Here is a 288358-nt window from a genome sequence, read left to right on the forward strand (position 1 = left end):
GTTGGAAAGGGAATCATTTGAAAAATCAGATCAGTTGACCTGTAATGAATAATTGGTTTGCTTTTGTACATCTTATTTAACTGCAACCATAAAAATCATCTATAGATAACATATAGAATTTGAGTAAAAGATGCAAAAACTATAATGGGAGAAAGGCTATCAATTGGACTTTGAGTACAACAATACTTTAATCTTCCCTAAAAGAAAGTGAAAAAAAAAAAAAGTTTGACAGTTACATAAAAATATAAAGAATAAAAAAACTTTGATTTAAAAAAATGTTTGCAATTTCAGATACCATTTTTTAAAACTGTGAGAACTTGGAAAGCGTTTATGGTTTGGTTCAAGAAAATTCGAAGAAGGAAAATACTTGATGCTACAGCCAAAATTCAGGCATTTTTTTCTGAAAAGCTTGAAAAAAAAGTTTGACTTCTTGATATGCTGATTGGTATGCACTCTATAATAAACACTTGATTCTTTTACTAAATAAAAATTCTTCTGGCAACCATTAACATGTTTCAGTAATACTGTAAGCAATTAATTGGAATAATAAAACGTTTTTAGAATTTTAAAATAAATTGCAAACAAATCATTGAAAAACCATCCTTGTGTATTTGGAATCATTGTTGACATCACGCAATTATTTATATATTTTTTACACATGCACTAATTTCTCTCCACCTCCGCAAAAGGGACTGACCAAAAATGACGCATAAGGATAAGAGACTCATAAAAAATTAAGTTTAAAGGTATATACAATAAGTAAAATAAAAAGAGTATTAAAAAAATTGTTGATCATCCAGGTTGGTTATGGTACTACCATAAATTACCAAAAAAAAAATTGCCTGGATGTTTGTCAAAATAAAAGAAAAATACAGAAATGTATAAAAGGAGTGTGCATGAAACTATCATAATATAATATTTTAAATAGAAATAGTATTCCTATAAGAGAGGCCTTCCTAACCTAATTGAGAACACAGTACTCAATCTTGGAATCCCTGAACTAGAGGTATTATTGCCCACACAACCATTGCTGCATAAAGATTTATAAAGTTACAGCTAGACAGTCGGTCACAGTGTCTGTAGTAGAGATGAGTTCGGGCTCATTTTTAAAAGCCCAAGCGCGGGACATTTTCTCTCTCCAAAATCCGAGCCCGAGGGAAAATTCCAAAACCGAGCTCACTAGAGTCCGACATGGTTTGATAAAATGTTAGTTTAAGCTATTGCTTCCACATCAACGAAATATCGGAACTTATTGCAACAACACTTGTTTCAAATGAGTTTTTAAAATATTTCTATCTATAAAGAATATTTTGTTAAAATGCTCCTTTTCAGATGAATTTTGTATCATGTGATAGACTGCAATATTAATCGCAATCAAACATGTCATAAATAACAGTTAATTTATTTTCTGTTTTATTTTTATTGAATTTATATGTGAGGTAAATATCAGTTCATCTTATTATTATTAATATTATTTATTTATTTATGAATTTATTATTTTTTTAAAAGTAAGTTTATTACATAAACAATGCACAGAAAGTGAAATATTTTTTCTCACGTTTCAAGTTTCATGCATGTTTATACTATAATGAAGTAAAATTAAACAAAACCCATTTGCAATGCAAAAAAAAAAAAGTATTTGTATGGTGATTGGTGATTGAATATCTTACCAAGAGCCGAAGCCCGAAACCTATTTGAAGTTCTTGAGCCCGAGCCCGCTTCGGGCTCGGGCTTGGGCTGTCGGGCCTGACTCATCAACAGGAAAAGGACAAAAAATTAGAAAGAAGACGGGAGGGGGGGGGAGGGACATTCGATACTATTGGTTGTTTCATTTAATTTCTTTTGAACAGTAATTTTACTAAATTACCAAAACTTAAAGTTACTTCATCAAAATGTGAGCAGATGTTTTCTCAGATAATTTTAATTTATTATTATAATATCCGTTAATTAACATTCAATAATGTACAAGTTTTGTTGGTTCAGAAAACGATGTGTGATGTCGAAAATGTCGCAATTGCAAAAGATACCAATGACATGAAGACCTGTAATGGGCCCTCAAGTGGAACATGAAATAGTAATATGTACCAGAAATCACTTTTCATGAGCTCTTAGAATTAGGAGTGCCCTAATGATTATTTGTAAGGAAGCAGCTGAACCCTAGGAGTATTTTTAATATTTTCAAATAAGGTAGATGCGGGTATTAAAGCCTGTCGGCTAATAAGGCCTAAACAACAAAAATACAATTTGAAATGTTCGTATCCACTCAAGGACGCACTCGTAGGTAGCTAACATTCATAGATGGCACTTCATACTGGTCGCGACATGTTGCTCACTCCTTGCGACCAGTGCGACGCGATTCGTTTGCGCGTAGCGTTTGTACAACACGAATAATAAAAAATCGTCCAATTAAATGTTAAATATTTTTTGTAATATTACACTTTGAGATATAGTTTTGAGCTCCAGTTTTCTGTTGTCAATGCTTCTATCGATATCTGATGTCTGAATTATATATATAAACCAATTACTGTACTTTTGTGTACTTCTTTGCATACGATGCCAGCAGCTAATAAGGCCTACCAAATTTGATCGTAGGCCTTATTATACTCCTTTGTTTTTTCAACAATGTTTGTTTGCTTTACATCTTACAGGGTGTCTTGAAAAAGACTGACTGTTTTCAAAAAGGAGAACGGTTAATGATAAAAAAACAAATTCTTGCAGAAAATTCATGTGGTGGGCCCTAAATTTTTTCCCTCAGAGTTCCAAATTTTAGTTCAAAAATTTTTTAATAGATTGCGCTGCACATAGTAAGCCGGTTAGTCAAAAAAGAAGAATTGAAATTCACATCTTTAGACGATCTTTGGAAATGTTAGGGAAAAGAGAAATTCGGGGCCAATCTCCGGGAATTTTTTGAAATTGAAATCTTCAAAACAGGATTGCAGACCATCTTCGGTAACGTTAAGCGTACTGGCAGTCTTTCCGAATTGAAGCTCCAAAACCGTAATTTTGGTTCTTTCAATGATGTAAGGGGGAGTTTTCAATCTTTCCTCTGGAAACTTTTTGAAATTCAAGCCCTGAAAACTAAATTTGAGACAATCTTTAATGATGTTGGCAAGAAGGAAAGGGAAGAGGGTGGAGAGACACCCCCCTGAAAAATTCTTGTAGTTACCTTTTATAACACAAGTTTTAGATCTTCGGTAATGTTCGTGGGAAGAGGGGTTTGGGGAGCACTCTTCGCTAATTTTCGGGGCGCTCGCCCGAAATTGAAGATCTGAGAACGAAAGTTTAGACGATCTTTGGTGATTTCGGGGGGGGAGGGGAGGGTTCAGAGACAACTTAAAGTTTTCAGAGTTGAAGTTCGAGAAACGAAATTTTTGGCATTTTTTTCTAGCATGTGAAATTTTGAACATTTGGGGGGGGGGGGGGGGGGGGGTTAAATAGGAATATTTTTAACAATGGGTTTTATATTTAATGGGGAAATTACATGAAATTTGCTGTTTTCCATCCTAACCAAAATAATTATTTTATTTTAGAATTTGAAATTTTTTAGCATTAAGATCTATCAAGCAAATCATTTAGTGAAACCTCGAAGTCTCTAAGTAGTCTAGTTGCTGAGATATAAGCAAAAGCAAATGTTAGATTTTCCCGTGACAAACAGGCCAAATATAAGAAAAGTGCTTAAAAAAAAGCTCTTCAACAGTAAGTTTTTTTTTAACGAATTGCTGATACAGTGAAATCCCTTCACAACAAACTTCAAGGGACTGCAAATTTTGTTTATGGTAATGGAATTCAAGCAATGTTATTGAAATTAAATCAGGACTGAAAGTTCATTTTGATGAAATTGATATTTTGTTGTATTGGTATTCATTGTAATGGGATTTAACAGTATTGTTAAAACGAATTCAATAACAATTAATAAAATGCGCATTTGCTGTAAATATTAACATCTTCATCTGTCACATAGCAGTTTCATAATGCATTTGCAAAATTAAAATGGGAGATATAAAGTCATGAAGGTTTTGAGTCCAGAATCCAAAGTCATAAAATGAATCAACAAGTTGATGCTAAGAAAACGTTATAATGTGGCTCTGAAATGTTGAAGCTTAAGCTTAACTACTTCTTTTTGGAAGATTCAGAGAAAAAGGAATGTGTATTGCTGCATGGATTTGAGTTGGAATACTTTTGCAAACTTCTACCTCACTTTCCCTGCTTCAACTCTGAAAAAACCGGATGAAAAATACGCTGTTCACATGAAAAAAAAGCTTGTACCCTGGATCCGAGAAAGCGGTTTTACCCAACATCTTTTGCGGATATACCCAGCTAGAAAACAAACTCGTTTTGCAAAGTGCATTCTGGGTAAAAATCCTGCTTTGACTCCAGTCCATAGCAGGAGAAAGAAAATTCCACATTTCCCCGTTAATACCTGGAATGTGGTTAAAAACAGGTTTTTCAAGGGTAGATAAGGTTCATGTAAATGCAGCTAAAGAGATCCTCAACTTCAATCTACAAATTAACAGAGCCATATTGCACAATGAAAAGAAAACCTGTACTAGTTACAACATATAAATTTTATTATTTTTACATTAGATTACATGATGGTTCATAAAAACTAATGCAAGATTATTTGTTTTTAATAAATTTATAAAAGCTAACTATTTTCAATTATTTATACCATCAAAAATTCTTTCTTTTTCTAGTGATATGCAAAATATTGTAAAGCAACTATGTTCAATTGCTTCATTGTGTTGGATTTGATTAGTTCTACAGTAAAAAATTAGCCGTACCAAAGTGTAATTAACAGTTACTTTGCACATTTATTTAGATTATGATTAATATACAATAATTTAGTTTTAATTACAAGATTAATTAATAACTATTTTAGTATCAATAAACATTGCAATAAAATTATAATTTAATTGAATTGGAAATGATTCTATTGTATCATATCAACAATTTTACTTATTAAACATATAGAAAATCAGTAGATTTTCATTTTATTTAATATTTTACGGCTTTCTGGACTTATCACAAAAATGTGGATAAAATACCAATTTTGCCTAGGATTGAAGATGAGATCAGGATATCTTTCATAATGCTTGCTGTCTAATAAATGGTAATACAGTAGAACCTCATTTATCCGGATCTCCAGATCAAATTTGTAGTAAAAAAAAGCTACATTTGCATAAATAACAACTAAATTATGACAGCATGAATAGAACTATAAATGCCCCAAATATTTGTTTCCAATTTTGACTAAAAGTACAGCTTCTGCATAGAATGTACAAAAAAGTATAGTACTAATCTGACAAACAACAATGGCATCCCTGAAGCATCAGTCCGACATCACTGCAGCTGAACTATAAATGATAAAGTATTCGCTAGAAGTGATAGTATGTAGTTTTGTTACAAAGCATTTTCTTCGCTGAAATAAAAGATAATTCTGCTTATATAAGAATGTGTTTCGCTTGTTACCCATATTTACCTAGATCAGAGGTTCCCAAACTTCAGACTTATGCGGACCCCCTCCAAAAAATTACGAACTTCGCAGACCTTCCTCCCCCTTTCCCTCGGCGTGCGCAAAAGAAAAGATTCGACAGAGTAAAATATATTTTTTTCTAATATATTTATGTAACAAATTATTAATATAATTTTGCAGCAATATGAACTGCATCATGTACACAAAATTAACTAATGTGTAATGTGTTTACATTACTTCGGAGAGTTCTGAGAGGGGGGGGGGGGGTCGGCTGCTGCGTCCAGCAAGTTCTTAAGCAAGAAATTTTTTATTCCTCCTTTATGTGCTTTCTTTTTGAATTAAAATATCGTGATGTGTCCTTCAATTTCAAGGTTTTAGCTGGAAAGCACTGTGGACACACTAGCATGGGCTCCCGGACCCCCGGGGGTACGCGGATCACAGTTTGGGAAATCTGACTTAGATCATCCAGATTTTCACTTATTGGGTTCTCTCTGGTTCCAGTTAGTCCCCATACGAGGTTGCAATGTATTTAAAAGTGAATTTTACCATACTGTAGTTCAATTAAATAATGAAAAAAAAGTCTAAAAAATGTTCAACTTTATTTTTATAAATAACCATACAGTTGAATTTTAAAATCATTTTAAAAATGTATTTACACAAAATGTATTTGTTTGCCTTACATGAAAAAAAATTCAGAGCATTAATAATAATCCTCTTCAGTCTGGTTAGTTTTCTTCATATTCTGTATCTGGCTTTGATTTTGATACATTTTTGCTACCTACAGTAATAGTAAGAGATTTGTAATAATGCAAAATACAAAAACAAGAAGTAAAACTTTTTTCAAAAATTTAAAATACAAGCTAAGCAGTTTCAAACAAAATTTAAATTAGTCCAGAAAGTGCTCATTAGAGTTCTAGAAATTAATTCAAAATCAAAACTAGCAATATTATATCATTATTTTTAGAAATATAGCATTAGATATCATTTTTACAATGCAGTTCACAATTATTTCATTAGCAATAATTTTGAATGTTGACAACTCAACCAGGCTTTTTTCTCACTCCTGCAGCCATGAAAAATTTAATTCCTTTTTGCAAGAATGTCAGTTTTCCCAAGGTTCAATAAAGTACATTCATATTTAACCGGAGACTAAACAGGTTTATAAGCTGCATATTCAACGATTAATTAGTATAATTTGGCCAATTACTAATTACCCCTGATTAATTGGCACATCCTTACTTTTAAGACTATTTAGTGCCATCTGAGTTGGGTTATTTGAGAGGCATAGAGTTGGACTGTGGATTTTTGATTAATATAATTGATTCCACTTATAATAAACTAGCGAAAATACCTGGCGTTGCCTGGGTCTCCAATAATTATGAGAAACAATCACTACTTTTATTCGTTTTCTGCTTTAACTGAAAGACCTCAAAACACACCGCTTTGGCGCGATTAAAAATCGAGCTTCTTCCTTATTCATGACAGGGATGAGAGTGGTCAGAGAGCAAAAAGGAGGAAATCCAAAAAAAATTTGTAAAAGGGATGATATCCAAAAAAATTTCGTTAAAGGGATGACATCCAAAACTGCATCAATCACCATTCATATCATGGAAGCCATGATAGTCAAAAATTCAACACAAAAATGCTTAATTTACCAGTTTTGAAGGTAATACACGTATTTAAGTATAAGTAATAATTTTGTACAATTTGCTGCATTGTACCATTTCTTGCAAGAGTATTTATTCCTAAATAAATTTAAATTTTGAAAAAGAGGCAATAATTTCTAACCCCTGAATCCTTGAACAAAGGGTTGAGGGAACCAGAGGTCAATTTTGGCTGCATCACACATTAGTGTCAACTTTTCATATTTTTTACAGAAAAATACATTTTTTTCATAAAAAACATTTGAGTTTATAGTGTTAAACAAGTGAGAACATAAATTTTAAAATTAGGTCTGTTTGTAAAGTAAAAATTTACAATGGAGAGAAAAATCTAAAATTTCTTCATGTGGTAGAACATATTTTTCATAGTAAGAGTTGAAAATAAATAAATATATAAGTGTATAAATGATTGGTTATCTTTTTCCTTGCATTGGAACCCAAAATTTGTTTTAAAACTTCCTAATATGATTTCGGAGTCAAAAGAACAACTTGCAGCTGTCTCATTTAATCATGAAATCCCAAAATTTTTAACAGGCTGTAAAGCCTAAACCATTTGAGATTAATATTTTGATAAATATTTTTTACACTTTCTTAAGTACACAAAAAAAGTAGCCATGCTAAGTTTCAATAAAATTCGAGACTGTGGGTGCTAAGCCACATTTTTTGACTTACTTTTGCATTTTTTCTAAAATAAATTAAAGTAATAAAATTATTACTGAAACAATGAATAAAATAAGCAGATATAAGGTAGCATATAGTAAAAAACCACCCAACATTAAAAATAATTGAAATACTTGCAGGATGAAAAAAGATTGAAATCTCAAACGAGGCATGCAATTTTTGGCGCAGCACGAGTTTGACGTCGTTGGCATGGTTCCAAAACATACATTTTTAGGCAGATATCGCGGAGGATGAAGATTCGAGAGGGAAAAAACAGATAGAATAAGAAATCAGAGACCGAAAAATTCAATTGTATTTTTTTCCGATTTTTGAGAAAAACTAACGCTTGATAGAGGCAAAAAAAGGAGGAAATGGAGGAAAGGTTTAAAAAGCCAACAGAAAAAGCCGGAAAAATCTCATCCCTGCCGTGAAAGTGACATGGCAATAAGTATGAAGAACAAAATAGTAGTATTCTTTTAGAAACGAAAAAACGACATTTAAGCATATACAATTTTGAGGAATATAAAAAATATGAAATTAAATTTCACTTCTTTAGATTTATCAGTTTTTTTTTTTTTTTTTTTGAACATCGTTGAAAACCTTTTCTACATGGCTTTTGAAGTACTTATTGTTTAAAAAAATGTAGCCGCCCGTAATCCCCCTATACTTGCTTTAGTTATTTTTGGGAAATTTAAATTATTGCGGGTTTTACTGCAACTTGAAATGTTACGAAATTTACGGTAATAGTTTTGGAATACCTTGAATAAGGCTCCCCCTCCCTACTTTTGAAACTGCGTGTTACTAATTTTTGTTGAAGAGATATTGTTGTCAAATACTTAGATACTTCTGGAGACTATAAAATGATGCTACACATTTTCATCCGAAATGTTTCCGAAATAAGTAGTAAAATTTGGCAATCATTTGAAATAGTGCAAAAAGACCAAGTAATGGAAGTTTTTGTGCTGCTTATGGATTTGCTTAATTTAGTTGGTAGATAATTTTACATGTTATCAAAAGATTTAAAGATTCAAATAATGGCAATATTTTGATTACATGGTGAAAATTGAGAAACAGTACTGTGTAGTCTGTAGCTTCAAAACAGCGATAGTTGAAAGAATTACCAAATGCCTTATCTATTAAAATTATTTAAGCAAAAAGATTGGCGAGTTTCCTGCTGGTCGATTGGATGAGTAAATGGGTCATCTCTAGAAATGTGGAATTTTCCGTCCCATGTTCACTGCAACCTCATAAATCTTTTTAAATTATTTTTTTTAATACTATTTATTTGTCACCATCTACCAAACAAAATAACATGGATTTAACAGTGATGGATGATACCTATTTTAGTTGAGACTAAAAAGATATACTAAAAAGTTATTATCATCCACTGCTCCTCGACTCAATGTTTGTCTTTTGTGATCTAACTATACTGCAAATAAAACTAAAAAATGCCTTGAAAAAATTTCATCATAATTGCCTCACATAATCAAGTTCAAAACAAAGTTTATTTTTTGCTTGATTGCAATTTTGAAATTTTAGTGGAACAGCCTGACATTTTGCATCATTACCATCCAACAGTTTTTACTCTTTCATAACCACTTGGTGGTACTATTAACCCAAACAGTATTCAGTTTTAGTAGCAGCCACCTTAAGTTTGTTTGAAAAGAAAAAATTTACTGTGTGGAAATCTTCATGCGTCTTGCTTAAATGTGTAACTCAAATTAAGTAGAAAAATTTTTATTGCTGTCATTACCATCCATACCTATTAATAGTTATTTTAAACATTATTATGTAATTTTGTTTTTTATTTGCTTACATTAGATGAACCTTTGATCAAATTGTGCAAAATTTTTATAATGGTAGCTAAAATTTAGCTCATGCCAGGTAAAATAAAGTGAAATATCATTACCATTCATGTCATTACCATCCAGCACAAAGCATGAAGATTTGGATGGTGAGGATAGAATGAAATTGTTTGCTTTGTTTTTTTAATTATACACCTTTTTACCTTCAAATTCAGTACATTGAATTGTTTGCATAATTTTCTTAAACTGACTCTTTTTAAATTATCTTATATAATAAGTACCTGTTGAGCAGTGGGTTGCTGTTATTTTTAGTGGTCAATGGTTCCCAGTTTACAATCATTTTTTTAAGTACATTATATTTTACATTGATTGGTTTTAAATATAATTTGCCAAAAGTTGAAAACTAATTCAGACCTTAATGTTCAGGTGTTGTTTGTTCAAACCAAAGTAATAGTCTGAGAATCCACTTTATGTCCAGATCAAAAACAAAAAGTAATTTTGTTGGTCCACAGAAGAGGACAAGCACCAGATAGCGGCAGAACACATTTTTTGCGTTATTAAAGATCCTCCTATACTCATTTCTCTTAGATATTTTTGTGTAGCAAAAGAGGAACATAATTCGGCAGAGAAACTCTTAGCATCTGTATTTAATGCATAAATAATGACGTTATAGTATTCTGTTTTGAAAAAAAAACATAGCATTTTGACATTAATTTTACTGTATGTTTGCTTAAAGTTATTTTAAACATGTATACCTCATTTCCAACCTGACATGATCATTACCATCCTTCCAGTCATTACCGTCCTTGCTACAGAATTGCTTGTCCTCAAGCTATTAATGTTCATTTTTGTAATAAATGTATTTTAAATAGTTAGTTCTATTAGTATTTTCAAAAACATATTTACTTTAGGTTATAACACTTAATTTGAACGAGTGAAAATGAATGATGTACTGCATTCAGTATATTTTTATATAAAAAAAAAGAATCTCAAAACTATTTTTAATTTATTAAAAGACTTAAAATGATATATTTGTTCTTTATTTTCTGTTAGGCAATTGCTGGTACTTAATTGTAAACCTTAAAACCACTAAAAAAATTTTTTTTTGGAATTTCTACATGATTTTTTAACTTGGGATGGTAATGACACTATTTGTCCTTTTTATGAACTAAAGCATCATTATCTGCATAATAAATGTACATGTTTGTTTAATGAACTAATGTAGTTTTACCATGATATATATTTTGCCTTTTAAAAAAATGCCAAACTGCATCCTTCCTGAAAAGTTTAAAAATTAAAAATTCAGGAAATCAAAATTCCACATTGCAGGAGAATGACCCAAATGAGCAGTCATCACAAATGCAATAAAAAAAAACAGTAATTGCATCAACGTGGCATTAAAATAGAAAATAATCAGCCAAATTTATTGTGTGCCAATTTCATGAGAAAATGTTACTTTAAGATTTGACTTGAAAAAAGGCTTGAACAAATTAATTCAGCAAAAACAAAGAGAATGTTAGTTATCAGAATTAATACAACATACCTGTGATGATGATGTAGCATCTTCAGGTTTTGTTTTGTCATCTCTAATTCTTATATAACGTGGAAAACGTAATGAAATACCTTTAACAGGATCAACCTACATAATACATAGTTTTAATGTTGACATACAACTCACACATATATTTATTTAGATAATACTTCAAAATTAGGTAATTTTATGTACCAGTTGATGAAAGTTAGTATACGAGTATTATGTACTCGTATACGTAGCATTACCTATATTACTCATAAAATTATTTTAACTGTAAACGTCTTTCATTTTTAAGACAGCAGGGTTAAAAGTATCATCACAATTTAAAGTACAAGGAAAAAACAACCCGAAGTCAAAAACGAAGAAATATTGAGAGACTTAAAATTTGAATATATATATATATATATATGTATCAGACCCCGAAGTGGTTTATAGAGGGGAAAAAGTAGGAAATAAGGAATCACAAATTAAAAAAGTTGGTAAAATAGGAAAAAAAATCACTTAAAAAAGTAGGAAAAAATAGGAAGAGATAGGACTACGCACACGTCAAGACGACTGACTATCATCAGTATGAAAAATAAACTGATGGAAACAAAGATATTAATTACAAAAATATGAAAATAAAATCCAAACAAAGAAACAACTTTCAACAATACAGTAATAAAATTTTTAAGTGTGAAAGAATAAAATGCAATATAGCGATCAGAAAAAATAATAAAATAATAATAAAAAAAACTCCTATTTTGGTGCAATAAACAATTTTTGTTAAAGATTTGTTTTGTCAAAAACGAAAACATTCTTTCGAGAGCATCCATTTATCATTTAAAAATACTAACACTTTCAGCTCCTGTTATCATAAACTATGATACAAAAGCAAAGCAAATATTAAATTAGTTTTAGTTAAAAAGAATCAACAGCTGACATGCATTCTTGCATAAACAGAGACAGATGATTGAATTTGAAAAAAAAAAAAGGAAAACGACTGAAAATGCAGAACTAAAGTAAATGTGTTCTTCAATATGGGACATAAAATTTATAATAAAATAATTAAACTAAATAAATAACGAAATAAGTCAACTAAAGAGTTTGTACTATGTTATGTATTTATAGCATTCAACATACATTTTTGTTTCAGGCACGTCATTTATGGGGGTCAGTGGGGTCAATTTCTACCCTCCCTGGCTTTGTAAAATTAATGCTTAACTATAGAAGTTTGTGCTGTTTTTGTTGTTTTCAGATAAAATTTGCATTCAGTATACATCCTTCGCTTGCCACCTCCGGGGGGGGGGGGATCAAAGTGACGTGCCAGTTTTAATTTTAATCAAGCAATAAAAACGAACATTGTTTTAATGGTTTGATGATTTTTACCACCTTCTTGTTCCAAAATTTTTGTCGTAAAAAAAAAAGAAAAAGAAACATCCATGCATGGTAAACATAAATTTTTATCAACGACAAAGATCAGTTACTAATGTTTCTCTGTGCATAAAAGGGAAGGCATGTAGTTGATCTCAATCCTCACCATACGACAAAAATATTCATTCGGAAATTGTTCACGAAATTGAGAGTGAGGGGGGAGCACCTGGCATCAGATGCCTGCATATATCTCTTTCTCCCCCCCTCCCTTTGATCAGGCACACTAAGTACAATAACTTACAGTAGATACGCCGCATCGATATAATTGCCGCAGCCCGAAAAGAGTAAGAAACTCAAAAAAAAATTTAAATGTGCAGAAATGCCGCATTGCCATAAAGACAGCACATAAAAATCATGAGCAACTCCTCGATATTGATGGTATATCAGAGTAGAAAATACCCATTAAAAAGAAAAAAAATACATATTTGTTTGTGGCTCTATCCCTCAACCTTTAAAACTGTGAAGAAATAAAAAACGAAATCTCCCATTTAAATTGATTTCCGATTTCAGGTTTTGCCCCCTCCCCCCCTCCTTTGCAAATACACTCTTTGCAAGAAAAGAAAACGAAAGTTTATAAATTTTACTATCATGTTTACGATTTAGAATGAACAATAATCATATTAATGTACGAAAAAAAATAGTTACTGCGATTATTTTTGAAGTGGTCCCTTTTTGCGAATTTTCGTACTCTGTCGCTTTTATGTTGTACTAACATCAGTAAAAATATGTACTGTGTACAAGTTTTTCATTTTTTGCTTCTTTATGTTCCTTTTAAGGTTTTACATTGCCTTTCTGTTTAAATAGAGCTCCATTTCACTTGTAATCATACAAAAAATTGGCGAATAGGAAACTCGGTGGTTCCCGCACTTTTGAACAGTCTGCCGTTTTCTTTAATTAAAGCTTCTAATTGACGGGTAAATAGTATATAATTGCATCAGAATGTGCCAGTAATCTATTTTTTTTTTTAGTTTCGTAAACAGAGTAGGACTGAAGTCGGGGCGATAAAAAGAAAAGTTGATCATAAACTCTGCAACGGCAAAAAAAGTCACTTACGAAAATTTAACTTTTTAAACACGCAAACGCCGCGGCGTTTGCGTTCCTTCCAGAAATTCATGTAGTCAGTCAATGAAAAGCTCAGGATCTGCTTGCTTCTTTTGCTTTTCAAAATTGAAACATGCAGAAAATTATCGGTGCGGCATTGTAAAAATCAGAATCAATGCACAATTAGAAGTGCTATACCAAAGAAAGAAAAAATAGGAAAAAAGGAAAAAGTAGGAAAATAAGGAGAGAGCTCTAAAAAGTAGGAAAAAAGCAGGAAAAATAGGAACTCTTCGGGGTCTGACATATATATATATATATATATTAGAGAGAGGGGAGAGTGGGCCACAATGAGACAAAAAATGCATATTTTTCATTTTTCGTACATTGGTAAGTTCTAAAGCACAGAAACATATTTGATTACAGTGAAGGTATCAAACTATAGTAGGTTGCACCAAATTTAGCCCATTTAATGTTAGAAAAGAAAGTTATGACGCTTTATAAATTCGATGAAAAGTGTCTCATTGTGGCCCAGTTATGGGCCACAATTATCGAGATCGAAAAGTTTATTCATTATAACAAACGTGAGACTGAAACTCCGAGAAATATCGGTAGCAACCTGCTCCGGTTCAGCATCATAACTCCTCCCCCAAACTTCTCTTTTTTATTGATTTCCATGCTGCAAGCGGTTGAAGGAGGAGTAATGACATCAATCTGAAGCGAAATAATACGGGAAAGTCAGGTTAAGGCGCCCGCGGTCGCGTGCTTGGGTGTACAGTATCTTTTAATGCAATGGAAATTTTTTAAAATCAAATTCTTAAATAAAAAAATATAAAAGCGGACTTAATTGGACCAAAACGTTAAAAAGCAGTCTAAAGCGGACTTAAAACTGAAAAAAGGACTTTGGCGGGAAAAGCGGACCATTTGGCGAAAATTTAAGTTTTGCATCAATTTGGAGCAACTATGTATAATTCACACACAGAAACGTGCGTGACATGATAAAATAACAAAAAAGGAGACTAAGGGATGCAAAACCACCATAACTCCAACTACTAATTGAAGCTCTCTTGATAACATTTATTACTCTATTGCTACTATTTTTTTTTCTTTTTTCCCTCAAATATTTTTCTCAAAAGACTAGTCCTGTCCTACTCTACATTTTTCTTACACTTCTTCTGTTTAAATTTGGTTCACACATTTACTTTGCTTAATAACATCACTGCTTTAGAGGATATTTAAGTTATAGTGCTTTGATACCTATATTTAAAATTTGTTTGCTTCATAAAACTCAAAAACATATTCAAAAAGGCTTAAAAAAAAAAAAAAAAGGATGGTTAAAGTTAAAAATTTTATCTCAGCAAGTTACAAGTGAGTTTTAAAGAGCTATTAAATAGTCCTTTTTTTTTTTTTTTTTTTTTTTTTTTTTTTGTATGTGTAATTTATTTACTTTCGTTCGACATAGTCTGTCATATACTGAACTACTGAACTACTTGATTAACCAAATCTGAAGATCAAGCGGAGGCAACATTAAAACCATTTATTTTTAACTGTTTGTATCTTGATCACAAAATCAATACCGAAACTACAATGGAAAAAAAAATGATTTTGAGAAATGATGTCATAAGAAAAGGAATTTAAAAATATATGTGAAAGAAATATGAAAAATGTGAAGGAAAAAAAATAAATAAATAAAAAAATTAGAGACAGGTTAAAAATATGGAAAAATTGCCTGAATTTGAGAAACTTGAAATACCTGCATTTCGTTACCAGAGCATTAGAATTCTCCAATTTTTGCTATCTTAAGTGTCGCCAACAAAAATTAGAGATGAATATTCTGTCCTAAATTCTAAAGAAACAGAAGATTAAAAAACTGGTGAACAATATTATTTCTTACAGATAGCATTAGCTTAAATCAATTTGGATGCAACTGGATTGACATTTTTCAAGTGGTCGTGGCAAGAAGACAAACTTACAAGTCCTCTTCTTCTAAAAACAAAAGATAAGAACAGTTGAAAATAATGGTCAATACAAAATTCTTCAGGTCAAAGGAACAGAATCACATAATAAACTGAATCGACCGAGTTTTTCAAAATCGGATGCAATCGGATTTTGAAATAAGCAAACAATAGGGACTAAATCAAAAAAATCGTAAAAACAAGTTTCAACTTGATGATAATCAGCAAAAACTGCCAAATATGTTGAAAGAACTGTAACATTACATGCAAAATTGCACTTTAGGGCGCAAGTTTATCCGAATTTGGTGCAGAAAAGTCCATTAGGCGGTCTTTTGGAGCAGTTTAGCACAGGATTAGCGATTGGCGCAGTTTGGCTCAATTGGCGCATCCCTGAGTTATTTACAGTCAAATTTGGCTACAATTATTCAGTTTATTTCCAGCTATTACAATATCGATCTAGTTCTGAATATCAGTATATCATACAACAAATGATACAATTTAGCTTACTTACTAGTATAGTCCAATAGATAAGGAAAAGAAACATATTATAAATTTGTATAAAGAAAACTCAGAAAAGCTTCAAAACTAATGAAGTAGTAGCATTTGTGAGCATAAAAGAGCATTTTTCACATGTCTCTAACTGTTACCTATGATTATTATCAACACAGTCTCATGCAGCAATGCACTTTTAGGCTTTGTAAACCATCAAGAATAAGAAGAAAAATCCAGAGAATAAAATGAAAGAAAAACTTGACTTTAGCATATATAGTTATTCAAAAAAGGGAGAAAAGAAAGCAAAGGTGGTGGAATGCAAACATTAAATACTGAAAAGATCAAAAGTAAAACAGAATTTTTTGATATAAAAAATTAAAATAGTGAAAGCGATACAACATTACACCTTCTGCTAGTAAAGTACACGAGCAATGTGTTGTTCCACAGACATTTAAAACAGTTGCAGAACAAGAAGAAACTCACTTAATTTCACTTGTGATTACAGTTAAGCACTCCCCAAATATTCAGAGATAAAATGTTTTTTGTTTAAATTAAAAACCTATTTTCAAAAAAATTGAGAAAAAATATATTTCTAAGAGATGGGGTGGAAAAATTCCTATTAATGTTTTTTCTTTTTAGGTGGAAAAGGAAGGGGAGGTGAACTGACCTACTAGACATACCTGACAAAGTAATGCTACTCTTAAGGAGGAAGCAATGTTGTTCCCAACGTCTTACATATTACAATGCTAAAATTCTTAATTATTTGCAGCTTCAGAATGGGAAAAAGAACATTTACGGACTTCTTTCAGATCAGTATCTTGTAGCTTATTCTGACTGTCAAGATGACTTCTTCATTTGCATATAACTGATTAACTTTCATATCAGCAAACAACCACTCAAATATAGTCTCTTTATAATAAGTCTGAAAACATATCTTGAATTCTAATTTTAAAAAAAAATGGATATATACTTTTTCTATTGCTTTTAGAATTAAAGAATTCAAGAGAGAATACAGTTGTCCCTTGCTACTTTGCACAACTTTCGCGGTTTCACTACATTGCGTTTTTTTCTAGTTTTTATTTTCAAACTAGCCGCCTGCAACGACCAGCTGGTTTGCCTTTTTATGCCATTCGCCTTTCAGTGCAAGCAGAAACCTACTGCGACTGTTTGGCTAACTTGTCATTTACCTTTTTACTTCAAGTTTGCCGCCTCCGGCGGCTGTTTAAATAAATTTTGCAGCAGTATTAATCAATCCATCTCTATCTTTTTTTGTGCCATTCACATTTTTACGCCAAGAGATTGCCACCTTCGATGGCTATCTACCTTTACGATCCATCTCTAACTTTTCTTATCCATCTCTATTTATTTTAACCTCCTCACCCATTTCCTAATAAAAACAAAGATCACTTAAAAAACCACTTCTTTTATTTAAGTAGAGCAAAAAAAAAAAGCTCAAATTCCCTGTAGTGTGCAAAAAGTAGCATTTGACAGAGATAAAAAAATCTCGCTATTTTTATTGAATTAAATGCGCACAACTACAAAATGTAATGTAATATAGATACAGCAAAAGGTCCAGCTTGAGGGGTGGGGATGGAAAAAAAATAAATGCAATTCCTAAATAAAACAAAAAAAGGAAAGAAAAAAAGCAAGCGCTACCAGGAAAAACATGTAGTCATTACGTCATAAAAAGTCATTAAGTCATAGTAAGCTATATAGTAAAAAAAAACGATTAACATTGCTTGCGATTACGATTCCATCGTAAATTAGAAACCTACGGTTACTGACTAACTTGTCATTCACCTTTTTACTCCAAGTTTGTCGCCTTTGGCGCCTGTTTAAATAAATTTGGCAGAGGTGTTAATCAATTCAATATTAATTTGAATAAACTAATTTCCATGTCTATCTCCAGTTCTGTTTTGTGACATTCACCTATTTACGCCAAGATGGCCACCTTCGGCGGTTATCTACATCTACGATCTATTATCCATCTCTATTTATTTTAACCTCCCCGCCCATTCCGTAATAAGAACAAAAATCTCTCAAAAAAAAACGCTTTTGCTATTAAATTAAATAGCGCAAAAAAAGTTACATCCTTTATTCCCCGGTAATGTGCAAAATGTAGCGTTTGCCAAATTGAAAAAAAACTCGCTGTTTTAATTCAATTAAATGTGTTAACCATGTAACGTAACGCAGTAGCAAAACGTCAGGCGGGGGGGGGGGGGGGGGGAGAGAGAGAGAAAAAATGAATAAATGAAGGCAATCTCTCTAAATAAAATTTTTAAAAAAGGAAAGAAAAAAAGCAAACACTGCCGGAAGATCACGTGGTCATAAGATCACGTGGTCATAACGTCATAAAATCAAGTAGTAAGCAATAGCAAAAAAAGATAAACATTGTAACGATTAAGATTCAATCCCCCAGTATTGAATCGAAATCCAAGGTGTGACGTCAGCTGATAAGAGAAGAACCTTTTTTTTCGACTGATTTGACTGATGCGTGGACGCCTGAAGATTTGATAATGTTGTTCTGCATTAAAAAAAATTGTAGAAAAAAAACTATTGCGTATTTTTGAAAAAAAATTTCTTCTGAAGAGGACAAATGTTTTGATTATTACATAGTTAAATTTTAGAAAAGAGGCTCTTATACTTTTTGCAGGATGGGTTACGCAAAAAATGAAAGTCAAAAAAAGGCGCAAAATAAAGGTTTTTTCAAAAACTCATAAAAACTACAAAAATCGGTCAATCTGCAAAAACGTTTTTTTCATCATGTTCAGAGTTAAATTTCCTACATTTTAGTACAAAAGATATTTTTCTGGCGCAATTGGTTTGGGTTTTGTGGGGTAAAAAATCCTAAAAACTGCTAAAAAATACATAAAACATTAAATAACTTTTTTTCTAATTAAAATATCAAAAATCGAAGCTCGAGGTGCACACCGTTGTCAAAAGTTGCATCTGTATACCAAATTTTATCCTGCAAGACCTTACTGTTTTCCCTGGATGCGCGCCACAAACACACACACAGACACATACATCTTGTTTTATTATATGTATAGATATAGTAATTAGTCTTTTTTACGCTCTCGTGTAAACTTTTTTCTACAAAACAATAACAAAGTTTGTCTTTTAAGTAAGGTAAGCTTTTAAGTAAGGTCTGAAGGACTGTAGTTGTACTAGTTGAGGGAGTGGAGGTATAAAATCGCTATCTCATTTTAACCGTTAAACACTAACCAGAAAGTATAAATCACTATATTATTAATAGGGGATAAATACATCTGAAAATAGTGTTCAACAACGTACTAGCTTTTTAAGTTGCATACGTAATACCTTTAATGAGGATAAATATAGAGGAAGAAGGAGGGCATATTAGGTCACTAACTGGCAATTGATTCATCATCGAACGAGTTGAGCTATTTTCAGATTAGTAGTAGTGTGTAAGAACTGCATGCCTGTGTGTGTAGTTTATTTCCCAATAATTAATGATGTCATATCCATTACGTCTAAGGTATCTAATTTTCTCATATTTTGTGCAATATATCAAGTAATACAGATGTAATGGTGGCTAAGGGTGCTGTTTCATGTCTAGGGGGCTCTAACTGTTTGGAAACCTATTTAAATTGTCGTAAGTAAGTCTTATGCTCTCCAATTAAAAAATATTCGGTTTATAAATACAGAATCCTATTTTGCGCGATCCTACTCTGACCGGGATAAATGAGGGTTGACTGTACTTATAACTTAAAATTTTCTTTTTCTATTTTAAATGTAATTTTGGGTATTCAAAACTTTTCATTTCGTAAAGAAACCCCAGTCCCACTTAGCTAAGATTAGCAGAGCTCTGAGGTGTAAGAAAAAATGTCTACAAAGCACTAAAAAGTGAAGTAAATTCTACTTACTATACCACTAGCAGCTTTATGTACAGGAGAAATCGACATGTCTGCACACTTGATTTCCCAGATTTGTACTGGCTCGAACCAACTATCAGGTTCTAGACTAGGATCATAAGAATAGTATGATTTTGGTTTTTCAATAATATGCTGTTTGAAAAATTTCGTGTGAGTTTCTAAATCTTCATCCTTAAAGCCAACTCCTAGCTAAAAATATAAAACGCAATTAGGAAGAAAATTAATTTAAAGTAGAAATACAGTCAGGGCCGGATTTGGAAGTGTGGGGATCTATTCAAACCCCTAATCAGGGTTTGAATAGATCATCATATTTTCGAAAATATCCGATACTTTGATATATATCCTAATGTTTTGATATATATGTATGTATGGGATATTTTCGACCCGTGAAAGTTAGGATATTTTGTAAAAATTTTATTGTGGGGGCCCCTTTGTTGTGGAGGCCCCTGAGCAGCAGCCCCGCCTGCCCTCCCCTAAATCTGGCCCTGAATACAGCAAATGAAAAAAAAGTATAGATTCAAAAAGTAGAATGATGCTTGGTTGAACTTTCATTATGATTGTGTTGCAGACAATTTTTTTTTAAAGTAAATTACAGATGTAGAAAAAAAGGATTGTATTTCATTGTCAATATGTTGTTATAATAATCTTACCACACTAGTAGTTTCACCAATCATAAAGTTTTATCAACATATTTAAAAAGAAAAATTTTGTTTTTAAAAGACATGTTTTCAAAGACTTCAAAAGAAAAATGCATCACAGAAAGAAAAAATGAATTATACGTATTCGATCATCAATAATTTTCATATTTTGGTACTAAGTTGTTTATATCATTCAACCACTGCCACATGCTTTACTGGTAAGTCACTCTGTGACAGGCACGGCAGGCTCTTTGGTGTTTGTCACATGCTTCACATCATGTTTAATAAAAAGCATGTTACAGTTATGGGGAAAAAATGATGAATTTAACTCTCAGTAGAATGTTTTTTTTTTAAAGTAAAACTATGATGTGTTCAAAAAATTTTAAAAGGCGGATCCGCCATTTAAACGATTAAACACTATATTTTTGTACCTTTTTTCTGCATACCTCTGAAATGCAAAGTTACTTTTTAAGAAATTCAACCAAATATATTACCTTGCATATTGTTTGATATTCATCAGTTTCCACATCATAGCACGCAAGTAGAAATCCTCCATAAGTGCCAGTTCTTTTACCTTTACCAAAATATCCACCAATGACAAGAAGATCAAGTGTATCACCAACACCATTCAAGTAATCTTTTTTGAGCTGAAATGCAAAAATAAGAAAGATTTAAGTTAAAGCATTTACTCTTAAGGGGGGAAACCAGGATAGGAGGCAGAAAGTTTAGTGTTTTTCGTGAACTTTTTCTCAACAGGGAAAGAATAATCAGAATTTATTCAAACTTGAAAGACATGTTATTCATTTTTGAAGCATAAGTTGTAATTTTTCAAGTCATTTCTGCCAGAAATAGAAGAGTTAGAAGCTGATGTCCATGGATGGTCGCCATCAGAGCCTGTTACTGGTATGCATTCCTTAAGTCACAATTCTTATCTGTAATCACTACAATTTTTTATTTTTAACTGTTAACAACGTATTTTCCTCAGAATATTAACCTAATTCTGGTTTAAAAAAATAATTAAACATTTCATATTTTAAAAGTGTTTGATCAGAAAATTCACGTTTTTCTACCATTTTTGTTCACCTTTTTTGCATTAAAAAAAATGTTTTTAATAATAATATCGTCTCAGACTTAGGTTTATATAGAGTGTAATTGAATAAAGAATATTCACACAAAATTTCAGAATGATTGGTCTATAACGTTTTATGCTAGAATGCACACCAGTTGAAAAAAAGTTGTATTGAGAAAAAGGCAATTGAAAAAAACTGCTGTGAACATTTTCAAACCTACACAGTTTTTTAAGAGCTCTTAGCATCGGAACTAAACAGAATTTTGAATTTAAATTTTGGCAACCTATTCTTGAATAGTTCTACTAACATTCTACTAATTTCATGACTTAAAAAAAATGCATACTTGCCAACCTTGGAAGGGAAAAAAACAGGAGATTTTACTAGAGGTATATAGGTGATTCACCATCGACATATCCTCGCTACAGAATTTTTAAATTATGCATATAAATAACATAAATACTAAATTTAAAGTGAAATGGGGACTTTTTGCAGATGTAAGACAAATTGGTAGTAGCAAGAAAAATATACTGTTAAGGAAAAACTAAATAATGAGTGAATTAGCTTAAAGTTTCGTACATACTTCAGTCTCTACCAGAAAAGTAGCTACAAAAATCAATATATGATGAAAATACAATATAAAATAAGTAGGTATAGGGTCGCACATGTTAAAATAACTTCAAACATTCAAAATAATTAAAATAATTTCAAGATGCAAAAGGATTGAAATCTGCTGCAATTTTCGTTGAACATGCAATGTGGAAAGCTTCTAAAAAATTAATTTTTATTAAATGAGTTATTAATTTGCAAAATTCTTATTCCCTGACATTGGTAGATTAGAAAAGGGCGCCATCTATTGAGAAGAAAGTGAAAATTTTTGATAATTGATTGGAAAAATTGCAAAAACGGGAGAAAATCGTAAAAAACGGGAAATCGGGAGATGGAAGCAAAAAACGGGAGTCTCCCGTTAAAAACAGTAGAGTTGGCAAGTATGAAAATGGATTTTTCAACCTGTCTAAATTGGTTTCTACCCTTAAGATTTTAAAAAATAGTAGTGTCAGTAAAATAACAGGGGAGAATGATGAGAAACTGTCAAACATAGGGGTAGAAGTGACCGACTTGTCACATATAAGACATTTTCCACAAAAAATATAGGACAAATATAGGACACATTATATGAATAATTTTGCTATGAAAAAAGAAATACATATCATATATTATTTAGTCGTTCTTATCAATGATTTCGTTTAAAAAAAATTCAAACAAAATTATAACTTACATCTGAAATGACTTTCCTGTAGTTGAAAGAAATATTTTTGAAAAAAGTGTACTTTACAGACTAAATAACTAAACAAAATTTGAGCAAAGATAAATTTGTGTTTTTTCTTTCCCACTTATGACCCAAGTACTAATTCCACTGCTCTTTGATTTTATATCTAAACTGAATCCTTTACCACTTTTATTAAGAACAAACAGAGCTTGAGAAGGATCCTTCTGACGTTTTTCAGAGTTTTCTTTATGCTTAAATGTTTTAGCATGCAGCCTCAATTGTGAAAATCCACTAATGCTTATGGGCACTGAACAGTTGCAAAAATGGCAAAAAGTGGTAAAATCATCTTTTCCTTTAGTGCTCCATGCACCAAAATTTGTACGATTAATGTCCTGATTCAACCACTCCACACGAAATTTTGTTGAGCGATGCAATTTCGCCATTATAATTCCACTTATAACCACAAACTACGTTTTAACATCATAAGGAATTAACATTCCACAAAAAAAAAAAAAAAAATTGCAAAAAGAAGATTAGAACATTCCGATCAGAAAATGCACTGAACACAATATACCAATATACCAACGAAAACCAGGATGGAAAACAAAACAAATGGCTGTTGCCCCCCCCCCCCCCCCGAACCCAAAATTCTAAAATCAACTTCAGATTTAGTTCCACCCACTACAGAGTGACGTCACATTGCTGTAGCCAATGAGTGAAGATGCATGTCGTAGGATTCAGTCAGTTGAGTTTTTAATTTGAAATTCGTTTGGGCACACATTTTCAACGAAAAATCCGATGTCAGAAAGTTTATTTACTGTTCCATTTAAAAGATATATCGGGTAAAAAACGGGAATATAAGAAATATAGGAAATTTTTGAAAAATATAGGAAATATAGGACGATTTTGATGCTTTTTTTGAACATATAGGAAATATACGATGTATAGGACTACTTCGACCCCTGCAAACAAATGCAACAGCATGCGAAAAATGATGCTTGGAAAAAGAATCTCCTTTACTGAGTCAAGAATGATTTTTTGCAATAATAATATGAATGATAGTACTGTATGATAGTACTGTTCAAAATTCCGACGAATTTAAATTTGACATTTGAAATGTGTAGCAAAAAAATGAAAAAACTTTTTCATTATTTCAACTGCTTACAAGAGTTAATTCTAATGGAAAAAAAACTTAGCCAATGCAATTTAAGAGAATGACTGCATCAAATTATTAAGTGACTGTACATAATCATACTCACATATTGTTGCCTCAGAGCAACAGTAAGATATCTAATCCCAGAAATAAGACATCTTACTGTTGCTCTGAGGCGACGATATAAGTTGAGAAGTTCAGTGGAAACATGCACAAATATTGAGTGATAACTTATCAACGAAAATCAAAGATGTGAAACGAACATTTGACAAAAATTGTAATAGCAAAACCAGACATTGTTGCAATAAAAGATGGAATGTTTCATATTTTTTCATATATGTGTATGTAAGTTGAATTCTTGCAATCTTAACAAGTTCTTTACATGTTATTTTCATATTTTCCAAAATTTTTATTTCAACAAATCTACTTAAAAGTGGGGAGAGAGAGAGGGGTGAGGGGGTCGGTTTATGTAGAGACTTCTGATATCTATGAAAATGGAGAGCAATGAGCAGATTTGCATACATACATATATTAAGCAAAGAAAACAAAATCAACTCATTTTGTCAGACAAAAAATCTAAACGAAGCAAGCACTAAAACAGATAATTACCTTCAGCCAATTATGAGACCTTTTGGCAATTTCATATGATGCATCAGTTTCTAATGCTTTAATCATCAGACCTTCACAATTGCCTATAAATGTAAAGTAACATTTGTATTAAAATAGTTTTGACATTAGAAGTGAAAAGGGCAAAAGCATTTGGAAACATAACTTCATAAAAATATTTGAGTAATAAAACATAGAAACATATTTAATGTAATGATTGTGTTTTAAATTATACAAATATAATTTTAACTTAGTAACTTTAAATGTTTAAGGAATTCCGATGCAATTTTAGGGACCATCGGTATCCTAGTGGTCAGTGCATTGAACTCTGAAGAGACAAAATTCCAAATTACATAGAGTATGTGATTGTGAAAATCAGCCGCTAGCATTTATCTTAGATGCAAGGTACTGGAGAATCCCCCCTTCTTTCAATACTATACAGCAATGGTACAGTAATTAATGACAGTAATACTACATCATTGGTTCTCCACTGGGGTATGCATACTCTTCGGGGTGCACAAAAATCTGAAAGGGGTTTGCGGTTAACTTCCAAAAAAGTTTTCAAAATTGGACTGATAATGCAACATTTGAGTTATAACAAAAGGATGAGTAATATTGAGTGATCCTACATTGAAACAAAAGCAATATAATACTTATCTCAAAAGCAAATGATTTGCTTTTGAGATAAGTGTCATTAATCAGGCATAGAGCACTAACACATATGCTATTTCAAAAAATCCCCCCGACAATAATAAAGCTAAAGTTATCAACACATTTTACACACTGCAAGCAACAACTCAAATGCTTTTATTTGTAACAGTTTCATTTACTTTGTACATACATTAATGCATGAAAATTTCCCCACTAGAATGAGTCTGAAGCCTACTTAAAAGTAGGCGGTTGATTGGTTTTCAATTAACACCTAATTCTATCAAGATATCAGAACTTCTCACTGTCTCGGGTTCTAAACTTACTTTGTTTGTACTAACATAAGTGTCCTAAGGATATTATTTTTTCATCAAATCAATAATTTAAAATGGCCGAAGTTATGCCACTTCAAAAAATTAAATGAATAAATAAACAAGAGTTCAAAAAAAGAAAACATTTAAATACATATACATGCTTTAAAACTTGATGTGAGCCTTTTAAACAATGACAAACAAGAGCTAGAATAGACATTTACAAACCTTTGACTGATTCATCTAAAAATTCTTGCATTGTTTCAGCACTGTTGCCATCTTTGTAAGTAACAAACATGAACTCATTTTCAATCTCATCAAATGAGGAATGGAGTAGAGCTCTTCTCTCTTTTAAAGGTTTTTTAACTAAAGAGTCACCGTTCAAGTAAAGTAAATCAAAAGCCATGACACACACATGAACAGTAATCTCAGATTCAACAGCATCCTGTGAATATGAAAGAAATGAATTTGTATGTGAAGCATTTATATTAATCACTATGAACGATTTAGATATTAGCAACAAACAATAAAAGATAAGTAAAAGTGACACAACGTGTATAAAGTACAAATAAAGTACAAAATTAAGTAATAAAGTGATTAAAGTTTCTATGTCCATTTACTGTGCTTCCTTCCATTTTTTGTTCATTTGTCGTTTGGTCTACATTGTGTGGGCTTTTCATTCTTCTTTTATGCACTGATGAAGGGGCATTTGACAGCCCCGAAACAGCTCTTTGCTGAGTTTTTAACTCTATTTTAAAATTTTATTTGTACTTTATACACGTTGTGTCGCTTTTACTCATTCCATAGTACAAAGTTTTCGACTGTTTTTTTACAATAAAAGATAACTTTCTTTTAATCTTCTTGTTCCAATACCATTAAAAATATACATTACCATTAAAAATAAAAATATACACTCTGCTGAGAATTTGGGTCGAGTTAAGCGTTTAAATTTTTGATAGTTTACAGGAGCAACTAGTGAAAGAGCATTATTCATATCTAAGTTTATAAAAATCAAATAATCAGTGCGTTAACCAAAGAAAAGAAGTGAACTATTTTGAGATATATATTTCAGACATAAGACTTGATTTGAATTCCCCCCTCCCCCGAGGGATGGGGAGGAGGGGGGGGGGATTTTTGTGATGCAAAACTAGCAATTAGAAAAAATAAATTTAAGATCTTAAAAAGGGTAGAAAGTAAGGTTTTATGTGACAATCTTAACTTTTAGTTGGCATTTCTTTAAAATTTGACAAGTTACTTTGTTTGGAATAAATATACAAAAGTTATCATAAACATTTTTTGTTAAATACTTAAAGAATATTTTGTTGTAGTTTATATACTTTTCTTATTCACAACGTAGATTAACATATTTAAAGATAAAGTTTCGTTTTAAGAGCATGTATGAGCCAACTTGTAAAAGAGTCTTTATTCATGACAAAATTTTAATTTTTACATTGCTATTAGAAAAATACTACTCTACAATCTTATTTTTTTACTTAATGAATTAAGTAAAAAAATAATTCATGACTTTCAATAATGACTTAATAAAAAATAATTTTTGACTTATTTCATGAAGAACAAATATTAATAGCACTATAGACAGAAGTATTAAATCCAGAATATTTTTGATTAGGAGTATGAGACAATAGTCTATGAGGAGGTAAAGAAGCAGCAAAAGGTTTGCGATAAACAGTACCAAATGAAACAAGTGGAATGTATATTTCCTTTTAATAGTAAGGGGTAGTACAATGAATTTGTAGGCTGAGAGGTTTGTGTATGTGTGTGTGTGTGTGTTTTTTTTTTTTTTTTTGTTAAAGAAATTAGTCTTTTTTAATTTACTCAGACAATTTCTTAAGCTCGTATTTGTCCATATTTCTTGTCTTAATAATTACAAGCCCTTCGATAAGTTATATGTAAAAAAGATATAGTTACTTTCTCTTAAAGCATTCCAAAATGTGCCTTAAGGTAACAAAAAGTATACATTTCAGTGGTAAAGGTGAAAGAAAAGTTGTCTCATACATTGTTTTAAACTACAACTTGAATAACTAAGTTTCTGGTGGAGAACATGCAATCTCCTTTCATAGGCATTCCATATCCCCCCTCCCCAAACAATACTTTATAGGAAGTCAAAGATGTCATCATTTATTAGAGGATCCAGTCTGCATCTATGTTCAAGGGACTCAGGAAACCCAAAATGATGATTTATAAACCAGAAAATGACAACTTTTCAATGTTTATGCTTTTAAAATTGGTTCCAGGAAAATTTTGTTCTAAAAAGGATCCATAAGACTAGTTCCAAATATTATTCAATCATTTTAAATCACCTAGTATTTAAAGAACACTAAAACCGAGAAATATGTAAATTATTTTGAATTTTACATTAAAAAAAAAACTTCTTAGAAAAATTAAAATTATGGAAATGGCTCATAACTACAGTTTTCTTTGAATGAGAGACATATACACAGTAGCTTAAAATTGGTTTAAAAAAAAATACCACATGTGAAAATTTTATCAAATTTTTAATTTTGGAGCTTAAAAATCAAATATGCGTCATAGACGCAACATAATATTAATTCATCATTTACTGTCTACAAAAAAGGATTGCTTAAAATATTAATATACCATATAGTTCAAATTACCTTCCGTTTTCGAGTGCTCAGCACGGTGAATGGTAATATTTGTTTGCTTTGCGAATCCCATGCAACAATTTCAGAATCAAGAATGAAAGCCTTGGTACCTTCTTTCATAATCTTAGGCAATCTTGCAATGACATCTGGATACTTAGAAACATTATTTTCTTGGTTTCGGCTGTATATTGAAACTTCCCCGTTATCTGTCATATGAATCTGCAGAAAGTATCATAAGATAATATTTTTCAGTACTACACAAATGTATTCATCTCAAAACGATAGAGCTAAACATTTTCAATTTCTTTTTAATAGTTTTCTGTGACTAAAACATTAGAGAGTGTACTGCTAAACAAAATAAGAAAATTGAGGGGGGGGGGAGAAAATAAATTGGTTATGTCGTCACAATTCAAGGAGCAATAAGTTATTTTCCACAATATAATTTTCAGTGCTACCAAAACTACTTTTTTTACAGAAGGATTTTTATGTTATTTTTAGTTTACACTTTTACTGCTATTTTATTATTGTTATTTTTCCCCGCATTGTTCAGTTACTAAATTTCAATGCTAATTACAAAATTGCATCCATCAAATTTACAAATTTTAAAATATAAATCACTATTAAATTTTAATACAGTCAGACCTCGATTTAACGAATTCATGGGACCAAAACTTTTACATGTTAAATCAGGGTTATTACACTTATCGCGGTGAGAAAAAAAATGCACTTGCCTTATTTAAAAGCCCTAATAAGCAACTGCACAAAAATATCCATGATTAGAAAGTGTACACTTTTTTATTCAGGGTTCTGCGACTTATTATACACTAGTTCATTTGAAATTTTGTTGTACAGTGTAATAGATTTACACAATTTCTTCGATACTTTACTCGAAATAGTTCTCTTTAGACTTTATGTAAGGAAGAAAATTACTGTGTAATTTACAGCCTGCTGCATGATATATGTTTTTAGTTTCCAGGCCATGTAAAGCATTTGAAAAAGTAACAGGAAGTTTTATTATCGTCCTCTACATCAGAATCACTGGTTGCCCCTCGCCGTTAAAAATCGCCGAGTCAAAGAAGTCTTTTTCTGCTTCAGATAAGATGGATGTACCATTTGGAAAACAACCCAATACAATTTCCTAACTCAAATTATCAAAAGAAAAAAAAAAATCGGCTCTAAAAATAATTCGTTAATTTGGGGTTTACAAGGGGAAAGTAGTCAACTTGCAATGTATAGGACAATTTCCAGAAAAATTATCAAAATATATAGGACATGTTTTATGAATAATTTTGATACAATTAAAAAAAACAATACATAGTTTATATAATCTATTTGTTCTCACAATAATTATCATCAATGATTTCAATTAATCATACTGCATATAATTAGAAAAACCCAAATAAAAGTCATAACTTATTCTTACCATGAGTTTAATGTTCTTGAAAGAATAACTTAAGAAAAAATTTTTTTTACTAATTTTCAAAAAATATTTTTAAACAAATTTAACTATGTGCATCTGTTTGCATTCATTGCAACTATTTACAATCATTGATTATTTATATTTTTAAATAGCTTTTGTCTAACCCATTTGTCCATTTCATCTTTTGCAGATTCAATATTTTTATTACAAGCATCAATAAGAGTTTGCGAAGCTTCTATTTCAGATATGAGGCAGTGAGAAGCAAAGGGATGCAAGTGGACATTTTCAAGTTTTGAGTAAAATGTGTTAACAGATTAGCTCCTAGGTAGGCTTTCATTGTTTTTTTTTTAAATCATGCTCTATAACAGCAACTACCAGGGCTACAGGTATCATCTCTTGCCCCAAGACAGAGGAGAGGTTCACCTACCATCTGTGCTGGTTCTCTCTAAATTTTTTAATTTGCCACTTACATCCTTTTGCTTCTCACTGCCTCATATATACTAGCTGCGTCACCCAGCTTTGCAAGGTCTATCTCAAAAATAAAAGCAATGTAAAATGACTCATATTCAATAATCAGGCAAAAAAAAAAACTATTTCCCAACAGTTTGCGAAAAAATAATCAAAAAAGAAAAGTTTGAAATCCTTCGGTAACAGGAAAAACCTCAAAACAAAAGCCATAATTTTACTGTTAGTAAAGATTCATTGACAAAGTGCTTCATCAGTATTTTGGAGAGCTTGTCATAAAATATGAATCACTGAAACTTTCTCTTAAAACAATTTTTAAATTTTGTCAAAAACACTTTAAACTTACGAAAAAGAAAAAATTAAACAGACGAGTGAGAGCAGGATTCCAAAAATACTTTCTCGTTTTTAAGCAGTCTTCAATTATCTTTTGTCAAGTCATGAAAGAAAGTGCAAATCAAGTGACCTGAAGGCTTTTCAATAGTCATTTTCCACAAATCTTAATAAGAAACAATAAGAATATAGGACAATTGCAAATATATAGGAAATATAGGACACTTGATGCTCTTTTTGAAAATATAAGAAATATAGGATATATAGGACTACTTCTACCCCAGGGTTTTTTGTTCGGTAAAAAGGAGTTTTTTCCTTCATTTTAGTCGGAGAAAAAGAAAAATTTGCTAAATCGCGAAATTCGTTAAATAGATTCATTAAACCGGGTCTGACGGTATCTTTTTTGGTAAAAAACACACAGATGTACCGCTTGCACAAATAGTTATTTAGAAAAGAAAAAAGTGCAAATCATAGATTTTCAGATTTACCTGTGCACGTTCACCATCATATTTGAATTCACAAGTAAATTCGTTATTATCAAAACGCTTCAAGACCTCTTCTACACTAGTAGTTGGATGAGCTAACATGGGCTTTAGAGGACGACCAGGACACAACTGACAATGCTTTGGTAATCCATCAATTCCTTCTCTTAGCAAAATTGGGATAATTATGTCATAATTAGGGCATTCACTAAAGAAACACATATGGAAATCAATATTAGAAACACAAAAATCAAAATCTTAAAAATCAAAATATTTCCAATGATCTATAAACTCTTGACAGAAAATGTCTTAATTTTTACAGAAATGTTTTACAAGTCTAAGCAATTAAATAAAACAAATATTAGAATTTCAGTTCAAAGAATAAACATAATACTTCTCAATAATCAAAAAGGATTAATCTCATCATATTTCAAAACCAATTACAGTAAAACCTGTGTATAACAATACTGTCTGTAACATCAGCAACACTCCCATATGTAATTTTTTTGATGAAAAATATTGTCCTGAAAATCGTTTCTAAGCAGAGAAAAATACATGGAATGCAGAAATATATTTGAAACAAAGAGAGGGAAGAAAAAAAAACAGTTTAATGCAAAGAGAGATTTAAAGTATTGTGATGAATACTCACACCAGAAGTTCTAAATGTTTGAACGTAAAAATCGTAAGTAAATCAAAGCTTCATCAAGAGATGCAAGAGGAACATTTAAAGTAAAATGAAGTGGAATAAATAAGATTTCAGGTATCACAAAAAATTACAACATCCATTCAAAATGTTAAAAGTTCTTTTTCTGGAACTGCAGACGCTTGTACTTCAAGAAAATAAAAATATTAGGCTGGAAATTTGAGAATTTTACATGGGGAAATCCAAGCAAATAATCGTGTTTGTCAAAGGAAAATTGGAAGAAAGTATTACCACAATATGTTTATCAATAATTAAAATTTAAAATGAAGATAGGGACGTAGCCAAACTGAGAGTAGAGTGGAGAACTCCAAATCCTTTTTTTTACGTTCCCAAAGCTGGCCTGGAGTTTTTAAAACTTCAGTTTTGAAAAAAATCCGAGAAAACGTTCTCAACCCCCATCCCTTGCCCTAACGTCATTAAAGATGGCTTATACAAGATTATTTAGGACTGCAATTTCGAAAAACCACGAGAGTGCTCCCTACATAATCCCCGAGAAATGCCCTCTCAATTAATCATTCATCATCATTCATAGTCGAATAAATTTGGTCTTCAGACTTTGATTTTAAAAAACTCCCTGAGGTCTGCTGAACCTTTCTTCCTCCTAATATTACTGAAGATCCTCAAAAGTTTCATTGTTAAGGATTCAATTCAGAAAATTTTTCGCGGGAGATCTCCCAAACCCCTACTTTTCTAATAATATTGAAAATTGCCTACAATTGCGTTAATTGAATTTCAATTTTGAAAATTTACAAGGGGAGGACTCCGAATCTCTCCACCAATAAACATTACCAAAAATCTTCAAAAACTGCGTTTTATACAAATCAAAAATTTTTCGAGAGAATGTCCCCTCTCGCCAACATCATCAGGAAACATCTTAAATCTAGCTTTTAGTGCTTCAATTACGAAACATTTCTGTGCTCAAGCCCCTTCGAAACTCCCCGACCCCCTTAATTGAAGGTTGGCTTGAATTACGTTTTCCGAGCTTTAATTTCAAGAAACTGGCGTTGCACTCAATTTTAACAAAAAAGCTTACAACCCCATTTTAAGGCATCAAATTCAAAAAATTTTGGGGGATGGGCCACGCATCTCTCTTCTCCTTAATATCACCATAGATTGGCTAAAACTGCATTTTTCAAATTACAATTTTCGAATTTTTCCCTAAACCCACCTTTACCTGTCACAATCCGAAATAATTCACAATTGCTTGCTTGGAGTTCAAAAATCTATCGGTGGATGACCCCAAGTCTCTTCCTCTCTTAACATCACTATAGATCGTCTAAAAACGTGTTTTTCAAATAACAATCTTGAAAATTCTGGGGGGAGACCCCCCGACTCTTTTTAATTTGTAATCAAATATAACTTATGATTGTGTTTAGGGAAATTAACTTGGGGGGTGGGGGGGATTATCGGGAGAGGCTATCAGACTTCCTCTCCCCTTCTGCCCCAACTTAAAATAGAGTCTAAAACTGTATTTTTATATCTTCAATTTCAAACAAATACCAGAGGAAAGCCCTCCAACGCCTCTTTTTCTGACTGAATATTATCCTTTGGATTCAATTTATATTGCTAGTACTAAGATCTAGTAAAATGACTATCCCTGCTAAACCAGAAGCTAAAACTTCTCTCCCTCTCTGCATATTGGAATATGCCTTTGGAACACTTAAAAGGAGCCTCCAAATGCGTACCCCCCCCCCTTCCCCAGCTTTTTGACCTAGCGACGGCCCTGCATCAGTGTTGTAGGCTTTTGGAGTAGTTATGTGAAAGCCGCTGTTACTTGCAATGGGATGAGTAACTTTAAGAGGGCTCTAGATCTTTATGATAGGTATATATATTTTTTCACGATAGATAAAAAAAAAAGCAGGACGTAATAATTCATATGCTTTAATAATATTACAACACTGATTGTTTAACTCACCAATATGTTGTTTTCAAAGTCAAAATTTTGGCATCTAAAACTTCTTTGAATTTCTCACTGGATTTTTTTGAAGATGCATCCAGTATTTCTGGAGGATACACTTGTCCTGGTGGTGTCAATGTAGCAGCTCGACCGAGTGCAGCCAAAACAGTTTGTTCAGCTAAGCCAATCCGCAGCTTGCCACTTAAAGTTCGAATTATGTATTTGGCTTCACAGTCTCTACATGCTACAAACAAAGCTTGAATCTTATCAGTCTTTTTTGCCATGGCCTTTAAAACAAAAGGGAAATGATCACAACTCATGAAACAGAACACTTACAGAAAACATTTAAATCATTTTTTGAAAAGAAAATCTTTCTTCCACACTTGACGGAATTATTAGAGCATCTCAAATTGCATTTGACCACTTCAGAATGTAACTGATTTGCATAAGCTGGAAATTTCTAATTTTTCTGTATGTATTTATTAATTTCAAAATGCAACTTCTTCAAATTAATAAAACATAAAATAAAAATAACAGTAATAACAATACAGTAGAACCTTGTTTATCTGGACTAACTAGGACCAAAGCCGACTCGGGTAATCCGGGTAGTATGGTAAAGGAGCAAAACAAATCTTTAAATAAATAGATTTAACTTTTAGTCAAAAACAATGTTTTGACACAAAACTACACAGAGTTTTGCACAGACCACACTTTATAGTTTATATCATTCAATCACACTTTATCGTTTATAGTTCAGTTGCAGTGGTTTTGGACTGACGCTCCAAGTAGGCCATGATAGTTAAATTGCTATAATTTATTGAGCAATACATGCAGGAGCCGTACATTTAATCAGAATAAAAAGCAACAGGTTGTTGCACTTATAGTTCGGTTATCATAATTTCAATTTAAAATAATTATTTGTGTAAATATAAAACATTTTAAAACTCAAGAAATTTGATCCGGATAAACGAGGCTCTACTGCAGTAATAATATCGTCGCCTCAGAGCAACAGTAAGATATCTTAATGTTATTTCTGGGGTTAGATAACAAACTTTTGTGCTGAGACGACAATATAAGGAATAAAAAATATGCTAGGAATAAAATTTTGAACTTACTGAATTTCCACTCATTTGTGCAATTTCTTTAAATTTTGAAAATACAGAGGAAACAGTCAACTTCGGTGGAGTAAACATCAGCTTTTGATTTCCTCGGCTACTCTAAAATATACATTTTGTTAGGAATCATACAAAAATGAACTAAGAAAGTTTGCAATGATAATTTATCTACATTAATTCATAAGTACTAATGCTACTTGTTAGCAATTCATGCGTAGAAATCAATAATAGTACTGATTATCATTCTTAAAAATACCTAGTTTCTCAATAATTTTACTTGTTTTTTTTATTGCCAATTGCCAAATTATATGTATCAAAAGTAATTCCTAGTTTTTATACCAATAAATATGAAAAGAGCAAGGAAGAGACTAGTGTTGTTTCAGAGAGGAAACTTTCAAGTTAGAGAATTTGAAAAAAAAAAAAAAAGAAGAGATGGTGAGGTTGTTTGTTTTGTTGGTTTAACATTGAGTGACCCAATGATTTCTCCTCCCCTATACACATTTTTTTAAAAAAATGAACTAACTTCGAAACATAAAATATTTGTTCATATCATTACAAAACTGCAAGCACAAAAAGCAAAACTTTGGAATTTGAAACAAAATTTAAATAATTTTTTAGGTAAAACCAAAAATACCCAAAATGTAAGATAACAATACACTTAGATAAGCTTAAACCACAAGTATACGGCAAAAAAAAAAAAAAGCTTAAGTTTGATACCTCCAAAAAAAAAATGTATAAATGAAATCAAAATATTTTATTGTTTCATTTTAAAGTATCAATAAATTATAAAACAATTTTAAATGTATGATGTTTTTAAAATTAAATGTATTTAATATAATTTTGAATGATGTGTGAAATAAATTTGTGATTAATTGTTTTGAAGTGGCATTATATAAATTGATACTTATACATATAAATGTAACTGAAAGCAAATATGTATATAGTTATCCAAATCTGGCAACACAATTGACACTGGCTATCTTATGTACGGCAAAAGCACTATTTCGTTAATATTACGCTCCCTTCTCTTCCAAATAAAAATAACAGCTTTGAAAATATCAAAAACTGAAAAAAAGGGGGGGGGGAGGCATTATCAAAAAGTGGGAGGTGATGGGGGGAAACTATCTTCATATTTGGATTCAAAAGGCCATTTTGCATTACAATCAGCATGAATGGTGTCAGAGGTATTTTGAAGTTTTTTTTTGCCATGTAATGGGGTCATTAGTTTAAATTTCATAAACATGAAGAAAGAAGTTGTTTTTCTTTTTTTGATATCATCTTCTGGTTACTATCACTATGCCAGATATTCTAGGTTAGAAGATAGAAGAGTTCGAGTGACAAGAATGTAATTGTGATTCAAAAAATATAAAGTGCATTGCATCATATACTAAATAGTGGAATAATTTTTATTCTAGAGTCATCTTTGATTTTGCTAACAGGTGCAACATCTAGGGCTTGCCTACAGTTTCCAAGGGACATCTGATTCATCTACAAAATGTGCTTCAAATAAAAAAAAAGTTTCAGCTTTATACTAAATAATGGAACAATCAGGACCTGAATTGAATAGGCCAACCAGGCTGTGGCCTAGGGCCCCCATTCTTGAGGGTTCCCCAAATGGCTAAAATTGTTTTTGCTAATAAATTAAATTGTTTTAGTTAATGGATAAAACTGTAAGGTTTACCTACAGGGGGCCTCCGAAAAAGTGTTTGACCTAGGGTCCCTCGGTATCTTAATCCGGCCCTGGGAACAATTTTTAACTCCATTTATTGTGAACTGTTGATTTATCTCTTTATGAGTAGCTGATCCAAAAGTCAATTTAAACTTTAATGATACTGTAAAATCTCTTTTCTTGAGCCTCAATTTTCGTGAAAATGAAGATATCAGTGATTTTGTGAGCTGAAAATTTTGTAAATTTTATGTGAACAGAACCGAAAGTTAATAAAGGAATAAAGTAAAAATACGTCATGAGGCGCAATTACAATGGGTTCGCGAAAATTAAGGTCTCACGAAAATGAGTGTTACGGTTTTTAAATGATTTCTCGGTTAAATTGTCTTTTAAAAGTTGAAATTACAATAGTCTGTATAACAATTATTTTGTGCAGATTTTTAACACTTTATTACATAGGCAGATCTTTTTTCATATCATTTTAATTAGTTCAAAGAATTTTTTTTCATGTTTCATTAGTTTTCTCATAATAAACTAGGAGATACAAATGCCTTTGATTTCACATATTTGCTACATTTTGTTGTGTTTAATATTAAATTAACATGATATTCATCAATGACATATTGCTATTGAATTATCTTTATTTATGGAGAACTCAACGAGACATGCATACTTGTATTAACCATCTGAGATAAATAATTTTACAGTAGAAGACCATTATAATGCCGACCTATATAACTCAATTCTTGGTAAACCGCAGAACTTTTCAGAAGTAAACAATAGGTTTTGGAAGCTTGAAAAATCCCTCTGTTTTGCTTTACAAATATAAAAATGGTTAGGCAATTTAAATTTTGCAAGTTTTTCATCTTTCCACCTTAATTCAAAGCTTTTAAATTTAAAATTTGTACTCATAGTAAACAGAAAATACCAGATGGCTCTTGAAAATGCAGCTGTTATGCAAGCCATGAAGCTAGCAGAAGTGCAGGATGATTCACTTTCTTTTGATTGTGAAACATAATTATTTGTGAATAACTAATTGTAATATTGGTGCTTTAATACTCATTGCAGATAAAACTCATTTTAAAGTGCTAATATATAGATGTAATCTGAATGCTGGTTTCAAAATTTGTGAAATGATCTATATAACGCAAAAACCTGTATAAAGCAAAAGCTCTGATCCCAAGGTGAATGTTATAACGGTCTTCTACTGTATTACTAAATCATACATGATCATCATATATTTATTTTTAGCTTTAAAAACTCATGGCACAACATTTCATGTAAAATGATTCTATGTAATTTCAGTCACATTTTCCAATTAAACTAAACAAAGTTTTACTCTTTTCAAAATCAATAATAATATTCTTGAGGGCTGTCCACAATTGAGACACTGGGGGGGGGGGGGGCAAAGGGATGCAAGTGGACATTTTCAAGTTTTGAGTAAAACGGGTACAAAGATTATGTCCAAGGTAGGCTTTCATTGAATTTTTTCTCTAAATCATGCTGTACAGCAGTGTTGGCATAATTAGAAGTTAAGTTTAAATATCCAATATTCTATTTAAGAACATTAAACTAAACCAACATTAAATGGCCGTGAAATGTCAAGTTGGAGACACATAAAAAGCATATTTAAGAAAAATTCATTTATTTAAATATGACTAAAAAAAATATAACAAACATCCCTGTTAAAACGACCCCCAAAATATCACAGCAAAGAAGTTCCATAGAATAAAGAATAAAAAAAGTCACCAGTCTCCAGATGATATCACAAGTTAGTCCCGAGTTGAAAATCTTAGGTTCGCACCAAGTTGACCAGATTAAATTCCAGGAACACAACACTTATTTTAACAGGTAATCCACATGAGAAAATTCGGTGAGCTATCCAATAAAACGTCTGGAACTCCTTTCCCTGGCAATGTCCATTTGCCGGGCACAAAATAAGCACTTCTTCACCTGGTCTCATTTTATTACCGGGACTTTCAATTAAAAACTTGAAAACAGTGTGATTAATACATCATACAAATGACATGCCACAAACTCCCGCTAGCAAATCGGGGAAAACCCCCCCACACACGTGAGCTGAGCTAGGCTTCACGACGCAGCCAAAACAACCGGGGGTCGAAGATAAGAGCCAGAGTGTTGCCACTCACCTCTCTATATATATACCATCAGCCAATGGAATTGCATGCCTTGATGACGCCAAGATATTAACTTCAACTACAACTCATTTGTTTATTCCACGGCCACGAATTTTAGTATTTCCTCCATGGTATATGCAATCTTAAACAAGTGGAATTAAATTAAAATCATCATGTGACAACTCAACTTTTTCGTATTGATACATGGAAACACGCAATCTGCTATGGATTAAGAAAACAGTCGCCATTAATTATGGCGTGGGGAAAACGTCGGTTGAAGTGTTTACATTGACTAGTTGAATTACTCTTTTACCAGACTGGGCCAAAAGTAGGTAACAATATTCAACCTTAAAATATTTTCTTTAGATTATCGGCTGTGGGCTGAGAATAAACATAATAATATTTCATGCCAACAGCCTGCCAGAGCTACTAGTACTATCTCTTGCCACAAGACAGAGGAGGGGTTCACCTACCATTCGTAATGGTTATCTCCAAATTTTTAATTTTGCCACTTGCATCCCGTTGTTTCTCACTACCTCAATTGATGTCATGGTTTGAGGGGGGGTTGGAGTGTGTGACAAGGTGGAGGGATGGGGTAACAAGAAGTGTGACAGCATGCACATTTTGAAATCTTAATGAAAAATAAATGTAACATGTGACAAGGGGGGGGTAAGAATAAGTGTGACACTTTGTGAGAAATGGGGAGAGGGGATCAAAATGTTGAAAAAAGTGTTACATCTTTTATGTGTGGACAGCCTCTTACTTAAAAATTATTTTTTTTATTATTATTATTGATTCATAAAGCTACACAATGTTTAGAATGTTTTTGCAGAAATTGTGGGAGGAAAAGAAAAAGTCTAAAACTGCATAACCATTATCTAAAAAATGTTTTCTTGTGTGACTAAAATCACAAGATGTAGAGAGTTAAATAAATAGTGCAATGATCATAACCAGAGGCGTGCGCAGGGAGAAGAAGGAACACCTGTTGGCATAGAAGGGGACCAAGATTTTTGAAATTAGGATGAAATATATGTAGGGATGAAGGGATAAACAATATGGAGGGGGCCATAAGTCTTTTGGGATGGGTCCCAAAATTTTTGTGCACGTCCCTGGTCATAACACCACATTCATTTAAAAGGGGGGGTGTGAAAATTGCAATATAAACAAAATCCTACTTCAGCAACTGTTCCTAAATCACCTTTCACGCCAACTTCAGCTTTTATTTTATCAAATGTTCGGCCTGTTGCCTGAGCGACAGCTCTCATTAATAGGGCTTCTCCAACACCTAATTCAATACCTTCATATTCAGGAGCAAGACGATTCAAACACAAATACACACATTGTAACAGATCGTCTGGAGATAAAACAATGACCGACCGAAAGAAATTAGAAAGTATTTCTGTAATTTTCAATCTGAAATGAAACATGCATCACATTTAGTTATAATGTTTAAAACTATTATAGCAATATATTTACATCAAATTCATAAATAATTTGAATAAAAATATAATAAATACAGTATTAGATAGTAAATGTTTTGTGAGAATAAATACAAATGATTGTGCTGTGATTTAGACTGTGCTGTGATTTAGAATTTTGCAGCACAAAACCAGGACAAATATCAATTCTTAAAAAATAATTTATCAATTTGTTCAAAACAAATTGATAAATTATTTTTGCCCAATGAAAAACTGAATTCATAAGAAAAAAATTATTTTTTTTTTAAAATTAATGTTAGAAACCTTATGATACAACAGAAAGTTAAAAAAAAAGAAATGTTTCAACTAAAGTTTCTGTGTCTGTAGGAGGGGGAGGGGAGGGCAATAAAAAAATCATAAAGGCTGGACTAACCGTAAAAAAAGGTCATGTGACTTACAGGTAGAGGGGGTATCTGGGAACGCTGGCTGAAAATGATCTGATTTAACAAAGAAATAATAACTTTTTTCCTCAAAAATTACTCTTATATTACAATATATTCTTCTGACAAGTCTATGCACTTTGCTCACAGTGATGTTCCCATCTTTTCAGAACATACAAATAATACGTGACCTATTTCCTCTTCAAAATAGTTATTAACATCCAGAACCTCCTTATTTAAAGCATCTTTGTCTTCGGAGTGCTTTCTTCAGTTTATGGAACAAAAAAAGGCTTGTGTCCAGGTCTGGCAAATAGGGTGTGTGATCAAGCAGTCCTAATTTAAGGATTTTCACATTGAAACAGCTGGAGCGATTTGGAGCAATAAGATGTTTCCTTTTGCAAATGAAGTCATTTTCTGCAATTTCAACCTTAAGCTTGACAAGTAATGCTGGATAGTATGCTTTGGTAATTGCTTTTTTTCCCTTTCAAAATAATCTATCCAGATATTTCAGCCTCTCATCCCTTCAGTGGGTTGATAAATTGAGTACCAAGCGTGCTAGGCAAACTAAACCCTGTAGGGTTCGTCATCGGCTGACCACCTACCTGAAACATCTGGCTTGCATCACAAAACATTCAGTCTTGAAAACTAAGGTGAGCACAGCAAGCCTTAGCCCTCATAAGCTGGGCTCCCGAGTTTATTTAAATAATTTAATGCTTATCCCAGAAAGAAATTATCACCATCACTTTCCTGCAGATGGAATAGTTAAATTAAAACCATGGCTGCGGATTCGGAGTCAATCTCATTTTAGGATAAAAGAATCAGATCTGCTAGCCGGAGGTATTTCATTTAAAAATTCAGTGTTGGAATTGGTCATTTCCCTTAGAGTCCTCCACTCTGCCGATGTTTGTTGGAGTCGGACTTATTTTGTTTACTAATACACTTTTTCCATTAAAAAAAAATCTTTAACAGCTTTCAAAACGAAAAAATAATAATTAAAATTAATAAGCTCATTAAAATAAATACATCATATCAAAAAAAAAATAGTTTCTTTTTCACCTGTTGCCAAAGACAATTTTTTAAATGAATTAATGCACTTACCAAAATAAATAAAAACAATAAAATGCCAACTTAAAGAAATAACTTTCATTGTCAAAAAAAAATCGTCTGCGCATATCTTTATGTAGAAACATAAATGACTTCGAGTTAATTCGCCGAAAACTGAATACCTAAATTAAAACTTTAGCGTAAAAATAAAAACAAGTCATATCAACAATAATTATTTCACAGTCAAAGCCATAGCTGCGGAGTCGGAATCAATTTCATTTTGGGGTAAAGGAGTCTGAGTCGAATATCCAAGAATCGGGAGTCGGTTCTTTTTCCTCTGTGTATAATTTTTTACCAAACCTACGAAGTCAGAGTTGAAGTCGAGGAGTCGGAGTCCGATTAATTGTCAGGCACAGGAGTCGGAGTCGGAGTCAAGTGCACCTAAATTCTCGGAGTCGAAGTCTAGAGTTTAGCGTCAAGAGCTATTTCCAACAAAATTTGTTTGAAGTAAATCCGCCTTCAAGTACGGAATCTGCATTGACTTTCAGTTTCCCCGTATGTGCTAATGTTAAGGCTGTTCCAGTAGAAAAACATGCTAAACTTGACTCTTTGGAAACAGCGACAAAAAAATCTAATCGCCGGATTGCAATGAAACTTTTAACTATATCAGATGAATGTGTAAAGAACAACGTGCATGAAGTAAATTGGTGCTGAGTTACCTACATTTATTACAAAATGATATTAAAAAGTACTTTTTGTCAAATATGAAATATTTCTCTTACACACATTCATGAAAAATCAGCTAAACACAGAGATTCGAGATTTTTTTCCCTGAACCATAGAAACAATGTAGACGCATTGCAATTGAAATATTTTGTAAATATCATTAAAAAAATTTTAATGCTCACGTGTTCTGAAACTTACTCGATTCTGTCCACTAATCTTATAGTTGCCTAAAGTGCTAATAGATGGCGTCAAAAACTCAAATAAGTAAGGATACGTGAAATTAAGGTCTATTTTATTAATAGCTCGTTTTTTTTCTCTTTTTTATGCTAATAAATGATTCCATATGGACCATAAACTTTCTGTAAAAAGTTTCATTCCTTCGTATTCATCATAAAGCAGTCTAGATTTTTTTTCCTCTAAAACCAATTGTTCGTGATCACGTGGGGATCCCGCCGGACAAATATCGCCATCAGTTAGTTTTGCAGATGGAACCTGGATGGAACTAGATTTTTGCGAAAAATTGAGGCTTTCCATGCGTGTGTCTGAAGTGATGGCCAGTGGTATCGGATGTCAGTGCTCGTAGCTTGTGCTCGAGGCGGCAGTGATTGTAGTCGAGGAAAGAGAAAGGGGGGAGGGAGGACGTTCCCGGGTGTATTTTTCGTGTTGTTAGAAAATAGGTGGGTGAACAAGGAGTGGAGGGTTGGCCAACAAGTGCTCGTCGGAGAATCTTTCCTAATCCGCAATGAATATCTTTCTAAATTGACGCAACAAAGATTATTAAAATTTCGTGATATTTTATTTCAACAACGATTTTAACTATTTTTCAAGAAGTAATTAATATTTTCCAATGTTAACGAAGGACAAAGATGATCTGAAAATAGTTCTTATTTAATAAAAAACCTTGCTCAATCCATTTGCGCATATGTGACATTTTTGTGCATATATTTGCCCTTTATAACAAAGAGCAAATGTATTATATATGATAACATGATATGAACTTTCTAAAAAAAAATTTTTTAACTTGAAAAATAAAGATTTTTCCATATTGTGTGCGTACGCGTAATATGCTCAAATCATTACCTTTTAGAAAGTAGGTACTTCATATATTATGTAACGTTTAATAGCTTTTATATTTGAATGTATCGAAATTTTGAGACAAAGCTTAAAATTCTGGAAATAAATTGCAAATACAAACATAAAAATGTCAAATTTGTGCAAATGGATTAAGTAAATCTGCATCTCAATTTTATACTTTAAAGTTTTAGACTTGGAAAAGTAACAGATTAAGTAAGCATTAGATTGATAAGCGTTTATTTAAATTGCACAAGAAGTATTATAGTGTGATCAGCGAGTTACTGACCATCAGCCAGTAACTGGAAGTAACTTGTAACAAAGGTTTTGATTGGACATTATGAAGGTTACATACGATATACTTACAGAGACATCCAGAAATTTTCAAGGAAGTCGCTTTTCTTACTGGTGTAAATTGTTATCAGATAAAATGTTGAATCGCATTTTTCTAGGTTAAATTTAATTTTACAGGTTTATTTACTGAGATATGCTGATCATCCATGCTTATTCTAAGTGAAGGAAAAAAAATGCATTTAATAACTATCCATTTATACTGTTTGTTATGAAAGGTTAGTCGATTACATGCATTGATCTAAAATGCTCTCAACACCAGTAATTGACAAAAACGATCTACCTGTATAATGACATACGTTAAATGTTAGTTTTAAAGCTTTTTTTTTTATACCAAAGTAATTACAAACATTTTTATGCGAAAGATATGAATGTGTATAGTACAACTTTTATTGAGAAAAAATATTTTAACCATTAATTGACTAGCTTGGTTAATTATTAATGCTCTAGATCAGCTGTTATCAACCTGTATGTTGCGACTTCCAAGGGAGTAGCAAAGAATTTCTTATAAGGAAACACATTCAAAAACATATCATTAAACAGTTTAAAAACTAAAATATGTAGAGAAAAATTGAATCATTTTAGAGAAGCATCAATACTTGAGCGTAGTGGCGAATTTAAGAGCCTGATCCCTCAGCATTATTACATTTTGGTTTACGGACTTGCATCCCTACAAATTGCCGTGAAAGAGTCTCGAAAAAACCTCCCTATAACATTATCTAAAATTGTCTGAAAGTTCGTTTTTGGAACTTCAATATCGAATATTTTTTGTGAGAGAGTCTCTTAATCCCAACGCTCATCCTGAAAGATGTCATGTAATTGCGTTTTCAGGACTTAACTTTGGAAATATTCCGAAAAGTGCCCATAACGTAAAAATAGCAAAGAAATGGATTTTTAAGCTTTCAATTTCGGAAATACTTCGCAGGAGTGCCTTCTCTTCCTTTCGTATAATTAAAGACCGTATAAACAATCCTTTTCAGGACTTACATTTTTAAAAAAGTTACGCGAGAAATTTCGATAAGAAGAGAAGGGCAAGATTATTTAAGTTACAAAAGCTCCACCCCCCCCCCTTCCGAAAAAAAGTACAAGTGTACAAAATATTACCTGCACTTCATCGTTAGCATTTAAAATATGAAAAACAAAACAGAAAAAAAAAATGATATCATTTCTTTTTTTTTCCTCAATGCACCGGTGGAAATCGAACCCACAACCTCCGGCAAAAGGAAAAGTTTCTACCACAGAGCCACGAGGGCACTGAAAAATGCCTAATGAGTGAAACATCATTGCTTATTGCGTTCAGGTTGCTCAATGTCTTACGTTAGTCAAAATCTACATTCTTTGTGATTGGTAAATAGCAAGTAACGTGATTCTTTGCTGCGTTCAAAATTCATTCGTTCGAATTATTTGCATGCACAAATATAGGGTTTGTTTTTATTAATTATTTTTACTGTGTTTATTAATATATTTTTAGATGATAAATCTAAAGAGATCTAAGTTTGGTGATATTTTTATTTCTTTGTTTTTTTTTTTTTAATTTATTGGCAGTTTCTTTCAAATTGAAGAGTTACAAGTTATTATCATAATTTTAAACTTTCAACGCTTTTCTACGGTGATTTTGAATGATTCTAAGCTTATTTAAACTAGATGCTATTTTCTTTGAAACAGTAGTCATTATGTCAGGATTTTTTTAAAATTACTTTATGGAATATGCTTGGAAATTAGACTAAACTACGTGTGCACATTTTAACTAACGAAACAGAATCTTTCTTTTTATTTCGGAGTGGGAATGGAAATTTACATTGGCTCTTTGAGCTTTTTAATAAATTTTATAGCCCGAGCACAGCCGTTCGGGTACAGCTAGTAAAGCAAAAAATGACACTCAACACACAATTCTTCATGTTGCGTCGTAAAATGTATAGAGAATCAAAAGTGATAGCATTTGACTATCATATTGATATAGATCTCTTTTCGTATAGGAAATTTTTCAGTCACTGAAGTAACCTTCAAAGAACCAGTAACTACATATAAGACATAATAGATGAAAATAGTAATTCCTATTCCCGCCCCCCATTTTCTTTTTCTAAAAAAAAATATAAAAAAATTAATAAATAAAATAAGTAGGGGTTCGGGTTTAAATCGAAGGTTTATACATGCACCCGATTTTGTGACCATTTTATGTAGACCACAGAATTGTACGCAATGGGGGCGATGTCTCTCCAGAACATATTAAATACAAAATAAAATATATATACTAAATTTCATTTGCTATCTTAATTATCTTTTTGCATGTAACGTGAATAAATGTGAATAATACGGAAAGTTTCTTTCTTGAAAATCTATAATGCAGCATGAGATGCTTCCAAGCGTTTTTAAACTTTTTTTTAATAATATGATTTTTTTTTCCGGATATTGGTCGCATAGGAGTGTAATTTTTACATCGAAAAATTAGATAAAAAAACTAAGCTTGCTATTTCAAAATTTTCCAGGGGAAATGGCAGTGTTTTTCTTCACCACATTTTATAGGGAACAAACAACAAAATACGAACAAAAAGATTTTTTTTTATATTTCTAAAATCCAGGAGGTCCCAATGCCCCCCCTCCCCCTGATTTCTCAAATGACGGATCTGAAATCAACTCTGAAACAAAATCCAGGAAGGATAGATCGTTTTATTGATTTTTCAAATATTTTGGGGAGAATATACCCCCTTGGATCTCCCTTCTTGCTACATATTTTCCTGCTTTTAAAGTTTTCACCTCTCTAGCCCTTCAGAAGAATGCTCTTAGTCATAGTTAATACAATATTCCATTCTCCTCCAAATAAAAATGATGGCAATCAAATGACTACTTATCATCGAAGGGGGGGGGGGGGGGGAGTTCACTAATCTTGCTTAAATAAAAGGAAAAAAAAGCAGTATTTAATTAAAATTTCATAACGTTTGGGAAGCAGAGAAGTGCTTGAACTAAATCCAATAAATAACTTTGTTAACTTGGTTGTTGTTTTCTGCTCAAGTCATTGTGGCAAAACAAGACGCATGTTTTTTTTCTGATCAACGTTTTGAATACAACCAACTTTAAACTATAATACTCAAAAATAAACTGTCGTGAAATGTATGATAAATTTACTTTTCCCCAATCAAAATTGAACATTTATATCCCTAATATACAGTTGGCTCCCGCTCCAAAGCAATTCAACTTACGCCAAATGCCTATAACACGAGTTTTTCTCGAGTAACGAATGTTAGAGCTAACGCGAATTCCTCACCCACAACACGAAAACTTTTGGAAAGAGATCGTGGCGCAAAGTGACGGCTTCGCTATTTACTACTAAATATTACTTTCATGAATATACTTTCATCCTTTTAACATCACTAACTGCTCTAGTTCCCACCTAGTACTAGTCAAAACATCGCTTTGTTAGTGTGTATAAATAACAACTCCACAATTTTCTTTCAATATTTTAAATTCTAAATATGAAAGGTGATGAAATATTCTGAACCAAAGCACACTGTTTCATGCTAAGTTTGTGAAGATGGAAGGAAAAAGTGAAAGTTTGTGACAAGATAACGAATTCTTGAACGCTTGAAACACTAAAAAATGGTTCGAAGGCAGTGGTGGATTTACCAAGGGGGTGATGGGGATGACCGACCCCTCCGTAACTGTCATTTTTGAAAACCAATAATATAGAATTAAAGGAATTACTAGATTTCGCTATTAAGCAAGGGGGGCTCGAGCCCCCTTGGAAATTAGAACTTTGTTGCTTTTAGTACTTTTTTCTTTGTAAAAATATAAAAATATTTCTTCTACAGCCATTATTGAATAAATAATTAAAAATGTCAAATTTTAATGACTCTAATCTGTCCTGAAATCTGCCTCCATGAGGAAAATATCTTGCTAAACCATGGTTAAAATTTCTGAGGGGCCCCCCCCCCTTACAATTTTGCATATGGGCGCCCATGGCACCAAGTTTTCTCTGTAAATCCATGGTAATTTTTGTGGATCTTTGTCAAGAGCAAAAGGTAAAATCCCTCATAAAGATTTAAAAAATGTGACCTTTCAAAGACAATTTTCTTTTAAACTGTCCTAGTCTGATTTAAAACTTTCCAGTCTTTTCTATTACTATTTAGCAATTTCTATAAATGCAGCATAAAGGAAACAAAGCTTCTAAAGATTAATGTTTCAAAAAAAAAAAAAAAAAAACTACATTAGATTGACAACTTTTATTAGTAGATTTAATAGCCAAAAAGAAGACATTTCTAAATTATGTTGCGGTAAATTTACCGAAGTTTCCGCGGTTAAAAAGTTGAAACCTTGGTATAACGAAATCATTTCTGATCAAAACTTCAAATCGAAGCAAAAATGCTCTCATCTCATTTCGCTGCAGCGGTTTTGTTTGCTTTTCCGATTCCTTCACGCTGTCAATGCCTGAAGGCACTTGAGGGGTGTGTTTCGAACAATGAAAGACATTCCTCACTGACTCCTCTGAAGAACAATATCTCCCCTTCACACAAATTCCGGTTCAGAGGTCCTTTTTTCTGGATGTCGCGTAAATCCTGTCAGTTGTAAATCTAGTTTGCGGCTAAAACGTACAGCGAGCATGGTGCTTTTGTCACAACCAGGGTGCAACATTTTGTGCCATCTATTGGATAAAGGGAGTTTTTTTCCTAAACAGGGACACTCTCAAGGGATTTGAACTGTTCAAAATTGAATGGGAAGTTGTGCAAATCAAAAAGATATTTCAAATGCGTGTTTTTCATCAAAAGATTTTCCTTACAAAGTTTGTTTAAAGCAATTTTGCATCTAAGTTCGGAATTGCCTTGAATTTCTTCGCAGGCACTGTTTTTTGAACTGTTCAAAATTGAACGAAAAATAGTTCAAATCAAAAAGTGAAGTGTAGGAATGAGAACAAGATCTATCAAACAAAAAAATTGTTCAAATCGGATTATTCATTCAAAAGTTATTGGGGGGGGGGGGGGGCAGATAGAAAGACCAACAGACAGTTTCCCCCATCTGAATACCCTACTTTCCAATTTTTCAAATATTTATTATTTATTTTTATTTATTTATTTTATTTATTTATTTATTTTAGAAAAATACTCTAGACCACTTATTATTTGCAGAGCAAAAAAAAATGTGATCTTTGTGTGAAAGATCAAAGAATTCAAAATTTAAGAAATGGCCTTAAAATGGTAATTTTTCAAATTTCTCTATTCTTTTTCGAAAGAATCGACATTTATGTCATACATACTTAAAAACTAATAATGCACCTGAACAGAGCATTTTTATGTAGCAAAAATTTCATCAAATACAATTTAAATTAACATTGCATTCTAAAAGAAAATATCTCAAAGGTTTCAAACCCACCTAGCTGATGTATTTTCAATGAACTCTAAAGTTTTAGCAAGAGCAAGATATGGCACTTTTTCGCTATGTTTCCAAAAGGCATCATCTATGGGATGATATCGGTCTTTTGAAGGATCATATAAGACATTGCTTGAAGAAGAACTAAAAAACAAAGTTTATAAATCAAAATAATTCCTATTTTAAACAATCCTTATAGTTGTTCATTAAATAAAAACACACCTTTTAGTTTTGTTTTTACTATTAGGCTTTTGAACTTTATCTTCATCAGATTTCTTTTCAGTTTCTAAAATAAAAACACAATTGAAAATCAAGACTACTAAATCTTTATATTTTAAAACTTTATAAACACAATAAAAACATTTTCAAATTTTCACTGGCATAATTCAGCTGCTGAAAAATTTTATTTTGAAAACAGTCATTAATAACTGGTAGATAAAAATATAAAAGTGAATATTTGGCAAAATTGCACGAATTCACGGATTATTGCTGCTTTATTTTTTCTGTTGACAGAAACACAAAACTGTAGCACACAAACATTATTTGGAAACATTATTTTAGCAGTCAATGCCAGCCTTCAAGAGGGAAAGAAATAAAAAGGAGGGAAAACTCTTTGGTGCATCTGTAATAATAAATTTAACCAGTGGTTGAAAGTAGCGCGCTACAAGTAGCGACGCTACTGTAGTAGCTACATTTTTTAGTAGTTTGTAGTGTAGCGCACTACTTTTGAAAAAAAGTAGAGTAGCGAGTAGTTCGCAGCAAAAGAAAGTAGTTTGTAGCGATTTCTGAAAACTACTTTTAAATAAAATTTCGAAAAAAAAAAAGAATCTGAAAAATACGAGCTGACATCAGACATATTTTGACGCCATATGTTCTATTTGTTAGACCCCTTTGGCATCGAAATGTTCACATTTCCCCAATATTTGCCTTCAGTAGAGTATGACTTAGAAAGAAAAGAATAAGCTATAACTGCCAAGTAGTACCCCGTTTGTGTTTTCTATCAGCAGAGAATGTCCTGTGGATGAACATTTTAGATGTCAATGAAATTATTGTGCCAAAATATCCTCCTAATGTGGAAGCTACTGTAGAGAATGACACTGAACTGCCCTGGTCGGCTAACAATAAATATTACAATGTCATAGAAATGTACGATAACAGAACGATTTGCCTGCTAAGCAAAAAGGTATGAATGTCATCGGCATTTACAGTCGAATATCAACTTACGCGAGGGATGTGTTCCAAGACTCCCCACTTAGGTTGAAATTTCGCATTGAGGAAAAGAGTATCTATACGATTTTTTTTTTTTTTTTTGTGACCATACCAATTATTTTAGAAATTTGTAAACACCCCTCACACACACACACAAACTATTTCAACCCATTTCTTAACTTCATTTTTCCGAATTTAAACGTAGAGAACTGGAATTTTACTGTATTTGAAAAGAAACTTTGTTATTGAATAAAAATACGGTTAGGGTGCACAAAATCAATGGGAAAGAATGGCATAAAATCAAACAGTACGGTACGTATAGTATGTAGCAAAAATAAAACGCAGCACTGCAACAGTACTGTACAGTAGATACAGTAATTATATTCGACTTACTTTTTAGTAGTTCAAGAATATTGAAAATCTTTAAATTTCATTAGTTGTCAGAAACTTTCTATCATTCCTTTTAAAACTTTGGATAAACAGCCCGCTTATGTGAAATAATGTTTCATCAACTTCATATTTAGAATTAAAAAGATGCGGAGTGGTAATTTGTAAATTAACAAAGCGATATTTCGACTAGTACAGTGTGGAGTACTTTTGCTTTCAGTGATGCTAAAAGGAAAGTCCATTCATGAAACTAATATCTAGTACCTAATAATGAAGTTGATACTTAATCCTTGCGATTCCCTTCCGAAAATTTTCGTGTGATGGGGTGAGGGATTCGCGTTAGCTCCAAAATCGTTGCTGGAGAAAAACTCGCTATTTAGACATTTTGTGCGAGTCGACTCTTGCACATTGAAGTAAAGTAAGCATTTTTATTTATATTTCGGATATTTATAGATATTTTATTATAAGCACTCGTACCGTTTGGGATATATTTAAAATTTCTTTTTTCTTTCTTTCTTTTTTTTTTTTACTGATTGAGTGTCGATATATAAACAAAATAAATGTCAATTATTAAATATCGTAAGTTTTTGAGGTCATTTGGTAAAATTGAAAAATGCTCTTATTTCATTTTATCAGTAACTTAAGAAAGGAGATCGTATCCAGGTCCTGACCCCAGCTTGAAACTCAAAATTAATTAACTAGTTCCTACAAAATATAAGTACCTGTAAAATTAACTCCTATAATGAAAGTTAAAGATTTTCTCTTTTGTTTAAAAGATGTTTTTCACCAACTAAATCAATTTTATGGACATATATGTATTTCTATATAACATTTCTATCAAATTATGACTGAATCAACATATTTACATTTTCAAGTAGCCGAGTTGAACTTCTTGAATGAAATATTCACTGTCAAGAATTAATAACGTGAAGGATGAATTCCTTCAACTTTTTAAATCCTTTTTTGCAGCAAATATTCGTGAAAAATGTTTGGAATGACAAATTGGCTCGGTAAAGGAATGAAATTATAAGTAATTCTTAGGACTATTCCATTTTCAAATGAGCCAATTTATTAATCTAAACCAGTTTTTTAATTTTTTTCTTTCAATCCTCAAACGATGTGTATGTGTATGATTTTTATTTATTTATTTTTTTAAAAGTAGCGAAGTAGCGACTACTTTTCAAAAGAAGTTTGTAGTTGCTACATTTTGAAAAAAGTAGTTGTAGTTGTAGTTAACTACATTTTGAAAAAAGTAGTTGTAGTTGTAGTTCGCTACAAAAAAAAAGTAGTTTTTCCAACCACTGAATTTAACCAATCGTAACACTATCTATATTTTTTCTTGAACAAACTGCAGTATAGTTATACTGAAATAATAAATAGCGTAATATTGATGTCTTAATTTTGGGGCATCAGACCTTGAACACCAAGATCCACCAAACTATAATCCTATGTTTTATTTACTGAGCTACACACAGCAATACAAAAAATATTTTCATATATGCAAGATAAAAAATAATAACAAACAATAAAACTATTTCTAATTGCTCTTAAGTCACTTGTGAGTGACAGACAAATGTTAGTTTTGAAGCAGAAAAAGATGTCAAAACAACTTATCTGCAAAATGTTACTTTATGCACACTCTGTTATTAGTAATAATTTTCTCCATGAGTACGGCAAAGGAAAAAAATAATTTATCATTACCACAAAACTTTTTTCCCCTTGCAACTGACAGACTTTTTCAATAATGTCATAACATGGCATTCAACAAGCCGAGAATATGCAATTTATTATAACATATTTTATGTAACAGCAATTGTTTTCCCTGGCTTACATTGAAACAATATCATGTAACAACCTTCTCACAGTCAGAAAAAAATGGTAGAAAATGTGCGACTATAATTTGCATGAACAATGAACATGGCAACATAAAATTACAAGAACTTTACAATTTAGGGGGAAAAAAATATGATAAATCACAAGTATATTTGAATGAAAAAAATGTATTACTGAAAAATGGGTGAATGGATTCTTTTTTAGTTTCTTCATGTTTTGATTTTTTGGGAGAGTCTTCAGAATCTTTTTCATCTAAAGGGACAAAATAAAATTAATTTAAAAGTTAAAGTAAAAAAGTCCAGAATCATCATATCGTCATATCAAAGCAACAGTAGGACATCTTATTTATTTCTGGAATTAGATGTCTTACTCTTGCTCTCAGGCGATGATATTAATATTATATCATATATTTTTAATTTTACCAGAATGATCAGCTTTTGCTTTCTCTTCTGTCAATGAGCAAACATTGTCACTTTCTGACTTAAGATTTTCCTCTTCAGGTTCTTTTTTTATCTCTTTATTAATAGTCTTTGAGGATTTCACTTGTTTTCGAGCTACAAAGAAATAAATAACTGTTACATACTGTAAATCTTACAGCTTTTATTGCATTTGGTATGCATGTCTGTGAATTAAAAAAAACTAAAACAAACCTTAATTCATGCCTCAAATATAAGATCTAAAACATGTGCTGATAACCTTCTTTGAGTGTGGATAAACCTCAAAACAGCCAAAATTTGAGCAAACTTTGCGTATGAAGCATTTTTACCTCATATTTCAAAGTCAAAAATAAGGAATATTTCAAGAATTTTGAGTAAGTTTTAGAGATTCATGGAAAAATATTTAAAAAAGAAAATTTTTGAAACGGATTATTGTTTGATACATTAAAAAGCCTTCAGAGATTTTTAAGCCCAGGCATAAAATAAACTTAACGTAAAAAAAGAATTTATTTAAAAAAATTATAGACATATATATTTTCTGTATAGAAACCTGTCTTTCTTTTGGGAATGTAATCAGAAGTAGAAGAATCTTTGTTAATCTCAATATTTTTCACTTTTTCAGAAGCAAGTTTTTCTTCATCCTTTGAAACATTTGTAATGACGGAATCAGTAGATTTTTCATGGGTTTTGTCCTCCTAGAAAAAGAAAAACATTTAACATCTATTATGAAAAATAATAGTTTTTTCTTTAAGTATTAAAAACAAACATGAAAAATAATCATAAATAAGTTCAAGACTAGGCTATACGATTTGCTTTCCAGTGAACGAAAGAAATGCAATTCAGTTTGAAGCTCCAGAATAGCAAATATCAAAAATATTTCATCAAAATAAAACCGTATAATTTGTGTCATGTTGGCCTACAAATACATGTAGAATACATACAGGGCTGACAACCTCTTTAGGACAGTAGTAAAAATTAAAAAAATGTGTAATTTCAAGTGATTATGTGCAGTCTTCAAATGTGGCTCAATTACCCCTCCCAATCCCCCACTTTAAACCTCTGCAGTGGAAGTATGAGTGCATGGGATATAAAACTTTCATATGCTTAATCACCGTATATACTCGCGTATAGGTCGATCTCGCGTATAAGTCGACCCCCCCTTTTTCAGAGAAAAAATCCAGAAAAAATCTAAAACCCGCGTATAAGTCGACCCCCACACTTTCCAAAAACATCGCGAATTATTTTCAAAGTAATTTCAAAATAATGAACACATTTATTTACAAATAAAATAGGAATTAAATAGGAAAACATTTCTAAAAGCCTTCAAACTCGGATTCCGAGTCGGACGCAAAAAAAAAGTTCATTAAAGTCCGCTTCCGTCATCACCGTGTCATCGTATACATCGGCGGCTGCAGAATCGTCAATGACTTCAGAGGTTGCGTTCGACGAACCTCACCGGTAAACCGGTAAGTAACCAGTTACTAACCGCGGCGTTCTATGATCAATCGGTTACCGCAGCGGTTACTATTCTAAGCAGTTGATTGGTTGATTTGAGCACGTGATCATTAGCTGTCACGTGATTCACTAACCGGTCGCTCCCGGTCGTGCTCGTCGAACGCACTCTCAGTCTGAATGGCGTGACTGTTGACGATAAATATTTTCATACGTTTCACGATATTTGTTAATTGCTGATTTGATCCTTAATAAAGAAGAATAAAATTATCTTTATTTATGTGTATTATTTAGGTTTTTTTAGTTATTATTTTTGAATAAGTTTACTTTTTCACACGATCAACTTATCAGCAACTACCTGTAACCGCACATCGGCATTTCTCGTAGCTTCCCAGCTCTCGTTGATCGGAAAAAAAATTTCGGAAAATTTGACCCGCGTATAAGTCGACCCCCCTTCCTTTGATCTCATTTTTTGGACAAAATTTCTCGACTTATACGCGAGTATATACGGTAAGAGTTTAATTGAAATACGCATTATACAATACGAACAAATTAGATATCCTGCTCACCCCGAAGAAAAATGAATTGAATGAAAATACCCATTTTAATTAGAAAACTCTAATCCAACCAACAGAAGAAAAAGTATTTAACTAAAATACTTATGTATTTAAAAGAAAACCAGAAATCCCTCTCTCCCTGACTTACATATTTTGAGTTTTCCTGCAGAAACTATAGTTAGGGCAAATATAACCTAGTAGCATTGTGGAAGCTACAATCAGCTTTATCTCATGGTTTTCAATGTATCACTGTTTCCCTCCTTCTCTGGTTGCCATAGTTGGAGATTATCTGCTCAACCACAGGCAAATTTACATGCAACGAGAAACATGAAAACTTTTGCTTGTTTTCCAGACAAGAAAAATCTAAAAACTTTTGCCATCCAAATACAAACAAGACGTTAGAGACAACCTCCAAATTTATGAGATTTGAAAGTTGAAATTTTTACCCCATAAATAAAGAACAATATATAAAGGCAACTTTGGCACTTTTCCACTACAGGTACCTGATGTTGCACGTTATTAATATTGCCGATTATTTTTTATTTTATTCACCGCTGCTATTACTTGCTTGGTAGTATATGGCACTGCTGCAATTACTTGCTGATACCATATTGTTGCCCCAGAGCAACGGTAAGATATCTAATCCCAGAAATAACTCTAAGATATCTTACTGTTGCTCTGAGGCAACAATATGTCATTTTGTATTTTTAATGAACTTTCAAACAAAACAAGATATTAAACATGACTAAAAGTTCCATTAAAATGAAAAATCGTTTGCAAAATAATTAAAATGAGCTATTAAAAAGGAAATAATCGTCACATAAGAAAACAGGGTTGCCACTCAATTTTGGAAAAAAAATTCCCTGTGTTTTCCCTGTATGAAAATAAAACATTATAAACGAGCGAGCACTGATTATTTGGAAAAGAACATTAATATCTTGATAATTTCACCACAGGGTAAAAAAACGAAACACAAATTTTTAAATAAATAAGGGAAAATAAATACGAATTCATAATAACTGAAATAATAGCATGGTGGTTGAATATATTCAACTTTTTATTCAAAAAAAAACTTCTCTTAGCCATGGACCTAAAAGTGTTTAAGTGACCCAGAACAATGATAATTGACGACTAATTTCATACACTCTAAATTATCATGAAATTCAAGATTCTATTTCTATGATAAATATTTTAATATTTACTTTAAAAAAAACTTTCAAGCAAAATTACCATTTTTTATTTTACTTTATTTCTGAACTTGATTAATATTCTCATTATAATTATTACTATTTATTTAATTTTTGGTAGTTTATATATTTGGGAATTGATTTTTGTAACTATAATTTAAGAAGGAAAAAAAATTCCCTGTATTTTCCAGGTTTTTGAGGAAATTTTCGAAATTCCCTGGATTTTCCCTGTTTTTTTGTTGATTTTTGAATTCCCTGTGTTTTTCCTGTTTCTTCAGGTTTCCCTGTGGCGTGGCAACCCTGGAAAAGAAGTCATTAAATAAAGGGAAAAGCTTGATCAAAATACCCATCCAGTTAAATAAAACGTTACAAACTCCATTACAATAATGAATCATCTGTCAAATAAATGTATAAAAAAAAACTAAAACAGAATTGATGGCCAGAATGTAAAATATTTGCCAACACATTAACTTAAAACACTGTCTTTTATTATCTAAGCAGTTTTCTTTCAAAGCAGAGAGGGTACATGGGTTGCTGTAAAATTTAAACAGCCCAATTCTAGTGAAGCAAACATAGAAACTTACTGGTCAGTAGATAACATGTAAATATTAAGATTGTTATTATTGTTCTTAAAAAAATGCAAAATATGTTTTAATTAAATATTTATGACTTAAGGTTTTCAATTTTCAAATATATTCGTTATTTTTTGTACATGAATGAAGATTTGAAGGTACTGTTAGTACAGCCATACAACAAATGCATAGTTTTAGTTTTGAAATGTGTAGAGCATAGTAGCTAGATAAATGCATTTTTTTTTTTTTTTTTTCATTCTTTGCTACAAGCAACCATCTTGAAGCACTGCGATATTTCAAAAACGTTAAGAAAAAAATCTAGGGCACCCCAGCAATTACTTTGCTTTAATATGTGGCAATCTAGGAAAACTTTTCATTGAAGTTCAAACAAGGATCGTCAGAGATTTTTTTGCTTGGAGTGAAATTACTGATGTGCTTAGTTGGGTTAGTTTAAGTTTGTCACCTTAGTCTATTCTCTCTATGGACACATTATGCATTTCAACATCATTTTAAGATCTTGTTCTTTGAAAGTGATGTTGAATAGAGGCTCCAACGGTCTGCACATTACACAAACAATCAACAAACTTTGAAAACTAGGCTGCAAAACACATATTTAATAATTAATATTTATTCAAAATCAATCACTAGAAATCGAAAACAATCGTTATATGTAAATTACACTAGGCCAATAGTTAATTTACTTTTTAATTTTTCTATTTACTTTTCCAAACATAATGTCTTAAAAATTTAATGTCTTTAAATTCAATGATTTTTTCCACTTTTAGGAAATTCCCCATAATTCCTTGATCTTTCAAAATATCAAATTTACCACATAATGCCAAGATGCCGATGTAATAATAACAGTATACTAAACATTTTCATGAAATAATTTTTTGAATCATACACAACTAACTCACTTTGTTGTTCAGATCGTTATCTTCTTCGTCACTGTCTAACATTTGTTGAACTCGCTTCCGCTTGGAAGTTTTTACTGGACTAAATTCTACATCAGCCTTTTTTCTATTAAAAATAATACTCTGATTAACAAAGTGATACAAACACATGCAGTAATCATATTAAGTTATAAACAAATCATTAAGATCAGCAATCAATATGAGTATTGCTGGGTCATTATGAATGAATTTTTTATTTTAGCAAAACTTATTTTTCCTGAAATAATTTAATTATAACCAGTACTCATTGTTCTTTTTTTCAGCAGGGTACCTTTAAGAATTTAGGTTGATGTATGTTTAGTAAATTTTGTAAGCAGCATACAGTGATTTTCAATCAAGCAATTTTAACAAAATATACTTTCAATAAAAAATGTTTAACAATATTACATTGTCGTACTAAATATGCGAAAACAAATACCTACACTATGTACATAGCAAAAACCAAAATATAGTATGTAAACTATAATAATAAAATTATGAAACATATCGACTAAAATTAGGAGATCCAGGAACTATCACTATACAGTAACAGTCTATCCAGCCTATTTTTATCTATTGAGCATTCAACAGGCTAATCAGAATTTTCGTTGGAAATGAGGGGAGGAAAAATGTGGGCTCTTAAATTTTCCCTCAAAAATTTTTCAAAATTTGAAGCATTTCACTTTTGAGATATTTTTAGTTAGCATTACAGAAGGGAGCATAATAGGTCCTCCCCAGAATTTTTTTGAAATTGAAGCCTTAAAACGCTTTTCTAATAAGCCGTTGCTTGGGGCATTAAGGAGACCTATCATCTCCCCCTCCTCCCATTGTTTAAAAGAACCTAGCAATATAATTAAGCATTTTTGCACGTATTTTGATGTTTTCCCCCAGAAAATGCATCAAATTCACTTTTTGTCCCCTCCCCTCAGAAAACTTTGACATGAAGGGACAGCAGTTTAGTTTATATTTGATGAAATTAGGAGACAGGTCAAGTTTTGTGAGCCACTGCTTTAGTTAATAAACAGTTTTGGGAAGGGTCAGTTAAAGAAAATAAATTTCATCTGGCCAGATCCGTAATGTTGCAATAAATAGAACAAAAATGGAATTAATATAAATAAGCTAATAAAATAGAATGCATGCATATAATCCATTTACCAAGAGGGTAAAAATAAAGGATTACCTTTTAGAACATGACTGAGAAGAATCTTTTGTTTCTGCACCTACAAAGAAAACAAAACTAATTTATAAGTTCATAACAACTTGTTTAAAAGAATTAGAATTTAAAAGTTAAAAGCATACAATTTTCTTACAAATGGAATTTATAACTGTCCGATTGTTTAAGATTTGTGGGAATCCCTATTTCTTTTTATTTAAAAGTGTGCACGGTCAAAAGTTGAAACATTAATTCATAATTACTAATAACATGAACTATATATTTGTGAAATTAATAATCTGAAGTTACAGCTTCAAAGTTTCATATAACCATCTGTTGCAAAGAAAAAACTGCGATAAAAACAATAATACAGAAAAGAATCAATACATAAATAGTTCATAATTTGTGCACACAGTATAAATTATTTATAGGTTCATAAAATGTTAGTAAAAAATAATTCATAAACAGATAGTTAATAAACAATCTAGGTATTTTCATTCGCAAACTTTATTTTTTAATAAAGTATAAAACACTTTTCAAATACTACGCTTTTGATATTACAAACATTGTCCGATTGCAAACAAATGACCCTTGTCAATTATTTGAGAAAATGAGTCCATTCCTTAAAATAGGTGGAGAAGGAAGAAAGGACGTGTACCATATTTTGGAATTTAGCAACATTTTAGAGATATGAAAAAAAAAATACTCCTAGTATATTTTCATTATGTGATTATTTAGAATCAAAAATTTTAAGTTGAAGACTTGACTAGATTAAGTTTTGCATTTAAAATTTGCTTGAGTTAAGCCATAAAAAAAAATGAATGATCGCAAACCGCAGACAATTTGTAATCATGAGGGTGAAAGTTAGTCTTTCTACATTACTATTAAAAACAACAAGCTAGACTTATTCTTGTTGTCACAGTAATCTGAAAAATCTAAGGACATCAACTACACTGAAGTGAGGACAATAAGCAACTTGTGACTGCTCAATAAATAAAATTCTATACAATTTAATGAAATTAGATAATTTTACCATCACCATCAGAAAAATCATTTTGAATTTTTTGTTTAAGAGGCAATTCTTCTGCAGTGTCATTTGATGCACTTGTTGGATCAGAATTCTTTTCTTGCTTAACAGACTCAGAATTCTTTTCTTGTTTAATTACAGACTTAGAATCCTTTTCCTCTTTAAGAGAAAACTCTTCCACATTGCCGTTTAATGTTCCAATGGATTTAGAATCCTTTTCTTGTTTAACTATTGGCTCAGAATCCTCTTTTTGTTTGAGAGGCGACTCTTCAGCATTACCATTTAATGTACTTTTAGGCTCAGAATTCTTTTCTTGCTTAACCTAGCACAAGAAAAACAGCATTAATTACATTTTAAAAGAGTACATATATTAAGAAATCAACAAGAAATGAAACATACTATTCCAAATATCAAAAAGTATAGGATAATGAATGCATTATTACCAATGCTATAATTTAATGCACAACAATGAAAATAATGTTTCGAGAAAACAAGAAACTTCTGTGGGATGGCAAATGATGTGTCTTTCAAGGATTGAAGACATTGTAACTCCGAAATACATACAGTAGAATCTCGTTTACATGGATAAAATTTGAAGCTTTAACAAAAAATTATGTACACATGATCACTTAAAATTACGATAGCAAGAATGTAACTATATGTACGCCCAAGTGGTGTCCCCATAGAGTAAGTATACTCCATATACGCCGTATACTCTCAAACATTTTTTAGACATATAGCATATACCCACAAGCTTCAAAAATTTTCATATTATGACATACAGAATGTGTATAAAAAGTAACAAGACTCATTTTTTCCTGATGCGACTGTACCACTCAAGTGTGCAGAAATTGGTTATGTCGGTGGTGGGGGTTACTGGTGAGACTCACTCCGGTCCGCAATCGTCTGGGAGTCTTTGTTCGGACAGCATCGTCATTATAGTGGACCTCTGTTGTAAATGTCAATTCAAGTCCCAAAATGCAGATAACATTTGAGCAGCGTTACGCGATTAAGTTTTAGGTGGAATTTGATAAATCGGTCTCAGAGGCTTCAGAGATATGTAAGCAAGTGTTCAGAGATAATAGCCTGTTGAAAGCACATGCGTTTTGGTGGCACAAGTTTTTCAAAGATGGTTAGGAGAGCATCGAGGATGAATCTCAAACAGGATGTCCGTCAACCAGAAGAATGTACTCAAATGTGGAACGTGTGTATCTTGGGCTAAATTCGGACCACGGGTTAGGTGTGAGAACGATTGCAGATGAAGTTGGACGTTATGAAATGACAGTTCACAGCATCATCACTGAAAACTTGAGAAATGCTGGAAACAATTGTGTAAGCCGGACATTCACTTTTTATTATGATTAAATGAACAGTTAATGCATAGATTGTACAAGTTAAAGTAGTCAAACACCTCTGCAGCTAAACTATAATGATGAAGAGATAGACTGACCTTACTTTATTCAAATGACACACATGTTTGAACTAAAAGACAGTGGACGATTCTTTATTAAGAAATTATGTGGAAAATTGTTTTGATAGTTTTTTTATGATAGCTTATAACCCATATAACCCAGATTGTCCAGATCATCTGGATTGTCTTTGGTCACTGTTAGGCCGGATAAAGGAGAATCTACTGCACATGCAATTTAATTTGCATGTTTGTGTACCATATTTGTTGTTACTGTCAAGCATGATATTATAGAAAAAAGTAAGAGGAAATACAAGAAATACAGGAGTGCAAAAATATGAAAAAGGAGGAAAAATATGAAACAATATTGTGGTAAGATAAATAAATACCTTTGTGCGAAAAGTAAAGTAAGAAACAACAACGCCAGAAAATCAAATATGCAGATTACTGCAGACACGTCTTTCGGCGTTACAGGGAATGCCTTTTTCAATGCAAAAAGGAATGAGTTTATGGATAAAAAGACATCCGACAAAAGCCAAGAGCAGATGAGCATACAGCTTAAAAGATAAAAATAGCGGATTAGCCAAACAAGAATGAGAAAATTATAATCCGATAAGGAACCAATAGGAATGCAGACAAAGGCCAAGAGCTCTCTCTGAGGTACAGTAAACCTGAAAGAAAGAATTCAATTGGACAAAGATTAAGCAAAAAGAAAATGTCAATAACTGTAAACCACAAGAAAGGGAAAGCTGCATGGAAGAAAAAAAAACACCAAGAAATGAAATAAACAAAAACTTCCCGAAAAGGAAAAAATAAAGATAAATAAAAGAAAAGGGGAAAAATGTCAACTAAGACAAAAAAATTAAAAATAAACAAAGCAAGATAGATCAAAAATGAATGGAAAAAATGGATGGGGAAAGAACAGTGTTAAAGATATGGGAGCCAGACATTGAAAAAATACGGAACTGCTTTAAGATCATTAACTAAGTTAGAACTGTTCCTCAAAATATGGAAAGATTCCCAAGAGTCAAGATCTGGTGAATTAGGGCATTTTTGGATAATCTGATAACAGTTAAAATCAAAAGAGCAATTCAAATCCCAACAATGTTGAGTAATACTAGACTTATTTAATTGTTGTTTTTTCACATAATTTGATGCTCTTTCAAGCAAAGTTTTAAAGCATGACGAGTCTGTCCAATATAGGCAAGTTTACAACTACAATTCTGCTGTGAGTGTTCAACCTTCTTTTTCAAAGCTTATTGCTCCTATTGAGAAAGCTTTTAAATTTAGTGCCTTAACTTCCTCTCAAAAAGATTCGGTTTGGCATCTTATAGCTTCTAATATTGACTTTAACTCAAAAATTTCTAAACCTGCAGTTTTTAAAACGGCTAATACTGTTAGCCGTTTTAAAGACTTAGTTTATAATTCTGATCTGGTTGTTACCAAAGCTGACAAGGGTAGCCAAATTGTTGTTCTTGACAAATCATCTTATGTACGTGCTTTAAAATCTAGCTTGAAAGAGCATCAAAATTATGTGAAAAAAAATCAAAAATTAAATAAGTTTAGTATTGCTCAACATTGTTGGGATTTGAATCACTCTTTTGATTTTAACTCTTATCAGATTATCCAAAAATGCCCCAATTCATCAGATCTTCACTTTTGGGAATCCTTTTATATTTCTTCCATACTTTGAGGAACAGTTCTAACTTAGTTAATGATCTTAAAGCAGTTCCGTATTTTTCCAATGTCTGGCTCCCATATCTTTAACATTGTCCTTTCCTGTTTATTTTTAACTTTTTTGTCTTGGTTGACATTCTCCCCCTTTTCTTCAATATATCTTTATTTTTTCCTTTTCGGAAAATTTTTGTTTTTGTTTATTTTGTTTCTTGGTGGTTTTTTTTTCTTTCATTCAGCTTTCCCTTTCTTGCGGTTCAAGGTTATCGACATTTTTTTTTTTTTTTTGTTTAAGCTTTGGTTTAATTTTTGTCCAATTGAATTCTTTCTTTCGGTTTTACTGTACCTCAGAAAGAGCTCTTAGCCTTTGTCTGTATTCCTATTGGTTCCTTATCGGATTATAATTTTCTCATTGGTGTTTGGCTAATCCGCTATTTTTATCTTTTAAGCTGTATGTTTATCTGCTCTTGGCATTTGTCGGATGTCTATTCATCCATAAGCTCCTTCCTTTTTGCATTGAAAAAGGCCTTCTTTGTAACGCTGAAACACGTGTCTGCAGTAATCTGCAAATTTGGGCTTTTTCTTACTTAAATATTGTGATAGTTTATCAGCTCATTACATTTAATTCATATTGCAAGAAAAATAGCAAATTAACCATCTAAAAGTTACTATATATAAGTTCACAACTGTTCTATTCTTCACTGCTTATTCTTAAAGAGCATAGAATTTTGTTTAAAAATATCAATTTAAGACTTTCATTTGAATGAAAAGAATTTTTACTTGTTTCCCCTTAATAAAGTGTAAAATTTACTGAATATACCTTGCCTCGCGTTCAATCTTCGAGTTGAATAGAACCATTGCTTCGGTCACTCGTCTGGTCTGCTAATTCTACATCAGCTACCAGTTTGTTTCGCACTCTTGGCTTCCTTAAGAAGTTTTCCATCTCCAGCTCAGTCACATCTGCAACTCAGTCACTTTCCTATGCCGGGCTGATGAGTGCTAATAAGCACGAAACTGCAGTCCTCGGCTGGAAATGACTGAGCTGGCGGCGTATTTCAAGTATAGAAAAGAGTGTTGTTATTGATAACTTTTAGCTTCTAATAATAGAGACAAACCCCCCAGGGAAGGGTCTTAGTTCCAAAAGTTTGAGATTCTTAGTTTCAAAAATTTGCATTCATTTTTCACACGTGGTGCGTTTAGCCCAATGTATTCCTGAATGTTAGTTTTTTTTTTTTCGGAATTAGAAGTCCCCCATTTGGTTTTTAGTACAACTTTTTGGTCTTTTGATGATAGGATAAAGTTTTCTCTGCTGATGAGTTCTGGCTTCATCTACTTAATTTACTTTATTTTGTTATGCATTCTAGTGTGCTTACTACTATATTTGTGTTTATATTTTCTACTAGTGGTACAAGCACGGCTTTGCCCATAATAGAAAATTAAAAGGTCTTTTGGTTCGCCTGTATATTTACAAATAATGTATGGTGATTTTTCTCGCCCATTGGCTTGTACCCATGTTGCGGTTCCACGTTATGATAGTTTCGTAATTTACTTGTCCATTTTATGATATTTTTGTTCTTAAAATTGGATTGGGAAAAGAAGTACATCGAATTTTTGAAAAATCGCTTTGAGGTGCAAACCCCTATGGTACAAACTAACTTTGTGCAAAAATTTCATGAAAATCGGCCGAACGGTCTAGGCGCTATGTGCGTCACAGAGATCCGGACAAAGGACATTCAGCTTTATTCTTAGTAAAGATATTTGCACTTGAATGAATTCGACTATAAAGTATATAGATTGAAACAAAAGGAGAGATATATTTCATACACTAACTTTCACAATGCCATTTGTCTTTTTAGTATCCTTAATTTTACTATTCTTGTCGTCAATTGAAGACCTTTTCCTTTTAGTGGCTTTTTTTGAGGTTGTCACTGAGTTGGTTATTTCTTTGTTTCTGAAAAATAAATTAAATAAATAAACTAATTGATCAAAAAAGCATACAAAGTCTTGCATATTAAAAATTATGTGCAAGTGGTCAACAAATTTACTACAGCAATTTCTAGCCGTTACATCCTAAATTGTATACTGGGCATTTCACTCAAAAATATATATATACAGAATTCCAATTTGACATAAGAACATAAATTGAAGAGCAATTGGTTAAATCAACAACATGGTTGAGAGTTCAGTGACATCATGATGCTATGAAGAATATCAAGTCTGGTTGGTTGGATATTCAGCCGTAAGACACTGGAGGATAAAGAAATTGTAAATAAATAAGCATCCTAGTTTCAATTAGGAAAAAAGAAAAAGAATCACGCATGCTGAAGTTGATTCACAATTTTGAGTCCTGACTAGAGATGTACAATTTCCGGAAATTTTGAAGTGGTGAAAAAAACCTTTTTTTTTCCTCCTTTTTTTTTCCCCTGGAAAAAGCGGAAAAAATTAGAAAATTTGTTTTTTTTTTTATGAATAGAAATAGGGTTTCTTAATTTTTCTTGGAACATACAAAGGGTTAAGCATTAAAAACATATGCAATCCACGCATCTTTTGTTTTTTGCTTAACAGAAATACACATAAAGGTAAGTTTCATTAGAAAAAATAGCCTTTTTGTTTTATAATCGAGAGCTTTCTAAGTCAAACACGAGAAATAAGTCAAATCGTGGTTCAACAAATAAAATTGGGTAAGGTGTGTCTACTCATAACAATTAGGTTTTGTATTTTAGATGCCTTTGAAACTTGAAACAATAATAGGAATAATTGACATTCAAACATGATTGATATTGTTTGAAAGAAAAATAAGTATGATTTCCCTCCCTTGCAATGTAATTTTACTGTCTGAAAATGCTTTTCAGTTTTGATTTTTTCCAATCCAGTCTACGTCCAAATCAAAACTAAATTGCTTTTTTTTTTATCTTCCCAACAGAAACCCCAACCAAAACTGCGTAATGGTTTCTAAAGCTGAACCAAAACTCACGCTAAAATTTCAGTTAACTATACGACCGTGGTAAGCATAGTAGTAAAAGTAGTCATATCAGCACTTTTGAACAAAATTGAGATATTGTAACCAAGTTGTTCCCTGTTTCGCATTTTGCTTCATAAATGATGTGTTTTAGGGTCATTTTATCGGGAACTATTTTTTAGAAAAATTCTGGAAAAAAAAAAGACATCTGAATCAAATATATGGAAGAGCCAAACTTTAAAATGCACTATCTCAGTTTGAGCTGAACTGCAGATTTCACTTCTGCTCTTAGCACAGTCGAGTATGTAGAATTTTTTTTAAAGTGGTGTTTAATTTACTGCTATGTGAATGTATAATAATTAAATTCTGCATTTTTTCAAAACTTTTCATTTACGTTTACGTTTTGTTCAGTGCTATGTAAAAGTTAGTTGGGTTTCGTTCAATGGAATGCAAAAGTTAATAATAGAATAGATATTAGGGTGTCCCCCCCCCCCCAAAAAAAAAAAAAAAACGAAAGCTGATTTTTAAAGTCGCATACCCTCTTATATTTTCCCTTTAAGGTCAAAAAAAAAAGTTAAAAAAGTTTCATACAATTTGAACAATGGCAACCCATATAAAACATGCACCAGAAAGTGTGAACCAACACTGTGTACTAAACCGAATCGAAAAAATATTTTGGAATTTGAAACTTCATGTTTATAAAATGTTGCCTCTAAGCTGCACATGTACCACAAAAATATTTATCCAAATCAAAAAAATATTTAGGTGTCGAGCAGGCCAAAAATTTATAATTTTCTTCAAAAAATGAATATAATTTCTCTATATATTTTTAAAAATATGAGGTAAATTTTAAAAAATTATCAAGACACAAAATATAAACAATAGAGTCGATAATAGCGTTAAATAGCAATTTCTGCTCTCTTACGATACTTAAGTCTCCCACATGGTACTCAAAATATTTATCTTTTCAATTTTAAGTTAAATTTTTCATTTTAAATATATTATTTTTGTTTTTCATTTGCAAATGTTGATTTGAAAATGTGTTCACTAACAATTTTTGCACTTGATATTTTATCTTTTAACTGTATATGTAATTTTTTAAAAGGTAAATTGAAAAAAATCAATTCTTTTGAAGAAAATTTTAAATTTCAGGCCTCCTGTTGGACACCAAAATATGTTTAAAATTTTGATAAATATTTTTGTGGTACATGTGGGGCTATAGAGGCAACGTTTTTTCATCAGCATAAAATTTCGAACTTCCAAGAAAAAAAAATCTTATTCGGCCTAGTAGGTTTGAGGCTGGTTTACACTTTCAGGCACAAGTCGGCACGGGTAGCCGTAGTTTAAATTACATGAAACTTTTTTTACAATTGTTTAGATCTAAAAGGAAAAATATAAGAGGATGTGGGACTTGCAAAATCGACTTTCAATTTTTTAGGACACTCTAACAAACAAATAAATATATAATTGATATTATTGAGATAATTTTGTGGAAAACAACATTTTTTGGGCAAAAAGTATTAAATATTTTTTTATCTATGTATACAAATTTTATTATCATACAACAACTTGCATTATCAAAATTAGACAGTATTTTAACATACAAGGAGGGAGTGGGGGGAGAAGGAAATAACATCAGAATTTAAGTATGAGATCTACTAATTTTATCACTTTTGATGAAAATTTCAGTTAAAACTTTCTGGAAAATTGAAAAAAATTCAATTTTTCCGAATCGGAAAAAAACCTCTTCGGAAAAAAAAACGGTTTTTTTCGGATTGTTTTCATCTCTAGTTCGGACATAAAAAATCTACAAAACATAGGTACAAATTAGTCCAATTCTAAACTCTCTAGTCTCAGGATAGAATGTTTTATAGTATTCAACAATATAAAGATTTAAAAAAAAATACAATTTATAGATCTCGAAAAGAATGTAAGCTGATAACCTTTTGAAATACTTTACTGTCAAATAGGACTTCTTTTTGTTAGCAAACTTAATTTCTGCAATCCGCGAAGCCTTTTGGTAAAATAACTTTTAGTTAAATTTCATGTTCGTAAGCAAGAAAAAGGTTTTCAGAAAATTCATATTGTTTACAAATGGTATCTACTGCTAAGATAGCAAACTCATTTGGAATAAATTGTAATTTGTAATTTTATTGTAAACAATTTGGGTTTGTATTTGAATGTAAGGTAAATGCGTGCAAGATTCTTTATTAATTACATAACATGTTAACATGATTATTATTTTATCAAATCATGTATCAAAAAGGAAATTAAGTTCGAATTGTCAATAAACATAAGCTAAATTAGCCATTTACTATATTATTTTTTATTTTTTGGAAAGATTTCATTTTTTATTTATTTTAAATTCATAAATCATACTTACAGTATAACTCCAATTTAACGATTGTCAAGGGACTGGAAAAAGTTATCGTTAAATCAAGGATATCGTTAAATGGAGGAGCATACATATTCAATGCAATCAAATCTGGACCAGTGAAATGAACCATTAAATTGAGGAAATTGTTCATTGATGTTGTACCGTACATAAATTTTATGTTGAATGGAAATGCATTTACATTTCACAAAGTAGACAAACATTTTCTATTTTAAATTGGCATAAATTTATATTTTATAGTTAAAATTTTTTTAATCTAATATTTGGTAGTCGGCAAATTTTGGTATTTGGTGTTCTCTAGAAGATATACTGTAAAAGCACTTAATTTTGTAATTTAATGATTTTCGCAAACTACTACTAGCAATTGCAAAAATTTTAGCCTCACAAAATACTTTTTTGTCAACTTTCAATTCTGTTCATATAAAATCGGAAAAATTTTCAGATCCCAAAATCATTGATGTCATCATTTTACCGATAATTACCACTTTCAAAAATGAGTACTTTCACTGTGCTCAGAAATTTTGTGTTGTTATAGCCGATCTGTGAAAATTAAAAGGATGTGCGCTGCTGCAAGTTTTGTAATTAAGAATCAAATAAAATTGCTTCAAGCTGTTGCTCTTCACAAATCTTAATGTAGAGTAAGAAACTGGGACAAACCTTTAGGCATAGAAGATATTTACTTTTCCAGCTTTAATTTTAAGCCTTGCTGGCATTTCATATTTGTAACCTTTTATAATGTCTCTCTAAAATCCCGTATTTTCAACAGAAAAACATACACAGGACAATAACGAATGTATAGGGCAAACTAGGGGGAGTATTACAAATAAACACCCCTTTTCTGTTAGCAATAATGCTAAAATCAGAACATTTACTTGATTCTTTACTATTTACTTATTCATGAACTAATTTTTTTTTTGGTACAGATGTGATATCCCCCCCCCCCTCCTTTGGCAACCTTCAAATTTTTGCACAAAATTGAAATATTTTTCCTCGCCAATGAGGCGATAATTTTTTAAGCATGCTGCCAAAACTAATCTGTATTTGGCAACACAAAGGCAATCTTAGATCTGTTCAAACTTGTTAATTTGTTATCAGTTTCACGCAGGAGATATTCTTGTTTTTTCGTGCAATATACCTTACAGGAAAGCTTATTTTGTTGTTAGTTTAAATTCAGTAGTTGTTTTTTGCAGTGGCCTGTCTAACAGTACGCAAACTAAGCAGCCGCAAGGGTCCCCGTAATGGCACAGGGCCCCAAAATTCAGCGATGCAATAGGGACCAAAGCTCGACTGGAAACTATTAAGCTCGAACAAATTGGTTTTAAATATTACCAACTGTAACTAAACTAATGAGTTATTTTACAGTCGAGGCCTGAGTTACCAAAAGGGTTTAGGGGCCCCCACCCAAATTGTTTCACCAATATTTTGAATTACGATGCCAATGCCATAGAGCCTTGAAGTTCGGCAAGCATCTAAACTGAAACTGAATGAACAAGTTTTTTTTACAGCCGGGGCCTGATTTACCAATAGGCCCATGAGTTCTACTTTACGGGCCTCCAAAATATGCTCTTTTTATGCCAAAAAATTGACTTCCGAAATGACCTCTCCTTAACCAGATGCTGGATCTGTCCTTGATCAACAGGTCCATGAGTCCCGATTTAGGGGCCCCAAAAATTTCACCACTATGCCATAGGACCTCGAAACTTGAATGGAATACAAATGTCGAATTTGTTGGTTTCAAATATTTCTAACTGTAATTAAACCAACGGCCCGTGCAGTTATGTCGAAACGAAAGTACTATCCCCAACTCATTCCAAGTGCGAACCATTCCCTAAATTTAATGGAAAAGTTCGTTGCAGAAAGTTGTAGCTCTGCAATTAAATATTTTATGTTTGTGCAGAAGCTGTTTACATTTTTCGCGGCATCAACTCATCGATGGAGCATTTTGGCTTCCAAGTGTACACAAAGAGGCAATCAGTTTCTGTAAAAAGTGTATCTGACACAAGGTGGTCAGCTAGAGCAGGTGCGGTATTGGCTATAAAACTTGGATTCTCATGCATAATAGAGGCTCTGCAAGAAATTGGTACTGCGAAAGAAGAGAAAAAAGCAACAGTTCTAGAGGCGACAGCACTCTTAAAGAAGAAGGTAAAATATGAAACTGTCTTAATGACTGTGATTTGAAACACTATTTGCAACGAATAAATGCAGTTAGCAAATCATTGCAATCAATAGAGTGTGAACTCTTAAAAGGGTCCAACTTAATGAAATCGCTAGAAAATTTCATCATTAATTTTCGAAAAGAATACGAAAAAGAAGCAACTGATATTTCAGGGTTAGCATTTACTGAAGAGGATGTGCAAACTAGCAGACCTCGAAAGAGGAACTATTTTTTTGATGAAAATAAAAAACCAGGACACGAGCTCTCAACCAGAAACAATTTTAAAGTTAATTCTTTTTTTGTGATATGTGTCAGCATAAACGCACAGTTATCTCTTCCAAGAGTTCAGAAATATAATGTTGCCCTTGAGCCATTTCGGATCTTCTTTGATTGAAACATATCTACAGAAGAAATAAAAACATCACTCAAAAGTTTTAAGGAAATTTACAGAAATGATATTGATTTTTGCACTTTAGAAGATGAATTTTATCACTTTATTATGTTCCTTCAAGAAAACGCCTCTGAAACAACACCAGAAAATCCAGACACTTTAGACTCACTTCCAGACTCTTGTTATCACATTTATCATGCAGCGAAAGAAATGTCTTGTACATTTCTGAACATGGAAACATTGCTGAAATTTTTCTTAACTATTCCATTGTCGAATGCGTCTGGCAAACAATCTTTTTCTGTTTTGAAGAGTGAAAAATTATTTAAGAAATAAAATGGGATTAAATAAATTAAATAACTTGGCGATTTTATGCATAGAGGTAGATATGTTAAATCGCATCGACGCTAAAAGAATAATTGACGATTTTGCTGCCAGTAAAGCACGCCGAAAATTTATATATAAGTTAGATACTAAAAATAAAAATTATTGCGTAACGATATTGCTTTAAATTTTTGTTTATACTTTATTTTTATTTTATTGGAACTTCTTTTTTTTAATTAGGGGGGGGCCAAAATTTTTACCGCTTAGGGCCCCCCCTCCAATTGATTTTCCTCTGGTCTTTCGATGAATAAATATTAGAAAATGCCACTTTCTTCAAACTTGAAAGTTAATTAAAAGTAAACTCCAACTTGGTGTGTATCTGTAAGCAGGGCCAGATTTGGAAGTGTGGAGGCCCTGGGGCAACGAAAGAGCGGAGGCTCCTAAATCAGGGTTCGAAAAGATCATTATATTTTCAAAAATATCCGATACTTTGATAAATATCCGAATATTTTGATATATATGTATATATCCGATTTTTTCGATCCGTGAAAGTTGGGATATTTTGTAAAAATTTTATTGTGGAGGCCCCGGGGCTGTAGCCCCGCCTGTCCTCCCCTAAATCCGGCCCTGTCTGTAAGGTAGCCATTGTCATATGTTGTTTTGTTTCAAACTGAGTGTGAGGATTTATACCATAAAAAGGTAAGTTCCTTTTTTTTAGAATTCAAAAGAAAAAAATAAATAATTTGAATTTTGACATCTTGAATTCAAATAATGTTTTTTGCAATCACGAGTGTGTATGTATGTAGGTGTGTGCTTGTGTGTGGGGAGTATGTGTGTTAGTGTGTAGGGGGTATGTGTATGTAGGCATGTGTGTTTGTGTCTGTGTGCAGGCATGAGTGCGTGGGTAGTTGTGTGTATGAATGTTTGTGTGCGTGGGGGCAGGGTCTGTGTATGTGTGTGTAGGCATAAGTGTTTGTGTCTGTGTGGATGCATGAGTATGTGGGTATTAGTGTGTATGTTTGTGTGTGTGTAGGTGTCTGTATGAATGCGTATGTGTATGTGAAGGTGACTGTATGTATGTGTTTATGTGTGTAGGTGTATATGTGTGTGAGTGTATGCATGTGTGTAGGATATGAACTGAACATGGAGACAGTTTTCGCTACAGGAGCATCATCGTGAGGAGTCAGTCGACGGTGATGCTGGCGGGAAAATAAAATGATAGCACATCAAAACAGTCAAATTAAAGCAATAAGCAATTGTGATTGCTCAAAAAACTCTCACTTCCGAAATTCATTGCTTTTACAAAATCTTGAGGGTTTCTTGTAGTTTTTAACATTATTTTTACTGTATGTAAATTAATTTTACAAAAATAGTACGGTTTTTTTTATTTTAAAAGTTAATTCTTACCGATGCCACAAATTATTTAGACATATTCTATAAACATGCCTCCCTTAGGTACTGAAATATGAAGGTGTTATTTTATGTAAAATATAATAGGTATTTTGAAAGCATGTCTGGATAGCAAATTAATGTATGGTATTTTTGTATTGTTTATGTTTGGGATGTTCTGTTGAGTCATTTCTACTTTTTATACATCGAAATTTGAGTAACTAAGTGTTTTTTTGGCTGAAATAGTTATTGATTTTGGGGATGATTTCCGCTTTAAACATCGCAATTTGAATCATTTTGCTCTTTTTTAGCAGAGTATGAGAAAAGTTTTCAATGAAATGCATGTTAGAAAACAGCTTTTGTTTCTATTGGTACCTATTTCATTGGTGAGTTGTTATAGTAATTTGTTAATTTAAGCATTTTAAATACTTTCTAGTAGTTTTTATTTCTGTACAAAAACTTTCTAGTTTCTGGTATTTTTAAAGCATATATTCGCGATGTTTTTTGTTGTGGTTTTATGTTGTTTTTATAAATATATAGTGTTCTGAAGTGCTTTGATCATGTTTTTTTATCTGAATTTTTTCTGTTGGCGCTAAAAAAAGCATCGCTAAGAACGATGTATGACATATGTCGTCATACATCATTTCCTTGCCGATGCTTTCTTGGCACCAACAGGAAAAAGTCGCCAAGGGTGGGGTATGACATTGGTTCCTTTTTTTATATAATAGTTGAACAATTAGTGAACTTCTAAATCAATGCAGAGGAAATTATGATGTGCTACACAAAGAACAATCCTGCATATATGCAGGCAGTCTTGCTGCATAATATAGACAAAATTTTTGGCTCTGCAGAAATTTTTTGTCAAACTGCCAACGTTAATAAAAATATTTTTAAAAAATAAAAAAAAATTTTAAGGGAATTTTTTTTAAAAAATCTCAGTTTATTTCTGTTGAAGCTTTTCTTCAAAAGCCTTTTAAAGCACACGTGTGAAAAAAATAATGGTTTTTGGTTAATGGTTCTTCAGTTGGTGAAAATTAAGCACAACTATATGTTATTGTAAAAAATGATTGTTTTTAGCCCCCCCCCCCCTTTTTTTTTGACCTTTCTCATATTTGAATATAAATTTAATTCTCTATTCAAGGGTGAGTTAGGCAAAGTAATTATTTGCAGAAAATTTTCCAGTTAGGATTTGTGTTTGCAGAAAGCTTTCCATTTTATCTAAGTCTGTATGATGGTGACTTAAATTTTAATAAAGTAAAAGAATCAACAGTTTTAGTGTGACCAAAAAATGTGTTTCAACCATAGGTAACAAAGCTCTGAACTTATACCTAACAAAACATACAGAAGTTCATTTGAAAAGCATAACTTACGTTTTAGTATCTCCTTCAGACTTCTTAAAAAATGATCTGGAAAAGAAAAAAAATATATATTGATAGCTTGTTTGAGATGTTATAAAGTATATTATATTTATAAAACAAAGATTGTCTAAAACATTCAAGAGAACAAATTAAGAAAAAATCCCCACTGAACAGTAAAATTCATAAATTGAGACAATGAGAAGCAAAGGGATGAAAGTGGCAAAATTCAAAATTTGGAGATAACCAGAGCAAATAAAAGGGGAACCTCTCCTATATCTTTTAGCGAGAGAGCGTACTAGTAGCCCTGGTGGGTGCTGCTGTACTGCATGATACAGGGCTCCCAACACATTTTAGTTTTAGAAAAGGGTAAAAGAGGACCATTTTCAAACAAAAAGAGGACTAAAGAGGACCAGTTAAGATTAAAAAGAGGACCTTGGGAGGACCATTCATTTAAACTCAAGAAAGCACCAAAAGGCAAATTAACTGCCTGCTGCTAAATCTGTGAAGATAATTTGTTAGTTAACCATAATACTGAGATTTTTAATGATACAATTCCTTTAACACCTTCTGCACAACTGATCTTTTTATCCATTGAATAATATTATTTACACAAACATTTGGATGGGGGGGGGGAGGCACTTAGCTCAGGAACTTAAGGCAGCCTCCTTAGAACTAAATAGGCGTAATGATACATTTTGAATTGAACCAGGGATGCTGGTTGTCTCACTGAAGGATAGATGAAGCTGTGCTTCATCTTTCTCTAGTTTAAAATTATTTTTGTGTTTTTCAGTCTTGTAATGCTTCTTAATAGCATTATATCCTTTCTCAACCGATATGAATCTATCACACATCAAACAGATCTACTGTATTGAAAGTTTTCCTAAAAATGTCTTAAATGCTCAACCACAAAGAGAAGCAGAGCACATGAGGCTTAGTTTTGCAATTTTCATATTCAAAGTATATTTTCAAGAATCATAAAGCTTACATGAAAAAAAAAATACTCTATGATTGCAGGGCCATGAGTGCTTTGAACTTTTATGGGGGGGAAAAACAAATTCCCTCCTTTAGCAGGCATCATGACAATGAAATGATATACACAAATTCAACTTCATAAAATTACATAATTCAATTTTGTTTCATATACAAACGCTACTTTAAAATGTTATGTGCTCAACTGTTTAAATTTAATATACCCCCCCCCCCCACACACAAAAAAACAGTAATAACCGAAAATAAGCTAATAATAATCAAAATTATGCTTGGAAAACTGAATAAACTTGAATTAAAACACACAAAAATTATTAATTTTTTAGTTATTTAAAATTAAATCGAGTTAATTTGACGTTCATGTCAAAATAACTCCTATTTGCAATAAATATAAAAATACTTATAAGATGCAAAACGATTGAGAGCTCAGAGAAGCAAATTTTCACAAACCAAGTTCAATGTTGGCATGTTTCCCATAAAATAAATTTATTTATTTTGTACTAAATTAAACATAAAACATGCTAACCTAAGGTGGTATATGTTAAAATAACATTCGATTGGGCAAAATATTTTAATATTTACATGATTCAAAAAGATTGATATTTTAAACACTAAAAGCAATTTTCCGCGAAGTGCGAGTAAGTTCAATGTTACCATGGTTTCCAATATAATTTCTTCCTTAATTATTGAAATTAAATGAAAAAAAGCTAATCTAAAGTAGCATATGTCAAAATAACTTCCAATTGTCAAAAACATCAAAATGCTTACTAGATGCAAAAGGATTGAAATTCCAAACGCGAGATGCAATTTTCCGCGAAGTCCGAATAAGCTTAATGTTGTTATGATTTTTAAAATATTTCCTTCGTTAATTATTGAAATTAAACGAAAAATAAGCTTAAACTAAGGTAGCATATGTTAAAATAATTTCCAATAGTGGGAAACATCAAAATATTTACAAGATGCAAAAGGATTGAAATTTCAAACGCGAGAAGCATTTTTCCGCGAAGTCCGAATAAGTTCGATGTTGCCATAATTTCCAAAACATTTTCTTCGTTAATTATTTAAATTAAACGAAAAATAAGCTAAACTAAGGTAGCATATGTCAAAATAACTTCACACTGTCAAAAACATCAAAACGTTCACAAGATGCAAAAGGATTGAAATTTCAAACGAGAGAAGCATTTTTCCGCGAAGTCCGAGTAAGTTCAATGTTGCCATGGCTTCAAAAACATTTCCTTCATTAATTATTGAAATCAAACGAAAAATAAGCTAAACTAAGGTAGCATATGTCAAAATAACTTCACCCTGGCAAAAACATCGAAACGTTCACAAGATGCAAAAGGATTGAAATTTCAAACGCAAGAAGCATTTTTCCGCGAAGTCCGAGTAAGTTCCATGTTGCCATAGTTTCCAAAATATTTCCTCCGTCAACTATTGAAATTAAACGAAAAATCAGCTAAACTAAGGTAAGCACATGTCAAAATCACTTTGGATTGTAAAACGCATCAAAATATTAACAAGATGCAGAAGGATTGAAACCTCAAACACGAAAGCAATTTTTCGCGATGAATCATATCGAATATATATATGTTCAGAAAATTGCACTAGTGAAATATTTTTAAAAGAATTACAAGCACAATCCAATGATTTTTGAAAGAATTCAAGCAATAAAGAAAGTTTTTATACTTTTTCAAGGTTTTTAAGCACTTGAAAATGACCCTTTTTTTCCCCAAGAACTTTTCAAGGTTTTTATGGCTGTACGAACCTTGTTTAACACGTGCTGCGGCGGCGTGTTTGGGTGTACAGTAACTTTTAACGAAATGAAAAACTTTAAAATCTGATATTTAAGCAAAAACAATATAAAAGCGGACTAATCGGACCAAAATGCTAAAAAGCGGTCTAAAGCGGACTTGACCATAAAAAAAGGACTTTGGCGGGAAAAGCGGACCATTTGGGAGCCCTGCATGATATCGAAAAAAAAAACCATGAAAGCCTACCTAGGACGTTATCTTAAAACGCATTTTACTCAAATTCATTCCTTTGCTTCTCATTCCTTTGCTTCTCACTGCCTCAATTGTCATTAACCAAATGAAGATGGATTTAAATATATTCAAGCGGTTTCCAATCTGTGGAACATAAATCCGAAGGGAGACATGGATCATGGGCGTCGCGGCCGGGGGGGGGGGGGGGTCCATGGGGTCTGGACCCCCCCAATATTTGAGGACCGGACCCCCTCAATATTTGAAAATCGGACCCCCTCGATAATTGTCAAGATGAAATTCATTATTTTGGGGAAATTAGTTTTGCTTTGAAGACTTTTAAACAGTTGCATAATACATAATTTATCATGTTTAATTCGTATCAAATGAAACGAAATGAAAATCGAAATAAAAACGAACTAAAAAATAAAGCAAAATATATGATGTGTATAAGTGAACGGAAAGTCGGAAAGTGAACTCCAATGACAAACCATTGCTCTGCTTTCTGCGCACACTAGCTAGCTTCAGTGGAGGATGCTAGAAAAGGGATAACTTCTCCCGAGTGCTATGTCAACCATCCATAGTCGAGTCTTCAGCGTATATGGACCCCCCCCCCCTTTTTTACGACTCTCGTGCTAATAAGTCAACAGAAGTCAGACGGGGATTTGAGTTTCTGCCCCTTTCTTTCTTATCTCGTTTCTTGTCGCTTCCAGGTTTCTGTTTCGAGCTTTGCAGTGTTTGTTTCTCCGATTCGATTCAATTTATAGCGACCCCGATGTTACCCAAACAAAATGAGACACCAGACCTCTTTGGTGGTTTTTTGCAGCTGGCAACAACATCCTGGCCAAAGGATGCACAAAAATTTAGAAGACCACTTACCTGGTCAAAGGTTAAGTTTGGGATAGAAAGGGAAAGGACGTGTCATGTGTTTGACATTATTCAACACGTGGCTTCAAAGTACCTTATCGAAGCGCGGTTTCTCAAATGTGTTTGCAGCATCTCAAATTTGACAAAAAAAAAAAACCGTTACTTTACAAAAAAAAAAAAAAAGAGGAGGAGTCTAAAAATTAACGTGCAATTTCAAAAGCAAATTGTAAGCTAGCATAACGATGGATACTGTGATGTCACTTCTGATAGACCAACGAAAAAAGAAGCGCAAGATGACCAGAAAGAAAAAAAATACAGAAATAAAAGGAGCTTCCCTATTGGGAAACGTTCCGACAAAAATAAAGATAATTTCATGTGGTCTTTTGGTCTCCTTGAGAGTAGGTGACCTGAAGAGCGCTCCTATTTTGGTAAAATTACTTTTTTTTTTACATATTCGATTACGGCTATGGAGAGGTGGCTTGAAACGGGAAAATGTAGCGAACCTTCTACATCAACTGAACCTGAGCATTTTTTAACTACTGTATCATCATCAACATCCACGGAACCATCTTCAAAAAATCAAAAGAACGTGATAGGTAAGTACCATTCTGTTTAGTGTAATACATGCAAAGACTCCCCGATTTTATACTATTCAGATGGGGTTACTTCTCGATTTTCCGAATGAAATTCCTAATTACCCATATTATTACATCTAATGAGAACATCTTTTTAATGCAATATTCCGCAAAAAACTACTCGAAATTTGAAGACTCGTCTGACAAAATTTTCTGGGAAAGGAAAGTTTATGAAAGTTCACAGTGACCTCCGATCGAGTAGCTCCTGAATGCCTGCTAATCAGGTATGCTTTACAGTCAATATTTTAACATTATGAGTCCTATCGGAGCAAACGCGTTCAACTTTCTCTCTCTCTCTCTTTTTTTTAAATGTTTCATCTTTTATAAATTTTAATGGAATAAATAATACTCTTTTTAGTTATTAAAGCTTAACAGAAAATTATCCATTAATAATCCTGCTTTTCTGAACAAATTTTATTGAAATAACCATTTTAAAACTTATTGTCACGTGTCAGAAAAAAAAACAGTTCATTTCTTTATCTCTTTCCCATCGTCCACTGATCAATCAGAATTCAATTCTACACCAAATGCTGTTTGTTCTCTGTGTAGGCCAGTACTTTGCAATCTGTGGGGTGTGCTCAAGCAGGCCTGTCATTTAGAGAGGATCAGGAGCGGCACTTTCCCTGCTGACTTTGAGAAATCCGAAACTAATGTATTTACATGGGCATGGTTTTTGCTGTTTTCTGGTTTCATATGCATTGAGTATATGGAGGATTCAACAAAAAAGAAAAATTTTGGTGCATTTGTTACAAAAAACCTGAAAAAATTAAGAAAATACTTTAAAAGTATGCATTATTAAAATATGTTATTATGAGAGCTTAATTATTTGTGTATTATTTTATTTTTGTAGTTGTGTTTTTCGCAGGTTCGTGAATGTCATAACGGTGAAATATATACTTTATTTTTTTAATTAAAAAACATCAAATTAAACTCCTTCGAATACAACTTGTGCCAAGAACTTAGAGCTGCAGGTTTTATCACTACGTAATATAAAAATTTAATTATACAGTTGTCGCGGCTTATATGAGTCACATTTTGTTCTAAACAGCTTTGATTCCATAAAGCGGCTGATTCAATAAAGCTGGATTTCGTTTTCGATGATTTTATTCATTAAGAACGGTTAATTCAATTGTCCACTGTTTCAAAATGTTGAAAATTTGGTGCCGCTACTCTTGGTGTGCCGCCCTTCGTCGTGTAAAGTTGAAAGAAGCTTCAGTGCGCTAAGAAAGTTGAAATTGTATCTAAGGTCGACTATATATATATATATATATATATATATATATATATATATATATATGTATGTGTGTGTGTGTGTGTGTTATATATAAATATACACGAATTTTTCTTAATGCAACTTGAAAATGACAGAGTCAGAATGGTCCCCCCCAATAAATTTAAGCTGACGACGCCAATGACATGGATTAATTGTAAGCGGGTATTTGGATTTTTATTGATAAATGTTTTTTGTATTTTATCAAACCAGAAACTCAGAATATACTCAGAATCTGCACTATGTTGTCAACTTTTGGAGTCAAAAAATAATTTTATGGGTAGTACCAATTATTGAGCAATGATAAAAGAATTTTTACCGCAAAAAATAACCTGTAATATAAATTTTCTGGAAATATGGTAACAACTTAGCATAGATCAGATTCATGTTAATATTCAGGATTAAATAAGCAATTTGGCCAAAATCTAATTAAAAATGATAAAAATTGATTTATGTCACTAAAAGGTACCCGGGTACCTAATCATTGACGTAAACGTTAATGAAAGTGATCAATGGATTCATTTAGCCGCAAAAAAATTTGGTTAGGCCGATATTGTGAATGATATTCCTATATGTAATTTTAGTTTGGGACTATAAAAGTGTTCTCTAAAACTATTTTTGCTGAAATTGACATCTTTAAAATAGGATTTTACAGCAATACTCTTATTTCAACAACCGATTCTGGTTGTCTTTACATATTTTTGATTGATTGAACAAATAGATATCTCTTGCACTCAGAAAGTGAATTATTATTTAAAGTTACGGAACAGTTTCTTAAATCAGTACTTAAAGCCTTAATATAAGAGTTTATCTCTCTGCCTGAAATATATATTGCAACTCAACATTGAAAGGCAATATTCTACATAATAGTTTATTTTAAAATTTTTTTTTTTTTTTGCAAGATTTTAGAAAAGCAACAGGTTGCAATATTAAAAACATTTGACGGCTAAATTAAAATAACTTCAGAAAAAAATATGAATTAAATTTCTTGATTTCAGACCCCTCTTTAAATATTGTGTTGGGTCCTTTTCAGTTAAACTCCATTGTGTACAAACATCTTCCATCTGTAATTTCAATCTGCACCAAAGAGATTAGGCAGAAGACCAATGTATTTTGGTAGTTAAATGCAGAAGAACAAACCAACATTCAAATTCACTAACAAGGAGATGGTACGACCGTGGGGTCGGAGATTTGCCAATATTTTTTTTGCGTGGTGAAAGAGGACCCCTAGTACCTTACATGATTAAAGTAATACAACGCAACACTCAGAAAATTATGAGAAAAATCGATTTAAAGTCGCCATGGAGTTTCCTTCACGCTTTATGAGGAAAATGTCAGTCTCTTGACGAGCTGCCGCTAGCCTAGTTGGCTAAGGCCCGATCTTGTGCTCCAGAGATAGCAGGATCAAATCCCACTCTGGACCTTCGCCTTTCACCATTATATTACTTTCTGAAATTTATTTTTGCCAAAGATCCCAAACTTTTTCATTCACTGAAAAACATTCTACATAAGGAGGTTAAAAGGGACGTCTGCTCATAGGACATTTGACTTTTTTTTTTCCCTTCTAGACATGATTACTCTCATTAAAAACTCAATGTTCCTCCTCATATACTTTAGAATGAAAAATATGAATTGTTTTAAATTGTTTTGCTGGAAGAAAAAAATAATTTAAAAAAAAAATGATGTAAATAAATTCTTAAAAGTATAGGGAAGAGAAACTGTATTTCAATAATTGCTGTGATAACAAAAAAAAAAAAAAAAAAAACTGATCCGAATGTCCTATGAGCAGATGTCCCTTATAACTGTAAGGGGACCACAGGTCAAAAAACCTTTACAAGGCAAAACAAACTGTACAGAATAACGAGCAAGAAGGTTTTTCATTGAATGAAAAAGTTTGCGATCTTTGTAAAAAATAAATTTCAAAATATAGGGGTGAAAAGCGTTACCACTAATTGTTGTGATAGCAAAAAAAAAAGAAGAGAAAAGAAAAAGGTTCAGAGTGGGATTTGATCGTGCTATCTCTGGAGCACAAGATCGAGCCTTAACCAACTAGGATAGTGGCGGCTTGTTAAGAGCCTGACATTTTAAATTCATAAGGCGCCTAGGAGACTCCATGGCGACTTTAAATCGATTTTTCTCATAATTTTCTGAGCATTGCGTCGTATTACTTTAACCACGTAAGATACTAGGGGCCTTTTTTCCCCACAAAAAATTGACGCAAATCTCGGACCGAATGGTCGTGCCGTCTCCTTGTAAGACTAAGGCTGATCAAAATTTAAAACTTACCTCTTATTCAACAATTCCATACAAACTACCTGTCAGTCCTTAAAACAAGACTTACAAATCAAAATAAGCCAACTGGTATAAGTATTACAAAAAACGTTAAGTTTTGGTCAATATCAAAAACTAAAATTTAAAAAATAATAATAAAAATAATAATAAAATTACCGAACAATTTTTTCGGAGATTTAGTTGGATTTATATTTAGTCCTTTAATTCAGTGCATTCAGTTTGTTCCATATAAACGTTTTGTTTGGGAAAAGACAATATTTAAGTAACATATAACCCACACTCAAAGTTTACTTTATATAAATGATTGCTGAAGTAGAAAGGATGCACAAAAAGTAGTGAAGGTTATAAACTTACAAAATGCTTTTCTGCGACATGTCTCGAAACAAAATATTTACGTTGTAGCTAGTGTTTAAAACTTTACGTATATTCCCGCGTCGATTAAAACATTTCACAGAAATCGCGCCAAAAGCTCGAAACATTGACAGATAATATTACTGAGATTTCGTCGATACAGAAAAAATTCTGAAGTTGAGCAAAAGGCTACCCTTTATTTTGGCTAGAAATAATATTTTGCTCGAACTTGGCGACTTCTAAGGGCTTTATTAATAAATGTTTAATTTTTTTTTTGCAAGAATTTAACAAGAAACAGCTAGAGGAACTTGGTCAGATTAATCACTTAGTGATCAGAAATGCCGGAGGTTGTTTCTGGTCGACACATTTTCATCGTCGATTTTCTGACTTCAGTCAGGAAGTGTGAATTACAGTGACATAAGCAATCGCCATTATTATAGATAAATTCAAAAAATTGGTAACCATATGCCAAGAATGTTTCTGCATCCACCGAAATGTTTGAAAACTACAGTTACAGTTATCTGGCGAGAGAATCTAATTAGGAAACGATGGCAATTGCCCGTTCGTTGTTCGGCGTGTCAAAAAACTTTTAAACAACGGAAAAAAATTATATTAATTTGAATTTTTGTCATCTTGAATTCAAATTATGTTTTTCGCAATCAGGAGCGTGCGTATGTATGAATGCGCGTGTGTGTTCGTGTAGGCGCATGTGTATGTGTTTAGGTGTATGTGTATGTATGCATGTGTGTGCTGTGTGTGTACGCGCGTGTGTATGTAGCTATATGTGTCTGTGTGCAGGCATGTGTGTATCTGTGCGCAGACATGAGTGTGTAGGATATCGATGCAACCTGGAGACGGTTTTCGCAAGAGAAGCAGCATGGCGAGGCAGGTCGACGCGACGGTGGTGCTGGTAGAGGGAGGTGGTGGGAAAATAAAATCATAGAAATTCAAAACAGTCAAATGAGAACAATAAGCAATCGTGATTGCTCAAAAAAAAGTCATTCGTGTATTAAGTTATGACATCTCAAAAGCAGTTGCAATTTTTGCGAGAGAATCGGGACTGAAGACAATCGCGATGTTACACTTAAATTCAAATTGAGGAAATAGCGATCGCAGCGGTGCATTGCGATTGGCCGTGTTTCACTCATGGAGCTACGAGTGATAAGGAGAAGACATCGCTACTAAAACTCTGCTTGGGAGTGAAGCAACCGTGAAGATTCGCGCCGCCATCTTGTGGTTTGCATCGTGCGCTTTCTACTGTATGCTCTGGTTGACTCAATGGACAGTATTCACCTGACGTCACTGCGGGTAAAAACCCCTCACTGCAGTGCATTGTGGGAACTGTAGCAGACGAAAATCCGGCACTACAGCGTATAATAACACTCGCTTTTGTGTGGCTTATAAACTCTTCTTTCTATTTAAAAATGGGAGGTTTTTTACGTTTTAAACTAAGAAACGTTGTAAAAGAATGATGAACGATTCATTTGATACGAAATACTCTCTTTATTATCGTATTTTCATGGGTTTAAGCCTCTTTGGTTTCTTATCAGAAACATGGTGAAAACTCGAATTCTCTTTTTATTTTCCCTGTTTCTCGGCATTTTCCATGCATTCGTAAGTCTTTTTAAGACCTTAACATGTTCATTATGCGCATGAAGTCCAGTAATCCTTAAATAAAACGAGTTTTTCTAGCACTACTGACACTACGTAATTGGTCAAAATACCCGCAGTATAGTGCCTAGAAAGAGTAGTGTGCCGATCGGCGGGGAAAAAGTGAGGTCAGTTCTGAGGAAAATCCAGGTGGCGCTGCACTCGAGTAGTACGTTATGCTCCTCAATCAGACTCGTTTTAAATCAGCGATTGCATGCTGATTTCGCAGTTTAAAAGCCCCGTTTTTCGGCTTAAACTTATTTCTGCGCAAAAGACAAATTCTGTTGTGTACTTCTGTTGTTGTAAACAGAAAGAGAGAAGACTTATAGGTTTAATATCAAACAAATTTATGTAGTACAATCCTAAGGTGGTAAGTAATTACAGCAGAATATTTACAGGTGATAGAAATTCAATACAGATTAAATGTATAAGAAAATCACTTTGAAGAAATTTTTATTTTAGATTTAGCTTACCACCATTAAATTTAGATTGAATTAAATAGAAAAAATCTATTTTATCATTAAATACTTTATTCTGCATAAATTGTTAATTTTATTACTTTCAAAAATGATCTATCAAACTACTGTTCAGAGTATGGATTTTTGAGGATCAATACATTTCTTAAATTAAGATCAGATTCCATAAAACTTCTCATTTTTGCTCACAATTCTAATTGTTGTATTTTGCAAGCAAAAAGGAAAAGAAATCCTAGAGGCTTTAGATGCTAATTCTTCTAATTTTTAAAAATAATTGTATTATTATTTTATAGAAATATTTTTTTATATTCTAAATAATATTTAGAATAGAAAGATATATTTCTAGGCTTGAATAAGTTCAAAATACAATAAAGCAAGTCATCTATTTTCTTTATCATTCAAATAAAGATACTTCACAATCAAAAGTTCTTAATCGTGCACTATTGTTGAATTTACTAAGACAATCTGGTACTAGTTTTACAATAAACACTATTTTTCATGAAAACAAAATCTCCTCAGGGCTACTACTGACTTCAGCTATTAAAATAGTTGCTTCTAGTAGTCTATGATATAAAAGCCTTCAAAATAGTTGTCAGATGCAGAAATAAATCGATGCGGAAAATAAGTTTTGAAAAAGTCATCAGATGTAGAAAATAATTTCGAAATAGAAAACAAATTTAAATGGTCAATAATCGATAAACAAACATACTTTTTTAAATACATTGAAAGTTATAATTTGTACACAGTACAAAATTAATTCAGACTGTCAAAGTAATTTTAATGTAAAGGAAAATATTCAGATGTTAAATTTAAAACTTGTTGATTTTAATTCATAATTCTTGTGACCATATGCATCAGCCTTACGATTACAAACTTGTTTAAAATTGACAATAACCAGGGAAAAAAAAATTAATATGAACTAGAAATGAATATATATACATATATAAAGTCAATTCATTACTAATTAACATTAAATATAAAATATGCAGATTTGAAAAAAGGAAAATACTTGGCACTCTGCAACAAAGAGAGGGCAAATTTACTAAAAATCTCATTGTTGTAGGTTAAGCAGGTCTTTAAGAAAGTAACATTAAGGTAAAAACCTGTTTCTTATTTTAAACACTACACCCTTCTTGAAATTTAAAAAAAAAAGTGCTCTTTTTCATTAAAAATATTTTCCAAGTACCAAAACTGAACTTATATAATGATAACTCCAAAAGAGATAAAAATTCTTACAACAGAAATCTAAATAGAATTTAAGAGAAGAAAAATGTGCCTTTTAGTCCTCCTTTGTTTTGTTTATCTATCTGTGATAAAATTTGGTTGTAACCAAAGAAACATTTGCAATTTCTTAACTTAATTATATTAAACAGACATATTTTTCATATAATTTAAAATACTGCATATTCTTTCAACCTAAATATGTTTTTTCTTTTAAAATTTAACTACATAGCAAGCTTAGAAACAATTAAGTCCCCTATGTTACTTTGTTGTCTCCTGTGTTATCAACATCCAGGTAACACAGGGGACAAAATGGTATTAAAAATTCCCCTTGTATTAATGGAAATACTGCAAAAGTATATGATTTTTTTTCCTTTGAACTCAACCTGAAAGTTTTAACATGGGTTAAACAATAAAATGATTAAACCTTTCTATAATTTAATAGTAACACAAAGGACACATAAAAAAGACACCTATGTCTAAAGTTCTTTGTCGGCAGAAGATAAAAACGCCGAACATTTCAGTATCGTGTATTATAAATCCATAAATTATTGTAAAATGACTTTTTTTTATCGTACCTACGTATTAAAATTCAAAATGTCTTGCAAAAAGTATGTTTTAAAAGTAATTTTCTAATTCAGAATGTCAATACAGCATAGTATTAGATGCGATCGGCCAATGTCGACAGAAGTGAACGCCGTACATTGTATCGTGGATTATATAAGTCGATAAATTATTGTAAAATGAGTTTTTTTGATTGAACCTACACATTAAAATTCAAAATGCCTTTCAACAAATATGTTTTAAAAGTAATTTTCTAATTCAGACTGTCAATACAGCACAGTATCGGATGCGATCGGCTAATGTCGGCAGAAGATAAACGCTGTACATTTCGGTATCGTGTATTATAGATCGGTAAATTATTGTAAAATGACTTTTTTTCTTTGTACCTATGTATAAAAATTTATAATGTCTTGCAAAAAATAAGTTTTAAAAGTAATTTTCTAATTCAGAATACCAATACAGCGCAGCATCGGATGCGATCGGCCAATGTCGGCAGAAGATAAACGCTGTACATTTCGGTATCGTGTATTATAGATCGATAAATTATTGTAAAATGACTTTCTTTCATTGTACCTACGTATAAAAATTTATAATGTCTTGCAAAAAATAAGTTTTAAAAGTAATTTTCTAATTCAGAATACCAATACAGCGCAGCATCGGATGCGATCGGCCTATGTCGGCAGAACCGAACCTCCTTACGTTTCGTTTTTGTGGATAGTAGATTCCCAAATTATTTCAGTATAATTTTTCCCAGTATTATCAACACATTACAGAACAAAATATTCACTAAAAAAACTATTTTAAAAGTAATATTTTAATTCAGAATGCCAATACTGCATAGAATCGGATAAGATCGGCAAATGTTGGATGAAACGAAAACTGTAGATTACTTTATCGTGGATGATAGGTTCCGAAGTTATTGGAAAATAACTTCTCCCAATTGTACCCACGCATTAAATTTCAAAATGCTTTGCAAGAAAACTGTTTTGAATGCACTTTAATAATTGAGGTGGCCAATGTTGCTGAGTATCGGACAGCATTGGACATTAGACAGGGAGCGTAAATTTCCAAACATATTTTTGCAGTGCTAAATTTCGTCAAAATGTCTGTTATTCATGTTATTCTTTTGGGAGGAAATTACGAAATGTTCTGAAAAGTAACCGTTGATTAAGTTTTTCTGATTTGACCAGTATCAATTGGCCAAGCCTATACAGTATTGGACTAGATTGGCCAATAGCGAGATCTGTCAGTTTCTTTAATCAGGGGTTTCAAATACCAAATCTACTGGAAAAAGTCTTAGAACAGTTCCACCTTTATGTTAAACACAAATTTCCTTTTAAAAACCTTTTTATAAAGCCTTTTCACTTTTTCAGTATCGGGATGCCAATACTGCCCAGTATTGGCCAAAATCGGGTAAAATCGTCCGACATACGGCGACGCACGCCAGGTTTGGCCAATACTCGACCGATATTGGCCAAAATTGTTGTGCTACTGGGGGCCGTGTCAGCTCCTTATCACTCGTAGCTCCATGGTTTCACTTGAATCCTTACGTTAATCTCTTAGCACCTATCTGTAGTTCTTAATACCAGAAAAATACAGATGCAACATCTATTCAATATTCAAAGTAATAAGATCCAAAGAAAATTTTTTTAAATTAAAATATGCATTACAGTTCAGGGGAAAAAACCTTCCCCAAAGAAAAAAAACTAAAAATAAATATGAATCACCCCTTCTCCCCCCATAAAAAAAACTAAATTTGAATGTGATCTACACAATTATAATGAAGTATCCCCCTCCCCCCAAAAGGAAAATGAATTTAATTAAAATATGCATTACAGTTTGGAAAAAAAAAAACTGAAACATGAATCTTGCGATTTGGGGGAAAAAATGAGTAAATAAAGGTCACCCTCCCATATATATATATGTATATTAGGGTGGTCCTTATTTATATGGGAAAATATTTTTTTCGGAATTCAACAAGTGACGCCCCCTAGTTTTGTGACACTATAGTAAAAAGTAATCTGTGCAAAATTTGAACTCGATCGGTTAATAATAACACGTGCCCCTAGGGCGTTGAACTTTAACGCTTTTATTAATTTTCCCACAAATCGAGTTTTTACTCTAGACCCCGTACGTCGTTTCTTCTAGGTTTGCAAAATATTTTTACAGCGAGGTAGCACTAAAATTAATCTTTTTAATTACTTCATATCATCTAAAGATTTTACATTTATTAAGAATGAAATAGTGCTTTAGAAACTTTACCTTAATCATACGTTTTTCTCAATGTATTTCAATCGTGAGCATTTTCTTCCGAGTCTTGGACTGTCTGTAAACTAAATTGCTTTTGTGACTCAAATTTGGTAAATTGATTGTGAAATTCATCGATTAATTGTGCTCCTCTTTCAGTTATATCATTCACAACTTTCAGTATTTTAACGATACCTTATCCTTTTAAATAGCTTACTTTATTTTGCCACGAATCAGGATCATCTAGGAAAACATCTTTTGATGTTTGTAACTTATCAAACAGTTTTGTTGACTTGTAATTGATTCTATAAAGAGGAAGATCTTTACTAAGGAAGTATTCCAAATCATCTACTGTTATCTGAAATTTTTTATACAGTCATCAGACACGTTTTCCTTATTAGCAAGCATTTTTTGGAGTAGTCTTTTCCTATCTTCGAAGTTAATTAATTCCTTTATCTAATACCGGACAAAGATATTAATTCATTCCCTAAATACCATAAGTGATTTATGAATTTTCCAATCACTGCTTCTGCTGCATGTTTGTCATCATTTTGTACGCTACGTTTTTTTCGTTTTTCTTTCAGTTACATCTGGATTTAGCTTTGTATCCCAGTGAATTACTAAAAAATCTAAATTTAAATTCATGAAATTTGTTTTTACCTCCCGAAGATTTTCTTTTGCTCTCTTAAGGGATGTCTAATTGATCACAAGGTCATTTGGATTTAAATTTACTGCATCTACATTGGCTGTTAATAATAAATGAACAGCATCTTTGTCCCTAATACGGCATTTGTCTAACAGTGATGAAAGGCGAGCCGATATCAATAGTTGTTAAGCTTTTTTTCGTTGTAGTCGAACAGATGTAGAAAAAAGTATCAACAAGTTAGGATAGATACCCATTTCGGTTTCTAAATCTTGTGAATTGCAAGAAGAATTTGATGATAATAAAGGTATATGTACTGAAACAGAAGAAAATTAATTTAAAGTATGAATTTTTACATTATTCCGATCTGGACATTTTTTAAATTTAAATTTTAGGTATGGAAAATACATTATATTTTTATGTTAGGGTAATCGATTTTATTTCAAAATTTATACATAAAGAATTAAAAATTGCATGAACATTTAAGTATATTTATAAACTAAAGAACAGCGAATTAAAATATAATTGCCAGTATTATATTTATAGCACTGAAATCTAGCGATCCTATTTGCCACACCTATAACATACACAGGGATTTTTTTAAAGCAACACCCCCAAAGCCTGGAGGAGGCATTTTTGTTATCGTCAAAGATCATTCATTAATGGCCTTTAGAATCCCTTGTGTCTATATTGGTTGAAAGAAATGTTCCCTTGCCGTTTGGTTTGAACCGAGCGCAAAATAGCGGTATGGCTGACCCACGGCCATTATTGTACATGAAGCCTCTGTAACTTGTAAAATTTTACACAATGAAAGTGAGAGAATGGTCAGTCTGAAAGTAGCAACATCTATTCAGATTCAAAATTACTTTAAATATGAAACTAAAGAAAACTTTCATATAAAAATGAGAAAATCCGAAACTTTTTCTTCGAAACTCAAAAAAGGGGGCCCTAGGGGCACGGGTTAATATTCATGGATTGACTTAAAATTTTGCAAGGATCATTTATTTGTATAATGGAACAAATTGAGGGGGCGTCGCGTAAAATATCTACAACTTCAAAAATAAGGACCACCCTAATGTATATATATATATATATATATATATATATATATATATAACAATATGCAATACACAATATTATAAGCAAAGTATCCCCCTCCCCCCAAAAGGAAAATAAATTCAATTAAAAAACATTTTAATCGGAATAAATCGAAAATTCAACCACCCTAGAAGAAAATAGGATTTTATTAAAATACTGAAGCAAAATTTATGCATTTTAAAGCAAAAAAGAAATACCACCCTGCTTTCTCCCTCACGAGAAAAAAAAAGAATTTAAATCAAGTACTGGAGCAAACAAAAGTTCCTTTTCCATACGAAGAAAAAAGAATTTATTTAGTATATGCATTTAGAAAAAATCTAAAACTCCTCCAAAGAGAAAAGACAGGGTCATACTGTCTGGATGGAAAAATTCCATGACTTCAATGATATTTTCATGACCTCGTTACTCGAAAAGAATAGCAGTATTTAATCTCAAACTTGATAATGTTTGGAAATGAGCATTAGCAAAACGTCATGCCACAGCCTCATTGAAGCACTTACTCGTAATGGAAAAAATATAAGTGTACATTTAAAAAACTAAACTATTATTTGTCTTCATCATATAAATTTAAGTAAAGCAAAACTAAAGTGAAACGAATATGATGATGCTTAAATGTCTGATATTTTATTTATAAACAGGCCGAATGATATTGAATGGGACAAAGGTTGAATGAGTCATCACTAAGTTTCAATAAATTTGCTTCAAAAGTTGCCTTTTAGTGTCCAACAGTGCATTGAATCATCCATGTTACTTGACAGTATTTTGGTTCTTTAAAGAAAAGCCACATAGTTTAGTTTTTTATGTTCCTAAATCAATATTTTTTGAAAAAAAAAAAAAAAAAAAAAAACCATTTAGTAATGAATCAATCTTCTAATTCAAAAGTTAACTTGTTTTGTTTACTTATTTGCACATTTTCAAATGCCTATAAATTAATAGGTGCAGAAATTTCAGAACATGTTTGATTCCTGACATTGAACGTAGCAGTGGGTCGCATGGATTAGTTTGGCGCCCCGTATGTTAGGCACTACTGTTTTAAATTATTAGAATTTCTCTTTTTCTATATTCTATTGCCTGACTAAAGATCTTTATTTTCTAAAGCCTTCAACAAATTAAGATAAACTCTGATACGTTTAATAATAAAGTTCTTACGAGTGATGGAATCGAGCTCGGATGCAATTGAATTCCTTTTTTTTTTGAGCGAGCATGGCAAAACTAAGAACGTTAAATTTCGCTACTACAGAATATGAAACATAAGTGTCAAAAATAACAGTAAACTCAAAATAAGTGATGTCCAAGCAGTAAAATCACATCGCAAAAAAAAGGCAAGCAGCTGCGACAGTAGTGGATGCAATGAGATTTCAAAATTCAGATTTGATTTTGGGATCGTTCAATTTCTCACTTTTAATAGCTTTTATGTGCTATACTGTTAAATCACTCAAGATTTCTAATGCTCCTTTAGTTTCTGTTACTTTCTCTTTGTCCAGGACATTTTTCCGTGACTTGAAATAAATTTCCATGACTTTCGATGAAAATTTCAATTTCCCATGACTTTTCCAGGTCTGAAATTCGCTTATCTTTTTTCTATGACCCGTACGAACCCTGAAAAGATTTTCATTCATATAAGCACCCCTATCTGAATAACGATTGGTCTGCCCAAAATACCACACAAATTATCAAGTACTCCATCTGTTTTCTATTGCTGCAACCTACGAAACCGCAAATAAGTCATTTTTAAGGGCTTAAATTAATTTTTCAACAGAGGTGAAAAAAAAGCTCAAAAATAAGTCAGCACAAGTCTTTCACACAAACAAACATGTGCATTGCGAAGCCACTCTTCTTTGATCAACACAAGGTTGCTTTAAAATCGCAGAACCGGCTTTTATCCATGCCATATCAGACTACCACAGTCATCAATATCAATGATCGCTCGATTTGGAGCTCTTCAGTGTTTTTTGTAAAATGTCGCAACTATTTTATTTTTCGCGGAAAATCAGGCCTTTTTCTTAATTTGTTGTCGAGTTAATTTTTTTTTTTTTACCGTGAAACAGCTATCCTTTGGTATTGTTCTGCAGAATGGTTTTAATGCTGACTTTTTTCCCTCTCCCCCTTAGTGCAAAATCTTTCTGCATAACTCTCTCCAACTTTCTGCCACGGGGTCCACCATAGTTCAAATTTACATTAATTCCTTTATTCAACTTTTTATCATGATTTATGAAATAATGCTGAATTTTTTTAACTATTCCGGTTATGATGTCACTTTGTTGACAATCCTCACTATTGCCAAGTGTCGCGTTTCTTAGCTTACGTTTACCATCAGTTCTCTGGATTCACTGTAACGAATTTCAACATCTGATGAAGTCTTTTATTAACAGCAATAATATGTACAAGAAATGTTCATTTTTATTCAAAGTGAATTTGGAAAAGAAATTTTCTTTAATTTCTTTTAGATAAAATTAAAATGTTTCAAAATTTCAAATAGTTTGTCTCCACCCACAACCCAGTTAATTTAATATTCACTCCGAAAAAAAGTACCATTTCATATTTACTATGCATGTTAACTTTTGATGTTTTATGTAATCCCCAAAATAATGAATTTTACTACACAAACCATTTTTATATGCTTATGGGCCATTCCACGTAAAACGGTTTTGTCTTGCATGACAACTAACATATTTCATTAAAAATATTAATGAACAAATTTTTTTCTGCTAAAAAATTTGACATTACTGTTAAAAATTATTACTGTACTGTATCTTTAATATTTAGATATAAAAAGAAGAGCTTTACATCAAACTTTCAAAGTGATAATTTACAGAAATAATTGCAATCAAAAGAAACACATTTTAGCTTTTTTTTTTATTTTAAATTTATTGTGAATGTGTATTACATTAGAAGAAAAACCCTAGTATTTTCCCTCCAAGATGCTTCCTCCTTGCTTCTTCGTGGTCCATTATACCACCAGATGTCGTTAATACCAAATACCTAGAATAAAGAAAAATTTTAGGGGTGCACCAAATATTCATTTTATTCAAATATTTTAATATTCAGCCACCAAACTTAAATCTTTGATAATTTGTAAATAAACATCTTGTATACAATGAATCAAAATTATAGTATAGCAGTAGGATTAAAATATCAACTATTTGTGTACACAACATCTGTAGGTAGGAAATCAATATACAGTGGAGTTGGCAAAATATTTAGTAAGAATGGTTTTTTTTTTATATCCACCATGTAAAAGCAAAATGGGAGCTTTTTACATTAATTTAGCTAATTCTCATTGTTTAATACCAGGGATGAGAGTGGTCAGAGAGAGAAAAAAGCGGAAATCCAAAAAAAATAAAGCTCTAGTTCGGCTTCAACGGGGGTCCAAAGTTGCTGTTTGAGTCCAGAAAAGCAATGGGTTTTCCTTTGAAATTTAACTTTTTTTACTCTTTTCCAGAATCAGATAAGAATATAAAATATCTGCGCACTCAACTCAAAAAAGAACATTATTTTAACAATGTTATTTTTACATGTTTAATCATAAGAAATAAATACTTGTAGGAATATGCTTTGAGAGGTTACAAGGAACTAATTTTCATATCGATTATGTGAGCTTATAGATGCAAAGACCTAAGCTAAATTTCAAAAATTTAAAACTAAGCTTCTTTTAGCAGATATCTTAGCATTCGTAAGTTCACATATTTTTGGGAATTATATCTCCGCTGCAGATCAAACATTGGTTGGACCTTTCTTTTCTTAAACTGTTAAGTCAAGAAATTAACAGGATACCCAAATTTCTGAAAATGAAGGAAAAACTAGCAATTCGCTGCTTCTTGGAAATGCTCTGTTGAGGGAGGGGACAAAAACAAGTGCAATAAATCTAGTAGCAAAAGTTTTATTTATGAAGATGAGAGAAACGACTAGGAGCAAGTCCCCCTCATCTGCCTTTAGTCCCTTAATAGCCCAATGCACACATGGATTCCAAAACTATACCGTATTTTCAGACTTAAGCGCAGCGGCACTTACCAAGGAAAAAAGTTTATAAATTGCGAATTCGCGGCGAATGTATCCGCGCACGGTGCGCGCGCGTGCTTGTATGTGTCAATTAAATACATTCACAATATGGAGGGAGGCCCATTCTTGTACTGACAAGAGACGTCGAATGTCCTCGGAGGGTAGATATTGTCCCAAAGTTTCAAATTCTAGTAAAGACGCCATTGCAATTCTGGAGTCCTGCAAATCAGTGTAGTTCAGACGGCAAAAACTTGAGGGTTATGAATTCGGATAAACTTCTGGATTTAGGTCAATTCGTACTAAATATGAGCCCAGGTAAAATAGTTTTAGTACATAGGCTTAAGTTTGGCTGCATGGAGGGTCTAACTTTGCTGGTTTGGTCCTGGAACTGCAATAGCGTTTTCTTTGGAGAATTTGAAATTGTAGCACAATATTTGCTTTCCTAACATCAGTCGCGTCTCTTGTTAGTGCAACGTAGGGGCGGTGGAATTTATTCTACACACTGAATGCATTCAGTTGGGTGATACTGCCATACAATATCAAGAAAAGAGTTAAACCGCTTTACCTGGGTTCATATCTAGTGGGAATTAACCTAAATCCAGAGTTTCATCCAAATCTGTGATCCTCAAGGTTGTGCCATTTGGTAGTAAGTATAAGTAACATTTTGTACAATTTGCTGCATTGTACCATTTTTTTTAAGAGTGTTGATTCTTAAATAAATCTAAATTTTGAAAAAGAGGCAACAATTTCTAACCCTTGAGTCCTTGAACAAAGGGTTACTGGAGCCAGAGGCCAATTTTGGCTGCATCACACAATAGGGTCAACTTTTCATATTTTTTAGAGAAAAATAATTTTTTTTTCTTATTAAAAACATTTGAGTTTATAGTGTTAAACAAGTGAACATAAATTTTAAAACTAGGTCTGGTTTGTAAAGTAAAAATTTACGACAGAGAGAAAAATCTAAAATTTCCTTATGTGGTAGAACAAACTTTTCATAGTAAGAATAGAAAAAATAAATATGTATATAAACGACTAGTTATCTTTTTCCTTTGATTGGAACTCAAAATTTGTTTTTAAAAACTTCCTAATACGATATCGGAATCAAAAGAACAACTTGCAGCTGCCTCATTTCATCATGAAATCTCAAAACTTTTAACAGGCTGTAAAGCCTAAACCATTTGAGATTCACCGTAAATATTGTTTTCACTTTCTTAAATACACATAAAAAGTAACCATACCAAGTTTCAATAAAATTCGAGACTGTGGGTGCTAAGCCATATTTTTTGATAGACTTTTGCATTTTTTTCTAAAACAAATTAAAGAAATAAAAATATTATTGAAATGATGAATAAAATAAGCAGATATAAGGTGGCATATAGTAAAAAACCACCCCAACATTAAAAATAATTGAAATACTTGCAGGATGCAAAAAGATTGAAACCTTGAACGAGTTATTCAACCATCACCGCAGCATGCGTTTGACATTGTTGGCATGATTGATTCGAGGGAGAAAAATAGAAAGAATAAGAATTCAAGGACCGAAATTAAAAAAAAAAAAAATCGCATTTTCTTCCGATTTTTGAGAAAAATACGGCTTGAAAGAGGCAAAAAGAAAAAGCTGAAACTGGAAAAATCTCATCCTAGTAATACTGAAATTAATTCAATTACCAGACGATGCACACATCTATACAGCAAATGAACCAGAGTATGGCATGCATATCTAGATTATCTAGCTAGTACCACAAAACATAATCAAACAAAATTACAACATTCAAATTGCTACTCAATTTAAATACAGATTCAGCCAGGGGTCCCCAACCTTTGTTGCTCAAAGGGTGCATTGTTTGACATTGGTGAGGGGGGGGGGGTGCAAGCAAAGGCACAAGATAACTCTTTAGCTGCCCCCTTCCCAGTGCTACCTCTTCGTTTAGTCAAGGATTTTGCTTTAATATCCCAAGGTAAAATTTAATTTATGTATAAAAAAGGAGCGAATTTATGAAATGTAAGCTTAAATTCCTTATGTGCTATGAAGTCCTTAAAAGTTTTAGGCTTTCTTTGAATCAGCTGAAGGTTTTATGACTGAGTGATATCCCCCCAAAAAATTCCAAAATTCAAGTTTAGGTAGTTTTAGTCAATCCTTGGTGGTGTTTAGGTTGGGGAACAGGGTCCAGAATAGGATAACGGCACCAGTAACAGACATGCTTAAGACACCGCTCTTAGGTTAACTCGATTTTCTGAGCCTTTTAATATAAACTGACTTTTAAAAATATTTTCCCCTCATGCTACTACATTTCACCCAATATTTGGCTGATTCTGGATCATCTGAATAAGTTTATTCTATTTTTATTTGTTCAATTTCAAAAAACGGTCTAACCCCCAAGTAACAGCCACTGACAATTCTGATGATACCCAGTAACTGATAGGATGAGGAAAGGATAAGTAATGTATATAATTCCTCTTTTCTCTTCAAAATATGCAAAAGTTCTTTTTTTTCTTTAGATCTAAAACCTTATTAAATTCAAAGGAACATGAAACACCGGCAGACATTGTGGTGGCTGTTCATAACCTCCCACCACAGCCTTGTAAATACCAACTGGTTCATAAAATTCACTCTGATAACTCTAAATGGTTGCACCGCATTCATGGGTTGCAGTAACATCAGTTTTACCTGCCTAAAATGCTTATTGTTTAAATTGTAACTTACAACTGTTACTAGACCCTTGTCCGCTACCTTACTCTTTTCGCAGAAATTCAAATGAAATCAATCAGGTCTGTCCAGGATTTTTCACAATCCATTTTTTGTAAAAAATGAAAGTTCAAAAATACCAATTTAAAAGAAAGAATTAACAGTATATCTTGCGTATATGGCTCTATCTCTGAACTTTATAAAAAAAAAATAATAAAAAAAAAGGAAAAAACGGAATCCAGCGTTTAAATTGGTTAATGATTTTTCAAGAAAAATCGGGAAAGTTTTGCAGCTTTTTTTTTGGAAATTAACTCATTAACTCTATACAAAAGAAAAATGAAAGTTAATATTCATGTTTACAAACTAGAATGAACAATAATCATATTTGTATGTAAAAAAAGGTTAAATTTTTGCGGATTTTTTTATAAAATGGTTCGTTTTTGCAAATTTCTGTTATTTGTTCTGACATCTGTTTTATCATTTACTAACATTAAAAAAATATGTACAGGTTTTTCTTTTTATGTTTCCCTTTAAGGTTCTACATTTCCTTTACATAAAATGAGGTCGGCCGTTTACTGTTATTAAAGTTTATAATTAACGGGTAGATAATATATAACCGAATTATAATGTGTAAGTAATATTTCTTACTGTTTTGTTAAAACACCTGAACTAAAATTGGGGCGATAAAAAGAGAAGTCGATCGCAATCGCCGCAGCGGTAGAAAGGCAGCAAATTACTGTATTTCCTTTTTTAAATTTACGATTAAAATAAATATCAAAATAAATTTCATTTATTTGCCTCCTCACAAAGTGTAGTAACCGGTGAATTCCAGCTAACATGAAACCAAGAGGTCAGAAAATCAATTTAAACAAATCCCTAAGAGTTATATATCATTGGAAAGCTTATAACCCCTAGAACAAAGATCTAGTGTTACTTTTTTCTCATATTAGGATTATTTAGTGGAGGAAGAGATGGTAAAATGTCTATTTTTTGTGTTTTTTAGCAAGAAAAATGATCATTTTTGTACCTTACTAGCAAAAATACCTCGCGTTGCCTGGGTCAGTAATAATTATGAGAAACAATCATTACTTGCCCTTGTTTTTTGTTTTAAACGAAAATTTAAAAAACCTTTTTGACGTGATTAAAAATCGAGCTTCTTCCTTACTCATTAAACTAAAATAGCAATAACTACAAAGAACAAAATAGTATTCAATAAGAAACGAAAGCACTACATTTAAGCATATGGGGCATTCCACGGTATTTTTGACATTTATGTAGAGTCCGTAACGTGACCTTTTTTGCCATGACTTTTTAATTTACTGTTTGTTTAGCATATTATTTTATTTTGATCTTTTCCTACCAACACACCAGCTAATATTAATATAATTTGCAAATCAAACGGTAAATTAAAAAGTTATGGCAAAAAAAGGTCACGTTACGGACTCTACATAATGTCAAATATACCGTGGAATGCCCCATATACAAATTTGAAGAATTTCCAAAACATGAAATTAAACTTTACATGTTTAAAAAGATTTATCAGTTAGTACTTTTTTTTTTAAATCTAAAACCTTCTCTGTATGGCTATTGATGTACGAACTGTTTTAAAAAATGTAGCCGCCTGTGTTTCCCTTACACTTGCTTTAGTTATTTTGGGAAATTTCAATTATTGTGGGCACTTGGTGTGGTTTAAAATGTTACCAAATTTGCGAGAATCATTTTGAGACACCTTTGATAATACTCCCCCTCCTTACTAATTTTTATTATAGAAATATTGTCGCCAGATGCTGAGATACATTTGGTCAAAATAAAATGGCGCCAAACGGTTTCATCCGAAATGTTTCCAAAATAAGTAGTAAAATTTGGCGATTGTTTGAAATTGTGCAAAAATAAAAATTAATGGAAGTTTTTGTGCGGTTTATGGATTTGCCTAATTTAGTTGTTGAATTATTTTACACAGTATTTTTTTTAAGTATCTTTGATTGGCGATATTTTGTTTATATGGTGAAAGCTGAGGAACATTATTACGTAGTCTTTGGGCTCAAAAACAGCGACAGTGGAAAAAACTGCCAATTGCATCAGGGGGGGGGGGGGGGGGGGGGGGGGGGGGGGGGGGGGGGGGGGGGGGGGGGGGGGGGGGGGGAAATAAAAAGGGAGAAAAAGAAAGAAGTCTGATGCAGCATTTTCTAGGGGCCTGTGATTGCATTCTCAGAGAAATCTAAACCTGTTGCCATTTTGTTTTGTTTTCTACTGGGATAAAAAAAAAAAAAAACATAACTATAGAAACAAAATTGACTTCTTTTTAAGAAACAAAATATTATACAAATAAGAAGCATTATATTTGCCAGTATTTAATGATTTATCATTTCCCCAAGCACAGAAGAGCTGACTTTCTTTCTTTTCTTTGTTGTGGTATTAACTGATCAGATGCGAATATAAGATGATCCCCCAAATTTAACTTAAAAAAAATTTTATCAGGTTTTACACTGAAATATACGTTACTTTTATTTCAGATTTTCTTTCAATAAATAATTTGTGAAAGGTCTGTTTTGGTTGATCAGAATTTCGTGAAGGGTCCGTTTTGGTTGATTGGCATTTTGTGAAGGGTTCGCTTTGGTTGATTGAAGGGTCCGTTAATGGACCCAAATTTCCTCTGGTCAGATAGATCCCTGTCAATATTCTCTTTTTTCGGCAATGCATACCTGCCAACATGTCTACTTGGAAAACCTTACAATCTCCCGTTCAAAACCTTACAATGATTCAAAATTACAATAACACTCTAATTTCCTTTACATTTTTATTACATTACAAGAAACATAACTGTACTAGAAAACATAGAAGGCCATTGAAAACTAAAAATAGAAATGTTCAAAAAATTACAATATCTTGATGAGGTACTGGGGTACCTAATTTTGGCCCAACCTCATACTGCAAATTAAAAAAAAAAAATTACTCTGCCTCCATACTTTTTAAATGTTTATACGCAGCAGATTTAGCCAACAAAGCTTATTGTTTATTTTTGGACTTCATGATACCAATTTTTGAAAAAACAAATGTAATATTGCAGTCTGCAGAACCGAAAATTCGTATTTTGAATTCTTTATTGTTAGAAATGTTTAAAGATATTTTATGCAAATTTGTTCAGCCATTTGTTCTCAAAAGTTGTGTATGTATAACTGATGTGAAGTATGCTGAGAGATGCAACCAGAAAAATGACCAAGATTTGTTAATTGGTAGTGCTACCTTAAAAGTAGTCAATAAATTAGAAAGTAAGGAAAAACAGCAATTTTAGTCTGATGTTAGACAGTACTTTTCTGCATGCTGCAATTATATCAGACTCAAGTTTCCTGTTAATAGCGATGTATTAATGCATGCTGAAGTTGCGGACATTGACAAAATTTCCCAAAAGTCTTTCATGGATGTGCATTATTTTTTGTTTTAGTCCGACCACATGCAAATTTTTTAGCAATTTCACATTTAGGAAACATTTTTTTAAAGAGTTGCCCTGCATGATCAGCTATTGCTAAAGGCAGATTATGCTCTAATATGAAACTGGTGAAGAGGCACTCCGCGCGTATGACATCACTTCCCGCAGCGTCGTCCACACGATTAAAGAATGTCCCGAGTCTCTGAGATTTTTCTTAAATTGTCATATAATCTTGGTGCTTTTTAGTTGCAACATGGTCCTTAATATCACTTTTGCCACCATGCGCAATTTTTATATCGCAACTGCAAATGGTACAGAGCGCAAATGAGGGCCCTTTCCTTGACTGTTTTATGCAGGGGATTTCTTGTGCATAGGATTCCAGAAACACTTGATTATAACTTTTTCCTTTTTTCTTTTCCATTTCACGGCAGTGACGATTATTCAATCCAGAAAGAAAGAACACTGTTACAGAAGCAAAATCCAAAAATAAATTCACACGAGGCGAGCAAAGCCGATCACGTTATTGCTGCACGTCTTTCTAGCCGGCAGGAGTGGATGCTCAACGAGTTGCTAAAAATCACGATCGACGCATGGAGGCGGGCTTAACAACTTCCCTCGTTTATAAACAAATAGCGCATGCGTAGAGGCTAGGAGAAAAGTGTTGGATGGTACGTTGAAATTGCGCATTTCTTCTTCGCGTAAAGGCTCGGGTTTGGAAGCTCAGTGATCACGTGATCACCATGCGTAAAAGCATTGCGCGGTGGCTCCAGTCGATTGTAGATAGATGGGCTTGAGCGCGTTCGATTGTTTGAACGAAAGTTTTGCATTTTTAGGTTTTGAGGGAAATTTTACGCGAAACCGTACAATTTTAGTACAGAACCTTACAACCGTACAATTTGTACCAAAACCGTACAATGTACGGCCAAACCGTACAAGTTGGCAGGTATGGCAATGTCAAAGAAGAGTTTCGCACCTTTTCCCCAGATTATTTTTCATAAATGAAACCAACTTCAGGTTATTTTTGGTGACATCAAAAACTTTCCCCGTTACAAGTTGGTTCTAAATACATAATTTCAGACTATCTTTGGCGATTTGTGATGCTGAAGAAATGAAGGTTCAGGACCTCCCCTAAAAACACTTTTCAAAATATCTTTGATATAAATGTTTTATTAATGTAAGATATTTTAATCTATTTGTGTGGAGACTTTTGAAGAGGAGGATCACTCTGATTATCTTTTGGTATTGACAGTTTTTGTTGGAGATTCACTCTCCTGCAATTTTTAAGATTGGGAAGGGGGGGGGGGGGGACAACTTTTATCAATGTTACTGTTTCTACAATTCAGAATTGTGGAACAACAATTTGAAAAATCGCAGTAAAAATTTTTTGAACAGAATTTTTTCTGATAATCAATCAAGCTCGAAAATATCTTACCCAAACTGTCTGGATGGAAGAAGATTCCTCATCCATTTTTCAAGATCTCTTAGCTGTACATCAAAGCGTGGACTGATTACACCACATTTGTTTAACCTTCCAGTAAGGTTTACTACAATTTTTCCTGCTCTGTGATCATCTACTATTTCAAACTCCCCAATGTAACCTGAAAAGCAGATAAAACATTAGTAAATAACTATCTTGATTCTGCATCCATTCAAGTTATTTTCTTGAATATTAACAAATTGGCGACAAAACTTTATGACCAAAAGACTGGCGATATATCGTCAAGCGTCCGCCAAATTATAACACCACTTGAGTTTACATCGAAATTAACAATGATTTCCCTCCAAAAAAAGAGCAAAAGATCCCTTTAGAACACCCGAATCCAATCAAAAGGGAAAGTGCACAACTAGACCCCACTAGGAGTCTACGTACCAAATTTCCACTTTCTAGGACATTCTGTTCTCGAGTTATGCGACTTACATATGCACATCTGCACATTTATGCATCAGGAGAAAATTAGTTGTAATTAACTCGGGAATTGGCATTATGGATATTTTGCGTGTCAATACGTTTTCAGGCACTTATCCACGTGTGGTTGAGTTGAAAAAAAAAAAAAAAAAAAAAAAAACTCAATATTCATTCGGGGGTGAGTAAAATGAAAATTAAGGTTGATTTTTGAGTAAAAATTTTTTTCGCGAATACTTCATTTTTTGTAAAAGGAAGTAAAAATAGTAAGAATAACAAATATTTGCAGTACAAACCCAGGGTTCGTACTCAATTTCAGAAATAAAATGAAGGAGTTTTGGAGGAGTAAAATGAGATCTTGAAGGAGTACTAATGGGCTGTCATTTAAAGATGTTGCACTTTTCTTCAACATATTGTTACAAATCCTGTAAATAGTAATTATTGTAGTAACGTAACCTGTAAATAGTTCCCCGTAATGAATATACAACCCCCTTAACATATGGCTAAAGTATACGACCCCCCTATTTCTTTTTTTGTTCATTGATAAAATTTGATAACGGTCTACTATTTTCCAGAAGCATTTGGAATATTTGAGAGATTTCTTTCGGTGTGTATATAAACCGTTACGCTGGATAAAGGTTGAGTTTCGATTGAGAATTTGTACTCAGAGTGTGTATTAGCTCTGTTTATAGCGAGGCATTTCGCTGTGTTGTTTTCGTATTTGGAAGTAAATACGTGTGTAACCGTTGAGTTTACGGTGTTGAGTGATATTTGCTTAATTGCTGATGATTATTTTAGCAGTTGTTAATGATTTCTCCTGTACATAGTGTAAATAAAGCTCCTGTGTTTTTATCAAGAACTGTGTCTTCATTTCAAGAAAGTGGAAGTCGCACCGAATCCGTTACAATATTTTACCCCCTTCCCCCTTGTCACAAACTGTCACACTTCACCTAACTCCTCTTCTTGTCACATGTCATATTTTTTTAAAATATTGTTATAATAATTTGTGTGATGTCACCCTCTCTCTTCCCCTTATCACAATTTCATCAACTTGTCTCCCCCTCAAGACACAACATCCATTGTGGATGACCCATTTTACAATATCATATCTGCGATTTACAAAACAGTTGTTTTTTTAACACATTCACTTAATATAGTACATCAAAGTATGTATTTATAAATATTTAAATAATTAGACAACCTGACTTCTGCTGCTGAGAGCGAGGTGGAGGGAAAAACAATAATCATAAAACTTGAAAAAATAGCCAAGCATTATTTAAGAATGTTTTACTTCACTTGGGAAACTTCTTAGTTATCTAATATTTTCACCTTCAGCTTTTATGACTTCTATGATCAATATACAAATCACATCTTTATAAAACAAATAAATATACCAAATCACATTAAAATTGCCCTGATACAATCGCCCTTGTGACGAAGTTAAGTTGTCAATTGAAATATTTTTTTAAGTTATTGTCGTAGAAGATTATGCAGTCTTGAACTAAAAAAGAAGGAGTTTTGAAGGAGTTAAAACAAAAATGAAGGAGTTTGAAGGGCCCTTCAAAAAAATTTCCTAAATGAAGGAGTAGTGGAGGAGTTTTGAAGGAGCGTACGAACCCTGAAATCAGGGTGTGAAATTGGACTGATTTTGAGGTAAACTTTACCTCAAAATCAGCCCTTTACCCTAAAGGACTGGGAGGATTTAAAATTTCTGCAATTGGCAGCAGCAGAGACCAACAAAAATTGTAAAATTTTAGGTGCCATTTATTTCCTATTATGGGTTCCTAGACATAAAAATTAACCATCTAGGTGCCATTTTGAACAAATGAAATACATGCATTCAAATAATTTTTAAAAATATTTTTTTTTTCATCTCAAAATTCAAATAACCATTGTTTATTTCTTAATCTGTTCTGAAAGAATTAGACGGCAACACAAGATTCTTTTTTTAACTTGTCGGAACCAGGGTTGCTATTAGCACTCATCAGCCTGGCATAGGAAGTGAATAAGCCGGAGGCAGAAAACCTCTTAAGGAAGCCAAGAGTGCCAAACAAACTGGTAGCTAATATGGAATTAGCACTGATCAGACGAGTGACTGAAACAATGGTTCGGTTCAACTCAAATATTGAAGACAAGGCAGGAATATTCAGTAAGTTACCACCCTATGGAGTTATATTTTGTTTCAAAACTTGTAATAAGCCGCATTTTTTTTTTTTTTGGCCTAAGAAATGACAAGTGAATATGTAGTTTCTTAGATAAAAAATGTTAGTCTATTATATTTTTTGAATATTTTTGGCATAAAATATAGAGCTGTCAAGTGTGGGACAAAATATCTAATTTCCTGTGTAACGGACCACTACTTATATCTTTTTGAAATGATCACTAAAAAGTAATTAGAAGGAAAGCAAAGAATATATGTAATATATTTTCAACAGAATCAAAGGGGAAAATCAAATCAAGAACTTTGAAGCTGATGTCCTAAAGTATCTCCAATACGTGAACAGTTAATTTCGTTAAAAAATACCAATTATAAATAAATTAGAAAAAAGAATTTTGCTTATCAAATCAAACGAGTCAATTACTTTTACTAGGTCAACAAATTTTTAACTGTCAACCCTTATTAATTAGTGTATAGATGAAATTATGAACTATCCCACAGGTAACCGTGGAATCACTCAATACCATGTGTTTTCACGAACGGTTTCAAACTTAGAGCAAGTTTTTTTTTCTTCACCTACAAGATACAAGAGTTATTTTTAATAACTATTGAATCTGTCTCCTTATTTGGATCTCTAGAGATTCATATTAATTTGTTCCATATATTGGTACTTGATGTCTGCCATAATTGAATGCGGACATAGTTTATCTTCAAAGCTGGAATTAATTTGCTAACCAAAAGGGCATGATACTTCAGCAGCAGTTGAAGATGATATATAGGATTATTCAATGTTGCAATCAGAGCATTAAAATTTCTTTTTGAGAGAGTTTTTAACAGAAAGGGCAAGTTGAAGTTAATATTGTAAGGAAAAACTTTAAATATCAGAAAATATACTTACCAAGAAATACCCCAGTAAACTGGGGTATAAATCAGTGTACTTTTAATACCAGGGTTGGCAAGTTTTTGCCGGGGGCGGAAAAAACCACGGTTTTTACCGGCCGGCAAAAATAGGTTTTTGCCAGTTGTTGCCAAAGTGGCAAAAATGGATTTTGTGTTAACAACTTACGGAGTTTTTTTCCTTTTATATAAAAGTAAAAGCATGAAAAGATTTTGATAAAAGGCTTTGCCATTTTCTATAGAGTGAGCTAGTATTACTAAAAAGTAGAGTTAATATAGAATGCACATATTGATCAGCTTTTTTTCTTCTTTTTTAATTCTTCTCTTGGCTATCCATTTTCCCAGTAAGTGAAAAAAAATGCATTATTTCTTTAGTGAGGAAAGTTAATATTTTTCTACATTCAAGTAAATACTGTTATTAATTAAATAGCTTAAAAATCTTAGTGGGATAAAAAAAAGTGAATTATTAAATTATATATGTATATATATGTAATTAGAATTCAATCTTTTTATTAATTTACTAAGCTTAAGTAAACATTCTTTGTTTTAGCATTGAAGGAATTGGCTCATTCTGAAAAAATTGTTTTAGCAAACATTTAAAATATTAAAGTGCATTATTTATATTATATTGTCACTATTTCTTGATTAACACTATAATGCTACTTTATTTGCAATTAGGTTTTTGCCGTTTCTTCCATTTTTGCCATGGTTTTTTCCACTGTCCCGGCAAAAATACCTTTTTGCCGGCAAAAAACCCAACCCTGTTTAATACTAACCCTTTTTAAAAAGGAGAAAAACATGTATGTAGGTTTTAAAAGCGTAGACCATTTGCTATTAAAAAACAGCACCAACAAAATTTTTCCTTCAAACGTGTTTGAATGACATGAATCTTGAAAAAAATCGTAATCTTCCAAGACAATCTTTTTTAAAGATGATTGTATAAGGATGACTAAGTATAATTTTTTTACGCAGTGGTTGCGGCACCGACCGTCGGAGCTGGATTCGGCATCCGACCTAGAAACTTGCGCATGCGCAAATCTGACACTTTCAACGGATTGACACGCCTCCTTCGCTTCGCGTGGCGGTTCTAGCTAGCGACGTCTCTAGTTCCAACTACTTCCGACCATGTGCGTGCGTGCTTGGATCGTGTAAAAATGGCTAGCATCATGGAACGCGGTGCGAGTTTCAAAGCGTACATTGAATATTCGAAAACTATTTAAAAGAGTTCAAAATGAATAGCTCTACGGATTTCCTCCCTAGAATTTTGCGCTCGAGGGCATGAGTTAGAGTTCGGAAAAGAATTCCTGCCGTATTATACGACCGGCGGTGACACACATCGGTTAGTCGGCGTAAATCTACCTTAATTCTTATTAAATTATTGCTAAATATAGTATTTCACTGGAAATTCATATTAAGTCTCATATTATACATCCGACCTCCATAGAATTTCATAAGGTATATTTGAATCATGTCTGACCCAAAGCAGCGGCACTCGAGGGCATGGGTCGGAGATGGTAGATGTATCGCATCGAATAATTGAATTATGATTAAAGCATAATTACAGATTGTGTATGCCGTTTTAATATCTATATTAATTCCAGAACTATCATTTCGCTCGGCGTATATATCTTAATTTGCGTAGTCGGCCATATATTACTCGTCCGACCGCTTAGAATGTCATTGGGAAAGTATCTTAATTTGTGTGGTCGGCCATACATATTTCGTCTGACCGCTAAGCATGGTCATTGGGAAAGTATCTTAATTTGTGTGGTCTGCCATACATAATTCGTCCGACCGCTTAGACTCATTGGGAAAGAATCTTTATTTGTGTGGTCGGCTATACATATTTCGTCCAACCGTTTAGCATGGTCATTGGGAAAGTATCTTAATTTGTGTGGTCGGTCATACATAATTCGTCCGACCGCATAGAATATCATTGGTCGGCTGTTGAAATTAGATCCCGCCCCCTTGGTCGGGTTCATAAAACAATCCCGACCCCAAGGCAGTAATTTCTACTCTGCGCATGCGCAGAAGGAGGTCGGTACTTCATAGCATTTCCGGCGGTCGGTGCCGCAACCACTGCCATTTTTTTAAAACAATTTTTTAAGAGTAAAAAAAAATGGTGACCATATACAGTACAACCTTGATATCTCAAATCTCTCGGAATGGGAAAAAATTCGAGATATCGAGTTTTTGAATTATCAAGGTTTTAAAATAATTACGCTAGTAACTCTCACAATTACATACACGTACGCAATATACATTAATATATGTACAATGGGACCACTTCGAATTACGATCAATAAAGTAGTCTTCAATATTCTAGATTTGAAATTTTATAATTGTCGAAAGTGCACAGGATGACATTTTGAAATGAACAACAATTTCAACTTGGTTTTTTCACCTAAAAATTTAAAATTCTAATCTTATCTTCAACCAGTAACCCCACATTCAAAACGTTATCAGCAGACGTTTTGTAGGAGTTAAAAAAGCAAAATGATGAAAATGAGGAACGCATTTTCCGTTTTCACTTGAAAACTGATGGCTGAAAAGTCGAACCCCCTTACTAACACTCTCCTATTATCTTGTCCCAACCCTCTTATCACAAAATTTCCAAGAAAAGGGATGAAAAAGTTAAGTAATTGTCCCTGGAACTGGTTTTACTACAAAAGTTGCCAAAGAAACACGACAATTGAAACGTGCTTCTGTGCAAATATTTTGACATATCAAGGGTTTCGAAAAACAAATTTCGAGATAACTATGAAAAATACATAGGAATTTTATAGAAAATGCTGGGGATTTTTTTTTTTTTCGAGACATCAAGGGTTTTGAGCTATCAAGATTGACTGCATTTAGCATTATCTAAAAACTTGAAGCTGAGGGGACGATTCTTTTGTCCACGTAAAAGGCAGTTGCAGAAGATTTATGGGGGCTAACCTCAAACACTTCCATTAATGTTTAGTAAGTTACCGCCCTATAGCCAGGTCTAAAACAGAAATACATGAAATACACCGCCAACTTGGTCAATTCCAGCCGAAGACTGCAGTTTCGTGCTTATTAGCCTTCCCTTAATTTCCCTCCAGGTACAAACCCTGCCCACAGTTTTCTCATCCTTACCAATGGTATATTGGTAATGGGATTCTAGTTGGAATGTATCAACTCTTTCCTAGTAAATTGATCAACCGAACTAAGTTTTAATCTCTCAAGTGTACAGTATATTTTTTGAATAACGTTAAATTTACTTACCATGTTTCATCATGACTGTTAGGAATTTGATAATGACTTTTGAACACGGCCTGATGAGCACTTGTCTTTTACCTCGTTTCTCTGCATTGTTTATGGACTTTAATGTGTCCGCAAGAACATTCATTCGCACCATTTTAAAGCTGAAAAATAAAAAGATGAAACAGTGAGGGTCATTTTAGCAAGTGATCACACGTACAGAACTAGGAGAATTATGAAGACAGAAACGTCAGTGAATAATTAGATCTATAATAGTTCTTATGCCACACAAAAACTAAATATTAAGCCCATATCAACCGCCCTGCAAATTTAACCTCGCTCCGTCCGATTTGTCGACTAGTCTCGGAATCGATGGTAAACAGATTAGCGACTTTAGGAATCAATAGAGAGACATGGGCCTTTATTTATAAATTAGAACAGGAGACTACTTAATCTTAAATTGTGCAAAGCTTTATGATGGATAACAACTTGCGTCTATGATGGAAAACAAAGAAGTAAATTTATAACGAACAAGAAAAATAACAAATGGTAAGAACAGAAAAGTTACTAACTCTTTAATTTATCCGCAGTGTTCCGCACAAATTATTAATTATTTTATGATGGTTATAGATTTCGATATTTACACATTAAAATGCTTGCGAAGCGCAGCTACTGCCACAGAAGAGAAACCATTGAAATTTTTAATCGGTTACAGTTATTGAAATTCTCTTTAGAAAAATAATTTTTAAAGCTTGCTGCAAATATTCTTGAACTATACAGATATTTCAGAATCATATACTTGAATATCACTTAGTTAAACCTTGTTCTTTATTTTTCTTTTATAAATATATAAATAAATAAAGGAAAAACTATTACAAGGTTAAAAGAATGCCCAATAACTGGAACCGTTTTAGCATGAAATGTAATGTAAACGAATGAGTTTACTAAACTGATTTTGTTAAATCTCACTTTAGTTTGCTGTCGCTTAAAGTTTATAGTCTTTCCATACTTGATTTAAATTTCTTTTAATTCAAAAAATATAAATTTTGCAGTCTGCATAATGGGCGATGGCTACATTAAAAGTGCTTTCAGTTTTGTTTTGCAGAACATACCGACTTTACTTCGTTATTTTCGCGGCTATTCTAATTCTTCAAATTTTGTTGGCTTTCAGTTTTTATAAAATACATATCGATGATGGAAAAATTCTTGTTAAATCTTCAGATGGGAGGAGTAATGTAAATAAGGTACCCATCATTTAAATTATCAGATAAAACGTTTGGTACCGGATTTAAGCCCCAGTCTAGGTTCTTCTTTTTCTTTACTTAGATGTTTTACTAAGTAATTTAACCGCAATTTTCAAAAAATGCTTTACTGTACACTTCCAAATCTTGTTTCAAAGCTCCCATCTACAGTCTCCTTTTGCTCCCCTGAATCAAGAATTAAAACAATTTTATTGATGTGGATGACATTATTTACATTCAGCAATTTACTCTGATAGCACTCGTTCCCGTGGGGTTGTTGAGTTTAAAAATTTTTTTAAAATTCTTAAAGCATAAAGTGAAACATATCAGCTAATTTTGAAACGTGTTAAAACATGGTAAGGATCTTAAATCATGCGGAGGTGTAACAGCATGCATTGTAAACATGAAGTAATATAGTGCACAGAGGCATAACTTACTGTTTGTAAATCTATTGTACATCTGTTTATATATTGTTATAACTATTATATTTTAAAATGTTAATTTTTTTAGATCGAAATTTTTGATTAAGCAGGGTTGTTTGGTTTAAACCAATTGGTTTTTTAAAAAATTTCATTGTTTCTCCACAAATGTTTTATAAGTATAAATTTTTCATACTATTGCGAAGAGTAAAATCTAATTAATGCAAAGTAACTAGCAAAGCTTTATACATAAATTAGAAATTTAATAAATTTAGAAACATATTTTTAAAAGTAAATACAAATTTTCTAAATAGCTTTATTTTTTTTTAATTCTTTTTTTTAAATCTATGCAGCTTTTCTATTAGGTGCATAAAAATACAAGGCAGACCAACTGAGTTTTTCTAAAGTTATATGGAAAAAAATCAAAGTAGCTCATTTTATAATTTTTAATTATCATTATTTTTCAGTTGTTTGCATTTCAGAATAGTCCTCAAAGCATATTTCAATAAAAACTTCATATATTACTTAATTTGCCCAATCACTTAAGATTTATTGAGATAGATTATGTACCATTGAAGCGATGCATAGTGTAAAAATGTTACTAGAATATTTAAATGACAAGCAAAAAAAAAAAAAAAAAACTGAAGAAGTCCAAAAACACTTAGAGTAGTTTGGCACTCTTGGCTTCCTTAAGAGGTTTTCCACCTCCAGCTCAGTCACTTCCTATGCCAGGCTGATCAGGGCTAATAAGCACGAAACTGCAGTCCTCAGCTGGAATGACTGAGCTGGCGGTGTATATCATGTGCTTGAGTGTGAGTAGGCATGAAATTACATTAATACCTGCACACTTTTTGCTTTAGTGATAGACGGTGCAGTCAGACCAAGAAAAAAATTTTTTATAAAATTATAAAAACAGAAAACATTCATGTAATTATGTGCTCTTATAAAAAAAAGTTAATGCAAAATTTTTACCTTTCAAAGAACTTTTTTTGTCCCAATATAATAAAAAAAGTCTCGTATGAACGTTGGAAGTTTGTACTGAGGCTTCTAATTAAAATGATTTTTTTTTCTTTGGTTAAAAAATTGTATTCCTAAATGCATTAAAACAGGCGAAATGTCTACAATGGAAAAATTAATGATTTTCTTAAAACCTACTGGTTTTGAAGAAATTTTTCATTTTAATAGTATTAATGTGTAGAAGCACTTATTTGAATCATGTTTGTTTTAAAAACAGTTTTGATTCAATAAAGTAAAGATATGTAATTATTCCTTTTTTAGTGTCAAAAAATTTAAGAACTTTTTTGAATTTTTAGTCGAACAAGATAAAGTATGACTAAAAGAAACCTATTCCCTCAAAATATTCATTATTTAAAGAATTTTATCATAAAAGAGTATAAAAAAGCAATTATCCAGTTCAAATCTTAACTTTTTTGCTTTGATTGTTCATCTGCTGTCTAATCATAGAATAGAATTAACTTAGACTCATTTTTTCAACGCCATAAAACTATTTTTCCTCAGAATCTGGCCATCATTTGACCAAGGCTGCTAAGGTAACCGATAATAAAGCCTGGACCGCAGAAGTCCCCTCAACGCTATCTTCCTCAGTCTCGCTAGTTTTGTTTGGCTTTTTAGAGAAAACTCACTAAAAGTGTGCAATACCCTGCCTCCCCTTCTTTTCACTGTTTACCAAAAAAGAAAGAAAAAAAAACCTACTAAAAAAAGGCAAAAAAAAAAAAAAAAAAAGACTACACTGATGCACCACATGTTTATGGGAAATTGTTTGTCAGACACAATTGATTCATTTAAGCAGAGAGTTTGATTCAAATATACGGCAGTTTTTGTAATGATAAAGCTTGATTTCATTCTGGTTTTGAGGATTTGATGTATTAAAGAGGCTGATTCAATTATCCTGCAATTACTGTATTACTTTGGTTTCAAGGACTGTTTTAATTAACAGTTCATTGAAAAGACAAAATAATGTATGATATTGCTAAACAAGTAGTTTCTATGCTACTTTGACCAGAAAAGGCAACAATTGGTAAAATGGAAACTAATCACTTCGACCAAAAATGCATTGACATGTCTACAGTAATGTTCCCATCATTTTTTTCTGAAGGTACACTCCCAGTAATCCATTATGCACAATATGTGTATGCAGGGGTGGAAAATCTGCGCCAATTTTTAATTTCTGATACAGAACGGCCAAATTCGCAATTTTTTCGCGAAAAATGTGATTCTATTGTGCAAAAACTGCACAGCAGCTGCATTCATTTTTCATTGAAAACTAAAAAACAGAAAATAAGTAAAAAGGAGTAAAGAATTCTTTATATTCGCTGAAAATTGCATGCTGTATTTTAAGTTTTTAAGTTTAAATCCTTTTGCATTCTGTAAATTTGTCAATCATATTGAAAAATGGAAGGAATTTTAACCTCTATAACTTTAAATTGGCTTATTTTATCCCTTATTTTAATAATTATTTCCTGTTTTGAATAAAATTTAGATGCATTTATAATTTCATAATATATGCTAAAAAGGGTCGTAAGAATTCATGAAAATATTAAACCTTATAAATATTTAATTATTTTTTGCTGATACAGAATTGAATTTTTGATTTTCCACCTAGTGATATTCCAGATATCTGTATCCGTATCCATGGATATCCAAGGGAAAATAAAGATCGTTATCTGTATCTGTTACTTTTTTGACGAATTTTAACGGATCATTTCTATTCTAAATTTTTTTAAATATTTGAATAAAAGCCTCTTAAATTCTATTTATATTAGGTTTTATTCCCCATTTAAATTATAAGGTATCATTTCAAAAGCCAATTTGAACTCCCCCTCCCCCCATTGCAAAAAGGAAGGGGGAATAAGTTTTAAAAGTGTGTATCAGTGTGTCTTTTTGTGGCATTGTAGCTCCTAAACAGATGAACCGATTTTGATAATTCATTTTTCGTTCAAAAGGTGACTTGATCCAAAGTGTTCTTAGCTTGGCCTTGTTTTTGTAGAAATTTAACTACCGAAGATATTAATTAAAAACTGACTTAACATTTTTCACAATTATGGTACTAAAAATTTACCCATACGTTAAAAATGTTGGCCCTAATTGAAAGAACAAAGTTTTTTGCATTTGATATTTATTTGGAACTCTCAAATTATATACAATAGGAGCTATAATCAGAGCTAGATAATGCAGACGCACGCCGTGCGCGGATACATTCGCCGCGCAGTTGCACGTCGTCCGATAATCGTAAAAGTTCTTAAATAAAAGATAAAAGATTAGATCAATTGATGATCAATTTGAAACGAAAAAGAAGTAAAGATATTATCTTTACTTCTTTTTCGTTTCAAATTAATATTGATGTTATTTATTTAGATTGTAAAAATTATTACAAGATGTATATAGTACACCCGCGCGTTCGGTGGATGTATTCGCTGCTGTGCGGATACATTTGCTGCGTGCTCGCGCACCTTGCGGTAATCGTTTAAATTCTTACTGCTTATTTCTAATTTGTTTTAAACTGATATTTTTAATTAATTTGTAAAAGTTATAAATAGATAGTATATATGCAAGCGCGTAAAGTGGATACATTCGCTGTGGGAACGCGCATCTCTCGATAATCATTCAAGTTCTTACTTTTCACTTTTAATTTGTTTTAAACTGATATTATTTAATTAATTTGTAAAAAATACTAATAGATAGTATGTACGCAAGTGCGTAAGGCGAATATATTCGCTGCTGTTGTGAGCACGCGCATCTCGGGACAATCATTCAGGTTCTCCTTCTTTAACTCTAATTTGTTTAAAATTAACATTGCTAATGTAAAACGTAGTATTCATAGCTAGATAATATAGACTGCTAAAAGAAGCTTAGTTTCAAAATTTTGAAATTTAGCTTAGGTCTTTGCATCCATAAGCTCACATAATTGGCATGAAAATTAGTTCCTTGTAACCTCAAAGCATAAGTATTTATTTCTTATGATTAATTTTTTTTTTTGGAATCCGGGCACTCTTCCCCCCCCCCCTCCCCTTCCTGTTTTTTTTTTTTTACATGATAGACAATGATTAGCTTGCAGATACTTTTGAGTTTTGTGCGCAGATACTTTATACTTTTATCTGACTCTGGCTATAATCTTGTTAAGTAAATTTTAAACGCAATTCTAAGTCTTTATACGCGTGACTGGTAGCAATTTCATCGTCTAAAGATAAGGAGAAAAAGCTCAATGATTTAAAATTTTTACCTGCTGTCAGTTCATATTTGTTAATAAATGTGTGTTCTAACCTGCGAAATTTATTTTAATATGAGGTCTGCTCTCTGGCTCTCATGTTTTGTTTTTTTAATTTAATATTAGTTTTCTTTATTGATTTGGGGTTTATGTTATTCTTCATTTTTGTTTTTCTCGCCATCCTTCAAAAAAAGTGAGACAAAATTCTCTATAAACTGTTTGTAAAGGTGTTCCCGGCTGTATTTCGTCAGTCAGAGTAAGTTCGGTGGAATGTGTCAGCACTGCATTTATGCTGAAAAAAAATGCGAAAAATTATTTCTAACTTGTCCAGTAGCAGCTTTACTGTCGCTCCTGTATCCTACATCTACCGAGTAAGCTAGAAATAATTTTTCACATTCCATCTAAGTACTAATGCAGCGCTAGCATATTGTTTCTAACTCTCCCCCAATGTTAACAGAGATTTCTTTAAAAGAGTAAATCGTAGTCTTGATTATATTTTTGCTGCAGTTGACATTTTTTGAAGAAACTGCCATTATTCTGATGGGAATACCTTCTGTAACAAATTTTACTTTTGGATAGTTGAATTGGGAAAAAAAAAATTGAGATCCGTATCCGCCAATCTACTTTTTTAACGATCCGGTACATCACTATTTCCACCCCAGGTGTATGCGATCATGTACGTAATATGTCTAAAAAATGTTTGAGTATGCAGCGTGTATGGAGTATTCCTTATGGGAACACCCCTGAATAGCTGTTCAACGGAAAAGTACCAATGACCAAAGTGGAAGAGTCCTGCATGTTTAAGGTTCAAAAAGCTCCTTTGACATGTAATGTACCAATGCTAGTTAACAATTAGGGCTTTGAGATGAATTTTTAGGAAAAAGCTTTCTTTGAATATCCCACTAGCTCTTTGAAAGGAGTTTAGAAGGGAAATTAAACTTATTGTTTAGTAACAAATTTTTAGAAGAGTGAAAACTGATTGAACATTGTAATGCAATTTAACTTCAAAATCGGTTGCTTTTCTTTTTATTAGTACCCCACATCTATTGCATCTGTAACAGACCTATTTTTTCAAATGATGATTGTTTACATTGCTATGATATCGCCTCAGAACAACAGTAGGATATCTTACTGATGTTTCTGGGATTAGATGTCTTATGGTTGCTCTGAGGCGAGGATATATGTATTTTAAAGAAAATAGTTTCCTGTGTGTTTAAGCGGGATTTTGTGTTGCCTTTTTAAAAACATCAATAGTATATATATATATATATATATATATATATATATATATATATATATATTATTTTTATTTTTTTTTATAGAAAATTATTGATAAAGAGCTGAAGACCAAAAACCTCCTGAATGAGCCGGGTATTGAGAAGTACATTTATGATTATTTGGTAGATGATGAAGATCGACAAAGCAATGTCATAGATAAGTTTCTTAAAGACAGTAGTAGTAGAAACATATCACCAAAAGATTTTGAGAAGCACAAAGTCATTGATATTGTTGTGCCTGCAGAGAAGGATTTGAAAAATCTTAAAATATTGCCTGGCAAAAAACTTGTAGAAAATAGTCTGAATGGTTCAAGAAAGTTAGAAAAAACTGATGGAGTTCTTAATGTAGACGAGTTAGATTTTCATCCTTGGTGCAATATTACTACTAAAGAAGCTGTATCTGCCATCCATCGTGCCACAACACAAGCTTGTAAGCATGAGATTGCTAATATTACGTGCCTTATGCAGCAAGGGATGCTGTATCCAAAGAGATTACCTCGTTATTGTCCTTTAAAAGGTAATTCCATACTTTACTTCTGCTATCTTATGTTAAATTTGACAGTAAGGCAGTTAGACCTTGCAACATATGCTCTTTTAATATCGTTGTTTGTAATAGACATTTATTGTAGGAGAAAGGCAAGAGATTGCTTTTTTCATGCATGTTAAAAAATATAAGTTTTATATGACATGTGATGTACACAATCTGTCATTTAACATTTTTCTTAACTGGTATATATTTTATGGCTAAATTTAAGGGGTTAGGGCTTAAATCTCCCTTAAAGTTTTTATATTTAAAACTTTAAATTTTTCCCCTTTAAATAACTATTCCAAAACTAGAAAGTCACCTGTCAAATTATGATGGGCGAAAATTGCTTCTACATTTGAACGAACCCATTGCCTGTTTGGTGTTATTTTGATGGTTGAAATCGTAACCCTAACTCCAGTAGATTAACACTAAACTTCAGTAGGTAGCATTCATTGTTGCCCATTTTTTCATTTCTTCTTTCCCTGAAATGACACAGTCTTTCCAGTAAAACTGTTAAGTTGTTAGATCGAGTTCAGCCTTGTCAGAATAAAGCCCTTACATGCATGTTAAACTTTATCAAAACACAAGGTGGCGACAGATCAGGGAAATCAGGGAGATCAGGGAACTTTATTAATCAGGGAGAAATCGGAGAAATATCAGAGAATTTTGAAAAAATAACAAAAAATCATGGAAAATTTATTTTATGAAGATTTTTTTTTTTTTTTTTTTGCATTACAAAATTAAGTATTCTATTTCCCTACGCATTTTCCGCCAATTATCTGTTCAAAAAAAAGTAAAATTAATGAGGTGCAGTTATACAATGCCGCATATTGGTGCATCTTTTTTTCTCAACGTCAAAGTATTGAATCTTACTTATTAACCACAGGATGAACTTCCTAAGAATGCTTTAGTGTCTGTTAGGTTGTTTATTTTACCTAGCTTGAAGTTTCCTTTCACGCTTTCAATGCTACGTAAAATAAACAACCATACAGGCAAAGAGTCATTAATGCCTTAGCTCCTTTGCCTTTATTCCATTGTCTTGAAGTAATTATCCTACTGTAATTACAATTTCAAGAAGAAATCATTGGTTTTTGAATGATTACTGATAAAAGCTTAAAAGTTATTACTTCTTCGCAATTTTAATTTATTTGCTAAAATTGAACTTTCAGTAAAAAAAACTTTGTTTTTTGCCATTATACTATTTGTTGTCACCGCAGATTATAAAGGTTTTCTTTTCTTCAGACTTTAATGATCTTTTAATTTATAACCAAGTTGTAGTCTTCTTTTATATGTTTTGAAATTAACAAATTGCTTTTTTTTTTCTTTTTTTTCCCTTGCTTTTCAAAGTTTGTTACAAAAACAATCTAAGATTTTTTTTCGTTACATACTAAAATCATTCGAAATAGAGTTAACTTGTGTACTTAAGTAAATATCTTTATTTTTTATTGTTAAAGTGCTGTATTCATTCATTAAAACCTATGTTCTTGATTAGAGAAAAGCTCCCTTTGAATGGATCTCAAATGGTTTCATCTGTTTTGCAGAAATATGTCAATTAGTTATATAAGAATAACTACATTACTTCTATTCTTTCACTATTACTTTTTATTCTTGCAACAATTATTATATTGTTTGAAAATTTAGTTCAAAATAAATTCAATTAAATTTAACATACAATGTATTTCAAGTAGAACAAAGTAAGAAAACCATTATCATTGGTAACGTAAATCAGGGAAATTTGGTGAACTTAATCGGGGAAATCAGGGAAAAATCAGGGAACTTTTTTTCACAGTTCCTGTCGCTACCCTGAAACATATCAAATTATCATGTTGTGGGGCTAGTTTCATTGTTGAAACACGTGGGTTACTCGATCATCGGCTATCATTTATATGAGTATATGCTTTTTCATTCTTTTTTTGCTAAAAAATTTATTTTACTGATTTATTATTATTTATTTGTTTATATTCTTTTCCATTTTGTTTTCAAATAAAATTATTATTATTCCAAATTGTAGGATTTTCCACTAGTTCATTAGGTAAGTCGATCTTTAAATAATATGCTTTGATTTCTATATTCGATTTTACGTTTTCCCACTTGTTACGTCTTTCATCAGTCTTTTATCACTAGTCAGATAGAAAACGTAAAATTTCTACTGTTTAATCTCAAATATATTTTCTAAAATTTAACCCAGAAGTTTAGTAGAAGAATATGTGTAGTAAGAATCCAGTTGTTTGTGAAAAGTCCAGCAAATAATGTTGGACCTTTTATTGCAATTTTTGCTGAAATATTTTAGTAGCTACTATAACTGCTAATCCCTTCATGTTCCAACACTGAAATTTTTTGGACACATTTATTAAAATACATTAAAAATTGTACATATTTTTTCAAACAATACTGACAAATTTTTTTTAATTTTGAAATTTTGTGGAAAAAAATTAATTATTCAAATAAAAAAGTAGAACCTTGTTCATCTGTCCCCCATCTATCCAGTTTATCTCTATCAAATTTGTAGAATTAAAAGACATATAATCATGGGTGCAAGACCTTCCGCCTCAGGCCAGATTTCTGTCTTGACAAAATTTGCGAGACGGAGGACGGGATGGAAAGAAAATAGCTGTCTTTCCTTCAGTTTCTCCATTTAAAAGATTATTCTTTTCGATTCCTATACAGCTAGAGCAAAGTGCGTCCACATACCGGGAACTATAAGGGGTTTTGAAGATTCAATAAAAATCTGAATTCTGGAAAGGATAGGGAAAACCTTAAACTGGTTTGAAACACCGATGGGCAACTGTTCCTGCATTTTTGGCATGTTACTGTTAAATATCTACCAAAACTTGATGAATCACTGAGTATGTCTTTCAATCTTATGTTCGCTAGAATGGAAATGGGGAGGTGGGGGGGGGGGGAGAGGAAACGAGAAAAATTACGGCAGTACGAGCTTGCGATATTCCGAAATCTATTCTAATCCGAAAGATTTTTGTAACTGAAGTCTTAAAACATTTCATTGAAAATGTCAAAGGGGGGGGGGGGCTCTCTTTGGGCGAAATTTCGTAACTAGAGTCTCAAAAGAGCAATTTTAGACCATTTTTAGTGAGCACAGGAGTTGGGGTTCGAGGATTCCCTCTCAACCTCCCTACCCCTGAAAAATTTTCAAGCTGCTGTTTTCAAAACTGTTTCAGGCAATCTTTCAGGGCCCGATCAAGCCAAACTGGTGCCCAGGTCCTGAGTAGAATTTGGTGCCCCTCCCCCCCCATGAGAAAATCCGCACAATTTTAAAGTCAATGTTTTATACTACAGTGAAATCTCCGAATAGCGGGCAGTCAAGGGACTAGAAGTTTTGTCCGTTATTGGGAGGTGTCCGCTATTAGGAGGAACTACTTAGCTTACCTTTTTAAAAATGGGCTGCTGTTCCCTTTGTAGAACACAATCGAAACAATTGCGAAAGGTTTACTACATTTTACGTCAAGTGTAATTAATTTGTTTTTCGCCACAAATGGATTTAAAAGAAATGTGCCGTGTTCGGAATTTTTCAAGCCATCCATTTGATGCCTTAAAAGAGTCTATCCTCAAAGTTTTCCCGACTTCTCTGGCTTTCTCTTGGAGTAATACCCCGCTTATTGGGACGTTCTTTGCACGAGCAGCTTTGAACCATTTCATGACAACCTCGTCGATTTCACTGGTTTCTGTTTTCCGAAACTTTACATTTTTTAAATTTTCATTCGAACTTACAATCCACAATTTTCTAATTTCGACTTTATCTTTTAAAATTTCGCTGATTTGAGTTTTCCCAACTTGAAAACAATCGGCAAGACAACGCATACTTATTTTTTCTTTTTCGGCAACATCCAAAACATTAATTTTTTCTTTCAATCAGGGGTGCCCACAGGGGGGGAATATGGCGCAAGTTGCGCCATCACAATTTTTGGGGGGGATTTTTTTTTTAATTTTTTTTTTGGAGGAAAGTAAAGTATTAAAATTTTTTCAATGGGAATAAGTAAGATGCATTAATTATACTTTTTGACGTACATCTTCCAAAATTTAGTAGCCTTGTCTTTTTTCAAAGATCACCTTAGACACAGGATGGCGTTAGAGTATGTTGCAAGGAAGGTTTGAGATTGATTTTTTTTAAAAATCATCATGATTTTTCTGGAACGAGTACAATTCTGTACGATGAATACGTGTGACAGCGATAAAAAAGAAATAAAAAATGGATGAAATAAAATATTTAAAAAATCTTTTTTGTTTTCGTAAGAATTTTGACCATCCTGCTCCGGCCTTTAACGGATTCACTGAAACCGGGAAAATCCAATTAGAACTAGGTTTTCAAATATTTTTTTGCTCCTGACTAACGAATTTTAATAAACAGATTTTCTTTACAAACAAATTTGAGTTCATGAAGAATTTTTCATTTCATTTTACTTCCATTTTTTGTATCCTTTTTAAAATCACAGTTTTTTGAATTTTCCATTAGATGATTTTTACTACACTTTCAAAAATGCTGGACTCCGCAGATGGAAGTGGAGCAGTTTAATCTTATGTTAACTATTTTTCATGAATCATTTTTACATTCTTCGATATTTAATACATAGAAGGAAGTTTTCTATCCATAAAAATTCTCGAATTTGTATGCTCAATACATGAATCAGTTTCACCATTTTTGGAGAATATCACTCTCTATGTGTGTGTGTGTGTGTGTGTGTGACCGATTTTTGTTGGTTATGCATATTTAGGGCTTCAAACTCAAAAAAACGCCCTTTCACTATCATTAAAGAACGTCTTAAGTTTTGTTTTTAGGCTCAATTTCAAAAAAAAAATTTCATGGCAAAACTGAATTCCTATCTTTTATTGCAATCTATTGAAATTCATCTGCAATTGAGTTTCTGGAATTTCAATTTCTAGAAACTGCCTGTGGAGGGCCCCTCAACCTCTAACATAAACATTACCAAAGTTCGTTTGAAACTGCCTTTTTAAAGCTACAAGTTCGAAACTTTCCCAAAGCTGCCCCTCTCCCCCTCCTTCCTCTCTGCAATTCTCACAAAGTTTCGTTTTTAGAGCTGAAATTCTGAAGCATGTTCGGGGGAGATCTTCCGAAAACACTTCCCCCAAACATGATCAAAGGTCGGCTAAAATTGTCTTTTTGCAGCTTCAATTACAAAAAACTGCCAGTCCGTAACATTTTCCGTACAATCGCGTTTTTAGCACTGAAATTTCAAGAAATCCCCACCTCTCCTCTTAACTTGCTTGAAGACAATCTACAATTACGTTGTTGAAGTTCTGATTTCAAAAACTTGCCACGGAGGGCAACGAAACTTCTCGGCCTAACATTACTAAAGATCGTTTAAAACTTCGTTTTAAGACCTACAATTTCTGAAAAAGTTTCAGGGGATAGCCCCTGAACTCCCCCTTCTCCCTATCATTACCAAAGATCGTCTAAATCTGCTATTGGTGTTTTGATTTCGAAAGTGAGTGCCACCGAACCCCCCCCCCCCCCCCCCCCGACATTACTGAAGACCGCCTAAAACTGTGTTCCAGAACGACCAATTTAAATAAAAGTGCGTACTTTCAAACCCTTTCCCCTCCTAACATCATTGAAAGTCGGCTAAAATTGCGGTTGGGGAGCTTCAATTTTGAAAAACTAATCGCTACCTAACGGTGCGAAAGATGTCTTTCAATCGCGTTTTTAACACTATAATTTCAAAAATTTTCCAGGAAGATCTTTCGAACCTTCTTTACCTAAAACAACCGAAGACAATCCAAGTATGCGTTTTTGGAGGTCTCAATTTCGAAGAATTGCCATGATGCCGTGGGAGGGTCACCAAGCCTCTCCTCTGCCGAACATTACCAAATATCGTCTAAAACAGCTTTTTAGAACTATAATTTCAAAAAACTTCCGGAGAAGGGCCCCCGGACCCCCCTCCCCCCTAACATTAACAAACCTTTGTCTAAAACTGCATTGTTGGAGTTTGAATTTCGAAAAATTGCCGCGGAACAGAAACGGAGGACTTTCCTATTTCTAACATTTAAGGTTGTCTAAAACTGCCTTTTTAGAACTACAATTTCGAAACAGTTCCGAAGCAGAGTGATCTGCAATTGTGATTTTAGAGTTTCAGTTTCAAAAAATTTCCACGGGAGGGTCACCAAGCCTCTCCTCTCGCTAAAATTACCAAAGATCGACAAAAACTGCAAATTCGTAAATTTTCCGGGGGGAGAAAACTCAGAAACCATTACTTTTTGAGTCAATATTACTATGGGGGGTCATATTGCTTACATCGAGTGATGATTCCCACGCTGATCAAAAGCTGAATCCTCTCTCTCTCTCTGTGTATTTTAAAATATATTAAGAAAAAAAAGGTGGGATGAGAGCTTGCTAAAACTCATACCCTTTCCCCTTATATTTTTTTTAAACTGGCGACGGTCCTGAAAAATGGAATGTTATCATTTTAGCTGGGGCTCATGGGCGCCCACATGCAAAATTCTAAGGGGGTGGGGGGGGGCTCAGAAATTTTTGCAATGGTTTAGAAGAGCATTTTTCTTATGGAAAATGATTTCAGTACAGATTAGAGATATGAAAATTTGACATTTTTAATAACTTATTCATTGATGGATAGAAAAGAATGTTTTTTTACATTTTTGCAAAGAAAAAAGCACTAAAAGCAAGGAAGTTCTCATCTCAACGGGGGGGGGGAGCTTGAGCCTCCCTTGCCCCCCTATATGGGCGCCCTTGCTAGGGCTCGTACATAAATTACAAATGTTGCCGACACATTCAATAAATAGAACAAATCTGGCAGCCTTTGCTCTCAAATTTAAAGTTCTGAGCAAGCAGCCTAAACTAATTTTAGTATTAGCCTCGATTATTCGCAAGATCCTAAATTTATTACAAAAAACTATTGCTTGCACTTTTAATTGCTGTTGTAAATGTAAGCAGTTCGTTTTCACATCTGTTGTAATTTTTTTTTTTTTAATCTCAAGCAACTTGATTTTGTTAAATTGTTTTGATTGATTCATGGGATTGAGGATCAGGATGGATTTGAGCTTGATTCATTAAATGATTGCAAATGATGCAAATTTAAGTGGTAATGTGTGACTCTAAAAAGTGTTATGTTTCAACTTATTTAAAAGCAAGAGAGCAGTGAAATGTTTTGGGGGGTATTTTGCGCCATTGAGCTTGGGGGGGATGGGCACCCCTGCTTTCAATGTCAGTCTCTATCTTTTAGTTGCCATTTTAAAACTCAAATAATTTTGTCACACAAAAAAATCAACTAAATCAACACGCCTTTAGGAAAGTTTGCAACTGCAAAGCTACGATTGCTGCATGAAAAGCAGGTTCGCTTGCCTCTCAATTCATCTCAGGGTATAAATATCCCATTAGCAATGGCGGCGATTCGGCGCAGCAACCCTCCTCCCCCCCCCCCCACTTTTTATGGTTTATTTATTTTATCTCGAGTATCACTATTGCGTGATTGACAGTTGGCAATATGACCTTGAATATAGGCAAATCTTTTTCATGTTTAAAATATTAAACAACCCAACGAAACCACGCGCCATAAAGCCGATTACTACCGGCGCCGGTCTGCCCAACTGCATCTCCCGAGAGCCTCAGTTAGAAAAAGCACCCAGTTTCCTCTTTTTTTTATCTTAACTTTTGAATAGTTATTGTGTGCAAAATTCATTAAAATCTTAAGAAAAACGTACGTTAATTGTTAGACTGACATCAGTTTTCACTTATCTGCTTCAATACTCTCAAAACTGGCCGTAACAAAATTATGACTTTTTTTTCTTTTTCATTTTTTGCTGTCTCCAAAAAGTACCATATCTTTTAGATTTTTTTTTCTGCCCCCAACTTTTAAGCCCAAATCGCTGCCTCTGCCCATTACCACCCTTTTAATTCCAACAAACAGTGATAAGGAAATGACGGGGGGGGGGGGGGATATCAGTTGTGGAGGATGAAAAGCTTTGTAAGGCAAGCAGTTACTAAGATATTCTGTGAAAAGAAAAAAAAACCGAAAGTGCTACGATCTCTAGGGAAATTTTTTGTGAAATAACTGTCCGTTATTCGGAGTGTCCGTTATTCAGAGTGAATTACATGGAATGGCCTATATTGAGGGACTGGGACTTGCAAAAATGTCCGTTATTCGAGAGAGTCCGTTAAGGGAGGTTTCACTGTAGAAGCCTAATATACTAGAAACTACATTTTAAAGGAACATAACTACATTTAAAAGGAAACCTCCGATTTGAATACCAAACACTTGGTAGCCACCAAACTAATCACAGTTAAAATTGCCTCTTAAGGCGAAAAAGAGTTAAAAAACAATTTAGAACAGAAAAAAAAATCTTGCTAATTCTGACATCAAGCTTTAAAAAGGCTTCTTTCTGGCTTTAACAGAGGGAAATGTGTCGATCAAATAATCGAAATCTATGTTTGATGTCACAGCATTTTCAATGGTCAATAAGGAAAACACCTGTAAATTATGCTGAGAAACGCAGCTTCTCAAATGATTTTTAATTCTTTTCAAAAATGAAAAGTAACGTTCTCTGGAACAGCTGCTGATAGGCAAGGTAAGAAGAAGCTGCAGTTGTGAATCCACATTCGGAAATGTATGCGTAATGTTAAGTGATCTTATTCTTTTAAAACATTCTCCAGCAGAAGAGTTACCTTTCGCAAAAATTTGAAAGTGTTAATTTTTCTGGAAAATGTTCATCTATGTCATCCGAGTAATTTTTTTGGAATTCCAGAGCTAAGAGACAATGACTTCTTTACGCGAATTTTTTTTAACTTAATGAGTTTTTGAGCTGATTTTAAAAAAATTTTGAGCCCCCTCTGCCTTAAAGTTGAAAAAAAAGTAAAAGGAGCTTTAAAAAAAAAGGAAGTAAGTAAGTGAATTTAGGCTAGGCTATTTTGGTGCCCCTAAATTTGTGGTGCCCAGGTCCCCGGACCCGCCGGACCGTGCGTTAATCAGGCCCTGCAATCTTTGGGGGGACCTAAGAAGTTTGAATTCAAAGGCTTTCTCTCAGTAAATTTTGAAAATTTAAGGATTTCTTTGGTGATGAAAAGGGGTGGGGGTGGTGCCAATTCAGTTCCTTAAAAAATGTATGAAACTGGAGTAGCAAAATCGCAAATTGAGTGAACTTAGGGGTATTAGTTCGGGGGGGGGGGAGGGGAGGCGGGTTGCTCTTTAAGTAAAAGAAAAAAAACCAAAACACAAGGGCAGGGGAGGAATTCCGCGGCCCCTCCCGAAAAACTTCAGTTTCTGAAGTTTTAAGAACTCTGTTTTTGGCTATCTTTGGATGACTTAAAGGGGGGGGGGGGGGAGTCGGAAATTTCTTCTGAAAATAAGGTTTTTAAAGTTTTAGACTGTCGTTAGTCATGTATATAGGCAAAGGGGGTACTGTTTCTAGAAAAAAAAATTAGAAACTGGAATCTTAAAAATGCAAAATTAGGACATTTGTGGTGAGCTTAGGGGAAGGGGCTCAGGAGTTCTCTACCGAAAATTTTTCAAAGATGAAGTATTTAAAACGCTAATTTAGGCTGTATTTGAGTGCCTTAAGAGGGATTTGATTCGAGGGCCTTCCCCTGGGTGAGTATTCAGTTCCTCTATTATTTATTTTTTAAATTAGTGAATATTGGAAAATGTACTGCATTAATAATATGTATATCTACTTCACTATGGTTTGTTTTATTACTAATTTTTCCACCTGCTATAAAAGAATTATCTTTCAAACCTGAAGGCTTTTACCCCTAACATTTTTGGCACTTCAGTTTCAAAAGTTTGCCGAAGGAGAGTTCCTGCACTCCATCCTTTCGATAATGCATTCAAAAAACTTATACACATCATGAGAAATGGCATTTTATTTTGTTTTCAAAGCTTCAATTTAAAAAAAATAATGAGGAGTGCCGTCCTACCCTCCTTCACTAATGTTTTTAAAGATCACATAATATTGTAATTTTCAAATTCCCAGTTTGGTAAAAATGCTGTAAGAGAGTTCCTAAACCCCATCCTTTCCCTGAACGTTACCAAAATGGCTTAAATTAAGAAAAAATTCCGGGGGAGATTCCTCAGAACCCCTCTCTCTACTATTGGTGGCAGAGCCGAATTTAGCTCTGCGCCGTCCATAGGCAGATTTGAAATCTGTCACCCCCCCCCCCCCCCCCCCTCAACAAAAAAACCACAAAAAATAATGTTCCCGAAATATAATCTATCAAGCTTATGAAGAAATGATGGCCTTTTACATTCTGAAGGACCCTGATATAAGGTCACTGTGATCTCCCGAAAAAGTCCTCGTTTGGAAAATTCAAAGACAATATAGCAACATTGAAATTTTTTTCTTAATTTTAATTTTGTTTAAAATTGTTTTGTTTTTCAATGATGCCTAACGTTGCTTCTGATTATGTGTTATGTATGTATGACATTTGTGCACGCTAGTATTTTATCCTTTGGTAAAATAGGAACTTCATTTGGCGAGTTGAGAATTGTTTTCATCCATGAATCAACGATTTTAATAATTTTCTCTGTGTTATTACATTCACTCACTTAGAGTTTCGTACCACTTCTCACTGCTGAATAGTATTTCATTTGTAAATTGTTGCTGGATTGCATTACAAAAGGTCCAAACATTCTGTCAAAATATTTTCAGTCTTGAACACATCACCAAACTTACACCCATGCATATAATATATATTCACTTAAATAATTTTAAATTGTGATAAGAAGAGTAGAACTATAAATATACCAAGTATTTATGTTCTATTTTGATTAAATGTAGAGCTCCTGAATGGATAATACATTAAATTATAGTTATGTAACAAGATGGCGTTCTTTGAGCGTCAGTCCGACACTGCTGCAGCTGAACTATAAACATTAAAGTGTCTCAGAAACGATCCCATGTAATTTTCATGTAAAGCTTTTTTTTTTTTTTGCTGTAATAAAAGATAAGTCGACTCATTTAAGAGGTATTTTGCTTATTCCCCAAATTGTCCGGATTGCATTTGGTTCCAGTTAGTCCGGTTAAACAAGGTAGTGTTGTACATATCAAATTAAAGTGCATGCAATTCTCTTTAAAATTAGCTATTATACAACTTTGCAGAGCTTCCATAAAACTTGAGATATAATATCTTAAAGCGAAAATTGCAACCATTTTCCCGCATTAGTTCCCGTAACTTCTGATCCGTTCATGATTCATCCTGAAAATTTTTGTATCATTAAAATACATTGAAAATCATATTTTTTTAATTGTATTTTTAATGCATTAAATTCCAGATTTCTGAATAACACATAAATTTTTTTTATAATTCTGCAGATTTCAAAAATATTTTACTGTAATAGAAATAAAATTCACTTGCATTATATTTTATTTGATGTTTATCTGTTTAGTGTTTGATCATTTGTAAATTCTTCTTGGTTTTCAAATTTTTTAAATTGACTTGCATTATTACTTGTTACTTTAAGTTGTGTATATTTTTAATTTCATTTCAAAAGCAGTGTTTGCGTGCTCAATATATTTTATTTATTCAGGTGGAGTGCCATATTCTCATATTGGATGTTTCAGGGATGATGCACAAAATAGATTGTTACCTAATTTGTTTAGAAAAATTACCCACAATTCTCCAGTCCGATGTGTTGATTTGTGTTTGCAATCTGGTTTCCAATATGCTGGTGTGCAATATAGAAAAGAATGTTACTGTGGCAATACAAGACCACTTTCAGAATTTAAAGTAAATAATAGTATGTGCAATATGCCCTGCCCCAAAAACTCACCAAGCACTTGTGGTGGATATTTTACTATGAATGTCTTTCATACTGGTTTTCCAAGTGAGATTATTTTTATTTTATGATTTCTTTCATTTAAATAATTTTATTATTTTTAGTCATTCGTTTATTTGTTTTATGATTGTTCAATTTTTATTTTATAAATGTTATGTTACCCACTAAAATAAAAGAGGGAAGAAAGCTTTTTTTTCTACAATTTTTATTTCGACGAATGAAAAAGAAAACATATCAAAAACAATTATTCCATTCGATTAAAGCATAATTCAATATTGTTTCTAGCAAATCTAACTATATTCAAAGAAAAAAATCAGGGATGAAATGTATTAGTTTACACTATAGATCAGGGGGTTCTCAAACTTTTCCGACATGCTGCACCCTTTAAAGAATGAGAATTTTTCATGGCAAACCAGTCTATCTCTATTACATACATATACATATCAAAATTCCTACCGGGTTAGGAAGCCTTATTGAAACAAATATATTACCAATACAGTAACAATGCTGACTTTACTGGAGAATAAAACTACCAAGTTTTGTTTCGAAACTTTCGAAGCATGGATCTTTTAACATTACGGCATATATCAAGTATTAACTCTTGTTTCACTCACTGTAACATGTCACATCAGTCTTAAGCAAAGCGGTTTTGATCTTTTGGCAAAATTTGATTCGAAATCATTCAAATCACGTGGCCCATGTGGCATGAACTCTCGATCTTTGTTGTAACACCATAAAAAATTGCTTGGAGTTAGGTCCAGAGAGCACATTGGTCACGGGACATTTGTCATCATCATAACCATATCAAATCAAACGAATAGAAAGCTCATTATTGAGGAAATGGGAAACCTCTGTCTGATAATGGAGTGTGTATAATTTTGTTGAAAAATAAATAATCGTGGCATGTTGCAGCGAGTGACAGAAGAATTAGTCTTAGGACTTGATATCTTCCTTATTAAGTAAGTTTCACACATCAGACACTTGGGGATAAAAAAAACCTTGTAGTTTCTTTCTCTAGTCAAGTCAACTTCGTTGCTTTATTGCTTAGATGTTTTCTTAGTAAGCCTTCTAAACTCTAGAGGAAATTGCCACAAAACACAGACACTTCGCGGCACACCTTGTCAATTCTTGCGGCACCCCAGGGTGCCGCACCACCCACTTTGAGAACCCCTGCTATAGATTTTTTTTATCATTAAGTGATTTTTGGAATTTGCCCTTGATGGTAAATGGAATAAAATGCACAATTTAACATAGTGAACAACCAAGATAAATTGTACCATTGTTAAGTTCTCCAACTCCACTGCTGTTCCTGGGCTTTCTTCAGATTTTGTCTAGCTTTGGCTGCCCAATTAGTAACATCAGCAATAATTTAAGCTAATAATGGATTTAATTATATTCTTAACAAGTCAAATCTTTTTATTGGGCAATCTATAAAAGGATTCCTGGTCGCCTCTCATCGTTTTAGGACTAAGTTTGAAGAAGTAATATTTTTAAAAAATTGCACCAGCTGCCAACTTTGAACCGTGTGTATTTTTTTTTTTGGTTGAAAATTGAGAGAATCCTCTTTCTCTTATGAAATAAATATCTAGAATAAAAAATCTTTCTTACAGTGATAAAGCTTGTTTTTTTTTTTTAATCATAAAGATGAGTACTTAGCTGGTGTTTCCTTCAATATTATCTTGCACTTTCATTGTTTTGGTAGTTGTATTCAAAATTTAAAATATATTTATGTAATTTTAGACATTTCCGCAGTGTTTAGTAAAAACAGCGAAAAAAAAATTGTCCTGATTTAAAAAAAAAAAATTTAAAGTGCAGGAAACTGGAAGTTCACATGGGCAACTGAATAGCGAAAGTGCATGTGAATGTTAAGTTAGCATGTGTTATTTTTAAAGAAAAACTTTAAATTATATTTTTGTTTCTAAGATCCAAATAATGTTTTGCCTTGAGTGATGAAATTATTACTCAAGTTCCCTCAATTTATAAAAAGAAAGAGGTGAGGGGGGGGGGGGGGGGAGCATTATAGTTAATATTTTTTAAGTGCAAAAAAGTCTGGACGAGTGCAGTGCTATTCTTCAACATGATCTGAAAAGACAATATTAAAGGGTTCATATGATTCAATCTTTGTCTTCAATTTATTCAAAAATTTCTTTTAGTGTTAACACCTATTCGCTTCTTGCTTCATCATATGTATACTGCCATGCTAATGGCAAAAATAATATCTGCAGCTGAGTTCAAAAAGAAATTCCCATTTAAAGTTGTGTGTCTCCATGCATTTGATTCAGAAAAAACTTTCAGAATTAAAAAAAATATTTCTCTTGACAAATGACCATGAAACATTGTATTTGGGTAAAATATGTCACAAAGAACCACCTGGTGACAATAACTCAATTTTGACAAAAAGTGCAGATAAGACTTTTGTGCTTAGGACGGCAGTATACTCATTTTTAATATTTTTTGAATGATAATTATTTTAATCTTTAATGACTTTCTCTACTTACTTTTAAACTATAGATATGGTAAAGCCTGAGCCAAAGCCTGCTGTGCAAGCATTAGGATCTAATTCAATCAGAGTTGTATTTCTTTTAACTGTAAATGGTCGTGCCGTCCGTCAAGTTTATCGCCTTATCAAGTCACTGTTCAATGAAAAACATTACTTTTACATACATGTTGATTCAGTAAGTTGTTGATTACCTTCATCTTGACTATTAAAAATTTCCTGCATGGAATATTATTTAAGAAATCAATTTATTTTTCTCTGATTTTGTTGTAAAATATGCTGCAGTGCACAACACAAACGTCAGAAAAATATGAAAAACTGTTGTGGAAAATTTTCTCAAGGATACAAGAGTTATATGGATTATACATACATACGCTTGCCAGATGTCACGGTTTGACCAGGACATTCCCAGTTTTCAGACAAAATCCCGGTTTACCTTACATCCTGGGTAGAAGATAAATTTGATTAGAGATGACCAAAAAAAGGCCAAAAAAAGCTAACTGTATAGTATTGTTTAGGATAATTATTTTGTGATTTGTTGCATTGACATGCCCAATTAATATCAGAATAGCTTTTGAAGATTTTTACAAAAAAAAAAAAAAGCACTTTCTAAAAATAGTCCTCGCCAATGAAAAGTTCATATACTGTTCACATTTTTATTCCTCGTTCAAAAAAATTCTTTCTGCTTAAGTAACTTTTAAGTATTAACGTGTTAAGAAATAAAATGTTTAAATTCATTTGCTTGTGTCATTTATTATAATATCTTCTTTTGTTTAATAATTAGTGAACTTTTATTCATAACATTGATAATGAGCTACCCTCTAAAACAGTTTAAAAATCAACCAAGGATGCATAACTTGTTGAACACCTGCAACGCTGGGGGCATTCTGGTGTCCAGGTTCAGATCTATAAATTTTGGGCCCTTCCCTGGAAGCCAGAAGTGTATGTTTGCAATGTAAATGAGTTTTATTGCTAGATTTTTTTTTTCTATTTCTTGGACTTTTGGGCTCTTTATAGATGTGAGCCTCCCAGCACTGCGGGGTCTTCGGGTACACAGATACCTTTTGGTATCCTAGTTGAACATTTCCAAAGTCTGGCAAGCCTAATTATGCATATTTTGTGACATTTATTTACATTTTTAATCTTTGATGTAATTTGAAAGTATTTCATTCAGTTACAGTTCATCAAGAAAGTTAATAATGTTAAAACTATGGGCTCTAGGGGGTGCTTTTTTTTCCGAAAACTTCCCATTTTCTGTACCACTGGATATAACAATGAAATATTCTATGTCTTTCCTGTTCCATCACTGAACAACATAAAAATGATGAATATTTTGAGTGTGAAAAAGCCTAATTGTTTTAAAATTCTCTTAATCTTTCAAGCCCTTTACAACAGGGATGGGAGTTAACTCAATCGCAATCAATCGATGGACCATCGGGGCACTTTGGTATGATTGTCGTACTCATTGTCAAATGCACATTCTACATTTTAATATGTTCTCATTTAGTATGTAATTTACAAAATAATCAAAAATGCATTTCTCAAATACTGATGCCATAAATGCAACTCAGCTTTAGAGATATAGCTAAGTATACACTAACATGTATTTTGATTTCTAATTTATAATTTTGGTAAATATCTAGTGGATTGCTACACTTCACTAAAACTAAGCCCATACTCTGGTGAAGTCTCGGTATCTCTGCTTACAAGACTAATGAATTGCTATTTAAAAAGGATGGAAGAAAGTTCAAATAATAATAAATTTGATTTAATGTTGAATAATAATAGTGATTTATTTTTCTTAAACCAATTCTATTTTATTTATCATTAATTCTTAAACTCCTTTGTCTCTTTTTAGCGACAAGATTATCTTTATCGTAAACTGAAAATTTTAGAAATGAATTTTCCTAATATACGTTTGTCAAAAGTCCGTCTATCTACCATTTGGGGTGGAGCCAGCCTGCTACAAATGTTGTTAGTTTGTATTTCAGAGTTATTACTCATAAAAAATTGGCATTGGGATTACATCATCAACCTCAGTGAAAGTGATTTTCCAATTAAGTAAGTGCCAAATTCTGTTTTTAACATGTTCTATCGAATGATAATCTTAGTGACAATAAAGCAAAAATATTAGAAACATGTGATTGCATATTATCAGGGATTATTATGCAAGATATATTGTGATAATATTTAAATAAGCATGATTAACTATTCATAAATATAATGTGCAAAATATTTTTGTAAACTTAGTTTACTGGTTATTTTTTTAAAAAATGTAGTGTTAAGCTATTTAATGCTTTTTTGTCTCTGATCAAAAATAAGAAATTGAAGGTTGAAGAAAAATAGTTTTACACCCTTTAAGGTGTATAATAAATTCTGCATATATAGCCTAGTTCAAGTGAAAAAATTTGTTTGAAAGTGATTTTGCAGTTAATTGTATAGTTGTATAATTTTAACTATAAGTGCATATCATACTAGTTTGTTAGTGCTGGCAATTTCTTAAACCACTGTTAGTTTAATGAAGATTCCTTTTTTATGAAACACATTTTCAATATATATTGCAAGAAATGCAAATTTGATTATTCAAGTTACATATGTGCTGTTATTGAATGTTATGTTTTATCACAAGTACTACAGTTTTCAATCTGTAAACATGCCCATAATAATGATATTCTTTTTTTTTTTTTTTTAATTGATCATGTTGTACAAAGTGGAAAAATATTACTATGGTAGAATCTACCATTCTAATAAAGTAAAACTTGTTGAGAAAAATCAAACATTAAGTTCAGTTGTCAATCAGAGAAATGTCAGCATTGGATTGCTTAAATAACTTTAAATAAAATTTTACTACTATTAGAATTGCATCAAAATACTAAAAGCAATGAGGTCATTTCCAAAATTTTAAAAGTGTTTTTTTTTCTGAAAAAGCATGCTTAAAAACATAGGATCTGACCATTTTTTAAATAAATTGTTTAAGTTAAATTAAAAAAAAAAAATTACTTAAATCGGCGTCTTTCAATGTTTATGCTTCTGTACAATGACATCACAAATGATGAAATGCCATTCTGTGTTGCTATTCACAGACCACAATATTTAATTTGCATCTTTACTCACGTGTATTGGCAACGATATGGTTGACAGCAAGTGTAGAGTGCAATTTAATTCACTGCTTGTTTATCATAAGGTGGAAACGTAGTAGAAAGATGCGGCAAAGTGCATCATTTGTGACGTCTTAAAAACCACGCTTTGTTTGAAAAATAGGACATTAAAAAAAATTAATTAAAAAAAACTGTTGGGAAAATGAAAGTATTTTTTTTTTTTGGGTCCATGCTATTTTTTTTTTTTTTTGTTTGCTCATTCTATCCATTTCAATGACTAAAAGTAGTACTTTTGACTGAAGGAAACCACCCCATTGTTTATGCTTTTATTTTACTAAATTTTACTTAAAGAAAGAATTACATGTTTTAGAAATAATATTTTAACTCTTTTCAAGTATGAAAATTTTTGGAATCTCTCCCCCTCCCCTTTTTTCATAATTTAATCATTAATTAAAAAAGAACATTTACATTAACTTGCATGTTTTCTGTATTTAACATGATAAATTTTGTTTGTAAGAAAATTTTGGGAGGGGCTGCCATTATAGAGTCTATCCACTGAATGACATTATTAGACTATTTTGGTTTCATTAATTTCATATTGATTTGCATTTTTTTTTAGATCTCTGTCATCCCTTGAAAAATTTCTAATTGCAAATAATGGGAAGAATTTTGTTAAATCACATGGTCAAGATACACAAAGGTATATTTAAGTGATGTTTTATATTTAAATGGAAAAGAACATTTTAGTATTTATGAACTCGTTGATTTAGATAATTATGATTATGCTAACATTATGCAAATATTTTAAATAGTTTTAGTATGTTATGTAACATTAGATTTCTTCTTTTTGCAAACTTAAAAAGTTGTGTAGAGCATGCAATCAGAGTTCATGTTGCAAAGTCACTTAGGGTAGGTAAATTTCTAAAAATAAGATATTGCACCAATAATATTTTCTGAGAGTATATTAAAATTTACATGTTAAAATATAAATGTGTTTTAATAACTAATGAATGTTACAATTAGTGGATCTACAAATGATTGTATGGTTCAAAGTATATTCTAAGAAAATGGTTTTACAGTGAGTGAGAAAAATGCAAAGTAAAAGCTGCAGATGTATGTAGGAACAAAACGTATAAATTATAACTACCGTATTTTCCTGTGTATAATCCTCAGATTATCTGGTAAAAAAGTGAAAAGTTAATGAGGTACGGAGTATGTGCTGCCTTGGATTATCTGTGATTTTTTTCTCAACAACGCATTGAACCTCAATACTACAGTAGGATTCGCCAAGAGACCATTACCGTTGCCTGTTTGTCGTTTATTTTACATAGCTTGGGTGTTCTTTCGCTGCCTATAGGTTGTTTTTTTTGCATAGCTTGGATGTTCCTCTTATGCAATTCAGGTTATGTAAAATAAACAGCATACAGTTATGGACAAAGCTTTCATTTGTACAAGGTTAGACCGTTTGCTCCATTGTCTGGACTATTTATCTTTAAGTAATTAAGGCACTATAGTCACAATTTCAAGAAGAAATCATTATTTTTTAGATTAATTAAGTTATTACTTCTTCACGTTTTTAATTTAGTTGCTAAAATTTTTTGTTAAATCAAAACTTCATTTTTTTACCCATTTTTTCTCTCCAAAAATCCTAACAATATTATGTCCCCGTAGCTTAACAAAAGAGTTGTATAACCCATAAATTGTTTTCAATTTTTTAAATAATTACAAATAACTTATCTGATGTTATTCTACTCTTATTAAAACAATAGCTCATTGAGTTTTTTCTACAAAAATTTTTAAATAACCAAAAGTCACACTTTTAGCATGTCCCTATCCATTTTTCGAACGGACTTGAATTATTTAAAAGTTTTATATCAACATTCCACAAATTCAATTTGTAGTACAAAATTAAGCATACTTTAAGGTGTAAAATAGCATTCTTTAAATAAATTTAATTATTTAAATCATCAACGTACATTGTTTTAAACTGGATCCCCAGGTTTTCATGTCATTCTGAGTTCAATTATTATAGATTTAAAAAAAAAGGTATTTTTTATCTGCTGCTCTATAAAACTGTTTATTATCACCATTTTGTTGGATTCCTTGAGTATTTTGTTAATTTGATTTGTCTGCTGTTCTCATTAAAATTTTGAAGTTTAAGAATAGGGCATGAAATATTTTCGCTGTCATTCTCCTGAACAATATTTCTGTTTGAAATAATCAAAAAAATTTTAACTCTACTCATAGTGTGTGGTTGAATTAAGAGGTTAAAATAGAGAAATAACATTATTTACCTTAAATATAATCCTGGGTCTACATAACAGGCAAATTGCATGGAACTTGTCACACTCCTGTCCTAAAAGAAATGTCACACTCCTGTCCTAAAAAAAGTCAACCTCCTGTCCTAAAACAATCACTCTTCTAGCATCACTTCTCAAGCATTTGTAATGCATCCAGTAGAATAAAAGGATTTATTTCCATTACTTTAGATTGAAAATAAGTTTGATTGAAAAAAATAAAGTTAAATTTGGCAAACAATAAATAAAAAATGTATCAGTGGAATAATTCTATTTATTTAATTTTCTAAATGTTGCTTGAGTAGGTAAGTGAAGTTGCCATAAATTTCGCAGTTGCTTTAAAGTAAAAGTAAAATATATGTTATTAATATTGCTGATTCCCTTTTTTTATGTTTGTATTTCTTGAACCATAAAACGCTTTGCAGGTAATGAGAAGGTAACGTTTTGTTTTGCAAATTTTATCATACTGTGCATGGGCAACTTAACTAACCTAAGTAAGTTTTAATGTAGCAATCTATTTTTTTCGTTGAAAAAAATGTCCGTTATTTGAACTGTAAGCTATTGAGTGAATAATATGGAAAAACCTATGTGGGACTTGTACTTGAAGAAATTGGGGTTGTCCGTCAAGGGAGTTTTTGCATAGATTTTGTTTTGTCATTTAATAACCATACTTTTTGATTTAGTCTTCAGTTATTTCTTTATTACTATAGTTACATTTTAAATAACTCATGAAGAATTTCATTTTGTAACTCTCCTGGTGCTGCTTGTCACTCTCTTGCTGTATGAAAGTTTGACCCCCTGTTTTGAGGGTGTAGGATAGTTAAAGGGTGTTCCCTCTATTTTCCTCTTAATAAGTTCCTAACAAAGAGTAAGTATAATTTTTTAAATATTTTTTCCAGCATTTTTATTTAAAAAAAAAATTAAATAAAAACAAAAAACCCAACTGCGTAAAAACCAAAAAAGCTAAAAAGAAAAATGTATAAACTCAGTAGTTTAGAATGTTACTGAATAACTACATCGTTGAAATAGTTTTATAACCGTACACAGATATGACAAATCATAAATTCAAAAGCAGAATAGAAGGATCAACAGTCGGGGCCCAGTCCTTTCTGATTCAAGGAATCCCGTAAAATTTGAATGAGCTGGAAAATGTCAGGTTTTTGGAGAATCACCTAGATGCCCATTTGAAAGACAGAAAAAATAAAAAAAACTCTTTCCTAGATTTCTTTTTTTTTTTTCAAATCCTTCCTATTTCTGGTGACTGCTGAAACTTACAATGAGAGGGTAGAGTCTCTAACTGTGTTGCTTTTTCCTTTTGTTCCAGATTCATTGCCAAGCAAGGACTTGACAAAACTTTTTACGAATGTGATACTCATATGTGGCGTTTGGGAGACAGAATCCTACCATTTGGAATACGAGTGGATGGTGGAAGTGACTGGATTGCCTTGCATCGCAGTTTCTGTTCATATGTAACTCAACAAAACAATACTCTTCTGCATGGCCTTATGACTGTCTTCCGTTATACATTGCTCCCTGCAGAGGTATATTTAGCAAACACAACCTTCTTCTAAATATATTGCATCATACAATTCTAAATTATAATAAAGCAAGAACAAATTGCTTACCCGTTAGGCTTGTTCGTTAATGATTTTTCGCAATGGAATAAATAAATTCAGTGGGCGTTAATCAATACGAGCGACAGACATACTCCTACTATGGAAGATAGCACATGTGTTTCAATAACACACATTTAACTATTTACATCAAACTACATACATATTTACAAAAGTAACGTATTTTCTTTAAAACACTTAATGCCCCACGCCTGCAGTTCGGTTTGTTATTGTTCTCCTTACTAAAAGTCTCTGTCCACGAGAGTTCGTTTCTTGGAGTCTATTTCGTGCACCCTCTGCCGCCGTTGTAATAGTATATTTTAAATCTATGTGTTAATATGTTTTACTTTATTACTGTTATTAATATTATATTTCAAAGAAAAGGGAGAAAAAGAGAAAGCCCGTCGTAGTATCTCAAGTACTCTTGCTACAACCGGTTTGCTCTTTTGCATAATATACCTTTTAATGTAACTCTTTTCGTCACTATTATATTATATTATTCCTGTTTTCGTACTTAATTTCCAAAATGAAAGCAGATTTTTGGCCCTTCTTCTCATCCTCTTCTGTAAACATCGGAGGAAGAAACAGATACGCGTATTAGGATTCACTAAGCCGTATCTTCCTCTTTTTTGAAAATGTTACTGGGGATGTTTACAGTGGGCCGTTACCAGGCATTTCAACTTGGATGTATACAACCTTTTAACCAAGAGCCTTTTCACTATAAGTATTTTTGTATATTTACTTTTTAGTTAATATTTTTATTTTATACGAGGATTTATATGTAACAGCATTCTCTCTCATTAATTCCTAGTAACTCGGTTTCAATATAGCACCTCGAGCCTACTAACTTTTTCAAGCCTTTTCCCCCATATATATATATATATATATATATATATATATATATATGGTTTTTCTATGTATATGCGTATATGTATGTATATGTACGTGTGTGTGTATGTATGTATATATATATATATATATATATATATATGTGTGTGTGTGTAATATATAAATAAGGGTATATATATATATATATATATATATATATATATATATATATATATATATATATATATATATATATATATATATATACCCTTCAGTTTCTTTCCCTCCCCCTCAACCACCATTGTACCCTTCACTGGATAAGCTAGAAATGGCAGGTACAAAGGCATCATTGGTTTAAAATAAAATAAAATAAATAAAATAATATGTTGTCATATATTGGTAGCACAACTAGAATATTCTTCTAGTGAGAGAGAGCAGAGGATAGTATAACAGTCCTTACATGAATAAAGTGAAAAATCAATGCAAATGAAGCACAAGAAAATACAGCATATCGTTAAATCAAGGATCAACTTTTATCAGTCCTTTGACAATCGTTGCATCGACGTTATACTGTATTTGGATTGTTTTCATCTCTTGCTGTAAAAATTTATATGAAGTTATAAAAAAAGGCAAAGTTTAAAATTTCCACAAATATATATATCATTGCCTCAGAGCAAGAGTAGGACATGTGCAAAAAGAGTTTCTAGTAAAATTGATTTGAAAGTTTGATGTTTTTTTCTATGCTGAATATCTGAGTTGTAATTCATTGATTTAAAAAAAAATTAGGAACTCCCCCAGATTTTGAGTACATTTTAAGGGGTGTACTTAAAAATCTAATTAATCTTATTGCAAAATAATTAAATTCACTTGTCCTACTGTTGCTCTTAATGTTTCTGAAAGTAACTAGGATATAAAAGCGAATAGCAACATATTCTAGTGTTTTACTTAAAAAAATCATTTTCAATTAAGACTGCTAAGATCAGGGCTGTGGAATCGGAGAGAAAAGGACCGACTCCGACTCTGGGAATTGTAGAGCCTTCAACTCCGACTCCAACAGCACTGGCAGAACTGCAGACTTTGAGGGAAAATGACCGACTCTGAGTCTTTGAATTTAAAACCTTCAACTCCTTTACCACAAAATCAGTCAGACTCTGACTTATTTGTCACAAAATGAGTCCGACTCTGCAGCCCTGGCTAAGATAAATATAAAGCTGTTGTTTTGCGGCTTCCAGCTCATCAGTAAAGTTGATTGAAAATAAGCGGTTTTGTGGTTGTGTTTAGAAGTTTAAAAAAGTCTAATGCTATTAAACATTTTAATTGGAAGTACACCCAAACCAGATATTATTCAGAATTACAATTATTATCATTGTCATTAGTGGCGGATCCCTTTAGAGATGTAAAGAAGTATTGCTTCTTTGGAATCATATTTTGTTCACACACGGAAACCAGATCATTCTTCTTTCTGATTGGAATGTATGGTTTTTCTGCATAAACTGGATTTAGTAAAACTTGTTCTCTTTTTGATTGAGTTTTTATTCTTACAACAATTATACGAGCATTATACTTGTTTTCAGGAAAAGAAATCTTGTTAAATATTGAATACGGGAATCCCTTCTAAACAGGATTAGTAAAATAGTTCCAAAAAAAAGAAAAAAATCTTTTTGAGATTAAAAAACTTCAAAAATCATGTCAACAGATTTTCATAAAAAAATCCATCAAACTTTAAATAATGCCCCCCCCCCTCCCGGCCTCAAAAAAAAAAAAAAAGTGCCATTCGAATTCAGATAATATTTCCTCAAAACCCTGATTAGAATAAGAGTAGCGGTTCCATAAAACTCTCATTATAGAGCTAACAATCCTTATGAAAATTAGATCAAATACTACAATCATTGTAAAAGTCTACAATAAAGTTAAAACAAAATTGTCATCTGCCTACTTCAGAAAAAACATTGAATCACGAATAAAAGAAAGAGAAAAGAAATGATAAAGGAAAATGAAGAATGTAAGGAAAACTGACATTAAAAAAACTGTCAAGGAACCTTTTTTGGATCGTTCGTAAAATTAATTTCCAGCTATAAATCCTAAAGAATTAAAATTCGTTTTCAAACATTCATAAATCCAGAATTCGTGAAAAAGAATGAAAAAGAAAAATTAAGTCCTTTTTTCTATCACCTGCGAAAAAATGAAATTATAGCTAATGAGCGCTACATTAGATTTTCAGTTATTTGTTCACCTTTACAGTTTACTCTAGAAGAAGTTACAAACAGACAGATAGACAGACACAAAGACAGATGCCCACATATTTTAATAGGATAGATTATGCATATAAAAATAGCCAGAAAAAGTGTTCCGCATTTTTTTTGCTAAAAAATATCATTTAAATAAAATGTTCACTAAACACACACAAAAAAATAAATGAAAATCCCTACATAAAACAAAATACCTTTGTTCTATCACTAAATGAATACATTTCTATAAAATTGTAAATAGAATTCTGTTAAAAACTTTAAAAAATAATTTCTTCTATAAAACCGTCTTATAGAATTCTATAGAAAACTTTTCTAAATAACTTTCTTATAGAAAATGTAAAGATTTTTATACTGCCGTGGCAAGGTAAAGCAGAGCATCTGCAGAAATGAGGTTTTGAGATATTTGAAGAAACCTGTTTTGAATTCCATACAAACAATAGGGAATTGTTAGAATTTGACATTTTTTTGTGCTTTATTTCAGTTTTAAACCAAGTCAGCAAGCTTGTACAATAAAGCTAAAGCACAATAGATGACAAATATGAAAAAAAAAAAAAAAAAAAAGAAAAATTTGCAGACACTGCTTTTTACTTTCCCATGGCAGTATAGAACTCTGTAATAATGCTATAATTGAACTAAATATTCATCTTTTGATAATGGTGTCACCAACTGCGCATTTTTTTTTCACTCCTATTTTTTTAACGTAGTAATCATTTGTAGATAACAAATAAACATCAAATATACTTTGCTTTAAATTGTGACAGTATTTCAATCAAATATAATTTTTTCTACTGCAGATTGGCATTAACATACTACCATGACTAACAGAGGAAAAATACTGAAAAACTTTGAACAGCTTTTAAGAGGATTTTATCATTGAAAATAAAATTATTAACTGCCTGCTGCAGAAAAACTATTAAATCATGAAAAAAAAAGGAACTAAAGTTATCGTGCAATAATATGTTAGAGTAATATTAACAAATTTAACATTTTGATGCTCGTATTTTAGTAAAACAGAAGGATATCTGATTTAACCTAGTGTTGCCCTAAACTAAGATGAGTTTTGGAACTTCTGCAACTCAAAGTTATGCTTTGCACACAAAACATTTGTATATATAAAATTTTTTCGAACACTCCACTAAATAAAGGCACATTTGGTAATATGAACAAGATCATATACTCATTTTTGTTTTTTTGACAATGTCTTAGTGTTGCTCTGAGGTGAGGATATGTACCTATATGTATGTATAAAATATACTGTATTCAGGGAAATTTTATCAAATTAAGTCTAAAAATGTGTATTGCTGATGTAGCCCACTTAAAATGTGTAAAATATTAGGTAACCGAGCAACATTTGTCTTGCAAGATGAATTTTTGATACATTTGTGATGGTTTATCACTAAGATTATTATTTACTAAGCGATTTCACTTCTCTTTCAGTCTTTCTTTCACACTGTTCTTCAAAACAGTGAGTTCTGTGAAACTGTGATTGATAATAACTTACATGTCACAAACTGGAAAAGAAAGCAAGGATGTAAGTGTCAGTATAAACACATTGTTGATTGGTGTGGGTGCTCACCAAATGTTTTTAAGCCTGAAGACTGGCCAAGACTTCAGGTAATTCTTTTAAATTGAGACCCAATTTTAGGTGCAATTATTGTAACTTTTAGCTGCATGCACATTGATTTGTTTCAGTTGTCCAGGCATTTTCTGGAAAAAAATATAAGTATTTGCATTTATAATTTTTAAAATTTTTAAAAATTAACTTGACTTTTTTTAATTCAGAAAATAGCTGATTGAAATTTCAAAACCCCTTAATAACTTTTATTAGTTATTTATTTATCTCTGTTTTTTTTTTTTTCAATTTCATTCGTAATAAGAGGGTTGTCCGCATTCGAGGGTGTCCATTAGGAGGGGTTTATGCGCGCATAATGTACTTATCAGATTCCTTTTCTTCATTTAATGGATACATCATCTTTTATGGATTTTCTTCATTTAATGGATACATTTGCACATCACAATTCTCTTAAAGACACATCCCCCACCCCATTTAAATAACCTATTGTAACAAAAATCAGTATAATATACAAATAAAATCATATGGATTTCAGGATTGTGTTTGTTAAAACCGTCGGCAGGAAAAAAAGTCTGGTTACGACCCTGATATATATATATATATATATATTATATATATATATATTCAATTCGCGATAACTCAAAACTGAAGGGACTGACGAAAAACTGACTTATCGGAAGTTCGACTTACCGCTTGTTTCGGGTTTCTACATTTTAATATTGAAAACCATCAAAAATTGAAATTAATATGTACATATAATAGACAAAATTACAGAACTTAAAAGTTTCTTTGCGTAATATGTAGTTTCTCCGTCTTTCAAAAGTTCTGAAGACCAAATTGTGTCTGGTGAACTTCTCCAGCCATTCAGCACTGGTGTGGAAATTTTCTATGTTCAGTAATGTAGCATAATTCATTGCTTTCTCATGCAGCAAAGACCCACTTATAGGAATGGCATGGTCTTGATTTCGATACTGCTGAAACCACTTGAATAGAGCTGATTCTACTTCAGGAAAGGTGCACATCTTCATTTGTTTCAAATTCGGATTCATGGATTAGTATACCGCTTTTGAACAATCATTTTTTTTTATTGTTGGATTCCTTTCAACGTCATAAATAAGATTTACTTTACTTTCTAAATCTAAAGGTTTTTTTTAGCTTTTGCTTAGACATCTTTAATAGTAAAAAGAAATCTTTCTCATTCTCTCTCTCTCAGGAGCTTATCAGCAAATGATCAAGCTAAAGAATGAATGGGAACGCATTTTAACTTAGGTCAACCTTTGAATAAAGGTACAATCAGTTAAGATGACAACCTGACAGCTTAAAAGCAGATTCGTAGTCTAGCAGTATGTCTAAGTGTAAGCAGTACAGTACATCAACAAAAGAAAACAAGCTATGACTATACTCATTTCTGCATGTGTAACTCCTTTATCGCACATTGGCTCAACTGGTGTTCTCCTTGCTTTAGAGATCTAATGTGCAGGAATTGCAAGTTTATTTGAATGAATTTCTCTCTCATCGTCACTTGTTTTTTCTTTTTTTTTCCATTCTTCGAAAATAAATTTCGAGTCATCTTTGAAAAAACTTCGAGTTAAAAGAAGTTAACTTTGAGATATTGGGAATGATTAGCATGGAATTAAAGACAAGGGAATTGGACTTGATAAAAACTTCAAGTTATAGTAATATTCAAGTCATTGCGAATTGACTGTGTGTGTGTGTGTATACGAGGACAGATCAAGTATGAACTGGAATTGAACACTAACGCTGCTGTTAGTAATTAATTCGTGATAGTGAGTTGCCAATATGTTGGTGAGGATTTCTGAAGAAGAATTTTTGTGTTTGTACACACATTGAAGATCTGGGCTGCTTCAATATGCCATGAATGAACAAGAGGTGCGCACATCTGTTGTGCAATGCATCATTATTAAATTTCTCCCAAAAAATGGCACCAAACTCTGAAATTTTGAGATAGCTTCACGCACAGTTTGTGAAAGAAATACTTTCTACCCTTGAGTGTATGAGTGTCAGGAAGAGAAGTTGAGTAAATGAAATCTGTAGAAAATTAACAGGATGAAAGGAGACCGCGTACAAGCATCACTGTCGACAATATTGCTGCCATTTGTGACATGAATGAAGAAGGACAACTAATACAGGCTATTACAGTCTGGTTTTAGATGCAGCATAAGCTGCATACCACAACAGGTGACGTTGGTAAGCAATGTGTTGCATTTTTCTCCAAGAAACTGCATGGCTGCATACTGTTGTTTTAAAGCGGGAAAACTTAGAAAAATGTCATCAGAAACCTTTAAGACCCCCTGTATAGTCCAGATTTATTGCTTAGTCACTATCATTTGTTTATACCACTCTGAAAAGGGCTAGAAGGACAGCAATTTGATGATGATGCAAGTATAGAGAAGTTTTGTGCAACTGACACTGCACATGTCCCTCTTCTTTCTATCACATCAGCATCAAAATCTTGGCAATCTGATAACGAAAATATGCATCAGGGGAAGGATACTATGTAGAAAAAGGATGACTTATGTATATATTTTTTTGGTTGTTACAATAACTGTTTTTAAAAAATTCGGGTTTGTATTTGTTCCTCTCTCGTATGTAGTCGTATATATGGATACAGTTGACATTCAAAATTTCTTTTGATAGGCTACTGAAGACCGTCCATATTATTTTGCCAGAAAGTTTGAACCAATTGTAAATCAGCAAATCATAGAACAGGTGGAAACATGGATTTATGGTCCAAAGAAAAGTAATTTTATTATATTATTTATTTCAGCCTTTTTTTTTCAGTATTAAAAAAACTTCTCATGTGAAAAATTCGACTACAGCTGTTAAAATAGTTGATGCATTGAAGTTTCAGAGTGCTAAAATGAGTTTAACATCATAAAGCTTTATTTTCAGCAAATAAAAAATTTAATACATAAAGTAAGTAATAGTGAATGTTTAAGAAAAGAAAAATAGTATAGTGTAAATTTAGTTTATTTTTATTTCATTAATATTACTTTGCTTTTGTTGAACAAATTCTTAAACTTTTAAAGTTGACTTTATTCATTTTTAAAAAATAGCTCAAATGTTTATGTGGTATGAAACTTTAAAAAGTCATTTGAAACAAATCTGCTTTATGTAATTAACATATTAAAAGAATCTTCCAACATCTTCAAAATTGTGAAACTTACTGATAATATACCTTTTTAAAAAGGAGTTTGTTATTGTCGTAGTATTTGGAATGTAGTAAAATCTCGATGCAACAATGCTTAAGGAACATGATACAGTTATCACTGTTGAGGGATGTCTCATTATAGGGAGAGAATATACTTTTAATCTAAAAAACTTTTTTTATTGAAAGACAGCCATAAGTTTTGTTTGCTTACTCATTCTTTCTCACTGTTAATTAATGAACAAAGATTGGAGATATGAAAGTTGGACTCAGCTTTTTTTTTTGTCTAAGAAATACAAATAGGGCCTTACATTTTAATTTTAAAACGTTCATCTCACATGCAGTAATATATTGTTTTTTGTAATTTGTGCATTATTGTTTCATAAATCCTTTGAAGTGTTCTTCTAATCTTGCACAAGGCTGTTTTTTTTTTTTCTTTAACTGAAAAGAAGCAAACAATTAGACAGAAAAGAAGGAAGGACATATTGACGCCTCAGAGCAAGAGTAAGACATCAAAATCCAGGAATAACAGTAAGATATCCTACTGTTGCTTTGGGACGACGATATAGAAATACACACAGGTTGATGAAACCAATGGGAGCATGGCATTGTAGAGTACATGAAAGGGGATGCATGGATTTCAAAACTCTAAATTTCCTTTTCAGTAAAGAAAAGTTTGACTGGAAGGGATATAACTACCGTATTACCCCGCATTATCCGGCATGCCAGAAAAAAGCGAAGTTGACCAGCATGGCGGGAAATTCGAATTTTCCGGCATGCCGGATAATTCAAGGTTTGTTTTGCAACCAAACAAAAATAAAATTCCCCATTCAGTTCCAATCGGAAATCAAATACTGTAAGAAAAAAAATAAATAAATCCCAAAAGTAACCTTCCTTCTAAAAAAATGTGTATCATATATAGTTAAAAACTGAGCGTATCTATGTATCTATTTGTGTCCAAGCTTCTTTTCCCGAACGACAGTGAACTGACCATCGAACCAGGTATCGATGGATTCGTAATCTTTCCCTCTTCATGTTTGGCTATTTAACATAATCCTCTGACAATAATTAGCGGAGATATCAATTAAAAACTATTAATTATGACTCTTAGATTTCAAAATCAAATCCCTACTTTTTGAAGGCTTTCCTCCATTCAAATTATTATTCAGTGCTTCATCTCAACTTTCCACAACAATGCTTTTATTAAAATATATAGTGAGGTGAAGAAAATCATTGAGATGAAAGATCTGTTGCCATTTTTTTTCTCGAATATGAACAGATAAAATTCTTGTTTTTGTTTTGAGGCTTTTCCTGTAATCAGGGGATTTAAAATGCTTGCTTTTTGGGGGTTTTCCGCAATCTGCCGTAAAATTTCACTGACTTTTTTTTTGGTTCAAGCCTGAGTGTTGAACTCGCGTCACTTGACATAACTTTTATTTTGGAGGTGGACCGTGCAAAGCCGGGCGACACAGCTAGTTGCATATAATATGTGCTTGTAGTTTATGATAGGTCATTATTAATGTATTTAATTATATGGTAAGGTAAAGTAATCAATTCATTGTTACTGCAATCATCATTATTGCGATTTGTTCATAATTTATTTAAATAAATTATTTTAGGTTCCTTAGAGAGAGGTAAATTTAATTTTTATTTATTAAATAGCTATGGTAAATTCTTTTAGCTGTAGTTAAAATATTTTTTATATCATTGGTTAATAAATATTTTTACAAAATTAAACTGTTTATTAATACTATAATGAGATATGTATAGAACTTATTTTTATTTTTAAGCTGAACCCATATTTTTTATTATATCAATTTTTTTTCCGGCGTGCTGGAAAGGCCAGGCAAGTGTTATTGAAAATCTGGTGACCCCCCCAATTTTGTGGCATGCCAGATAATGTGGCGTAATACGGTACAAAAGGTTCTTCCTTTTACTAATCCCCAATACTTGAATCTGAATAATTATTGCTAACATATAAGAAAAATATTATTTTATAGAAATTAATATTGTTAAATTCTTGAATAGCATGAAATATAGTTACTGAGAGATTTATCATTATATTATATACTAATAGTACCCGCACAGCGATGCCAGTGCTAAAAATTTAATGGAAATCCGTTGAATAAAAAAATTGATGCCCCTTCCCCCTCTGATGTGAAATGATAATTTTTCTTTGTATAAAATGCATACACATTTTCAAAAAAAAAAAAAAAAAACTATTAAAGTTTCTTTGGAATTCAAAACTTTTCATCAAATTATTAAATTAGATTTACAGTTGCTTTAAAACTCTATTTAGCAAGTGAAGTGGTTTTTACTGAAATTTAAAATATTTCACTAAATAAGCAAGAAAAGACATCAAATAATATCTTTCAAATGTAAAAATAATTACATAACTCTATTGTTTATTGCCAAACTCGTCCAGCAACCACGCTATCATAATCCATCCGTCTAACAGAAAAAACAAAAACCATTCCGTGGAACATTCAAAAATCATGGTCAGAAAAAAAGAAGAAAATTTCCTAAATTTCACTCAGATAAAAACAAATCGAAAAGTTTCTTTTCTTTCAATACAAATCGCCAAAATAATGAATTACATTTACGGTTGTTTTAAAACAATAATCCTAGGCTGAACTGCTCAACGCACCAAGCGACCACGCTACCGGAACCCATCCCTTTTGCGAGTGAAGTGGATGTTTTTCTTTGGCAATAATAAATGCTTCACCAAACAAACAAAAAAGTATAAGATCACATTAACAATAGCTTTCAAACCTTTATATATAAAGAGCTGCGTTGCCCGGTCTACCTTGAGAATAAAAATTGTGTCAAGTGACATATATTCAACAATCAGGCTTAAATAAATAAAAAAACACCATGCAAAATTACCCTTCCAAACAATGACGACAGATATTAAAATACTTTTAAGAAATTAAAATGCAAAAGATGGATTTTAAAGGCGTAACCATGGAAACATGAAATAAAATAAGTTTAAGAAATTAAATGCGAAATAAGGAAAGAAACAATGGATTGAAAAAGCGTAACCATAGAAACGCAAAAAAAAAAAAGCCTGTCAACCTAAATCAAAATGACATTTTTCGAATTTGATTTAAAAACGCTTGTAACTTTTTTTCTTTTGAAGATCGAAGCTAAGTTTCTCCAGAGAGATCTGGAGTAAAAAATGTCGCTTTTTCTAATGGTGTCAAAAAGAAAACTGTGGGACAATTCCTTCACTTTTTATTGATAAATTTAATGAAGGAAGTAGTGCCTAAATTTCAGCTAAACCTAAAAAAGTCCGAGCTAAAAAAGCAAATTACTCCCGCCGTAATTAAGTTACAGCATTGAAAGAAATTGTTTAGAACATGGAAAGTTCTACCCTTTTCAACAATGTATAATATTAATATGTGCAAGTAATTTTTCACTCCCGTATTCGGAATTTTATGTGAAATTTGGGCCTAAACTGGAATAAATTTGTGCTTCATCTAACGTTGTTTTGTCTTACTTTACTGTTCAGCACAAAGGTATTTATTTATCTTATTTATCTTAATAAAAGAACTATTTATCAGATTTTTTCAAATTATAACTTATGTCACTCAGTAAGAAAGCACCTTTCATATACTGAAGGGATTTTTCAAATAGGTGCAGTGGTTCCGGAGATTACCTTGAACATATAAACACACAAAAATCCGCCCTCTCTCTTTATAATATTAGTATAGATTGTTACAGCAAGATATTACTGTGTTTGTTTTGAACATAGCAATAAAAGATGGGTAAATTCAATCTGTAAGAACTTAACAACATTTAGTTAGATGGAATTAGTAAAGATTTGATAAAATTTTATGAAATTGTGAAAGATGAATTAAACATAGTGTTTTAAAAATTATTTGTCTTTGCTGAATGAGTTGTGAATGTTTCAGAATTTGAAAAGTTGATTCTTAATGACTGTGGAGAAACAGTTGTGTTATAATTTGTGAACATTACTTTGTATAAATAATTGTAATATAATTTTTTAACTTTATTTGAAATTTGTAGGTGTCATTAATTTAGACAGCTATTGGCAAAATGACTATCATTTCAAAGACAATTCACCACCTGTAGAAGATTCTAAAGTCAGTATGTATGAAAGTTTTTCACGTTTAGGATTAAAACAACTTCAAACTGCCCATAGAGCTTGTAAAGTCAAGTTCCTGTCTACTTTAGAAGCAAATTTATATAATGTAAATGATGTTTTTAAGGTAATTGTTTTTCTTCCATTAATACTTGTTTTTTAAAAATAATTTTGATGATAGATTTTTAGTAAACATTTTTTCCTTATTCACTACTGATTTTTCATAGCAAGTTTAGTATTGCCATTTTTGAGATATTACTATTGGTTTCATATTTTCTAATCTTTTTAGCTGTAGTTAAAGATTCTGTTGATGTATCTTGTTGAGAGAAAATTAAATGTAATGATGAAACTATAAGCCAACTCTGAGTATAAAGCGTCTTCTGAGGGTTATTCAGGCTACGCATTGTTGCTGCTACAGCTTGGCAGATATCGTTGCCTCAGAGCAACAGTAAGATATCCAATCCCAGAAATAACACTAAGATATTTTACTGTTGCTCTGAGGCGACGATATGCAGGGTAATTAAAGGGGGGCAGTTGTAACAATTTTCGTACTTCTTGAGCAGAAAGTTTCATATCACTGTGATGGTTCATTCTTAGTCTTATGAGAGTACTAGCTGTTGTCCTGACAATATTTAGTTCAGTGATTTGGTATTTAGTCTTTACGTTGAAAAGTATTAGAAGTTTAGATTTTGCAAAGGCATTTGTTTATGCCAGAGAAAAAGGAATGTCAGTCTGACCCAGACTTCTGGCCTTTTCTACCAGAGAGTCTGCAATTTCATTTAATTCCAGATCCGCATAAACAGGGATCCATTTCTGTACGCAATATTTGTGCTTGCAGTTGAGTTGTCGCAGAAGAGATGTAATGTTTGAAATTAGTCTTGAGCAACTTTTACAGATTGCTTAGTTTAGGTTCTACAGCTACTAATACTTGAATTTGAATTAGTACGGGAATAAGCATGGACATTTTGTATTCCTATTATTTCTTTAGCGAAAGCTAAGTGATGTTCTTCAAGGACCCTGTTTAAATATTTTTGAACATGTAATTGAGGGCATTTTTTAAATCTGATGTTTGTATCTACTTACAAAGGCTTATAATTAAAAATGAGTTCATTTTCAAAAGTGGAATATTTTAAAGTATTTTTAGAATTACTGATTTTGAAGAAACAGAGGGTGTAAACAACAATGTCATAACAATTATTGTATTTCTTGATTAAACTTGCTGAGCTTGTATACAGTGCAGAAAGTTGTATTAGTATAATGTTCCAATGTAAATTTCTTCCTGTGTGTACGTTTTAGGTATAAAATCGGTGATTGTTAAATATGTAAGCTGAATGTTTAATTTAGATCTCAGTTGCTTTTCCCTCTTATACCACAATGATGAAAGTCAATAAAGTTTTCATCATAATTCGTAATGATTTAAGTTTTATTTTTATGAAAATTTAATTAATGCATCAATTTTAAAAATTATTAAAATTGTGCGTTATTTAACATCATTTTTACTCATGTGTGAATATTACCCAAAATGTGTGAAAAATTTAAAACCAAGTTAAATAAGTACTAAAATTTTTATTCATCTTTGTTTTTTTGTTTTGAATATTCTTTCTTGTTTTTTTTAAAGGCATGTTATTATTTTTTAAAATGTTTGTGGCCGCGTTAACTATTTTTTGTATATTTTATTCTCTTCATATTATAGTTAGCTTCATATGAATACATTAGAAATAGAATTTGTGATTTTAAAATTTTCTGTGACAAATCTTAACTTTATGTCTATAATATACATTCTTAAACATTAGCTTTTTATAGCTTTGTTGACACATTCAATTAAAATATTTTGTTATTTGTCTCTTGCTTTGCAGGGATTACTCATAATGTATGAAGCTCAAGCCCTTGGTGTTGATAAACCAGTAATATTAGAAACTCAAGTTCGGCCAATTCAACACTATATTGTACATAAAAGTGTAGGTCCAACAGGAAGACTAAAATTTTTGCAGGTCAGATAATTATTTTTTTCTTCATTAAAAATGTTACATTTCTTTCTTTTTGTTCTTTAAGTTCTAAGTGAGCAGGATATTTAGCAGTTTGCCATTTAGCAGTTTGTAAGTTAAGGCTTAAAAATGTATAATATAAAATTTTAAATTATTAGTATCTAAATTAGTAAATAGTTGTAGTGGCAGCAGTAAGTCATATAGTATTTTAGATTGTCTGCATTTGTTATATGTTAATACATACATTACAATTGTATAGCATAAATATATGCTAGCAGGATTTTGCCTACTGTAAGAGTAGAATTAAAATGATTTACTCAGAGCTTCAAATACCAGGTTAAAAACATAGTACTGTCAGTTTAGCATTTTTTTTATGCGAGGTGTTATAAGTAAGGTTTGTTGTAATTGTGCAGTAATCTTTTAACATTCACTTTTGGTTAATGATAAATCTTTTCTTCTATAAGTAAACAATACAAAGCCTGTTGAACAAAAGTACAAAATTATTTTTTGAAAAATATGATTTATTATAATGATCAGTAGCTAGAAAAAGCAACATCTGCAGCCCAACACCGTTGCAAATTATCTCCCACTTTTGTTCTAGCGTAATAAAGTGTAATTTCCTTCAGATTGATAAAAAAATAAAAGAAATTTAGCGCGAACATTAGTGAAACCCAGAAAAACAAGTACCGAAGGATAAATTGTTTTCCTTGACAAAATTGTGTGCTATTCAGGGGTCTGGCCAGAGCAAATTTGTGTCCGTTAACGGACCCTTCACAAAAATCCGATCAACCAAAACGGACCTTTCACAAAAATCCAATCAACCAAAACGGACCTTTCACAAAAATCCAATCAACCAAAACGGACCTTTCACAAAATCCCGATCAACCAAAACGGACCCTTCACAAAATTCTGATAAACAAAAACGGATCTTTCACAAATTGTTTATTGAAAGAGCAAATCTCAAATTAAAATAATACAGCATATTTCCTGTATAAAAACGATAATGGTTGGAACCTTTTTTAAAGTTAAATTAGAGGAATCAACTTATACAAAATCGGCTAATTTCGCAAAAGAAAAAAAAAATCGGCACTCTTGTGATGCTCCTGCAAGCCATAAATAATTACTACGGCCAAATAAATATAATGCCTGTTGGTTTCTTTGAAAGAAATTAACAGCTGAAAGTCAGTTTGGTTTATAATTTTGCTTGTTTGTTTTATGCAGCGGTGTTGTTGTAAACTTCTTTGAAAAAGCGTCAACATTCTCTGAATAGGCGTAGTAAGCACTTTTCTCCCCACTCATGATTTAATAATCAATAATATACAGCGAAATGAACTTAGAACTGCAAAGGGTAGTAGGGGGGGGGGGGGTGATCGCTTCAGATAGGGTTACCAGATTCAAACTTATCACCACTTAGCGTCAGCGTCTAGCGGTGCAATGTTTAAATGTTTATCGCCACTTAGCGTCTGGCGGTGCGATGTTAAACTGTTATTTTGGGAGAAAGTTATATGGGTTTGATTTTTTGATGCTAAAAAGGATAATTAACTTAAAATAAACTCTTTTGTTTACCGTTTTTTTTCTATAGATGCCTACATTTTGAAAAACAAAATCTTTTTACATTCGATATGAGAATCATATTTCATTCTTTTTTCTAGCTAACTTCGCTTTATTTGGATGCAAATAAATGAAAAGGGTTCTTTATTTTTGTAACAAAGCTTATTTCAGGTTTTTAAAGCAGAATTCCATTTTCTTTTATGAGTCAATAATTAAAATGCTGAATCGATCGTTTATTTTTTATTTTAATTATTTATTATTATTATTATTTTTGCTTCAACTGTGTCCAGATATTAATGATATGTTTATCATAGGGCTCTAAACTGCAATTCTAAAATAATTTTATTCAAAATACTTATTTTACAAGCCGTTTTTATACTTTTGATGCCTTCACTTTGAGGATTGCAATCTCTTTGCATCCGCTATGGGAATCTGATTTTTCGCATTTTCGATGCTTAGTACGCTTAGTTAAGAAGTAAACAAATAAAATATTTTTTTATTTTTGTAAAAATCGCGGAATTTATAAGTTTTAAACGAAACTCTGTGCTCTTAAACAGTGTCTTGGGTTAAAAATTTAAATGCTGAACCCCTGACTGAATTTTTTTTCTTATAGTTGTTTTAAATACTATACAAATAACATTTCTAGTATAATTTAACATGATGTAGAATGGTAGATAAATATTGATACTTGAGGGGTGCCCATCTCCCAGCGATGCCTCCTCCCCCCCAAATACTAGAAAAGTACTAAAGAATGATATTCTCGACAGAAAAGAGAGAAAACACTCAACTTTAAGTGTCAATGATGCAGTTTCCACCATCTCAAGAGTCGAAACTTTCGTTTTTGCAAAAAAAAAAAAAAAAAAATTTTTTTGCAAAATTATTTGATTTTTCACAAAAGTATTTGATTTTTCACAAAAGTATTTGATTTTTCACAAAATTATTTGATTTTTCACAAAAAACGGACCCTGTGAAAAATCCTGGACAGACCCCTGCTATTTTCAGTGTAAAGAATTTTGATTGTTTTAATTTTGTTTATGCATTTTTTTTAGGTTGGTTCTGAATACGATTTAAAAGAACAATTATTTCGAAACATTGGCCGAATATTGGGTCCTTTCTCAGAACCTGGCCTGATTCACAAATGGGGGCCTGGACAACAATTCTCTGCAACATTTGTTTGGGTAGATCCTACAAATACTGTAGCTGGATCATATGAAGTCAAAATTGATGCTGGAAATCAGGTAACATACATTGTAATGCTGTTATTAGATTTAAGATTTAAAGAATATAACATTACATGCCTTATCCTCATTATCATCATCATCACTAGTTCAACAGTCCTGGGTAGACCCTGACTTTCTCAAAAAAAGTGAAACCATTCCTTCCTTCTGTGTGCTACAGCTTTCCAGTTCTTGCCATTGATTAAGGCAGCGGTTCCTAAACTTTTTAGGCCACGTAACCCTTAGTAATTTGCTTTTACTTAGAGGAACCCCATTTTTGTTTATGACTAAAAGACTAAAAATTATCAACGATCTAGGAGTCGAATGATACAGATGAAAAATGATCATCATTCGATTACTTTCTTCTGCATAAAAGAAACTGTTAAATACCAGAGAATTTTTGTATTATAACATGTTTTAAGGTGCATTGAGCCTATCTTAACCCAGTGGCATCACCTAGGGTGTCACATTAGGTGTCACCTGTCTGGGGGGTAACACCCGTTATAATACAAATGTAGTTGTTTCTGAAAATTGCATAAATATCATGCTTTTCCATGAACCCATGTTTTTTTCTTTTGCGCCTATAGATGGGGGGGGGGAGGATGACCCCCACAAATTACCGTGCCAGATGTCGTCCATGGTATGCCGCTGCTTAACCATTTCTGGAAACTATATGTTTATCTGGTTTTTTTTTTAGCATCATGGTTTGTTGATTTAAATAAGCTTGATTTAAATCATGATTAAAATCAAGTGATTTCTTAAAGAAAAGTCATTGATTTAAATCAATTGATTTGAATCAAGTGATTTTTTAAATAAAATTTTTGATTTAAATCAGTTAATTTTATTTTTATAAATTAATTTTGCATTTTTAGAAAGTTGCTCTAAATTTAGCTACACTGCATCATCTTAATTTCAACAGGCAAAACTACATTGATCCCTCTGTCTGTGTGTATAACAGATTTTCACTCTTGCAATATTGCTTTTACTCCAAAATTACAGTTCAGAACCAAAAAAAAAAAAAAAATTGCAGTTTTTCTTACACATCATGATTAATATAGTTTAGAAAAGTAATTGTTCAACATATTATTTTACACTAAAAGCGCACATGATGATGGAAACCTTATCTTTAAACAAACCATGAAACAAAATTACATCTTATTTAAGCATTATTATATATTTATAAATCTTAAAAATTTATTGAATAGTTAGAGAACTTATCTTAATGTCAAAAGTAAGCTGAATGGATTCATCTATTGTATGAAGTATACTATGTTTATAAATGTAAAGTAATATCTACAAAAAAATTTGAAGATTTTTAAAAAAATCAAAAGAATCTGATTTAAATTTAAAAAAAAAATCTGATTTAAACAAAAAAAAAAATTGACATTTTTGATTAAAAAAAAATTAAAAAATTCACAAACCCTGTTTAGCATGTATTTCACCGATTTTTTGAGAGCAATCTAACTCAAAACGTAATACATGGAATTGAAAGAAACTTGGTGTACACTGTACATGTGCATCTGCATGTGAACTGGTGTAGATTAGTTTTGGCTTTCTCTTCAGAGGTTGACCCAATCAAACCATTTCCACTTCTGTTTTTCAAACAATAATACAAGGCAATACAAGTATTCGCATAAAAACTGGTACACATGTACCTCAATGGGAGAGGTAAAGATACATTTTTGTCACCAATTATTTCAAAGGGGTACCACAACTGACTGATTTTCTCTTGAAGCATTACTTCTTCTATCTCGGAAAATAATACAAGAATGCAAACAAAAACTGAAATGCAAGGGATATCAACTGAAACATTTGTAGATTCAACTTTCGTTTTGGCGCCTGTTTCTCTAGAGAAGGACTTTGAATGCTTTTGTCGTCCATTGTGACTAATAAATTCTTTCATGATTCAGTGCAGTGTGTAATGTGCATTATTTGAACTGTATCAAGGCACTTAATATATCCAACTTGGTTGCGATGATATATAAATTTGAAATAACTCCAAGACAGCAAATTGTGCCTACCTGGCTGGTATAAACCATCAAGTTCAAGTGTCATAAAATTGAATTTTGGTAAATGCGATAATAAGTAAGCATTGATTTCTCAAATAAAATACAGAGAGGAAGGTTTCATTATGTCCCATCATACTTCACTGCACACTCCAGGGTCCTCTACAATGGCGGATTTATCATGCCACAAATTGCAAAGGTTCTCCATGACCGTAAAGGCCCAGAAAGGAATACAAAAATGCTCATGGTTATGTGTTTTATACAATTCTGTGATAGACATATAGGGATGTTTAGTTCACCAAAAATATAGACAAAATATTTATCAGCCATCGATCCTTATGTATAACGTTGAAAACAGATGAAAATATATTAGACTTTTGCTCCAGAGGAAAAAAACCTCATTTTATCTTTAAGTTCATACAACCCTTTAAAAGCTTTTGTTTTGGCTAACCAGCCGATTTCATATGGAAAAGTAGTGATTTGTGCTGCCTACCCATGTCTTCAGGAATCTTGATAAATTATCCTGACTAGAGAAAAAAGACAAACAAAATAAACTATATCTGAAGCCTTATCAAGAAATTTCTACAACCACAAGTCAGATAGCATTAATATGATTATACTGGCATGGCGATGAAAAACACTGTGACGACTTCTACTTCAATCTGGAGCGACATATTAGATCCTTGATGTTTATTCTTTTCATTTCTCTTAAAATTAGTGCAAAATAAATTAATGCAACAGCAAACTCACAGCGGAACCCTTCTTATTCTTCAGCGGAACCCAAGGGTTCCACCAAACACGCTTTGGGAAATGCTGGATTAGGGCAAAGTTTTTTTTTAGGCAGCCCGCCCACCTAAGTCTGGGTCTGCGTCCCCTTCTAGCTCTTGTTGACTTAGCCAGGAGAATTCATTTCATTGCTCAGTCATCACTCATTTTCAAAATATGTCGGATGCATTTCATGTGTTGGATTTTATCATATTTAAAAATGTCTGGCTCTCTCAATAACCTATAGAAGTTCATAGTTAGTTCTCCTTCTCCAAACTTTGTTAAAATCCTCATTATTCTTTATTGAAAAATTAATATACATTTCAACTGATTATAATACATAAATAATGCTGATTACAATACATAAATTAATAAAAATATTCATTAAACTATATGGGATCTTAACATAAGAACTCCAAAATACTTTGAAAGTCTTAAATATTTCAATGACTCTCACTTAATATATAATTTCTTACTCTACTGTAAGCCCAGAACTGAATGGTTTGGCTGGCTTATCAAATTAAATCTTGTAAAATATATCACTTGTGCCATTTTTGAGTGTTAAACTTAAACTTTCATGTTGACTTTTTGCTATTGATTAGTTCTGAAAACAAACGTTAAGTGCCATATATTGACACATTACTCATTTCTTGTACACATTATTTTATATTTTGTAATTAAATGCATTTTAATAAACCATAAACTGTATTTCAATGAAATAACTTACTGTTGAGAATTTTTAAATTCTTAATGGAGAAAAGGTTTTTATTTTGTAGCATTTTATCAGGATTAGTGATAGTTAATGTAAATGAACTCTCTGAACTCATAATGCATTTCATACCCTAAGAAGGTAAAAAAAAAAATAACATAAGAAATATTTTGAATAAAGAAATGTAAAATTATTTCTGTTTAAAAAAATGTTTAATTGGAAAAAAAAAATATACAGTCAATTTGCGATAACTCGAAGTCTAATAACTCAAATATTACTATAACTTGAAGTTTTTGTCATGTGCCGACCCCTTTTTCTTTAATTCCATGCTAATCATTCTCAATATCTCGAAGTTAACTTCCCTTAACTCGAAGTATTTTCAAAGATGACTTGAAATTCATTTCGAAAGAACGGAAAAAAAAAAGAAAGAAACAAGCGACTATGAGATAAAAATTAATTCACCTTCTCTTGCAATTCCTGCACAATAAACCTCTAAAGTAAGACGAGCACCTGTTGAGCCAATAAAGGAGTTACATGTGTGAAAATGAGTTGGCTTGTTTTCTTTTGTTGTACTGTACTGTTTACACTTTGACATGTTGCTGGACTACGAATTTAAGCTTTTAAGCTGTCTAATTACCTTTATTGTACCTTTATTTAAAGACTGACCTAAGTTTGCTGCTTTTCCCTTCATTTTTAGTTCGATCATCTACTGTAAGTTCCTGAAAGACAGAGTGAATTTTCTTTACTCTTAAAGGTGTCTAAGCAAATACACTCTGTCAATGATATTAAAAGAAAAAGAAAAACTTCTAAAGTGGTGAAATCTGTGAAAAAGAATTAGAAGTGAATGAAGAAATTCACCTTTCCTGAAGTAGAATCAGCTCTATTCAAGTGGTTTCAGTAGTATCGAAATCAAAACTATACTTTTGATTTTTCTCTCTCAATATTTTTGATTAAACTGTATATTGAGCTTAAAAACTTTTAAGTTCTGTAATTTTGTCTGTTATACGTACATTTTAATTAAACTATTCGATGGTTTTTAATATTAAAATTTCAAAAACCAAAACTAGTGGTAAGTCGAGCTTCCAATAATTCAAAGTTTTTCGTCGGTTCTTTTAGATTCAAGTTATTGCAAATACCACAGAATTGTAAAATATTGCTTTTGTTCACTTGTTTTGCTTACTCTTTTTTAAGTTGTGATCAAAGCAATTATTGTTTAAGGCTTTCACGGCCGGTGTCAATATGAGGAGATAACATTTCCGGGCTTATTGGCCGTGGAATTTCTACTCCAATTAGTCCACGGCCAATAAGCCCGGAAATGTTATCTCCTCATAAAGCAATTCTTAAACTAGTTCAAGTTAAACTATTATCCAACAAGTTCGTTTCTATTTCATTATGTTATCACATTCTCTCATATATATATATATACTAGAGGACCCAACAGACGTTGTTCTGTTCAAACTTCGCAAATTGAAAAGTTAAAAAATTTCAATAAACTATCTGGTGTTTGAACCGTTCTGTTGAAAAAAAAAGAAGTAAAAAAATTCTAGTAGCTGCTATGATTTCGGAATTCGTATATTTATTACAACTTGATTTATCTAATGCCCACTGAGCAGTTGTTCTATTAACTATTTTTTCTCTCGTACTTAATGGTTTGTTCTTTCAGCGATACTCAAAAGATGGAAAACGTCTTCAGATATTAAGTGAAAAAAAATCTTAACTACAAATCTAGAATAAATGGGAAATCCCACTGCAATATCCCCCATATGAAAAAGAATAAAACAATCGAAAGTATATTGTTTAGAAAAATGATAAAGGTAAAAACAGTTCTCTGAATAAGCGAAAATCCCTCATCATCCGCCACCCCCCCTCTCGATGCAAAATAAACACATTCTTCAACTAAAATGACTCAAATCTCTTTAAAAACGAAAAACAATTCTTTGCAATTTGAAATATTTCGCCAAATAAACAAAAAATACAAGAAATTACATTAACAATATCTTTAAAATGTAAACAAATGATCGCGCAACTCTATTGTTTATAGCCAAAGTCGCCAAGTCACCACGTTACTGTAATCCAGCCGATCAGTGAGAGAAGCCAACTCCGACCGATTAGTGGTCCGATCTTTTGAACCAAAAACCTTTTAAGTTTCATATATTGGCTAATTTGTTCTTTCCGTCAAAGATAAAGATTTTCCACTGCTCTGATCTTTTGTGTACAGAACAACTACCCTGCTGTAAATTTTTCTGGAAGAAAATAAAATTTGTTTCGTCTTTCAATTCCATCAACTTTTCCTTTAATAATGTACTGATTACTTAGATAATCCTTAAAAAATTCTTGACATTGGTGCCAAAACTCAGATGGATTTCAGCCGAGAAAAAAATGCTGCTAGGTATGGTACTTTCTGATCATTTGGTTTGGAAAACCTAAAGCACTGATCCGGTCACAGGGTGCAACTACGACGACAGAACACACGTTTTGCGTGAACCTTACAGTACTTTACTTAAAAATATATCACAGGACCTAAAATCGTTCCTTTTAAGAGAAATGAAGGCTTCACTCTCTCTTTCTACGTTTTATCTATTCTCAATTGACATATTACAGTAGGAAATTTCATTATAAAAAGCAGAGCTGGCTTTCTTATTGTCCTTTGGCAACGGGTTAAATATTTATTTCAGTTCTCGCTCAACAATAGGTTAAGATAAATATTAATCATTTGGGAGATTTTACCATCCAATGTTTAAATTAATTAGTTAATTAACAAAAACGCTTCCGATTCGATCCATCGCGCTTCGAAACCATGCTTGCCACAACTTAATTACTTACAGAAAATTTGATCAAAATCGGTCCAGCCGTTTAAAAGCCTTATGGTGACAAACGTACGCACAGAAGATTTTTATATATTAAGATATTTATTTATTTATTTTTAGGTATTATACCATAAGCCAACATTTCGACAGCCTCTTCTGCCTGGTACATGGACACTGAAGCTTCTTTATTCATGGGAATTAGTTGCAGAAACCCTCTTTCTTGTTATCCCTCTGTCTGTTTACAGTGCCCATCCCATTTCAAGTGAACAAGTAAAGTTTCTTCACAATGGGCCAGGTCAGCCATATGTGGATCATGACTTTACGAACGTTGAAGCTGTGCTTGGATTTACTAACAAAAGCACTTTGTTAAGGCAAGCTCTTGCTAACTCAAGGCGATATGGTAAGGATCTCAGAGAATGGACCGATTCTTTAGTTGGAAACTTCTGGAGTGTTCAAGACACTTGTTTTGTGAATCAGCCTCAGCATCCTACTGGAGGAACATTGTGTTTAGATTTAGAACTAGATCCTTGTCACTTAACCTCATGGAGTTCACTTTCAGCTGACCCTAAGTCAACTATCAGTGGTGTGAATGTAAATACCAGAACCACATGACAGTGTAACTAAATTTTTAAATCATAACTATGCCACCAACATAAACCAAAGATTTTCAATATTTTATCATAAGAAATAAACTACAGGGCGATTCTCGAAAAAATGTCCTGTGCGTAACTCTAAGTTTTTAATTTTATTCAAGTAAATATTAATTAAATCTGGAATTAACTGTTATGCTTTGATAGTATATTAAGCATGTATTATGCCACAACAGCATTATTTTTTGAAGGCTTTGGTTAGCTGGAAAAAATAAAAAAACACTTAGCGTTAAAAAAAAAACTTAGCGTTACGCACAGGACATTTTTTCGAGAATCGCCCTACAAAAGATTTTTAAGAAGCATATAATGTTCAGTTATTTTTATTGTAAAATATTTTTAAAGAACTTTTAAAGTCCGTTGTTGTTTTTGCTTGTATATTAAAAATCACATTAATGATTTTTCTTTGGTTAGAATTATGATGGTGTAATCGTTGCTTACAAGAAAATAATCTAAACAAATATTTCCAGTAGTTCTCAAGGAAAAAAATATTCCATTTTAGCTTTTAAGTTTTATGTGTTGGTGCTGTATTTATAAATTTTTATAACATACTATGTTTCACAGAAAGGAATTAGCTGTTGAACATAGTGCTTCTGTTCCTTCCTTTATGCTAACAGCTCTTTTAAGATTTATTTCACTTTTAAAAGAAATCAGTAGTTTTTCTGATCTCAAACCATTTCTTTCATAATCGTTTGTTATCATTTTTTGTTAAATTTGTTTTGTTGATAAGTTATGCATTTTCAAATATTTGTTATGAATTTTAAGCATTTTTAGAGCTTTGTTGTTTTTGTTTTTGAAATTATGCAACTGATTTTAGTGGATGGCTCTTTTGTTTTTCTCTTCTCTATATGTTTAAACAAGCATTTCAATTTCATGTAAATTGTTATTTTGTACAAAAAGCATTTTATTAGTCTGTGATCTTTAAGTTTATGTGTTCGTCAAATATCAGAATTGACTTTTAAAATCTTTTTGTCAAAGTTTTGTTTAAGTGAAATCAGGAATTTTTTCATGCACACAAATTAAGATTTATTTTTTAACTTACTTGATTCTTTACATAAAAATAAGAGAGAATTGTTTTTAACCTCTTTTAGCTATGTGCATTTTGAGCTTGTGGAACTAAACATTTTGTTTTTGAATAAATAACATTAGCATACTTTGGGAGGATGTTAAGGTAAAACGTGTGTGTGTGCGGAAAAAATCAGCAGTTATTGTAGTAATTGCATTGATCATTGATGAGTAATAACCTGAGAGAAAACTTCAACTATAAGTTATTTGATTGATGCTTTGCTTTTACTTTTGCTATACTATTCTTTACTCTCCAGGTATTACAGTTATAAATTATATTGCATTTCTGCTGATTTGTCATATGAATGATGATATTGAAAATTATGTCAAATTAAGTTTGTTTCTAGATATTTATATTCTTGGAAATACTCTTAAGGACGAGAATAAATGCATTAGGTTGCTAAAAATAAAATCTTCACCTTAAATGTTTAGTTTGTTGATAATATTTCCAATTGAAATGCAATATTAATGCATATTATCTGCGCTAATATCATTCAAGCTTGTACAGTGCATTTCATAGCCGAAAGAAAAATATTTCTTGCCCTTTCACCTTTTGTCATTTTTTCCAACTGTCAATATGTTGTCTAAGATAGGCTTGTCAGATTTCTGAAATGCTCAGCGGCGACACCGGAATGCCCAATTTGTGGGTATTCAAAAAGGTGCACAAACCTTGGCTGGGTTTTAGAGGGTAGTGCATTTTCAATGCTATGTATAAATGGTTACTGGTTATGAACCTGAACTGAGGGTAATAATAAATGAGTCAAACTGATAAATTTAAACATTTTATTTCTTACTTAAATATTTTGTATTATTTAAAAAAAATTTGTTTCATAGGCTGTCTAATTAATAATCATAATAACAACAAAGAACATTCAGATTATTTTCTAAAAATTGGTTACGTTTTGTGACATACTATTAAAATGCCCCCCCCCCCTATCTATTCATACAAGAGCATAATGTAAAAATAAAACTATGAGAATTCATCGATAATAGTTTGAATTAAATATTGTAATTAATGAAAAACATATTTTTATTTTGTGTGATAATCATACATTGTTCTTTCAAGCTTTAAGCATGACACTTAAATACAGGATTTATTTTGCAATGGTAAAGATATATGGCACAAAAACAATTAATTGTAATATGAATTAAAGGTGTTACATATGGCACGTCATTACTTACACATTGTATATTTAAAATCCATCATTTGTAAGAAGAAAACTAAGAGAAATTTGCACCAGTTTCAAATTTCTCTTGAAGGGTGTCAACTTTTCAGGCTGTTGTATGCGTGCATCATTATTAATGTAAAACTTCATGGATCTGATATTTAAAATTATGTCAAACAATTTTGCTTCTCCGTTAAGAATGTTCTCATATTTTAGTTTGCGGTTTGTTTAAAAAAAATGTTTATGGTTTGTAGCATATTTTCATTTATTTGTTATGCATAGAAGGAATAAGCGGGTTTGAAAGTTAAATTAAAAATTTGTGCTATGGACATTTATTTTCCTACTAGTTAGCTTTTCTTTTGTCCATTTTTATAGAATTTCAAAACATCATGAGAACAAATATACATTAAATAGTAATTGTAAGCCTTCATATCTGATATTGGTTCTTAAAAATGTTTATTGGTTCTATTTAATATATATATACTTTAGCTTTTATTAATGATAAAAGATGCTTTTGGATCAGAGTGTAAATAACTATTAAGGTACTTTACATGTTTTCATTTTTATTATTAGTATTTGATATCTACAATTTGAACTTAAGAGTGACATATCTTATATGTGATAAATGAGGATGTTATTTTCTAAAGCATCATATCATAATATTTAAAATTTATTGACATGTCTTCTTTCTTTGTAGCTAATGGCCAGATAAACAGTGTGTTATATCTCATTTTCAAAGAAATTCCACTTACAGAAACATTTTAAATTTATATTAATGGGTCTAGCATTATCGTTATTTTATTTTAAGCAGTACTTGTAGAAAGACTCCATTAAATTTTCAAATGTAGCTTTCAAAAACTTTTCTGTTTTGCAAATTAAGAATGTAATAACTATTAAGTTAGCTGATCTGAAGCAAAATATATTGTATACTTGACTGATTTTCATATCAAATTTTGTAAGCATAATAAATTAAGTGATTTTATTACGTTTTGACTGAAATTTTGCTGTGCAATACTGCATTTCTACAAATTATACTCATTTTCTAACAATATAGAAATAAAATTATACTGGAAAACATATTGAACTTATGTTTTGGAGGCTGTTCGCTATTAGGTGTTTGACCTTTTCAATGCCATGAAATTTTCTTTTTTGAAAGGGAAATAGTCAGCAGACCATCATGTTCAGAATGATATAGCCATTAAGAGATGGTCATTACTACCTCTGTGATTGGGACTTTGGACAAAAGAGGAAGGAAATTTTCACCAGTGCCTGTGGTAAATTTTTTCGTGATAGACCACAGGACTTTCACTGCCAGATTTAATGAGCAAGTATCCTACATGCTGTGTGTCTTTATGGCTTCAGGTTGATCTCAAGTTCAATGTCCTAACCTCTAGAGTCCCTGTAGCCTTATTTTCAAATTTATATTTAGGTCAGTCTTATCCTAAAGAAAAAATCGTAATTGTTTTGTGGCAAAACTACATTCCAAACTTATAAGAACAATTAGACCTTTATAAATACTTTAACGTGTTTTAATATCTAGTAAAAGTAATCATCTTGTTAAAATTTATAACATGGATAACAACTAAGAAGTTTTTATACTTGTATCCATAATCATAACAAAAACTATTTTTCATACAAATATTTTTAAGTAACTCAATAATTAGTAAAGTATACTTTTAAAATCAAAATTGAACTGTATATAACAAAGGATTTTAACTCAAAGAAATGTTTTTAAAATCTTTAATAATTTTAGTGGTAAGGCACTTAAAAAAGTAATGAAAAAAATCAAGTAATAAAAAAAGACTTTGATGACATTTTAAAATTGTATTGATATCAGATTATCTTTATGACAATCATGTTTAAAACATATTTTTCTTTCAAATATTCTACTATATCAAAGAAAATCATAAAAATATTTCATTATGTTCCATTCTTGTGTATGTTAAAATGTTTATATCACATGTGCATTAAAAATCTACTTAGATTAATGTTTGTCAGCTTTTCTCACTTCAAAATGCTATAATATAGTATATGTACATAATGTTGAATTTGAAAAGTTTTGAAAAAACACTATGCTGATATCAACAAAATGTATTTTATTTATAATATGTTTTTTCTAGTCTGTTATGTACATGTGAACTTAACAAAAGTATGAGTTGTTTATTTTCTTTAACTAATGTTTAGAAAGTGGAATTATTCAGAATTTTATTTGCATCTAGTTCATAGATTTTTCTCATAGAATAATCTTTGCTTAACTTTGTGCCCCCTCCCCCCATTTTGCCAGCAATGTTGAATGAATAATTAGCCTTTCAAGAAAAATTACATGGTAAATAAATATAGGGGTAGAAAAGCAAAACGACATTTAAATCTACGATAAATTCTTGTGGTGGAGGATGTTAGCTGCTCTGTAATGCAGATGAAAGCTAACAGATTCGGTTACAAATCATTGTTCCTCAAAAGGTACAACATAAACAAGTGTCAAGGGACTGAAAAAAGTTATCGTTAAATCAAGGATATTGTTAAATCGAAGAGCGTAGAGGATCAATGCAGTCAAATCTGGACCATTGAAATGGTATCATTCTATTGAAGTTACACTAACTTAAAGGCAAGTCGTCAAATACTTGGATTTCTGATATCATATATTTTAGTATATGCTCAATCCATTGGCATGGGTTTGATATTTTAAAAATATATACAGTCGACGTTTGTTATAACGACACCTTTGGTCCAAACAAAATGGTCCCAATAACGCAAAGTATACAAGACGTTTTCAGTTAATTACCGCCCAATAGCCAGGGCTAAAGCAGAAATACATGAAATACACCGCCAGCTCAGTCATTTCCAGCCGAGGACTGCAGCTTAATCCTCGGCTGGAAATGACTGAGCTGGCGGTGTATTTCATATACAAGATGTTTATTTTTTTCGGCAAATTATGCTTCATTTTAAAACAGGATGACGAAACTAACAAAATGGTGAGTAATTGCGAATACAAAATTATTAATATTAAACTAAATTTAACATAGCTTTAAAACAATTGATTTAGTGACAAAATACACTGAAAATTTCTGACAGAAATCATTTTCTTTTTAGTTTAAAGATAATGGTTGGCTTCTGCTTTGCTTGAGGTTTTTTCCTTCATATTAGTTTCTATCTTTAGTATTTAGATATTGTAGAAGCTTTTCTGCTGTTTTGACTATTTCTAAAAAAAATATTTCTTGATGTATATCATTTGTGCGCAGTTCTTATCAAATCTTGGATTCGTTCATTATCAAAAAAATCTTTTCAATGGAAATATTTTACCTTTAAAACATAAAACTGTTAATATCAGTTTTCGAATACATAGTTATTAAAATTACAACTTACTTAAAATTTAATTTTGGTCATTATATTGGAAAGAACTATTCAGTTTGGATGTTAAAATAACATCGCATCTTTGGAATAGCAAATAGGACTTCATGCATTGGTCGCCATAACGGAAGGGTCACAGTGACAAGAGGTTGTTCTAAAAAGCGTCGACTATTTTTGCTCTATTCTTGGAATTTTAATAGGTTGGCTTTTTACTTTTATATATTTGAATATAAGGAACCATTATGTATCATAAAGTATCAACTTCTAAAATAGTTTATTGTACTTAAAAAATATAATATTGACCTGGGGTAGTTGCAGTATCTGCAAATTTTTTGTTTTAAACTGATTTTCATTTTCCTCATCTATGTTACTGAAGCTTTATTATACAAAATCGCTTATTTTGTTTTCGCTGAAAATAACATCATATTCCGACAGTTTACTAGAGTTTGTATGAGAATCAAAAACTTGTTTTTTCGAATATCTCAAAAACTCACTTTTGTAGATACCGCCATAGCGGCAGAATATATCCCCAAATCCTCCCTCCCTTGCATTGTTGAGACTTGTGAAACTATTGTACTTAAAACATTTATTGTTAAAATTTATATTAATATTAAAAGATCATTGATAAAATTGTTATAAATGTGTTTTATGTTACTTTTATTTGATTTGGCAAATCCAATTTCTTTGAACACATTTAGCTTCTTAAGTATATAAATGGTCTCTTAAACAAATTAAAGTAATATGCATAAGCAACTGAGAGTATTATTTAATATATAACTTGCTGGCAAAATGATTCAAATAAATTTGAAAGACAATATTTATCAATTTAAATATGAATATAATGAAATAAAATGGTGTTCAAGTGCTATGAAACGGTTGCTGTAAACAGTAAATTATTAAGCATAAGAGCATCATTAATATAAATTATTCTAAACTACAGCAATTATTTTGTACACTTAATTTCCTTTTAAGTATTGAACAAATAAAAATATTTGTTTTTTAGATTTTTCAAACTTATGCTGTTTGTGTTCTACTCTTACTCAAATTTTGTGCCATTATTTAAATGTATTTTGTCTGTAATAATTTTTATTAAAGAATTTTTAAAACAAAATTTGTGTTTTAATGCCTTAATACTTCTGTGCTGTCCTGAGGGATAAAAAAGGCCCATAAGACACTTCCCAATTATTCTGGTACATCAGGGGTGGAAAACCAAAAATTCATTTTTGTATCAGAATGATCAGTAAATATGCTCATTTTGTATCACAATAATCAGTTTTGTATCAGGTAAACTAACGGTTTTGTAACATAATCGTAAATTCTGTTTTTGACTATAACTACTATACAATTTGATGCAAATACAAAACATTTCTCAAAAAATACAAGAGGGGTGAAAAACCCCAACTTGTTCTATCGTGTAAACTGTTCTTAGTCGTGTTTATTTTCTTTCGTCTTTCTTGGCGGTGGATTTGCTTTTGTTGGCTGCTGACGTTTGGTTTTCTTGGCGACCGGGATGCTCCCATGTATTGTGATTTGCATTTGGTGTAAAATTGACTGTATTACTTTAACAATGAATAGTGACTGATTATCCACATCCAATGGTCAAAAATGGACATAACTGGTTTTATTCAAGCCGGTTTTAACAGATTATATCTATCCCCACTAGCTAAAACTCACACAACCCTGCAATTAATTCAACAATACCTAACCTGGTAGCATATCTAGTGATGTGACTATCATTTGCAAAACCTTCACAATGCTGCTAAGTTAGGTTTGCCCCAACTATAGTGATACACCTGAAATAATTAATTTTTTTTGGTAAATTTTAATAGGTAAGAATTTACATGTAAACAAATTTATTACTTTTTCTTTGAAATATCGAGATGATACTCAATAATCTTTTAATCACCAAAAATAGTCGACTCTCGATTATTCGAATATTCCTTTATCTCGAAGTTTTCATCGGGTTCCAAACTATTGGGACTGTTGCGGAAACTTCTCATAACTCGAACGTTTTAGCCAGTCCCTTGGGACTTCGAGTTATCAAGAGTGGACTGTGTATAGAAAAAAACATTTAACTTTCAAAATGATTTCCCCGAAAATTTTTTTCAGACATGTGACAATTTTGTAAAACTACAGGTAAATTACGAATTGTTCAGTTGGCTTAGTTAAATTTCTTTAATAAATATTTTATTTTAAAAAACAAATCAATTATCTAACCTTCTTTTAAAAGGCAATAGTTTTCTAAAAAAAATTCAATGAACAGTAATTTAATTACTAAAATTAAGTTCACAGTTAATAAAAAGGATCTCAATAATTAACTGACCTAATATGTTTGCCAAAATTTTAGGATAGATTGAAAAATTCATGAATTTGTGTAATTTGCAACATTTTATCAATGAAAGTTCCCCTACTTCCACATTCAATTGCCACATTCTAAACGTCTTTAGTTAATTCTTTAGACAAATTTTATTTTCTGAAATCTTCATTACTTTTAGAAACTGATGAAAAATAATGAAAATTTTTAAGAGTCTCTCAAATTAATTGGATGCAAAATTGCAAATAAAGTAAAATATTTGAATGTGCGTGACAAAATTAGAAGTTTAAGGTCTCAACTACACAATAAGATATATAAGAGGAGTAAAATACAAAATTATTGATGTCCAAGCAGTGGAACCACGTAGTAAAGAAAAACGAGCACGTTTTATAGATGTAAATGCAATCAGATTTTGAAGTGGGTAAAAAATTAAGATGAACCAGTGGCGCAGCCAGAAAATTTTTCTGGGAGGGTTTTTTAAAATCAAAAATTGTTGCTTTTCTTCCTCATTCATTTTACAATGCGTAATTATTCAATATCAGAGTTTCTATAGATTAGTAATTATTCATTCAAAGTACTTGCTTAAAATCAATAATTTGTATCAATATCACTATGAAAGGAAATTTTTACCCTTGATTTTAACGAAGGAAATGAATATGCTTGTGTTCTGGGAGGGATTTGAAACCCTAAAACCCCTCCCGTGGCTGCACCACTGAGGTAGACATGTAAAAACGGCTAAAGTATGCAAGTTTTACACCTGATCTGTAAAATTCAGAAAGGATCCATGTTCTAGAATGCAAAATCCATGACTAATTGTCTGTTTCCATGACTTTTGAGTGATTTTTGCTGAAAATCATGATATTTTTGATTATGTTCGAAATCCACGACTTGGGGTGATTTTCCAGATGCACAAATACCCTGTATTTTTTTTCAAGCTGTCTCATTTTTAACATCGCCTTCTGTTACAATGCATATATTTCTTTAATGGCAAGAAAATTACGCATTCTCTTCACATCTTCACTAGCTTTAGATAAAAGCAGTGCATTCAGGTACCATTATTTAACTATCACAAAATGGTTTAGAGATGCATTGAACATTCAATTGATATTCAGTATACTCCATATTTTACAGACGAACCGAATACCTGGTTTGGCTGAAATATTTTAATGTTCAGCAAGCGAACAGTAAATAAATTTAAATATTTGAAAAGTTCATATTAAACACTTTTTTTTTTACAGAGAACAAAAATTATAGTACAACACCATGGTACAAAATTTAAGTAGTTACTTACTCATATTATCACATTCAAAGTAATTTTAATGTACAAAGGAAAATTTCGATATGAAACAGAAATCAGGAAAAAAAACAATACTGCTTTTCTAAAAAAAAAAAGAAAAAAAGCAGCTAAAATAGAAAAACGAACAAACAAAAAGAAAACACACATTTACCATTTTTTTAAATTAAAAGATGATTTTTAAATGGAAACATTCGGATATTAGATTTTGCAGTATTTTAATTTTTTAAATTTTACATAATAAATCTCTTTAATGACTTTCAAGGGACCACGAAACAGTCCTTAAATAGAATGTCTATAAATAGAATACTTTTAAAACTACAGTGGAGCATCTGAGACAGTGAAGTCGTCTGTAAATAGAGAAAGTTGTTAACCAGAGAACCAACTGTAATTATATTCAGGTAGAATTTCAACCGAATTTTTGGTGCATCTCTATATAGGATTAAAAAAAAAATAAAAAATTGGAAAGTAGAAAGTATTTATTAAATAGCTTAGTACACATTAAAAAAAGTGAAGTTTAGGCTTTGTATGGGGTGAGGACATCTGCCTTTACTGATGCTATAGGGTGAATACTTAATATATAACTAGTGATGTAAAATACCTGGGTATTTATTTTAGGGGTAAATACACATTTTGGGTATTTACCCGGGTATTTATTTCAAAAATTTATATTCAACTAAAATACTTCTCTGTATACATTCCACTATGTATATATATAACCAACCATATACTAAACAATAACTTTTGCCCAAAAATTGTATTTTGATCACATATTTAAAGAATTATTGTGTGAAACAACTTAGCAATCTAATATGATATTCACATTTAATGTGTTGGATATGCCTAATCAATATTGATAGCCAAATTTCAGATATAAAAAGCCATTCTACAAAAAGTAAAAAGCTTAAGTGGTTATAAAAAAAAAAGCAAACATCAATTTTTTAAGGTCCTAGTCTTTTATATAACCCAGTAATAAGTCCCTGCATGACATCAAAATGTTATGAAATGTCGCTCAGTTTATTATTACTATTTCTTTACCTATACCAGAGCTCCCAACACATTTTAGCCATAGAAAGGGGTATAAGAGGCCCACTTTCAATCAAAAAGGGGACTAAAGAGGAGCAGTTAAGACTAAAAAGAGGACTTTGGGAGGACCATTCATAGTTAAACCCAGGGAAGCACCAAAAGGCAAAGTAGCTGCCTGCTACTAAATCCATGAAGATAATTTGTTAATTAACCATAATAATGAAATGATAAAATAACCCTCAGTACAACTGAACTTTTTATCCATTGAATTATATTATTTAAAAACATCTGGATGGGAGGGAGTGACAAGCAAGCATGTAACTAACAATCTTACAGAGTAATTTTAACTGAAAAGTAAATTTTCTACTAGTTAACAACTGAAAACTGGCGGACTATAAACAGGGTGGCGACAGATCAGGGAGATCAGGGAAAAGTCAGGGTACTTTATTAATCAGGGAAAAGTCAGGGAAATATCAGGGAATTTTGAAAAAATAACAAAAAATCAGGGAAAATTTATTTTATGAAGAAAAAAAATTTTTTTTTTGCTTTACAAAATTAAGTACTCTTAATTCCCTACGCATTTTCCGCCAATTATCTGTTCAAAAAAAAAAGTTAAATTAATGACGTGTGATTATACACTGCCGCATTATTTGTGCATCTTTTTTCCTCAACGTCAAAGTATTGAATCTTACTTATTAACCACAGGATGGACTTCCTAAGATTGGTTCTGTGTCTGTTAGGTTTATTTTCCGTAACTTGAAATTTCCTTTTATGCTTTCAATGCTACGTAAAATAAACAACCATACATGCAAAGAGGAAGCCTTCATTAATGCATTAGCTTCTTTGCCTTTATTCCATTGTCTTGAAGTAATTAGCGTACTGTAATCACGATCTCGAGAAGAAATCTTTGGTTTTTCAATAATACTATAAAAGCTTAAAAGTTATCCCTTCTTTGCATTTTCAATTTAATTGCTAAAATTGAACTTTGAATTAAAAAAACTTTGTTTTTTGCCATCATACTATTTGTTGTCACCGCAGAATATAAAGGTTTTCTTTTCTTCAGACTTAAGTGATTCTTTAATTTTATAACCAAGTTGTATTCTTTTATATGTTTTGAAATTAACTAATTGCTTTTTTTTTCTTGCATTTCAAAGTTGTTTGTTACAAAAGCAATCTAAGATTTTTTTTCGTTACATACTGAAATAATTTTAAATAGAGTTAACTTGTGTACTTAAGTAAATATTTTTTTTTTTTTTGTTAAAATGCTGTATTCATTCATTAAAACCTATGTTCTTGATTAGAGAAAAGCTCCCTATGAATGGATGTCAAATGGTTTCATCTGTTTTGCATAAATATGTCAATTAGTTATATAAGAATAACTACATTACTTCTATTGTTTCACTATTACTTGTGATTCTCACAACAATTATTATACTGCTTGAAAACTTAGTTCAAAATAATTTTAATTACTTTTTAGTTCTTAAATACACATATGTTTTTAAGAGTAATTTTAATAGTTTCTTAAAATTCTTATGCTAAGTGGTTTCTGGAAGTAAAGTAATTTTTTTTTTAATTTTCTATAATCTTTCCATTTTAGAAAAATTTAATACACTGTTTTGTAGGTCCCCCCCCCCCAAAATTAACTTGATACATTTTTTTAACCATTTTATTAAAAAAGTAACATGTTTTAAAAATATATCTTTAGTTCAACAACTTTACACAACTTAAATCGTTAAAAATACTGCATTTTATACAAATACTAGCAAAAATACCCGGCGTTGCCTGGGTCAGTAATAATTATGAGAAACAATCGTTACTTGCCCTTGTTTTCTGTTTTAAGCGAAAGAATTTAAAACAAACCTTTTTGACGTGATTAAAAATCGAGCTTCTTCCTTACTCATTAAACTACAATAGCAATAAGTATAAAGAACAAAATAGTATTCAATTAGAAACGAAAGCACGACATTTAAGCATATACAAATTTGAAGAATTTCCGAAGTATGAAATTAAACTTTACATGTTTAAAAAGGTTTATCTGTTAGTACTTTTTTTTTAAAATCCAAAACCTTCTCTGTATGGCTATTGATGTACGAACTGTTTTAAAAAATGTAGCCGCCCGTGGTCCCCTTACACTTGCTTTAGTTATTTTGGGAACTTTCTATTTTTGTGGGCACTTGGTGCAGTTTAAAATCTTACCAAATTTGCGAGAATCATTTTGGGACACTTTCGATAATGCTCCCCCTCCTTACTAATTTTTATTATATAAATATTGTTGCCAGATGCTGAGATACTTTTGGTCAAAATAAAATGGCGCTAAGCGGTTTCATCCGAAATGTTTCCAAAATAAGTAGTAAAATTTGGCGATTTTTTGAAATCGTGCAAAAAGAAAAATTAATGGAAGTTTTTGTATGGTTTATGGATTTGCCTAATTTAGTTGTTGAATTATTTTACACAGTATTTTTTTTTAATTATCTTTGATTGGCGATATTTTGTTTATATGGTGAAAGCTGAGAAACATTATTACGTAGTTTTTGGACTCAAAAACAGCGACAGTGGAAAAAACTGCCAAATGCATCAGCTACTGAAAATCTTTCTGAAAAAATTCTGGCGATATTTCTGCTGGTTGGTTGGATATAATGAGCAAGTGTCCAATCAGCATAAATAATAATAATAAACCATTAATTACATAAGTTCCGTTTAAAAGTAAATTGATCAGCCAAATCCATTTATTTTTAGCCAATCTTGTGGAAAAACGTTACTTTAAGATTTGACTTGAGAAAAGCCTCAAAAAGTCAGACGAAACGCAAAAATATTCAACAATACAACAATTCTTGGGAGTTGAGATGACACACTAAATAATGACTTGGGTTGATGAAAGCCTTCGAACAGGGAACAAAAAAGCTCATAACTCGTTTTTTATACAACTTAGAAACTTCGAACAGATGCCATCTTCAGCAGAAAAATTGGCGCTTTCGATGGACATATAATGTTAATACGTGCCTGTTTTTTTCCACACCCATATTGGGGCATTTATGCGAAAATTGGGACTAAAATTGGAATAAAAAGGGAACTATCAATCGGATTTTTTTCGAACTAGTCTATAAACCTTCCCAGTACCAAACTGAACAAACGGTGAATGTTTCAGCCAAATCTGCCGGGTAGTTTCTGAGATCTTAGGGAACAAATTTACCAAACTCCATTTTTATATATATAGATACAGTGAATTTCAAGTAGAGCAAAGAAAGAAAACCATTATCATTGGTAACGTAAATCAGGGAAATTTGGTGAACTTAATCAGGGAAATCAGGGAAAAGTCAGGGAACTTTTTTTCACAGTTCCTGTCGCCACCCTGATAAATAACCAGTTAAGTGACCGATGAATCAGTGTATACCTAGTTAAGACATTTTAAATAGTTTTTAAAGTAAACATCTTAGCACATAGTCATTTACAAAAATTTTCACGTGACCAGTTTAAACAGAATTCATTTTGATATAAGGTACTGCAAGACATGAAGATATAGTTTAGAGGCCATGAGGGAGTAGACGGCTCATTGGAGCCCTTGTTCTTAACACATATTTCCAATCCTGATATGGTAGTTTTTATACATATGAGAGTTTATGACCAAACACCAAACCCAGGAGGTAATTTCTAGCTACCCTACTGACTAAGCTCAAAATTACTAGAGGTTTGCCAAATCATTTATTAGTACGATACATATCAAAATCATTTCTTCATATATATGTATTATACCAAGATTTTAACTGTCTTCATGTATATATAGAAACTGCTGAGAAAGAAAATATTTTGTTGAAGTTACCACATCCAAATATATGCAAATGCTGCTTCAGTGATAAATACACAGAATGTAAATTTGAGCTTGATTTACTGAATAATATGCAAGTTCAGATTCATAAAGCTATATTTTCAAATTGAAAATACTCGTTTTCAATAAGATATAAGGATACAAAGAAATACAAAAGTAATTTAGTTTTTATTTTTTTAAAACTAAAATTAAAGAATATAATCTGAGGTAGCACATGTCAAAATAGCTTCCAATTTCCAAAAATATTAAAATAATTCCAAGATGCAAAAGGATTGAAATCTCGAACTTGAGAATCAAATTCTCACGAAGTACGATCACTGTTGGCATGTTTTCCAAAAATGTATTTATTTATTATTTACTAAAATTAAACATAAAATATACTAGTCTAAGATAGCAGATGAGAAAATAGCATTCAATTGCCCAAAATATTAAAATATTTACAAGATGCAAAAAGATCAAAATCTCTAATGCAAGAAGCAATTTTTCGCGAAGTTCGAGTAAGTGCAATGCTGCCATATTCAAAAATAAGAAAGTTTATTATCCATTAATATTAAACAAAAAATAAGCTAATCTATTGTGGCTTATGTCGAAATAACTTCCGATTGCCAAAAATATCAAATTATTTACAAGATGCTGCAAAAAGATTGAAATTTCAAACATGACAAATAATTTTCCGCAAAGTCCGAGTAAGTGCAATGTTGCCACGGTTCCAAAAATAAGAAAGTTAATTATCTATTAAATAAAATTAAACATAAAATGAGTTAATCTATGATAGCGTATGTCAAAATAACTTTTGATTGCCCAAAATGTCAAAATATTTACAAGATGCAAAAAGATTGAAATTTCAAGTACGGCAAGCAATTTTCTGCAAACTCAAAGTAAGTGCAATGTTGCCACAGTACAGTTCTCTTTCTTAAGCTTATAAATGAGATTTTCTTTGAGATGAACTGGATATTTACATATCCAGTTCATTTCAACGAATAGTTCAGTTTTTTGATAAGATTTCATTAAACCTTTAATTTTAAAGGATTATAATACATAAATTGTTACATTTTTAATCTTTCATTTTATGGTTTATGTTTTAAAAAGAAAATCATCACCTTTTGATACCACCTAAATTTTTTTTGCAAAATGCGCAATTACTAGGAGATTTAGCCTGCATTCGAATAAATACCCAAGAAAATATTTACCTTCCCTACAACACTAATTTGCATGTGTTAAAAATAGTTTGAATAAATTTTCATCATGATGTACCGGGGAGCAAATGCAAATGAACAAGGCAACAGAAAATAATATTTTGATCTTTTTTTTTGCATATTAATATAAAAACTGTTTCTATATTTGCCACGTTATCACTTAAACAGCAATAAAATAAATAAGATCTTGGTCTTAATAACTTCTCGGTTTATTCTTCCAAACATCCCTCACGCTTTTTTTTTTTCCATTTTGGATATGACTAACCTAGATTGTGATTTTGAAATCCTGAAGTTCATCAATGAATTGCTTATACTTCTCGAATTGTGACATTGAAAAGAAAGATTCTTTGGTTCGCGATATGTTTCTTTCACAATTTCATGAAGTCTTTCAATAAAAAATATTATAAACTGTGTAATATATTATGTATGTGTCAGTTTTACCAATTATTTCATATTTAGATTTTTTTCAAACAATTTAGCATTCACTTTCTGCATTTTTTTAAAAAAATACTCAGTTTTTGGGTATTTACCCAGGCCTTGGGTAAATACCCAAAAAATATTTACCTACCCGCTGGATATTTACCCGATCCACATCACTATATATAACTAACAATCAATACAATATATTTGCACTGGTTTCGCTTCTGAAAAGACTCGCTTTGTGGACAAAGAGTTTGCCCTAACTCTATTATGAAAACCTAGCATAATATTCATTTCATCTAAGTTGAATTGCAAGCCCACTGTAGTTATTTCAAGGATTGCTGTCATTAGATATTATCCAATAGAAGGAACAATGTGCCACTAGGTTCGAGTGAAGCATATACCTCAAGATATATAAGAAGAAGGAGCAATATTTCCTAGGTGCTAGCTACTCTGTATATCACAAATTGAATAGTGGGCAATTTATAGTACAACTTCAGTGATATATCCTAGAGAGGGAGTTGAGGATACACCTCCCTGATACAACAATTAAAATTAACTTTATCCCCCTTCAAAATATTTTTCTGGCTATGTCACTGCAACCTCATGACCTGTTAAAATCCACATGGCTATCAAGCAGGGTTGGGTCTTTGACGTCAAAAACCAGTTTTTGACATGACATGACAAAAACCTGACGAAAACGTCAAAAACCTGTGGAAAACTCAAACACAACCCTTATTGACATTTTTTTATAAACATATGAGATTCCTCATTCTGAAAGACGATTTCATTAGAATTTATTTTTCTTATAATTTAAGGAAAATATAAATTAAATTTTTTTATTAAAATAAAATTAATTTGTATGCTGCAAAAATAGTAACAAACATTAAAACTTAAAACCAGTTTTTAAAGTGGTTCTGTTTAACCTTTTTAATGACTAACAATTGGTTACAAGTAATTTTATCTATCTAAAAATCTTTCTATGTAATTACTTATGCAATATCCATTTTCTTTGGAGTAAAAGCAAAACTAAATCAATTAGCAGGCAATGATTAATTATATGTCAGCTAAATATTTTTTTTGTTGTAAATCTAGAAGTGAAAAAACATTTTTGTTGACGAAAATGAATGTCTTCCATCAAAAGATACGGGCCTTAAGAGAGTTCGCCTCCAGCAAAATTATATAGATAAACTAGGTAAAAAACTACTCTTAACACAAAAAAGGATAGCTTTTTTAGCTGAATCTGCATTATATCCAGGGTTGGCAAGTTTCTGCTGAGGCGGTTAAAACCACTGGTAGAAACCGGCATGGCAAAAACTCACAAAATGACAAAAAATTTAATTACTGACATACAATAGAAAATACATGGAAAAACACAATTAGTTGTTAACCCCAAAGCACACTTTAATTACAATATCTTCACAGTTAAAACTTAAATGTGACATTGTTTTAACCCTGCAGTTGTCTCTTAGAAAAGGTGTTTTCTAAAATCTAAACAGTTTCTCAATTTAATGTGCACAAACAAGAAATTTTAGAATGTTCTTGCTACAGAAGAGTTAGTAGGCAATGCATCAAGGAACAAGCAATGTTTGTGAAACTTCCATCTATTACATATTTTTCTAAACTTGTCCACCATGTAGTAACTGGGGTAATGATAAAAATTTGACTGAAAAAATAAGTTTTGAGAAATAGGGTCAATTTATTTTATAAAGCTGTGACATAGTCACAAATTCTACGTTAATATTGGCAAGTAAAATTCTGGCATTTTCTTGAAGTACACAATAATTTCAAACACAAGCAATTTAGATGAAGCATATAAGCAAGCAAATTACAATCAGTGATGCCAGTTCAATTCTGCATGTCACTCCTATTTCCTGAGCACCCGTATTGTTTCTCGTCCTTTGTCATATTAATCCAAATTTTTCGAGCATCTACAATTGAAAAGTTCCTTTTCTGAACTAAATCAAGGGCACTAGCATAGGATTTTAATTTTTAAAATGATGAAATGAAGTTTCATTTTTTAGTTAACTTAAACAAATATCATTTGATAATTACTTTCGTTATTAAAGACGCTTTTAAGTTTTTGCCTTATAACCAGTTTCTGCCACTGGCACGGCAAAAACTAGTTTCTGCCGGCAGGAAGCCAACCCTGATCATATCTGAGAAACTCGTTCGCAGTTCAGAAAGTCTATGCAGCTATAAGGTTAGTAAAGTCAAAGAAAACCCAATATTTCTGTCAAATTTGTACAACTCATAGCATGTTTACATTCAAGCCCATGTTGTTCAGCATTTATTGAGAGGATCTTCTCTAGTTTTGGATTGATCCATCTTAAACTTAGAAACAAACTAGGTATATACAAAAGGCTACAAAACTAGCATTTTTCTATCGCATGCTCCAAGGGAAAAAAATATTTAGAATGAGACTAAATAAAATAAGTTACTGTTAAATAAAGATGTCTATCTTATTAAGTCTGTTAATTTATTTGAAAGTATACTATATATATAAGCAAAAATTAAAAGTATTAATAGTCATTAAGTTTAATTTTAGCTATTTACAATTACTTTATATTCTATAATTATAATAGCCCTTTCATTTATTTCTTTTTTTTTCTACAGACGACCAGCCTGTTGAATCAAAATTATGCTTCAGATTGTTTACTGAACATCATTTTGGAATTCTGAAACTCCAAAGAATTATTCTAGTCATGGGTGCCACTCTAAAAATTGGTCAGGACTGAAAAGCGCATGGCTCCATTTCGCGACACCAAAATATTAGCGCTTAGTTTGTTTGATGTTTTAGACATATATAATAATGCTAATTCTTGATGCTTTAACTATATAGTAAAACCAAAATGTAAGATTAAGTAAAAATTAAAACCTAAATAAAAAAATAACATATCATTGTCCAAGATTTTTAGGAGGTAAAAGCAGAAAAAGAACTTAATAATAAAATACAATAAAAAAACTTACTATTTGCTACTGCAGAAAAAAAGCTTCAGATTTTATAGTTCATGTTACATAAATAGTTCATATTTCATACAAAAAAAAAAAAAAAAAATAGTAATTAAAAAAAATTCAGGTATGAGATTCTTGGCTATAAGATGCATTGTGATAAAAACTTGAATAAAATTTTCCAGATTAAGATAAGAATGGTTGAAATCAACAGATTGAGTGACTTATTTAATTTTTTTTTTTGGGGGGGAAAAACAGCTTATCTTTTTAACTTTAGCAGATGGGCCAGTTTTTTGTCCTCAGAAGAATAAGATCTTTTTTGAGAGTAAGAGATTCAAAAGTAAAGATTTGTTTCATCTATAAAAATCATTTTGAACATGGAAAAAGAAATCCGATGGCCGAAATTTTTGAAAAGACGGAATTCCGTCCCTTGGACGGAAGTGTGGCAACCATGATTCTAGTGTCTAAAATCAAAAACTATGATGAACTTTTTAATACATACATGTAATTAATATCAAACTTTCAGCAGGTTTTGGACATGACAGTAAAAACCACGGTTAAAACTGGATAAAACATCCGATTGTCAAAAACTTGCCAACCCTACTATCAAGTAATAAAAATCTATCCGCTATTGACATCAAAATAAAATTGTCAAAAATATTGTCGAATTGAACACAAATCCTTTCAAAAATTTAATTGATTACTTTTGTTTACTAACATGATGCCTGAACATATTACTATTGATGTCATGTCAAGAAAGCGCAGGTCTGAGGTAATTAGTAATTTATTAAATATAAAACAAGGCAGAGTTAAACAACATTAATACAAAAATCATTCTTCATCAGAGTCAGAATCATCTTTAACTGCTGCCTTTGCATATTTTTCAGCTTCTTGAAACACATTTTGGGGCACAAACATATGTTTACCTTGGGTAATTTCACCTACCCAGCTCAATTCAAGCTCAAAATTTTTATCCTTCACCTCATCATGTACGATATAGATTATTTTTGCAGCTTCCTTAACGAGCTCTTGACATGTCATTTCTTTTAATTTTAACTTTTCCATTTCGGTTTTGGCGGCTTGCTTCGCTTTTCCAATGGCGCATCCGTGGTATCCCCATGAAATACCAGACGGATCAATGCAGAACATTTGTGGACCATCAAACTCGTAAGCACCCATAATAACACTGGCTCCAAACGGCCTCACGGAGCTGTATAAGGTGTAAGCGTGCATGTACATAGCGACGCGTTCTTTAAGATACTTTAAAGGGACGGCTTCAGAATAATCGGATCTATAAGTAGCAGCTTCAGATTTAGCTGTCTCGACGACTTGCCTTGCATCTGCAATAAGACCAGCAACCGCAACACCGACATGTCGATCAATGGTGAAAATTCGTTTGTTTGCACCGGGTTCATACAGTTTTGATGTCACGAGTTTCTCCACAGCAAATACAACTCCGTCCTTTCCGCGAAGTCCAACAGCAGTTCCGCTGTTTTCAACTGCCTTTTGAGCATATTCTACTTGAAATACTCTGCCGTCAGGAGAAAATTGAGAAGCAGATAGATCGTATCCAGTACCAATGGAACTCATCTCGCATAAACGTCAAAAGAACAGCGTAAATATCACTTAAGAAACCGAAAAAAGTGTCAAGTTTTTAAAATCCGGAAAAATGCCGATGTCAGTGAGTGTTACGGTCACAGTTTTTCTTAAAAATATCTTGAACTTTTCTGGTTGCGTTCGTATACCTCGACCGAAAGTTAGAGGCTGGTTGATCACGTGACAGCTAATGGCGTCAGCGGTTACTATCTCCAACGCTTTATCATTCGTATCTATGCTAACCAGTAGCTCCTATAGGGCAGTAGCAGTCAGCTGCTTTTTGCATAGCAACGGAACCTGGCAACCGTTCCTGGTGGACAAGCAACCTCCAGTTCGCCGTATTAGCTGCATGTTATTGCGAGTGCGATGTTATTCTTTTATGCTTTTTCTTTGCTTAAAATGCATTCTGAATATTGTCAAAGCCATAATAATGAAGAAAAACGATGAAAAACTGAAAAAATCAAGATAATCAACAATAAGCCTGATCGGTTCCCTTGTGCAAGTGTCTTTTAGGCACCTTTATGCTATGACGTTCAGGAAAATCTAGTTAACACCTGTAGTGAGGTTTTGTCGACAAATATAGAGAGGAAAAAATACGGTTAAATTTAATTGTATGTTTTGGTTCATAGCTCGAAGTTCTCTCGAGTTCAGCAGCTCACCTGAAATGCTAATGCGTTTCCGGAAAATAAAATACAGTGCACCATTTATACTTATCTTTTTTATATGTTCTTATCAATTATACGTTTTTTAAATTGGTCCCTGAAGAGTCTAATACACATTAACCTATACTTATAATACATGTTTTTCATTTGTTTGCTTTTTTCATACAGTCCCTACAAAAACGTATAAACGTGCTTTACTGTATTCTAATACTGAAGTTAACGCCACTCTAAATTTCTCTCTAATCTCTAACTGATGAATAATTAATCAAATTTTTATGAATATCAAAACATAACAGGGTACTGACTATATTTCAAAATTGAAGCATAATAACATAGAGGATATTTCACCTCAAAAACTGAAATTTAATTTTTTCCTGCGAAATAATTCTTAGGTACGGAATCATTAAAAAGGCGTTGAATTTGATATCTAAAACAAATGCATTGTGCAAAGCTCTATTTTTTTAAATGCGATATCCAAATAGTTGAAGAAAATGGTGGTGGAGAGGGAGAATCAAGGTTTTTAATTTTTGGTCAAGTGGTCACTTGATGGAACTAAAAGGTTAACCAAATTATTGTCTACAGTATTACAATATATAAATATTACACACAAGTAAATAATATGTAATGTGCTTATTTTTATGTATGGTAACATGAAGCAGCCAAATTACCACAAATGATAGTTAAAAATCTGAAAAATACGTATTGCACAGATTATAATCCAACATATTTACCACAAACAATGGCACAGCCAAAGGTAGATCCAGGGAGTTAGAACCCTCTCCGAAATGAGAAAGAAACTTCAAAAATAGAAAAGGTCAATTTTTTACACGTAGTTTTCTTACATAGCACAAAAAAAAAAAAAAAAAAAAAAAAAAAAAAAAAAACTAATCGAGTGCATAGAATTCCATATACAGTGAAATCCCATTACAACGAAATTTTCATTACAAGGAACAAAATGTGCGGTCCCATTTTAAAACGTATTAAGATGATGTATAAAACATCTCATTTTAACAAAGACATTTTTTTCAAAAATTTGTTCCACGAAAATTTTTTTTCAACGTCATTTCGAATATTTTGTACTTAATGCTGTTTTCAGAAACTAAAAAACAACTTTCACAAGTCGCTATGTGAAAACTCCATTTGTACTTTCAAAACAGAGCCATTGAAGGTGGAAATGCACTCATACTGAAACATGGGTTTATGTGTGACAACAAAAGCTAGTGTCTATCCAAGCGCTGTCGATTTCTGCACACCAAACACAAGGCACCTTGCGAATTCGGAAAGGGTTCTTGTGGTTAGTATAATAACGATTATCAATTAGAATCTTTTATAATGTCTACTGGGACCAAATGTCTCGCATAAAAGAAAATAGCAACACTTTTTGTGATGACGACCAGTGAATAAAAGTTCAGTGTTCAATATTTTAATTTTTTTTTCAGAATAATTAATGTGTTAATTATATTTTAGATTTTTTGTAACTGTAAAAGTTGCATATTTATGTATATTAGGGTGTAGGTTTGTAAAACTGACACTTTATAAAAATAAAGTAAGTTTTTAGACGATTCCGTTACAATGAAATATTTTATCAATCCCTTGGAGTTCGTTGCAGTGGGATTTCACTGCATTTCTTGTACTTATGTAATGCAAGGATCGATTGAATTTAAAAACAAACTTTTTCCTCCATTTTTCATTAAAAAGAAAAAAAACCTAAGGATTTCACAAAACAATGATGTTACGATTAAGACAATTATTCGATAGCGATTATGGGAGGGAAGGAACTATAGATCCGGGCCTAGGCCGGACATATAAAGGTCGGGTAGATTATTGCAAGGCCGTAGCTAGGATTTTATTTCGGGGGGGGGGGAGGGATTTATAACGAGGAAAGTTTATAGATAAAAATGCAAAGGGCAGAGGCCCGGTAGCAGATGTTAATTTATTCTGTTAAGTCCTCTCTCTCAATTGCCAGACTGTCATCAAACCCGTTAGAGTTATAAAGGTAGGGTACTCTGTTCTAAGGAGAAGAGGTGGTTTCTGTGCCAACTCATTCTTTTTACCTACCCCAACAACTGTTTGATAATTTTTAGGTTATCATAGCTATGGGCTTAGAACCCATAAAATTCGACATAATCATGAATTTTTCATATGAGAGCTGATTTTCACTTATAACATATACATGTCAGCAGTGCTGCAATTAAGAAAAAATTTTTGAGGGGACTCATTAAAAGAAAAGGTGGTTGCCAACCAATTGACATCACATTTGCATTTATTACAGTAAAAAAAAAACAATTATACTACAACTACAGCATTGTGTGTAAGTATAAATATGTATGTATGTAAAAAGGAGCAATAGAAATTTTATTCGAAATAAAAGTTTTTATTTGAATGTGTTATTTTTGTGCCTTCCATTCAAAATTAAATTGATTTCGATGATTTTTGAATGATAAAGCATCAAAAAGTTTTTCTCCCACAATGGGCAGATACAGTGGAACTCCATTCTGCTGGTCTGTGAAAAAGACTACTGATACGTTAAAATATTCCGGATTTACTTTACCCTTTTTCAGAAAGTCCACATGATTGTTTTTCTACAAACAGATCAAAATAATTTTCCAGCTACAAGACTCACAGAATTTTTTTTAAAGATAAATGTTTTATAGCTGTTTAAAGCCGCTCTGGCATCTTTTTTGCACTGTCTAATTTTTATTTGTCTGTGAGAAGGATTTCCTCTGACCGTCCAATATTCCTTCATGGCAGTTGAGGACTAGAACTGCCGGTACCCTTCTTGAAATTATTCCAGCAGTTGGTGACACGTGACGTCTCATTAAATAACGAATTCCTTCAAGATCAGATTAACTGAACGCCTTTGATGATAATAATGAAAACAAAGAAGATATAATCGAGAATGTCTCCACAGATGATTCAATTTTAAGTACAAAAACTCTAAAGCTATTTACATTTGTAAATGCCAACCAAGAAGTGAATTTGTAAAAAAATGTTAACGAATCGTGCTATAAATGAAATTGTATCAAAAAACAAGTAAAAAGATTACACATTTCCCCCCTACTTCATTGGATAAGAGTCTATTTTTAAACAATGTGTTCAGATTTTGAACAAGGCCCTGATTTTAAGTTTTCCACTTTGGAACATTTTTCATCACTGGTTCTACAGAAAGCGTTAAATCAAGTTTTCACTAAACCATAATTTTCTATTCATTCTGAAAACTTAATACAGTTATCTCTGACTTATATATCAGCAAATGGGATCAAAATAAAAATAAGTGGCACATTCATTAATGGAATTCACATTTTAGATCAAATTAAATTTCAAACCAGTTAAAAAAGTTGACACAGATAAAGCAAAATGAACTTAAAATTTTAACACAAACCATGAACTATTAAGTTTGAATTTATTTCTGTACATGTGGTAAAAATACATTATGTGGTAATCATATGGTCTAATTTAGTGAGAAACTTTATATTTAGAATATACTACTATGTTACTCCGTCCTTGGTTGTAGAAAAGAGTCCATATTTCTGTTGTCAAATTCAATGCATCCTTATGAAGTGCAAATAGTTCTTCCAAATTTTCATACCAACAAGATCATTCGCAGGGCAGAATTTTAAAGACTAACTCTGTCTCTGAACAAATGATCCAGCTAGTGAAAATTTTCCTTGTGTTTCTGATACAACTTTTTTGGCACTTCTCATCCGTAGAGAATCATAAAAAGCTTATTAAGCTCGCGGTAGTGTTTGCAATTGGGTAGTAAAAAAATTACCATCGTAATGAAAAAAATAAAACGGGGAACACATAAAAAGACTCAAATCAATGTAATTAAACAGGAAAGCTGTTCTGATCGACATAATAAAAAACTATTAAATTTATAAATAGATCAAACATTTCAGTTAAGCAATTTTATTCATCAATTTTCAGTACTTATATCTGAGTAACATTAAAATATCAGTAGGGGAGTTACACTGAAACTATTAAGTGCCTGAACATTAAACAGGACTAAAGCCCCCTATAAACGATCGCTTAAATTTTTATATTAAAAGCCGCATTTTTTAAGCGCTACAGTGGCGAAACGTTTGCGAGACTGTCCCGGGATTACATTCTTTTTCGATAGAACATGTATTAAGCACATATCCTTTGCCTCTTTTGGGAATTGTCATAACTATACAAACGTTCAAGAATAATAAATTTTTAATAAAGAACATTTAAGCATAAATCTAAGGGGAAATTTTTGACAACATGCATGGTCTGTAGAGTTGGAGGGGAAATGAAAGAGTCCGGCAATTTAGAGCCTTCGACTCCGACTCCTTTACCCCAAAATCAGTCCCACTCTGGCTCCGTAGTCTGATCAAAATTTATTGCTTAAGAAACACTGAAAAACTTAATAGCAGCAGAAAATAACACCTACACTGCACAGCAAAAGAAATAGTATAGAAGGCAACAAATGTCAAACAAACAATTCCCAAAAACAAAGGGAGGAGGGGGAGAGAGTTCATAAAATTTGTGGCAAACTGTTTATTTTGTGACTTTGACTTTTCTAATCTCAATGTGATGAGTTTTACTGAGAGGAAAAAGTGCAACGAAGTTCGTTTAGCATGAAATTGAATAGCAACACAACGCGGAGCAAGTCTGTTCAGTGATTATAAAAATTTTTTTTAGAATCTAAACATTGCGTATTGTGGTTAAACGTAACACGAAATGTAATGACAAAATTTATGACAAGGCAAAAAAGTTATATGATGAAGGGATGGAAAAAAAAAAAAAAGCAGAAATAACACCCACACTACGGGCAAACGAAGTTGTGACTTTGACTCGTCGAGAATGCAAATAATTTTTGATGCAACGCAAACGTAATAACAATAATAGCAACATAGCGTAAACATCGTGGATGGGTGAGTGAAGTAAACAAAAATTTAATCTCTCTCTAAAAAAGAATCTGTACATAAAATTAACAAAATACTGGTTGTATTAATCACTTCAACTTATCTAGTATTAAAATAAATGCTCATCAATGCCAAGAAATTAGTTGAACAGTGCCTAAAGCGCTTATCACACGATCCAACATGAGACAAGTCCAAGCAACGCTGAAGTTCGAGCTATCCTCTATACCAGCCAACACTGGCAGAGCTCAGACTTGTTTCTAAACCATGACGTCATCGTTACTATTGTGGGTTGCCGTAAAAGTTCGGATCGTCTGCTCTCAAAACAAATACTTGGTTTGCTAAAATAAGTTTTTATCTCTTCATGCGGGCTTTTTTTTACTTGTTTCATCGCCGATAGTTTTAGTAAATAATGTTTGAAAAAAAGGACTTTATTTTGATACATTTTTTTTTGTTCCGTATGCTATTTTTTACTTCCTTCCTTTTTTCAATAAAAATCTTGTCATTGTTCACTTTCAAGTAAAAAAAGGTGCTAAATTTTAACTGCATAAAAATTGTCTTTTTTGTCTTCATTTGTTTGGTTATTAATTTTTCCCTATGCAGATTCAAAATAATGCCTTATGAAAAATGGCTTTTATAATTTAGTTCCATGATTTTTTTTTTTTTTCATCTCGTTTGTGCGCAGAAATGCAGAAGAAATTTATTGAATTTAAAATTTTCCTAAAAAAGTGCTATTAATGTAGGTTTAATTAACTAAAGACTAACAGCTGAAGTAAATTAATTTTATATCAATTTTATAATAACAAAAAGGCTTTTTTTTCCCGCAGAATACATTTAGAAATCTGCTGCCCCCTCCCCCCCCCCCACACACATAACTTTTGAGTGAATAGCCAGATTTGAACAAACTTTCTGTTTGAAAAATTTCAGCGAGCACACCTCATTTCCAGATTTTACTTTTTGATTTGAAATATATTTTGTTCCATTTTTTACGCATCAAAGGAATGTAACATTAGCCTCTAAGGGAAAATTTAAGGCAAAGATAAATCCCTAACTTAAAGGTGAATTTGCTTCAAACAAACAGTTGGAAAAAGTTCTTGGTGATGAACATGTATATAGAAAAGGTATTTGTCAATTTAACTATCTTAAAAGTATTTTTTGAACAACTGAAAATTTTTTAACATTCAGAATGACAGAAAATATTATTTTTTATCACCTAAAAAAATTAAGGGGGGGGGGGATTTGTGCAGATTTTGAATACATTCTCAATTTTTGGTATCAAGGAATAGATAAAAAAGCTATCACTAAAATTGAAATGCCATATCTCGTAGACCTGAATATTGATACAAGAGATAAACATGACTGAACCAAAATGAAAGGAATATGAAATGCAAATGGTTTTACTAATGCTGCGGAATTGAAGGGAAATGCCTAGCTACCAATTCTGACTCCTGTACCATACAATTAGTCGTAATCCGACTCCCCAGCTGTGGCAGAAATTCATTACTTCCATCTTTTTTTTTTTTGTTTTACTTCATAAGTTAATTTATTATATTTTCCCTATTCAGATTAAAAATGTACATTGTGAAAAATTGTTTGAATAATTTAGTTCTATGATTTTCTTTCTCTATGCATGTACAAAGAAATGCTAGAGAAAATTTTAGGGCCTCCAACTCCGACTCCTGCACCCCCAAAATTAGTCGTACTTCCACTCTGCAGCTTCGGCAGAAATTCCTTATTTTCATCCCTTTTGTCTTACTTTATTGAGTACCGGTACTGGCACGGCTTTGCCAGTAGTTGAAAAATAATAGGTGGTTTGGTTTGCCTGTATATTTACAAATAATGGATGATGAATTTCTTGCCAATTTGCTGTGTTCATTTGCTCTCAAATGTTACGGTTCCATGTTATGATAAATTGGAAATTTATTTGTCCAGGTTATGATAATTTACTTAGTAAAATATTCTTAACATTGGAATAGTAAAAGAACAAAATGGAATTTTAGAAAAATTTCTTCGAGGTGCTCACCCCTATGCTACAAACTAATTCTGCGCCAAATTTCATAAAAATCAGCCGAGCGGTCTAGGCGCTATGCGCGTAACAGACATACAGAGATCCAGAGACAGACACAGACTTTCATCTTTATTATCAGTAAAAGATTATTTTTTCCCTATTCAGGTCAAAAATTTTACAAAATGAAAAAGTTTAAATTACTAATTCAATGATTTTCTTTCTCCATGCTTGTACACAGAATTTTTTGAAAAAATTTTAGGTCCTCTGACTCCTGTATCCCAAAACTAGTTGTACTCCGACACCAGTACGTAGTGTTTTCAACCCTAATACTACCCTAATATTAATATCTGTACCTCAGGTCAGAACAACGTAAGTCATATAATTGTAACTTTAGAGGCGAGAGGGAAAACTTTTGTCTGCCGCATGCAAAAGATTGAACATGCGCTCAACACAGACATAAATGCCTACATACCATACACACACACGAACTCCTACACACACAGCACTGCATACACAACACGCACACACATGCATACATACACATATACACGCACCCACATACATGCGCCTACACAAACACACCCGCGCATTCATACACACACATGCTCGTGATTGCGAAAAACATAATTTGAATTCAAGATGCCAAAAATTCAAATTAATATAATTTTTTTTTTAGAATTGCATTCACATGGCTCGATGCGGAATGAATAGGATTCTACGTACAATATAATAATGAACGAATTGAAAATCACAGTTTTTGGACTTACATCAGTCTGGCTCTGAGGTACAGGTATTATGGAAGAGGTATGGAAAGTGTTCACATATGCAGGAAGATGTTATATTCACAAGTAACCCCATCTTATCTACATTACAGCTGACTTTCAAAAGAAGTTGATTCAATTTAAAAAGTTATGTCATAAATTCACTTGCATGTTCATATAATGGTTTGCAACAGCTAAGTTTAGCTCCATAATTAGTTTAAAATATGTTTTTACAAGGAAAGGACATATTGGTAAAATTATATACAACACCCGCTAAAACAAAGATTATGTCACCAAGAGGTAGGACTGGTACTGTCATATTTTGAGAATTTTAAATATTTTTTGCTTGAGGTTATCTTAGTAAAACATGCCATGTACACATGTGACCCATGTTCAAATGTACCCCTTTTTCCCCTACATAGTCATAAAAAATGCAAATTAACATCTAAAATACATCATTAAGAGTTGTGCTAAAAATGTTTATTTTTTAAAAAAGAAATTAATAAACTCATAATTAAAAATTCAACTTTAAGAAATCTTACTGTGTTCAAAAAATTCAGGTAGAGTCTTAAAAAATGCAAATTATTATCTTAACTACTAAAGGCAAAACTTGATGAAGGAAACATGAAAAGTTATTACATCATCCCATTTAATTGAAAATTTTCCATCAAACCCCACTTCATACAGGATAATCCCCACATATAAACCGGATAACCCCCATATCAATATCAGATTAACTACTGGATAACCTGCAAAAATCTGTCAGATATCCCGTACGGTGTGGGCTGGCTGGATCAGATACCGGATTGTTAAAAAAAAAAATAGCCGGAAACCGAATAGTTCCCAAATAATTGGTGCAACATTGTTAACATATTCGCAAAGTAATGACATGAACAGAAAGTACACCAAATTGAATAACAATGTTTATTTTAAATATAAAAACTATAGCAAATGTTCCAATCATGCTTTACTCAGGTAAAGAACTATTCGTTAAAAAAATAGCATAAACTATAATAAAAGAACAGAATTAAAAAAAATACTATGAAATCGTAATAAAAATTGGTAGAGGGAATACATTTCTAGGTTTTTCAAAGTAATGATGCTTGGGTTCAAATCTTCATTTCTTCTTGGTTAAATGCAATGAATTCTCTTCAAATGGGAAAAACTTGGTTTTTTTTTTTCTTGAATTAAAACATAGCCATCACCAACTGAACTATTACAATTGTAAATGCCTCAGTGACTTGTGGTTTTCTTCAATTACTTTGGCACCGGAACTCAAAGGATGAAAAGATTAACCAGCAAGTTAACCAATATGACAGATAATTTAATTTATTTAACCTGTCAATATCGACAAACCAGCTAGCGTTTAATGGTAAGATTTCACTAAAAGGTCTTTCTCATATCCTTCTTTATTCATTTGCACAGATGAATGGCTGAAAGGGATCCTTGTAACTGAGAAGCAAAAATTATGTACAGCTCTCTTACAAAATGATTCAGAAACTCACTTTTAAATCATGATAAAGCAATAACATAGATTAATTTTAATTTTTTTAACACTAAAAGCAAAGACAAAATGATAATTATTTGCAAGCAGGATTAATACTGATTTATTAGCACTGCAAAATGAAAAGTTGTTTTTGAATCTTATGAAATTAAGAATTTCTCACTATTCTAGAACACCTCAAAAACTATTTTACAAACATTTAATATAAAAATTATGTATCAAGCATCAGCCTACTTTTTATATGATACTGTTTTAGGTAAACAGTTTTACATTTCGCACATACGCACTATGAGAAATAATACGGCAAATAATCAAATTAAGATTGTTATTTTTTCCAGTAATTTGACAAGGATTCAGTAAAATGTAAACAATCATTTGGCGTCGATATGTACCGGTACTGTCGCCAATGTACCTTTAAACCAAAACTTCGAATTAATATAAGAATTAGCCAAATTTACAGGCGAAATTTCAGCACGAATAACAATAAAACTAAAGGTATCACAGCATTTAAGATTTTTCTTTCACGCACTATATCAAGCAAATAAATAAACATCGAAAAGGATATCTTTACCATATGTAAGGAGTATGCATGCTTTCGACAATCGCTGATTAATCAATTCCTTGAAAATACTCCCTCATTAACCATATCCTATAAATCTTCATGCAGTACAAGAGACTTTTAACATCCCATAGACATTTTTTCTCGCTAATAAAGTCCATTATTTAATAAATTTCTTAGTCTTCTACTTCGGATTCAAGCAGTCAGCCATGTTGGATTTGCCCGTGCACTCAGATGCTTTCCTATTGGTCGAAAGACCAACTCTACCCAACTTTATTGCTCGGAAGCTATAATCTTGGACTAAACTCGCTTACGGGGGAACAATAGAAATGATGACGTCGATCTTGGCCGAAGCACCTGAGGTATATTGGACTAGTCCGGTATTGGATGGAGTAGGGTGAAAAGTTGCATCGTGTGATAAGCGCTTAATTCAACAAAAGTTAGATCACACGCAGCATTACGATGTAAAAACATGGAAGCGAACGAGATGCTTTGACAGCCGAGTGAACAGCACGTTTAGTTGTCAGCAGCACTTGGAGTTTGTTTGTCCACCAGGATGACGTCGTCTGCTACTGCCCTTATATTACATGCACTTACTTTATGGGCAACTCTATTCACGTGACGTTGCTGCGGAAACATCTTCTCATATCTTCATCTGTATTTCTGCTTTAGCCCTGGCTTAGAGTCCCTATATGAAAACGTAGTTTTCAGAGTTGCGACAACGCGGCATCAATTTCCTATTGGTCGAAGACCGCCTGAGGCCGGTCTAGGAAGATTGGGTGCCGCAGATTGGGCGCCGTAAATTGGGCGCCGCATATTTGGCGCCGGGAACTTTGGGCGCCGAGCATTTTGGGCGCCAAGAACTTTGGGCGCCGAGCATTTTGGGCGCCAAGAACTTTGGGCGCCGAGCATTTTAGGCGCCGGGAACTTTGGGCGTAGAGCACTTTGGGTGCCGAGCATTTTGGGCGCCGGAAACTTTGGGCGCCGGGAACTTTGGGCGCCGAGCATATTGTGCCCAGTATTCCCGGGGCCTAAAATGCTTGGCGCCCAATGTTTCCGGCGTCCAAAATGCTCGGCGCCCAATGTTCCCGGCGGCGAATTTTGAAACGCTCTCAATGCTTACGTTACGGTAGCTACCGGTTAGTTAACCACGTGACAGCTAATGATCACATGCTCCATTCAACTGCTTAGAATGGTAACTGGTTGATCATAGAACGCTGCGGTTAGTAACCGGTTAACCGGTGAGGTTTGTCGCAAAGCAAGGAATGCTTGCGTTCGCCGAGCTCAACTGGTAGCTACCGGTTAATCAATCACGTGACAACTAATGATCACGTGCTTCATATTAATACGGTAACCGGTTGATGATAGAACGCAGCGGTTAGCAACCGGTTACTCAGTGGTCGATCGGCTAGGATCGCCGAACAAAACCAATTACAGTACATTGGCAAAATGAGAAATAAAAACGAGCGCGTTCTATTAAACAGCATAGTAACCTGGATCATGGCCCCACTGAATACTTAACGGCCGTGGCAATCGCTGAAACTCATGGCAACAAAGAGGGCGCCACTGGCTACCCCTGTTTTTGTTTCCACTTGGCGTGATTGTGAGCGTTGGCGCTTTGGCATCTGTGAATGCGTGATTTCTCGACTTATTATCGGGCGTACGTCATTTGACGAAAATTTTAATTTCAAAAGAAGGAATGAAGAGAAAAAGTGCTGAATAAACATTGTATTACAAAGGTGAAGAGCATTTTCTTATTGTTATTTTAATATCATATCAAAAATTACGTGTAATAAAAAATTTTAACTAAACACAGAAAACATATGATTTTTTTTTTAAATATTAATGCGTAATTCTTACTATATTTTTTCAAACTTTTTTTTTTTTTTGAAAGCTTTGCAAATAATTTTCAAATTTTTTATTGAAAATCCCCTGGGGTTTCCTTTTTGGATACAACAGTTCTAAGATTGATGATATATGGCAGGCAGCCCTCATTTCTAATTTTACATGCTCATTTACATGCGAATTTTTTCTGCTCAATAAATTACATCGAAAAAAAAAAAAACACGCTCCGCAATCTAAATACATTCATTTTTCAAAACTTGAGAGGGTCATTCATTGCCCCTTTTGACCCTGATGGGGATTAGAGGGGGGGGGGGTATAGGAATTTACTTTAACAATTGCCATTCTTTTCGCTCGTAATGTAGTGTATATTTTACAACGAACAGAATCTAATTAAAAACGTACGAACAGGCCCGACATTTAAAAATTCGCGGGGGGGGGGGGGGGCAAAGGTTTTGTGTAGGGGAAAAAACAACAAAATACGAGCAAAATGAATAATTTTAGTATGTTTGTAAGATTTAGGGGTGTCATAATTGCCTCCTCCCCACCGTGATATCCCCACTTGACAGGCCTGGTTAGGAATATTCTTTTTCAAATGAAGAAGAACAATAGAAAAGTTAAAAATATAATGGCAATTTAAGAAAATGAACCATTAATATAATTTTAAAAACATTTAAAATCAGAGTGTGACTAATACATGGTTCTACGACGGGTCCGTGGTTCTCGCACCAATATTGTACGGACACCACAATAATGTCATTTATCTATTTCCCCTTCCATTTTTAGCACATCTTATGTTATAATAACTTTAGTGTAGATTTTAGTAGTATATTAGTACACAATACGCATAGAGATGCACAAACGCTTAGTGCACAAGAGCTATTTCGAAAAAGTGCAGATTTTTTTCTTACAAAAGGAAATTCATAGCATAATCAAAAAATAAATAAAAATAACATGGAGCTAGAAAAAACTTTCATTTTCCCGAAGCTTAGTTTTTAATTAATTTTTTTAAATGTCCGATTTTGAAAATAAGGCGTGGTCTTTATGACGTCACAAATGATGTACTTTGGCGCATCTGTCTACCGCGTTTCTACGTTATGATGATCAAGAAGCGAATTACATATTGCACTCTACGCTTACTATCAATCATATAGTTGCCAACACTTGTGAGTAAAGAAACTAATTGATTCATCATTTGTGATGTCATCGGCAGAAGCGTAAACAATGAAAGCGCACCGATTAATGCATTTTTTTTTAAATATTAAACTTAGTCAAGTTACTTTAAAAAATGATCAGATCCTATGATTTTAAAAATGTTCTTTCAAAAAAAAAAAAAAAACCCCTTAAAACTTCGGAAACGACCCTGTTGCTTCACACGCTTTGAGCATTAAAAAAATGTATATATATACACCCAATCCTCTTTTTATGCGGTGAATAGGGACCGCATAAAAAAATCGTGTAAAAAAAATGCTTGAAACTTCACCAGTAGCTTTAAAAAGTTTTCGCGACTGAGTTAAAAAATATTTTTTTATGCGGTGGATAGGGATTGCATAAAAAAAGTCTCACGTAGAAAATACCCAAAATATTATATTTAAACGAAATCAAAATAAACCAAGCGATGATAATTTTGCCGACTCCCGAAAAATTTCCCGAATTAAGAAATTTTTGGAAAGTCACAGTGACTTCCCATCGGATGCCCCTGTCGACCCTTGATGATACTACCAAGCACTCGTTTGATAAATAATTTTCGCTCGTTTTATAAACAATTTTTATAAACTACACAAAAAAAAGTCCGCACAAAAACAGGTTTGGGTGTACACACACACATCGGAAGGCGCACAGACCGGAGAGCGTTCACTTTAGCTCAGGTTCTATCCCCACCCCCAGGCTCCCACCTTACCTATAGCATCCCAGGTGCTATTACTTCAATATATTTTTCAATTGTTATAAAGTGTTCACGCAGTAAATAATTTTTATGATAAAGGTCAGATTCGGCCATAAAATATTTATCTTTCTTACGGCGTCGTATTACCTATTCTAAAAAATCAACAGTCATATTATGACGGGTGCAAATTTCTTGGTCATTTCCATTTCATTCCATTTGTAGAAACAAGAAACCCAACGAGTAGGATCCTATCGCAATTCATGATCGTGAATAATTTAATTCGAACTCATCAAGCAGCCAAAATTCAAATTATTATTATTTTTTAAAATTTATTTTTAACATTTAACAAATACATGCAATAGGGAAATAAACTCCTCAAATATCTACACATGAATTTGTGAAACTAATTTTTTTAAAAAAATGGGGAACGGATTATTTTACAAAATATCAACACTGTTGATATTTTGTAAAATCCTAGAAGGGGAGAGTTCCGTACAAAATTTATTTTGTCTTTGCAAAAGCAAAACAATATGATTTTTTTTACTTGCCATTTCTATGATATTTTTAAACATGCATTCGATTTGCGATAGCTCGAATGTAAAAAGAACGACGAAAAACTTCGACTTATCGAAAGTTCGACTTAACGATAGTTTTCGTTTTTGATATTTTAATATTAAAAACTATCGAATACTTTAATTAATATGTACATATAACAGACAAAATTACAGAACTTAAGTTTTTTAGCACAATATGCACAGTTTAATCAAATGTATTGATAGAAAAAAATCAAAAGCATGCTGGAACCGCTTGAATAGAGCTGATTCTACTTCAGGAAATGTGCACATCTTCATTCGTTTCTAATTCGGATTGCAAGTGAAGGTGAAATAATTATTCTCCTATAGTCTTTCTTTTTTCTTTTTCTTTTTCATTTTTTCGTTCTTTCGAAATAATTTCGAGTAATTTTGGAAAAAACTTCGAGTTGAAAGAAGTTAACTTCGAGGTATTCAGAATAATTAGAATGGAATTAAAGACTAAGTTGTCAAGACTTGATAAACATTTCGAGTTATAGTAATATTCGATTTATCGGACTTCGAAGTATCGCAAATTTACTGTATACTTTTAAGAAAATTAAAATATTTAGCGATGTAAAATCCTGTAAACATTGAATTCGTCATAAAAAACTATTTTCTACACTTTAAGCATGAATGAGAAAGGAGCTTTGAACTAGAAACTTTGCAGGAAATTTGATCGCCAAGTTTGGCGAAAATTAGGATATGAATTTTCTGTTGGAAAAATAAAATACACACACACAGTAGACCGTCAAGTATCCGCAGGAATTCGGAACTCCAGCGCTCGAATACGCTACCTTGCGGTGATTTATAAAACTGCGAATGCACCTAAAACTTTGGCACGTTGCGTTCCATGTGTGTCTGTTGACGTAAACACAGGCAGTTTGTTCTGAGTATTTATTAACGCAATCGATGTGTCTTAGTTTGCTTTCAGCTACAGAAATTAATTCGTCCCTTAGTAGTATTCTCGAGCTCCTCAAAATAATGTTAGTTTTCATTATTTCCTTAATAGTAGGTGAAAGCGAAAATTCTGGATTAACAAACTTGGATAACGTTCTACAAGGTAAAAAATTTTATTGTTTTGTATGAATTTGTAAGAATATGGGAGTTTTTTTAATCTTAAATTAATTAAACTTGCCATATTTTACAGCAGCATTTAGTTGGAATGGACAGTATGCAAAATATTTTCTTGAATATATTATCGTAGAACAAAATGAATAACCGAGAAAGAATTTACTTTATTCCTTTTATTCTCAGCTGAAAGGTATCGCCAAATTTGTTTAGGGTTATATAGTTTTGGTATTGTGCGAGCAAAGTAGCCTTGGCGAGATTTCGCGTTTTTAGTTAAACCATTTTTAATTTTTATCATGAGTGGAATAAAATGGTAGTAAGATTACAGAATTCGATAAGTGAAAGGAAATAATTGTCAATCAACTGAAAAGAAAACTACCACCATATATCCGTGAGAATTTTGTTGATGATTTGCATAACATGACACAATTAAATCGTAACTCAGAAATTAGAAAAATCGAAACAGAAAATTTTTAAATTAACCGATTCGGGAATTCAAGAGAAATAACTCAGCTACAAATGGAAAACAAGTGCTAGCCAAAGCAAAGCAAAGAAGTATCATCTTCTTTTGGTAATAATTTGTAATGTCATATTGAATTTTCTAGCATTAATTGTTGTTCTTGTCAGGCCACAATTATTATTTAGTTTTATCAAGAATTGATAAATATCGAATTCAACAACGTGAAAATGGCTGCTTAGAACTACGAACTACGTACTTTGCATTAATGTTTGACGTTTAGTAATGCTTCTTGAATGCTCATTTCTTTCTACGTGGGTCAGAATATCAACAAGACTTTGAAAATTAATTTAAAAAGAATAAAGCGAAACAATCATACGTACGAACAAAAATCACAACACTTTTAGCATTTTTTTCGTTACCATGTGCGTTTGTTTTAGTTTTCAATTCCGCCATTAGACAGTGACTTCAGTGCCCCCTATAGTTCGTTGGAGTTGCGAATCTAAGATCTGCTTACAAATTTTTGTAATCTTGTTCTAATAGTATAGCATTAGGAGCAGCTCTAAATATCTAGCATTTCTTAAAATAAAAAAAAGTGTGTGTGGGGGGGGGGGCGGGTAATTTTCCGTGATAGGTACGTAGCGGAGCATTTTTTAATCTGGCGATTAGTTTCAATTTTATTTATTGTCGGGGACTATTTCAAGTTACATATGAAGTATTTATTTGGCGATACCATAAACTATTTTGTCTTTTTCAAAGACTTGTAAGCGAAGCGATAAGCCCTAGAAACAAGATCTAAAAGTCCATTAAAATAAAAAATAATCCTCTGAATAATTATGTTTCTCCATTAAGCGTAAAATAATCCATCAAATGATACACAAGCTATAAATGAACATGTAAAATTAAATTAAAAGAAATTGCCTAACCAACTTTAGATCCACCATTTACGCATTAAATAATCAGCTAAATAACTTTACTAATTCGATTCGAATTGGTTTTTACGGTATATTTTTGAGCATCTTGCGAAATATTGATGTTTGTTACATGTTCCATTTATTAATTAAAATAAACAAGCTTTGAAACTTGTCGTTGATTGGTGGATGCAACCGTGGCTTGTGGCGCCTCCTTGCGGTCAGAATGGGCAAATATGAAGTTTTGAAGTTTTTCCATCTAGTGTGGCCATGTTCAAGTGCAGAAATAGTTGCCCCGGTTTAACACAAGAAAGTCAAAAACTGTCAAGGCCTGGTAAGCGCCAGCGCATTCAGTGGGGCCATGCCTGGATACATTAAAGCAACCCCGAGTAAAATGTAAACAGAGCCGCCCCTTTAAATTGTGAGTTATAAATTGCAATGCGAAATATTGCTGTTTAAAGTTTTAGTTCGTTTTTAATTTCACGATTTACTGTTTTTGGTGTTGTGAAATATTTCCGTTTTCGTAGGGTTTCTTCTGAATCTTAATTTACGTCTGTATTGTTATGTTTGGAACCCTTTCCCCCGACTACCAATCACTTCTGAAGTGCTCCAAATTCCAACGTCTCACGAAAATAAATTATATTTCAATCATGATAATTGATCAGCGCAAAACAGCAATAGTCAGGGGAGGCTACGGGGGAAAAAAACTGCATTTTGGGATAAAATTTTGAAACTTGGCATATTTGTAGACATTGTATATAGAAATATTTCAGGGAGGGGAGGCTTTCCGAAATCCCCCCAAAGCCCCTCTGATGGCCATTTTTGGTCCAAAACCAAAAATGGTGATTTTGTTTAAAAAAAATATTATTATAATTTTTAAATTATTGCTTGTGTCACTGTTGATTATATTTTTTACCGTTTAAAGCTCTATTAAACATCTAATTTCCGAAATAACTTAATCTAATAAAATCGATATTTTTAATTTGTAAATTCTCTGACGTGAATTCCCCCCCCCCTCATTACATAATTACTGGTTTCTAAATTTAATTAGGGTTATATCAAATTAGGATTCCAGTCAGTGACGGCTCGTGCCTCAATTTAGTGGGTGGGCCCGCAGTTATGTTTATGGGTCATTCTTCAAAAAGTGTAACTTTTCTGTCACATGGCTTTTACATTAAAAACTTTAGGGAACAATTCATTTAACAATGATTTTTAATTTCATCAAAAATATATCTATTTAAACCTGCCAACAATTTTTTAATAATATTTTTATTTTAGAAAATTTTTGGTTCACAATGTGAATTCTCACCTTCGTGGCATGTCACACACCTTGTGTGACTGTTTTTGTTGCTTAATAACTTATTTATTTAAAAGCAGTGATGTTCCCATCAATTTACTGAGGGTATACTCACAGTAATCCACTAAGCACAATTTGTGTACGTGAACATTTTCATAGTATGTCATAATATAAAAATTTATGATTTTATTTTTTTTTATTTATGAGTAAAATAATTGGAACTTAGCTGGACCATTGTTTGTGGTTACTTCTAGAAGGTGACACTTTCATGTGAGAATGGGGAAAAAAAAAAGAAAACAAAAGGTTTCGAAATTGAAAAATATTTGCGTTCAAAAGTAACGTTTTCCGGAGAATGAACCTTATATGTTTACACAGATAAAATGATGAAAACAATGGTTAGTGAACTAATGCTGAGGAACATAAAATGATATTTAAATCAGTTAATACAAACTTCAGACAGCCCTTCAAAATTATACCACTTGATTTAATACACCCAAACCTGTTTTTGTGCTGTGGATAGGGACCTCATAAAAACAAATTGTTCGTTTTAAAGATAACTTCGTTCATTTTAAAAACACTTTGTCTGTTTCATAAATAATTCGACAATGGAGTCCTAGTCTGATTGAAATTTTCACATACCGCGCAAAAGTACTAAAAGAAAGACCGCACAAAAAAAGGTTTGTGTGTACATAAATTATACAGGGTGTTCCGTTTTAACCGACAAGACCTTCTTTTTTGCATCCGTTTATCCAAGATGCATACTTCTAATTGCAAAAATGTTCAAAATCAGGTACACGGTTAAGAAATTGAAAGTTTGAAGCAAAAATAAAAATGAGTCAAATGATACAAAATTTACCTTTTTATACGGGCCCTAGGTTCTCCAACTTATATTCAGAGAAGTCATCACCATTAAAATATAATTCCAACACAAAACGTCTGACATTAGTACGACCTATGTTCACCGAGACATGAAACGCAGCGTTTCGTGACTTACACCACTTCACACTCACTGTCAATAACACATTTTGGAGGAAAATATAACAGTTTACAGAGGCTTAAAATTTTTGTGTGTATAGAGTGTGGTTTTTCAAATTGATTAATGTTTTGCAATGTTTTCGCGCATCACAGCATAACATTTGCATTTGTTTTTGAATAGCATTGAAAAACATAAATACTTTGTTTTTTTTACTTTGACAACCTATCATTCTTCTGAAAGGACGATAAGTTCCTATCTCAACTTGTATCTGGTCGCTTAAAACTTTAAACTCAAATATCTCCTTGAGTTTTGGTCGCATAAATGTCAAATTTTTTGTGTTAGTAATATATTTCAATGGGGATTATTTCCCTAATTATAAGCTAGGGGACCTAAGACCCGTATAAAAAGTTATTTTTATTTTTTGACTCATTTTTTTTTCCGCTTTAAACCTTTAGCATCTTAACTCTGCATCTGATTTCGAACATTTTTGCAATTGGAAGTATGCATCTTGAATAAACGGTTGCGAAAAAGAAGGTCTTATTGGTTAAAACGGAATACCTTGCATATTTTAAATGAAACACTCGGCTTCCCTTAAGCGATCAAATCGATAATAATATTAACAGCAGTAATAAGAATAATATGTTGTAATAAAAATATTAATCTCATAAACTGTGCCATCCCCCTCCTTCCAAGAGGGGTGGCACACCATGAAACATTAAGGAACCAGACTCTCAAAAAAGAGAAAGACCCCTTACCACTAAAAACACCCCGTAAAAAATGGTCTTCCTAGGTGAGTTAAATTATTTTCAGGACAGGTATAAAAAGGTATTTAACAATATTTAAAAAAACTTTAATTACAGTATAAGCACCTTGACTTAACAATTCAAGCAACCTTAAACTTAAAACATGGATGACTGACAAATCGCGTCTAAAAGGTCCGTCCGAACAACAACAAAAGTAAGTAAATAAAATAAATAAACAGAGTATTTCTATTAATGCATTTATTACTTATCGACTTTCAAATTTAACTTATGTTTTGTCATCATTATTAAATAATAATTTTGAGTAAGAGTGGTTGAAAAATTAATTACGGTCACACATATACCCTAAACAAAATATTTAATCGACTAGTTATAGGCACATTAGCTTGAAAGGATCTTAAATATTTTAATACTTGTCAAAACTATACATATATGATAGAAAAAAAAAGCTAAGGTAAGTACCGATAGAACTGCGATCTGATGAAAAACAGGAATGTCATTTCTCTCTCGAATTTTTTTGACATGCGGGCCTGCAAAAGCTTTTCAAAAAAATTCACGCGGACCTGTGCTGTTTTTTTGTTAACTTGTAAAAAAAATGTTCGCGAACCGTTGAAAACTAGTGAAAAAAAATTACGAACGGCTGAAGCTTTCCCCCCTTTCCTTTTTTACAAAGTATAATAAATGAATAAGTAAATACATAAATAAAGCTCTATTAAATACCTGTTACACAAATATTTGAATGTTAAAACAAGAAATAACTATGGTAAAAAAAATGGACACAGTTTTTAAAAAAAGCTGCTAAGAAATCATATAAAATTATGAAAATTAATCTCAAAACTGACGTAAAAGATTAAGTGTTGGATAATATTATCATTAGGTATTATTGAGTTTTCTTTCTTTTCTTTTCTTTTTTTTTATCTTTTGCGTGGATGACCAAAAATTCTGAGGACCAGTCTTTTTTTTTTTCTGCCGGTGCGTCAGACCACCGGGCTCTACTATTCGAAAAGAAATCTTTACACCGAAATTTTGAGAATAAGCATCTCTAACCCTAAAAACAAATAACTAAAAATATTATGTATGCATTGTAAAAGAAATGCACGGAATCTCATGAAACCGGCAATCTCCATGCCCCTATAGTAATAGCTGTTGAAAAGAAAAACAGAAGCGGAACGGTATGATAAAAATTTTCCCTGACACATGGGCTAAGGGCAGAGGCGTGGCTCTTGGTTTCGGGGGCAGTTTCACGCGAGCCAGCAGCTCCCAAAGCTGTGCACAGCGCTAAAATTAATGGGATTTAAAAACTTTCTGGTTATGTTTAGAGATATGCGGGGGGGGGGGGGGGGGGCGAGATGTTTGAAATCTATTGTTCGCCTTACTATTTGATTTTTTAAACCGAAACACAAAACGATATTTTTGTTAATAATGTATTTATTAATTACAAGTTTTTTGGGTGGGTCGGGCCCACCCTGCCCATAGCGACGAGCCGTCTCTGGTTCCAGTTATTCGAACTCTAATTGCCTGAACTGTCCAATTATCCGGCCATGATGCACCTCGTTTTTTATGACTGAGCAGACATAATCCAAACTATTTCCAAAGAGTATAAGAGAATAAGAATTTGAAGAAAAATGGGTGAAATTTAATGTCAAGACAACATAATTTTAATAGAAAGAAATTTAAAGACTGAATTAAAAATGTCTTCTTATTTCTATCATTACTATTGTTGTTGTTGTTGATTCTCCGTTACCCGATTGATCACTAGTAAGCTTTTACTCATTTTATGGAAAAAAAAAAACATACCTGAAGTCATATAAACATACCTATAAAATGTCTCTAACTACTTCTTACGAAAAAATTGAAAGAAGACACTTTTGACAGAGAAGTTTTTATAACATAAAAATCCGAGAAAGAAAGCGACCTTCCAATGTTCAAATTTTGAAGCACCGTATTAAAGATGAAGCTTTTAAGCTTAATGTTTATTAGATCACAGCTTTCAACCAACTGTAATATCTTTTCAGAACCTTTGAAGGAACAGTTGATTCTGTGTTTTTTTCCCATTTTATTGCTATACTAAACGATGTGCGCATATTTTCTTAGTTTGTATGCTAGATGGTTACCAGTTTTCATGAAAAATCTTCTTCTTTAACCCATAAACTTTCCAGACGTCAAAACCTTCGAAGAAGGAATGTTTGTTGTAAAAAAGACAATAAACGTGTTTTCTGTAATTGGATTGGACCATGCTTACATGCAAACGCAAAACAATGCGGTGGTGAAATGAGACGGGGGTATGATTGGCCTATCACAGATCAAACTGCGTTAAGAAGATGGATGTTGGTTGGTCTTGAAGTTATCGATTTTTTACACAATTTGAAAAAGTTACCTCGACTCATTTAAAGAAACGTTGTATGTACGCAATGAAGAAATGTTAAGTTTCCAAAGCCTGTTTTCAAGAAAGGTCTTGAAGAGCAATAGCTGAACATGGAAATCCATTTTTTTGAAACATCGAAAGAATTGTTCTCATTAGAGAGGAATATAGCAGTAGACGTAGAATGTTTAACAACTCATGAAGAGGCACTTTGGGAAAAAAAGTTACAACAAATTCATAGAGAAAGGAATTGTGATTTAAAAGTCACTTCATATTCACGGGTAGGAAAAAAAAACTTTTTAGTCTTTTATTTTTACAGAAAAACCAGTCAGTCTGTTTAATAAAAAGATTAAAATTCGATGGAGATTCATTTTCAAAGCTTTTCATTATTTGCGATACCGTACATTTAAACTTGGATGATTTTCTCCTCTATGAAAATCAATCTCACCCTCCATCGATTTCAATAAATGGAGCTCTTTGAACGGGAAATAAGTCTAGTTATTAACATTCCTGCTCAACGAATTAAGTAATAATATTCCTACTGATGAAGACTACTCGAGAGAAGACGAAAACGTTTTGAGAAAAGATGCTGAAGATGAAAATTATGAATGCTAATTTTAGAATATGTCCTGAGATACATTGTGATGCTACTGTCTATGATGGTTCTTTCATCGTTCACATAAATCGACCTAGGGCCGAAACTTTTTTGTTTTAGTATCTGAAGTCTATTCAGGATACAGATGCAAGACATATAAGAGGAATAGGAGAAAGATATCATTTTGGAGAAAATGGTTTGCTTCCAGAGAAATGGATCAGTTTCCTCCGGAATGCGGATAAGAAGACAGAATTGTTTTTCATGATTGCACTGCCTATATCAGCTTGATTTGCTCATAAAGATTCGTCGGGGATTTTCATTGAATACGACACCTCTAGCTCCATCAAATCACGAGGAAGCTGATTGTAGAGTCTTCGGACATGTTTTGGATGCTGCAGGAAGAGGATACAGACGCGTAAGCGTAAGAACCGTTGGCGCCCGCTGTCATTTTAGGCATATCATACTTCCATGAGTTGTACAAAAAGGGAAGAAAGAAGATGGGGCTTATACATTTGTAGTTGGAAAACTCTTTCGACTAACACTAGTCCAAGATTTTGCTCATAAATTCGGTTAGCAAAAAGCAGTTGCTTGAATAAGGTTCGACTCATTCTCAGGATGTGACACTACCTCTTTGTTGCAAGGCGGGGAAAATTGACGATGTAGAAAAGATGGAAAGACTGTCCTGATTGGTGCATTTTTATACCTATCCTAACCTCAAAAAAAAAAAAAAAAAAAAAAGTATACCTGATTAAAAATTTCAAATATCTTATCGAATCTTTGCTATTCGTCTTCATGTAACTTCCGTCTGTAAATGAAGCTGGAAAACGTTTTTCCAATTACTTCTACTGCATATTGTTAATCTGTTTAGCCAGGAAAAAAAATACACTACCTCTATTCCTTTTCGTTGTCTGCACTACTTATAATTTAAAAAAGTTGTTGTAATGAGAAATCTATAGTTTATTTTTTCTTTCAAACTTAAAATGGCTGTTTCTTACAAAGTTTGAACAATACTGTATAACTGTATAATCTAGTTATCAATTTCAATGTCTATGCAATCAACCTTTATAAGGCTTCAAAATGCAGAATTTTATATCCATTGTACAAAACTTCCTCCGGGGGGAGAAACCCCCGGCCCCCTAAAATTGGAGCCCTGCGTCACTCTCTTGATACCAGCTCCCTCTCTTACGGTCAATTCAAAAAGGACAGCATGAAAACACGCATTAATAAAAACGACACACAAAAAAGTAAAGCATGGACTTATGCATGACAGGAAGCAGACAAAAACATGAGAGTGGGGTGCAATAAAAATGTTGCTAAAAAAGAAAAAAAAATCCTGCCCCCCCCCCAGGAACTCAGTCCTAAATCCGCCTATGAAGTTAGGTACATTATTAGTTACTTTTCAACATAATCGCCATTTAAATTGAGGCATTTTTCATACCTGGGTACAAGCTTCTTAATACTTTCTTCACAGAAGTTTGCCGCCAGTGATTTGAGATGGGTTTTCACGGCGTTTTTTGTAGCCTAACTTGTCACCTCACTTGTAACCTTACGATAGTGTATAGGGCTGACCTTGAAACTGATCGGATAGGTCCGTAATCGTAAACTTTCGATTGCTTCTTACAGTTTGGTCAACTCGATCAACGAGGTCTTCGTTTGCGACCGACTTTCGTCCTTGGCCCCCTTCATCATGAATGTCCCCTCGTCCATCTTTAAATTTCCTACACCAATCCTGCACTGTCACTCATAAAGCTTTCACCGTATACTCGTTTCATTCTACGGTGAATTTCTGCTGCGGATAACCCTTCAACTTGCAAGAAGTGAATGACACTTCGCAACTCACACTTGGCGGGAGATTCTATCATGGTAGCCATGTTTATATGTCGCTAGATAACCTGATAATGGCGTCGAACGCCCGAAAACGAGTGAGGTTGTAGTGGGAGAGGTGCGCAGTCGACTGTCGCGCATTGCTGGCCGATGCCGCTCGCTCTGCCGTCTAGCGGCACGATCGAAAGTTGAAAAAAAAAACAACCCTCGTATTTACCTATGTATCTATGCCCAAGTTTCTTCTCACGAACGACAGTGATAACTTACCATCGAACCAGGTATCTATGGATTCGCAACCTTCCCGTCTTTATGTTTGACTATTTACAGAGCATTTTTTAACATAGGGACTACGCGACACTAATGTCGCGTAGTGAAAAAAAGTCTGTCGCATAGAAGATGCGAAATCAAACCACTGGGCGACATTGGAAAATCTAAACAATCATTAATCAAAAAGAAAAAACACTTCAGCATTTCCAATTTTGAAAGGTTCAAATCCCTTAACATTAGCGCCTACGGGGAAACTGAAAGTTAATATAGATTCCGGACTTGAAGGCAGATTTACTTCAAACAAATTTTGTTAAAAATAGCTTTTCACGAACAACTCCCGACCCCGACTCCGAGAATTTCGGGGCACCTGACTCCGACTCCTGTACCCGAAAATTGTCGGACTCCGACTCTAACTCCGTAGATTTGGCAAAAATTAAGACAAATAGTGGAAATGACCGACTCCAACTCTCGGAAATGTAACGTCTCCGACTCTGACTCCTTTTCCCCCAAAATAAGTCCAACTCAGACTCCGCAAACATAGCAGAGTTGCAGACTTTAAGGGAAATTAATCGATTCCAACTCCGAGTCTTTGAGTTAAAAACCTTCGACTCCCGAATCTGACACTTTTGACCGAAAATGAGATTGACTCCGACTCCACTGTCATGGTTTTTACATTGAGATAGTTTTTGTTGATATGATTTGTTTCTATTTTCACGCTCAAGTTTTAATTTATGTATTCAATGTTTGGCGGAGAAATTCGGAATCCTTGTTTCTACAGAAATGTATGAGCAGACGATGTTTTTCTTTTGATAGTAAAAATTATTTAAGTTTATATTTTGTTGTTTTTTTATTTATTTTAAAAGTACATTTATTCATTTTTAATTACTTTTTGGCAGCATGGGAAAAACAAACGATTTTTTATTTTCGAAAATGTATTTATTTTAATGAGCTTATTATTTTTAATTTTTTTTTCTTTTTGAAAGGGATTAAAGATATCTTTTAATGAAAAAAAAATATACAGTGGTTCCCAAAAGTGTTCGTACACCTACGACTTTCAGTGAAATAGGCCTCTATCCATTAATATTTCGGAAAAGTTATTTAATTATAAGGTCTATGATCAATTTTCAACAAAGCTACATAAAATTATTTTTAAAAATATTAAAACTCAATTTTCAAAAAATAAAAAACCAAAAAGTGTCGGAAATTTTATCTCACAAAAGTCTTCGTACACTTTAAAAAATGTCTATATATTATTGAATAATCTAACTTTTTATTAAGTTATTAATTAGTAGAATATCATGCAGAATCAGCAACACCTTTTAAACGTCTGGGAATATATTTCGTTGTTTTTCTCTTTTTTTTTGCGTAATTTCTGAGTAAGTGTTTAACCACACATCAAGTCTTACTGTTTCTAGCTCTACTTTCGCTTCAAAGCCGTATTTTCGTAATCTAGCCTCCAGTTGTCTTTAAATACGTTAGATTAGGTTTAAAGATGGAGATTGAGGGGGTATTTTCTAAACTTAAAGACAATTTTCAAGGCATTAAACTGCATGGGTGTCGCGGCCCGGGAGGGGGGAGGGTTCCAAGGGGTTCGGAAATTCCCAATATTTGAAAATCGGATCCCCTCGATAATTGTCAAGATAAAATTCATTATTTTGGGGAAATTAATTTTGCTTTGAGGACTTTAAACAGTTGCATAATACATAATTTACCATGTTTAATTCATTACAAATAAAACGAAATAAACATCGAAAAAAAAAAAAGAACTTCAAAAAACAAAATAGGTGATGCGTATAGTGAACGGAAAGTCGGAAAGTGAACTCCAATGACAAACCATTGCTCTGCTCTCTGCGCACACTAGCTTTAGTGGAGGATGTTAGAAAGGGGACACCTTCTCCCGAGTGCAATGTCAACCATCCATAGTCGTGTCGCCGGCCTCCCCAGCTTGGAAGTCATTCCAGCGTATTTGTTGCTATTTAGGGGCAAACAACGGGACAACTTTGAGATACTGGAACTAGATGGACAACTCCCTCCCCCCTTTTTTTTACGACTCTCGTGCTAATAAGTCAACAGAAGTCAGGCGGGGATTTGAGTTTCTGCCCCTTTCTTTCTTATCTCGTTTCTCGGCGCTTTCAGGTTTCTGTTTCGAGTTTCGTAGTGTTTGTTTCTTCGATTCGATTCAATTTATAGCTACCCCGATGTTACCCAAACAAAATGAGACACCAGACCACTTTGGCGGTTTTTTGCAGCTGGCAACAACACCCTGGCCAGAAGACCACTTAGCTGGTCAAAGGTTAAGTTTCTATTTACAATTATGCAACAATTCAACCAAAAATGTTACATTTATTTTCGTGTGTAAGTAAGAAGTAATTCCAAATCGTTTTGAGCTTATTTATCATTGATTTTGTGACAAAAAGCGCAAGCTTTCTGTTTTTCGCACGATCAAGAAAATTTCTGCGGGAATAGGTCTTATTTAATCCAGCTAATCAGAGAACTTGGCGAACAACTTAAGGTGAAAATCAAATGTAAAATGTTTCATTTAACTCTGCAGAAATTTTTACAGTACTCAAATGTGTATTTTTCAAGCATTTTTTAACTTTAAATCTCCGATCACGCTTTCTCAATTTTGCCGGTTGACATTTTCTTACTTTGTTTTCGGTCCGATTCCTTTCTTTAAAGCATTTTATCAAGCCTTTTACAATAGAATGGAATAAATTAACTAATTTAAAGACATTTCAAGCCAATTTACCGCTACTGTAAGGAATAAATTCAAATTTTGAATGCTGTTTATTGTTTTTTACGAATACCAGCCATTTTGGAGAAATAAGCACAATATTAAGGAATAAATAAACAAAAAATTAAAGCAAATGACTTTTAAGGGTCACCACATAGCAAAAATAATAAAAAAACAACATATGATAATTTTAATTATGAATTAATTCGAAAATATTTGAGTGCACGATGACTTTTGTATCGCATTATTTCTCTGTCTCTTTGTTTTTTGATCCATTTCAAAAAGAAGATCCGTCAATATTTTGAAAAAACTACTGGGTTGTATTTAGAATGACATAGGCATGATGTGAAAAAATATTGGACTTCATATTCGAATTCAGTTTTGCGTTATTTTGGTTTTATTGAAAAATTTCAAAGTGTACGAACACTTTTGGGAACCACTGTTGTATACTAGCTGCTTTGTTTAAAAGGTATTGCTACTTTATTTGTTCGTTTATTTATTTTTTACGCATCTATTTCTACAGAGAACAAAGCGTATTTTATTTCTAGAAATCAGGTTAAAACGTTAAAAAGTTTGCGATATTAGCTAATTTTGAGAATATTTATCAAATACTAGACAGTCGATATTGGTAAACGGGAAAGTAGGCTCGTTTAGTTTTGAACGGAACTTCATGAAATGATTGCTGATATGATTTGTTTTTATTTTCATTCCAAAGTTTTAATTTATTTATACTAATTTTAGAAACGGGAAATGAAGGAAAAATCGGAGTCATTTACACTTCAAAAGAAAGAGCTTTGCATACCTTTTTTTTTTTGGATGATGAAATTTATTGATTAAAGTGGACATTTTACTACGTTTTTATTTATTTTCTAAAGTACATTGAGTTATTTAGTCTTCATGGTTACAAATTGTCTGCGTTCATTCAAGGCTCAACTCAAGCGAATCTTACATTAAAAAACTGGCTTACTTGTATGAAGACAAGGTTTTTTCAGGAAAAACACGCTTATAGATGAATTTTATAGCATAACTTCATCTAAATGCAAAGCTTCCAGATTACTAATTCCCACCATTGAAGATTGACAAACAGTAAAAATACTTTTTCTTGCATACACTGTAAATATAATCTTAATGATAAGTGTGTGTAAGGTAGAAATTGGCCTTACCAATCATAACTTCTTTATTACCACCACATTTCTTGTTTATTGGATATGCCTTCTATTACTTAATCTAGAAGACTTCCACTCATAATATGACGGATACTAATTCTTTTCCATTTCATTCCGTTTTTAAGAACAGGAAACACAACGAGTTGGGGTCCTATTGCAATTCAATTAGCAATTTCCAATTCGTGATTGCGGAAAACATAATTTAAATTCAAGGCGTCAAAAGTTAAATGCATGCCTGGCTGGATGCTGAATGTTTTCTTAAAGGTTTTCATCAAATATTTTTGATGAGCTTGTTATTGTTAATTCATTTTTTTCTTTTCGGAAACTATTATAGATTTTTTTCTTGGAAAAATATGATGACTGTATTGCTGAAGAGATGCTACTACTTTAATTTCTTGTTTATTAATTTTTTACATATCTATTTCAACAGCCTAGCAAAGAATAATTATTTTTAGATATCAGCATGAAATTTTAATAAAATATGTCTGTTAAAATTTAGTCTTAAATAATTTAGGGAATATTGATTAAATACTAGAAAGCTGGTTATGCTAAATGGGAAAGTAGACTCGTTTAGTTCTGGTTTGAGCATCTGGGCTTTGGAAATGAGAAAGCTCATTTAACATAACGTCACGAAATTAATGTTTAATAGACAATCTACTATAATCAACTGATTATGATTAATTGTCTACTCTGCACATTACCATCAAAATGAGATTTAATCAGCTTAAAAAAAACTGAAACTACAAGGAAAACGTACAGCTGTTAGAGCTATATCAAATAGGAAGGGAAAAAAAAAATAAAAATTCTCAATTCGAAAGAGAAATATATCTTTTAATTTTCATGTTTCTAAGTTTCGAAAGCGGTTCTTTTCAAAGTCACGCACTTTCATTTATGAAAACTGAGAAATTAGTCAAAAATGACTAGTAGCATCAAAATTAATTGCCGAGTAAATTGCAAAACGCGATTCATTGAACAATATATTACTTGGAGGAGCTTTTCTGTCACTTACTTTATTTTCAAGAATGATGTTGGCTTTCCTCACTGCACGCAAATAAAGCATTAGTACGAATTTCTGTTTCCATAACTTTAATCATTTCTAACTTTTTCTGATTGAAATTTATTGTATTCCCGGGTTTTTAAGCCAGACGATTGGTTAAGATAAAATAAATTATTTTATAAGTTAGGAAACTACGCGTGAAAAATCATAAGTAGACAGAGGTGGATAAAGTGGAATAATGGTTACAGTTCCAAGCATAAAATATTTTATTTTTGGATAAAAATACTGAAATCACTGTGCACTGTCAAAAATGAAACGCTCAATTTTAACGATTCGGCAATCCTCGAGCACTATTTCGTTATTTTCTACCATCCTTTCGTCACCGAATCACGTGTGATATTTAAAGAAACCAGAAATCTCAAATTTTTCACGAAATAATTTCGTCCCGATTTCGTCACATTGCAGTGCATTCTGGGAGTTTTCGTTTCAGTCTTGTACTTGCTTGTTAAATTATTTTACGGCAGTTATTCTAAAGGATTCATAAAAAAGGTTAGTATTTATTGAAATTTGTATGTGCAATGTGCCTTCTTTTATGTATTGCTACATTTTTATTTAGTGTTGTGTTTATTGTTGTATTTAATTAAAACAATAACACATTAAAATTGAAAACGACTTGTTCGATTTGGTTTGGAATTCTGTATAAACTAACTTTGAGTCACTTCCACGTTAGGCTTAACTAGCGTTACTTTTTATTTGCAAATGAAAATGTGTGTTTGTTGACATTTGTTTCCGAAAACGTACTTCCTTTATTTCGTTAGACAATTGACAAAGATGACCAAAGCATTTTTACGAATTTAAACTTACATAAAAAATTCCACCGTAGCTACAGCAACGAAGATAATAAATACACCGCCTTGATAAACAGCATAGAACTTTGAAGCTTTTAACTTCAACGTTGAATATGTTACATGGTTATGTGTTTTCATTCTTCTTCATGAATTTTACTAATATAATTCTGGTGAACGAAGTGTTTGTGTTTAATAATTCAAAATTTTTTTACTCTGCATTTTTATTTTCTTAAACAAATATACCGCCCCCCACCCCCTCTCTAAGTATTGGTATTTTTTTCTTCTACGTGTAATATTTTATTCAATACAATAATAATTTATACAGTAGTTCTCTCCCAAAAGTGTACGTAACACTTATCATTTTCAATGAAATATTGCTCTACCCATTAGGTAAGATTAATATTTTGGAATGGGTAAACAATAGATCTTCTATAGCTAATTCTTAACAAAACTACATGAAATATTTTAATAGCAAAATAAAATATGATTTTGAAGAAATTAATAATCAAAAAATATTAAGAACTTTATCTCACAAAAGTGTTCATAAAAAATATTTTTAAATAATTGCTTAGTAACCTTGTAAACAAGCAGATAAAAATCGAGGAAAAAAAGCGCTTAATGCAATTAAAAATAAATGCAAACTGGCTATCAGCTTATGGTTCGGAAAGGATACCCCCCCTCTTTTTCTTGTTAGGCTCGTTGACCGGACTTATTAAAGTCACACAACATGTTGTTTATGTAAAATATCAGTCCCTTCTGCAGCTGTCTCCCTGTTTATGTTGTATCACTTCATTATTTGTTGAGTTTGTTTCTTTCTTTTTTCTTTTGAATAGCTTTACTTGCAAAATAAAACATGAAGTAAAGTAAGTATTAATTTAATGCAAAGCATTTTAAGTTACAAAGAAAATATTAATTTCCATAAAGAACTATATCTTTGTGCTTTGCAGCTAAATATTTTTCTTAACTTATATATATATTATATATAAGTTTCACCATTTTTGACAATTGTGATCTGATTTTTAACTTTTCCAATGAAAATTTTATTTACTACTTTTTGAATTTTGCAATTTAATAATAAAGAGGATATTAATGAAGTACTTGAATGGCTATGCATACTGCTCTTTACATATAATAAAGTTTTGGAATGATTTTGAAGAAGTTGATGAAAGGTAAAAAAAAGCTCCATGGAAATAACTATACAAACACATAGCTTCTTTCATTAAATAACATTTGTATTTCTCTGGATTATTAACTTTCATTTTCTGCAGATATTTTCCAAACTTAGAATGTGCTACTACCAGAACCTCATTTTTTGTTCTATTTCTAGGAGACAATCTCGTGTGAGCATTAAACTTTGCAATAAATCCTTTTGCAAATAGGTATTAAAAATCAATAATGACTTCAAAAACCATATAAATACAACACAAATTCCATAAAAGAACTTAAATTGTTTAAAGTACTTTTTCAAAACATGTTGTTAATTCAAAAGACTTACTATCTCTCAAATCTCAAGATAGAATGAAAATTACCAACTGATATTTGTTCACAAATCAACTGCAGACGATTTTTTTTACACTCTAAAAAATTCGAGAATTAAAACAATTATTTAAATTAAAAATAATACAAATGTAAAAAGTGACATCAGTTTTAATAATGAATATTTTTTCATATGTCATAAGAATTAAAACGATGTCTAAAACAAAATTATTGAATAAAGAAATTCGTATATCTATTTGGAGATCGTTAAATTATATTTCCAAAAGAAAGGAGAGAAAAAAAAATCATAAAATAATAAAAGCGGGGGGGGGGGGGAATTGCTAGCGCAGGTGATAAAGTTGCCAAAACTGGTGCAGCTGACGATAAACTACATTTGTCAAACTGGAATTCTCTGGTAACCTTTAGCTTATCGTATACTGTGTTGTCGCCAACGGAAGTTTGCTTGGCGATTTTAGCGCAAAATGGCTTCCGTTACGATCGTAACCAACCATGCTTTTACTGTAATTTATGTGTTGTTCAATGTGTAACGTATTAATTATGCAAAATACCAATGGATTAAAGAAGATAACATTATAATAACATTTTTTATTGAGGTTAGAAGACAGTGAATCATCAAAAATTATGAATAAACGGACAGAATTATCGGCGTCAAGATCGCAACGCCATTTGGACATCTCACATGTATGTTTAAGAAAAATCATTTTTCTTCTAAGATACTGCATAAAAGCTTATGAAAACACTTTTAAACAATTAAAAATTGATTCTGAGGATCGATAAATACCTTTAAAACGAAAACATCACTTACTTACTTCTCAAATAATAGCATTGTAAAGATCGTAACTTTTGGACATGCATCGAATTTCAAACTTACTTTTTTCTAAAATCGTTTACAAAGTAAATAATCTGTCCTTACTTTTGTTATTTGTGTAAAATATTAACAAAAAATTATTCAGTGTAAGATTCATACCTTTATTTTTTTTCTGAAACGTATGGAAATAATTAAAAAAAATTTTTTTTTAATGGTACATTTGCTCAGTTAACGTTTTGGTATGTCCAAAATTGTGCCTTTTAGCAAAGAAAATATATTTTTAAGGGCATTTGAAGAGCACTTTTTCCATAATTTAGGTCAATTCTTGTCTCTATACAGTATTATGATTTAACTCAAAAATTTTTGAGTTAATTAAAATGAAAGTTATTTGGTGTTGAAGCTTCAAAGTTGAGGTCTGTGTTTGCTCCCACCTTTTGAGAACTGCTCTAAACAGTATATGATAAAAACAAGCAAAACTTTGCTCGATACGCTAGTCACTATTTTCATTACACACCTTTGAATCTCTTACTTGCAATTCTGTCTTATCGTTGGCCATGGTTGCATTAATGCTTATGGAGCTATATTAGTAAATCAGTAAGGTTCTAATCAATTATGTTATATAAAGGTACCTAATTTCCCTTGAATTTCCAGACAGGTAAGTATGAAGTATGTACCAAAGTACTTCAAAGTATGAAGAATGTACCAAAGTACTCCAAAGTATGAAGTATGTACTGCATACAATAATACACTTCCTGTATTAAACATAAATTTTGCCAAACAAGCATTCTACACAGAAGCAAAATTAAGAAGACAAATAATCGATTGAACAAAGGAAAAGGTAAGCTTTTTCTGAAGATTATCTAATTTCATTTTCTATATCTAATTTTCGAACGAAGATATACAAACTTAAAGCTGTCCATTTTATTGCACTATTTCTTTAAAATTTATGGTATTAGTTTGAAAAAATCTTTTTTTTTTGGAATTTTTTTATGCGATGCAATGAAGAAGTAAATCCCCAGCAATTTTCTCATGAGCAATTCATGATGTAACTCTGCATAAAAGTAACCTATGTCTTATTTTTCCAGAACCCAATGTCTGCTGAGGAAGTAGCACTTCTATATTCCCAGTAGGGCTGGACGATAAAGGAATTTTTACATCGTGACGCATCGCCAAACTCACATTGCGAGTAGTTGAAGCAGTTTGAATTATTCTTCCCGCTATAGGCGGCAAACCCCCGATTAGGGGAGTTTTCTTTGCAAAAATTCAAGCTTTTGTCAAAATTTTCCCAAATTTGGCACGAAAACTACCCTATGGGAATTCACAAACATCAAAGGACAAATGTACCAAACTTGGAATAGATCCGACAAAAACCCACGTGGGGGATTCCCCATGCATAGCGGGACTAAAACGGGGGCATTCTCGAGCATCAAAGAAATTATGTGCCACATTCGGAAAAGATCTTATAAAAACTGGTTTTTGAAAAAAAAAAAAAAAAAAAAAGACCCCGATAGCTGGACGAAAACTACCTAATGAGAATTCCTGAGCATCAAAGAAGTTCTGTGCCAAATTCAGAAAAGATCCCAGAAAAACTTGCTTTTTATAAGGAGAACACCAATGGGGGTTGACCCCCCCCATAGAGGAAGGAAAACTGCCCTGCTTGAATTCCCGAGCAACAAATGAGCTCTGTGTAAAATTTGAAAAAGATCCCACAAAAAACTTGGTTTTTATAAGAATAACCCCAATGGAGGGTTGCCCCCCCCCCCTCCCATAGAAGAACGAAAATTATCCTGCTTGAATTCCCGAGCATTAACAGACATCTGTGTAAAATTTGGAAAAGATTGGACAAAAACGTGGTTTTTATAGGAAGCACCCCCATGGGGTTCCCTTTCCCTCTCCCCCCATAATAGAGGGACGATAACTACCCTTTGAATTCCCGAGCATCAAACGACCTCTGTGCCAAATTTAGAAGAAATCCGACAGAAACTTGGTTTTTGTAAGAACCCCCATGGGCTTTGCTCCCCCCCCCCATGGAGGAACTAAAACCATTGTGTGTGCATTCCCGAGCATCAAAGGACCTCTGTGCCAAATTTGGAAAAAATCCGACAAAAACTTGGCTTTTACAAGGGGAACCCCCATGAGGGTTGCCCCCCCCCCAAACGGGACGAAAACTGCTCAATGAGTGTTCCTGAGCATCAAGAATGAACCTCTGTGCCAAATTTGGAAAAGATCCAGCCAAAAATAGATTTTTTGCAGGAAAACCTCCCTTATGGGGATTTAGTTAGATACCATTGGGAGTTTTAGGGGCAGGACTAACATGCGGGTTTCCGTTCTTTTTTTTTTTTGCTTGGATAAAAAAAAAAAGCTTGGGTGTAAGTAAACTTGTGGAGCACACCAATCTATCGGTTTAGAGGTTTTTATTCTAAACCGGTGCAATGTGTAGCGTGTACTGTACATCGGTATTTTACGATGTATCGATGCATCGTAAAGCCCTAATTCCCAGATATCATTTCACATTGTTCTTTAACTTGAATTTGCAATAATTATTTTTACATTTTAAAGAAATTGTCTGCTTGTATTTTTACATTAATAAAATTTTTTTTAACATCTTTTATGTGCCTCTTTTTTCAACAAATACTTGCCTTTTGCTTTAGGCGGAGGGAGGGGGGTGCAGGCCAGTCATTTCGATTTTTTTTCCAATTGTGGAAAAAGGTGTATACTCTTCAAAAATTTTATAGAAAACCAACTAAAACCACGGCCTTTCGTACGTAAAGACATAAATGTTCAAAAATCAAGGGGGGGGGGAATGTCAACCCCCCCCCCCCCGTAAATGACGGGCCTGTGAGTGTGACTATGCGCATCAAAGTGGGAAATTATGGTGGTAAGATTCTGAAGTAAAGATTTGACTAAATCTTATAAAATACAGTCGAACCTCGTTAAAACGAACTTTAATGGATCATTAAAATCGATTATTCTTAACAGAATTCGTCTTATCCGAAAAACAATAAACAATGGGACAGGGATTACAAAAAAGTCCGTTTTAGAAGTAATTCTTTTTAAGCGTGTTCGAATTAACGAGGTTCGTCTGTATTCTCAAAAAAAAAGAAAGAAAACTAATCAGCTCAAAAAAGAAAAAATAAAAATAAAAGAAATAAATAAACTCAAAAAATTACGAAATTAACATGCTCAAATATGACGAAATTAATTTGACGAAACTAATACTCTCAAAACTACGAAAATGATTGTCGATTTGACGAAACTAGAATGAAGAAATATTTCGTTACATTTGACGAAATTCGCATCTTCAAACCAGAGACGAAAGCAGTTTCCTCAATTTGACGAAATGTTCGCTCGGAGCATATCCTTGGAAGCGATTTCGTCAGAAACGAAGAAAATTTCGTCGAATTTGAAAGTCCATTTCTGAGAGTGTGGGTGCATAACTATGTTATGAACTGTTCCCCCCCCCCCGAAAACTGAAAAATCTAGCCTCCAGCGTTTATTTGAATGTTGACACCTAGAACTGAAATTACATTTTTTGCATTCACAAATTTTCCCGCTAGGACCCTATTCGTTGAGTTTCATGTTTCTACAAACGGAATGGAATGGAAATGGTGGCACAAAATCTTGAAGCTTTGGGAAAGATTAATTCTTTTTGGTATTCCTGTGCAGAAAAAGGGAAATTTTCGTTTGGTTATGTTCAGAACTAGCCGTACCCGCACAGCGATGCCCGCGGTAAAAATTTAATGAGAGCCCGTTGAATAAAAAAAATTGACACCCCCTCCCCCTCTGATGTGAAATGATCATTTTTCTTTGTATAAAATACGTACACACCTTAAAAAAAAACCTTTTAAAGTTTTTTTGTAATTTAAAACTTTTCGTCAAATTATTAAATTAGATTTACAGTTGCTTTAAAACTCTATTTAGCGAGTGAAGCGGTTTTTACTGCATTTTAAAATATTTCTCCAAATAAACAAAAAAAAAAAAAAAAAAAGACCTCAAATAATATCTTTCAAATGTAAAATTTGTTCCGCAACTCTATTGTTTATCGCCAAACTCGCCCAGCAACCACGCTATCATAATCCATCCGTCTAACGAAAAAAAAAAAAAAAACATCCAGTGGAACATTCAAAAGTCATCTTCAGGAAAAAAAAGAAGAAAATGTCGTACATTTCACTCGGATAAAGACAAATTAAAAGTTTCTTTTCTTTCAAAGCAATGAATTACATTTACGGTTGCCTTAAACCAATAATCCTAGACTGAACTGCTAAGAGCCTGACACGCCAAGCGACCATGCTACCGGAACCCAGCCCTTTTGCGAGTGAAGCGAATGTTTTTTCTTTGGCAATAATAAATGTTTCGCCAAACAAACAAAAAAAGTATAATATCATATATTAAGTCACATTAACAGTAGCTTTCAAATCTGTATATATTAAGAGCTCCGTTGCCCGGCTTTGCCCGGTCTACCTTGAGAATAAAAATTGTGTGAGGTGACATATTCAAAAATCAGGCTTAAATAAAAGGAAAAAAAAAACACCATGATGCAAAATTACTTTTCCAAACAATGACGACAGATATTAAAATACTTTTAAGAAATTAAAATGCGAAAGATGGATTTTAAAAGCGATTTTAAAAGCGTAACCATGGAAACGCGAAAAAAAAAAAAAGCTGTCAACCTAAATCAAAATGACATTTTTCGAATTTGATTTAAAAACGCTTGTACCTTTTTTTTCCTTTGAAGATAGAAGCTAAGTTTCTCCAGAGAGATCTGGAGTAAAAAATGCCGCTTTTTCTAATGGTGTCAAAAAGAAAACTGTGAGACAATTCCTTCACTTTTTATTGATAGATTTAATGAAGAAAGTAGTGCCTAAATTTCAGCTAAGCCTAAAAATGTTCGAGCTAAAAACGCAAATTACTCCCACCGTAATTAAGTTAGAGCATTGAAAAACACATTGTTTAGAACGCGGAAAATTCCACACTTTTCAACGATACATAATATTAATATCTGCAAATAATTTTTTACTCCCATATTCGGGAATTTATGTGAAATTTGGGCCTAAATTGGAATAAAAAAAAGAACTATTTATCGGATTTTTTCGAATTATAGCCTATGTCACTCAGGAAGAAAGCACCTTTCATATAGTAAAGGAATTTTTCAAATAGGTGCAGTGGTTCCGGAGATTACGTCGAACATATAAACACACAAAAATCCGCCCTCTCTCTTTATAATATTAGTATAGATTGAAATTAAAATGTAAGCGAAACAGTTAAAGATTCAACAGAGAAGAATAGAGAAAAGTTTTATTCTCTGACTTAAGTACGAAAGAGTTTTTTCGCGGCATTGCACCCAGGGTTTGTATATTTTTTTAGCAGAAGAATAAAAAGCTTCTTAGCAGTTAAAATGAGAGAGAGAGAGATATAGTGTGAGAGAGATTTAAAGATATATTTCATATTTAATTGTCAGGAAAAGTTGCGTTTGAAAACGTTCAAGAAATCCGACTCAAACTTACAAGATAATCACTAGCATTGACAAACACAGTTTAGCTAGACAAAAAAATTCTGGAATTTTGTTCTCGTAAAACGCATGAAGTCATGAAATTTTGAAATATTCGCAGTTCTTCGCAGCATTGCCTTGAGAAGGATGGAAAAAATATCATTTAAACAACTAAGACATAATCTACGGAGAAAACTAAATTTTATACATCGGGATATTCAACTGAGATGTTCTGAACAATTTTATTGAATGTTACACTAATTTGGAATTATATTCGTGTTTAAGAGTAGATAAAACTCCTCTGTCTACTTTCTAGAACATACTTTAAGCGCGGAAAAAGAAATATCACCGTTGGATGAAAATAAATGGTTTTATGTATCATTTCGCAGCACTCATTTTTCACCAATATTAATTACCCACATAATTTCTTTACTTTGAGAAGCTGGTGTTTTCACGAAATGTTTAGCCATGCCCAAGGCAGTACTATTTTTTTTTTTAACTTTACGTTATTTTTATTCATCATTCTATCCAAACTTGAGTTCGGAGGATAAGAAAGATTAATTAGTTGAATCTATGCTTGGGTTTAATTTTCGTAATGAAAAATGAATATTTTCAAATCGAACACAATTCGTAGTTTGATTCAACGTCCTTTCATTTCAGTTCAGATCCAAATGAGAAAGATTATTCTAAAAGCAGATACAAATTCTAAGTCTGCTGCGAAATTAAAAGATTGAGTTTCGTTTAAATTGGAAGTATTTTCCTCTGGGGCCTTAGTTATGCGTTACGCTTTTCAATTTTCGAGGAATAATGATTTATCAATGTTTTCGAAACGAATAATAAATAATGTTTGTCGATTCCTTCCAGAGCTTAAGATTTCACTGCTTTGTTCGAATGGATGTTCAAACTTTACTACTATAAATATGAACTCGCTTCTAAGTCATGCAATTTTGAACTAGGCAGAAGTACGTAGCGGTTTTCAAATTCTTTGGTTCCGTTTACTTAGTTTATTTCAAAGAGTGTTATTCATTTGAAAGGAATGATCTAAATTGCTGCATTCTTTTTAGTTTTATACTATGAAGAAAATTCCATTTCTTACATGATACATGGTTTAAAGAGGACAGTTTTCATTTATATTCAATAAATTTTTGTTCTCGGACATAAAGCAAAAAATCGATCTGGGAATGCCGGGAAGTTTTTTCATGTTTTTAAATGAGCGTAGCTAATATCCCATAATATTACAGGACGCCTGAAACAAGAAACATCTATATGAAATTAAACGTTTTTTAGCAAATCACCAAACCGATGTAACTGCATTGATGTTTCAACTTTTCAGTTCAAATTATTTAGTCATAAAAAGATTTTTAAAAATTAATGTGCTGCCCCTTTACTTAATTTCTAGTAACAGAACGTGATTTCATGAAATTTGTTAAGCTAATAGATTGTACACTATTTGTGGCTAATTTTCTCCACCTATTTTACTCCATAATACATACTTTCCATGTTTTTTACTGTTAAAGGAAAACTTAAGTCTTTTCCTCTAACTTGCAGTTGGTTAGTTTCTTAATGACTTTTCATTTTCTTTAGGGGCTTGCTATTATGTTCCACATGGTTCATACTCCCAAAACAATATTACATTTGGCCTAATTTACAAACTTTGCGGATTTTTAACGTTTTGATGGATCTTTAACTCCAGTTTAACGAATTGTTTTTGCAATTAGCATATTTGCGACACTATTATTTGCGCCTTTTCTGTCAACTATTCATTTTATGAAGTAGTCAATTGAAATGTAAATATGAAGAGCGTTTTGTAGTAGCATAACGGTTAGTATGAAATGCAACGTAAATGGTTCAAAAATTGTGTTCCAACTTCGGCAATTAAAAAAAAAAAAAAAAAAAAATCCTAGAAGTCCGATAAAGATACAAAATATTGTATGGTATTACCAAATAAGTAACTACCATGTAACTTGTACCGAGCATGGCCGAAAACACGAGGGTTGCCATATAGATGAAGAATATCGTCATACTAGGAAATCGTCAGTTTCCAACAGCGATAATCCATTTTATTGCCAATATTCTTATAGTTTAGTACATTCTAGACACCCTAGCCAATATCACTTTTCGAGAGATAGTTTCATTAAAGTATAGCCTGCGTGCCCGGCGTTGCACGGGCTACTTAAAAAATGAAAGAGATGTCCAATTGATGTTTTTGTATTACTCTGACATCAGTTTCTAAAGCGCTAAGGAGTAAATAAATACGCTTAATGCAAGGTTTGTAAAACACCAGTAGAGCATATTTTTGTCAAAATTCTCTTTAACGTTAATCATAGTTATCAATGATACAAGTTATGAGTATTTTCAATTAGCACAAAAGATGAAAATATATGCATTATCAACTATAATCTCTGGTCATTTTAAACTGAATTAAATCTGATAGACTATACCTGAAATATTTATGTACAATTACGATGATCTTTTTACATAAAATGACACACGCATTTTGATTGATTATGTGAAACTAAAGCACCAAGACTAAATAAATACCAATAAGCATTAATTTAATACCAAGTCATCAGATTCCAAGCTAGCTTTAGTTAAAATCCTTAAAAACAATTTTTTTGTTCAACTCTGTTTCACTTAAAGAAATCCAAACAATCTTAATTTAACATGTTCTTTTAACGATACAAACTGTATTTCAAAAATAGAAACAGGAAAGAAAAAGAAAGTTATTGCAATTCGAAAACTCACCCATGTAACGGGAAAAAGTTCAACAAAATAAACATAATTAGTCGCACATCGTAAATGTATCAAAATATGAGACCGGTGAACGATAAACTTACACTACAATCAATAAACATATCTAAAGAAACAACTTTCCTATGCTGAAAGGAGTTAAGAACGTCGAGTGTAAAAAAATAAAAAAAAGGACAGACGATAAAATAAAGGCTATATCCGAATAGAGCAACCAATTTTAAACTAATTTGAAATGAAATTCTAGATGGAAACGTTGTTTTAAGATTTGGACAGCAGCCAAAAAAATCTCTTTTAAAACAATTATTAGAATTTTATTTGCTCATACGCAAAATGGCAACAGGAAAGAAATAAAATTCCTGAATAACGTTATGTTAATTAACGTTTTAATTAATATCTCCGCTAATTAAAGTCGTACAATTACGAGATTGGTTCTATTGTTTTCTTTGGAAAATTTCGAATTGATCGGTATCTCGTTCGACTCTAGATTCGCAGCGGTTCTTGAGGAGATCGATCTTCAGACAGACAGACAGACAGACAGACAGACAGACAGACGGACGCGAACAGATTTCAATATTATAGTGGATGGATTGCTCTGTTAGTCGTATTTGAACGGCTTATAAATTATTAGTTAAAATACTTCATTCACTTTTTGTTCTTACAACACACCCTTAAGAAAAGCTCTTTTCTTTAAAATCTTTTACATTGTCCTGAAGGGATACTTTAAAACCTTGATTGTTATTCAATTTTTTTGCTTCGAAATGTTTAATATATTTACCTTCTGCTTTAAAAATCCTTTCAGAAGTTTTAGCTCAGGCTTTTTAAAAACTATGCTTAGAAATATTAAGGTAATTTTTTTCAAGATGAGACAACACGATTTTTTTGTAAAATGCTCACTAAACAGAATAAAGATTGCTTTTTTTGTTGCTTATTCAGTTTTCATTGAGTTAAATTGATGATGTAAAAGTTTTTTTTCTTTTTTTTATAGTTTGCCTTCTTAGATACTGTTTGAAAAACGTCTTTAATCTGGGAATAATTTTGGTTCTTATTGGAGGCAATTGCCGCTTTCAAAGTATACCCTCATTTTTTCCTCATTTTAAAGCTGTCGGCCCCGTTTAATCAGGTAACGGATAAACGAATGTCCCGCTAATAAAGATAAAATTTGCTGGAACCGAATATTTCCCGATAGACCCAATATCAAATGTCTTCGTTGAATCGAATAACTTTCTTAGGTAATCCAATTAGGCTGGTTTGCTGTTGTTAATATTTTTGCTGAGAAATATTTTTCAATAAATAAAGAAATTAAACAACCCGAAAAGGCGAAACAAAAAGTTTTTTTTTTTTTTTTGATAACGGATAACTGAGAGCATAAAGCGAAGGTTTCCAAAAATTGTTACCATAGATGAGGAGTAAAAGTTATAAATAAAACGCGAAAGTAAAAATTTCTACTTTTCATGTGAACTAATCAGGGTTACTAGGGGTTGAAATGTGCCTAAAAATAAGGAATTTACTCTCATCGAGTTTCCGAAAATTGTAATCATAAATGAGGAGTAAAAGATGGAAATAAAACGCTAAAGTAATGTTGTTTACCTTTTTCAATAATCAGGGCTGCCAGAGCCTAAAAAACGCCCAAAAATGAGGAATTGACTCTCATTGAGTTTCCAAAAATTGTTATCATAAATAAAGAGTAAAAGTTGTAAACGAAATGCTTAAGTAAGGTTGCCTACATATTGCGTGTGAACTAATCAGGGTTTCCAGGGGCTAAAAGGTGCCCAAAAATGAGGCCCCTTAACTGAAATTCAGGGACATAATCTTCATTGAAAATATTACTAACACAAAAAAGTTGACATTTGTGTGACTTAAAGTCAAGGAGATATTCGAGTTCAAAGTTTTCAGGGACTATACAGAACATGAGATTGGAACTTATCGCCATTTCAAAAGAATGACAGGCTTTTGAAGTAAAAAAAACAAAGTTATTAATATTTTTCGTTGTTATTCAAAAATAAATGCAAACCTTATATCATGATAAGCGAAAACACACTTCAAAGCCTCGGACAATTTTAAAAACCACTGTTTATGCACATACATAATTTTAAACCCTTGTTAACAGCTATATTGTCCCCCAAAAGATATCATTGATGGAGAGTGTCAAGTGGTGTAAGTCACCAAGATCTGAGCCTCATATCTCAGTTAATATTAGTCGCACTAATGTTAAAGATTTTGTGTTGGATTTTTTTTCTAGTGGAGAATTTTTTCCTAAATATTAGTCAGGGGACATAGAGCCCGTATAAAAAGTTAAATTTTTGTAATTTTTGACTCATTTATATTTTCGCTTCAAACTTTCAATATGTTACCTCTGCGTCTGATTTCGAACATTTTTGCAATTGGGTCATTTCATACAAAATAAGCAAAATTCGCAAAAAAGTGGTGGCCGCATGGTAACAGATTTTTATGAAATTTGGTATACAGGTTCCTTTTATGCCTATATAAAAATATCTAAAATATTTTTGCTTAAATTTTTTTATTTGAATAGTTACATGCGATTGAAAATTGGTCAAATTGAACAGCATTCTCATAAATGCTAAATGTTACATTTTTGAAGCCTTGTATCTTATTATCTATTTAATGAAAACATAAAAGTTATATGTTGTTGCAATCTATGGAGTAGGGTAATTAATCTGATGTCAGTAAAGTTTTCAAAGTTATTATAGTTAACTTTTAACCGAGTTTCAAAAACTAAAAATATTTCAATTTTCTCATAATTAAGCATTTTATTTCTTAATCTCAATCTTTAAGGAATGCATTAGCTTTGATGAAATTAATACCCAATAATGTGCTAAAGTATCATAAAAGAAATACCTTACTTTTGAAATTGTATTTTAACTCCTTTGAATTCAAAATCAGTTTTAACTTGAGTGCCATTTTGTAAAATGATGATTTTCCCCTTCACATAAACACAAAAATTCAAATGAGGGAAAATTCAGACAACTTCAAAATTTTACAAGAATATAGAGCTGTGTTTCTACTATTTGCTTGAAGAAACTCGAAATTGGTTTTTGATTTGCAAACGTAAAATAAAATTCAGAAAAGTAGCATTTTCTTTGTGTTTTATGGGTCAATCCATACAGGTTCGATGGATTTGTGCGCTCAACCATTTTTAATTTTTTTGAAATTCATATCCCTAAAAGCTGGATATGAAAAATGTTTGAAACCACTTTTATTTTTTCTCTCAACTGGACCTTTGATTTTTTAGAGGTCATCAAAAGTGATTTGTCGTAGTCAAAAATGGTACTTTTAGATCTTTGCATTTTGGCCAAAATCTATTTGAATTACATTTATGACAATTACTTTAACGCTTTGATGTTAAAGTGCATAAATTGATAGTCTTACATGATGAGTTACGTAGCTGTAAGTCAATAATTAAAATAACGGCAACAGGTTAAAGTTCAGGGTCTAATGTAAAAATTTTACTAATTTCAAAGGGAGATAACTCGCGTAGGGGACGGAAACACAAAATGAAATACGGCAAAAACTAATCACTGGAACTATGCTAAAAAGAATATGTAACTGTTGCTGTGTGTTTGTGCACTCTTTATAGATTACAGCCCCTCAAAAATCGGAAAAATGACAAAAATGACATTTTTAGATCCCTGTAAACCAAAAGGGGATGGAGTTAAAAATAAAATTTCGTGGCCAATTGAATATTCCATTCAAGTACTATGCATGTTATACATATTGTTTTTTGTATTTGGTTTGTAAAAAAGATATAGGTCTTTGAAATTGAGCAATTTTGCTAGTCAATTCACACACTAAAACAGAAATAAAAAGTGTGAAAACTTCATTGCACCTTCTTAAATTACGTATATTGTGCCCTATATAATACATTATACTGAAAAAACATACTGTAATTTTCAAAATAATTATTTTAATTTTATAACTTAGAACTATTTGAACATGAATGAATAGTTTATACTGTACGGAACCTGTATGGATTGACTCTTATGTGAAATTACGACAATTCAAAACACTAGATAAACGACTCAATGATGCAAAAGCAAGTATATCTAACATTTATTTTGATTTTAAAAAAATGTACATTTTAGCAAATAGTTCATAAACATGCTTTTGAGAAAATGAAACACGAAAGAAATGGTTAGTTTTGTTAAACTTACAATAAAAAGAACTAACTAATGAAATTTTGCCTAAGTTCAAATTACTCTAGTAACAAAAATACGCTGATACCAATGATTAAAATTTAATAGCATCTAAAAGACACTTCAATATATTACATAAAAAACTTGAGTAAATTTAGAGCATTCCCTCATCTTTAAAAAAACATCTGAAATAGTGAAAAAAAATGAAATTTTCGATTTTTTAAAGTACGATTTCGTCATCAAGAAATTCATAAACAATAACTAAATTAGAGCAGATAGTTAGTTATAGATAGTTTTTCAATATGAATCATTTTTACTCTTATATTTTCATTAAAAGAGCTAGAAGAGTGATTTGAAATCTGAAGTAAATTGGCAAAATTTCAATATTTGTTAATATCTCAGGTTCAAAAAAAGATCCGAATAAATTTTACTTTGCTTTTTCTCAATAGGGGTTTGTTTATAGAATGCGGAAATATTTATTTTTTAAGTGTACGTTTATAACTTATGGAGTTACTAGCAAAAATACCCTGCGTTGCCTGGGTCAGTAATAATTATTAGAAAAAATCGTTACTTGCTTTTGTTTTCTGTTTTAAGTGAAAGAATTTAAAACACATCTTTTTGACGTGATTAAAAATCGAGTTTCTTCCTTACCCATAAATCTAAAATAGCAATAAGTATAAAGAACAAAATAGTATTGATTTAGAAACGAAAGCACTATATTTAAGCATATACAAATTTACAAAACATGAAATTAATCTTTTCATGTTTAAAAAGATTAATCTGTTGATACTTTTTTTTAAACATGGAGTCTAAAACCTTCTCTGTATGGCTAATGAAGTACGAAGGGATTAAAAAAAGTAGCTGCGCTCGTAATCCCCTTATACTTGCTTTAGTTATTTCGGGAAATTTCAATCATTGTGGGCTCTTGGTGCGATTTTACCGAATTTGCGAAAGTCGTTTTGGGATACCTTCGATGATGCTCCCCCATTCTTTCCTTACTTTGTAAAACGATATGATATTAATTTTCCTTACAGAAATATCGTCGCCAGATGCTAAGATATTTTTTTCACCATAAAATGACGCTAAACAGTTTCATCCGAAATGTTACCAAAATAAGTAATAAAATTTGGTGATTGTTTGAAATTGTGCAAAAAGGAAAATTAATGGAAGTTTTTGTGCTGTTTATGGATTTGCCTAATTTAGTTGCTGGATTATTTAACACAGTAAAAAAAGTCTTTTGAAAATTCTTTGATTGGCGATATTTTGTTTACATGGTGAAAGCTGAGAAACATTATGACGTAGTCTTCGGCTTCAAAAACAGCAACGTTGAAAAAACTGCCAAATGCATCAGCTACGGAAATCTTTCTGCAAAAATTTTGGCGATCTGCTGGTTGTTTGGATAATGAGTAAGTGTTCAATCAGCATAAATAATAATAAAAACCATTAATTACATTAAAGTTCCGTTTAAATGGAAAATCATCAGCCAAATCATGTATTATTTGCCAATCTTGTGCAAAAATCTTACTTCAAGATTTGACTTGAGAAAAGCCTTGAACAATCACGAAAAGCAAAGAAAGTCAACAATACAACAATTGTCGCTATCGACAGGGAGTTGAGATGATACACCAAATACTGTATTGAGTTGAGGAAAGCCTTCGAACATGGATCTAAAAAGCTCATAACTCGTTTTTTATTCTACTTAGAAATTTCGAACAGGTGCCATCTTCAGCAGAAAAATCAGAGCTTTCAATGGACATATAATGTAAATATGTGCAAGTATTTTTTCATCCCAATATTAGAGAATTTATACAAAAATTGTGTTTTATTGCCCCCCTAAGGGGGTTTTGCCCCCCATAACGGGACGAAAACTACCCTATGTGTTATTCTGATGCATAAGCTATATTATTGTAAAGTTTCATCGAAATCCGTTCAGTAGTTTTTGCGTGAAAGAGTAACAAACATCCATACATCCATACATCCATACAGACAAACTTTCGCATATATAATATTAGTAAGATTGAGTCACAAACTGGCAGCAATGAACTCCGAAAATTTTAGGCTTAGCATAAGCATCAACTTCTAATGCCAATAACAAAGCAACAAACAGTTTTTAAACTTCCATACTTTGCATTTCCTCATAGATGTGCATGGTCTACCCACAGACTGATAATAAGAGTAGACCGAGCTTTCTCAGACTTGCTGATGAAAAAAATTGGTTCATGGATACATCATGTGACTAGTGGAAAGGCTTGGCGAAAACTTTGGCAGCATGGTTGCTAGATGGCAACATTATCTATAGTTTGGCACTTGACATGTACTTTAAGACGTAATGTGTTTTCATTATAATTTTTTTTTCCAGGTGCAGAGATTGAACTGTTTTTCTTTTAGTTATGCATTATTTTGACATTCGTAATTAGTTTTTGATCACAGTTTTCAGTAACTTTTATTTCATTTGGAAATCCTACGTCAGCGTTGGCGTGAACGGAATGGCGTAAACGTTTTGCGTTAACGCAAAAATGTACTAATTGGTATCTTAAATTGAAATTGTATGTAAAAATCTTACCGTTTGCCGATTCTTTTTGGGCGTTTGCATCTTTAATTGCTTAGAGAGTTATTGAAATTGACTAAAGAAAATGCACAGTACTATCTAAACGAAAAACTCACTATATTAACAAAATATTTACAACTTAGAATAACAAATTTATAAATAGGATTTCATAAAAGCTAATTCTTCCGTATTCCATCAATTATATTTATTTTATTTCTCGCTCGCGTTGATCGTCTGCTTCGATCAACGCCCGCTGTTGCTAGGATATCCACCAGTCACATGGTTTGGTTTATGAGCAGCAAAAGGGTTGCCATAACTCGGTCTACTCTTATTATTAGTCTATGGGTCTACCTGAATAAAAATTTTCATTGAAATCTGTGACATGTCAGCCACAGCTGATTTGCTCATTTCGCATGGAATGACCCAATTGGAAGTATGTATCTCGGTCTAACGATTGTGAAAATAGAGGTCTTGCAGGTTGACTCGGAACACCCTGTATATACTTTCAACTTGTATATATAAATGGCTGTTTTGGTATGTTTGAGAGAAAGTATATGCCTCTTATACGAATCCAGTTTATTTCGGATGTTTGACAAATTTGGCACAAAAGCCGTTCAAGAATTCACATAGGGTTTTCGTTGGAGCTTAAAAGTCCAAAGAGATCTGACTTAACATTTTGAGTCTTAAAATTGCTCTTATCATCTCGTTAACGGAAAATTTCTAACAATTTTTTTTTCTTTCATTTAAGCCTGATGGTTGAAAATGCGTCACATGACACAACCTTAGAACAGGAATTAAAATGGAGGGAGCAAGTCCAATCATTGGTTTAGCAAAAGCAGACTCAAACACCTCAAGTCACGCTACTCAACAACGACGAATGGACGTTTTGAGTAAAACAAGCGAAAGGAACTGATTTCCTCCAATGTTTTGCTTTAAAATCTATCGCGTGAATTGAGGTCTTGGTTTCATGAATGAATATGTTCACTCCCTCCATTTTATCTCTTCTCAATGGACACAACTTTTATTTTCGAGATATATGCAATTCCGGGAAACGCAGCTAGTGTATATGTATTTATCTTTTACTAATAATAAAGCTGAAAGTCTCTCTGTCCGGAGGATCTCTGGATGTCTGGATCTCTTTGACGCGCATAGCGCCTAGAGCTAGCCGTTCGGCCGATTTTCATGAAATTTGGCACAAAGTTAGTTTGTGGCATGGGGGTGTGCACCTCAAAGCGATTTTTCGAAAATTCGATATGGTTCTTTTTCTAATCCAATTTTAAGAACAAAAATATCATAAGATGAACGAGTAAATTACGAAATTATCATAACGTGGAACCGTAACATGGGCACAAACTAATTGGCGAGACACGAAATTATCATAACGTGGAACCGTAACATGGGTACAACCCAATTGGCGAGAAAATTCACCATACATTATTTGTAAATATACAGGCGAACCAAAAGACCTTTTAATTTTTCTATTACGGGCAAAGCCGTGCGGGTACCACTAGTAATACATAAAAAAGAAGTTGAAAAACTATTTATATTAAACCAGAAATAAAATTTCTTTTCATAAAAATAGAGAGTAAAATTACTTAAAAAGGAAAAAAAAATAGAGTGATGAAACAAAATATCTGAAGTGGGAAGATTTAAAAGAGCCATCTGGATTTATAATGCATAAAAAACCTGCATACATTTTAAAAGAACTTTCTAATGTTAATGTTTTTAAAAATGCATACACAAAATAATTTTTAAGGAAAGAAATTAATATCACAGAGCTTAATTAAGAAAAAAAAAAGAACTAAATCAGTTTATTTTAGACCCAAAATGAAACAAGAACCGCAGATAAAATTTCTACTTTAAAAATAAAACGTAAATAGCAATACCAAAGGGGAAAAAATGCGAAAGCAGAAATATAGGAGGAGAAAATTCAATTTTGGAAAGCTTTAAAAGTCAATTTAAGCTGAAATTCTATTTGTACATTCTGTTCCGAAGCTTCACTGACATAAAAAAAATTACAGAAATGCGGGAAAAGGTTTTTCTTTGCGTAGCAATTTTTTTTCACTTGTTTTATAAAACACGTAATTGATTCGAAACAGAAATGCAGATTTTAAAACATGTTTTACAGCGTCACCGATGATAAAACAAAGCATTCAAAAGACGTCGAGAGTATCCTTTTCAAAAATGTTAATTCATTTCTTGTTTTGGCAGCGGAATTTACTAATGCATATTAATTTATTTAAAAATGCACTGCGGTGCAGAAAATGAGCGAAAAACCGAAAAACAAAACACATTCTTACCATTTTTCTAACCGCTACTGGATTTGCAACAAATTTTGTTTTCAGAAACAGGGAAAAGCAGAAATTTTTACATGATTTTCCTTTTATGTTTTTGATTTATTATAGTTTCGTTTTTGAATTAAAATGGTGCTTTTGTTTTTTCCCCCTCAAATATGTAAAATAAGCTAGAAAATAATAGAAACTAGGCATAGCTGTAGCTTTAGGAATGTTGTAGGCCCATATCTGTAACGAAAGTTACATGCATGCATTTAATGTATTTATTAGTTGCGAAGAGCCTTTCTTTCAATATGCAAATATAGGAGAATGTCATCTACCCCTCTATACTAGTTAGTAGGGATCTCTTTTTTGCCGAGATATTGCAAAAGAAGCTTATATAATGTTTTGACATCGGAAGTTGAGCTCGGCATTTTTAAGCAAAATTTAACAAACCGTAAAAGCGAATTGCCATAAATAGCGTCTTTGAAATTACTATTAACAAATAATAGCAGTATAACAGACAACTTTTTGAACATCTATCGATATTGGTGTTGGTGATAGACATTTTACCCTCATGCTGGATATCAATACTTTTTGAAATGTTAAACTAAGTTTCCTACAGTTGCATTTTAAGCAATGCTAATAGACCAAGATCCCACTAGGCTTGACCTACCCTCATCAAGTTTCCAGAAACTGTTACCATAGATGACCATGTAAAAAATGTAAATAAAATGCGAAAGTAAGAATTTCTACCTCTTTCACGTGAACTAATCAAGGTTGCCAGGGGTTAAAAGGTGCCTTAAAATGAGTAATTTACCCTCGTCGAATTTCCGAAAATTGGCATCATAAATGAAAAGTAAAACATGGAAATAAACGCTTAAGCAAGGTTGCCTACCTTTTCCGGGTCTGTAATCAGGGTTGTCATGGGCTAAAAGGTGCCCAAAGAGGGAGAAAATTTACAAATACAAATGTGACCAGCAGCAACAGGCTCTGGGCCAGCTAGGCTGGTCCTAGTCAATTAGTCCCCAATGAAGATCAATGACCCTCTTAAAGCTATCCACTCCCTTGCTCATTACCCCGCCTCTCCCGGTAAGCTGTTCCAAGTGCCCACGACCCTACTAACGTAGTAGTTTTTCCTGATTTCCAAGTTTACCTGAGATTTGAATAGCTCAAAACAATGACCCCTCGTCCTGCTTTCCGTGCAAAAATTTAATCCATTAATTTCTTTCATTTTGATAAATTTAAATAACTGAATCATATTTCCTCTGACTCTCCTTTGCTTTAGGCTATACATGTTAAGCCTATTAAGTCTGGTATCATAATCTGAATCTGAAAGTCTCCTTACTAGTCTAGTTACCCTTCTTTGAACCCTTTCCAATATTGAAATATCTTGCTTCAGATAAGGCGACCAAAACTGAACAGCATACTCCAAATGAGGTCTTACCAAACTCCTATATAAAGGCAGAAGAACCTTCTTAGATTTGTTTCAAATAGATCTATTGATAAGCTCAAGCATTTTGTTGGCTTTGTTACTTGCAATGCTGCACTGTTCACTAAACTTGAAGTCCTGTTTTATTAAGATACCCAGATCCATAACATTTTCTGCCTGACTAATGACTGAACCCTGTAAACGATAACTCGTACGCTTATTTCCATGACCTAAGTGTAGCCCTTGACATTTCTTTACATTAACTGCCGTACCCCATTTATCCGCCCACTTAGTAATATGACCTACATCCTCTTGAAGCTACTTTACTTGTTCTTCATTTTCGACAGTCCGCATAACTTTTACATCATCAGCAAAACAGTTAATGCTTCCAGAAAGATGTTCATTGATGTCATTCATAAAGATAATAAACAAAAGAGGCCCTAAAACTGATCCCTGAGGAGCCCCACTTAAAACATCACTCCATTTAGAATGATTTCCTCTCACTACTCTTTGCTTCCTACCAGTGAGCCAATTTCTAACCCAAAGTAAAGTTTTTCTTCCTATTCCTATGTCAGCTAGTTTGCTGAGAAGAGCAACATGCAATACCTTGTCAAAAGCTTTTGGAAAATCAATATAAACAATATCCACACATTTTTTGTTATCTAATGCTGATATAATGTTGTCATAGAAATGCAATAAAGTAGTATCACACGATTAACCTTTCCTGAAACCATACTGCAAACTAGTCCAAAGACTATTAGTCTCTAAGAAATTCGTGATCTTAATCTTGATCAAAGTTACGAAAATCTTACAAATCACTGAAGTCAGACATACAGGTCTATAACTCCCAGCATTACCTTTAGAACCCTTCAAGCACATTACCCCGCATTGAGTTTCTGGAAATTGTTGTCATAAATGAAGGACAAAATCTGTAAATAAATCGCTAAAGTAAGGTTTTCTACCTTTTTCCCCGGTCCCTAATCATTGATGCGAGAGTCTAAAAAGTGCCCAAAAATGACTAATTTATCCTCACAGAATTTCCAAAAATTGTTAGCATAAATAAAGACTAAAAGTTGTAAAAGAAAACGCTTAAGTAAGCTTGTCTACCTATTGCATGTGAACTAATCAGGGTTACCAGGGGCTAAAATTTGCGTAAAAATAAGTTACCCTTATCGAGTTTTCAAAAACTGTTGTTATAAATGAAGAGTAAAAGCTGTAAAGAAAACCTTAAAGTAAGATTGCCTACCTTTTCCCTGTCCCTAATCAGGGTTGTCAGAGGCTAAAAGGTGCTCCAAAACGGGTAACGTACCCTCATCGAGTTGCCACATCTATACTAATATTATAAAGAGAGAGGGTAAATTTTTGTGTGTTTATATGTTCGAGGTTTACGGAACCACTGCACCTATTTGAAAAATTCCTTCACTATATGAAAAATGCTTTCTTACTGAGTGACATAGGCTATAATTCGAAAAAATCCGATAAATAGTTCTTTTTTTTAATTCCAATTTAGGCCAAAATTTCACATAAATTCCTGAATATGGGAGTGAAAAATTACTTGCACATATTAATATTATATATCGTTGAAAAGGGTAGAATTTTCCACGTTCTAAACAATTTATTTCAATGCTCTAACTTAATTACGGCGGGAGTAATTTGCGTTTTTAGCTCGAACTTTTTTTAGGCTTAGCTGAAATTTAGGCACTACTTTCTTCATTAAATAGTTCAATAAAAAGTGAAGGAATTGCCTCACAGTTTTCTTTTTGACACCATTAGAAAGAGCGACATTTTTTACTCCAGATCTCTCTGGAGAAACTTAGCTTCTATCTTTAAAGGAAAAAAAGTTACAAGCGTTTTTAAATCAAATTCGAAAAATGTCATTTTGATTTAGGTTGACGGCCATTTTTTTTCGCGTTTCCATGGTTACGCTTTTTCAATCCATTGTTTCTTTCCTTATTTCGCAATTAATTTCTTAAACTTATTTTATTTCGTGTTTCCATGGTTACGATTTTAAAATCGATCTTTCGCATTTTAATTTCTTAAAAGTATTTTAATATCTGTCGTCATTGTTTGGAAGGGTAATTTGCATGGTGTTTTTTTCCCTTTTATTTAAACCTGATTATTGAATATGTCAACTGACACAATTTTTATTCTCAAAGTAAACCGAGCAAAGCCAGGCAACGCAGCTCTTAATATATAAAGATTTGAAAGCTACAGTTAATGTGGTTTTATACTGTTTTGTTTGTTTGACAAAACATTTATTATTGCCAAAAAAAAAAAAAAAATCATCCGCTTCCCTCGCAAAAGGGCTGGGTTCCGGTAGCGTGGTCGCTTGGCGCGTCAGCAGTTTAGTCTAGGATTACTGGTTTAAGGCAATCGTAAATGTAATTCGTTGCTTTGAAAGAAAGAAAATAAACTTTTGATTTGGTTTTATCCGAGTGAAATGTACGACATTTTCTTCTTCTTTTTTTTTCTGACGATGACTTTTGAATGTTCCACTGGATGTTTTTTTTTTTTTCGTTAGACGGATGGATTATGATAGCATGGTTGCTGGGCGAGTTTGGCGATAAACAATAGAGTTGCGGGACAAATTTTACATTTGAAAGATATTATTTGAGGTCTTTTTTTGTTTATTTGGAGAAATATTTTAAATTGCAGTAAAAACCGCTTCACTCGCTAAAAGTTTTAAAGCAACTGTAAATCTAATTTAATGATTTGACGAAAAGTTTTAAATTCCAAAGAAACTTTAATAGTTTTTTTTTTTTGAAAAGGTGTGTACGCATTTTATACAAAGATAAATGATCATTTCACATCAGAGGGGGAGGGGGCGTCAATTTTTTTTTTATTCAACGGACTTCCATTAAATTTTTAGCTTGGGTATCGCTGTGCGGGTACTGCTAGTAAGTTATATAAAAAATTTATGTAAAAATTCAACAACGCCGATTATATAGGGTTGCCAAGCAAAAGTGGTCCAATCATAGGGTTTTCTCTGTTCGAAGTTGCATTAATTGAAACTTTGAATCGCTATATAAGTGCAACTTTCTTATTTGTTTTATCCTTACAAGTAACCTGTAAATGAGAATTAGATAAATTTGATAGGAGTTGTACAGCAAATTTAGGAAAAACAAATGGGATTGTACTCATGTTTGCGCAATTGAAATGAAAGCTCTGTGAACTGTTTAACTTATTTAATGAACTTTTAGCGAAGGTTGAGCAGAATTTTAACATTTGAAATAAATTATGTACGCAACGCTTTAAAATTACTTGCTACATTGTGTACCTCAGAGTCAGACTGACGTAAGTCCAAAAATTGTAATTTTCCGTTTATTAGTATGTAGAAGTCTATTCCGTATCGAGCCACGTGAAAAAAAAAATAATTTGAATTGTGTGTATTTTAATTGATTGTGTGTAGGGGGTATGTGTGTTTGTGTGTAGGGGTGTGTGTATGTGTGTGTAGGCACGCGTGTTTGTGTGTAGGGGTATGTGTATGTGTATGTAGACATGTGTGTTTGTGTCTGTGTGCAGTCATGAGTGTGTGTATGTGTGTAGGTGTGGGGGGGGGGGGATGTGTATGTGTGTAGGCATATGTGTTTGTGTCTGTGTGCAGGCATGAGTGTGTGGGTAGTTGTGTGTAGGTGTGTGTGTGTAGGTGCGTGTATGTATGCGTGCAAGTGTAGGATATTGACGAAACCTGGAGACGGTTTTTGCTAGAGGAGCAGCACCGTGAGGCCGGTCGACGGTGATGCTGCAGAGGGTGGCGGGGGGAAAATAAAATATTAGGAATTCAAAACAGTCCAATGAGAACAATAAGCAATGTGATTGCTCAAAGAAAAACTTTTCCAATTTTTTACCAGGGTTAAAAGAGCGCGCTTCCCATCCTTTGAATGGGCAAGAGAAAAGGTTTCCCTTCTCCTGTAAAATTATCATAATGTGACTTACGTCCTTCTGGCTCTGAAATACAGATTTTAGTTTTGCTCTAGTGAAAAATTTAATGGTAAGAAGAAAGAGAATTTGTAGGAAAGTTCATCATTGTAAATCATTGTGGAAAAGTGACAAAAATATGCACTGAACATTACGAAGGCTTTATCTATCAATGTGAATTTCCAATGTTTCAAAACGGGATATTTTTTTTTTCCATTTTTTAAAATTGAAATGGATTTGGCACAAAGCATTTTTTCTCAGTCAAAGCGTTTTTTCTCATTGGGAAAGTCTCTTTCCTGAAGCAATTTTTTTAACCTTATGTTTTCGAAATTAATGAAGCATTTAAGTTAATATTTAAGATATATGTATTAAATATTTTAAAAATATTTTTTATAAACGTGCACCGAATATCTCGAATGGAATTTCAGAAACTTGCTTCTAGGCTGCCAACATATTTTTTGAAACAAGTATACAAAACCTTTTTTCTGAACATTTCAGAAAGGATTTTAATAGACGGGCCGATTTTTTTCTTTTGAAACGAAAAAGATTTTACAGATCTTTTTTTGCGATCAGCGATTTTTGAATGATCCACCGAAAGCCGGTGGTTTCTTAGAACGAAATGTAGAAAACATTTTTTTTTTCCAGAGCATAAAGCGATACACTGCAACTGCTACGAAATTTGGAACACAGAAAGTATTTTATTAAAATAATTTAAGCAATATTTTATAAATAGCCAAAATCATGATGAAAAAGATTTTTTTACATAGTGGATTGAAAGAATCAGGTATCTAACGTTTTAAAAATTTCATTACTCCGATATAAAAAGTGTTATTATCGTTTCTGAGTCGTCATTCTGTGTGAAATCTGTGAACTATTAATCATGTGACCTAGGCTAAGAAATTCGTTACGGAACTAGAAAATCGCCTGACAAGTAATGACGGGTGAAAATTGCTTCTACATTTGAACGAAGCCATTGCCTGTTTGGTGATATTTTGATAGTTGAAATTGTAACCTTTAACTCCAGTAAGTAGCGGTCATTGTAGACCATTTTTCCGTTTCTTCATTCCCCTGAAATGAGTCTTACCAGAAAACAATTAAGTTACCGAATCCAGTTTAGGCTTGTCACAATAGTCTTTCCCTGCATTTTGAACATTAGCAAAACATATTATCAAATTATCATGCAGTGGCGTGTTTCATTGTTGATGACGTCAGGAGTGTTACTTGATCATTGGTTATCCTCATATAAATAATAGCCCATTATCAAATAATCCGCGAGTTTCAACAATGAAACTCGTGCCACTGCATGATAATTTGATAATATGTTTTGGTAATGTTTAACATGCAGGGAAAGGCTTTATTATGACAAGGCTGAACTCGATCCGGTAACTTAACTGTTTTACTCATACGACTTTAATTTTAGGGAAATGAAGAAACGGAAAAATGGTCAACAATGAACGCTACCTACTGCAGTTTAAGGTTACAACGTCAAGTATCGAAATATCACTAAACAGGCAATAGCTTCGTTCAATTGCAGAAGCAATTTTCACTCGTCATACCTTGACGGGCGACTTTCTAGTCTTACTACTATTATACAGTCGAATCCCGACTTACGCGAGGGGTGCGTTCCAAGACTCCTCGCGTAAGTCGAAATTTCGCGTTGTAGAAAAGTGTTGTGTCATATGATTTTTTTATTAACATACCCAATCATTTTAGACATTTAAACACCTTTTAAACTGTTTTTGACCATTTGTTAACTATATATTACCATTTCTTACATAAAGAGCTGATTTTTTACCGTATTTTTTCAAAGGTTGCATTATTCAACATAAAATACTGTTATGATGCACGAAATCAATGACAGCGATATATGAAAATAAAACAGTACGGAACGTACAGTATGTAGTAATAATAAAGCACTGCACTGTAAGAGTACTGTACAGTAGATACAATAAATTACATTTATAACTTAAAAATTGAAGATTATGATTTATCCTGCGCAATCTGATCGTCATTCTAATATGTTTTTTAATACAGTAGCTTCGCAATTGCTTTTATAACATTTACATCTATGGTAATACCCCTCTGGGACCCCCTGGATTTATACAGATTGCCTTCACTTGATTTTTAACTATACGTATGAAAGATTCACCCATCTACCTAATTGTCGTGCTACCTTCGACCCACTTTCTAGTTGTTCAAGCTTATCAAGATCTTTACCTTTACTTAATCTGTCGCAAACGTTTGGTTTTTGTTTCCGTCTTCAAACTTTACATGAAACAGCGTGTCTAGGTGCCACAATATTTCATCACCTTTAATATTTAGAATAAATAAATGAAAAATGAAGAGTGGTGATACATACACACTAACAAAGCTATGTTTATAGTGCGGTATGTGGGAACTTGCGCAGTCAGTGATGCTGAAGGGATGAAAATACATTGTCAATAACAAAACCGAAACTTAGCATCACAATTCCTTTCCAAATATTTTCCAGTTGAGAGCGCAAAATTCGCTTTAGCTCTAAAATTTGTTGCTCCGCAAAAACTCGCATTATAGCCATTTCGCGTAAGTCGGATCGCGTTGTAGCGGGAATCAACTGTATATGCGAAAGTTTGTCTGTATGGATGTTTGTTACTCTTTCACGCAAAAACTACTGAACGGATTTTGATGAAACTTCACACTAAAATAGCTTACTACTATTATATATGCGCAAGTTTGTCTGTATGGGTGTTTCTTACTCTTTCATGCAAAAACTACTGAACGGATTTTGATGAAACTTCAAAATAATATAGCTTATGCATCAGAATAACACATAGGGTAGTTTTCGTCCTATTGTGGGGGTCAAAACCCCCTTAGGGGGGCAATATAACACAATTTTCGTATAACTTCTCTAATATGAGGATGAAAAAATACTTGCACATATTTACATTATATGTCCATCGAAAGCTCTGATTTTTCTGCTGAAAATGGGACCTGTTCGAAATTTCTAAGTACACTGCTTGACAATTGCTAAGGAACAAGTGATTTATGCAAATTTGTACCTTAGCCACTTGGCCAATAGAAATAAATTCAAGTTCAGATGGCGTGGTAGACCAAGACTCGTTATCTGTATAAAAGACACTGCACACACGTTCAAGATTCGTACGAAAATTACGCTGTTTGGTTTTTAACAAAAATTTTGCTGGATGTTAAAAAAAGGTTTTTCTCTGAAATTCTGCTTGGACTTGGTTCTTGAAATACTTAATAGTAAAATGTCAGCAAGACATCATTTGAGTATCTACGATCGTGGACAAGCGGTTGAACGACTGGAAGCAGGTCAAAGTGTCACCACTGTGGCTGCTGCAATGGGTGTATAAAAAAGTGCCATCTCCCGATTAAAGACGGCCGCTGAAGGTGGAAATGGGTAAGGAACATGTTGGTGGGATCATCACAATTGGTCTGGAGTGATCTCTGACGAATCTCATTTCTGTGTGACAAGTGATTATAGTCACCAACTACTGTGGAGAGAGCGTGGAATACAAATGCACAAAATGTGTGTTATGCACAAAAATTTGTTTGCGAACGTGATCGGTACGTCCCAGGCGTCATGATGTGGGCAGGTATCATGCACAATGGCAGAACACCGCGTCACATTTTTGAATAAGAAAGCGATACGTCGCAAATGTATTGCAGAGATGTTATGCTGGACCATGTTCGTCTTTTTAGGGGGGCTGTAGGTCCAGATTTTCTCTTTACGGACAGCGATACACGGCCACACTGGAGCATTGAAGTGTCAGACACAAAGCAAAGTGAAAAACATTTTCCGTATGCAGTGGCCTGCTTACTTTCCAGACTTAAATCCAATTGAACTTGCCTGTTAGGCTCTTGGCAGACGTGTTGCGCGAAGAACCATCAATCCCAGAACAGTACAAGAACTCAAATTTGTATTGAGAGAGGAGTGGGAAAACTTCCCCCAAGCACCCCTCAATAATTAGTGGGGAGTATGGAAAACAGATGTAAATTGTGCATCAGTGTCCCTGGTAATCATACATCATATTATGGAACTCGTGTCTCCATCATTCTGACCTAGATCATTTTTTTGTGGTTGTATGAAAATCATTTAAGTAGGATTATTTTTTTATTTTTAAGTTTTTACTTCATTGATGCAGTACTATCTGTATTATTTTGTACTTATAATAAAGGCACATCCTCCCTACTAACTATATACTTCGTTTTGTTTCTTTAGTCATTATCTATTCTTAACTATTACAAAAAACGTAATTGTTCCTTAGCAATTGTCAAGCAGTGTAGAATAAAAAACGAGTTATGATCTTTTTAGTTCCATGTTCGAAGGCTTTCCTCAACTCAATACAGTATTTAGTGTATGATCTCAACTCCCTATCGATAGCGACAATTGTTGTATTGTTGACTATCTTTGCTTTTCGTGACTGTTCAAGGCTTTTCTCAAGTCAAATCTTGAAGTAAGATTTTTGCACAAGATTGGCAAATAATACATGGATTTGGCTGATTATTTTCCATTTTAATGCAACTTTGAGGCAATTAATGCGTTTTTAAAAATTATTTGTGTTGACTGGGTATTTAATTGATCAGCAGTAATCTAGCCCAACTTTTTTGTGGAATCATTTCAATAGCTAAGTCATTTTTTCAACTGTCGCTGTTTGTGAAGCTGAAGAGTACGCAACACTGTTTCTCGGTTTTCACCATGTAACCAAATATCGCCATTTCTTTAAAATTTTTGGAAATAATCATGACTGAGATCATCAGAGGGAAATGTTATTTGAAAATGCTGATAGAGACCATTCTAATAGAGACTTTTGGAATTTTTCTCTTGAAATAAGAAGTTTTTTGTACTATTGTCCTCATTTAAATGGAAACTTGAAAAAAAAAAAAAAAAAAAAAAAAAAAAAAAAAAAAAAAAACTGTTGTGCTTACTCTGATTTTAATGATATTTTCACTCTGAACTTTTTGGTATTGCAATCAGGACCGTTTACGTTATTTAGAAACAGTTGATTTCTTCTAATGGGGATTTTAAAGGTTTGATGTTCTTACTCTAAAGGGAAATAATTAGAATCAGGATTTTTTGGTAACTATTTGACCTCTGCCTGTGTTGACCATTAACTTGAACCAATTGGAAGAAAACTACATCAACGTGAGCGAAGCCGCGGGTAAAAGCTAGTTATACATATAAGGATTAAAAATATAAAATAATGTGGACAATAATATCACCACGTAAGTACCGAAAACGTTTCATTGAAATGTAGAAATAAATAAATAAATTTTTAGTGTGTGGGTTTGATGGACTGTGTATGTATTCATGTGAGTGTGTAGGCGTGTGTATGTGTGTGTATGCGTGCTTGTACGTGTGTGTATCTATTCGTGTGTGTAGGTGTGTGTATGCATGCGCGTGTGTAAGAAATGGACGCAACCTGTAGACGGTTTTCGCAAGAGGAGCAGCATCGAGAGGGGCTGGTCGACGGTGGTGCTGCAGAGGGAGGCGGGGAAAATAAAATCATAGGAATTCAAAACAGTCAAGTGAGAACAATAAGCAATGTGAATGCTCAAAAAAAAAAAAAAAAATATATATATATATATATATATATATAAAATTTTTTTTTTGCATACCAGTGTATGTATATATATATATATATATATATATATATATATATATATATATATATATATATATATATATATATATATATACATATATATATATATATATATATATATATATATATATATATATATATATATATATATATATATATATACATACACTGGTATGCAAAAATTAAGGACGAAGTCGAAAAATTAGCATATCAGCTGAACGAAGAGGCAGAGCGGACAGAAAGACCAATCAGGAGATTAAGTAAGGTGATGTACGGTAGCACATGCGCAGATATGCAGGCAGACGTAATGGGGAAGTGTCTGAGTAGTATAAAGCATGTTGTCGGTGTAAGATCAGTATTTCTGGCAAAGAGAATGCAAGCCGTATAGCAGTTAAAATCACACCGAGTTGCTGCCTCAGCGCGAAATGGCGAATAATCAATCTGTTAGACGACATCTGGATGCTTTTACCCGAGGTCGAATCATTGGGAAGTTGGAGGAAGGCCGCAGTGTGACAAGTGTGGCTGCAGAGTTCGGAATTGCTCACAGCATCGTTTCACGACTTTGGAGACAATTTCAAACTACAGGAACAGCTATCCGGGGGTTCAGTAGTGGTCGTCCACGAGGAACCACCTCCGCAGATGACCGGTATATTTTTTTACAAGCCAGAAGAAACAGGCGGCAGACAGCGGGAGAAATCGTTAGACACACGACACAGGCGACTGGACGACCGATATCGCGTTTTACCGTGGCCAGAAGACTGCACGGTGGTGGTCTGTTTGCACGACGTCCTATACGGTGTGTACCTCTAACGCCTGCCCATCGGAGAAGGCGTTTTCTGTGGTGCTGGGAACACCGGAATTGGAGAGACAATGAACGGGGACGAGTACTCTTTACAGATGAGAGCAGATTCAGTCTGAGTAACGATTCTCATCGCATACTCATCTGGAGAGAGCGGGTTCATCCCTCGAACATCATTGAAAGGGACAGGTATGGAGGTCGAGGTGTTCTCGTTTGGGGAGGCATCATGCTTGGTAGTCGTGCAGACCTTCAAATCTTCGACGCAGGTTCAGTCAACGGGACCCGTTATTGTAACGAGATTTTTCTTCCATATGTGCGTCTTTTTAGAGGCACTATGGGTCCGCAGTTCCTTTTCATGGACGACAATGCACCATCTCATCGCACAGTAGCTGCCGAACAGCTCTTAGAGAGTGAGGATATTGAACATATGGATTGGCGGCACGATCTCCGGATCTCAATCCCATCGAGCATGTATGGGATTTTCTAGGCAGACGCTTGGCAGCTCGTACCTTACCACCAGTAACGATTCGGGAGCTTCGATTGGCGCTGCAAGACGAATGGGCAGCAATGCCTCAACAACTCATTGACACCCTCATTCTCAGCATGGGCAGACGCTGTGAAACCCCTAGCAGTCGGGGGAGATCATATCCCCTACTAAAGACCGGATGTTTCTTGCTGGACACCCATCACAGGGATGTTTCGGCCTTCAGTCGCATTCCGCTCCATGCTACTTTTTCAATAAAGCTGCTTTTTATCCCTCTGATTTCTCTTTTAGTAAGTGTTGCTTACATTACACATGTCCTTACGTATTGGGGATCTTACGGTATTAAATGTGTTGATTTGGAAATTTTTTGTACAAAGTTATATTGAAAAAACCGTCTCGTCCTTAATTTTTGCATACCAGTATATATATATATATATATATATATATATATATATATATATATATATATATATATATATATATATATATATATATATATATATATATATTAGGGTGGTCCTTATTTGTGAAGTTGCAGATATTTTACGCGACGCCCCCTCAATTTGTTCCATTATACAAATAAATGATCCTTGCAAAATTTTAAGTCAATCCATGAATATTAACACGTGCCCCTAGGGCCTCCTTCTTTGAGTTTCGAAGAAAAAATTGCGGATTTTCTCATTTTTATGTAAAAATATTCTAGCGTTTTATATTTAAAGTAATTTTGAACCTCAATAAGTGTTGCTACTACCAGACTGACCATTCTCTCACTTTCATTCTGTAAAATGTAACATGTTACAGAGGGTACATGTACACCAATGGCCTTGGGTCAAGCGTACCGCTTTTCAGCGCTTGTTCCAACCAAGCGGCAGGGGAACGTTTCCTCCCACCAATATAGACACAAGGGATTCTATAGGCCATTAATGAATGGCCTACGCCATTAATGAATGATCTTTGACAACAACAAGTTGCCTCCTCCAGGCTTTGGGGGTGTCGATTTACAAAATTCCCTGTGTACATAATAGGTGTGGCAAATAGAGTCGCAAGGTTTCAATGTTATAAATATAAGTAATTGCAATTATATTTTAATTCGCTCTTCTTTAGTTATAAACATACCTAAATGCTTATGCAATTTTTAATTTTTAAAACATAAATTTCGAAAAATCCTCGATTACTCCTAACATAAAAATATACTGTATTTTACTTAGCTAAAATATAAATTTAAAAAAAGATATCCAGGTCGAAACAATGTAGAAATCTATAAATTAATTTTTTTCTATTTCAGTACATAGTCCTTTATTATCATCAAATTCATGCGATTCTCAAGATTTAGAAACCGAAATGGGTATCTATCCTAACCTGTTGAACTTTTGTTTTCTACCGCTGGTCTACCACAATGCAAAAAAGCTTACCAACTATTGATATCATCTCGCCTTTCATCACTGTTAGACAAATGCCATATTAGGGATAAAGATGTTGTTCATTTGTTTACAGCCTATGTAAAGGCAGTAAATTTAAATCCAAATGACCTAGTGATCAATCGTACATTTTTTGAGAGCAAGAGAAAATCTTCGAGAGGTAAAATTAAATTTCATGAATTTAAATTCATACTTTGTAGTTATTCACAGGGATACAAAGCTACATCCAGATGTAAACGGAAAAAGAACGCCGACAGGATTACCGGGATAGCTTCAGGTCCTAACATTGAGCAGCTACTCGGAATTCCTTAGATATTTCTTCAGTTGTATATGATATCTTAGATGATAGCACTTAATTGCTAATTGCTCTAGCTGTTGTGTTTGATACAACGACTTGAAATACCAACCGTATAAATTGTGCATGCAATTTTTTAGAGCAAAAACTGAAAGATGAAATATTACATTTGGATTGCCATCATCATGCACTTGAAATCGTACTGCAGAGTGTGTCCTTAAAGAAGTTCTTGTCTTTCTTAGTTCTAGATCAGACATTCCATTATTTAAGAGCTTGAAAACTTTGTGGAAAGACCACCATCATTCAGAAATTATAACATTTCAATCAAGTACACATACCACTTAAATTCTAAAAGACGAAGTTGATGACATATTAATGTTCGTAAAAAGCGGAATTGAGAAAGATTACAGAGTACTCTCGTAGCTTTGTAATAATATTTCCTGGTGAATTTCCTCCTACAGGGATATGTTTTCGGCAACCTGCAGTTTATCACTGAGCCACACGGGTGGCAAAAGGAATTTTCGTTTGAAAATTTTTACATTTAGGAAACAGTTTAAATTGAACTTACATGGAAAGAAAGCCCTTCAATGTTGTTTCACAAAGCTGTTTTACAATTAAATGCTGTATGAAGGTATGGTTTTTCGCAGCAACCCAATCGAGGCTCCTTTGAATAATATAATATGTCTGAAAAACTAGCAGCGTACAAAATGAAGACAAACATGCAGCAGAAGCAGTGATTGGAAAATTCAGAAATCACTTATGGTATTTAGGGGATAAACTAGTAGCTTTGTCCGAATTGGATGAAGGAATTTACTTTGAAGATAAGAAAAAGCTAGTTCAAAAAATGCTTGTGATAAGGAAGACGTATCTGTTGACTATTTAAAAAAAATTCAGGTAACAGTAGATGATTTGGAATACTTTCTAAGTAAAGATCTTTCTCTTTATAGAATCAATTACGAGTCAATACAGCTGTTTGATAAGTTACAAATACTAAAAGATTTTTTTCTATTTGATTCTGATTCACGGCAAAATGAAGGAAGCTATTTGAAGGGAAGAGAGATTGTTAAAATACTGAAAATTGTGAATGATACAATTGAAAGAGGAGCCCAATTAATCGAAGAATTTCATAACTAATTAACCAAATATGAGTCACAAAAACAATTGATTTTACAGACCGTCCAAGGCCATCGGAAAAAAAAAATACGCACTATCGAGATACATTGAGAAAAACATACGATTAAGGAACGTTTTAAAAGCATTATTTCATTCTTATTCAACGTAAAATCTTTAGATGATATAAAATAATTAAAAAGATTAATTTTAGTGCTACCTCACTGTAAAAATATTTTGCAAACCTAGGAGAAACGATGTACTGGGTCTGAAGTAAAAACTCGGAAGATTTGTGGGAAAATTATCAAAAGTGTTAAAGTTCAACGGCCTAGGGGCACGTGTTATTATTGACCGATCGAGTTAAAATTTTGCACATGTTACTTTTTATTATAGTGTCACAAAACTAGGGGGCGTCTTTTGTTGAATTCCGAAATTTCCCATATAAATAAGGACCACCCTAATATATATATATATATATATATATATATATATATATATATATATATATATATATATATATATATATATATATATATATATATATATATATATATATATATATATATATATATATATATATATATATATATATATATATATATATATATATATATATTAATTTGAATTTTTGGCATCTTGAATTCAAATTATGTTTTTCGCAATCACGAGCGTGTGTGTGTATGAATGCGCGTGTGTGTTTGTGTAGGCGCATGTGTGTGGGTGCGTGTGTGTGTATGTATGCATGTGTGTGCGTGTTGTGTATGCAGTGTTGTGTATGTACTCGCGTGTGTGTGTAGGCGTTCGTGTGTGTGTGTGTGTGTGTGTGTATGTAGGTATATGTGTTTGTGTCTGTGTGCAAGCATGATTGTGTGTATGTGTTGGTAGGAGTTTGTTTGTGTCTGTGCGCAGACATGAGTGTGTGTGTAGAATATGGACGCAACTCAACCTGGAGGCATATAAGCTACCTTTACTCCTGTTCGGTAATAGGAAAATTTCAGGCCCTCTCATTGGCTTATTCGAGTGTCAATCAAAGCTTCAAAGACGCCATTATAATGTTGCTAGTCGTCTTTCTTGTTTGTAATCTGCTAAATAAGAATAAGCATTTGCAAAGGATATCTTTAATTGAATGTTGCTGGCAAAAACAGCATTATTATTTCCAATCAATTTCATTCTTTGCAAAACAAATGATAGCTGGCTTCGAGCAACTATGCTTTGGAATAAAAATAGGTGGCGCCATCTTTGGGCAAAAAATGCATGCTTTACGACATTGTTTTGATTTAAATTGAAGTTATTTTAAAAATAATTCTCATGGTAAATTATTTTGCAGATGGAAAAGAGCGAACTCTACAATTTTTCATATTCTTAATGAGATTTAATGCAATTTAAACAGCTCTTCTTAAAGAAATGATTACCATTTAACTTAATAATAAATACTTCTAGTGAATAATTTAATACATAATAATTTCTAATATAATTTTCTCTATTGCCAATTTTTTTTCCAGCTAATTTCTATTGAATATGAGTCAGCATTCAAGAGTAAGACTTCCAATTGAATTTTGAGTGAGTCTAGTAAACATATCCTTCTTGTCTCCTTCCAATTTCATAACTCATAAAATAAAATAATGCTCTGCATTTTTTTTTAAATCTGTAAAATATATAATTAAATCAAAAAATATCATTATCTTTAAGCAAAAAATGGCGCTTTTGAAGAAGGAGCTATTGGAGTTTAATTTAACTCATTTTTCAACTAATTCTCAATGTAAGTTTTTTTAATTAAACAGCAAATTCTTTATCTTTTAATATTCTTCATAATATTAAAAGTTATGTTAAAAGGAATAGGTAATTTAAACTCTTGAATGAAATAATTGAAAATAACATTAAAAAGCAATGTTTGATAATGTAAAATTATATATATGTTATTTCAAGTCAAACTTTCAGAAATCGCACCGTTTGTTACCTTAAATTTATTTATTATTAATTTTAAAAAATTATCACACACAGTTCATGAGGCAATTCAAGAGAATTTCATGCAGTTTCATTTACTATTTAACTTAAATACATTTGGGGAAAAAAAAGTTTTACAAAATTCTAAAACTTGAAAACTCAACCATTTTTGAGACAATTTTGAAATCAATATATGACTTTTAATGTATTGTAATAAAAAATACAGCGAAATTTTTTAGACTGGCCCATGAAGAGAACTGCAGCTGTTAAATATTTTCAGCAAAATTAGCAAAAATGTTTTCCTTATTTTGTTGCTGTACTGCTGATAAGACCTTCGTGGTTTCATGAAAAGTTCTGAAACAATTTGAATGTAATCATTCAAATACATTAAATATCATACATTCATTAGAAATGTTTTTAAAGTATTAAAAAAAAAACTGAATTTAATGAAGTTGGAAGCCTTTCTTTTTTAAATACAGACATCTCAATTGTTTTAGCATTTTATAAAGAGTACACATCGACTATTTATAATTTAATTCAGGATTATGAATTTAACTAGTGAAGACACACATAAAGCAATCCAACCAATGAACGATAAGATAAACAAAATATAGACAAAAAAAAAAAAAAAAAAAAAAAAAAAAAAAAAAAAACGGATTAACTTAAAAAAATGGACAACCTGTTAGAGAGCTTTATAAAGCTTTTGAACAATAACGATATGATATTTTGTTCAGCTGATTTTATCCAATAGTAGTGCGCGAACAGCTGATTCGTTTAAACATAATCTTTGAAGTAAAGGATTAGTTTTCTTTTTTGTAAAGAAGGAAATTTTTCCAAAACAAAAAGGAACTTTTTCCAAATGCACTCACTACTCAATTAAAGGTCTTATTCTTGAATGCTAACTCATATTCAACAGAAATTAGCTAGAAAAAAATTGGCAATAGAGAAAATTATATTAGAAATTATTATGTATTAAATTATTCACTAGAAGTATTTATTATTAAGTTAAATGGTAATCATTTCTTTAAGAAGAGCTGTTTAAATTGAATTAAATATCATTAAGAATATGAAAAATTGCAGAACTCGCTCTTTTACATCTGCAAAATAATTTACCATGAGAATTATTTTTAAAATAACTTCAATTTAAATCAAAACATGGTCGTAAAACATGCATTTTTTGCCTAAAGATGGCGCCAACTATTTTATTTAAAAGCATAGTTGCTCGAAGGCAGCTATCATTTGTTTTGGAAAGAATGAAATTGATAGGAAATAATAATGCTGTTTTTGCCAGCAACATTCAATTAAAGATATCATTTGCAAATGCTTATTCGTATTTAGCAGATTACAAACAAGAAACACAGTGCGAAAGACGACTAGCAACATTACAATGGCGTCTTTGAAGCTTTGATTGACACTCGAAAAAGCCAATGAGAGAGCCTGAAATTTTCCTATGACCGAACAGGAGTAAAGGTAGCTTATATGCAACCTGGAGACGGTTTTCGCAAGAGTAGCAGCATCGTGAGGCCGGTCGACGCGACGGTGATGCTGGCAGAGGGAGGTGATGGGAAAATAAAATCATAGGAATTCAAAACAGTCAAATGAGAACAATAAGCAATCGTGATTGCTCAAAAAAAGAGAGATTAATATATATATATATATATATATATATATATATATATATATATATATATATATATATATATATATATATATATAAATGGAGTTTGGTAAATTTGTTCCGTAAGATCTCAGAAACTACCCGGCAGATTTTGCTGAAACTTTCACCGTTTGTTCTTTTTGGTACCGGGGAGGTTTGTAGACCAGTTCGAAAAAAATTCGATTGATAGTTCCCTTTTTATTCCAATTTTAGTAGTAATTTTCGCATAAATGCCCCAATATGGGGGCGGAAAAGAATGTGCACATATTAACATTATATGTCCATCGAAAGCGCCAATTTTTCTGCTGAAGATGGCATCTGTTCGAAGTTTCTAAGTTTTATAAAAAACGAGTTATGAGCTTTTTTGTTCTCTGTTCGAAGGCTTTCATCAACCCAAGTCATTATTTAGTGTGTCATCTCAATTCCCAAGAATTGTTGTATTGTTGAATATTCTTGCGTTATGTCTGACTTTTTGAGGCTTTTCTCAAGTCAAATCTTAAAGTAACGTTTTTCCACAGGATTGGCTAAAAATAAATGGATTTGATGTGTGTAGGCGTTCGTGTGTGTGTATGTAGTCATGTGTGTTTGTGTCTGTGTGCAGGCATGAGTGTGTGTATGTGTGTGTGTGTAGGAGTATGTGTAGGTGTGTGTGTGTAGGCGTATGTGTGTAGGCGTGTGTGTGTGTAGGCGTGTGTGTGTGTGTAGGCGTGTGTGTGTAGGCGTGTGTGTGTGTAGGCGTGTGTGTGTGTAGGCGTGTGTGTGTAGGCGTGTGTGTGTGTAGGCGTGTGTGTGTAGGCGTGTGTGTGTGTAGGCGTGTGTGTGTGTAGGCGTGTGTGTGTGTAGCGCGTGTGTGTAGGCGTGTGTGTGTGTAGGCGTGTGTGTGTGTAGGCGTGTGTGTGTGTAGGCGTGTGTGTGTGTAGGCGTGTGTGTGCGTGTGTATGTATTCGTGTGTGTGCAGGATGTGGACGCAACCTGGAGACTGTATTCGCAAGAGGAGCAGCATCGTGAGGAGCCGGTCGACGTGACGGTGGTGCTGCAGAGGGAGGTGGTGGGAAAATAAAATCAGCGTAACGCCGAAAACAGTCAAATGAGAACAATAAGCAATCGTGATTGCTCAAAAAAGAAAAAATGTTCTGTCATCAAAAGTTGGGGTGAGGGTGTCGTAACATAAATTGAGAAAATGATCCCTTAATATTTCATTCAATTTTACGCATTATCTAAACTATTTGGTTTGTTTTTCACGCCGTACACTTTCCTACTGCATGTTTTAGTAGTGTTCGCACAAAAATTACATTTATGTATTGTTAACAACTGTATTCATCTTAGTTTCTTGTTGAGGATATGCTTAAATAAATTATGTCGGAAAATATATTTTTCGGCGATTAATCTGCAAAATTTGGCTGATGATAAATAATTGGCAAAGTGGCCGATTATGGCCAATCAATTGGCGCATCCTTAATGCTTAGTTTTCATTTTTCCCTGAAATCACTTTTTGACACGTTATTTCTTGAAGGCAGAATGTAGGAACGCGCACCCAGGGAAATTGCTGCAGTAAATCAAGCTATCGCTAACTCAGCCCCACTATCTTGAAAAAAGTATGGAACGAAGTCTCTGGTTTCCTGAACCATGAAAAAGAATTAGTAGCAGCTAATAAATTCTTTTGCTTTCGCCAAAAACTTCTGAAGATTTATCTAGAAGGGACTAAATTTCTAACTAAATCATTCAATTCCAGCTGAGACAAAAGATAGGGCTCGCTCCTTGTATGAAATTTAAATTCAAAATTTTGGTTTAGGTCAAAAGTTAACACATTTTTGTTTCAGTAAGATGTAAAACTGTTCTATAATACTAGTAAATATTAAAATACTGCATTTTTGTACAAAAATTAAGCATGAAACTGCAATTGTTCTGAATAAGAAATCTTACATTCAGTTCGTTTTTTACTGTCACAACGTGTCCCCGGTGGTGTAACACCCTGGCACGGAGCTAAAAGTTACACAGCTCTTTTCCCAAAATTCATTTGTTTATGCTTTCTGTAGTAAGCTTGTACGTAGTATTATTTTTAAATCTCAACTAGAAGAGTTACTTAGGATTAAAAAAAAAATGAGACGGTTTGTTTAAAGGAATGTCACAACAAGTCCCAATCTCCCCTAACACCATTTAAAATGCTTTTAAAAATATGAATGCATTACCTTGAGCCTTTTCTTTCAGATAAAGAAGAAAGCATTTCAATATGTACGAAATAAAGTGGTTTTGACACTTTAATAATTAAAAACCTTTTTCTTTATGCTGATTCACACAAAGAAAATAATTTAAAATCCAAAAGAAAACCATTCTATGCATTTAATGAAGTTATTCCACAGTTATGGAAATTCTATTCCCTATTTAGATAAAATATCGCTATTTAACAACACATTGGTTTTTTCGTTGATTGCAAAATAACAAGATTGTCTATTTAATTCCCCAAAAATAGTCAGACTTCAACCGTAACTTAATTAGTTAATGAAGGTAGTAACGCTACAATGAAGCGGCAGCGGCTTCTGTAACGGAAATTCATGGTTCATTGCTTTCTAGCAAACTAAGTATTTACTATTTGATGTTGGCAACGTCAATCTGGCCATTGAATATTAACCAGGTCGGTATACCTCAATCTAGAATTCATAAGCTTATGAACATGAATGCATTGAAGTGAACAACTTTCTTAATGATGGTTGCTTAGTAGACACTTCAAAATTGTGTTACAAATCGTAGAAAGATTGGAATTGACATTGGGCGTTTGATAAAATTTTCAATCAAAAATCTGTCATTAAAATGCGATGAGAAAAATATTTTTGTGTTCCTATTAGCTGTGAATCGATGATTGTGCATTATGTACAAAGCATATTAAAGGTCATCAAGTCAATAAAAAAAATTGACTATAAAAAGCATATTACTCCATTTGACTATCAAAAGCATAAAACATATTACTCCATGTTTTAAAGGTCTCTAATTTGCGATACATTTCAGTCTGTCGTTTCATTTTTTTGTACTAAATATAAGATGGGGAAAAAAAAATAAATAAAAAAATAGAACGATTTAAAACGTTTTACTACAATACATGAAGAAAAGAGCCTTCTTAAGCAGCAATGAATGTGTGAAGTTAAAAACAAATTATAAAAACTATTGATTTTGAAGTAGACAAAAAAAAAAAAAAAAAAATATATATATATATTCCAACTGAAATATCTTTGGCATAAGATGTGAATCAAACTTAGACATCCTCAAATATATAATAGCGAATTCACTGATCGAGAAACGCTGACGTCACCAACACTTAAATTGACGACACGGCATGATAATTTGATAATATTTTTTGATAATGTTTGATAAGCAGGGGACGTTTTGTTTTCACAAGGCTGAACTGGGATCCGGTAACTTGACTGTTGGTAGAATTTTTATTTAAGGAGAATAAAGAAACAAAAAGTGGTCAACAATAAACACTATCTACTGGAGTGGAGGGTCAATCCACTGGAAATAGGGTTAAAATTTCAACCTTAAAAATATTACTAAACAGGCAATTGCTTTGTTCAAATGTAGATACAATTTTCACCCATCGTACCATGACGGGCAACTTTCTATTAAATAAAAAAACACTCCATCGTAATTACTGTACCAAAGTGTTTAAGCTTAAAATTAAAAAAATAACCAGTACAAAGAATATCATATCAGTTAGAAATTACCAATTGCCAAGATAAATTAAAAGGAAAAAAAAATAAAAAAACAAAACAGATAACACTGCTAAACAAAGGTTTTTGTTACATTAAACATTTAGAGTGCTCCTAGAGTAGTTTTTAACGCTGCTTTCAAATATCTACTTAGATTGTTTCTATCACCCACAGTTTTTGTGTAATTATAGGTTTTAAGTTATTTATTTTTTCCATGTTTTCCTATAACACGTAATGATAAAAACTAATAGACTGGTAAACAGGCTTTGTTAAATGAAACATTTAGAGTTTTATTAGGGTAATTTTTGACGCTGATTTCAAGTATTTAATCAAAATTTTTCTATCACACACAGTTTTTGTGTAATCATAGGTTTGAAGTGATTTATTTTTCCCGGGGTTTTCCTGTATCACGTAATGATAAAAACTCGTAATTAACAATTAACATTTTGTCATACAGACAACAAATGTGGAGATAGATAGCCAGGTTTGCTGGTACTGCAGTGATAACATGGTAGTCAGTCGTAGTGGCACCCTATTTTTGGGGTATAAGCTACCTGAATTGAATAATTTTCTGTGTTTTTGAATTTGAATGAAAACATTAAGAGTTCATAGATTTTACTCTAAGGCATATGATTTAGTATACTGAAATAGTATTGACTCTGTAATAGATGTGTTTGTATTTTATTATCAAACAGATGAGACTTGGTATAAACTCTTTCGAAACTAGTTTAAAAGCTATACTATTGCATGATTGAAACACTTTGCTTTGAGTATCACTAGCATATTCAATCGAAGTGAATGAAACATATGGAGATTTGTAAGTGTTTTTTAGATAAAATTTAGTACAACTCATATCGTGTGACAATTATTTCTTGCCTAAAACTAAACTAAACAAATTTCATTAGCTGCTGAATTTTATTAATACGAAGTTGTTTTCTTCTATGCAAATGGGATAGCAATGGCAAGAGGAATTTTAAAAAAAAAGATTGGACTGTTTCTCTACTAGCCTTTCATATTAAATTAAGGTCTTTTTAAAAACTTTGTTGAGACTTTGTAACACTAGAGCTGAATTTGAATACACTTACAACCAGAATTTCTACGCATTATTAAAGTAAAGTTAAAAAATCGCATCTTTGGAGAGGCCCTTATTTTCAAAGTGAATAAATTCTTGCTGATTAATGATATACACTTAAAAGGGATGATCCTGAATCCAAATACAGAAAGAAAAGAACAATAGCTAATTTTTAGGTAATTATTTTAGTGCTAGTCATGCATGTGAATTTGCGCATTTCTTTCAAACTTCTGTCTAGTATTACAAAAAATCTATGGGTGATGGAAAAAATCTGTTTGCATATTTTAATCTAGCGCATTCTTTTACATTAAGATCAGGTATCTTTCTCCGTGTAACAGATTTTTTTTGTACAATGGTGTAATTAATAAGTTATGAAAAAAATTATTACCTGCAAATTAATAATTATAACCATCATATATATAATAGCCAATGATCGAGTAACCCGTGAGTTTCAACAATGGAACTCGCGCCACGGCATGACAATGTGATAATATGTTTTGGTAATGTTTAATATGCAGGGAAAGGCTTTATTGTGACAAGGCTGAACTCGATCTGGTAACCTAACAATTTTACTGGTAAGACTGTGTCATTTCATGGGAATAAAGAAACGAAAAAATGGTCAACAATGCACGCTATTTAAATTTTCAGGTCTGCCATTACGTAAAAAGTTCCTTAAAACCCCTCATTTTTTTCAAATGCCTCTAAAACCTGTTAAACAAAAAAGTGGAAGCTCTCCTTTTCAGGGAACGTAGTGTTCAGTAGTACTAATAAATTGTAACAAAATAAAAATTTTCAAAACTGGCATTTTTGAGGAAAAAAAAATTATTTTGAACTTTTTTTTTCAAAAGACTGTCGAAAAAAAAACGAAAACACATATTTCAAAGTGTTGCGTATGTTTTTAAACAAGAAAAAATATCCTTTTAAATAAAACAAACCGTAACAAAATACGTTCTACCGTTCCTGAGATAATGGACTCTAAAATTTTTGACGAAAATCCCAAGTAAGAAATCATTACAGAACCGCCATCTTGCCTGTATCTCGACACAGGAATTCTTTTTCGGCAAAACGAAAAAAAAAAACGTATTTTTTAATTTTTTATGAATTTTAACATGTATTAAATTCAAAAAAAAAAAAAAAAAAAAAAAAAATCCGAGGCCATCATGTTTTTCTTACCTGTAATAAAAATATTTAGATCTCGTGGATATAACTCAGAAGGGAAAAACTTTTTCATTTAAAAAATGAATCTCAGTCTTTTAAATGTTTTCATATTTTGAAGTATTCTTCATTTTTCATTTTGAATAATTCGGTTCAGTTTTTGAAAATGTTCTGCTTTTTTTTTATACTCATAAACTATTGTTTTAAATTAATGCCTTGATCTATAACTAATATAGCTTTATAAAGATTTTCATTTTATCTATGTTTAATTCTTCAATATAATTAAATCACACCACGTCAAATCTTTTGAAGTGAATAAGAAATGTATTATTTAATTGAAAGGCTAACATTAACGAATCATGCTTGATATTCTCTTTTATGCTTCTTAATTTTTAATACGAATATTTTTTTAGTTTCGATTAAATGTCATTTCTAGATACATGTAATACTTCCATTACATGCGTCTGTGCATTTTTCTTTACTATACAAAGCCACATGAATTGTTATTGTGAAATTTTATATTGAAGTCAATCTGAGTGTGATTGCATCCCCCTTTAATTGGGAAAACACAAAAGGTCGCATCCAAAATTCTATTCCAAAAAATTCCTTTTTTAAGACTTTTTTCGACAAAAAATAATCTTAATAACACAGGCCTACATGATTTTTGGTGTTTTGAATTTGATAAGTGTCCTTAGATAATACGAGTACGCTGATTCTGAATATGAATTTGGTTTCAGCTCATCACGTCAAGAATTTTCTCAAAAAAAAAAAAAAAAAAAAAAAAAAAAACCTTAGGAGATATTTTGTACTGTAGCAAAAAAGTACCTTATTGATATTTTCTAAATTGAATTGAAATTATTTCTTTAAAATGTCCTTCGCTAAGAAAACCAAATGTCGGCCACCTACAAAATCAAATATCCACCGCCAAGAAAGAAGAAAGAAAATAAACACGCGACTAAGGACAGTTTACATGACAGAACAAGTTGGGTTTTTCACCCCTCTGTATCACAACCTCATGGCATGAAGACCCCCGGAGTTAATTTTTGGTTTACTCAATCTCAAGTGACCCCTGAAGAAGCCTTGATACTGTCCGACCAAGGATTGTATGGAATTTTCAAACGTCCAGATAAGACGAATCTATCTGAATGTGGGGGGAAAAGTAAAAATTTGATGCCGGTATTCCGCTTATTTGAATGAGACTCTGCTCCTGCAAAAGCTGGCATCGCTAAAAATAATAGATTCGTCCATTTCCGGCTGTAAAACGGATGTTTGTCTTTCCACACAATCCGTGGTCAGACAGTACACCGATTAAAAATATTTTACTATAATGTTATGTTTATTTTATTTCAGTGGTAATACATTTTCATTTTCGCATCTTTCAACTTGACGCATAGAGTAAAGAAATATACATAGAGAGGCCCCGTCTATGGTAAAAATTAGCTGAAATTGAAGCCGGAATTACGGCATACAGCGGTGCAATGATAAGCGGGATTATAATAACATGATCGCTTCGCGAGAATAGTTTTCACCAATCTCGCAAACAGAGAACAAGGATTAAATTTTGACTTTTTTATACAAGGTGTCTAAAAAGTCCTCGACACATTTTAAAAATTCATAGAAAAGCAACGAATTGTCGTATGAATATGCGGTTTGAGCGATAATATTTCACATGGTCAAGATTTCTTATGATATTGTAAATAATAATAATAATAATAACTTTAAATAATTTACACTGGCGGCTGTATCCTTACAGTAAGAAAAATGTAATGTGAGGTGTTTACTACATTAAACACCTCACATTATGTTTTTTTTTTGTACTGTGACGATACAGATGTCAATGTAAATTATTTATTATTACATTTTTTCCCTCCCTTTTTTTACGATGTCATAAAAAACTATTGATCCTGTGAAGTATATAAGAGGAGAAAAAGTTTGCATTGATAGATTTAAAAAAAAATTTGTTTACATTTCTTAACATCGATCAATTATTTCAATATAAATTTGAATTTCAATTTATTGTTTTACGTTTCTTTTTAAAGTGAGAATATTTGCAACTCACTACTTCATTAAAACTTATATATAAATAGAATTATCAAGTAAACATGTATGCAAAAAAAAAAAAAAAAAAAAAATATATATATAAATGCTTAGAAAGTGAAAACCATTGCAAAACTCATGTATATTCTTACTTTTTAAAAGTGCAAATTCTTTAATAAGTGATCAAATCAGAAATGAAATTAAAGCTTATGCAAATAGCTTATAATGATCATTATAATGATCCCCCCCTATTTCAAGGGCTCAAAAACTTGTATGTATGTATAAACTATGCTAAAAATAATAACACCGACGTTCTTTTCAATTTTTGCATCATCTGCTCTAGTTAAGCGACTGTTTAGCATTTCCGGCAATTTTTTCACTTCTCAAAAATGAAACCAAATCAGGTATCTTTGCAGCATTAATTTTACTTAAATGCATCAAAAAATATTTTTTTTTTACATTTCAGACATTTACTTTCATATATTTTACTTACACTATCGGCATATTTTATTATATTGTGGATGTTATGGATGAAAAACCATTTAAGTGCTTTTTCAAAAATAATTGTACACAATTTTCAGAAATTGTAAACTCTAAAACTTTGATTGTATGCAAAATAATAATGAACAATTAAAATCGAGTACAGTATGTAACTGCGTATACATTTGGATATGGGTGTGATTACGCATGTATACAATATACGGTCAATGTAGCGCTATGTAATGAATCCACTTTTAAGTTATCTAGCTGCGCAAATCATCATATTTTGCTGCTTTCTTGGAACAACGCCATAATTCTAAGTAAATAATGAAATAAAAAATAATAGTAAATATCTTAAAGTTAATACACGACACAATAGTTGCAATCATCATTAAAATCATCTCTATAATATTATGAGAAAAAGCATAAGTTTTAAATCTGACGTTGTTACAGCAAATGAGAGTATATATCGCGTGTCTGTAATCGTAATCAAAATCGTAATCGGCATATGATAATCGTAATCGATTAAATTTTTATTAATTGTAATCCTTGCTGTAATCGCAATTACATTTCATCAGTGGATTATAATCGTAATCACAAATCCTATTTTTAACCGACTTCAAAAAGGAGGCGGTTATCAGTTCATACCGTATGTATGTTTTTTTTTTGTTTGTCCACTCACAGCGTCTCACCTAGTAAACCGATTTTGATGATTCTTTCTTTAATGGATAGGGGATGGCTCAACTTAGGTCCCATTACTTTGTTTGACCATATTTGTCCATTAGAAAAAAAGTTATGGGCAAAAAACCATAAATTTCACGCAATTTCCCTATTAAATGATTAAATATTGTAACGAAGTTTGCGCATACGTGCCGTGGATAACGGTGGCTCAGTGGTATAATTCTCGCTTTCCACGCGAGCAACCCGGGTTCAAATCCCGACTGGGACAAAGTGAATTTTACTAAAATTTCGTTTCTACTGTTTGCCATATTTTCTCGAATCTTCTTTTAATTTCTATATCTTTCCAAGTCTGGAAAGTTCCCGCACTTTCTCAAGTGGTAAAATAAATTTTTAGTGTCAATCGCTTAAAGTTTAAGATGTGCTTATAGTTTTTTTTTAGTATGTAGCATTTTTAGGAAAAAAAAGGGTAAAGTTTCATGTTGGTAACTTCTGACTTTTACAGAAATATATACATTTACACTAAAAAGGATGAAAAAAAAAAAAAATTTTGGAAAAAAATAGAACCGATTTCAAAATTGCTCTAAAAAGGGAAAAATAATTTTATTCTTTAAACACCATCGAAAATACTTTTAAACATAATTTTTGAAGTTGGCGCAAAAACGATAGAACAGATCATTCACCGCCATAATTCAACTACAACTATAAATTTTACCAGGCCTAGTTCCTTTACTACCACATACATTATGCATTGATAACAGCATCTTTGAGTAACGATATAAATGTTTCGTTTCTAACTTTGGATGATTTTCTGAAAAAAATATGAACGAAGCATGGTTACACTGGATTTTACTTTTTGTTTTTGCGCCAACTTCAAAAATTATGTTTAAAAGTATTTTCGATGGTGTTTAAAGAATAAAATTATTTTTCCCTTTTTAGAGCAATTTTGAAGTCGGTTCTATTTTTTTCCAAAATTTTTATACTTGAAATCGTAATCGATTACGGTTTTTCGTAATTGACTCCAAGCCTACTTCGGGGTAAAGTTTGGTGATTAGTGCAAACGTTGGGGTCCACACAAAATGTGTTCAGCTGCTGAGAAAATGGACACAAGTAACAATTAAGTTTTTACCCTTTAGCTATTTCTATGGTATATAGGAACCAAAAAACCATTCAGACGACTGTTACTTTTGCTCCTGCGATGTCAAGGGTTTCAATTCGAAGAATAAGCATACAATTCACTATCCTATATTAACGTCTGCTACACGGCCAGTATCTCATAGACCAGGAATTCCCATTCCTTCACTTTTTCCAACCATTCAACAGCAATCATCAGATGAAAGTTCAAACGACAACAAACCAATGAAGAAAAAAAAAAAAAAAACCTTGGCAACTGGCGAACGAAGAAAGAATTGCATTTTTTTTAAAGAACAGCTCAGTTTTATAGGAATTTTCTACAAAATATAGTTTTAATAAATATTCTATCGGTATTTTTGATAGTTTCTATGAAAAATTTCAAGCACTTTTCTTGAAAACCTGGCGCGCTGGAAAAAAAAAACTAAGCTCAGATTCGTGATCAGCTCACCCCATTTACTGTAGGGCACCTATTAAACTTGAAACATTTTTTCATGAAAAAAAAATGTAATTCTGTTTAATCGTTCCATTTGCTCCAATTACATATTATAGAATAACAAGAAATAACTAGGGCTCGACCGATGGCATTTTTTGGCCGATGGGCCGATGCCGATTGTTGGTCGATTGTTCAAAGATGGCCGATGGCCGATGGCCGATTGTTTTCCTCCAAATGGCCGATTGCCGATGGCCGATGGCCGATGCCGTTGGCCGATGGCAAAAAAAAAATCAAACAGAAATAAATTGATAAGATTGTCAGGGATTTAAAGGATCATTGATTCATTTCACTTTACTTCCTTTCTACGAATAAAGAATTGTAATCACAAAATGAAAATCAGATTTCGACCTAAATTTCTATTTTACTATCACCAATTTATACTTCACAAGTTTTTTCGGCACATCTGTACATACATATGTACCTAAGAATATATAGATAACCAAATATCCATTTTGAACGCCTCCTCAGTTAATTATCGCAAATTCTCTTGTGATGTCTTCATGCGCGTAAACTTGCGTCACTCAAAAACGTTATGAAATAGTAAATTGAAAACTCATACGTACGTAGTATGATCTGAAAGTTCAAGGTCAAGTTGTATAAAACCTTGCCCTGAATTGTTCACATTACCGAAACATATATCTATCTACAAAATAGTCACCTTGAACGATTATGCACTTCTGCCAACGTTCGTATAGCTTTTAGAAGCACTCCTGGAAGACATTTTTCGCAAATTCCTGTAAAGCCTCTTGCGCTTCTGCTTTAACTTCATCGTGGGGAAGAAGGCGACTTTCATGTTGAGGATGCACAGTTCGATTGGTCAATACTCTGATATGACAAACAAATAACATAACATTTCGTCGGACTTAGCTCCGTGTGACTTTTACCTGTTCCCAGCAAAAAAACATTTGCATAGACGCCACTTTTTTCCGTCAGGAGAAGATGAAGCTGCATCATAGATGGTAGCGAAAAATGGCTTTCAGGAGTGTTTCCAAAAGTTATATTATGAACACTGGCAGAAGTACATAGTTCCTCAAGGCGACCTTTTGAAGGTAGATGTGCTTCGGTAATGTGAACTATTCTGGGTAAGATTTTATACAGCATGTCCCCGAACTTTTTCATCGTACTACGTACAATCTGTATAGGGTGTAGTTATGCTTCTCCTTTTTTGACTGCTGTATGATGGAAGAGAAAGAACAATAGCCAAAAAAAGAAGGAAGAAAAACAAAGAGATTGTTTAATAACCAATTGATTTGTTTTTTTTTTTTAAATTGAGCATATAACTAAGATTTCAGTAATGTTGTAATAATGTATGGATTTAGATACACTAAACATAGTTAAAAAAAATTAAATTACGTTGTTTAATCATTCAAAAAAAAAAAAAGAATAGAACTATGAAACCGTCAACAAATTACGCAATTAAAGTGGAAAGATTGCACGTAGACATTTTTTAGTCATCAAATTAAACAAAAAAGGTAACAGATAAATTACAATATTAAATCAAAATAGGAATATTTTTATACTGATTTAAAATTTATGAATAGAAAAGTTTGCATTTTTCATAAAAGTTATAACAGTGACATACATTTTGCTGAAAAAAAAAATAGCCATGAAAATAGCAAGGTTCTTAAAACGCAGGTACAATAAACAAACTCAATATTTACACCAAGTTAATAACTGAATACATAATAATACTTGATCTGATGTTTGCACACATAGTATTGAACAATTTGATTGTTTAATCTTTTATGAAGCTTTACAAACAAGTTCAAATTAAATTTTTCAATTTAACAATAATTTTCTGAAATTTGAAAAATTGCATAAATGAAAATCCCTGAAACTTTTCTATAAAAAACGAAAATAACTTATTCATTGATTTTATATAAATACATAAAAATAGTTACTTACAACAGAAAAAAAATCAATCGCTATTAATGATGCAAAAAAGATGGCAATTTACGAAACATAGGTGAAACAAGTATGAGAGATACGCAAAATGACATTTCTTGACCAAAATAAATAATCGCTAAATCTTTAAGAAATGCTTGAAACGACGAAGTAGGGTTAGGGGGGTCACCCTCTGATTTTGGAGTAAATCACATTTCGGCCCCAACCTCTGCCTCATTTGTTTAGTACAGAACAGCTACCACCAACGCCTCGGAAGAGTTTCTGAATCTACTTCAGCACTTCCGAAAAAAAAAAAAAAAAAAAAAAAAAATCAAAAGTCCCTTTGATTTTCGAATTATGTCACCATTCAAAACGTCTTTAATCAATTTCTTACATTAATGCCCTAAATTCTTTCTAAACAATAGATAACGTTTGAAAGAAAAAAAATCTCCAATTTTATGAATGGTGTTAGTTTTAAACAACTCAGAAGTACAACTAGAGTTTAATTTCAGAAATTGAGGGAGTGGGAGGAGGGGCACGCAAGTGTTCTCAGAAATTCAAAAAATAGTCGTAAAAATAGAGTTCAAAATAATCATAAACATTGAGCAGAAAAACCTTTCAAAACTTGCACCCGTTTTTGTTTTGACGTGCAATGGTGGATTTAAAATATAGCAAATGTTGCAATTGCGCGAGAAGCCCCATAACCATAGGCAGAGCTGTGGAGTCGGAGACTCGGAGTCGGACTGATTTTGGGGTAAAGGAGTCGGAGTCGTTAGAAAACATGCCGACTCCGACTCTGGGCTTTTTTTTTCTTTCCTTTTCACTGACTCTCCTAGCATTTTTTAAAAACTGACTACCAATTGGTTCGATTACATGTATAAAAAGATACTAATGAAAAAATAAGTGCCATTATGGCAATCAGCTAGTTTGAGTGCTTACCGAACTTTCTGTAGCAGTCCCTCAGTTTGCTAGCTTTTTTTAATTAACTAATAGCAACTGTCAGCAAACGGTTTTGTTGCCTAACATTTTCAAGTAATCACTTTCAAATAAAAATAGAAATATAGTGTTTTTTTCGATCTCAGTTATAAAATAATAAAAGAAACGTAACAAATTAGTAAGTCGATTCCCGTAGCCAAGGTTGAAACGTTTAAGGGTGATCGGCAAATTCAAAGAAAGCACGAATCCAAAAGAATCGATGAAATAATCTAATGTTTTTTTCTTTATTAAGACTATTTCTATAAACTTGGTTCTCACTAAAAAGTATGGAACAAAATAAGTGTAAAAGATTTCTTGATTACAACACTCAATAATTGCAGTTAATCTTAAAATCTTCATATTAAGGTTAATTCTAAAGGAGCCAATAAAATTTAAATTAAAAATTTAGCGAAGAAGAAATATAGGTATAGTAAAAGCTATTCGTACAAATTTGTATACCGCCGCATTTTGTGTAAAATTAGCTCGTGACGTATATGTGCTCTATTTTCGTTGAACTTTTATTGATGATATATAATTTAAAATATATTCACGAAAATTTTCAGACTTAACACATTTATATTTTTTAAAAACTCTGAAATTAACTTTGGGTGTCATCTACCTGCTGGGTGTCACCCGGGGCAAACCATCCCCTCTCAAGAACTTGGATTTAGAAAAAAAGCTTTTTTCTTCTCAAGTTACAGCTTTCAAAAATTGAAAGCACACGATTTGATCAATATATATTTGTTAAACATTAAAGGGGGACAAATTACAGATTACAATTACAGATAATCCTTTTCAAATTTTTTACAGGGGATTTTTAAGTCATCTCATTTTTTAACTCGTAATTATTGGAAAATTTGATTTTTAAATTAAAATTCCAACGCTGTATGCGTCTTGTGTTTACAATAAAAAACAAAATGCGAAATTTTCATAAAAAGGAATTAATATTTCAATCTCTGTTTAAGGTTTTCCCCCTCCCCTAAAGGGAGAGAGGGAATTAAAAAAATACAATTTAAAAAAATAAAAAAAAATCCGGAGTCGGAGTTGGAGTCAGAGTCAGGCATTTCAAAATCCAGGAGTCGGTGTCGGACATTTTCCTTCCGACTCCGCAACCCTAACCATAGGACCACCGAAGGAGTTACAAAAATGCGAATGATAAATGTTTTACAACTTCTGTGATCCCCAAAATGTATTTCGACGGGCCCCAAACTTGTAACTCCGCCGAAGCGATACAGAAAAGACTGCATTACATTGATTCATATTACAAATATCGAAAAATTAAAAATTACCGTCGGTTCAACGGGAATCTAATAAAATGACACAAAAATCGGTTTCGCCATCTCATATTTGTTTCCATAGTCTCCAATTCGGCAATATATCACCAAATGATCGTCAGTCTGAGACGCTATATTAGTTTTGCATTGAAATAAGTAATTAATAGCCACAAAAAATGAGTAAACAGGCTTTTCAGAACACCCGATCGAAAAAAAAGGGAAGTGCACAACTGGAACGTCCGCAGACCCCACATACGAAACTTTAACCTTCTACAGATTATCATTTTTGAGTTATGACTTATGACAGATATATACGTACATCCTGCTGCAAGAAACAACGCAATAATTAACTTGTTAGGTACCTGAATATAGTATTAAAAACTCTTCTAGGGATGACTAAAAATAGAAATTCATACTGAAATTTAAGTAAATAATTTTATATGAAAACAACAACTCCATTTACTTTGTAATAAAAAGTAAAACAGCAAAGATCCTTTTTTTTTTCAAAAACATCGGCCAATTCCATCGGCTTTTCGATGTTTTTAAGGCCGATGGGCCGATGTTTCAAGCAAGTTAGCATCGGCCACCGATGCCGATGCCGATGGCTAAATTGTTGAACCATCGGCGCCGATGCATCGGTCGAGTCCTAGAAATAACTTGGGCACACGTGATACATCATAACTTGAATGTTAATGAAAATATTACGAACAAACTTCAAAATTAATAAATATACGTTGTTTCGTCTAATATGAGTATTTACAAGTTTTTAAAGTGGCTACCTTTAGCCTTAATACAGAGCTTTAAAGGTGTCAAAAAAATTTCGGCTAACGGTTGCAACTCACTTACTGATATTTTATCCACTTCCTTGCATAAGGATTTCTTTTGGGATGCCAAAGTTTAATGAGGTTTAGCACACATCCTTGAATCTACGATGGATCAAACAGAATAATCCATTGGGTTAAAATCTGTGAAATACGGTGGTCATTCTTGAGCTCCAATTAAGTCCGGAAAATGTGTCTTGCACCAGTCTTGAGTGCCTTTAGCTCTGTGTGCAGGTGTGGAATCCTGTTGGAAGATCCATCTTTTATTTCCAAAGAACTTTTGCGACCAAGGTTCAACTTCCAAAATGCGTTTGCGAAAAGTTTCTTGATTATTTTTATCCCCTGATCAACAAAAACAAGTCATATTTTCCCTCTAGCACATATCCCACCTCAAATCCTTTGATTGGGGTCGTTGACGCAGTTCAACAGTGCAAGAAGGTGTTGGAGACAAGGTTGTGCGCTAAACTTCCTAAAGCTTTGGCATCATTAAATAAATGATTATGCAAGGGATGGGATAAAATATCAGTAAGTGAGTTGTGGCCCAGTGCCGAAAACTTTGTGACGCGTTTTAAGCTCTGTATTAATCCTAAAGGTAGCTATTTTTAAAACTTGTAAATATATTGGACGAAATAATTTATTCATATTTATTTTGAAGTTTGGCCATAATATTTTCATTAGCATTAAAGTTACGGTGCATTATGTGTGTCTAATTTATTTCTTGTCACCTTGTATTTGCATATTGACAAAAAATGTCGGATAAGATTTGTTCAAGAACTCTTGAACAAATAAAATAGGAGTAACTGACATTCAGTACTTTTTCATGCGGAATGCCAAAATTTAATATTTTATGCTCTTATTTTATAGAACATTTTGAGGATTGAGCTAAACATTTTTAATACTGATCATTAAAAGAATGAATTTAAGAATTAACGAATGAATTTTAGAACGAAAGTTTAAATTTAACTGAGGAAAATTTTCAAACCAAGTTTCATTACTATTCACTATTCATTATACAATTCCTTTAATTTTAACCGGAGATTTTAATGTTAACTTTGCTTCTGATCGAGCTAAAAATTTAGTATCGTTTCTACAACCCAAATTACAATTACAAATGATTAATAAGCCAGAAGAAGCCACTACAAGTCACGGAACTGTACTTGATGCAATTTTTGCAAGATTTTTAGATAAGCAACGAAATTGTTGCATTGTATGTTATTGTAGCTACCATTAGCCAATTGTTACTTTCATAGGATTAAATAATGATAATAATTTAATCCTATGAAAGTAATCACTTCTGCCGAGCGTCCCGTGACGCACATTTTTTTTTTTAATTTTTTTTTCTCCGTTGTCCATACAATGAGTATGAAAGGTCCAATAAGGGTAGTTTTAATTACAACCAGCCTGTATTATCTATTCATTTAAACCAGAAAAGTTTGTAGCAGCTGAGGAGAATTCGACTAATATAAATAGCCAGCTCTTGAAGTGAAACAAACAAACCGTTCCATGGAGTTCTAAAATCATAACTTTCTTTTTCCGCCCCTTTCAAAATAGCATAATCTACCAACGACCTTACATTATGAACAGTAGTCACACACTAAGCTTGAGCATCCACTCTAACCAAGAAAAATATCAAACTTTGAAAGGAATTTACAAGCAGCATTTATTACCTGTTGCTAAAACATTGATAAAACATCGGTCCACGAAAATTGAAAATGCGTAATGCATAACTCAGGCCCCGGCGGAAAATAATTTCCAATTAGACGAGAACAAATCTTTTAATTTCGCAGCAAACTTAGAATATTTAACTATGTTTAGAATAAAGCTTCTCATTTAGAACTAAATCTGAAATGAACTGAAATGGTGTTAAATAAGAGCAACAAATTGTTTTCCTGTAACAAATATTCATTTTCTGTAGCTGGAATTAAAGTATTTTAAAGATTAAGCTAATTAATTTTTCTTATCTCGCGGGTTCTAAATTGGGTAAAACAAAAACGTGAACAAAATTCCCTTTTTGGCGCTTTGTAGGGTATGGTTAAGCTTTATCATGAACACACCAGCTTTCTAAAGTAAAGAAACTACGCAGGTAAGTAGTGGTGATGAAAAATGAATGTTAGTTTAATGCCACTAGAAACCACTTATTTGAATAAAACGAGATTTCTTTTAGTGTGTAAAAGGCACACAAAGAAGACAAACGCGTATTTATCCACTTTTTAGCTGAAAAACGATCTAAATCAATGCCGTGATGAATAACATTGTGCAGAACGACATTGTTGCCGAATCGATATCCTCATATATAATAGCGAATGATCGAGTAACGCTCCTGACGTCAGCAACAATGAAACTCGCTCCACGGCATCGGCATGATAATTTGATAATATTTTTTGGTAATGTTTGACTCGGCAGGGAAATGCTTTATTTTGACAAGGCTAAACTGGATTCGGTACCTTAACTGTTTTACTGGTAAGACTGTCATTTTAGGAGAATGAAGAAACGAAATGTGGTCAACAATGAATGCTATTTACTGGAGTTCATAGGGTTAAGCCACTGGAGTTTGGGGTTCAAATGTCAACTATCAAACTATCATTAAACAGTCAGTTGCTTCTTTGAAAGGTAGAAGAAACTTTTTCCCGTCATACCTTGACGGGCGATTTCCCAGTATTATATGAGCTCTTTACATTTTTAACCCACGACACACGAAGGAAGGGGGTTCTAAGTTTGACGTGTCTGTATATCTGTGTATGTGTGTATTTGTGAATCTGTCTGTGGCACTTTAGCACCTAAACGGATGGACCGATTTTGGAAAAAAAAATGTTCGAAAGGAGAGTTGATCGCTAGTTCTAGCTAGGTTGAGTCTTCGGATGACATTAATTAATGAAGATATTTAAAAACCTCTAAACGGTTTTTCTCGATTTTTGCAGTGAAAACATACTTAAAAATCAAAAAATTTAGTACCGAAATAAGGAATCTTTTTTTCTGCGTCTGATAGAATGTGTTTGGAACTTCCATGTTATGTAGAATTCGAATTATTATATTTTTTAAAGCAGATTTTATATACAGCTAAGCCTTTATTCACGCAATCGGTAACCGAATTCATTGTTGCCCGATACAGAAATTACACGCAATGATTTAAAATTTTTATCTGTTGCCAGTTTCTATTTCCTGACAAATAAAATTCTTGTAATTGATTTTTTATAGTATAAGGCTTTTAAAAGGATTTTCAATTTTCCCTCTTGATGCTACATTTGCAACTTAGTCCACCACCACACTTGACTCTAGTGTGGTGGTGCTTAGTCGGGTTTTTTAAATTTTTTAATCTTTGTTACTTCTGTTTTATTACACTTATAAATGTATCTTTTTCTTCTGAAAAGCGATGCAATAGCTGTTAAAATTATGAACATTTGGTTTTTCTACCTCATTTTACGTTGTATGTTTTAGGAGAAAGCGTTTGATGGGATTAACTGCTTTCCTGGGGGGTCTTCTAAAGACAGCATCCTTGAATTTGAACGTCAAGTACATGAAAACCAAGAGCCCGCTGAAAGCAACTGCATGCATTCGTGCGGCAGAGCTTTTGAAAAAGTAAACTTTTTGTGTTTGAACGTTTCATTTGAATTCATTTTGAATATTTTCCAAAACGTACTTGTTTTGACTTTTCCATGGTGATGCACAAAAAGACTTATCAACGCTTCAAAATTCAAGTGCTTCAAGAGTATGAAATTACATTAGCGCAACTGAACAATCAGCAGATGAAAGTAGAATACCATTTTTGTAAAAATAATTTCTCCCTCATAAATGGGACCAATTCTCTTGTTTCTCCCCCCAGATATTAAATTTCCATTGGGCTTGAAGTGAATTTTTTAGAACTTCGGATTTTTTTTTCTTTTTTTGCATAACAATTGAACGAAGTCAGTTGTGGGTCATTCTCCAGAAAACGTAACTTTTGAACGCAAATATTTTTCAATTTCGAAACCATTTGCTTTCTTTTTTTAATTCTAACATGAAAGTGTTACCAAATAAAAATTTAAAAATTGAGGCCAATTTAATATCAAAGTAGTAATTCTGTTTGTACCCGAAGGCCAGAAGACCCCATAGCACCTACAGCCCTGAAACTTGACACACAAATTCGAACGTACCCCGGGCCCGTGAACATCGAAGCCGAAATTCTAAATTTCGAATTAGTTTTTTTCTAATTAACTAATTAAGCTAAATTTTGGCAAATTAGGGGTAAAAAATCTCCTTTCCTTTTTTAATTCTAACATGAAAGTGTTACCTAATAGAAGTAACCATAAACAATGGCCCAGCTAAGATCCAATTATTTTATTCATGAAAAAAAAAATTAAATAGGGGAGACCGGGGCAAGATGACGAGCCGGGTAAGATGACGAATGCCTTAATTTTTCCGTTTTAAACTAGGTAACTGCATCAACTGCATGCTACTGTCGCTCGTATCCGCTGTTCGTTCAGCAATAGTATAGAGACGCTGAAATCGCCATATTTGTGTTAGTTCTGAAGCTCTGATTGTTTACCGTTTCCACGATATAACTTTTATACATGTGTAAATAAGCTCTGCTGCATATACATATATGATATATCGTGTCTCTTGAGTATTTATGAGTAACTTAGTTTAAATACTACCTATTACCATTAATATATGTCAATTAATTGCCTTCTGTTATGGCAATGGAGAAGAATCAGTTCAAACAGGCAGTTTGGGGCAAGATGACGGGCAGCAACGCGGGGCAAGATGACGAGCTTGCCTACTGCCCGTGTTTCGGAATTTATTAAACTAACTATGTTGTCCACTTTATTAAATTCCTGTAAACGCTGTCTGTTTGTCCACGCGACCTTGCGCTTCTCCTCTGGGGCTAAATGACGCATTGAATCAAGGTAGGTATCGTTCGAAAGTGGGTGACCAAGGGCTATTTATAAACTAGCTGACCAAATGACTAATTGAATGAATTAAACCAAGCAAAGAATCTCCTGCTCTGCTGATTATTGACAATCGTAAATCTCACAAAGCTTTGCAGGCTATCTTAAATCGCAGTGAAAAAACATTATCATGGTTGGGTTGCCATTTCACACATCCCATCGTCTCTAGCTCCTGATACGTCATTTTTCTGCCCATTAAAAACCTACTATAGCCAAGCATGTGACAACTTTATGGTCATTCATCAAGGACAAACTATCACAGAAAAAAAATATTGTTGAGCTTTTGAGCACCGCTTACTTCAAAGCAGCTATAGTTGGAAATGCCGATAAAGGGTTTAAAGAATGAGGTATCGAGTCTCATAATTTTCCTTGTTTTTTAGCGGACTATGACGTTGTTGGCTCTGAAACTGAATAATAGTGCTAATCCTCAGACCTTGGGAGTAGAAAACCAACATATAAACCCTCCAGACGAAGCAGAAGTTATGGCAAATGCTGATTCCGATACACCAAAGAAGCATGTTAATGTTTTTGATTTCAATGCATTGCCTAAAGCAACACAATGCGAGAAAACAAAAACTGAAGCTCAAACATTCTTACAAGCAACACCCGTCAAAGAAATGTCAGAACAAGGAGCAAAGCGGAAAAAAAGAATTATTAAAAAAAAAACAGGGAAAATCAGCTCGTGAAGCTAAAAAGGGAGTTAAAAAAAAAAAAAAAAACTCAGACCAAATTCCCGTAGGCTCAAGTCTATTAGTGCGGGCCCGTATTCATGCCAAGCAATGCAGTTGTATCAAACTCAAAGAATAGTGTTCTAAGATGCCTTGCTTGGAAAGTGGAATTTTGAGACCCTCCAACAGAAGAATGGATCCAGAGCTGTAAAAGCCAAGAGTGGTGGCATGAGGAATGTTCCAATCATGAAAATAGTATTTTTATTTGTGTCTATTGTTTGCTGCAGAACTTAACACTTGAACATTACGCTACAACGCATTACGCTTAATTTGATACTTAGTAAGATGTAAAAACACAGTTATCATTTGTAAAACTAGGTAACATATTCAAAACACAAAATATGTTCAACCTTTTTCAACATTGTCATCTTGCCCCTAGGTCAAAGTCATCTTGCCCCAGTACTGGGGCAAGATGACGATTTGTTAAGGTTATGAACAATTAAAAATATCCTTCGTTATTTTTATTTGAAAAATTAAATGGCAATATATTTAATACTACAAAGGACTACTCTAACAGTTCATGTAAAATTATTTTTTCTATCCTTAAAAATAAATTAATAAACCACGAAAATTGTTAGCATAGTCATCTTGCCCCGGTCTCCCCTACCTTGTTCATGGAAAAAAAAAGAAAAAAAAATTAATTTGAATTTTGACATCTTGAATTCAAATTATGTTTTTCGCAATCACAAGGGTGTGTATGTAGGCGTGTGTGTTTGTGGGTGGGGGTATGTGTGTTTGTGTGTAGGGGTATGTATGTGTGTGCAGGCATAAGTGTGTGGGCAGTAGTGTATATGAATGTGTGTATGTGTGTGGGGGGGGATGTGTATGTGTGTGTAGGCATATGTGTTTGTGTCAGTGTGCAGGCATGAATGTGTGGGTAGTTGTGTGTATGTGTGTGTGCGTGCGTGTGTGTGTGTAGGACATGGATGCAACCTGTAGACGGCTTTCGCTATAGGAGCAGCATCGTGAGGAGCCGGTCGACGGTGACAGGGTGCGGAGGGTGGCGGTGGGAAAATAAAAAGATAGGACATCAAAACAGTCAAATGAGAACAATAAGAAATCGTGATTGCTCAAAAAAAAAAAAAAAAAAAAAAAAAAAAAAAAAAAAAAAAAACTTTTAATATTTAAAAATTGAGGCCGATTTGATATCAAAGTAGTAATTCTGTTTGTACCCGATGGCCAGAAGACCCCATAGCACCTACAGCCCTGAAACTTGACACACAAATTCGAACGTACCCCGGGCCCGTGAACATCGAAGCCGAAATTCTAAATTTCGAATTAGTTTTTTTCTAATTAACTAATTGAGCTAAATTTTGGCTAATTAGGGGTAAAAAATCCCTCAACCCCAAACATTATGTATCGTTGGAAAGGATTTTCCTTCCCAAACAAGATGATGTTTGTTCCATTTTTCTCCTTCAATTAGAACAGGAAATATAAACGATTCTAAATGAGTGAATTTTCAAGGCTTCTCTTTCGAGAAGTTGCTATAGCACTAGGTACACTTTCCAGTCAATTTTCAACTATAACAGTAGGTCCATTTTCCAGACAATTTTCAAATACTTTCTTCTTAAACATTTTGGAGGAAGTTGCCTTTGTTGGTTATGAATATTTTACTGTTATTACGTTATTTTAAATTCATCGTGCGTACGTTAATTTATTTTCTTTTTAATTAGAAAGTCGCTAGGCGAATTTGGCGTTGAATTTTGGAGGTTTTTACATTTGAAAGCTACTGCAAATGTATTTTTGATGTAATTTGTTTTTCTTTAATTCAACGGATTTTCTTTAAATTTTTAGCGCAGGCATCGCTGTGCGGGTACTGCTAGTCTTCTATCTTCTATACATATAATAAAATAAGATGTTTGTGTGTGTGTGGCGCGCATCCCGGGAAAACGGTAAGGCCTAGAAAGATGAAATTTGGTATACAGGTGTAGTTTTTACTGAAGTTGTGCACCTCGGGCTTCGATTTTTGATATTTTAATTAGAAAAAAAGTTATTTAATGTTTTATGTGATTTTTAGCACTTTTTAGTACTTTTAACCTCACAGACCACGAACCAATCGCACCAGACAAATATTTTTTGTACTATACTGTCGGAAATTTAATTTTAAATATGACGAACAAAAAATTTTTGAAAATAGAGCAATTTTTGCATTTTTTATAAATTTTTGAAAAAAACTTTATTTTGCATTTTTTTTTGGGTTTTATATTTTTCTAATATCATCCTGCGAGAAGTATCAAAGCCTCATTTCTAAAATTTAAGTTGGTAATAGTAAAAACATTTCGCCCTCTTCAGAAGAAAAAAGTTCTTAAAAATACGCAATAGTTTTTTTTTTACAATTTTTTTTAATGCTGAACACATCATGTCTTTCCACGCATCAGTCGAAAAAAGCGTTCTTCAATCTTCTATGGCTCTGAAGTCACTACTTGGATTTCGATTCTATATTTACGACGGAATCTTAATCGCAAACAATGTTAATCTTTTTTTTTTACTCCTAGCTTACTTCTAATTTTATGACGTGATAACCACGTGTTTTTCCGGCAGCGCTTGCTTTTTTTCTTTCTTTTTTTTGTTTTATAAATAGGCGGCTAATAATAATAGGTAATAATAATAATAGGCGGCGGTTTAATTATAGGCGGCTAGTAATAAATAAATATGTATATACTTTTAATTCAACAAGTTAAACTAGTATGTTGTGGCCATCACGAAACTTTCTTCTATATTTTTCTTTTTTTTTTTTCTGATCCCTCCCCATGCTTGACAAGGAAGCAATATTCCCAACAAAAACAAAATTACACATGCAAAAACTTGACGACCATCCCAATGTCTGAATTATTGCAAAAGCAAAGCAAAGAGCGAAAATTGAAAGTTATTTTAAAAGCCTTGCTTGAATTAATTACAAATATTTTATTTGTTAACAAACATAAGATGGCAACAGTTAAAAATTTTAAATCATTGAGATAATTTTTCCTATCATTTCCATACAATTAAAATCACGAGAAATACGCAGACGACAATCTATTACGATTTATCTTTCTTATTGTTGCATTAATAAAAATATTTTTATTATCATTTTTATATTTTTAAGTCAACACCTCTTGGAGCGATCGGCGTCAAAATTGAACCAAAGCCTGTTTACAAATGGATTCACATATATTCCAAATTTCAACCAGAACGTAGCATTACTTCTTGAGATAGGGCACTCAAAATGGAAAAAAAGAACGGGTGATTGCGCTACCCCCTTTTTAGCTGTTGACACAAAAATAAAATCAGTTCTTATACCCACTAAGGGCTACTTGCCGATAAATTTTTCTTTCATTCCGTTCATTATTTCTTGAGATATAGCAGTCACAATTGACGACAAAAAACGTTCTATAGCTCAACCCCCGTTTGAGTTATTGACACCAAAATTGAATCAGCACCTGTTCCTGTTAATATCAACATATGGACCAAATTTTGTTTGATTCCGCCAGTTACTTCCTGAGGAATAGCAAGCACGCGTAACTCGAAAAACGTCCCATTGCTCCACCCCCCTTGGAGGAATTCGCGCCAAAAACTAATGGGCACAAGTTCACATAGGGGCACATATGTGTACTAAATTTCGTTCGATTTCATGCGGTAGTTTTTGTTGTAGAGCGGCCACAAAAAACTGGTCACACACAGACGTGACACACATACATACACACACACACACACACACACACACATACATACACACACACAGACAGACAGACATTTTCCAAAAATGGTCGAAATGGACTCAGCACACCTCAAAACGTTCGAATCCGTCAAAATTCGAAATTCGAAAATTTGCACGAATCCAATACTTTCTTCTATATATTAGATATAGAAGAAAGTAAAAACAACATAAACAGTCACACAAGGTGTGTGAAATGCCCCGGAGGTGATAATTCACATGCTGTGAACCAAAAAATATACTAAAATAAAATTTATTTTTCAAAAATTGTTGGCAGATTTAAATAGGTATATTTTTGATGAAATTAAAAATCATCGAAAAATGAATTGTTCCTTAACGTTGTTACAGTAAAAGGCGTGTGACAGAAAAGTTACACTTTTTGAAGAGTGACTCTTGTATTAAAGGACAATTTAACATGTTTTGGTGAGTTATTTTTAAGTGCCTTCTTAAACGATTCTTTTCTGTGTTCTGTCCGCAGTATAAAAAATCTTCAATGGCTTTTTAACCATTTTACAGATAATAATGAAGTTAAAATAAAGAATCACCCGGTCCCATTTAGTCTTGTTCAGGAAAACAGTAAACCCAATTTTTACCTCCCAATTTTGTTGCTAAAAGAATAATGGAAATATTTCCGTTCTGTGATGTTGAGGCAAGAGAAATCGAGTCTTTTTGGCGGATTTGTTATATTCTCAGGCTTATGCGAAGTGGCCTGAAGTTCAAAAGGAGTTTTGAGCTTGTAAGAAAACAAAAAGACTTTTCTTACTGTTACACGAAAGTCAAGTACACGAAATTCAAGGAAGGTACAGTTTTTGGATTTCTTTTTCATATGCAAGAAAAATATCATGGCAGTTATGGCTTTTTGAAATGTGCACATTTAGAAAAAAAAAAGAAAACAAGATATACACATTATGTTTTATTTATTGTTTTTGTCTGTACAAATTGTTCTACATAAGGTTTTTTTTAGTTAAAATGTATCGATATGGCTTTACAATGGAGTTTCTCAAGGACATACCACATTTATGGCATTTTGTAGTAAGTCCTGCCAGGGCTAAGGCAGAAATACATAAAATACATCGCCATCTCAGTTATTCCATCCGAGGACTGCAGTTTCATGCTCTTGAGCACTCATCAGCCAGGAACAGGAAGCAACTGAGCTGAAGGCGTAAAACCTCTTAAGGGAGCCAAGAGAGCCAAAGAAACTTGTAGCTAATGTAGAATTAGCACACCAGACGAGTGACCGCAGCAATGGTGCGGTTCAACTCAAAGATTGATAGCAAAGCTAGGTATTTTGTAGTAAGTAGCTCTAAAAACGTAATTAGGTTCACGCCTCCAGCTCAGTTGCTTCCTATTCCGGGCTGATGAGTGCTAAAAAGCACAAAACTGCAGTCCACGGATGGAATAACTGAGCTGGCGGTGTATTTTATGTACATTTATTGTGTTAAATGGTTTACGAATTTTCTTCGTTTTTTTTTTCTTTTCTTTTCTCTTTTTTTTTTTTTTTTGCATTTCTTCACATTAAATTTTCTTTTCAAATCCAAAAATGTGACCGAAAAATTTCTTTAATCAGCTTTTATTATAATTACTTTGTCTCAAAGGGGACAAGCTTTTAAATCATCGCCAAAAACGAAAATAAAAAAGAGCAAATTATCAAGTTTATTATTATTTAAGTTGCCAAATTCATTTTAAGACTGAACATAAGCATATTAAGCAGTACATTACCGCCCTTAATCAGGGCTATGACAGAACTGCATGAAATATACAAACAATCCGGTTTTCACATCTAGAAACTGCAGTTTTGTTCTTGTTATAAACTCATCAGTCTGGAAAGACACCTAAAATTTCATTGAGATGTTATCTGCCCCCAACTCAGTTATTTATTTTCTCAGACTGATGAGTCCATAACAAGGATAACAATGCAGTCTCTGGATGTGAATATTCGGCTGTCGGTATTGTGCATATAAGCAAGTATAATTTTGTGGACTTTGGGCTTTTGAAACTTCAGGGGTGCGCACCTGTTTCTGGCGTAGACTGCGACATTGAAATTTTTATAGGGGGGAGGGGGGTTGATTGGAATTTTTCGCTTTTTTTTGAAGGGAGCTCTTGCTTTTGGAGGTCCTTGCGACAATTAAGGAGGTTCACCCTTGCTCTTAAGGGGGTGCGCAGCCCTGGAAACTTATCAAATAACGCACGTTTTTAAGACTTTCGTTTTACAAAAATCAGTATGGAAGCGCTTTTAAAATCTTCCTAGCATCACATTCATAATTTTTAAGCTTGAATACGCGAAATTGTGGTGATTTAAGAAATTCTCTTAAGAGAGAAAACATTTCAATTTTAGGCTGACGAGGTAGATGCTTCATTGGACTGCGCTTAAAGTGGGCCGGCCTTGGTTTTCACATTTTTCATCCGCCATTAGCCAGTAATCTCATAGTTTATTGTATTGCGAATATTTGTTTAACTTTATTCCCAAAGCATTTCGATTAATTAACATATGAATGAAGATATCCTATTTCCACTTTGAATTGTTTATGGTATTCAAATTTGAATCTTTTCAAAACTGGAATTAATTTTCCTAATGCTTCCCTCTATTTAAATGCAGCATGTTAATTGAAATTATATTTTCATTTAAATAATCCATTTTTAGAACTTTCTCCGATAGAGTGAAAAATATTCAACAATTATTCAAGTACAGAGAAAATTTTAATTTAATTTCTAGACTTTAAATATTCAAGTACAAAGTTGGCGCAGAATAATTAATTTTTACATCCGTAAGAACAAATAAAAATTTAATTAGCTCTAAATTTAGAGGAAATAGTTGGAAAATCGAATTGATTCTCTCCATATTACGCTGTATGCTACCATTTTCTCAAACCGAAAGTATAGATTGGAGATATAAAATTGAGTAATTATTTTAAACCCTTGAGTAAACGCAAGCATATATATTAAGTGTTAACTTTTCAATCTAAAAGCATTTATTAAAATTAGTTTGTTCTATAATTAGATAATATGAGTTTTGGTTAAAACCGAAATGTAGAATGATTTGATTTATTTCATCACTATCCCCTTTAATTCGTCCAAGATTCAAAAATTTCGAATAATTTTTGAATAAGGTAGTATGATTGATTTTAAATATAAAAATAACAGAATTTGATGAGCACAAATTTAACACATATTTTATAAACTGCCACCAATTTTGAAGATTAATAAATGATCCTACAACAAAAGATTTTCGTAATGTGAGATTTTAATTATTGCATGCACTTAGAGATCTGAAAATTATCTTAGATTTGAAGTGGTATGAAACTTCTTTTTGGAACTCTGTTTTATTCTAATAACTAGCTGCGTTGCCCGGCTTTGCCCGGTCCACCTTGAAAATACAAATTTTGTCAAGTGACGTATATTCAACAATCAAGCTTAAATAAATTTAAAAAAAAAACACCATGCAAAATTTCCCTTACAAACAATGACGACAGATTTAAAAATATTTTAAAGAAATTAAATCGAGACAGATGGATTTAAAAAGCGTAATCATGGAAACACAAAATAAAATAAGCTAAAGGAATTAAAATGCGAAAGAAAATGGTCAACAATTTGAATGGAAATGGGATTTTTTGAATTTGATGAAAAAGGCTTGTAACTTTTTTTCCTTTGGAGATAGAAGCTTAGATTTTTCGACCATAGATCGAGATGGATCCGGAGTAAAAAATGTCGCTCTTTCCAATGGTGTCAAAATGAAAGCTGTGGGACCATTCCTTCACTTTTTATTTAGAGATTTATTGAAGAAAGTAGTGCCTAAATTTCAGTTAAGCCTAAAAAAATTCGAGCTAAAAACGCCAATAACTCCCGCCGTAATAAAGTTGGAGCATTAGAACAAGTTGCGTAGAACGCGGAAAATTCGACCCTTTCTAACGATATGCAATATTAATGTGTGCAAGCACTTTTTCACCTCCATATTCGAGACTTTACGTGAAAATTGGGCTTAAATTGAAATAAAAAAAAGAACTTTTCATCGATTTTTTTTCCGAACAGGTCTGCAAACCTTCTCAGGACTTAAAGGTACAATCTGGGAAAATTTCAGCGAAATCGGCCGGGTAGTTGTCGAGTTTTGCGAGTTCAAACACACAGACGCTTTTTGGAGACATCATTTTATACTATGTAGAGATGTTACCAGCATCATTATCATGTTGCATATCTATACGGTGGCATCACTATAGAGTAGCTACAATTTTCTCTTGGGAGAAGTTGGTCATAGCAGTCCTTCCATGTATACATACATTGTGTCCACTAAAGTCTCTTCCCACACTCGTAATTTTGGGACGGCTGCTGCAATATTCTGGTATCTGTGTATTGTAAAACAGCCATTTGCAACTGAATAAAACCACCTACGGAGCCACCTGGTGGAAAACTGTGGAGTTAGCATTTCTATCTTGGAAACAGAGCAAGATAAGATAAAGAAGTGATTTATAAGAGTGTAGAGTTTCATCAATTTAGTACAAAAAGATATCTTATGGCTATCAAAGCAAAGAACAGAATCGTTGAAACGCGCACTTAGTTTTTTGGAATATTCTACGCTGTGACGAGAGAAAGAAAAAAAAAACACATGATAAACAAAAATACCTTTATTTGACATTGTGGTGTTATATTTCGCCCGAAAGATTACTATTTCTCCTTACGGTCAAGTTTTGTAACGTTTTCACACGTTGCTTTTCCCAGGAACGTGAATCCGGGACGTTTTCGTAAAATCAATCAAATGCAAGTATTAACCGTTCTATTCTTTACATAAGTGTAAAAAAAGTATCTGTTGGTACTAAACTGATGATGCTCAATAACTTTGTAAATCCCCCTTCCCGTATCTCGAACCGTTTTTGAGATGAGAATTCGAACTCTGCAGTGTTCTAGCAGATGGCGCCGTATCTGGTTTTATTTAGTAGCACATGACTACTTTAGGAAACTTAGACACCACTTCAGCAGCAGAACATACACAAAATACGAAATACAAATTACGATTAGCGAACACAACTTTTCCTATTTAAGACGTGTTGTAAAATCAAATTTCTTTGATGGAAATATTTTCGAGAAATTATTGCATCATCTATCACTCCAAGTTTGCTTTACTATCTGAAATGTATATGATACTGTAACGGATCCGGTGCGACTTCCACTTTCTTGAAATGAAGAAACAGTTCTTGAGGGAAACACAGGAAATTTATTTACACTATGTACAGGAAAGATTGGTAACAACTGCTAAATTAATCATCAGCAATTAAGCAAATATCAATCAACACCGCAAACTCAACGGTTACACACGTATTTACATCCAAATACGTAAAACAGCACAGCAAAATGCCTCGCAATAAACAGAGCTAATACACTTTCAGTTCAAATTCTCAATCGAAACTAACTTTTTATCATGCGTAACGGCTTTTTATACACACCGAAAGAGAACTTTCAAATATTCCTCAAGATTCCCGAAAATCGTAGACCGTTATTTTATTTCTTTTCCATTCACAAATTTTATCATTCAGAAATGAGGGGACGTATACTTCAGTCGAATGTACGGGGACTGTTTATTCATTACAAGAAACTATTTACAGGTTACGTTACTACAATTATTTTAGATGAAAGATAATTTAATAAACGCCGAATTTAGCTAGATAACGACAAATTAATCACAAAAATAATTACTATTTACAGAATTTGTAACAATACAATATACAGTGCTGGCCGAATTATTAGACAAAAGAGTTTTTTTTTTTGATTTTGTACATTATTTGTACTAAAATACTATTTAATTTTACTGTTAAAGTACAGTACATGCTGTACACTAATTATTACGTTATTTTAGCATAATTTAATGTGTGTAGATGGCAGCACTGTCTGTTTTGTTTATGTTCTTTGTTTATCTACCTGCCAGGAACATAACCTCAATCAGCTTACAGTTCACTAGTTCTTTTTATTATTGTGTTCTGTTATATTTAAAGATAGTTTTAGGTAATTAGTGAGTATGTGTATGAGAGTATATATAAGCAATTTTTTGCCTCCTTTTTAAAAAAGTGTTAAGAAATGGTGTAAACCTTGTGAAAAGTATGCCAAAAAGACTTAAAATGCTCATCAAGAACAAGGGAATGCATACTAAATATTAGATAATTATTTCACTGTTCGTTAATGTGTCTATAGTTATGTAATCAACAAAGAGTTCGCTTTTGAAACAATCTTAGTCTAATAATTTTGTCAGAACTGTAGCTAAAAAAGCACATTTTGTTTTCTGACTGGTGAAACCTGTATAATTAATTAGACAATTATTCTTCAGAAGTTTTACACTGTTAGCTGTAACAATAACTGCATACGTCACCGATGATTGAAGCATTTCCCCGCATTGCCAAAAAATATGGTTGTTATGCAATGGGGTGGTGTGGGGGGGGGGGAATAAAACAATTGATAAAAGAAAAAAAGACTGCGATTGATTTTTGTCTGCCGGATAGAATTTAAACTTCTTGAGGAATTCATAACTGTTTTATGATTTTTCATCTTGGATGATTTTTAGTTAAGAAGTAAACGATTTCAGTATGCAGCATCAGTCCTGGAGACAATATCTACTGCACCATTAAAATAATTTTAATCAGAGTGTGTAAATAATGAAAAAAACCCATATAGTCACTTTTTTTTTTATTGACGAGTACTGTTTAGTAGTATGCGAAAGATATGTGAAGAAGTATTCCAATCTTAAAATAATGATTTGCAGGATTTTATTGATCAGTAAAAATTACTAAAACTAATATTAAATGTGCAAAATGTTATGTAACTGAAGTCATAATTTGAAACTCATTGTACAAGTATTAAGTTTTTTTCAAGCATAGTACCTATATTACTTTTCTTTTTCTGTTATAAAGTTACTTATAAATCAATGTAATAATTCCTTAATAAAATAAATTTCAACACGATCTGTTAAATCCAAAGCAGACTATTGCTTTTGTGGAACTGAAGAATATTTTACATTTTTTATATTTAGCAGAGAAATCCATAAACTTATAACTAAGATTTGGTAAAGAAACCTAAAGTGCCAAAGACGTTTTTAAAACTCGTTTTTGTAAATGAGTTTATGTAAACTTATTGAAGATACTCTTGAGAATTACAAGTAATTAATAGCCTGCACAACATTTCACTCATTAATGGTAGCTTTGCAATCATTTGTTTTAGAGTTAAACGCTTGTCGTTCATGATTTATTTACACTATATTATGTTTTCCATTGTACTCCAAAGATTTTGATTTTATTACACACATTTTCAGACATTCACACTATTGTTAAAATACACTCCATTAATTGGCGAAATAATCTCATTCCATTACACAAAACATCAAAATTTCATTTTAGTCTTCCATATCGGTTACAGTTACACCAGTGTCCCTTTACATCGCGAAAATCGTTAAAACTACCGCTAATGGCCACAATAATGGTGGCAAGAATGCAGACATCATTTGAATAGTGGAGACACGCTGTGTCACTGCCTTGGCATTGTAATGCATTACTCATTAGTTTCAATTAGCACTTCGCAAGTACCCTATTAAAGCAGCCTAATGATACAAGAGGCATCGTGATTTCCTCTTCAACATTAGTAAATTGTTCCGAAGTGTTGAAGAGGAAGGATTTCTCTCAATAAATATATAGACGCAGACGATATTTTGACTTCGAAGTTGTGTCCGTGGAAACCAAAATGTCGTCGACGAGACAATTTCAAATGCGGAAAATAGATTACAGTTTTGCAGTCCGGGTACTGTGCTTTTCAGACGTTAATGATTTGAAGTTACTATAAATTAAATTATGTCATTAAAACACAAAATAGTATAAATGCTGAACTTAGTGCTGAATTTCATCAATTTCAAATGTATAAATATAAAAATCGCATAAAACTGGCTAATAGGTAGTTTTAACCTCAACTACTCTTATTTTAATGAATTAGGGAGAAAAAGAAAAATAGCAATGAAATGAAAATAATTTATTGAAAACCGATGAAATATTTACAGGTTACTTAATGGAAGGAGAGGCAATGTCAAGCAGAAAACAGGAAAACAACAAGTAGTTTTGAAACAAGTGTGTGTAGGAAACAATTATGTTCCTATCATAAACTAAAAATGCAGAATCGGAAATATTTATTTGTAGGGTGTGACACCTGTTCAGAAGATGCAGACTCATTTTGTGAACTTTGGAACAAAGTAAAGAAGTAATTTGTTTGAAAAACATCTGGTTCCAAAGTTTTTCACTGATGAACTAGCAACAGTAACTTCTATGCAATTCCAGAAAGGAAACAATCGGAAAATCCCGTGTTTGTGCACTGGTTGGATTTGTTCATTCACTGATTGGGATCATCGAGTAGAGATAAAATGGAGGAAGACTTTTATTCGTGAAAAAAAGATGCCAGTCACGTGATAGATTTTAAAGCGAAGCATTATAGAAGAAATCAGGCTCCTTTCGCTAGTTTCAAGCAAAACATGTCAAACATTCGTCGTTGTTAAGTCACGTGACTTGAGATCGTTGCCCAAACTTTTGCTAAGCTAATGATTGGACTTGCTCTCTACATATTGATGCTCCGAGGTTGGGAAGTTGTTTTTTCATTTATCCCCTATCTTCTACTCAAAAAGCTGAAGAGTCATAAAATATCTTAGTTTTTACTTCCTTTTACAAAAAAGGAAATATTGTGTTCACGAAAAAATTTTCACTCAAAAATCGGCCTTAATTTCCATTTTGCTCACCCCCGAATGAATGTTGAGTTTTTATTTCTACCCAACCACGCGTGGCTATATGCCTAGGAACGTACAGACAGTTGAAATATCCGTTTTGACGATACCCGAGAGAAAAACAACGAGTTTTCTCACGACGTCCGTATGAACGTACGTATGTGCGTATGTATCTCACATAACTCAAAAACGATATGTCCTAGAAAGTTGAAATTTGGTACGTAGACTCGTAGTGGGATCTAGTTGTTCACCATCCCTTTTGGTTGCATTCGGATGTTCCTAAGGGGGGTCTTTTACAACTCCTTAGGGTTTTACACCCCCAAGATTGGAGAGAAATCATTGTTAATTTCAATGCTAACTCAAGTGTGTTATAATTTGCCAAACACTTGGAGATATATCGCCAAGCTTTTGGCCACCAAGTTTCATCGCCAACTTGGCAAAATGTTTGGCGATTTTTCTTTTAAATTTTTTAATCTGGTTTTAATTCGGCCAATGTTGGTGATATTTAAAGAATTAACCACTGAATCGCATTAAAATTGCCAATAATGGGGAAATAAATATGTGTAAAACTTTTTTTTTGCTTCAGTTCGCAAGAAACTAGGGGTGAAAATATTTAGTGTTTCCTTGCTTACTCCTATTATCATTAAATTGGCGTAAAGAGAAGTCATGTGATGCACACATCAGCTCGTTTCTTAACAGTTTCACATACAGTAAAACCTGTGAAGTTGACCATCCTAGTAATTTGACCACCTGTCTAATTTGACCGCTTTTCGCTTTTTTCACTCACGGAATTAGCCCTTATCATATAAATCAACCTCTGTAAGTTGACCACCTGTTTAAGTTGACCACTAAAGTAGTGCACCGCAGGTGGTCAATTTACACAGGTTTCACTGTATTAGTAAAAAGGTTTCAATGTCAAGGCCAAAATATTAGTTTTTGATGATATTATTAACTCCTACCCAATGTATGAAAATATTAACTTGATGCAATTTCGTTACATGCTTTTCAAAACTTCCAATCCGTAAAAAAAAAAAAAAAAATCTACTAGATAAAATGCTGCACTAGAGCAAGCATAGGTACAGGCTGCTCTTAATCATAAAAAATTCTGTTTCTTTCATTTCTATGTTTGCTTCGCAGAGAAGAAATGAAGAATGGTTTGGAACTAATGATGCCCTTACTGAAAAGAATCCCGTCAGGTTTCTTGAATTCGTGTAAAAAATATCCCAGTTAAAATATATTTCAAAGAAGGATTCGGGGGTGATATGTAGTATTCGTTAACGATACGTCATTTTCTAAAGAAGTTAGAACTTTTTAGCAAATTCCAGCTGAAAGTTTTCATTGTTGCTAAAAGGAAAGTTTTTTTTCACCAATCAACTGCAACTATTTATTTATTTTATTTTTTTTGCAACTTGTTGATTATTTAATCCGACATGCCTCATACTGAAAGTTCAGTAAAACTTCGGTTCCACAAAATTATGATTTCATAAAAGTGGGCAAGTGTATTTCTCACTAATATTTTTATTCTGTTTAATATCGTAAAAAAACTTTCTTCTGAACATTTTTGTGCGCTCTCTCTGAAACTTTAATATTTACCTTTGTCAAAATGTATTTATCATCATTATCATCATCTTCATTAATTAGGCTTCCAGCCTGTTCCGGCTTCCTGGTCTGTTCACCACTTTATAGGTCGACCGCGGTCTCGTTTGCCCTTCGGTTGATAGTAGTAGACGGCCCTTGGTAGTCTTCCACGCGGCATTCTTCGTACGTGGCCTCTCCATTTAATACGATAATTTTTCCGTTAAGGCTGTAGATCTGTAATTCTTTTCGTGTATCTTCGCTTCTTATTTTGTCTAGGATGGTGCAATGTTTGACCACTCGGAGAAATCGCATCTCCGCCGTCTGAATTCTGTTTGTTGTCTAGGAGTTCATGGTCCATGTTTCCGAGCCATAGAGCAGTGTTGGCACTGCCATAACCCTATAAAACTTCATCTGAGTGTCTCTTCTTGTCTTTCCTTTTAAGGTTTTCATCAGCGCATCACAAATATGTTGGAACTTATACACTTTGTTCTGGATATCAGAATCGTGTTGGTATGAAATGTTGCAGCTAAGGTAATTGAAATTATTGACCTGTTCAATAATTTGGTTGTTGAGGACGATTTTAGTTCTTACCGGCTCCTTTCCCCGAAATGCCATCGATTTAGTTTTCTGTATCGAGATCTTCATATTGTAGTCTTAAAATATTTTTGTAATGTGTAAAAGAATCGTTGTAGGTCATCTTCATTCGGTTGGAGAATGATCAAATCGTCAGAAAGCAGACTGCTTGCTGACGATTTGACGATGTATTAATTACAGCCGTCATGTTGAGTGAAATACCAATCTTGACCAATGCTTTCCAAGTGCGTAAAACGTCGTCAATATAGATGTTAAAAAGGGTTGGGGATTGACCACAACCCTGACGCACGCCCTGGTTGGTTTCTATTTTCATTGTGTCCATTTTTATTTTTGTGCTTTGATAGAGGGATTGGCATGTTTGTATAAGGTGTATAGAGATGCCTCTTTTCTTCATTATAGTCCATAATTTTTTTTCTATCTATACGGTCAAAAGCCTTTTCAAAGCCTATGAATAACATATGCGTTTCAAGGTTAAATTCTCTACGTTTGTCTATTAATTGTTTTACCACAAAAACATCTTCTATGCAAGTACTACCCAGTCTAAAGACTGATTGTTCTTCCAATAACAAAAGGTCAATAATCGTTCTGACTCTAGTGTTAATTGTCTTACTGTATAGTTTGTAAGCACTATTTTGGATACTAATACCTCTGTAGTTTTCGCTATCATTTCTATCTCCCTTTTTGAAAATTGATAGAATTTTGCAAGTTTTCCATTCTTTGGGTATTTTATAGCTCTTTCAACACATGCTAAATAGGTGGAGCAGTTTTTTTTTTTATGTAAAAGGGCGGTTCTCCATATTTTAGGAGTTCTGAGTTCAGGTTTCTGTACCCACAGCTTTCCTGTTTTTGGCTGCATTTAAAGCCTCCTGTAGTTTCCACCAATCAATATTGTTTACGTCATCATCAATATCACCAATTTGTGTCTCAGTATCCGCATTTGGGTTGTACCAGAGGTACAGCCCAAATATTCTTATTATAATGGTCAACCCACTCTTCCGTTTTGATAACATTAATATTTGCGTCGTCTCTATCCTTTTGATTCTTTTTCCCGATTATCTTGTAAGTCATTGTCTGTCTACCATGTACATCATTTTCGATATTACTGATGTATTTATCCCACGGCAATGGAATAGCGTGCCCAAGTACATCACTTGTGACATCGTTAAGACCACACCTTATTTCCAAAATCAGACATTAAAGAAATAAATTAAAAAAAAAAAAACTGTTGGGAAAATGAAAGATTTTTCTGGCTCCATGTTATTATTTTTTGCTTATTCTATCAATTTCAGTGACTAAAAGTAGTAGGGGAACATGGGACAAAGTGGAATAGCAGGGCAAAGTGAAATAATGAAATATTTTCTCTGCTTTTAACTCCACCTATCTGATATTATTTTAACTATGTAGTACCATATGCAGTCTCTTCTAGTTGGGGAAAATATATCGTCAAAGATTACAAAAGTTGGTTATACAGGCAATTTAAAAAAAATGAAACTCATGTTGTAATATTATGTAATTCAAAATTATTTTGTTATTAAAAAATGATAAAGTTATTGTTATTAACATCTTAAATATTAATTGAGACCTCCTAATACTCAATGCGGTATTAATTTAGTTAATATTCAGCTTATTTGTATTTCAGATAAATTGTACAACTAGTCAAGTACATACGGGGCAAAGTGGATGGTGCAAAGTGCAATAGTTCGTTTCATTTACTCTCTCATTCATTTAATATAAATCACTTACGTTTTTATTTATTGATTCATTCATTTACATTTCTTCATTTAGTAATTAAGTTATTTATTCATTCATTCACTATTCTTTTAAATTCTTTCATTCTTTTACTCGCTCATTTATTTTTCTTCATACATTAATTGATTTATTCGTTTACTTATTCGTTTATTGTTTGATTATATTTTCATTTTTTTATTCAACCTTTTATAGATTACTTACTGATTCTTTTGATCAAAAATACGTTTAATAATCGAAAAGAAAATATTTCACTAGAAAAACATTTTATTTTTCATTTTGCCCCATGAAACAGAAAGTAGAAAATCTTCTAATTTTTTTTTGGAGACTCAAGTTTACCGCCAAAAATTAACAAAACTCACTGTAAAAAAAATCCGTAAAATTTACGGAAAAAAACTGTCAGCCAGGACGCCAGTTTTCTTCCGTTTATTTTACAGAAATCTTCCGTATTTTTATTATTTATTCAAGCTGATTTATTATTTTATGAAGACTAAAAAATGAAACTATACTTTCATAAATACATTTCAATATTTACTATACT

General features: G+C 32.4%; 5 protein-coding genes across 5 annotated transcripts in view; 2 read left to right on the forward strand and 3 right to left on the reverse strand.

The window, feature by feature from the left end:
• LOC129220682 (dynein axonemal heavy chain 6-like) overlaps positions 1-426 on the forward strand; it is a 21686-nt gene extending 21260 nt beyond the window's left edge. Inside the window, exon 4 of the mRNA XM_054855112.1 lies at positions 292-426. Within this exon, the coding sequence (XP_054711087.1) occupies positions 292-426 (135 nt within the window). The remainder of the gene's footprint in view (positions 1-291) is intronic.
• A 5630-nt stretch (positions 427-6056) lies between these two features.
• On the reverse strand, positions 6057-82169 carry LOC129221522 (DNA ligase 1-like). The gene is made up of 22 exons (XM_054856014.1): positions 82049-82169; positions 73677-73712; positions 64527-64647; positions 59621-59936; positions 58615-58654; positions 57420-57522; positions 53285-53429; positions 52720-52851; positions 52472-52549; positions 49091-49154; positions 48872-49012; positions 39636-39873; positions 34657-34758; positions 33560-33828; positions 30948-31149; positions 28257-28463; positions 25849-26065; positions 24665-24747; positions 21060-21212; positions 19919-20116; positions 11143-11238; positions 6057-6251 (listed from the first exon to the last, which is right to left on the reverse strand). The coding sequence occupies exons 1-22, from the start codon at positions 82066-82068 to the stop codon at positions 6174-6176; spliced, it is 3039 nt and encodes a 1012-aa protein (XP_054711989.1). The 5' UTR covers positions 82069-82169; the 3' UTR covers positions 6057-6173.
• A 10616-nt stretch (positions 82170-92785) lies between these two features.
• Positions 92786-108963, reverse strand: LOC129221523 (40S ribosomal protein S15a). The gene is made up of 4 exons (XM_054856015.1): positions 108809-108963; positions 108261-108400; positions 101489-101654; positions 92786-92926 (listed from the first exon to the last, which is right to left on the reverse strand). Exons 2-4 carry the CDS (start codon positions 108391-108393, stop codon positions 92833-92835), a joined length of 393 nt encoding a protein of 130 aa, XP_054711990.1. The 5' UTR covers positions 108394-108400; positions 108809-108963; the 3' UTR covers positions 92786-92832.
• A 302-nt stretch (positions 108964-109265) lies between these two features.
• LOC129220683 (xylosyltransferase oxt-like) lies at positions 109266-160761 on the forward strand. Its single transcript, XM_054855113.1, has 13 exons — positions 109266-109480; positions 115444-115915; positions 127432-127728; positions 130192-130355; positions 132036-132238; positions 133895-133975; positions 136897-137113; positions 141700-141876; positions 144494-144596; positions 149034-149236; positions 150966-151100; positions 153695-153883; positions 160270-160761. Exons 1-13 carry the CDS (start codon positions 109304-109306, stop codon positions 160759-160761), a joined length of 2910 nt encoding a protein of 969 aa, XP_054711088.1. The 5' UTR covers positions 109266-109303.
• A 19407-nt stretch (positions 160762-180168) lies between these two features.
• LOC129220343 (proteasome subunit alpha type-3-like) lies at positions 180169-181088 on the reverse strand. Its single transcript, XM_054854749.1, has one exon. It carries the CDS (start codon positions 180988-180990, stop codon positions 180232-180234), a length of 759 nt encoding a protein of 252 aa, XP_054710724.1. The 5' UTR covers positions 180991-181088; the 3' UTR covers positions 180169-180231.
• Between the last annotated feature and the right edge of the window lie 107270 nt (positions 181089-288358).

The sequence above is a fragment of the Uloborus diversus genome, chromosome 4 (assembly GCF_026930045.1).
Source record: "Uloborus diversus isolate 005 chromosome 4, Udiv.v.3.1, whole genome shotgun sequence".
Classification (NCBI taxonomy): Eukaryota; Metazoa; Arthropoda; class Arachnida; order Araneae; family Uloboridae; genus Uloborus; species Uloborus diversus.

Coding starts and splice junctions, on each gene's coding strand:
- LOC129220343 (XM_054854749.1), bottom strand. CDS start 180,990: ATGAGTTCCATTGGTACTGGATACGATCTATCTGCTTCTCAATTTTCT.
- LOC129221523 (XM_054856015.1), bottom strand. CDS start 108,393: ATGGTGCGAATGAATGTTCTTGCGGACACATTAAAGTCCATAAACAAT. Junction 101,655..108,260: donor AACAGTCATGATGAAACATG/GTAAGTAAATTT, acceptor TCTGCTTTTCAG/GTTACATTGGGGAGTTTGAA. Junction 92,927..101,488: donor CTTCCATCCAGACAGTTTGG/GTAAGATATTTT, acceptor TCTTTATTCTAG/GTATTTGGTATTAACGACAT.
- LOC129220683 (XM_054855113.1), top strand. CDS start 109,304: ATGGCTACATTAAAAGTGCTTTCAGTTTTGTTTTGCAGAACATACCGA. Junction 127,729..130,191: donor CTTTCATACTGGTTTTCCAA/GTGAGATTATTT, acceptor TTTAAACTATAG/ATATGGTAAAGCCTGAGCCA. Junction 153,884..160,269: donor AAATTGATGCTGGAAATCAG/GTAACATACATT, acceptor ATTTATTTTTAG/GTATTATACCATAAGCCAAC.
- LOC129221522 (XM_054856014.1), bottom strand. CDS start 82,068: ATGTCGCAGAAAAGCATTTT. Junction 58,655..59,620: donor TGATTTTTCTGATGGTGATG/GTAAAATTATCT, acceptor TTTTCTTTGTAG/GTGCAGAAACAAAAGATTCT. Junction 57,523..58,614: donor TCTCAGTCATGTTCTAAAAG/GTAATCCTTTAT, acceptor TATTTTTAATAG/AAAAAAGGCTGATGTAGAAT.